We start from the raw sequence: 266,994 nt of genomic DNA on the forward strand, positions 1-266,994 counted from the left end.
CTGGTCCTCCTGTCTTCATCACCAGCCTCCTGCTGGTAACGGGCTTGTTATTACCTTGGTAAGGGTAATAACATACCCATACCAAGGTGTTGTGGGGCAGTGCTCAGTCCTCCGAGGGAATCGGCCCTTAGCCGCTTCATATTCAACAGGACCAGGAAATGGGTTCTTGTTCCATGTCCTGGATCCCAGGAAGCCATGGTCCTGGACCCTGTAATGCCCAGGGTCTTCGTGAGAAACGCTGGTGCCACTGGAGCACAGCCCAGCCCCCTCCAGTTTCTCCGCTTTGTAACTGCACTTGTGTTTAGCAGGTCTTCCAGGACTTAGATGCTGCTTGGTGTGAGCCAGGTTTTGTGTGGAAAGAGGACAGGTCTGAGCTGGCAATGAACCAGCCCAGAATCATCTTTTATGCTTCCAGATTCTGTGGCCAAAAACTTACCCGTGGACATTGAGGGTGATGCATTTCTGCTCCAAGACGTCTGTGGACTCAGCTGGAGGGATGGAAAGGATGTGGAGCCTCTTCACTCCTGGCCTGGTCTTGGACCTGCTGTGGAGCCTCTCAGTGGCACCAGGGCCCCCTTGTGTCACAGCAGTCTTGGGTGGTTGCACTGCCCCAGGATGTCCCAGGCTTCATGATGTCCCGGCTCCCCTGGCATGGCGGCCTCAGGCGGGTGGTACTGCTCTGATGGACGTCCCGGGCTTCATGATGGTAGGGCCTCCTTGTGCCATGGAGGCCTCGTGATGGTGGCACTGCCCCAGGGTTTCCCAGGCTCCAAGACCAGTGTTCCATCCAGCGAAGGGAAGTTGTACTGTAAGGTCTAGTCTCGGAAGGTGCCTGGGGTCCTATCCTTCAGAGTGGTCCTACACTCACCAGAAATCAAGCCAGGAGGTCCTGCCAGAATTTGCAGCTGCGTTTCAGGTCGTTCCACAAGACCTCTTTTATTTTGGCCTAGTCAGGTATATAATTCTTTTTCTCTTTGGTTTTTTTGAGACAGTCAAAAAAAAAAAAAAAAAAAACCTTTTTGTTGCCCAGGCAGTGGTGTGAGCACAGCTTATTACAGCCTCAACCTCCCAGGCTCAAGTGGTCCTCCTGCCTCAGTCTCCTGAGTAGCCAGGACCCACAGGCACATGTCCCCCATGTCCCCATGCCTGACTTATTTATGTATTTTTTTTAGAGATGGATTTTTGCAATGTTGTCCAGGCTGGACTCGAACTCCTGGACTTAAGCACTCCAGCTGCCTCAGACTCCCAAAGTACTGAGATCACAGGCATGAGCCACCATGCCTGGTCAAATGTGTTTCTAATTTCAAAATTAAGAGGACCCAGAGCCAGTTAATTACGTCTCTATTGGAACATGCTCCTTATAGTACATTAGGAAAAATCATCCAGAACTTGGAAAAGGGGCTGGACAGACACAGCCTTCGAGGTTGTCTGATGAACCCCTGGGGTCTTTAACCATCTGGACGGATGTACCGTGTCAGACTCACTGTTGTCGACGGGCTGAAGCCCAGGTTTCATGAGGTTATGTGTCGGCTTGTAGTACTTTCTCTGGCAGAGATGCGAGTGACTTCTGCTCACTGAGAGGCTCATGTCAGGGACTTCATGGCCTGAGGGACGGCAGCCTGTTTGAGCTGATCGAGCAATCTCGCGCTACCCTTATTTTCTGAAACGCCTATGAGTGACTTCTCACATGGTCTTTGAAGCTGCTTCATGCCCGCCCTCCTTGGTAATGATCGAATGCTTTTTTTTTGACCCCTCTTCCCCTTTCTTTGGGGTGTTCCAGTCTCAGTTCTCATGTGTTCTGCTTCTACGGGAATTTCTGAAGCTGCTGAGTGTAGAAAGCACTGAGGAGGCTGTGCTCCCACCCCTGTGAGCCTTCCAGGCATCATCCTCTCCCCTTGGCGAGGCGGCGTCCATGGCACACCGAGGAGGCTGTGCTCCTGTCCCCTGTGAGCTTTCCAGGAGTCCTCGTCTCCCCTCCAGGGGGACGGGAGGAACTTTTCAAATCCTTCTTAAACTTGTTTTCATGTCTTTGTTTTAACAGATTTATTTGCATCTTCTCCCTTATCCAGAAGTGAGGGTGATCGCTGAGTTATTCACGGGAGTCAAGAAACCACACGCAGCCCAAAGTGACGTTTGTTTCCCTGGAATGATTTGTGTGTGTTCACCTTAAAATGCAACTCAGTAAAACAGGTGTGTTTTGAGGAATAACTTTTAAATTACCCAGGTAAAAATGTGACAGTTAAATGTCATCGTCTGTGTAGGTGTCCACAGTCCCCTTCTGTGATTGCGTGTGAGTTTGTGACTTGTGGTTATTTTTGAAGAAAGAAAATCTGTTGCTGAGGACTTCAGAGGGTGTGCTGGGATTGTGTAGGGTGGACATCGGGGGCTTCAGTGTGTGGCTTCCTTGAAGAGGTTCAAATTAAGGCTGAGAGTCCCTACTCCAAAATGCTCCGAAACATGAAACATTCCGAGCTTCCCCATGACACTCGAAGGAAATGCTCTTCGGAGCACTTTGAATTTCACGCTGGGGATGCTCAACTGGAAAATGAAACATTGCTGCAAGACCCTTCTGGCCCCAGGAGGCTTGGATAAGTACATGGAGGGGGCCTGTGCCGTGTGTCCCTGGAGTGTGAGGCAGCCTGGGCTCGCTGGACTGCTTTTTGTAGGAGCCACAGAAAGGAAAGAGGGTCAAAGTGGCCACGTCTGGCTCCTGAGAAGGCTGGACCCAGAAGGAGGTGGGCACGGAGGGCAGCAGTTGAGTCCCCAGCGTCCGGGTCTCCTGTCTCTGGTGGAGTTGAGAGCCTCCTCTAGTTTTGGCCTCTCCCCTGTCAGCAGCCACTGAGGCCTGAAGGGAGAGGAGGGGACTGAGGAGAGGAGGAAGGATAGGCCTGCTTCTGGAGAGGGCCAACATCGGCCTGTGCTAGCCTCGTTTGTTACTCCCGCGTCCACGGTGCACGGCCGTGCTTCATGGTGTAGCGGTTCCCGGAATGTGCAGCGCTCTTGTCTGCAGTAACAGCTTTGTCTCCGACCCTTGGAGGCAAGTTACCTTTTTCCCCAGTGAAAAGAGGTAGAAAATCTTATAGAAATGCATTTGCTCTAATGTCTATTTTCCGATAAGACATGGTCGCTTAGGCTAAATTTTTGGGAGGTCAAGGCAGGAGGATCATTGAGGCCAAGGGGTTGAAGACCAGCCTAGACAACATAGCAAGACCCCATCTGTATAACAGAAAAATTAATTGAGTGTGGTGGTGCGTGCCTGTGGTCCCTGCTACTCTGGAGGCTGAGGTGGGAAGATCACTTAAGGTTACAGTGAGCTACGATTGCTCCACCATACTCCAATCTTGGTGACAGAGCCAAGACCCTGTCTCAGAAAGAAAAGTTAAAAAAAAAAAATCCAGAAATGTCATTTTCTTTTTAAATCATCCGAAAAGAAAAATCGTTTTTTTCTAAGAATGTAAAGGGAAACTGATATGATTCTTTCCTCTCATTGTTTCTCCTTTTCAAATATTTACAGTAGTCCGTCCACATCGTCTCTCATCTCATTACAAAGCAGCAGGTGTCTTTGAGGTTAGTGGTGTTTCTCTGCGTCGCACCTTGGAGAACAGCCAGCATGAAACCTCTTACCACAATCGTGCGCATCGTTTGTAGTCCCAATTAAAATCCTCTCCAGAGATGCCTGTGCTGCTTTTTATAGCAGAACTTTGGTTGTCCTGAAATGTGCATTCAGCTAATGGTTTTAAGTTCATATCTGAGATGATGCTGTATAATTCATGAAGCATATGGGATCAGTAATGATTGAAGATCATTCTGGCTGATGTCATTTAGAGGATACTTTTCACTTCAAGTTAAAGCTTCCTTCGCGATAGTCATTTTGGGATTCATTTAACTATGTGCTTTATTTCATAGCTCACATTTTCATTAGTCATTTCATAACATAGGATTTTGAAAGCAGATTTGGCAAAATATTTCTAACAAAATGTTTGCTTATGGCGTCCTAAGGAACAGCACTCAGAATTGCTGATAACTGTGGTACATTTTAAGGCTGATGATAGAAGTCACTTGAACGGGAAGGGGTGCTTTGTGAGGCAGATGGGGTTTGAACCCCGACCCTCCTGATACACCAGTCCTGACCCTGGCCTTCTCTCCTCTCCACTGGGAGATGAGAAGGTGCCAGCGTCCACTTCATAGGCCATCCTGAGAACCTGGGACTAAGGACTTGTGTTCCTCTTGCAGGTGGCGCAGATGTGGGGGCTTGACGATATACACACTGGGCTTACAGATCCCCAGGCTGGCAACCCAGAGAAATCACGAGGGCTCGGCCACGACCCTGGAGGGAGACGGGTACTGGCTCAGGTATGCGAAATATGAGTCCTCATTTCCATACAGTGTCACCTACGACAGCGTCAGGTGAAAGCCAGTGGTTTGGCATTCCTGGGATAGACAGTCCTGGAATTACAAGGGAAGCTTTTTACTCCTCCCCTCTGAACACATGAGGTCCATGGTCCCCTCACATTTAACGCTGGGAATCCGAATCAGTGACTCCTTGTCCACCTGAGGACCACCCAAGAGGATCCACACACCTGCTACAACAGTGGCTCCGCACCTGGTCAGCAGGGGAGCAAAGCAAATCCCACCTTTATGACTGAACTGAATTACCCCGACACTGGCAGTCTGCAGTGACGTCTCCGGTCTTGGCCCCCGCTCCCCGTGGGGACAGGAGGTGGCTTCAGGAGGCTGGTGATGAATGCCTGAATGAAGTCGACTTGTGACTGCAGTTCTGTCTAAGGGCCTCCCTGGGTGTTAGATGTCAGTAAATGACACCTATGTGTGGATCTCATGTGCTGAGAGAAACAGTGGGGGAAATCAAAGCTTGTGGAGTCTGCAGGTTCTGGACTTGGGGTTGTGTGCACCTGTGTACTTGGTGAGTGGTGTGATGTCTGGAATGAGTGTGCACGTGTGTCATGTTTGTGCGTGTGTGGTGAGTGTATTTAGCAGGTGTGGGTGGAGTGAGCATGTTCATGTGTGTCGTATGTATTTGAGGGTGTGTGTGGAGTGTGTACATGCATCACATTTGGTAAGGGTATTTGAGGGTGTGTATGGAGTGCATATATGCGTTTGCGTGTATAGTATTGGGTGAAGGGGTGGCGTGTGTGGAGTAAGCATGCACACGTGTATGCTGTGTGTGGGGTTTCTACGTGGTCCTCCCCTAAGCCTGCTTCTGGGCCCTGCTGTCCTGGCAGCTTTACAGTTTGGTGCGTCTTTGATTCCGGAAGATTCTGGAACCAAATTCTGAAGCTGTGATCACAAACTTGCAGCCCTGGAGGACGCTGGTTCATGGAGCCGGCACGAGGGTCTCTGTGCTGGCCTCTCCCTGGGCTCTGTCCACAGAAGAGCATGTCCGATGATTGAGCTGTACGAGTCTGTGGCTCCCCAGCCTCCAGTCAGCCCTCGGTTCTGCCCCGCCTCTGTTTTTCTTGCTGAGGGGCTCCGGGAAGTGGTGCCTGGGATGGCGTTTTCACCCTGGGGTTGCTTCACCAGCTGCCCAGGTGCTGGCTGTCTGAGGCCTGCTGCCATCCTGGGTGGACGGGGCTGTCGCGGGGGCATTCCTGAGCACCTGCGGGAAGGCAGGGTTAGGAGTGCCAGAGGTGAGTGGCTTCCTCCCACACTTGATTTTCTGGAAAGTTCTGGGTCTCCTATTTTTCCCTAAGGGAAGTTAGAAACTGAGTTTGTCTTTAGGGGAACGTCTTCGCAGCGTCTGCTGTTTGAATGTTCTCCAGGTGTGGAATACTTGGGGCCGTATGTGTTTGGGAACATCCATGTCCTGAGCGAATTCAGTAGGGAATGGAGAGAGGCCTCCTGTCAGCTTGGCCTCTGTTTCCTGCTTGTTGAGAGTTGACAGCTGCTGGTATCCCAGGGAGAGTAAAGCACTGGGCGGTGTGGGATGGGAACGTTCACTCTGACAAGGTCAGTGGGAAAGCATCTAAACAAACGTCGCTGTTCTCCAGGCTTCTCCAGGCTTCTCGGGGTCGAGCTTGTTTTGTGGTGTTCAGGGAAAGCTACCCTTGTTCCTGTTCCTCACCATTCTAAAGGTGTCCAGGGCTCGTTCCTCTGGAGAGGTGATGTGCGTGAGTGGGGGTCAAGTCGCAGGCTCCGAGGTTATTTGGAATCTGTCAACTGATTTCCTGAACACGCAGGTGCTTGGTAAAGATATTCCTGATTAGCTAAAACATTTCAACTGGACGTGATAGCTGGTGGTTTAAAGACTATCACAATTTTCCTGTTACTTTTTAAATGCCTGTTGAATCAGGGGGGATTCACATACTTTTCTTTTCCTGTCTGCATACTTGATATTTTGTTTTTTGTTTTTTATATAGGTGTGCAGTTAACAGGATTTAGAAGCAGACTCAGCCCTGGGGAGACTTCAGGGCCGCCTCAGTCAGTGCTGAAGGGAGGCAGGGATTTGGGGGCTACCTCCTCCATAGGATGGACACCAAGGGCCAGAGGTCAGCAATCTCAGTGAGGTCACAAAGACGGGCACACCCAGCACCCTGGCCCATGTGCCTCTCCTTCACGTTTGTCTCTGCTGAAACTGCTCTCCTGGGTCATCATGGGTGATCTCTAGGCGTGTGCTTGCTTCTTGCAGAAGTGGTGTCTGGCTGTGGTCAGTGTGGGCGCTCAGGACTTCCATGTTTTTGGCTCAGATTAATATTGGGCAGTGGTGTATGTTTGTTTTGGAGTGGTAGATCGGGTGGATTTTGGCTTTACCAACTCATTTAATACCTGTTCTCCTAGGTATAATACCTGTTCGTAAGCCCATGTTTTCCTAGGTGCTGGGGCCCTATCATAAGCCGCGTGTTCTAGGCGCTGGGAGCCTATCATAAGCTGTGTGTTCTCCTAGGCGCTGGTACCCTATCATAAACTGTATGTGAGTGATCTCGGAGGTGCTCCTTATGAGGATCCGATGCCTGACCTGAGGTGGAACAGTTGCAATTCAGAACCAGCCCCCTGAAAAATTGTCTTCCATGAAACCCATCCCTGGTGCCAGAAAGGCTGGGGGACAGCTGGCCTAACATGGGCTAAGATGTCAGTAGATTTTTGGACTCGGGCCTCAGTTGAAGAGGATTAGATTTTGAAAGGTGGGGATTGAAGGCTTCTAAAGGGCAGGTTTTCATCTCCAGTGGGGCCTGGGCACAACTGGGTAGAACTGACCCAGAAGCTGACAACTAGTCAGGCTGGCTCACTGCCTGTGTCCTGTGTGTGCAGCCTTGCTGTTTATTCAATTGTCTGGTGGTGGTGTGGATTCCATCCACTGCCTCAGAGTAGTGGAACCCATTACTTCAAGGCTGACCTTATTTTAACTTTATCAAAAAGACATGAAAATCATTTAGTATAAATCTTCCAGATACCTGTATCCTTTCTTTTCCCAGAGGCTTTTAAGTATTGCAACTTAAAAATCTTCAAAAATAACTTTTTTAAAAAATTTATTTATTATTATTATACTTTAAGTTGTAGGGTACATGTGCATAACGTGCAGGTTTGTTACATATGTATACTTGTGCCATGTTGGTGTGCTGCACCCATCAACTCGTCATTTACATCAGGTATAACTCCCAATGCAATCCCTCCCCCCTCCCCATGATAGGCCCCGGTGTGTGATGTTCCCCTTCCTGAGTCCAAGTGATCTCATTGTTCAGTTCCCACCTATGAGTGAGAACATGCAGTGTTTGGTTTTCTGTTCTTGTGATAGTTTGCTAAGAATGATGGTTTCCAGCTGCATCCATGTCCCTACAAAGGACGCAAACTCATCCTTTTTGATGGCTGCATAGTATTCCATGGTGTATATGTGCCACATTTTCTTAATCCAATCTGTCACTGATGGACATTTGGGTTGATTCCAAGTCTTTGCTATTGTGAATAGTGCTGCAATAAACATACGTGTGCATGTGTCTTTATAGCAGCATAATTTATAATCCTTTGGGTATATACCCAGTAATGGGATGGCTGGGTCATATGGTACATCTAGTTCTAGATCCTTGAGGAATCGCCATGCTGTTAAAAGAAAAGCTCTAAGTACATTTTTGATGAGCACCCTTGACAGCTTTAATATGTGAAGTAAATTCCCTTGACTTTTGTATTCCTAGAAACTCGTTCATGTTTGCAGAAGACTTTGCATTTTGTCAACAGTGGCCGCTGTTCGGTGACCATCATACCTGCCGTGTCTCATTTAGAAAGTGGGATGTGGGTGTATTAATTTTTCAGACACACAAACACATGGGCTTTTTGTTTTTGGTCTTGATTTTTTTGGGTTATTTTCCCCCCAGCTGAATTCAAGAAAGGGAAACAAGCAGACTGAAAGCGTCTTAGTGGCTGGGTGGGGGATCCTACTATGGGGTTGGATTGTGTTCTGCCAGACATCGCTCCTCGAAAAGCTGACCCTGAAAGGGCTGGCATTGCCCTCACCCTGGGACATTTGTCTGTCTCGCCAGAAAATGAAGAATCTGCCAGAGTACTGTGAGTCACATTCAGTCAGAACTCGATTAACTAAAAGGCTTTGTCTCAAAGGCCAAAACATGAGGACACATTTTTAATTTTTAAGGAGCGCTTCATCGTCAGTTCTGATGTGTACTGCATTAGGAAACCTCTGAACTTCCACGTTCAGTCCCAGAGCTCTGAGGGAAAGTGGTTGTGACCTTCCCGCTGTTTTTGTCACTAGCTTTATTCATTTCCTTAAAACCCTTTTTTGTATGAGTTGTGTTACAGTTTGAAAAAAAAATTCACTTAGGTAGAACTAGAAGCGTTTCCGCAGTGTTAATACTCATGACCCGTTCTGGGTCTCGGTATATGTGTACTGTATAAATGTGCATGTTTGTATGTGGTGTACCCATACTACGTGTATTTCCACTGTGCATGTATTTACAGTGTATAAGTATGTACACTACATATGTGTCCTACAGACGTGCATGCTGTAGGCATGCTTGTACATGTGTATATGTGTGTATCTCTGGGCACTATGGTTATATGCACACTACTTGGACACCTATCTGTTCTGCATGTGTACATACATGCATGTGTTTAATGCCATATGCATACCTGTGTATGTACACCATGTGAGTATATGCACATTATTTCTGCAGATGTATATATACATATGTGCATACAAGCATGCATGTACACTATGCACACTGAATAAACTTTTGGATATGTACACACTAATACATGCTGCATATGTATGTACACTATTGCTTATGTGTATACGCTTTCTATGTTAGTGTACTGATGTACATTGTATACATGTGCATATGTGTACACTGTGCATTTGTATGCATGCTGTCGTGCACCTACGTGCATTGGATAAGAATGTATGCTATATGCATGTGTATACATATAGTAAATAGCATACCTGTGTACATATGGATGTGCATGTGCATGCCATATGCATGTACATACAGGTTATAGTATACCTGTGTATACTGTATGCATATAGATGTGTGTACATGCTATGCAAGTGCATACATGTTAGCGTACCAGATGTGTGTATGCTCTATGCTTGTACACATGTAGTGAACTTGTTTGTACACTATATATATTTGGATATGTGTACACTCTGCATGTACACTACATGGATCTGGATGTGTGTGCACTCTGTACACATGTAGTGCTCTTATGTACACTATACGTATTCGGATGTGTGTACGTTCTATGCAGGTACACGTGTTAAAGTGTACCATATACGTACAATATGTGGATGTAAATGTGTGTGTGCTCTATGGCACCAGGAATAGGGCTCCCTGAGGGATCCAAGAACCCAGTATCTCGCCGGCACCAGAGAATGTAGGAAGAAAACAGTTGTTTGTTGCAACCTAGTTGAAATTTGGCAGGTTACTATACCCTTTGCAACGATTTAGGAACAGTCACTTCATTGATGTGTGTGTTCCTAAAATCATAAACAGCTCTGTGAGGTCTGTCTCATCCCCAGACGAGAGAGGGAACCGAAACAACAATGACTCGGTCACTTAAGTGAGGTAGAAATAACAGAGCAGCTGTCTAGCTTTCCATATTATAACTTTGTCAGGAGCTCAATGAGAAATCGCCATTCATCAGGAAATGTGTCCCCTTTCTACTGTTCTTTATCCGTGGCATATTTACTGCCTCGTGTTATTCCTCATGATGTAGCAAAATCCCTCCTAGAGTTGTGAATATAAACAGTTTATGACAAATGTAGTATCTTCTTTGTTAACATTGAAAACGATATGTAAGTTCATCTTCAGATTCTGTTTGGAAGGATGAGAAAGAAGACGGTTAGGACAAAAGAATAGGGAGCTTTCAAGTAAACAGGGAAAAAAAGGACTTTGTGCAAAATATTTCCAAATTTGGAATTTGAGAATACTAAATCTCACATCTAAGATCGTAGGTAGCTTTTTTTGGGTTTTTAAAATTAGTATTTGGTTTTCCATGCCTTTGGAAATTTCAGTCCTGATGGAGGATTGCAGGAATAATCTGATTTTTCAGAACAGAAGGACAGTCTGTCTCTTTTGTAAATTCCAGGTTCTACCATAGAGAAATAGAAATTGCTGCCAACTTTCTGTAAGGTTCTTCAGTTGTTTCCTCTTCTGTGGTTAAAAAACCATCTCTGGGTTTAGTCTTAGCCAAGTTCCTCTTACCAGGTTGCCTTACATTTCGCACAGCTGTTGAGAGTCTTCATCATTCGTAGTTAACTTGTGAAAAGCAAAACCTTGTACTAGTTAGATCTGAGCACCTTGAAGGCAGGGCTTTGTTTTATATTTTTAATAAGCAGCAGAGTGATGGCAGGACTGGGGCCCTTCATCCCATCATGCATTCCTTTGAGCTTTCAGAGTTCTCACTGTGTGCTGAGTGTGGTGTTGGCTGTTTAGGGTTTAAATAGGAATACGAGGCTCTGCGACTTGGGACACTCTTACCACCTTCATAGAGAGCTTGGTAACAGCTTAGCATGACAGCTTTCACACCTGTTGTGTATACTTTATTACGGCCCCACAGAAAGGGTGTTGATTTAAACCTAATAATTTCTCGTGTTTATTTTTGCCTTTATTCCTAGTTACAGTCCCGATACTTTTTCTTCCTTTAAAATCTTGCTAATCGCTGGTGAATTAGTGATAAACTATATTTATGTGTTCTCTAAATCTAGCGATTTAACTGGAGGTCATTATTCTTGTACCATGTGTCAGTGCTATGTCAGGATGGCTCAGTTTTACGTTGTCAAAGGATTAACTAGAGCAGGATGCAGCCTTACTGGAACTTGCCCATTTATGAAATATAGGCACTTTATTTTTTGTTATACTCGAGGTGTGCTCAAATGTAAACAGTTTGAGCTGTGTTAGAAGGATATACAAGATTGTAATGAAGAAAATAATTTGATCAAGTACCAGCTAACGAACTTTATGTTTGAAGTATATGGAACATGGACCTTGGCAATCAGTTTTCATCTTGATCTTTTTTTTATTAGAATCTTGGTCTGTCACCCAGGCTGGAAGGGTGGAGCACAGTAGTACGATGTCCGTTCACTGTAACCTCTACCTCCCAGGTTCAAGCTATTCTTATGCCTCAGCCTCCCTAGTAGCTGGGGTTACAGGGTATGTGCCACCATGTCAGAATAATTCATTTTTAGTAGAGATGGAGTTTTGCCATATTGGCCAAGCTGGTCTCCAACTCCTGACCTCAAGTGATCCACCCACCTCAGCTTCTCAAAGTGCTGGGATTACAGGTCTGAGCCTCCATCCCTGGCCTGATCTTCTGTTCTAATATTGGTTACTCAGTCTCAATGATAGCGCCTGGTTGTATTAAATTGGGGTAGAAAGCACAACTGAAATGAATTTGGTTGTGTATGTACCTGCTGACTTAGCATTCATGGCAGCACTGTGAGGTGGGCATTGTTCCTGAAGGAAGGCCGCATGGGCAAGTCGGGACTTAGATATGGGACTTGTGCACAGTCACTGCTGTCCCATGGCTGAGATCAGGCCTGTCTGACACCTGTACCCGGAATTCTTCTTAACACACGAACGAGGAACTGTCAAGAGTCGGTGCTCGAGTGTGATGTGGCCTGTGGTGTTTGCCTCGCAGCCTTGCTTTGGCTTGGGGTAACAGGGCAACAGCTCCCTCCCTCGTGTGGCTGCCTGGGAGTCCCAGGAGAACCCACTGATACCGTTTATAAATGCCGGACATTGAACGTTCTCCTTGGTACCAACACATGTGGACTCGGACAGTGCAGTTAGGTTCTCGGCCACCAAACCTGTACAGGAGTGTGTGAACTCTGCATTTGCTTCTCCCGGACAAAGGTGTATTCCTGGTCACTACTGGATGTGCACCTCAGGAGCAGCACAGAGACGGGCACCCGGGTACAGGAAGAGCATCTGCAAGAGGGGTTGGGGAACGTGACAGACGCACGTGCGAGTTCAGCTGTTACCGTGGGGGGTGGGGGGTGGGTAAGATCAGATTTTCTCATTGTTGCCCCTTTCTGAAAAGGACCCTGAATTGACTTCTCTGTGGCTCCTCGTGCCTCCTTGTCAGGTTGGAGGAGACTGCCCCCTGGTCAGGCCCTGCTTGCGGCGAGACTGAAGCTACTGTTGCTTGCTCTGCCCTCCCTGGGACTTCCTCTGTGCTGTTCTCCTCTGGGAACAGTTCTGCTGAGCAAGCTTGGACTCTGCTCCCTTCTGCTCTTGGATTTCATGTGTGGAAGGCTTGTGTTCTTTCCTGGTTTTTGATGATGCTGAGCTATGTTTTTGCAAGGATCACACGTGCCCATAACAGGGAGAAGCCCCTTTGCAACTTTAACATCTTGACGCTCTCAAGCAGAGCTTGCTATCGAAGTTGACAGACTCCTGTGTTTTTGTTTTGGCAGAAACTGAATTTCAGTCCTAGGACAGCTTCAGCACACTTGATCCTAGCTCTTTTCTCTCACTGCTCCCCTCGTGTATGGCAGAAATCATATGCTCTGAAGTTTACCAGTCCCTTCATTTGAAAATCAGTTAATGTATGCTATCTTCATGAGAATTTTACTTTTTATAAAAGCAATCGGAAACACTGGGTTTTGCAAAACCAGTGTTTTATGTGTATATTAATTGCACTCACAATAAGCTTTGTCTTCTAAATATTTCATGTTTCAGATTAGCACTGGAATCATGCCCTGGAGTAGTTTTGCTTTTCCGCTTTTATTTTTGGCTGAGGTAAAGGTGAGAACATTGTGATATTAGGTGTAGTGAGCCCTTTTAGTTTCTTCTATATCTGTTTTCCTTTAAGCCAAAACCAGGAGACTGATACCAGTTTGTGAGCACCGGGCATCTCCCAGGCCTTTCCTGGGTCTTCCCTCCACTGTCTCATGGACAGAGCATTCACTCGTGGAAGGTGAACCTGAGAATTTGTGCGTGGAATTAAGTAAATGTCATAGCTCTCTTTTGTGACGAACTGAATCACATTAAGCCCAGTAAATTGTAACGGTAGGTATTGCACATACGAAGCATTGAACACCAGGACAGGTAACTAGGCTGCGACGCTTCTGGTCCTGCACAAGACTTCCGGTATCACAGCACATTTAATAAATTGGCAGCATTGAGTGTTTGAAAACGTTGTGTATGTACCATGTCCGTGATTTTCAAGGGCCTGGAAAAACACCTCTGTGTTTATAACAGTCTTCATCAATGGGAGCTTAAGGTTAGTACTGGGGCAGACTGTGTTTTAAAGAATCAAGGTCTCTCGAGTATGTTTTGGTTTTCCCATGAAGAAGAAACATATTAGCTGTTCTTTCCTGGACTGTGGCTATCAGAGTGCCCCGCCAAGGTCACTCACACGTTTACTTCATTTCCGTTTAACGGGGCTGGGCTTGGGCCAGAATACTTCGGTTGTCAAATGTCATATGAGGCTGAGGAACTGTCTTCTGCTTCATCGTTGGCATATGGAAATAGTGTTTTCCAAAGCATACTCTACTTTCTCATTTGTGTTTGTATAAAATAATGGAATGGTTATGTTAACTGTGCAGTTTCCTATGCTTGGTTATTTAATTGCGGAAAGATAACGGTTTTATTTAGCTAAAATCTGTGCTAGGAATTGTGCAAAATCTTTGTGAAATGCCCAGTTTACTAGCTTAAGTTATAGATCTTTGTATAGAAAAGCAAAAACCTATTGCTACAAGGAGTATTGTCTTTATCGATGCGAAAAGCTTTAGACTTATTGGCCGTATAGTCAGTAAAATGCATCAGAATGTGGCGAACATTGAGAAAAGCATTGAAGTTTTAAAATCTGCTCTGCAGTTTTCTTCAACTCCCTTGCAAGATACTTAATTTGAATAAAAGACAGAATAAAGTGTTCCCACTGAGGAAAGTGGCAGGAGGACTGTTCAGAATGTGTTCTGAATCTGAGCAGTCCTGCCACACTCATCTGTGATGTGGTGGTGTCCATGGTACCACTTTTACAGAACTTTAAGAATGCTGCTTCTGTGAATAAAATATATTTATTCTTAGCATTTCAGTTTTGAGTTTTGAGATGTGTAAAACGTGTTAATGGTTTCTTTCCCTTACATAATTTTTGTTTGTTTTTTTTAATGCCTACAAGACTCTGAAGCACATTAATCACTTGAAAAGAAAAAAAAGGGGCCAGGTATGATGGCTCACGCCTGTAATCCCAGAGCTTTGGGAAGCCGAGGCGGGTGGATTACTTGAGCCTGGGAGCTTGAGACGCACGGAACCAGCCTGGGCAATGTGGTGAAAACCCATCTCTACTGGAAACACACAAATTAGCTGGGTGTGATGACTGCACACCTGTTGTCCCAGCTACTCCAGAGGCTGAAGAGAATCGCTTGAGACTGGGAGGCGGACCTTGTAGTGAGTGGAGATCACGCCCTTGCTGTCAAGCCTTGTTGACAGAGTTTGGACCCTCCCTGAAAAACACCAACGATAATAACGTATGGGTGAACTACCTGGCTGCTCTGTCTAGAGTAGAATAAATCCAATTACGTTTTTGTCTTTTATTAGCATTGAAATTTTCTTATCCCTTTGTTTTCATTACATTGTAGCAATATATTGCTGCTTAGAGTCTCGAACAAGTAGGCTTCTGTGGATCAGGTTCTTACTGGATTGCTAAAACTTAGAATGATTTTTCCCCTCCTTGGATGTGACTTATAGAACTTTGCCTTTTGAGGTGATGTGCTGCATTTGATAGCGGACACAGGAACGCCCAAAGAATTCACTTATGGGGCTAAAATGTACATGCTTTGTAGTGTTTCCCTCCTAGAATGAAAACAGTACCTCTCATTTGGGGGTCTATGATGCTATTTGCTGAAAACATTTTAAATTTTATTCGTTTTAATTTTTTGAGACAGAGTCTTGCTCTGTCGCCCAGGCTGGAGTGCAGTGGCGCGATCTCGGCTCACTGCAAACTCTGCCTCCCAGCTTCACGCCATTCTCCTGCCTCAGCCTCCCGAGCAGCTGGGACTATAGGTGCCCGCTACCACGCCTGGCTAATTTTTTGTATTTTTGGTAGAGACGGGTTTCACCGTGTTAGCCAGGATGGTCTCGAACGCCTGACCTTGTGATCCGCCTTCCTCGTCCTCCCAAAGTGTTGGGATTACAAGCGTCAGCCTCCGCACCCGGCCGAAAACATGTTTCTTTACTGCCTCAGTCCTCAGTTGGGTAGTCTGTTCTTTGTAGGACATTCAGAGAGCGGGGACATCTTGAGTCTTGAAAGGCGCGCTCTGCGAGATGGGAATCTTCCGGCTGCTTACTTAGGGAATCCTGCCAGCTGTCATTGACTGGAGAGCGGTTTCCTGGCTGCCCTGGTCTTTGAGGGCAGGGAGACTGAGGGGTCATTTTACCACCTGGACCAATGTGTTTATTAAACCTGGTTTGTGGATCATTTGGATCTTTTTATGAAGGAAAAGCAACATCTGTGACTTTCAGATGAGTGGAAGTCATGTTAAAAAAAAAATATATATATATATAAAATATATATATATATAAAATATATATATATATATATAAAATATATATTTTGGCTACTATGGAGAAGTTTTGTCCTTGTGACCTGTGAATACAGTCACAGGAGAGCAGAATATTCACGGTGTGGGTGCTTACAGTGTACATGCAGAGTCACATTCTTCACAAGGATTACGTTACAAAGTGACAAATAAGATAAAAATATTTCCCTCATTACAACCTCGGTAAGAAGCTGGCAGTACTCTTGTTTTTGGAGGGGTGTGAAGGGAATATTGAGAAAGTGTCATCAACATTAAACTCGCCCACTCTGCAAATCCTGTGCCGGCTCGAGTGAGGACCCCGTGATGGAAAGATGCACCCCTCTGCCCGGAAGGAGTTGAATCTTTGTGGCGCTCAGAATGTACGGTTCATCTCTATATAAAGGCAGAGTGTGAAACGCTGTGGAGGCTGAGAGAAGAGATGTGGTTAGCAAGTATGAGTGAGACGTTTGGGGCTTGTTAGCACCTGGCGTGTGTGCAGCAAGCTTTGCTATCTGCACACGTGTGATCCTCAGAACACTGGCGTGTGGAGCCATGAGACTGTCGAGGGCCCCAGCTCCCGGCAGACTGAGGAGTTCCCTGTTACCACCAGGATAACTGTGATTTTGCAGGGTCGCATTCCTCCCTCCTGGTTCACACCCCTGGGTCCCCACTCCTTCCTCTTGGGGGCTTTGTAGTTTCTGCTGTGCTTGTGCCAGCATGATAAGGCTGAGTGGCAGCTCTAGGGCTGTGACTGCTCATGCAGCTGTGGCATTAGTACAGAGAACTGCGGGGATGCAGCTGCCCTTGCTGTGATGCTTCGAGTGTCATAGTCGGTGTGGGAAGCTGGGTGAGATGTGGATGTCCCAAGAAGGGACAGGAGCCGCCCCTCAGCCTCTGTCAAACACTTCTCAGCCAGGCATGGTGGCTTATGCCTGTAATCCCAGCACTTTGGGAGGCGGGGGTGGGCGGATCACCTGAGGTCAGGAGTTGGAGACCAGCTTGGCCAATGTGGTAATTTTTGACGGATTAAGGAAAATGACTCACACTAGTTTGCCTTGCTTTTTAATTGATGATTGGTGTAGCCCAGTAGTCTGAACTTGTTAAGCAACCATTCTTACCGAAAGACTAATGTTTAAAAGTCTCTTCCTCTGGACACGTCTTTGGCTGCTGTAATCAAATGCAATGTAATCAGCACTGGTTAATGGCTTTCCTTGCTTGGCTAACAAATGCTCCTCAGAAACTTTGGTTTCTTGTTATTTTCATTTATAAGTATGTTTTAGGCCGGGCGCGGTGGCTCACGCCTGTAATCCCAGCACTTTGGGAGGGCGGGCGGATCACAAGGTCAGGAAATCGAGACCACGGGGAAACCCCGTCTCTACTAAAAATACAAAAAATTAGCCGGGCGCGGTTGTGGGCACCTGTAGTCCCAGCTACTCGGGAGGCTGAGGCAGGAGAATGGCGTGAACCCGGGAGGCGGAGCTTGCAGTGAGCCGAGATCGCGCCACTGCACTCCAGCCTGGGCGACAGAACGAGACTCCGTCTCAGAAAAAAAAAAAAAGAAAAAAAAAAAAAGAAAAATAAGTATGTTTTAAGCCTTCTAATTTTTCTAGCTTTCCTGCGAGTTGGGAATAACTGTGATGGGTGCTTAGTTTGGGATGTTGACGTACACTCTACGCCCAGCTACTATGCCATTGTGTGAACACTGATTTGTCACTTTCTCATGAAGACTGATTTCACCTAGTTTGGTAAATTCGATTAATTTTAAGGAAGGGAGTGGAATGCAACTGCTGTTAGGAGGCTTTTTTAAGGATTGAAGAAATGTTGCCATGGTTATTACCATTACAGAAGGAACATAAAAACACGTGCTGCCTTCAGTCATGATGAATATGTAAGTCCGCATCTGTGACTGCAGAAAACGGCAGCCCTAAATCGTAAAATCGTGTGGATGCACCAAGCCCATCTGCAGGGCACTGTGGAGCAGCCTGCGTCAGCCGAAGTTGGCCCACAAGCCCTGAGGGATGGTGTCTGAGTTATGATAAGGCTCTGACTTGGGATTAAACAGGCCTCCAAATACTGTGATATTCTAAACAAAGACACGATACTGCCCAGGGAGCCCAGTGGGCACCTGTAGGCAGTGTAGGTGAGAAAAGGCTCCAAGGAAGATTCCTGCAGCTCAGCTAGGAGGATTCTGTAAGGCAGTAGACACATCAATGTTCACATAGGAGTGTTGAGCTATATTCATTCCTTTTAAGCGGCCAGGCTTGTGTGTGTTTTTAGGGGCACTCACATGGCGCCCCTTCCACCCTCACTGCTGGTTGTGCCTGTTTGATGTTCCGGATTTCTTTGTTAAGTGTGTCCACTCCCCAAATGCATCTCTGTCTCTAGAATATTTTAGAGTAGACCATTTATTGTTTAAATACCTGTTTTTAGTGAGGAAGAAATCTTTAAAACTGGCCATACAGACCCTGCTATAACTGTTGAACAATGGAATGTGTAATGTTTGACATGTAGTGTTTAAAATAGAAGACAGTTTAATTTAGAAATCCTGTTGGAATGCCAACTTAAATTACCACCATGCGTATGCATGTGGAAAAGAATGAGAGTGAATGTGCAGAATTGGATTTTTGTCTATTTTGTAGAGATTCTGTAATGTATCAGGTACAAGCCTCCCTTCACGATTTAAATGCATGAAGCTGAAATTGCAAAACTTGACAAAAATATGCCTTTGAATAGTGAGCCTTTATCCTCCTTGAAATAGTGATTCATTCACTAAAATGTCCACCTGCAACTTTGTCAAACACATTTGTTACATTAGTTCTCAAGCGAGCTCAGTTTTCCAGACAGGGAGATTATTACTGCTTAAAGTTTGTCCCGATGATGTTGGTGAACAGCGAAAATGCTTTGACGTGGATCCTCTGTGTGTGTTAAACATCAGATGCGGCCTGCCCAACCCTCTGCCTGTAACTGGGAACCTTGACTGTCGGGATCATTGTAGAAAACCTTGAGGAAAGCAAAACAAAAAGCCTCTGGAGTAGCAAAAGATGTAGCTGATTTCATGTAGTAAAACATACACATTTTTCTTTAAAATGCATCCTTCGGAACCTCAGCTTGCTGATTATTTTAGAATCGCTGTAGTCTGCTGACAGCAGTCGTGGGAACAGGTGCATGGCCCTGCTGGTACAGGAGGGTCTCAGAGCACAGCCACACTGCTGACACCGAAGGAGGGGCTGCAGCCATCACGCTCGTGACTCGTGCAGATGGCTTTGGCTGACCTCCAGAAGAGGAAACGTCAGTATCCAAGGAGGAAAAAGTATATTCATTTCATGAGCATTTGCCTTCGCAATGGCTACAACCCTGAGTTTGTGGCACCTGCTGTCTCTGGAATGAGGAATCTTCCCTTCATGGCAGACAAGCTCTAGATGGGAACAGGAGCTGTGATTGCTGGATTGAAGAGGTTTCCTTCTTGAGGAGGTGGCCTTCGAGCCTGACTCAAGGAAGCTGTGGCTGGCTGGAAAGGGCCTTGGAGACAGTGTATTTACCAGGAGGGTCAGTGACTGAGAACCATCCTGTTCCGAGTGTTGCCATTCTGGTTCTAGAGTAAACTTGGGGAGAAACAACAGCCAAAAGCCTCGAGGAATCTTCTGTGATGTTGATGACATTTGGTAGATTTGTTGCTGAGACTCTGAAATGAGAAGTCCGGGAGGTGCAGGTCTATCAGGCTGTGGGACGTGGGAGAGCTGCTGCTTCAGGGGTTGGAGTCCCCGTGCCAGAGGCTCAGTCCTGCAGAGACTTTTGCACAGTGGACAACTGCTGCCTCCGGTTGATTGTGAGTCCCCCAGATGAATACCCATGAAAGGTACCATGTCAGTAAAGAGTCAAACTCTGTGAAGCATTTGGAGATTTATTCTGAGCCAAATGAGTTACCATGGCCCTTGATACTGCCCTCAGGAGATCCTAAGAACGTATTCCCGAGGTGGTCAGAGCCCAGCCTGGTTTTATAGCTTTTAGGGAGACATGAGACAATTGATCAAATAAACGTAAGATGTACATTGGTTTGGTCTGGAAAGGTGGGACAACTGGAAGCAGGGGTGTCCAGGTCATAGGTAGATTCAAAAATTTCCTGACTGACAGTTGGTCGAGAGAGTTGTCAGATAAGGGGTTGTGGAGACCAAGGCTTTGTCATGTGCAGGGAATCCTTGTCATGTGCAGGGAATCCTCCAGGTAGCTTCGGAGAGAATGGATTGTAAATGTTTCCCATCAGACTATGAGTCTAAGTTCTGTCTAATTCCAGAAGGGAGGTGGGGTGATGAGGCAAGTCCGACCCCCCAGCGATCATGGTCTGGACTAGTTTTTCAGTTTAGCTTTGGAATGCCCTTGTAAAAAGCAGGGGCTGTTCAGATGGCCAAAGGGGCTTCGAATTCTAATGTTTTTACAACCAGAAAGTGATCGTGTTTTTTTCTGTGGATGACAGCCAGTGTGGTAATTAATATTTTATTAGCAGATTAATTTGGAAGTCAATGTGTTTTCAAGTATGTTAATTATTAAATCATCAACAAACAGAGAAGCGCTTATTTTGAAACCAGCCTGAGACTCAAGAGGCTCATCAAAGAAAACGATGGACGTGTTTACTGCCCCAAGTTTCAGGCATTATGAGAAGTCTGTGCTGATACATTGTGACTTGAGAACTTAAATCTTGATTGACTCTTGAGAGTGAGGCTTTTTTTTCTTTTCTTTTTAAACGTTCAGTGTTTCTGTCTCCTGTGTTTTGTCTTCCAGCCGCTGAGCACTTTAGGTTTGTGTTCACGTGGCGTTGTTCCCTGAACCACCCGCTTTGCGGCTCCTCTGTCCTGCCCGCCTTGATCGCGTCTTCCCTGCCCCGTGGGTTTTATCCCGGGGACTGTTCTCCGCTGTGTGGAGTGGTGGATCAGTGGACACTGGCTTTACCGACTCATTTTCTATTGTAGCTCCCAGTTTCTCAAAATCATAATCGTCTTGGATTCCCTGTGAAACTGGGAGTCAGGCCTTGGGCACAGTGCTGGGTGGCCTTGGGCACAGTACTGGGGCAGGAGGGAGAGATGAGAACAGGACGGATGGTTTGTCAGGGGAAGGAACCCCTTGCCGCATTCCTGTGTCTGTTTTAGGTTAAAGACGAATGGCCGGGTGGTGGATGTCTCACCTGCTGTGGCTGGACCTCGCTGTGCTGAACCCTGAGCAGGGGCCCCAGCAGCTGCCTCCTGCCAGGCCAGGGCCACAGGGCTGGGCTTCTGCCTCTGGGGTGGGTTGCGAGGGCTCCTGCCAAGGTGCAAGGGTCTGCACCGCTCCTGTGTGACCTGAGGAGCATGGGGGAAGCTGGTCTGTGCTCCTTACCTGGGAGAAGCTGAGCTCACCTGGGCCAGAGCCTCTGGGGAGGTAGGAAGGCAGAGGCCTGGAATTCCTGCTTTCCCCAGACAGCAAGAAAGCTCAGTGTTGCACCTGCTCTGAGATGCCCTCAGCAGCCATATATAGTTGACTTGAACATGAGGGAAGGTGCCACTTAACCCGGCTCTGTGGAGAGCTTTGGGGAGTCCAGGCCCTGGGCCCCGGGCTTTTTAATATTTTCCTTCCTGAACAAAAAACAACAAAAGGTCCCTGTGGCTGATGACGACTGCGTGGGGTAGGACATGCCGGGCTTGCGTGGGGCTTGCCCCTGAGTTTTCTTGGTGCTCCTCCCAGGACCCACGGACACCAGCTTTTCCAGGCCGAGGCTTGTCCTGTTTAGACCCTCGTTGGTGGGGTCTGTGGTCCTGGATCGAGGGCCCAAGCACTTCTTTTTGCAAGATTCCTTAGGTTTCATCATTAGTCCCAGCTCTTCAGCAGGTGGAGCTGATTGACTCTGACATTTCCATTATGTTGTTCTTGTGTTGCCTCAGTTAGAATAACCAGTATTTGCCAGAAATAATTGATGGCGTGATGGGAATTATTGGTGATTCCCTGACATAGGCAACCTGTATAGATAAGCGTGTTACACGGTGTCTGATTTCTGAGATGTTGGTCCAAACCTTCTCAGCAACACACTTTCAGGGGTAGATTCCTGTGCAGGAGAAGCTACTTTTCCCCGAGACGCAGTGGCGGCCCCTGCACTGGCATGGCAGGGTGGGTGTGTGATTGGGCAGGGCTGGACATGCTCCTGTCCCCCCCCGCACTGGGCCCGTGCCTCCACACCACATATGTGTCGAGGGTGCCTGCCTTTGTTCCCCCAGCTTGAACTCATAGAATTGTATACCTTGCTTGACAAATTCCTGCATAGAAATGATTAGCTCTGGGGCTGAATCTCAATCTGACATGCATTTAGGTATATCATTCACGTGAATGACTTGGGTCCCCCACGTTCAGTGTCAGGAGGCGCGAGATGGGTTTGGAGACAGCTGCCTCGCCTCAGGAAGTTTCTCTCACAGCCTGTTTCTTTCTCTAGCAAAGTAAATGATGCCTACCTCACGGGGCTTGACACAGGCTCAGTACTCAGATGCTGTCTGGTCTTTATTATAGTTGGTGTTTGGGGAATAGCGTGGCTGGTAAGAAAATGTGCTATCTTTATAATTTATAGAATGTCATACAAGGCAAGCGTGAAACCGGGATTCTACCCTAATCTTAAGATGCTGGTGCTTACTCTTCTCCTGAAGCATTTTGTTGTAATTCTGGTGTGTCAGCCAAGTCATATGACGGCACCGCATGTGTGATGCCAGCTGAGTTACCTTGGAACGGGAAGTCTGAGGCTGCCAGGGAGCATCCCTCCTGCCTCCAACCCTCGGCGATTTCTTTCTCTCTATTCTTCCCTCTGTCCCCCCCTATCTCCCACTCCTCCTCACCACTCCTGCTCCCCTTCCTACCCTCCTCACTTACTCTACAACAGAGGCTCAGGCTTTGACAAATCCCAGCTGGGCCTATTTAATGCTTGACTGGGAAACCAGAGGGAAAGGGGCCCAGTTACTACAAACATAGAGAATTGAAATAGAATGTGAGCTACTTTTACATATTTTTTATTTTAATCTGAATATAAAAGGCAAGTGTCAACACAAAATCGGTGCTAACTGAGCCACACAGCTCCAAGTCTGCCTTGTCGGGGCTCCGTGGGTTCCCATGCCCTGGCCTTCTCTATGAGCGTCTGGACACGCCGTGACTGCGAAAGGAGCATTCAGTTATGATCCTTTGAATGTTCCAGAGTCATGTTTAATAAAAATCTTAACGTTTACCCACAGCCAAGTCTTGATTTAATAACAGGTACTGCAGGTATCTGGGGGGGCCTAAGCCTCTGTTTTAGAAGCAGCCGCACCATCCGAGGGGCAGGTCCGTGTGGGCTGGCAGGCGGCTTGGTCCTTGGAGCACAGGGTGGACCTGACCCAGTCCTGGCAGTGGGGGGCCTTGCAGTTCTAGAATGTAGTGATGCAACCTGTGGCATAAATAAAAAGCCTCATGTGCCCCCATGAGAAACTGGGGCTTCCCCTCAGTACTGTGGTGTGCTGTGTTTGTGATCGTGCAGATGTAAAAGGGTGAGGGAGATGTCTAAAAACTAGGCTCCCAAAGACAGCCCTTCAGGTCTGGTGCTTTCATGTGTGTATGCACACCTGTTTGACGCGTGTACACCTTCACGCGTGCACCTGTTTCATGCATGTACACCTGTTTGTGCATGCGCCTGTTTCGCACTTGTGCCTGTTTCACGTGTGTATGTGCCTGGGCATTCACCCTGTATTGCGTCATATGTTGTATTTTACAGATTGGTTTTTTTCAGTTTGTATCGTGAGCTTGTAACGACTTAGGGAAGAAAAGAGGGGTTCCTGGCAGCCTTTGGCTCTGAGAAACATGATGTCACGGGAACAGATGAGACAGCCCGGTTGAGGCCGGCAGAGGCCATCGTGGCCTGGGAGTCCGTGCACATCCACTGTCTGTCAGTGTGTGACAAGTGACCCCAAAACCTAGGGGCTTAAGGCAAAGTACACGTACGACTGTACAGCTTCTTCAGGTTGCAAATTCAGGGCAGCCCTGCTGAGCTGCTCTGGCCCAGTCCCCCGGGTCACCGTGAAGATGCTGTCCAGGACTGCAGCCATCTGTAGGCTCAGTTGGGCTGGAGGTTCTGCTCCAGGATGCTGTGCTGACGTGTCTGCTGGCAGAGGCCGGGTCCTCCACAACTGGCCCCTCCCTGGGGCTGCCAAGTGCATTCCTGCCCAGGGCCGTTCCTTTCCGCAGAGACGTAGCAGTGCTGGTCTTATGCCCAGCGTCAAGGTGGCCGGGTCAGGAGCAAAGACTTGTTTCCCCTACTCAGCGGCTACGCCTGCAGGGCTGGGCGACAGGGGAGGTCGCGCAGGAAGGTGTTCGCTGAAGACCGTGCTCTGTGACTTGACGGGTGTTCCTCCCAGGAGGGTGAAATGGAGACTGGACGCTGGAAGCGGCGTCCTGCGTGACCCGACGTGTAGTGGGCTCACAGCAGAGTTAAGTCCTTCCTTTACAGATACTTTTCAGAGTCTGCCCGCCTTTAGATTCTCTGACTAACGTGTCTGAGGAGGGTCCCAGGAGTCTGCCACCTGCCAGGCCAAGGAAGTTCCCTACACGTGGCTGGTCCCCTGACACCCTGAGAAACGTGACTCGAGAGGATCACCCGAGTTTCCTAAATGAGTCACCTGCCTTCTCTTCTCTTTGCTTTCATGCCTCCCCCAGGATGGGTCAGTCCTGTCAGCCGCAGCGATACCTGCATGCTGGGGTTCCAAGGAGATTGGGGGTGTGTCTGGTCCCCCAGGGAGATTCGGTGACTGAGCATGCTGTCATAGCAGTCAACATGTCCTTATTGTTTTCACTTTTAATGAAGTTCAGTTACTAGGTTTTCTGAGGCACAATGATGTCCTTGTGAAAAATTGGTGATCAGGGAAACAAGCAAGTGTGGGAAAATGATCCTACCCTTAAACCTGAAAAACGATGAAACAGCAAAGAGCCCTGAAGAGCCCAAGAACTTCCTCATGGAGCAGTGAGGAGACACCTCAGTAATGGGTTAAAAAAAATGAGATAATACTGAAGAAAAGGTAAACTAAATTTTGGGTCTCCTATGGGTAAAGAGATTGTGGTTTACATTTTGGAGGCATGCTTTTATATACTTATTTATTTTTCTTTGTTGGATTTAGAATTAGTTGCAATAAATGTGTTTTTTAATTAAAAAAATTGGGGTATACAAAGTCTAATCCCTTTGTGATATTTCTGTACTGTGAGACTCCACATACAAAAGTGAAGCCCAGACTGTCTATCTCTAATGAACCAGAGCGAAGTTGTCATCTCCTGCAGGCCGGTCTGGTCTCCAGGCATCTGGCCATCCTCCCAGTCTTGGGCACACCTGCATCACTGGTGCTTCCTGCCAGACTGTGACTCTGCCCAGGTTTCAGGAGCACCCGGAACAGTTTTCCTGGGGCCTCCTGCTTTGTCCTGGCTCCTGGAAGCACAGGCTTTTGATGAAGGACTCTCCCCACTGCCAGGTAAATTGGTGATTGCCCCACAGTCTGTATTTCTCGCATGGGGCGCAGAGCGTCTGGGCGTGGTGTCCTGGCCCTGGAGCCAGCTCTAGGATTGCACGGTGGCCTTGCCTCTGCCCCTCATCTGGGAACAGGGTGGTGGGGAGGAGAAGGGAAGCAGGGTCTTGCCCCTTCTGCGTCTCGAGAACACGAGAACATATCGTCCCATTGCCTCGCACCATTCACAGCCCAAGCTTGTGTGAAGTATTATTTTATAACCTCCCCTGACAATGATGTATTTTATATAAGCAGCACATACAGTGGTAATTTAATACCCTATCGAGCAAGATTAAACAGTAAGGAGCAGATATCACTGTAGAAAAGTTACTTTATCCAGGAAACATTTATCTACTGCAGGTGGATGTGAATCATGGCTTCCTCCTCGGCGGCGCCCGATGAGCCTGTGAGATTCTGTCCTGTTCACCACTGTTAGTTATAAGCTACACCTTTCCTTCTATGATGTTAGTTAGAAGCTCTACCTTTCTTTCTATGATGTTTATTTCTTGCCTGTTCACCGCTGTTACAGTTACCAGCTATACCGTTTCTTCTGCGATGTGTATTTCTTACCTGTTCACCACTGTTAGTTACAAGCTTTACCTTTTCTTCTGTGATGTATATTTCTTGAAGGCGTGGACTAAATCCTAATTCCACAGTATTTGATGCACATACTCAAGAGATACTTGTCTGAATGAATGGATTAATGGAAAATAGAAGTGGTGACTTCACTTTATTTCATTATGTCAAACTTTGTTTACCCAGAAAATTTTATGGTCCTTTGGATAAACAGGGCCTCTGTGCAGCGTGGTTAGAGATTGTGAGAGTGCCGCAAATGGCTCTGTGGCTCTAGGCTCACAAAGGTCATCAGGGACTTGGTGGCGGCACCTGTGTTGAAAACTGAGTTCTGCAAATCCATTCGAGTGACCTGCCAGCACACACAGCCCTGCTTCCCAGCTGATTTCTGCACAGAGGCTTCTCCTGAATGCCCCAAGTGAACGTGGGTTCAGCCAGCACTGCTGGGCTTCCACAGCAAGGATGAGAGAGAAGAGGGGCAGGACCCGAATCTTCCTGGGCCCCAGTGCCCGTGTGGGGACGCTGCCTGGCCTGGCTCTTCTGGGGGAGGTCAGGGAAATGATGGCATGGAGGGACTGTTGGCACGAGCCGCTTGCTCAAACATAGATCCCAGGTCTGTGTGGGAGGCAAAATACAAATTTATGTGGATATCATCAGTAACATAGCAAACATGGGCTTCTTCCCTAGGGTGGCTGACCCTCTTGCTCATCTGCTGAGCAAAGGCCAGGCCTGGCCTTCTGGGCCTCCACAGTGAGCTTTTCCCAAACTCTGTCCACTCTGTGGAGATGGCTGGAGTCAGGGCAGACATGGGGTGTCTGCCACTTTTTTTTTTTTTCTTTTCTTTTCTTTTCTGAGATGGAGTCTTGCTCTGTCGCCCAGGCTGGAGTGCAGTAGTGTGATCTCGGCTCAGTGCAAGCTCCGCCTCCCAGGTTCATGCCATTCTCCTGCCTCAGCCTCTCGAGTAGCTGGGACCACAGGTGTCCACCGCCACACGAGGCTAATTTTTTTCGTTTTTAGTAGAGACGGGGCTTGATCGTGTTAGCCAGGATGGTCTCCATCTCCTGACCTCGTGATCCACCAGTCTCAGCCTCCCAAAGTGCTGGGATTACAGGCGTGAGCCACCGCACCCGGCCAGGTATTTGTCAGTTTTTGAAAGCTACATTTAAAGAATGAAATAGACCAAACAGAATTACTTCCTTTTGAATATTTAATACTTAGTCTACCAGAACACTTAAATATAGTTACTGTATTAAAATAATAAGGAAGAACTTTCCGTCTGTTTTCAAAGCAAAAGTATAAACAACCTTTTACTTGGCAGGGATTTCACTATGTTTCTAAAAAGTCAGCAAGCACTTTTCCTGAAATAGACCCGTCTCTTCCTCTGCATAGACCCTATGAACATTTTAGCTACATTTCTGCTGTATCTTGATGTGATAGATTATAGAAAATTCCTTGCTACTGGAACTTCACGATGCTTTCCTTTTAAACATCAAATAGAAAGTATAGATAGTAAATCTCAGATTAGTTGCCATTCTCGGTCTTGGTAGGGCTGCCACAAACAGCCTCTGTCAGTTACAAGAGAGAGTGTCTCCCCAGCAACCCGGCTTAGATTGCAGACCAAGCCAGCCTCACCCAGGATTCAGTGCAACGTCTTCCAAAACTGTAGCCACTGCTCTTGGAGGAGACTTGAGAAGAGCTCCCTTTGATGCCTGTGCATGGCTGTTCTCAGATCACAGCAGCTGCAGCAGCATCTCGGAGGATGCCGGCAGGGGTGTCCTGGGTACTGACACCACGGCAGGGGCCTGTAGTGTCTGAATGAAATGGGCCGTGACACTGAGCAGCCTAGAGGAGTCCACAGCCACGTTTCAAAGGTGCAGTGGCCCGAAGTGAACCCCAGAGCACTGAGGAGCCTGGAGTGACCTGTCACAACTCCATTGAGAGAGCTGGCTAAATTCCGTACCTGTACGGGCAAAAGATGGCTATTTGCGCTTGGCCCCTTTCCAGACCAGGGCTAGGGAGATTGTCTGCACAGCTAGTGGGAACTTGATTCTGTTCACACTCGGGGTTGAGTCTCGCTCCTTTCTGTGAGCCCAGGGAAGATAGACATACCGAGCTCTCCTGGAAGAGGGCCCTGACGAGTCGAAACTGAGCTTCAAGATGGTCGGCATTGCGGTGTGCGTGGCGGGTTCGGACTCGGTGCGTGCTACGTGGGGCCCAGCTGCTGCTGTCACTGATTGGTCTCAGGAGATGCTGCTGGGGACGTGGCTCCTTGTGGTACTTGGTGGTTTTCTCCTCACGGGAGTGGGTTTCCCTGCTGTGACAGGCAGCCTGGCAGGAGGAAGGCCCCCATGGGGTTGTGCCCTGAGGCCCCCTTCCTCTTGAAGAGCAGGAAAGGGGGTTTGGGATCCTGCTTCCAGCTGCGCTGCCTTGCTAGGTTCTTGGCCTCGGGCTGGGAGAAGCTGAGTGCAGACTTGAAGCCTAGACCCCTTCCACAGCCTCCTGGGCACTTGTGGTGGTATGCAGGACATGGCCCTTGGAACTCCAAGCCCTACCCTGGTATGCCCTCCCGTTGAGTCATCTCGAGCACCTGCTGTGTGCTAGGCTCCGTGGTGGGGTGGGCGGTAGCAAGGGCTGTGGGGTAGAGTGGACACGGTACGCGGATGATGAGGAGAAGCATCAGGGAGGCAGTGAGAGCACAGCTGAGACCTGCAAGGAGGGGACTGGCTGTGGGTGTTGGGGCTCCGGGAGCTGCCTCTACCCAGAGCCACAGTGGCCAGTGAGGTCAGAGCAGGGGACCGAGGACCAGGGAAGCCGTGTGTATAGGTCGCATCAGGTGTGCAGGTCTGCCGGGCTGTGCTGCCCTTCTCAGTCCTGGCTGGGCCTGGGGTCCCAGAGGGAACGGAGGGTCTTCGCATCTCCCTCCTCTTGCTTCCCTGCTGCTTCCTGGTCAAGGGATGCTTCTTCATTGCAACTCTGGCGGTTATTCTGCATATTAAGAGGAGTTTCACAAAATCATAGGGGGAGAGGCGGACTAGGGATTCATTTTTTTTCTCCCCCTGATTTTACACGGAGGCTTCTACTATCCCTTAGTGTGGAGGCAGAGTGCAGATGCTCTACAGTTCTCTGTCCAGGAAGAGAAGAGCTGCTGGGAAGTCACAGATCTGATCATTGCAATAGCACTGACATTTTTAAGTGGCAGAATGCTGATGTCTATAATAATCAGAGTAAAACTTCAGTAGCTTCAACATAAAGATGTTGAGATGATCTTAGAGCCATTTCATCCCTAGATCCTTCTAGAGTGTGGAGTGTGACATCTCTACCAGCCTCTGGTCAGTGGCCACCTGTGGGTAACTGAATGTTTGAAGTGTAAATGAGAACTTCTAATTTTATTTAATTTTAGTCAAATTTAAATAGCTATATGGGCCGGGCACCGTGGCTCATGCGTGTGTTCCCAGCAGTTTGGGAGGTCGAGGCGGGTGGATCATGTGAAGTCAGGTGTTGAAGACCAGCCTGGCCAACAAGGTGAAATCCCATCTGTACTTAAAAATATAAAAAATTAGTCGGGCGTGGTGACAGGTGCCTGTAATCCCAGCTACACGGGAGGCCGAGGCAGAAGAATCACCTGAACTCGAGAGGCAGAGGTTGCAGCAAGCCGAGATCGAGCCACTGCACTCCAGCCTGGGTGACAGAGGGGAGACCCTGTCTCAAGAAAAAAAAAAGATTTTAAAAAACCCTACATGGCCCTAGTTGCTTCTGTAGGAGACGGCATGTTTCCAGAAGGTAGACTTTGTGTTGAGGACTCTGCAGTGTCAGGCTGGAGACAGTCTCCCTTCCTAGCAGCGTGGGCCCCTGGGCTGCTCTTCTACCAGAAGGGATGGTGGCATCTCTGGGAGGTATCTGTGGACTCAGATCTGTGTGGATTAGTGACTTGTGTTACTCACAGATACTTAAATTTGTGGGTAAATGAATACCTGGACTGGCTGCAACTTCAGGGTGAGATTCGGGAGTAGGGAGTCAAAAGTGACGACGGAACCCTGGGCTTGTCCTGCCGCCCCCACGACCCGGTCGGGGCACCTTCTCGTCTGAAGTCCCAGCACGTGGTCAGGGTACCCCTCCCCTCTGAACCCCACAGGAAGTGATCGGGGCACCAATCCCCTCTGAAGCCCCAGCACCTGGTCGGGGCACCCCTCCCTTCTGAATCCCCCAGACCCTCCTGGCCTGCGGTGCTGCTTCTCCAAATTCTGCCCTTGGCTGTTTTCTAGGAATCACCTGCACCCGAGCAGGCTGCGTGTGTCACTTCTTGTCGGATCTGGGGTGTCGGTGAAGCTCATTTATCTTGTCTTCCTCCTCATGTGCCATATCTCACCTGTTGTCTGTCTGAGTTTGTGTGAGTGCGTGTTGTGCGTTCTCAGGCTGTACTCGGGCTTAGGTGACAAGAACGTCTTAGAGCAATGGACTGTCTGCTCCAAAGGACGCTGTGCATGAATCGAGACACGGTTTACTTGTGGGGTGTAAATTTCCTGGGTGTTGGAGGCAATTGGGGAAAAAAGGTCTAAAAAAGCCCCTGGGGATGAGGAAGGCAATAATGAAAAAAATTACTCTATACACACTTAGCAGTGGATTTAATTTGTAGGTGAATTTTGCATTTTGGGAACTACTAAAGCTACTGCTTGTAGGGATTCCTTCATGAGCTTGTTGTTTTCTGTCGAGTAGAAAGTAAAGTGGATCGGTTTTGTCTTTAATTCTGACTGACTAGAATCTACTTCCTTTTTCCCCCCATTCACGTTAGGGTGGGGATTGGGCTAGAAGAGCTGTAGAATCTCTTTATTTCTGATCTTAAATGAATTTTTTTCTTTACTCAGTTTTTTTTTTTTTTTTTTTTTTTTTTTTTTTTTTGGTGAGCTGTTACTTTTTCCTTCAATGCACTGTTCTTTGGTTTGGGAAATGGGCTCTATTTGTACCGTGCTTTAAATGTACACAATGGTTTTAAATTGTTACTTTTCGTTAAAGTTAGATAAAACATCTTAATTAAAATGTCATCCATAATTGAGGCATAGTCTGAGGCCTGGAGACCCCTCTTGTCACTTCCTTCCAGCCGTGTCTCCTTCCCTGGCCACGTTGCCCCTGGCAACATCTCCTTCCCACACCACGCCGTGTCATCCCCCCACCACGTCACCTCTGGTCACATCAACTCCCTCCCGGCCACATCACCTCTGGCCTCACTGCCTGCCTCCCTCTCTCCCGGGTAGCCTCTGAGACTCCTGCTGTCTACCCTGCCATGGGTCTGTTGAAGGCTCCTTTCCCGTTTTCTGCTCCTGAGTGGGTCTTGGGGCCTGGATGTTTCACAGGATGAAAGTTTCTTCCCTTCCAGCCGCGGGTCTCTGAGCGACAAGTCCAGAGAGGGCGCTAAGCTCTCCTTACCCACCTGGGGGCCCCGATCCCTGACCGCGGACCACCAGGGCTTTTCTGTAGGGTGTGGGGCAGACTCATGCATGAATTGGACTCAAAAGGTGCTTCCAGGAATCCTTGTTTTAAGTGCACTGGAGCAGAGATGGGGAGAGGGGACCACCGGGTTTGCTCAGAATTTGGCCCTGCTCACAGCCAGTGAGGCAACATAAGCTCCTCCTAAATGAAGCATTCCATAGACTGATTTTACACATGACAGTTGTGATGGCTGGAAAAGGTTTCACACAATGAGTGAGTTTGAGCTGCCTTTGAAGGAAGAACAGGTCCCTGCCGGTGGAAATGAAAGATCAGGGTGACCCAAGCCGTCAGCAGCAGTGGGGGTGGGGTGGTGCAGACTCCCCATGGATGGTGGGCATGGCGGAAATGCAGGAGAGGGCAGGGGTTCGAAGGAACAGCAGGTCGGCAGTAAAATTCCCCTGCAGAGAGGGGACGTGACTGAGATATTGTCACATGTATACAACTGAGAGATGATCTGAGGATGATTTCTGGGAGCCTATCACGTGCTCATCATCAGTTCCCGGGATCTCTTTTTATGAAGTGAAAACAGTCATGCCTCTGCCTATCTTGTGAGCTATTAAGATCAAATCGGATAATCTTCAGCGAGCCTTGTAAATGCTAAAGGTTATGACAGACTGGTCCAGCCCGCTTGTCTCCACCCTCCTTTCCTCCTCGGTAACGTGAACCCTGCTGGGTACCTCACTATCTGCCTGGCTTCCTCCTCCATAACGTGAGCCTTGAGTACTTCCTGGGTACCTCGCTGTCCACCTCCCTTCCTCAGTAACGTGAGCCCTGAGTATTTGCTGGGGACCTCGCTGCCTGCCATACAGCTGGCTGTAGAATTGTCAAACGGACTTGACTGGCACATAAACAAAAGTGCTCGCCAGGCCTTGGGAGGGCTTTCTGACATGTGGGTGCCTTCTGTTCCCTGTTAGCCTGGAGCTGCAGGAGCCCTCCTAGACCAGACAGAGGACCAAGGCTGTGGCCTCGGGGTGTGGGGGTTGGGGGAGCTCCCTGGGTTTATTGTGTGGGTGAGAGCAAACTTCAGTCCCGCTGCGGCATCGGGATTCAGGGTTCCTTCTGGAACGTTGTGAGTGAGAAACAGGAAGTGTGCACAGGTGCGTCTTCTGCGGATTTTATGGTTATCTTGGGAGAGCACTGGTGCCTCTGAGCTATGAACCTGCAGAACCACTTCTTCCACTAACGGCCGCCTTTATAGAAAGAATGACTTACAAAAGATGTCACTTCAGATGGAGGTATTTGCAGCTGTGGCCTGAAAAATGAACAAAATAACTTTCAAGGAAAGTACCTTACATTATTCCCAATGATAGACATTTGAGCTTTCCAGCGAATATTAAAATATAAAAATCTTGTGTCTACCAGTTTCTCATGCGATTAATGATGATATTGATGCGGTTTTTTTTGTTTGTTTGTTTGTTTTTTTGTTTTTACATATAACGAAATGTGGAAGCTGCTCATAACTCTGAATCAGTGTTATCTAACCAATGTGGGATTACAAAATCGTGTGCTGGTAAAAGCCATTCAATTGCAGGACGGACCAGTCGACTTAGAAGGAATTGGGGCAGAAAGGTCCAATGACCAGAGCACAGACTGTGTTGCAGACAGCCTGTACGGAAGTGCCACTTGTTATATTTGGCAGCAGAGAATTCCTAAAGTGATCTGAAAACACAGTGAAAATACTGCTTCCTAATTGTATATCAGCATGGGGTCGGACTTTCTTCATAAACTTCAGCCACGGCTCTGCAGCCCACTGAACGCAGATGCAGGCATGAGAACCCTGCTGTCTGAGGTGCAGAGATGTTAGGTGTTTTCACAGCAGCACAAACTGTTGTCATGCTGCTGCTTATTTTCGAAAGTGGTTTCTTCTTTAAGACTGTGTTAAGATGTAATGACTTTATCCTTATAAAATGAACTAAATTGTTACTTTTTTTTTTTTTTTTTTTTTTTGAGACGGAGTCTTGCTCTGCCACCCAGGCTGGAGTGCAGTGGTGTGACCTCAGCTCACTTTCACCTCTGCCTCCTGAGTTCAAGTGATTCTTGTGCCTCAGCCTCCCTAGTAGCTGGTACTTACAGGTGTTCGGCACCATGCAGGCTAATTTTTGGATTTTAGTAGAGATGGGGTTTCACCATGTTGGCCAGGCTGGTCTCGAACTCCTGACCTCAAGTGATCCACCTGCCTCTGCCTCCCAAAGTGCTGGGATTACAGGCATGAGCAGCCACCACTCCCGGCCTGATAAGAAAGCTTTTCTGTGCTCTTTAATAAAGTGCCAAGGGTTCCTGAGACTTAAAAGTTTGAAAACCACTGGCTTAAACCGACAAAATTGTCCACGATTCTTCAGTGTATCTTCTAATCTGTTGGTGGAGAAAGGACGGTAAGGGTTGCTTTTCTTTTTTCCTTTCACAACTCAATGGTGCTGGGACAACTGGGGTATCCACATGGAAAAGGATGGACTGGACCCTTCCTCACCCTACAGGCAAAGCTCAACATGGATCCAATGTAAGGAGCCGACTGTGAGACCCATTCTGTCAGTCTGCTGGGTACCATAACGGACACCACAGACCATGCGGCTTAAACAACAACATCTTATTTCCTTTTTCCTGGAGACTGGAAGCCTGGGATCAAGGTGCAGGCAGGGTTGGATTCTCCGGGGCCTCACTCCATGCTGTGTAGATGGCGTCCTCTCTGTGTCCTCACAGGTTTCTTTTATGTGCGTGCAGCACTGAGGACTGTGTCTAAATTCTCTTAAAAGAACACCAGTCATACTGGATCAGGGCCCACTCTTAAGATCTCATGGGACCTAAATTGCCGAGTTAAAGGCCCTGTATCTAAATACAGTGACATTTTGAGTTTCTGGGGTTGTGACTTTAACATGGGAATCTTGGAGAGGGGGCGGGGGACAGTTCAGCTCATGACACCTTTAGAGGAGAATTCTGGAGAAACGGTTACGTTGGATTAGGCAATGTTTCCTTGGCTGAGACGTCTAAAGCTGTAACAAGCAACTGAAGGGAAAGACAGTATCAAAATTAAAATGTTCATTTCAGAGGATACTATTAAAGTTAAAAGATAACCCACAGAACAGGATACATTGTCACAATGAGAGCCTGATATCAAGAATATATTTAAAAACTTTTAATAAAAATCCAATTTAAAAATGGACAAAGGATTTGAATAGACATTCTCCAAAGAAAGACATATAAATGCCTTAAAAAGCACATGAGATGGTTACCAGAATTCATCATCTTAGAAATGGAAATCAAAACCACTGTGAGATACCACTTCACAACCACCGGGAGGGGTAAAACCCCAGTATTGGACAGTGACGTGGTGAATTTGGGAAAACTGAAGTCTTGACATATTGCTAGTGGGAGGGGAAGTAAAATGGTACAGTTGATGTGGAAAAGTCTGGCAGTTCCTCAGAAAAGTTAAATATGAAATCACCGGACGACCCAGCAATTTCACTCCTAGTCATATGCCCAAGAAAACTGAAAACACTTTTACAAAAAAAATCTTATGCAAGAATCTTCATAGCATCAGCATTCGTAGTAGTAGAAACAGTCCAGGTGTCAACAGGTCACTCATTGTGAGAATTCCACTCACCTTGGACGTGAAAGATGCCAGCACCGAAGGTCACGCCAAAGGTCACGCACTGTACGATTCTCCTCACAACAGGTGTCCAGAATGGGCAAATCCAGAGAAATGGAAGTTGGCTGGCGATTGCCGGGGGCTGGCGGAAGGAAGGAGCAGGTGCTGACTCTTAATGGGTTCAAGGTTTCTTTGGTCCGTGGTGAAAAAGTCCCAGAATTACATACTAGTGGTTGATGTGCAGCTTTGAGAATACGCTAAACAGACTGAATTGTATCCTTTAATATTGGGGCTTTTATGGTTTGTAAATTCCTTTCAATTTCAAAAGGAACTCAAGACCTTCTTTGGTGTTGACATTTAGATGGCGAAAGAGACAGTATCCAAAACAAGTTACTATGTAACTCACGTCCCCAGAGTTAAACTTCATTTTCTGAGGATCTTGAAGTGTTTGAGCCTAGGTGACACAATGATCCTATACTAGATGTTACAGCCCATCTTACTGATTTCTATCTCACATAACCATATTCAGGAAAAACCGACATGTAAACATGAGCTGAATGCTATGCAGAGGCACATTCCTCTTACCCGGATGATCTTTAGTGGTGCAGTAAGAGATGAGGTCAAAGCAACATTAGTTTAGTTAAATTTCCATGGCAACAGGAATTTGGCACATCTGATGAGTTAGATGTCCCTGCACAGCTCCGAACGGGGTTGCCCATTTCTGTGTGGTGTCTGTGTATATTCTCACTGTGGAAATAAGTGATAGCACCTGCACAAACACTTGCCTGGAAACGCGCACGAAGCTGGTGAAGGCAGAGGACAGGTGAGAGGGAAGCATGGCTCAGGCCTGGCAAACAAGACCGTTATTCCGAACGCAGAAGATTCAGGAACACAATCCTTGGGAAAACTGGTGATGTCCGTGGATCTCACCACTGTCGGGTTGTATCTGTGCAGCCAGTTACCGGAGCCGCCAGAACCGCATGTGTTGGTATTGGTGTCATCACTCAACGCTTCTGACTTTTCCTGGTGCTGATGAGGACTGCATGTGGCGGAAGCAAAGTGCTGACCTAGCACAGATCATCAGACCCCAGTTATTTTCTATGAAGGGGGGGCAGGGTTAGAACCCCCCCACCCACTCCCCAATCCTATAAGAACTGGGATCTGATGATCTGTGCTGTCGAGAGAGGCAGGGTTAGAACACCCCACTCCCCAATCCCATTGTTGAAAATAATAGTTGGCTTGGGAGGGTTTTTATTCCAAAGGTTGAAGCCGTGCGTTTCTGGAGCCTGGGCTGTCAGCAATGGTGGCTGGGGAACGCTGGGGCTGTGGTCATCCGGCTGCCGGCAGCCCTGCTGGTGGGTCCTGCCTCTTTGACATCGTTCGTTTCTGAAGCTTGCTTTCCCCGGTGTTGGAAGTAGCAGCACTGGGGGAATGGCCGCCTTCCTACAACGAAGCTCTGCCAGGAGAGTAGACATGGAGCATCTGTTCAAGGACGTGACGTTCTGGGCACCGCACCTATGCGTTCTGCTTCTCAGCGGTGCCTCCTAGTTGATGTTACCATCACCTGGCATTTCCCAGGAGGTAACTCGCAGATGCCACACTGATGGAAAGCCGCAGCAGCGCGGTTCGAGTCCAGGGCCAGCTGGAGTACATCAGCAAGATCAGGCTGGACACATGTGCTTGCTGACAGGAAGGTGACAGGAAAGAGGCCCGTGTGGAGAGGAACCAGTGGATTCAAGGCAGGGAACCAAAGGAGCAAGTAATCACAGAGTGGGAGGCTCAGGAGCCAGCAGGCAAGTGGGATGTGGCTTCGGTGCTGCTGGGTTGGTGAGGGGCCTTCTGTGACTTTTCTAAGCGTGCAGTCAGTTGTAGGGGTGGGTGTTGGCTCCCGCAGATAAAAGCCAAGCGTCTTGCAGGAGAGCAACGTGTGCACTGGGAGTTCCCAGTTGCGTGTCCCGGCATGCGTCCCAGAGGCCCCTGATAAGGCTCAGTGCACCAGGCACACAGTAGATTGTTGGTTCCTGACCCAATGAGGAAGTGAGGGAGTGAGTGAGGGCCGAGACACAGGTGCGGGGATGCACGGGACGGGGTGTAGTCAGGTGAAGAGTCAAGCTGTGGGGTCCGGGAGAGATGGGTTCGAGAATAAAAGGGGGTGCAGTGAGGTGGAGAGTCATGCTGTCGGGTCCGGGAGAGATGGGTTCGAGAATAAATGGGACGGGGGTGCAGTCAGGTGGAGAATGATGCTGCTGCGGTCTGGGAAATGTGTTTGCTTCTATCTGAACAGCTGGACCTGAGCATATCTGTGCTTTGACATCTAATCTGTACACTGTCCTCGGCAGGGTGTATATCTCTGGCAGAGGACACCCCGGCCACAGTGGATGTCAGCGGCGGTGGCTGGACTCAGGGTCCGTGAATGTTGCGTGATCGAACATGTTTGGTATATTCTCAGCTCCTGCCCAGGTGCCTCCCGAGCATCAGGTGTTGTGGCTCCCCACAGCCTTCCCATCTGTGTGTAACATGACCACCACCTTCCTACCATGTGTTTGTCCTACCACGGCTGCCGTGTCTAATGGATGCTTTGCTTTCCAGCTACTTTCCTATCATCAAAACCCTTGAACGACTTTGAGTTTCAGAGATGACATGGTATTAGTCTTTCATGATTGCTCAGAAGATTCCCAAAAGCAAATGCAACTTACAGGATGCAAGATGTTGGAAATGACAGTAATTATAGATGAGTTTTCTCAGTTAGTCTTTTGATTGTGGTAAAATTACATAGCACTCTATTTTTAATTGTATGGTTTGGTGGCATTAAGTGCGTTCACACTGTCGTGCCGCGATCACGGCCATCCATTTCCAGAACTTCTTGGTCTCCCCACGCTTGAAACTCGATCTACCAAACACTAGTTCTCCTTCCGCCCCAGCTCTGGTAAGCACTACAGATTGCGTACAAAACAGGCTTTTTCAGTAAGAGAAGGGGCAAGGAAAAGAGCTCTAAAGACTGTTCTGAGATTTGAGGAATTGTTTTAGGTTTTGCTGTCTGGTTCCCAGTGTAAAGGAACTATTGAAGACATGGGAGGGCGGAGGTCTGTGATCTCAGGAAGTGCTGGGCTGGGCAGCTTTCCCACTGTGACGGGGGCACTTGCCCTCAAACCCGCCTGAGATAATCGCGTGAGGATACTGCTGCATTGTGACAGCTCTGAACTTGGTCTCCTTGAACGTTACCAAGTACATAAGCTTTGGAGGTTACCGTCTAGTGTCTGCAGGAGACCTAGAATTTGAACATTGTTGACTTTAGAACACACTCATTTTATAACACTTTACCTGTTCTCATCAATAGGAAATATGCTGTGTCTTTTTTTTTTTTTTTTTTTTTTTTTTTTTTTTTGCCTTAATATTCTGTGTTGCGGTGGCAGTAGTTGCAGCGGATGCTACTTCTGGTTCATGGTCATCGCCAAACACAAGCTTCTGGAAATCATGTGAAAAATGAAGGGGAAAGTGCTTTTCTGCAAAGGCCTTTTTTGAACATCTTGTTTTCTTCTGGAATAAACGTTTTCATATTTGGAGGTTTGTAACGTGTTTTATACTGGTTAGCTTTGAAACCCCATGTTTTTGCATGTCATGGGACTGCTTTATCCTGTTATTCTATGATATAGCTGGTTTGCAAAACTATTGGTTATTTCACTTTAAAAACCAAAGCAGCTTACAGATTGAGCGTGATTCCTGTAAGAATTTAATTGTAAAATTGATTTGTGTTCAATAAACTTACTGGAATGACTAGATCAGTGGACAAAAAGATAAGAACATGTCAAGTCTCTGGGCCAGGAAGGACTTCCAAATAATACAAGTGATACACAGTAATTTCTTAACAAAAGATTAGATTTAGTACATAACTGTTTAAACCTCCATATTTTCTATTATAGCCATTCCACAGTGCCCATGGGGGTGGGCAGCAGGACTGCCTATGGAATCCAAGGTCTGTGGGCACTCAGATCCCTGCTATAAAATGGCATGGTATTTGCATATGGCATACGCACGTCCTCCTGCAGACAGTCATGTCAGGGTTGCTCGTAACAGCTATACCATGGACATGCCATGCGAGTAGTTGTTTAATGAATAATAAAATCTGAATGTTTAGTACAAACACATTAAAAACGTTCTTGATCTATGGTTGGTTGACTCCACAGGCCTGGAACCCCGGGAGAGAGTACAAACTCTAGAAGCAAAACGAAAAAGTAAAGAATTTGAGGTCAGCAGTGATGGGCGTGGGATCACACTGAATCTCATGTGTTTTGCTGTCTGTGTCACCCTGTCCCGGGTAAAGGGGAACCATTTTTAGCTTAAGGTAAAATAGCTAACAGGAAACACTACAGAATGGGCACGAAGGCGCGCCCCTCATTACCAGATGCTGCTGCATTTGCCCTTAGGCTTCACTGAGGGAGGGTCAGTTCTGACCCTTTCTTAGATACTGACCTGGAACGGACAGAATCGGGTTTCAGAAAAACCCTCGAGCTGTGAGAGTTGCTGATATCTATGTGAGTGGGGTTCATGTGTCAAACTCAGGTTTAAGAAAAACCAATTCTAGGCTGGGCATAGTGGCTCACACCAGTCATCCCAGCACCTTGGGAGGCTGAGGTAGGCAGTTCACTTTTGAGCCCAGGAATTCGAGACCAGCCTGGGCAACATAGCAACACCCTGACTCTACAAAAAATTGAATAGGAGTGGTGATGTGCACCTGTGGTCCCAGCTACTTGGGAAGCTGAGGCTAGAGGATCACCCAAGCCTGGCAGGTTGAGGCTGCAGTGAACCATGATAGCACCACTGTGTTTATGGTGCACTGTGCCTGAGTGACAGAACAAGAACCACCACCCCACACACAAAAAATCAATTCATGCAGAGGCCAGTTCTGCTGGGACCACCTGTTAAGGCTACTCTGGGCTTCACAGTTTGAGAAGTTTCTGTCCAGGGGTGAGAGGGAGTGGCTTGAGGGCCTAGAAGCCAGTTCTTGTGGTTCAGTGTGACTGCGGATGTGGAGCTGGGGGCAGGGCTCTCCAGGGCATGAGTGGGTAAACGGATGGGCTCCCAGGATGAGCCCCTGTGACTTTGCCTGGTTTACATCCGTCCAGTACAAATCCACAGGCTCTTACTCTAGAAGCTTCTGCCGGGGCTGATGGACTGGCCTGGGGACAGAGGGTGCCCTCAGAGCCTCAGGGTGCCATCTGGTTTAGGAAGAGCACTTAGTCACCTAGATCTAGGATTTATGACACTACAAGGGGACTCGTCAGACTCGGAGCGACAGCCATCTGCATTCTAGACTTGGTTCTAGGCGAAGTATTTTGGAGCCTGTTGGTACCCTGTGTTCTGTTTATGTGTAAAACAAGTTAGAGTTATAACTAGTTACAACCTATTTTTTAAATTTTGCCACAGAATATGGCAGTTGCGGTGGAGCCTGGCCAGAGACCCCCACACTTGGACGCTGCCGCGTGCTGGGGTTGCAGGCGTTGCCTGCATCGGCTGTCCCTCCCGGCGTGTCTGTGTTCTTGACACAGGCGCCCATCGAGGCTCGGCCTGTGGGACTCGTGCAGCCATTTGTCTCCGTGTTCCTCTGAGGTTCCGCAGACTTCACGGTCCTGTGGCAGAGCGTACGGTATCTGCTTGCATCCTGATCTCCCCAAACCCCAGGACAGGCCAAGAGTTCCTTACACACAACTGCAGAGGGCCCCGTGGTGTGGATTTGCGGGTGACACAGCCTTTCCCCAGCTCGGCCTTCGTCTCCAGAGTTGGCTTTAGGGTGATAGAAACTTCCTTCAGACTGGGGGGCCCTGAAACTTTGGTGCTAGGAATTCAGTGACCAGCACGGATGATACCCCGTTTCTCTGCATTTGTAGCAATAGTTGTTAACATGACCACGAGATGTACAAAGGAAGGGAAAAGGAGGTTTTATTTTCAGAGTAACACTCTGTGCTTTGGGAAATGTGGTCTCGGGGGAGCTGGAAGCACGTGCCCCTCAGGAGGGGAGGAGGCCGCGGCGCTACACATTCCGGGGTTTGTTGGCTGTGTGTGTTCATCGGGCTCATGGAATGTCTGAAAGTTTACAGGGAAAGTGGGGTTTGCTCATCCGGTTCGTGCAATGTCTGAACACTTACAGGGCAAGTCTAGCACACATGCAGTGAGTTAACCTGTAACATCCATGTTCGCCTTGGGGCGAGCGTAACATTTGAAATGAGGTAGACTGGGCGTGTCATGTACAAAGGTGAGCTGTTGGGCGCAGACGTTTATGCGCAGCCTCAGTCACAGCCAGGACTGGCTCAGGGTCTGCAGCTTGTGGTGGGAAAGGACACTCATGAGGCCATTCTGTCCAGTCGAGGCTGCCGGCAGGGCCCCAGGTTGGGGCTCTCTGTTCGGCCGGCGTCTGGAGTCCACCCAGGTCCCGTGGGCAGCTTTCCTCTAAAGCAGGCTTCTGATTGTGGAGGAGACTTCATGCTGGTTAACAAACTGTACATGAGTAGTGCCGTGGGGCTTTGGGGTCGACCTTCCCTATGATGCTGGTTACATTTCTCTCCGGACCTCATCGTAGACATAGAGATTGTACCTCGTCTGACAGCAGGGGGGTGCCATGTTGATATAGTAATTTATTGTATTAACCTTTTTGTTACTATTTTAATAACCTTTTTTTTTTTTTCTTTTTAAAGAGATAGGTTATTGCTGTGTTACTCAAGTCAGTCTTGAACTCCTAGTCTCAAGCAATCCTCCCACCTCGGCTTCCCAAAGTGCTGGGCTTATAGACGTGAGCCAGCGTGCCCAGCCTACAGCCATGTTTTCAAAATTCAGCAGTTTAAAAATCCTACTCCTTTCATCCCCTCAAGCAGTCTGGTTGGCCTTGTGCAAACTGGGGTGTCACGATCTTGGCACCCCTTTTATTTTTCGCTTTGGCTTCAAGTTCTGATTAGAACAGCAGTTACAAAATGGGCCTTAGGTGGTTCTTCCATTACTAAAGCCAGAATTCTTACCAGTTAGAGATGTTTGTCCCTAGGATCCCAGAAAGCTCTTTTGAATCAAGCCCGCAGCAAATAAGTAAGGAACTAAACTCTTGGTCCTCTGCTTGGTACCTGGGGAATGGGTTAGTTGCTGATACCCTTTGATCTGTGCTCACATGCTACATCTCGTCACGGGAAGCAGAGTCGCCCTGTGGAATAAAGCCCAGCTCACGGTGGCACGTCGAGACACTCTGGGCTGTCAGTCCCTTATACAACGGCAGACTTGGAGACTCAACATCGCGTGCAGAGCCCGGGCAACCGGAGTGCATCCACCTTAGAGACCACAAGGCCGGTCGGCAAGGTGGACGTCTAAGCATATGGCGCTGACAGGCCCGCTGCGAGGTGAATTAGGAATTCGTTAGCAAAGAAATCAAACTCGCCTGTGGGTACCAGCTGCTTGGAAGGCTGAGGTGGGAGGATTGCTTGAGCCAGAAGGTCAAGGCTGCAATGAGCCGTGATTGTAATACTGCACTCCGGCCTGGGTGACGCAGGAGACTCCGACTCAAAAAAAAAAAAAAAAAAAAACAAAAACAAAAACCCAAACCTTACTCTTCATAGCAGGAAGGAGAATTTATCAAAGTAACTGCAACAAAATCTTACATGATATAATTTCAGTGGCTAAGTCAGCTGTCCAGCCCATGTGGCTGGCTCACAACGCAACAGAGCCAGGTGCTGCTGCAGCTGCCCTCCCACCCGATCGCTTGTGGACATTTTCTGTTTTCCCGTATCTCCCTTTTGGATACGTAGCTCGCTATTTTATAGCTAAGCATCAGTAAAACAGGTTGTCTATTTTGAAAAGTAACTGTTAAGTCTTTTAAGGACAGAAAACGAAGCAGGTGACAATAGCATGGCAACCTGGTAAATAGATTTAGAGGCATATTTAATACTTGGCACCACTCTGGTCCCTTCTTCTCTCATGCTTAATTACAACTGCCGCCTCCTAGGACAGAACACTTTCAGCTCTGTGAGTAGGAATTAAACATGTTCTAAATCAGAAGTTTTAGTTAAGCAGTATTTTCTGTGAATGCCCAGATCCTAAGTGCTCACTGTACTCGTGCGTGGTGTCGAAGAAGAAACCAGGGCTTGGGGCCGGGTCTATGGTGCAGTGTCCGCGTTCCCATATGTGAGATGAGGGCCATAACACACGGCCTAGAAGGTTCAGACTGTGAGATTGAATGGATCTGCCCACTCCTAGGAAGCCTCGAGTCTAACTCGACTTGGGCTGGTTTTAGGGAGATGCTGGCAGCGCTGTCCTCACAGGGCACTGGGAGGGGCTCTGGCACCGTCCCTATCAGGTGTCTCATGATCAGCCTAGCTTGCTCATCTCAGAAGCTGCTGGTCGTGTTCTCGTTCCTGTTGTTTGTTGCGTGTTATTTCGGTTCTGTCCATGTGGGGACCTAGGAGGTTCCACAGTGAGAGGAGAGCCACTGAGCCACCTTCCTGCCTGGACACCAGCCCCACGGAGGACCGTAACTGTTTGAGGTTGGCTTCTGCTCCTGGCCTGACCTGTGGAGGCATTGATGCAGTGGTACTTTCTAAGCTTCTGGGGCACACAGTGCTGTTGTGTGGATCCACAGGTCACTGTGGCGTCCAAGCACGTGCTCCCGGAGGAGAGGACTCTGCGGGCACTGATAGTGGGAGCTGGCTGAGAGTCCAGTGAGTGAGACTCCCTGTGATGTGTACAGCTGCCATCTGCGCAGCCCCTCCTGACGCCAAGATGGTCGTGTGATAAATGCACAAAGCGCATCTCCAGCAAAAAGCCGCCGAGTGTCCACATCCAGGATATCCACCACGGCGGCTTTTTGGTGTTAATACGATGAATGTGAGTAGCAGGTGGTCTGCGTTCTGGGTGAGTGTGACTGTGCCACTGCAGTTTTGTTCTCATGTCTTGATGAGCATGAACGATTCCTGACGAGGGTAGGTAAGGATGCTGTGATCTGAGACTCTGCAGTATTGTAGCTTGAGGAACCAAGGAGTTTTTCTCTCTTGCAAACTCATGAGGGAGGATGTTCCAGGCTGGTGACTGCTCCATGAGGTATTCAGGGATCCAAGTTCCTTTCAGACCCCTTCCCTACGTTCCCAAAAACACGGCTGTCCTTGCTGTGGTTGGGACTGGGTGATTGCCACGGTGGCGGGGGGAGGCTTAAGGTGAAGAGTGGCCATGATTTACCTAATCTGCATAATGACAGGGAGCCTGGGAGTGAAGTGTAGCCATGCCCCAGAGGATGGATGATGGATGTTGGTGAATGACTGGCCCACCAGTCACCGCAGCTGGCCCCCGGATGGGAAGGATGACTGATTATGCCATTCAATGGTACCTGATTCTTTCAGATTTGACTTCCTTATGGATTTTCTGCTGTAAAGAGAAGAGAGCCTGTGGTTCTAGGCCAAGCATCTCACTCATCTCATAACATCTTGTATCCCTTAGCCAACATTTTTGTCAAGTTTTAGAAGTCCTATCAAACTGGCAAGCATTTCTCAATTTGGTTTAACCATTGGATTCTATATCTGTGTCTGCATCTCTATTTTACATCTATGTGGTTATTTGACACTCTGTAGTACTTTTGTAATAGGTTCTATTTGGTGGAAGTTACTTTCAACAAACCCTTGCTGCTACTTGAATTTTCAAGGTTGCAAGTAGAAAGGAGAATAAAAACCACATCTTCTCTAATTTTAAAATGTGTTGTTCCTCGAATCACACCAGAAGTACAAATATTACAAATTACAAAAGTAGTCAGAATCAAGGTTAAGAGATTTCTGGGTGATTCTGGCTCATCAGCAGTATTTGCTGAGGTGTGTGCAGCAGAGCAACACGCCAAGAAGCCCGGGAGGGGAGAGTTGGGAGGCCAGACTGTGACTTCAGAGGTGCTGTTGCCTCAGGGAGAGGAGCTAGATGCAGAGAGGATAAATGGCCACAGTTGTGACCACCGCCATCCTTGCCGCGGTACTGGGACCTTTGTGAGCTGAGTTATGAACCAGATGAAGGCTGTGCAGGCGTGTGAGAATCCAGGCCAGACTCGACGGGTGGAGGCTTGGCAGAGTTGAGGAGCTAGTGAGACACCCCCCACAAGGTGGGGACTAATAGCCACCCCTTCTCCTTCCGCTGGCTATTAGGGGCCATGGTGGACTCACAGCCTGTTTATGATATTGTGAGTAATATCATCTCCCCCTCTGGAAATTATGAACTCTTTCACAGATGGGTGTATACCCTGTGTGTACACTATCAGAGGGTGTACACCCGTCTGTATTGGGAGTAATATCATCCTCTTCCTCCCTGAATGTTAAGAAGAATATCCCAGGATTGCTTCTACTCCTTGCATTATTGGGTGTCATATCCTCCTCTGCCACATAAAAATTAGAAACAATATCACTGGGGGCGTGTACACCTTCTGTAATATTTAAAGTAATATCATCCCCTTCCCTCCAGGATCATGGGAACAGTATCCCTGGGGGGTGTATACTTTCTGCCATATATGTAATATCATCCCTCCCGCCTAGAAACATTATGAAGGACCATCTCACATGGGGTGTGCAACCCTTGATGCGATATTGGGAATGCAATTATCCTCTTTCCCCCTTGCATGTTTGGAAAAATATCAGAGTGAGTGTACCCCTCCTGCCGTATGAGGATTACTATCCTCTTCTTCCTTTCTGCATATTAGAAAGAATATCACACGTGGGTTTGCACTTTCTTCGATATCTGGAGTCATGTCATCCTCTCTCGTTTTGAATGGCAAGAACAATCCCTTGGGGGGAATGTACACACCCTGCCATATTGGGAGTAATATTACGCTCTCCCCCCTTTGATAATTAGGAACAACATCCCATGCTCTCTATCCCTGGATATTAGGAACAACATCACAGGTAGGTGTACACCCCCTGCGGTATTAGGAGTAATAATATGATCAATTATTAAACATCCATGATCGATATTAACAATTATCAATGATATTAATAGGATACTGTTATGGATAATTATTTTAAATATATGATTATGCATGCTTAAAATTAATTGTTAATATTGTCATTTTATTACCAGCATCACTTAGTATTGATTTAAGTAACATTAATTGCTGATATTATATTATTAATAGTGATATTACTATTGATTATTAATGCTAATCGTTAACATTTTTAGTATTTTACTATCTTTATTGTAATTATTAATATCGATGATTACTCTTAATTTTTCTCATATTTATTAATATTAATAAATCGGCCGGGTGCAGTGGCTCACGCCTGTAATCCCAGCACTTTGGGAGGCCGAGGCGGGCAGATCACAAGGTCAGGAGATCGAGACCACGGTGAAACCACGTCTCTACTAAAAATACAAAAAATTAGCCCGGCGCGGTGGCGGGCGCCTGTAGTCCCAGCTACTCAGGAGGCTGAGGCAGGAGAATGGCGTGAACCCAGGAGGCGGAGCTTGCAGTGAGCCGAGATCGCGCCACTGCACTCCAGCCTGGGCGACAGAGCGAGACTCCGTCTCAAAAAACAAAACAAAACAAAATAATAATAATAATTAATAGACTTTTTCCTGATATCCGGCGGGGAGAGGATATTACTCCCGATATCAAAGAAAGTGTACACCCCTCTATGATGTTATTCCTAACAGCCAGGGGGTAGAGGATGTCATTATTGAAACTATGGCAGTGGGTGTACATCCGTTCAGTCGTCTTGTTCCTTATATCCTGGGTGGGAGAGGATGATACGACTCCCAATACAGGAGGGGGGTGTACATCCTCCTGTAATATTGTTTTCTATATGCAGGGGGAGAGGATGATATTACTCCCAATATCGCAGGGGTTGTACACACCTCTTGCGATATTGTTCCTAATATTCCGAAGGGGAGAGCATATTACTCTCAATATGGCAGGGAGTGTACACCTCCTTTGTAATATTGTTCTTAATATCGATGATGGGAGAGGATGATATGACTCCCAATATCACAAGAAGTGTACGGCCGCCTGTGATAGAGTTCCTAACATCTAGGTGGGGAGAAGATGATATTACTGCCCATATCACACGAGTTGTAAAATCCCTTCGATATTTTGCCTACAATCCTGAGGGGAGAGGATATTATTCCCGATAGCAAAGAAGGTATACACCCCCCTGTGACACTATGCTCAATATCCGCATTGGGAGACGATGACATTAAGCCCAATATCACAGGGGATGTACACCCACCCTGGGATATTGTTCCTTATATTGAGAGGGGGAAAAGATGCTATTGCTCCCAGTAACGCAGGGGCTGCGGCCGTACGCCCCTCCTGTGATATAGTTCTTAATATCCTAGGGAAGAGAAGGTGATATTACACCCAATATCTCATGGGCTGTACGGTGTCCGCTCAGAGATGTGTGGGGCTCTCTTACACCAGTAATTCCTTCTCTAACTTTAGCCACATACTGGTCATCCAGGGGCCTCCTAAAATCCAGGAGCATAAAAACAAGTGGAATTTCTGAGAACCAAAGATGGCACATGGCTCTGGTTGGGCTGCCACAGGCAGTTTTGTGAAAAAACAGAGATGTATTTCCCACAGTTCTGTAGTCTGGAGGTCTAAGGTCAAGGTGAGTTCAGGGCTGGCTCCTCCTAAGGCCTCTCTCCTTGACTTTCAGATGGCATCTTCTCTTGTGTCCTCGTGCGGTTGTCACTCTATAGATGTGTGTGTCCTGATCTCTTCTTACAAGGGCATCAGTCCTAATGACTTCGTTACCTTCATCACCTCTTTAAAAGGCCTATCTCCACATACAGACACATTCTGAGGTCCTGGGTTAGGACTACAACCTGGGAATCTTGGGGTATGTAATTAAACCTGAAGCAGATGGGGTCTTATAAACTTGTGTCACCCAAGCTCATGCCAGAGCCCCATGAGGGAGTCCCAGGTCCCCCCTTTGATATGGTTTAGCTGTGTCCCCACCAAAATCCCGTCTTAAATTCTCATGTTTTGTGGGAGGATAGAAGTGACAATTTGACAGCAGAGAAGACAGTTGCTGCCAGGGAGGGGAGAGGGGACCCCAGACCTCCAAAGGTTGGAGGGTCTCGGGCCCCGGGCCCTGGGCAAAGCAGGCAGCCCCACCCCTGTGACACCCCTGATGACCGCTCAGTAGTTGGAAAAGGTGGAATCATATGTAGAGGCTGGTTGGGGAGATAGGAAGTTGTCGAATGAGTTTTTAAATATTTCCATCAAAATTCTTACTGCACCCTTGGTGTTGATGGGGACTAGTGGCTTCACCAGGTGCCTGGCTTCTTCCTGGCTCTGACTCTGGGAGCCTGGCCTGGCCTAGGGCTGCTGGTTGGATTCATTGCTGGCAGCAGGTAGAAGGTGGAGGAGGGAGAGGAGCTGTCCTCCCTCCTCTCTTAGTCATGCCTGTCCACGTTAGCAGCCCCTCCCCAGGCATCCCTTGCCCATGATCTGGGGAGTGCTATTCTCACTTCCCTTTGGGCCCTGCCCACCGATCTCCAAAGAATCCCGTCAGTGACTCCTTTTAATCACCTCTTTGTCTGTGACAAAGTCTTCTGGGGCCTCCTGACTGATCTAAGGGAGAAGCCTGGCTATCTGTGCAACTTGTTAAAGTGAAGTGAGTCATTCACACTGGCATGTATCTACAAGTCACACAGCTTTGCAACTGGAGTGACTTTAAGCTCATCGAACCAAAGCTTCCATGACAGATGAGGACGCCCAGAATCATAGGATAGAAGTGACTTGCTCCCATCTCGGTCGGCCAAGCTGAGACTCAAGGGTAGAGTCTAGCAAAGCACACTTCGTCCTCCCTTAGAAGAAAGATCCTGCCCGCACGGCTCACCTCCACCTACCCTAGGTCTCCCCCACCCTCCCTTAGAAGGAAGGTCTTAGAAGGCAGCACATTCAACTTCACCTACCCTAGGTATCCCCCACCCTTAGAGGGGAGTCTTTGGGTCAGTCGCAAGACTACTCCGGACATCTGTAAGAACAAATAGTTTCCAGCACAGTCCTTTCCTGGGGTCTGCCTTTTCTCTCTGGGATGCTTGGAAGTTGAAGGGGTCAGGCAATTCAAGTTCTCCCTGGTATCTCAGGGGCCACTGACACACAGGAAAATGTGCTGCTCTGCTCGCTGTTTGACTTTGATGGATGCAAATTTGTTCTAAATGAGCCTGACATTCATTAGCATGTAAACATGTTACTGGTGGCAGCTCGCAGGGCCACATGCTGATGGATCTCGTGGGCTGTCCCCGCCGGACACCACCAGGCTGCTTGGGTCTTTGCTGCTTCTGCCAAAGGCTCCAGATGTTGTTTTTCTTGCACTATGAAGTAGGCATTTTAGCTACAGGGATATATATATATATAGATATATATATATATTTTTTTTTTTTGAAGAAAAGAAACACAGACAAATCTGTGAAAAGAACTTGAGTTTATGCGCCGACCTACTGGAAGGAGCCTCTTAGAATGTCAGCTGCTCACTGTCTGCTTTGACTCCCAGGCAGTTCTCTGTGTCCTGTGGCTCAGATTCTGTGGGACTGAATTATATATTTCATTCCAGTTCTGCTCAATATTTCCCCACAAGTAGTGTTTAGGATGCGACTGATGCCTTTAAAGATATCTGCAGCAGGAATAGTGCAGAGAAAACACTCCATGCTAAAATATTTTGAGCTGAAGGCAATTAAGAAGCGCTCTGGCCTTCCCTCTATTTTCTGAAAAGCACACAACATAATCATATTATACAAAGAAAAAAGTGCCCTTTCTCCCCTCTCTGCCAGAAAGGACGCAGGTCAATCTCTGCAGACAACTTCAGACCCTTATCGTTCGGGAAACAGCACCAGAGGAATTTACACAAAAATCTATCATTTATTGGCCTTCCCACAATTTGTTGCCCCCAGTGACCCAAAGTCCTTTTACTTTGTCTTGGCACTTCTATAAACATTTATTATCCTTGTTGAAGATGTTATATAAAATAAAGCTCTGAGCTGTCTCTTTGAGATTCCCTCATTCCCTGTGTATCTCCCATGTATATATGAAATATACATGCTAATAAGCCTCGGTTTGCTTTTTATGGGGTTCATATGGTTATAGGAACCCCAGCCAATGAAGCTAAGATGGGTGGAAGAAAAGATTACATTTTTCTCCCCTGTAGTAGCATTGTTCTAGCAGTAGCTTTTTTTTTGTAGTTTTCTGTTGAACACACACACACACACGCGCGCAGACACAGCAATGTAAAAAGAAGTGTGGGGAGTCCTGATGAAATTTTAGGTCCCAGAGATTCCTAAATATGTTGGGAAGTTGTTTTTAAACATTGATTTTTTTCCCACATTTACTCTCATATTTTTGATTTTTTTTTTTCTTCTGAGATACCATTTCTAGATTGTTTTCCTACATTTTCTTGCAAGTCCGAGAGAGTATGCTGGTTAGTAGTGTGTCCAATGCACCACCTCTGTCGTTGTCAGTAAAGAAATGTAGTAATTGAGAGGGATATGAGGGTCACACTACACAGGGACGGAAACACAGATATGAAGTAAATAAAAACACGTGAAAACCCAGCATTTCTGGAACTCTCACCTACTCCTGTGCCGATATTCATCCTTCAGCTTTGCCTCCGTTCTTCCCTTCTTTTCTCATGCTATAGGGTCTGCTTTGGCGATGTCATCTACTTTCATTCTTCCAAAGTCAAGCTTCTAGCTTTGGTTGGAACTGCAGACCCATTGACTCATTCAGCAAATACTTTGTAAGCACATGGATAGTCACTGAGAATACCATGGTTCACCAACATGACCGTGGCCCCTGCTCACGAACCTGCGGCCTGATGGGGAGAATGGACACTAATATGACAATCACTCTAATGGGTTTCTGATGAAGAATTGAGGAAAGCGCACCAAAGAAAGGGAAGCGGGATTCTCTAAATTTATGCTGTAAAAGAACCTGGTGTATCTTGAGATAAGAGGTAGAAAATCGATGCATTCTGGAAGGTATGATCCACTTGCAGTCTGGAGAGAAGTAGAGGTTGATTGTTGAGGGGGTTGGAGTGTAGGAACACCACGGTCTAAACAGAGATGGGGGTGCATGCAGAATGCCTCGTGCAGCAGGAAACAGGCACGTGCAAGGAAGTAAGCACGGGAGAAAGTGGCACAAGAATGCAGGCAGGCAGGCAGGGGCTGGGAGATGATGGTAGATGCTTTATTCTCTTAATAACAGCGATGGCATGCTGTTGAAAGCACTTGGAGGTGGGGAAGTGGGTATGACATGTTTAGTGTTTTTAAAATTATCACATTGTCTTACCCAACTCTACTTTTTTTTTAATTTTTAAGTTCTTGGATACATGTGCCATGGTGGTTTGCTGCACCTGTCAACCCATCATCTAGGGTTTAAGCCCTGCTTGCATGAAGTATTTGTCCTAATGCTCTCCCTCCTTTTGTCCCCACCCAACAGGCCCCCGTGTGTGTCGTTCCCTTCCCTGTGTCCATGTGATCTCATTGTTCAACTCCTACTTATGAATGAGAACATGCGGTGTTTGGTTTTCTGTTCCTCTTTTAGTTTGCTGAGAATGATGGCTTCTAGCTTCATCCATGTCCCTGCAAAGGACAGGAACCCATTCTTTTTTATGGTTGCATAGTATTCCGTGGTATATACGTGCCACATTTTGTGTATCCACTGTATCATTGATGGGCACGAGATATCCTCTTAACATGTGATCCAGCAATTGCACTCCAGTATTTATCCAAAAGAGTTGAAAACTTGTGTTCACAGAAAATCCTGCACATGGACATTTATAGAAGCTTTATTCATAATTGCTCAAACTTGGAGGCAACGAAGAAACCAAAATGTTCTTCACTAGGTGAGTGGATAACTAACTTGTGATATATCCAGACAATGGAATATTCTTTAGCACTGAAAAGAAGTGAGCTATCAAGCCATGAAAAGACACGTAGGAACTTTAAACATGCACAGCTACACAAAAGAGGCCCATCAGAAAAGACTAAATACTGTAAGCTTCCAACTAAAGGACATTTCGAAAAAGGCCCGACTATGGTGTGAAAATATCCATGGTTCCCAAGTGTTGGGAAGAGGGAGAGATGAGGTTTTTAGGATTTTAGTGCAACTGCTGTGTACGATGCCATCATGGTGGATACATGTCATGACACATTTGTTCAAACCCATAGAACCAGCACCAAGACGGAGCCCTCATGTAAACTGTGGACTCTGGGTGACAATATGTCAACGTAGGTTCTTTAGTTGTTACAAATGCTCCCTCTGGGCAGGAGAGTTGTTAGTGGGGGAGGGTGTGCATGTGGGGGAAGAGAAGGCATATAGAAGGACTCTCTGCACCTTTCCCTCAATTTTTCTGTGAACGTGAAACTGCCTAAAAGATAGTGTATTTTTTAAAAATAAAGGAAACAAATGGAAACAAAAAGTCCTCACAAAAATCAAATGACAAAATGATCACACTGGGTGCTTCAGGTCAAAATGGAAGAACAAGGGCTGTATTTACCATCCCACCTGATGACTTTTTTCTCACTGCTTTTCAGCATTGTTCTGGAATCTAGTCAGTGCAATAAGGTAAGCTGAAATATATAAAATGCACTCTTATTAGAAAATAAGATGTAAAAGTATCTGTATCTGCAGGTGACATGATCACCTGTGTGGAAAATCTCCTGAAATCACAAAAAGCCACTAAAACTAATAAGAAGAAGTTACTTACTAATAAGTGACTTTGGAAAGTTTGCAAGATACAAGCTGAACACACAAGCAATATTTATGTCTTTATACACTGGCAAAGAAATAATTGGAAATGGAAATTAACAAAGCAATATTATTTATAGCACATCAAAACATGAAATACTTCAGACTAAATCTGACAAAAGATGTGTAAGATCTATACACTGAACAGCCCGCAGTGATGCTGAGATAACTAAATAAATGAAATTATATACTAAGTTCATGGATCAGCAGGCTCAATATTGTTAAGATGTCAGTTCTGCCCTTGTGGATCAGAGGTTTAATGCAATTCCAATCCAAATCCCAGCATGATTTTATTTTTTATTAAAAATAAAATCTTTTTTTTTTTTTCCAGTAGAAATGAACTAGCGGATTCCAAAATGTGTCTGGAAATTTAAAGAACCCAAAGGTGGAGGACTTACCTGAACTATCAAGATAGTGTGGTATTGGTATAATAAGAGAAAACTGGGTTAATGAAACCTCCTAGAGGGTCTAGTAATAATCTCACAAACATGTTACATATACGTAGTGGATTTTTGAATAAAGGTTCAAAGACACTAAATTAGAGAAAGGACGATAATGATGATAGAAGGATTAAATACCATAGGCCAAAAAGAGAAAAAAGAGCTCCTGCTAAACATCTTCACACTGTTGATGTCACTCATGCAATTCAATTCACATTTTGCGTGTCTAAAAGTTGAACAGACCTCTTCATTCTCTTTCCCCAATTCACTCCACAGAGATGCTGGTGTCTTTCAGTGGAACTTGGAAGTTTGCTCTTCTTTTTAAAATGACTCTCATAGATACTGTTTATGCAAGAAGTTACGGGACTATAACTTACAAATACTGTTCTAAACCTTGGGATCACATATTCCCCTTTTTCTCTACTTATCGTTTCTAATCAGTTCCCCATTTCCTCTTTCTCCTTCATATTTACACTGCATTCCTTTTAGTTCAGGTTCTTGTTACCCCACTCGATTTCTTGATGTGGTCACCTGAATGTCCTTCGTGTTTCAGCCTCCTGGAATCCTTCCTTCATGACCCTGAAGAACTGCCCTCCAGACCCGCAGGTGTGACCCAGAATCAAGGATCTCAAAGCCAAGTGGGATCTGAGAGGCTATCTAGACCAATCCTCCATGACAGACGTATACCTTTTGATGACTTCACTTCAGAGCCCAAAATATTTGCACTGCAGGCAGAATCACCTAAATCACTTGATGCGATGTTCAGTCTTCCCGTGGTATTTTCCTATCTGCATCTCCCTACTTTCGGTCAGCCATTTCTCACTCATGACACGGAATCCTTCATTCACAACACATTATTATTGTTCTCCACACACACTCATTTGTTTTCTGCCTGGGTTTTTTGTTACATTATTCCCTCTGCTGGAAATACCATTTTCCAAGATATGACTACAGAATTTTAACATATTCCTCAGAATGATTCACATATCACATATTCTACCAAATGGCTGCAGATTCTGTCACCTCCTCTCTTATCCTATGGCAACCTGGAGAACGTTCTTCTCTTAGCCAATAGGATTTATCATGGTCCTTCTTTATCTTAACAATAGTTTAGCGGGACTGAGAACTGGGAAGTAGATTTTTCTCTCAGGGCTGAGAACTGTCTTAGTTTAGCAGATCTCTTTGGGGCTCCATTCTGGTTGTAGAAAAGCAACCCATAGGGCATGGTGGGGAGGAGAAGAAGGGGAAGTAAGCTGTGTTGCATGAAGATGGACAGTTGTGACCCTTACTCCGGGGTTGGGAGTTGAGGCCCCTAGGAAGGAGAAGCTGTAAGGATGAAGATGAGGCATAAAAAGTGATACAGGCCGGGTGTGGTGACTCACGCCTGTAATCCTAGCACTTTGGGAAGCCAACGTGGATGGATCACGAGGTCAAGAGTTCAAGACCAGTCTGACCAATATTGTGAAACCTGTCTCTACCAAAAATACAAAAATGAGCTGGCTGTGGTGGCACATACCTGTAGTCCAGCTACTCGGGAGGCTGAGGCAGGAGAATCACTTGAACCTGGGAGATGGAGCTTGCAGTGAGCCAAGATCATGACACTGCACTCCAGCCTGAGTGACAGAGGGAGACTTCATCTCAAAAAAAAAAAAAAAAAAAAAAAAAAAAAAAAAGTGATGCATAGTAACAAGACTGCCTGAGGAGAAGAGGCAATCAGCAACCTTCTCCAGGGTGGGATGGCTGAAGACCCTTTAAGAACAAAGGTGTCTACTTTCCTTCTTTAGGTTGCTCTATCGTGATTTAATGAACCCTCCCAATCTACTGTATTCAGTATTTGGTATGAGTCAATTTAGGGGAATTCTAGAAAACATAGCTGGCTGTTATCATCAGGTTAATGTAGATTGGGAGGAAGGGAAAAACCCCAGGAGGCACGTAGGAAGGACAATACGTGAAAATAGAAACTTGAAGTCAGTTCACCCTTCAAACAAAATCCAGTTTCCAGAAGACATTGTCAGGGCTGCTGGGTCTTCTCATCTGAAGATGGGGGATTCCAGATAATTATTATACTTGAATCTCACAGGATGGGGTGATCACCACCAGCTCTCAAATGGGATGAGTTACAATATCTTCTATCAGGAGGCGGTAAATAAGAGGTTAGGTACACGTCTGTAGTCATCACAATTTTGTCAAGATTGCTCTTTTTACTTCCATGTCATAGATGGAGAGCCTGATGCTTGTGGAAGTGATTGGTTCAGGGTCTCACCATCAAAAGTGGCAGAGGAAAGATTCCAACATGTTTTAAAAGCTGCAAACTGAGCTGACTCCCATCCTTGCTGTCATACCCGACTTTGAGATTTCAATCCTCCTGAAGGCAGGAAACTTATTCCATTTGTTTTTATACCCTCCATAACACTAGTGAGCAAGTTTTGCTCAAAGTAACATGGAATATTTTGCTGACTCAAGGGGAAAAAGTAAGAGACTTAAATGACACCATCACAAGTCAACATTCAAGGAACAGAGACAGATTTAGCATGAGCTGTCTCAGTCAAATCAACATAAGCATGCACGTTTATCCTTTACATGGGGGTAAGACAGCAAACACAATTGCAAAAATGAGCCAAGTGTAAAACATTTGTCACAAAGGGATGGATTTAGACAGGAGAGCAGTGAAGTAGGTTATAAAATGGTCAGCATAATCCATTTTAAGGAATTATTAGCTGAAACATGCAAAACATTTAGGATTTCTGGGAGAAGTGTACAAACTCACCAAATGTTTGTCCGACATTTTCTTCACTGCTTCTGTCTTTCCACAGGGCTGGAGATGATGTTGACCAACGGCCTTGGGAGGAGGGGTTGCAGCTGAGTCCACACCCTCTCAAACTCCTTCAGACTGTTTGTTTTTGTAGACTACTTTACCCTTAACAACAAATCCTAAGATTTACTCAATCAGTACAGCAGTCGTTGGCCAGAGTTCAAATTTCTGATTCGAAGGAATCTGCACTCTGCCTGCCAGGATCGACTATTAATGGCTTCGTCCGTAGAGGAGCTATGTCTTTGCTCACTACGGAATAGTATTGAGGCTTCGAAAGGGGTATTTTGCTGGTCACCTCCTGGTCATCCTTCTGCTCACCAAGAACAGATACTGTTCTCAGCCCCTTACATTGACAAGGTCGTTTAATTCTCACATAGCTCTTTCAGATAGATGCGACTATTACCCCCATTTTACAGAGGAGGAAATCAAGAGGCAGAGGACATAGGCGAATTGTCCCAGATCACAGAGCTGGCCACGGAGCTGGGACTTGCACCCGGCCAGCCTGGCTCCAGAGTTCCCTGCCCTCCTCCTGTACAGCACGTGTGACCTGCAGTAATCACCGCCCAAACAGGCAGGCACTGCAGATAGCCAAGCACATCTCTTCCGACTTCAGCACGGAGGAAGGTTCGTTTCCATTCTGGTGTTCAGCTCGGGACTGTGTTTATCACAAGGACGCACAACCCAGAAAGCTCAGTCACGTGACGTTGCCTTCTACGGTCATGGTTTTCTACTTTTTGGCCCCATTTTCCTGCCCACTTGGCCTGCTGGGACGTGAATGATACATTACTACTTCTACAGAATGCAGGTGAGCAGGTGGCATGGCAAGGTGGGTTATTGGACAAGATTTCCTGACAGCTGGAAGCTTGGGGGAGACCCGCGGTGGCCCCTTGTTGTTCTTCCCTCTGGGTTCGAGCGTGAGTCCCTCATCGCTGGTGCCAGGCGGTGTCACAGTTTTTAGCACCCCACAGCCAGGGCGGCTTCTCTGTCCAGCTCCCCCCGCCCCGCCCGGCTTCTTTAGTGAGAGAAGTTCTCTGACTTGGGATTTTGCAGTCAGAAGAGTGATCATTACAATTTTCATTTTGAATGTTGTGGCCCTGCTGGACTGCGGTGCAACAGGCTCTTTCATGAAGATTGGCAGAGATGCTAACGGCTAGGGCAGCAGGATCAACGGGAGCGAGGAGGACTCCTGGGATACAGCTCTTAGCTCCCCCCGGAGGGAGCCACAGAAATGTGAATCTGCTCTTCACATGGCCGTAGACTCTCCCGTGTCCTCCATGGAACCTGTGGAGGCAGCGTTAGGTGCTGGCCGTCTCCGGGGTGTGAGCTCCGTGAGCAAGAGAACATCTGCCCTCCCACCCCCATCTCCGCAGCTGAGTCCTCTTGCAGTTTTGATTTTTAGAATGAACGCAGCAACCTGCCCCATTCTGCTGATGCTGCCAAAAGGAGCTGGAAAAGAACGTGCACAGCTTCTCCAGTCTTAGTATTTGTTACCTTGTAGTTTGGGAAACTTTGGCTTGAAACTTGGCTGTCCTAGTACAAGGATGTGCTGAGGATTCTATGATCCTGCTAGATTCTTCCAGGAGGTCAAGTTGAAAACGAGCTAGCTGCTCTGCCTCTGTCATTCTGTTTCTCTTTCTCTTGTCTGTGTCTGTCCCGTCTCCCGGTTCCTCTGTTCGCCTTTTCCTCTCTACTTCTCTCTCCATCCCTCCCTTTTCCTCTCTACTTCTCTCTCCATCCCTCCCTCCCTTGCTATTACTCCAAAGAATATTCTTGTTGAATTTGTTTCTCCATATCTTCTGCCTTTCCTTGGAATACATTCCTAAGAGTCTACTCATTGTGAAAAGCAAACGGCCTTTAGATGTTTTCCAAATCTAACAGATGGGTGTCCTTTCAGACAGAGCTTCATTTTACACTTTTATCAAGAAGCCCGGGGCTCCCTGCTCGCCATGCTGCAGTCGCCCTCAGGAGGTTCATGGAGAGCAGAGGCCTTGGGGCTACATTAAGGGGTGTCTTTTTTCCAATGTCCCGAAGGTATACTTTGGAGGGGGGGGCCGTTGAAGTAGGAAAGTGACATCAGCACTGCCTGTATGGCATGGGTTGGTCAAGTACAGTGTGCACCCGACCCCCGGACTGGCTCTAGGTGGGGACAAAGGACTTGTTATTACAGGGTGGGTTGGGCTGGCGGCTGCCCAGCTCTGGGGACAGATGCGTCGGCTTTCGAAGCCCAGGTAGCACCTGTCTGAGACTGCACAGCCCTCCTCACCTCTTCAGTTCCTGAAGGGAAAGACCCCAGGAGACTGAGGTGAAGAACGCTCTTCCATTTTCAACTCACCCACCATTAGGGTTCTGCCCCCTCTACCCTCCAGCTCGCCAACCGTGAAGTTTCCAGGGTCCCTGGCCAGTCACTTGCGGAAGCCTCGCTCTCCAGGACCTCGGGAAAGAGGCACCCTACTCGAATGCGTGCTTCTCCAGGAATATTTGCTCTGGTAATAGCTGCGAATAAAAGGCATGTCTAACAGTTTGATTGCAGGTGGGTGACCCCGGGGCAAGTGACTTTGGGAAGATGGGGCTGGCTGGCGTCCTGTGTCCTGACTTTTCTTCTGAGCCTCTGCTCAGAAGAATTAATTTTGAGAAAATTAATCGGGGTGGGTACTCCTGGGTGGCATTTTCTTCTAAGTGAAAATCTGTAGAATTCCTGCATTTGCGGGAGCTGGGGTTTTCTGTCACGACCTTGTGGGGAGAGGGGCTGCCCTTCTGTGTCCTGGCAGTGTGGGGCCTGTTTCTTATCCAGAAGAGTCAGGTGCCTGGCCAGTGAACTGCCCAACTCAAATTTGTATGTCGCTCGTATCGACCTAAAATGAAATAATAATGAACTCTAAAACATCCCATTTCTGGCATTACAGAGACCTAGGAAGGGAAGGCTTATAGCCGGCTTCTTCACAATCCAACTGGAAGTAGGGTAGCCGGATCCTGGCATCCGTATCTCCTGCTGGGTGAGGGTCACAGGATCTCAGCGCCCAGGTGAGGCAACGATGTTGAAAGAGGCTTCAGAAGAACTGGGCCAGAACAGTGGAATCAAACGGAAAAGACTGGAAATTCAATCAGCTTGGGGAATGACCAGAGAGCGTCTGTTGCCCAGCAAGGCTTGAAAACAGAGATTCCCAGCAACAGGGCCATAGCAAAGCTCTCTCAGCACACCTGCCCCGGACCGTCAGCTGATGAGAGCTTGTGATTGTGCCATCCAAGGAGACGTAGCTATTTGGTCTTCAGCTGGTTCTGGGCACAGAGCATCTAAGACCCTTGGAATCTTGCGAGTGGTCAGAGTGCCTTTGTGTAGTCGGGACAGGCCTGGGAGCTGGGGCCCCCTAGGCAGTTTCAGGGTGGTTCTCGGGTTCAGAAAGACCAAGGCAGGACTAGAGGGCTGGAGCTGTCAGTCTCCAACCCAACCTCTGACCTGGAGGGAGAGGGCTGGAGATGAGTCAATCCCCAATAGCCAAAGATGTCATCAACCATGTCTACAGTGACACCTCTAGAAAACCCTAAATGGTGGGGTTGGAGAGCTTTCAGGTTGGGGAAAACCTTGACATTCTGGGAGGGCAGCATTCCCACTCCCCAGGGCCAGAAGCCCTTGCACTTGGAACCCGCCCCCACCCACCAGGCCTGGAGCAATGCACCTCTTCATCTGGCTGTTCACAGGTCCTTCATAACGAACTGGTGAGGGTAGGTCAAGGTGTTGCCCTAGGTACCGTGAGCCAGTCTGGCGCGTTATTGACCTTAAGTAGAAGGACATGGCAACCCCGATTTGTAGGTGGTCATCCAGAAGCAAGCGAGACCTGAAACTTGCCATTGGCGAAGCGGGGGCAGGCTCAGGGGACTGAGCCCTTGACCTTGATTTTTCCTGTTGCAGCAATATGTCCAATTTCAGAGCTGAAACATCAATAAATATTTCAACTGCTCTAACGTTAGTGTGCAAGTTGTACTTAGGGGTGTAACATCTGCCATTGAGATTTGGGGAGGACCCTCAGAACCAACCTCAGGGCCACCTGCCACATGGACATCAGCACTGTGGTGCAACTTGAACTCTGCAAATCAAGCCTCTAATGTCTTAGGGGAATCTGAACCTTCGATTTCATGCCCCGTGCAAGGTGAGTCCTTCCGAGAACACCCCTGGAGCACTTCGCACATGGTTCAGTGCTGATCAGTTCTCAATGATCTGTGCCACCAGCACTTTGATGCTTTGAACAACAACGTCCTATATCCCCCCCAACGGCAAGCTACAGATCTGATTAGCGAGCCAAGAGCCTCACGCTTCAGAGGGGTGGAGTGTGCATTAGTGACAGCTGAACTGTTTAGAAAGAGCCTGAAACAGCCAGCACCCGCTGGGCTGGAGTACAGGTGCCTAAATAGTGCAACAGCGGACACATAAGCTAAACTCACAGGAAGACAAATTCACATTAAAATTACACTGAAAGATTCTTCACCCATCATATTGACAAAAATAAAAGTCAGCTAATAGGGCAGATAAGGGAGTGGAGAAAGAAGTGCTGCTGTTTACCGCTCAGCAGGGTGTATAGCCTCACAGGCTTCAAAAAGACAATCATCGTAAAAGCTACATCGGTAGTTCTCTTTGAAACAGAACTCCCACTTCAAGAACTGTTTCCATTTGCCACGAAGGGGTCACGCACAGCAGCAGCAAAAGAGGGAAAATCACCAAACAGGGCTGGCTCAAATAACCTTAGTGCTCCCACAACGTAGCACTGTGCCACCTCGAGAATAGCACGGAGCTCGTTACATGCTGACAAAGGACCCCAAGATATAAAATATGCGTGTGTAGGCAGTCTATCACATCTGTCATGTTTCTGTCAGTTTCTCACATCTATCATGATGTGAGAAAATCCCCAAACCCAGGGCAGAAAATTACACACAGGGTGGAGGGCGCACGCTTCTGTCCCACAGCCCCAGGTGCCTCTGACGGGGAGCATGGGAAGCTCGCGGTTGCTCTCACAGTCACAAAGGAGCGTTTCCATTGTGTCCTTCAGAACTTTTTGAAGATTTTACCATGAAGCTCCATTTATTTGAAAACTAAATATTAAAGAAAGGGAGCCAGGGGGCAGGGAGTGGGCTGGACATAGGGGCTGGAGGGCTGGAAGCAGAGGCAGAGCCGCGGGGATGTTGGAGGGCGTCCACAGGGAATCGGGTTAGTGAGGCAGAGGGAAGCCCAGGGCTGCCTTCATTTCTTTTATGCCAAACCAGGCGAACAGAAAGGCAAGAGTTTCTGGAGCGCCTGGCCCCAGTGCAGCTCACCATGAAGGGGCATGAGGGGTCTGCCTGTGTGAGACTCCACGGGGAGGGGGTCCCGGCTGAGACCCACCTGACCTGGCGTCCTGCACCCGCTGCTGATGGTGGCAGCACTGCTCGCACGGGCATGGCTACCCTGCTGGGTTGAGCCCACACCCCATGCCTGGAGGGCTCAGCAGGAGACACAGGCTCTGGGGTCCCCAGCTGAGAAAAGAGCCAGGTTCCCTTTCAGGGGCCAGAGAGCCAGGAGCTGATGCTGCCTGTGACCCCATGAGTTGAGCGCCAGGTGTGTGCACCCTGAGAATGGTAAAGTGGCTCCTGGGAGGTGCCTGGGCACTCCATGTGGGGCTGGTGGGAGGCACGCTGGGCCCTGCAGCTGGGTGCTTCCTCACGCATCTGTGGAAAAGGCTTCTGAGACTTGGAAAAAGGGCTCTACTGCTGAAAAGAGGCTTCATGGTCACACAGACTCACATTCCTAGGTTTTCACACGCATCTGCCATGGGGGCAGTCAAGCTTGGCTGTTCCCACTCTGACTGGTGCCTTAAGGTGATGGACGGGCACGTCCTCTGGGGCAGAGAAGCGAAGCTGCCCAAGCACCAGTGTGGACACTGCACTGGCCCAGAAACCTTCCAGGGAAGAGAAGCCTGAGGCCCCACTGTGCAAAGCTGCTCTTCCCCATCTTTTTGATCATTTCCCAGGAGAGGGAACGCTGCCTCAAATGTCTGAAGCCTGACAAGGGCTTCAGAAGACTGGGAGTGAGGCTCGCAGCCAGAGGACGCACCACAGGAACGTAGGAACGTAGGAACGTAGGAACGTAGGAACGTGGGAACGTGGGAACGTGGGAACGTGGGAACGTGGGAACACGGGAATGTGGGCTTTGGTGATGTGTGTTAGAAAAGCATTTAATAACCGGTTAATCTGTGCGGCTCGCAACGCACACTCACCTCCAGGCATCACGAGGCTGACATCCTGCATGGTGAGCACGGAGAGCTTCTCTTCGGAGTCCAAACGAATGACTCCATAGGTCAGCCCATGCATGGAGAGGACGCCCCAGCCCGGGGGCTGGTTACTGTCATCCGTGGGCCTGCAACGACAGTTTTTAACTTGAATATGCAGGGGCAGACAAGCCATCACAACCACAGTTGTGCAGTCAGCACACACGCGGCAGGCTGGGCACCCCTGGGAACAGTGCCGGCCACCCACGTGGCCGCATTAGGGGGTGCTCGTTCTGTTTATGAACGGCTGCTGGCGAGTCTACTGCTTCCGCCTCTACGTTCTCAGGGAATCTCAAGAATACCTGAAAACTACGAAGGCAGCTCCTCTCCTGACCTCTCTTTGCAGGTCCTGCACACACCGGCTCTCTCTGTCCTCCCAGCTCCTGCTCACTGCATGGTCTGCTCTTCCAGTTCCGCAAATGTCTGGAAGGGGGTGCATCCACTCCAACAATGCAGACAAAACCACTGAACAGAAATGATGGAAATCCTGACTGTTCCGCCTCAATTCAGACGCAGGCTGTCTGGGCGTATGCCCAATTTTATATATAAGAATCTAAAATAAGATTGATGCTGTGCCATTCTGGCTGCCAAGTTCTCAGGAAAATTATTTGGGTGGCAGGCAAGCTGTAGAATGAACTGTGGGTCAGGAGAAGGGGGTCCACAGAAGGCAGGTTTCAGAAGACCACTGTGCACATGTGCACCACTCTGGGGTCCGCCCCACCTCCTCTGCCGGACACCCCAGCTTGCCCCCGCTTTGAGGCTTCTGTGCTGGTTCTCGCTGCTACTCAGGACGTTCCTCCGGCAGACCTCCGCACGGCCCTCTCCCTCCGCATCTCCAGAGTTTGGTTCAAATTTGAGACTTCTCATCCCCTCAGAAAACACTCCCCACCCAGCGTGCCCACCCCATCGCACACATCTCTGACTACCTGTGCGACCTCCTCCCTCAGACCCAACTCTCCAGTTTGTTTTGCTCACTGCTGCATCCCAGCCCTGGAAAATGTCTAGCAATAAATATCTGCTGACTGAATTTGTGAACAAATAAGTTAAAATCTAAGATCATGGATTATATTCCTGAAAACTAACAATTCCTCAATGGTTATCTAAGGGAGTCACCGCAATTTAGGTACACATCACATTTGTTTCTGTAATTTTCCATATGTAAATCTTTAATGCACTTTACACTTAAAAGCTGGACCTAAGCTTGCTGTTTAACTTTAAAATATTATGGTTTATAATGAAGCTGAAGACATAAATGAGGCAACATAAAAGTTAAAATTCGCAAGAGGAGATCTCATTTGAATGAATTAACTGGTGTACTGAAAAAAGCATAAAAGACTCCTGATACAGAACTATTCTAGATGTAAGAATCAAAAAGGATAGAGCTAATCAGATAGAAAAGTCTGCCCAAGTAAGAAAACCCACACAGAACCACCTAGATAGCGTGAGCTCAAATCACTGGGCTTTACATTATTCTCCTGGCCTTTACTTCCCAGAGACCTCAAAAAAAACTAAAACTCCAAAATGAAAACACAGTGTTGTCAGTGGTCCTGCCACCATTCCCTCACCCTAACAGTCCTCTACAAAGATCGATGTGGGAGTCAGGAACTGTGAGCTTCAGTATCTGCTGTGGGTTCAGTCGTGTCCCTGCAAAAGATCACCCCTCGTATCTGTGACCTTATTTGGAAGCAGGGCCTGTGCAGAGACAGATACCCCTGGACTTACAATGGGGTTACAACCTGATAAACCCATTGTAAAGGTGAAAATCGCAAGTTGAACCACCTTAAGCCAGGGCCATCTTATGATCAGGTTAAGATGAGGTCATACTGGGTTAGAATGGACCCTAAATCCAATGACTCGGTCCTTGAAAGAGGAGAGAGAGGCCCAGACACTGCGAGAAGCTCACATGATGATGGAGGCAGGGACTGGAGTGACAGGTACCCCATCCAGGATCGCTGAGCACCCGAGGCCGGGTTGAGTCCTGGGACAGGTTCCCTCAGCACCTCCAGAGGCCCAGCCCTATGATACCTCGGGGTCTCCGACTTCACCCTCCAGAACTGAGACAAGTGTCTGTTGTTTAAATCACCCACTGTGTGGTACTTTGTTACAAGAGGCCGAATACACTATCTTAGTGATGAAAATTTAAAGTATACTTAGTTTTGTTTTAAAAAGCCACATGAAGATGTACCATATGACCCAGCCATCCCATTACTGGGTATATACCCAAAGGATTATAAATTATGCTGCTATAAAGACACATGCACACGTATGTTTATTGCAGCACTATTCACAATAGCAAAGACTTGGAATCAACCCAAATGTCCATCAGTGACAGATTGGATTAAGAAAATGTGGCACATATACACCATGGAATACTATGCAGCCATCAAAAAGGATGAGTTTGCATCCTTTGTAGGGACATGGATGCAGCTGGAAACCATCATTCTTAGCAAACTATCACAAGAACAGAAAACGAAACACCACATGTTCTCACTCATAGGTGGGAACTGAACAATAAGATCACTTGGACTCAGGAAGGGGAACATCACACACCGGGGCCTATCATGGGGAGGGGGGAGGGGGGAGGGATTGCATTGGGAGTTATACCTGATGTAAATGATGAGTTGATGGGTGCAGCACACCAACATGGCACAAGTATACATATGTAACAAACCTGCACGTTATGCACATGTACCCTAGAACTTAAAGTATAATAATAATAAATAAATTTAAAAAAAGAAAAAAGAAAAAAGAAAAAAAGAAAAAGAAAAATAAAAAGCCACATGACAGCAAAACTCTGGGCTAGCCAAGATTCAGAACACTGACCTGCCGGGCAAGAGGCTGGGAGGAAAAGTCATCTTAGGGCCCAATCACGTATGTTTTGTTATCTCCATTACAAAATCCCCCCCTTTTTATCTGAGACACGGTTTCACTCTGTTGCCCAGGCTGGAGTGCAAGGGCGCACACAGAAGCGTGGTGTTCAGGCAGGCACAGAACACAGGCAGGCACACAACACAGGCACACAACACAGGCAGGCACACAACACAGGCACACAACACAGGCAGGCACAGAACACAGGCACAGGCAGGCACAGAAGCGTGGTGTTCCCCGCCCTCCCACACACACACCCAGGCAGGCACAGAAGTGCAGCACTTCTGACACACAGCCAGGCACAGAAGCGTGGTGCTCCCAACACACACACGGGCCGGCACAGAAGCGTGGTGCTCCCAACACACACACAGGCCGGCACAGAAGCGTGGTGCTCCCGGCACACACAGCTGGGCACAGAAGCACGGTGCTCCTGACACACAGGCAGCCTCACAGCCCCACCTCGCCACAGACGTGGTGTCCAGGGTCACCCCTTAACTTCTGACCTGGTGGTGCTGATGCCTCCCCCTACAGATGGCAAACCAATGCCCTAGTGCTACCCTCCATGTGCCAAATGGTTCTGAGTCATGCATAGGGACTCAAAACTCACCACAAGCCTATGGTTATTATTCCCCAATTTGAGATGAGAAGACTCGGGCACGGAAATGTTGACTTCACCGCCCAAGGGAGTGGTGGGGCTTGGCAGCACTCAGACCCAGAGGACAGCCTCTATTCCCAGGACACTGAATGCATCAGTCTACTGCTCTCTTTTTATAGAAACTTAGAAGCAAAGAGTACAACCAACGCGAGCACATTCTTAGTATGAACAAGGCAAACACCACAGTTCAAAGGGAAAGTGCCTGTTTCTGCGCCAATCCTGTGCCCCACAGATAACCACTATGGAGATTTTTATATGTCAAAGTTTATACTCTAAGACATGCAGTTAAGTATAAAACATGTACGTATAGCAATACATTGCTTTTTTAAAGAAAAGCAGAATCGAGATGCTTCTTCTATGTTGGCAGAGAAGTTGAGTGTTGGGAGAAGCTCAGTGTTCTGAGAAGCTGAGTGTTGGGAGAAGCTGAGGCAGGACTTCCATATCTGACATAACGTAAGAGTCTTGGAACATGTCCGGGGTCCAGGGTCTGAAACTTCTCGTGGCCTTTGGAACACCAAGCTCTGTGCTAAAGGGTGGAAGGCTACCCTGGCGCACCATTATCTAAGCCCAGGGCGTACACCTCCCTGTCCACTGTGAGTGTCGGGGCTCTGATAGTCCTCCCTGTCTACTTGTTGGGGCTGGGATAGGCCTCCCTGTCCACCTGTGAGTCCCATGCACTGCAAGATGATGCTATGCCAAAACTGCTCCATGGGGCTTCACACAGGGGCATTGTATTTCATTCACTGCTAGGCTCTGCACTGACTTTTATGACCCCAGGAAGGACTGAGACTTAAATAGAATAGGGGCTAGGTGATACAAACGGCCGCTGTAATCAGAACATACCAAGACCAGGCCACAAGGAAGGAAGGAGAAGCCCCCTGCCAGAGCCTTTTACCAAGTCGCTGACATCTCTGTCCAACATGGATAAAAAGACCCTTTTTCCTCCTAAGTCTAAAGCAACATATCGGCCCATCTGGCAGTAATTCTGTTGTACATTTAACTTCATCTTGCTCTTCTAAGTGACTGTTCATGGTCTTAACACCTGTACAAGAATTTCTCAGTTGCTGAACCACTGTTAGTTATTCAGCAGATAAAATGGCAGCAGATTGCACCCCAGGAAGAAACACACCTAGTCACGGGCACGGAACGGGACATCAGCACAAACCGTTTACCAGAAAAAAACACATCTCTGCTTTGGGACGTACCACCGCTGGTCTCCATGAGCTCGGCGTTGCCATACTCGGGCGCTGTCCGGGACCCCGTGGAACCCTGTGGTCGCTCCATCTGTATGGAGTGCTCTGAGGTGTACGTGGTTACGTCAGGAGGTGCAGAATGATTTTCTGTAAAGAAGCACATCATGAGTGTTTCTGGTGGTTGTGGCGTTTGCTCTGCAGGTTGAGCAAGCCATAACTTAGGAAGAGACCGGAGTGCAGGCTCTCACCCTGGGGTTGCCGTGAGAAGCCAAAGCCGATCTCAGCCATGTCTGCCACAAACATCCGGCACAAAGGGGGACCCCAGCATAACTCATGTTGCCGAAAATGGAGTAGAGTTCGGTGAAACCTCAATTTCCTAAGAGGAGCCACGTCAGCGGCGTTTTTACTAGAATAACGTTAGACCGGCGACGGCAGGGCACCAGGAACCGTGTGTGTGTTTATGGAAGGGTCCTGTTTCCTGTCAGCCACCGTCGACACAGCCCAGGGCTTTACTGGCGCTTTGGAGCCCAGGGCCTGGAAATGGAAACCCAGCACTGGAAACTTCTGGAGATTTGGGGATGTCCCTTAAGCTCTCCGTGCCTCAGTTTCTTCATCAAATGGGAACAGTAATGGCTATGACCATGTAGGGTAGTTGGGTGGATTACATGAGTTAACACATATACAGTTCATAGGATTTTCTTTACAAAAGGGGGAGACATCAAGAACTACTATTATTTGTCTTAGTACAAACAATACTAGTCATTCAAAAAACCACCTTTACACCCTAATGTGTACTAAGGACTGCCTAAGGCCAATGAGCGCATGGAGCTCTTTCTCTTACAGCACCCCATGGAGAGAAAGTCAAGCCGTAAACGGCTAAATGGGGAAAAGCATGCTTTGCTAGTTAATGAATAAAACGTTGAGGAAGATGTGTCAAGCAGCCCACTGACGACGCCGTCACACCTAGAATCTTGAGGATGGGCGCCACAGTGCGGATCTGGATTCTGAATCCTGCTTTGACAGAAGCTTTTCAGGATCACCCACCACCGTCCCACGCAACAGAAGACACAGAAGCGTGATATTCTGTGCTGCTGAAAGTGGTGCTCATCCTCAAAAGCCTTTCTTCACCGCACACTGCCCGTGTCAGCACCCGCCCGGAGGCCATTTAGACGGCGAAATCAACTGAACGCACAAAAACAGCACAAACAAAATCGAGGCACAAAAGAGGCCATGAAACGATGCTCCTTTATGATCCGAGAACCGGGTGGAGTGGGGGTGCTGAGCCGCCTGGGCACCGCGTCAGCCCCTCCTGAGGGTGTCAGTCTGGTGTCACAAGTCGATTTGGCAACGCCACTCACTTGGAACCCGTGACTGAGAAGAGAAGAATGATCGGCTCTCACTAAGGGGAGGGTCCGCCACACCGTCCGTCAGTGCCACGACTTTCCACCTGGAGGCAGGCCACCCGACTTCCTGCAGAACCAACCCTCAATCCTCAGCGGACTTGGATGGTAGCGTCTCGGAGGCCTCCTCTCAGCTCCGAGGTGTGAAAGCGCTGCAGACAGCTTCTAGATGGACAGCGGGTAAAGCAGTAGAAAAAGAAAACTAGAATGCGATTTCCTATCTTATGCCAAACTGGCTTGACTGTGAAGATATATGTGAGATGTTCCTACTTAACTGCTGGCATAAATTGGTGGAAAAAAATCCACAAAGGACTTGAGATTTGGCTTCAACAACAAGTAGAAGCGCGGCCAGCTCTGTGAGACTGGGTGACCTGGAGTCTGCAGCCCTGGGCTTTTCTCCCCTCCCATGAAAGCAGCCTCTGTGGCCTCTCCTTCCATCCCTTGGACGGGGTGGCCAGTGTGACTATGTTGTGCCTGGACTCCTTAGAACTCTCACACGCATGCGCACACACGATCACACACGCTGAGTTCTCATTCACAGGCTTCTGATTATCTCAGAAGGTCACATGCACATCTGACTTTTTACTTCTCTTGTTTTGCCACACAAAATATTTCTCCTCTTCAAGTTTCATTATTTTGCCATGGCTTTTCCAAAAAAATCCCAAACTTATAGAAAATGTCCAGATAGTCTACGAGGATTACCTTTGTGCCCAATTAGAAATTACCGGAACGTGATCACCTGAGAGTTACATTTGGGTCACACTGAGCCCTGATGTACATGAGTTAGGAGCCCCTCCCAGTTTGGATAAATTAAGTCTTTGTACTAAAACTTCCTCCAGTATTGCAAGGGTGAACCCACAAAGGGAGGCCCAAGTGCAGTGCTTCATTTGTTCAAAAATATGTGTTTTCCAGGTAAGATTCTGTGCATTTCCTTAAAATTGAATAAACTCCGAGGATACAAATGCTTCCACCAAGTGGCAGAGGTGCTGTCTGGCCTCCCCGTTCAGGTCTGGCAGAGCCTCGACCACTATCCTGGGATCCAATATACACATGGAATTTTAATATGGAAAAATATGTAGAAGTCACACATTTCTGTTCAATGTTCAACCTACTGTAATTTCAAGTATAGGTTATTAATTCACATAAATGAGTGTACATGTTCCTGAAACTGTGTCAAACTGAAGTGTAATACTGCTTTGCATTTGAGTACTACTTTGCAAACTTTTTAAAGAGTATTTCTGTTTTCTCCTTTATACCGACAACAGTTGAGAGAGAAAAATTATTTTTTTCAATTTTTTTCCCCTCACTCAAAGCCTAAAGCAGGAGAAGGGACTTCAAGATCCCAGCAGCAGTTATTGGGAAAAGTGAGACAGACCAGCTCTCCTGACAGCAAACTCCTGTTCCAGACAGAAAACAGCTGACGCTTTCAGTGTCAGTGGGCACCGAAGGGGCTGGGACCCAAGTCAATCCCAAACGCCTCTGGGTGTCAAGGAGTCAGTGATCTAGAAGTGAACATTCTGGGGTTCTGGGGTGTCTGTGGGCTATCTGATCACACATGACGTCCACCTGCTTCCCACTGAGGGTTTTGCAGAGATCAGGCTTTCCTGTGGTAGCTGATGCCGGGAGGGTCTGAGCCTGTGGCTTGTGCTCCGTTATCGGCAACATGGTACACAGTCGTCTCCGATTACTGCTTTAATAGAGACACACACCAAATCCTAGTCAACCCAAGTCCCATACTTGATGGAAAACATGTAGTCCTGAACCATTCAAAGGCAGAGCGACAGAAGGCTCATCACCGCTCCTCCACGCGCCGGCTCTACCTCTAGTAATTCTCACTTCACTCCTTTTCCACGGCATCTTCAAACGTTGCAGGGCAGTGATCCTAACTTCGTTCTTTTTCTAACACAGAGGATCTCCCTTGTCATACAACCTACACAAAACAGTGCGCCACGCCCAAGAAATCTGAACACCTGTGGCAGATAGCAGCGTAAAGCAGCCGTGGTTAAAGCCCCCGTTTCCATAAATGACTCCCGTGGTCAGGAGGAGCACACTTTAAAACCCTGTCCTGTTGACTGGGACTGTAAAGGTTTCACAAAGGAGCATAAGTGAGAAGAAAAGATGGAAGTGGATATGGCTGCAGGATTCCCCAGTAGCAAGGCCCCTGGAATTCCAGCTGTGGGAGGGATCTGGGCATGAGAAGCAGTAAAGGAGATTCCAGAAACAATCCAACCGAAGCACCCCAGGGACCAGAGGGGCTCTGCGCTCTTTCCACCAAGGGATTCCACAGCCATGATGCAAACAGAGGAAAACCTGCACCCACAAAGGCATTTAGACAACGGGCACAGAAAGACACTGTGAAGCGTGCTCACCTATGTGGGTCTGGGCCATGACCTCCGCCAGCCTGTGGGCAGCCCTGCTGCCCCCGCTCTGCATGGAGGACGAGGAGGTGGAGGAGGTGGAGGAGGTGGAGGAGGTGGTGGAGCCATGGATGGCCTGACTGATCCAGTGCTCCATGGTGATGCAACCCTGGCTGGAGGTCGGGGTGCCTTGGGAGTCCCCCTGCACTGAGCCTTCGTCTTCTGAGCCAGAAGAGGTATCTGTGTAAGAAGAAAAACGATTTGCTATATATTGCAGCAGAAACATGCACCACAATCTCAGTCCCTCAAACACAGATTTACTTCACGCAAGTCTGAACAGTTGTTTAATGACTTTTTGCCGTAGACACTCTTGAGAATTTAAACCACTTTTCAGATAATGAACCATTTATTTTAGCATAATGAATTTTGCTTCCAAAGCACCTTATACAAACATGCTATAAGATGTTTGATACTGTCATCTCAAAGATGCACTGACACATTTCCTCTACACAGCAGTTTGGGAAGAAACCAAGTGTTTTCTTGTGTCAGTCAGAAAGTGAGAGGGCAAGGGGAGGCGGAGGGCCTGTGCGGCTCTCAGTAGTCTCAGTGTGACTATGTTTACCCCTTGTTATTCCTGAGATGCCCTTCTGGGCTCTGATTTATTTCTACATTGGTGTATGTGTTAGATACTCATGCAGCTGATTTCTCCGTCTGTGTGTTAGTTACCCATACAGCTGATTTATTTGTATGTCGGTGTGTTAGATACCCATGCGGCTGATTTATTTGTATGTCGGTGTGTTAGATACCCATGCGGCTCATTTATTTGTATGTCGTTGTGTTAGATGCCCATGCGGCTGATTTATTTCTACATCGGTGTGTTAGATACCCATGCGGCTGATTTATTTCTACATCGGTGTGTTAGATGCCCATGCGGCTGATTTATTTCTACATCAGTGTGCTAGATACCCATGCAGCTGATTTATTTCTACATCAGTGTGTTCGATACCCATGCAAGTGATTTCTGCGTCAGTGTGTTCGATATCCATGAGGGTGATGGATTTCTACGTCGGTGTGTTCGATACGAATGCAGCTCTCTAAGGATCAAGATGCTGATGATGGTAACAGGAGAGACACCAGAATGTGCCTCACATGGAGCGGCCCCTCCACCTCCCTGTTTTCCTCCGGGGCACACGACATAACCTCATGTCCCATTTTACACTCTACTCACTTTTACAGAATTCGTTTTTTATACATTCTCATTATTGATTTTTCTATCTACAAATTGGGTATCTTGGATTATGATAAAATACATCCATTTTTTCACTATAATTCAGGAGAACATTTTTCAGTTAATAACTTTTCATGCAGTACCAAGGTTTTTGGGAATAAAGTGCTGGTGTATTTGTTAAACTTCAACGTAAGAATGACACTCAGAATCCTACCTACAGGTGAGTGATGGGAGGTGCTGGCTCAGGTGAGCAGCTCCAGATCATTGGGTGAGAGGAGGAGTCACAGCAAATAAGCTTAAGACACAGGTTTGCTTCTTAAAAGACAATAATAGCAAACAATATTCACACTTATTACCACTGTCACATGACTTATGCTGTCTGGGAATTTTTTTTAAAGTTTACTTGTTAGACAAGCAACAATATTAGGAGCCTGAAAATTCTCTATCACCTTGCTTTTTTTTCTTTTGAGACAGAGTCTTGCTCTGTTGCCCAGGGTGGGGTGCAGTGGCATGATCTCCGCTCACAGTAACCTCTCACTCCCAGGCTCAAGCGATTCTCCTGCCTCAGCCTCCCAAGTAGCTGAGATTACAGGCACGTGCCACCATGCCTGGCTCATTTTTGTATTTGTAGCAGAAACAGGGTTTCACCATGTTGGCCAGGCTGGTCTCAATCTCCTGACCTTGTGACCTCATGACCCGCCTGCCTCGGCCTCCCAAACCGCTGGGATTACAGGCGTGAGCCACTGCGCCTGGCCCACCCTGCCTTTTAAGAAAACTTACACAGTTTATATAAAAGTAAAAGTAAAACTGACACAGCCTTGAGACTTTTGAGAAAGGTACACAACCAGGTGTCCATATGGAGCACAACCATCTCCCCAGAACGTCTTCTCACAACCCTTTACAATCTTTCGTTCCTAACTCCCACCTACCTTTTCCAAGAAACCTGCAGAATAATGTGATATAGACACTCAACAGAATAGCAGCAAACCAAGCAAGCAGCATATGAAATGGATGATACAGCATGTCCAGTGGTGACTAGAATTACACAGCATGGGGACAGGAAGTCAAGTTGATTTAACATTCAAAAGTGAATTAATGTCATACACAATATAGAATTACGGAGTAGAACCGCAAGTTAGCCTTAAGAGACATAGAAAAGTACTGACAAATTCAAGAGAATGAAACTCAACAAACCAGGAATAGAAGTCAATTTCCTCAACCTGTTAAAGTGCATTCGTGAAAAGCCACAGCTAACGTTGTATTCAATGGTAAACAATAGAATGCATTTTCCCTAAGATGGAGAACAAGACAAAGATGTCCCCTCTTGCCACTATGATTCAACATTATCTGGCAGGTTCTAGCTGGTGAAATAAATTAACAAATTTAGTAGTAAAGACATTCCGATTAGAAAGGAATAAAAGTGTCTTTATTCATAGATGACATGACTTTGGGACGTAGAAAATGGCAAGAAATACACCAAAAATGTTTACATTACTAAAACAAAGTTTGATGAGGTCACAGGACACAAGATAAAGATATACATACACTAGCAATAAACAACCTGAAAATAAAATTAAGAAAATCGTTCCATTCACAATAGCATCAAAAGCATGAAACACTCAGCTGAACTTCTAACAAAAAGGTGCAACATGTGCACAATGACAACTATAAAATATTACTGAGAGAAATTAAAGATCCAAATAAATGGAAACTAAATAAATGGAGGCAGATTCATGATCGTGAATTGGAAAACTCAGCATTATCAAGAAAATTCTTCCCAAACTGTTCCATTAATTCAAGGCACTGCCTAATAAAATCGCGGAAGGCTGTGTGTGAAATGGAAAACTTATTCTCAATTTTATCTGGAAATACAAAGGACCTACAATAGCCAAAATCATTTTGAAAAAGGAAAACAAAGTTGGAGGACTTCACTATCTGATTTCAAAACTTAACATAAAGTCATGGTTATCAAGGCAGTGGTATTAGCACAAAAATAGACACATACATCAAAGGAACAGAATTAAACTCAGAAATAAAGCCTTATATTTATGGTTACTTTATTTTTGACAAAGGTCTCAAGACAATTCAGTAAGAGAAAGGTAGTTTGTTTTTTCAACAAATGTTGCAGTGGCAACTGGGTACCCACACACCAAAAAGAAAAAGCGTGGGGGAAAAAATCCCCCAAACCAAACCAAAACAAATAAAAATCCCACTTAGATCCCTACTGCACACACAAAAATTAACTCCAAATGGATCACAGACCTAAATGAAAGAACAGTAAGACCATGAGACTTCTAAAACTTTCAATAACACAATCCATAAAAATTAGTAAAATGGACTTCATTAAAATAGAAAACTAGTAAGTTTTAAAAGATGATTATCTCCCTATAGCTAATGTAACAAATTACCTTGATCTTAGTGGCTTATAACAAGACACGAATCTATTATCCTACCGATGGAGAAGTCAGAAGTCAGAAGTGTAAAATCCAAGTGTCAGCAGAACTACATTCCTTCTGGAGGCTTCAAAGGAGAATCCATTTCTTTACCTTTCCCAACTTCTAGGGGCTACCTGTGTCCCTGACTCCTGGCCCCTCTTCATCTTTAAAGGGCATCACTCCAGTCTCCAGTTCTTTTCTCTTGTAAGAACCTTCTTGATTACAATGGGTCTACCTACTTAAACCAGGATAATGGTCCCATCTCAAGATCTTAAATTAATCGAATTAATCAGCTGCAAAATCCCTTTTGCCACTTCAGGCAACAGGTTCATAAGTTCTGTGGAATGGGACCTGGGTATCTTGGGGGAAAGGCTTTGTTCTGTCTGCTACATAATAGTTTGTTCTTTCACTGAGAAACGTTACATCTGTAAAAGTCTCTTATTCAGATTGTATAAGGCACCTAAAACCCATAAGACGACAACCAACCCATTTAAAACGTGAGCAAAAAATCTGAACATTTTACCAATATATACAAATGGCTATGAATAGGAATTAGCACATTAAAAGCTAATAAGCACATTAAAAATGCTTAGCATCATTCATTGTTGCAAAGTAAACACACAATGATATACCATTTCACATCAATTAGAATGGCAAAAATCAAAACATCAACAATAACTATTGGTGGTGATGAGGTGGAGAAACTGGGATGCGCATATGCTGCTGGTGGAAGTGTGAAATAGTGCAGCTATTTTGTAAACAATTTGGCAGTTTTTAAAAAGCTAAACCTAAATTTACAGTAAGAGTCAATCATGCTACTTGGCATCCACTTAAGATAAAGGAAATTATATGCATACACAAAGATAGGTACATAAATGTCGACAGCAGCTGAATACTGGAAACAATGAATAACCAACTGGTAAATGAATAAACAGAATGTGTCATATCTATCAAATAGAATATAAATAAATAATAAGGAATAAACTACCGATGCATGGTACAGCAAGGACTTCAAAACACGTAAAGGAGGCATAGAGAAGCATGTAAAACTTATGACTTTATATCATAAAATTGTAAGATCATAAAAAAACAAAAGCCATAAAATCATAGAGTAAAATATTCTATGATTTTATATTCTACAAAATTCAGAGCGCACTGTTATAATTTCTAGGGTTCTTTTTCATAGAGCTAACCTTTCATCTGATATCCTTTGCAATCAGCCAAGTACATTCTTTAGCACGTTTATAGTGTAGTTCTGCTGATAACACATTCTCTCAGCTTTCATGTTTGGGAGTGTGTTGTTTCACCCGTTTATAAAGGAGATTTTCCCTGGATATGAGTTGACAGGCCTTTCTCCTGCTTCTAGTGCTTTAAAAAATGTCTTTCCATGGTCTTCTGGTCTCCACTGTATCTTCACAGAAGTCACGCGTTGTTCAAATGCTTCTCTGGTGTGTAACGTGTCTTTTTCTTCTGAGTCCTTTCAGGATCTCCTCTTCATCTTGGGATTTCAGTACTTTGGCTATCATGAATGTGGATGTGATTCTTGTTATACTTGTTCTGCTTGGAATTCAATGAACTTCACGGGGCCGGGCACAGGTGGTTTGACACCAATCTGAGAAAATTTGGACTCCTTTTTTCAAATGTTCCTGCTCTTCTCTCTCTTTTCCTTCTTGTATTACAAGTATATTGACGTATCACAGGAGCTTGAAGTTCTGTTGGCTTTTCTTTCATTTTGTTTCTCTGGGCTTCACTTTGGTTAATTCGTTTTCATCTTCCTTCTCCAACCTGTTAAGCCCATCAGCGCAATTTCATCTCAGTGTCATATTTTCCAGCTTCACAGTGATGTCTCATGTATACCCTATATATGCACAGCGTCTCCTATCATCGACATTGCCTACCAGACTGGTACATTTGTCACAACTGATACTCCTACAGCAAAACATCATTACCACTCCAACTCCATCATTCACATCAGGGTTCATTCTTGGTGTTGTACAATAGATAGGTCTGGACAAATGCATAACATGTATCCACCATTACAGTATCACAGAGATCAAAAGATACTAAAAATTCTCCTGCTCTGCCTATTCATCCCTGCCTCCCCCTGGCCCCTGGCAACCACTGATATTCTTACAGTCTCCATAGTCTTGCCTTTTCCAGGATGTTGTAAAGCTGGAATCATACAACCACCTTTTCAGATTGCTTCTTTCACTTAGTAATATGCCCTTTAAGTTTCCTCCGTGTCTTTTTATGGATCGCTCATTTATTTTCAGCCTCAAATAATATCCCATTGTCTGGATGTACCGCAGCTCACTTATACATTCACCTACTGAGGGGCATTTTGGTTGCTTCCAAGTTTTGGCAACTATGAATAAGGCTGCTCTAAATATCTACTTGCAGGCTTTGTGTGTAGACATAAGTTTTCAACTGCTTTGAGCAAATGCCAAGGAGTCTAATTGCTTTATCATATGGTAAGAGTCTATTTAGTTTTGTAAGAAACCACCAATCTGTCTTCCTAAAGGCTGTTCTATTTTGCATTAAGACCCGCAATGAATGAGAGAGAATTCCCACAGCTCCACATCTTCACAGGCTTTGGGGTTGATAGTGTTCTGGATTCTGGCGTAGTGATATCTTACCGTTGCTTTAATCTGCATTTCTCTATGACACGTGATGTGAAGCATCATTTCATACGTCGATTTGCCATCTCTATCTTCTTAGATGAGGCATCTGTTAGTCTTTGACCCATGAATGTGATGAATTACATTAATTGGCTTTTCAATGTTAAACCGGCTTTGGATATGTGAAATTCCATGTGGTTTTAGTGCGCAATTTTGTTAGATTTAATTTGCTAATATTTTATTGAAGATTACTGCATCTATGTTCATGAGAGATGTTCTGTAGTTTTCTTGTAATATTTTGTTATTAAAATGGTATTTGATATTAAAATGATGCTGGCTCTATAGAATGAGTTAATAAGTATTCCTCAGCTTCTATGTTCTGAAAGAGATTGTAAATAATTGGTATTTCTTCTCAGATATTTGGTAGAATTCACCAGTGAACCCTTCTGGGCCTGGCACTTCCTGTTTTGAAAGGTTATTAACCACTGATTCAATTTAACAGATACAGGCCCATACAGATCATTTCTTCCTGTTCAAATTTTGGCAAATTCTGTCTTTAAAGAAATTGGTTCATTTCATCCACGTTATCAAATTTGTGGCCATAGAGTTATTCATAATTTTTATTATCCTTTTAATGTCCATGGGATCTGTAGTTATGTCCCTTATTTCATTTCTGATATTGGAAATTTATCTGCTGTATTTCTTTTTCTTTTTAGAGGCTTACAGATTTTCTCTCAAAGAACCAGCTTTTTGTTTCATTGATTTTTCTCTACTGATATTCTGTTTTCAACATATTGATTTCTGCTCTTTCATTATTTGTCGCCTGCTTAGAATTTAATTTGATGTTCTTCTTCTAGTTTTCGAAGGTGGAAGCTGATTGATTTTAGATCTTATTTTTTTAATGTATGCATTTAAATCTATAAATTTCCCTATAAACATTACTGTCACTGCAGCTCACAAATTTTAACAAGTTTTCATTTTCATTTACTTCAAAAATTCAAAGAAATCTTCAGGTTTCTTCCTTGAACAATGTATTATGTATAAGTGTACTGTTTAATATCCTAATATATTTTCCAGTCGTCCATTACTGATTTCTACTTTACTGTGGTTGAGAACATACTTGTTTGATTCCTATTCTTTTAAATGTGTTAAGTTGTGTTTTATGGACCACAACATGGTATGTCTTGGTGAATGTTCTGTATTCTGTTGTTGTTGGAGGAAATAGTCTATAAACGTCAGTTATATACAGTTGACTGAGGATGCCGATTTCAATTTTGTCCTTACTGATTTTCTGGCTACTTAATTGGTCCATTTCTGATAAAGGGGTGTTAACGTCTCCAACTATAATAGTGAGTTAATTATTTCTCCTTGAAGTTTATCAGTTTTTGCTTTGGAATTCTGATGCTTTGTTAGCAAAAGTGCATTTAAGGATTGTTACATCTTCTTGGAGAATTGACCTCTTTATTACATAATACTCATCTCTGGTAACTTTCCTTGATGTAAAGCCAACTCTGTCTGAAATTAATATCACTGTTATGCCCAGACCGTTTATTCCCTGAAGAAGACCACCAGAGTCCAGAGTCAAAGCTAAGCAGCAAGGATCTTTATTACAGGTTCGAACCTGGAGCTCTCACTTGCTCGTGAAACGAGACGGGCAGGAGAGCTCCCCTACTGAGCTCCGAACAATGTTATATAGTCTAAGGAAAGTAGGCATAGAATCATTATACAAATTAGAGGTATGATTGGCTGGAGTTTGAACAAAGCGATTTGGCAAACTATGATTGGTTCCCGCCATTTCTGATATTTCAGTACAACCCTTGAGGCAGAAGAGCAATTTTACACAAAGGCAGTTAATTATATTGCATCAGGTTGCACGACCAGTTTATGGCTATCTTGCTTAAACACACCTTGTGACCTGGCTATCTTACTTAAACATTCCTTGTGACCTGGCCTCAGAAAGAGAAACATGTACTTACAGAACTTACAAAACCTCTGGTACGTGCAAAGATTAGAGAGCAGAACAAGGGTGTAGCGGGTGGGGGGCGGGTACACATCTATCTTTGTGTCCTTTCATTTCTCCCTTCTCATAAGTAACTGGATGTCCAATCTTGGATTTCCAGAGTCTTATAATATAGCCTCACTTTCTGGGTGCAGGAGAGGCTGGTGATGGCTACGGAGGACCATTAGTTGGATGGTATCAAACCTTTCTCTGACAAATTGTAAAATTTTATTTACCACACAGGGGCCTATAGTGAATAGAAGTAGTAAAGACATTAGGGGGCCTAAAAGGGGTGCCAGAAGGGAAAACATTGAAGAGCTCCACCAATTGTTAGCGGCTGTAGTGAATTGTTGCTTTTTCATTTCTAAGCTTAGTTCGTGTAGGCGTTGGACTCTTTCCTCAACTAACCCTGACTCATTTATATAGAAACAGCATTCTTCTTTGAGGAACATACAGGTACCTCCTTTCTCAGCCGTGAGTAAGTCTAAGGCTCTGCGGTTTTGAAGGGTGACCTGTGCTAGGGAGGTGAGCTGCCGCTGAAGGGAGGCTAGGGAATAGGCGGAGTCTTCCATAGCAACAGAGAATTGTTGTAACAGCTTGTCGTTTTCTATCATGGAGTGTTGTAGGGCCCCTCCTGCTAACCCCGCTGCGACGACAGAGGTGGTTAAGGATATTCCGGCAATTAGTGGTAGAAAAACTGCTCGTCTATGTCGCGCAGTTTTAGTTGGGGTGGTCCCTGCCCAGCCTATGAACTCTGCCGGGGTTAGCAGTGTCAGTCGGGGAACTAGGGTAACAGGGATACACAACTGTCCGTCAGAGATGCTTTTGGACAGAGTTTTTAACAGAGTCATATTACACCAGAAGAACACACCAGGGGGAGCATATATGGGACTATTAGGGTATGTAGCCGATTGGTTGCAGAGGCTGTTGCTAAATGCCGAATAACAATAGGGGTATTTCTCTTGGTATGGGTCACGGTACAGGGCTACATCGGGTATCGTGACTATCGATGAGTTAAAACCTGTATAGTTTGTGGGAGGGGAGGATAGAGGAACAGCCGTTAATGGTGGTCTTCCTAGGGTTGCACACATAAAGCAAGAGGACAGGTCGCCTAAACCAGTGAGGTTGGCGAATGCTAGCCCTTCCCGTAATAGAGTTAGCCAGGAGAAGGGCTGCAAGTCTTGTGATAACTTGGTTTCTTGCCTGTGGATTTGTGTGTGGATTAAGGGTTGAATCTGGACTAGACTTCTCCACAGATATAAATGGCTACTGGGCCAGGTACTAGTTGATGAGTAATATACTCCCCCATGTTGTGGGGTTGTCCACCGAGAGTCCCATGGGTCTCTAATTATCCAAGTGTAAGTGACGGGAGACTCAGTTTTGTAAAAATACCACCCTTGTCGTTCTCTCCAGTATCGGACAGAGTGCGTCTTACAGTAGCTATATGGGCAACCTGCACTCTGGTGCCACCAATAATTTTTACAATTATATTCAGTTTGATCGTATTCAAAACAGATCATGGGTGTTGCTGGTTGGGCAATCTGGAACCTAGTGAAATTGAGGTAAACTATAGTATTACACCCTGAGGGGGGGCAGTCTGTGCTAGCTAGCAGTTTACCCGCTTGGGGGGTTTCCCCGGGGTGAGTTTTGTTTTCATAGAGCCAGAACCTCCAGACATAGGGATTAGACGGCGCAGCAGTGAGGAGAGTCAGATGCATAAGGCATAAAAGCATAGGTAAGCTAGACATGGTTACGGCTATGGGGATGACGGCGCAGGGTTAGCTTTAAGGGATTGTTCTTAGCTTTGTCTACAGTCCATGTAACCGGTGCTCCAGACGGCTTGAGAAGGTCGGATGTTGGGTCCACTGGTTTGACGTGTGTGTAGTGGATCCACGAAGCGATGCCTTCTACTTTGAGAGCGGTGGGAGTAGTCAGGAGTACTTGCAGTGGTCCTTTCCACCTGGGTTGAAGAGTTTCTTGCTGGTGGCGCTTGACTAGGACCCAGTCTCCCGGCTGGAACGGATGAGGCGTCGGCGGAGGTCCTGCCTCGTACAGTTCTCGTAGTCTGGGCCAAATTTCCTGGTGAATTTTCTGTAAGGCTTGTAAGGAGAACAGGAGCTCAGAGACATTTTCAGTTTCAGGTTTGAGTAAGTCATCTTTTAGACTGGGGACCAGGGGTGGGGGTCTGCCATACATGATTTCATATGGTGTGAGGCCTAGTCTGTAAGGGGTATTTCGGGCCCGGAACAGAGCGTAGGGGAGAAGTACTACCCAATTAGCGCCAGTCTCCATGGTCAATTTAGTTAAGGTCTCCTTCAGAGTCCGATTCATCCTTTCTACCTGTCCTGAGCTTTGGGGCCTATAAGCACAATGTAATTTCCAATTTGCCCCCAGAATGGAAGCCAAATCCTGACTTACCTTAGCAACGAAGGCTGGTCCATTGTCTGACCCTATTTGGACGGGAAAGCCATACCTGGGGAGGATTTCTTCCAAAATTTTCTTTGCTACAACCTGAGCAGTTTCTCTCTTAGTTGGGAACGCTTCTGTCCATCCTGAAAAAGTATCTACAAAGACAAGTAAGTACTGATACCCATATTTTCCAGGCTTTATCTCAGTAAAGTCTATTTCCCAATAGATACCAGGCCTAGTTCCTCTACACCTAATTCCTGTGGCGGTCTGGGTTTGGGGGCAAGCGTTGTTTAGTTGGCAGGCTTTGCAATTTGTTGTGACATCGCTGGCCAGTTCAGCTATGCGCCTGATTCTAAACTTGGCGTGCCTGATTAAGTCCATCATTCGCCGGGCACCCAGGTGGGTTGTCCGGTGGATGTGTTCCAACACCTGCCGTCCTAATTTTTCTGGTAGGATGGTTTGGTCATTTATATCAGTCCACCACCCATTTTTAACCTGTTTTAGGGGAAGCGTGTTCATCCATTCGCGATCCTGTTCGGTATAGTCGGGAAAACATGGCAAATTTCGCGGGCCAGGATCGGGGAGCTGGAGCGCGAGGAGCTGACTGGGAGCTTTTGCTATGCTCCTTGCGGTTTGGTCGGCTAAGAAGTTGCCTCGAGCAATTGGCGTAGTTGGTTTCTGATGCCCAGGGCAATGTACAATAGCCAATTTCTTTGGTTTCCACAAAGCAGTTAATAGAGCTAGGATCTCTTGCTTGTTTTTTATTTCTTTGCCTTCGGCTGTTAATAGTCCCCTTTCTCTGTAGATGGCCCCATGTATGTGCGCAGTAGCGAAAGCATAGCGGCTATCCGTGTATACTGTTAGTTTTTTCTCTGCCCCTAGGGTGAGGGCCTGTGTAAGGGCTATCAGTTCGGCTCTTTGGGCCGATGTCCCTGGAGGCAAGGGTTCCGCCCAGATTACCTCAGTCTCTGACGTTACAGCCGCTCCTGCATACCGCTGGCCTTGGTGGACATAGCTGCTGCCATCAGTGAACCAGGTGAGTTCTGTGTCGGGGAGCGGACGATCTTGCAGGTCCTCCCGCACCCCATGCACCTGAGCCAGTATCTCAGTGCACTCATGGGACGGGGCGTCCAAGTCTGGATTTGGCAGCAGTGAAGCAGGGTTTAAAGAGGTTGGGGGCAGAAAAGTTATTCTGAGGGGGTTTAACAGCAGTCCTTGATAGTGGGTGAGCCGGGCGTTACTCATCCATCGGTCCGGCGGCTGCCGGAGGACGCCTTCAATGGCATGCGGGGTTATAACGCGCAACTCTTGCCCCATGATAAGTTTATCAGCGTCTCGGACCATTAGGGCGGTCGCCGCGATTATCCGGAGGCAGGGTGGCCAGCCAGCAGCCACTGAATCTAATTTTTTTGACAAATAGGCAACTGGCCTCTGCCAGGGGCCTAGGTACCGTGTTAACACGGCTTTTGCAACACCCTTACTTTCATCCACGTATAAGTGGAAGGGTTTGGAGACATCAGGGAGCCCCAGCGCGGGGGCTGATAACAAGGCAGTTTTGATTTGCTGAAAGGCCAGCTCAGCCTCTTCCGTCCAATTGAAGGGCTGCCGTTCCTTTGTTGCCTGGTATAGGGGCTTGGCTAACTCAGCAAATCCGGGTATCCATAACCTACAGAACCCTGCCGACCCCAGGAATTCTCTCACTTGCCGTGTTGACTGGGGTCTAGGGATGCGTAGGACTGTTTCCTTTCGGGCTTTGGTTAGCCAGCGTTGCCCCCCTTTTAATAGGTACCCCAGATAAGTTACCTCCGACTTGCAGATCTGAGCCTTTGTTGCTGAGGCTCGGTAGCCTAGCTCCCCCAGAGTCTTCAGGAGGTCCTCAGTCCCTCGAACACAAGTTTCCGGGGACCTGGCCGCTATTAAGAGATCATCAACATATTGCAAAAGAGTTATTTCAGGGTGTTGCCGCCGGTACTCACCCAGATCTTCATGAAGGGCTTCATCGAACAGAGTTGGCGAGTTCTTGAACCCTTGTGGCAGTCTGGTCCATGTTAGCTGACCGTTGATGCCCCTCTCAGGATCCGTCCATTGAAATGCAAAGAGTTCTTGACTTTTGGGAGCCAGAGGAAGGCTGAAGAAAGCGTCTTTTAGATCAAGAACGGTATACCACTGTTTTTTGGGATGTAAGGCACTCAGAAGGGTGTATGGATTGGGCACAGTGGGATGTATGTCCATGACCCTTTTATTAACTTCTCTTAAATCCTGTACTGGCCTGTAGTCCGTACTGTTGGGTTTACGAACAGGTAACAGTGGAGTATTCCAGGATGAGTGGCAAGCCCGTAGGACTCCCTGGTCTAGGAGTCGGCGGATATGGGGCGTAATTCCTTCTCTTGCCTCCAGGGGCATAGGATATTGCCGAACCCGAACGGGGTCCGTCCCTGGCTTAACTTCCACAAATATGGCAGGTCGATGTTTAGCTAGCCCCAAGCCCCCAGTTTCTGCCCACGCTTCAGGGAAACGCTGGAGCCAAGAGTCAATTCCCTGATCGGGGGGCTTTTGCTCTTGATGGAGTCGGTACTCATCTTCTAAGGTGACAGTCAGGATAGATATTGGCCTGTTTTGGGAATCAGTTATCTTGGGCCCTTCTGGCTCAAAGTGGATTTGGGCCCCCATCTTTGTCAGCAAGTCCCTCCCTAGTAGAGGGCAGGGGCTCTCTGGGATGACTAGGAAGGAATGGGAGACTTTTCCCGTTCCTAAGTCTACAGTCCTCTGGGTTGTCCAGGGGTATTTTTTGATGCCTGTGGCCCCGTGCACCCAGGATGTTTTCTTAGACATTTTTCCAATTGGTTTGGTTAGGACTGAGCGTTCCGCCCCAGTATCGACCAAGAAGCGAACTGGGGACCCCTCCACTTGCAAAGTTACCCTGGGTTCGGGGAGGGGGTCCGAACCCCGTCCTCCCTAGTCAGAGTCCTGGGTAACGAGTACGGAGGTAGGGTTAGCTGGTCTCCGTTTCTTTGGGCAGTCTTTAATCCAGTGGCCACGTTCCTTGCAATAAGCACACTGATCTTTTTCTAATCCTTGCCTAGGGCCTTGCTTTTTCTGCTTTCTGTTTTGGCCATTTCCTGCCTGGGGGAAAGCTGCTACTAAGACTTTGGTCATTTCTTTGGTTGCCTTGAACTGTTTTTCTTCTGGAGTATCCCTATTATTATAAACTCGCTGGGCCATCTGAAGGAGGTCCTGAATCTGCTTTCCCTCTAAACCTTCTAATTTCTGGAGTTTTCTTTTAATATCTGGTGTTGCCTGGTTTACAAAGGACATTACTACCGCTGCCTGATTTTCCGGTGCTTCCGGGTCCATAGGGGTAAACTGTCTGAAGGCTTCCATTAATCTCTCTAAATACACAGCGGGGCTTTCTGTCTTACCTTGTAACACAGAATATACTTTAGCCAAATTGGTGGGCTTGCGAGCTGCAGCCCGGAGACCCGCCATTAGAGTCTGGCGATAAATGAGCAGTCGTCCCCTACCTTCTGCCGTGTTGTAGTCCCATCTGGGCCGGGTCAAAGGGAAAGCCGCATTAATGAGGTCAGGATTTGCAGTTGGCTGGCCGTCATCTCCTGGAACCAGTTTTCTGGCCTCAACTTGGATTCTTTCCCGCTCCTCCGTTGTGAACAGGATTCGGAGGAGCTGTTGACAGTCATCCCAGGTCGGCTGGTGAGTAAACATGACACTGTCTAACAACGAGGTTAGATCTTTGGGATTATCTGAGAACCGAGCATTTTGGGACTTCCAATTGTATAAATCACTGGTGGAAAAAGGCCAATACATGAGACGGGAGAGCCCGGTATCATCGAGCGATCCTATTTCTCTGAGAGGCAGGAGTCAGGGAGTCGGGAAGCTTGGTCCCGCTGTACGCGGCCTCGTGTTCGGCCGGCCGGCCCCCCCAGGTTACTTTCACTCTCGGCTGCTTCCGCTTCTCGGTTTCCCTCTACGGAAGCACCACCCTGGGGGACTGGGTCCTGCGGGATAAGGTGCTGATATGGTGGGGGAAATGTGGGTTCTAACGTTAGGGGGTCCTGGCTGTCCGGCAGCACAGGGGCCGAGGGAGCAGAGGGAGTCTTTTGTCTTGTAGGTCGCGTTACTAGGACTTTGCAGGGCTCAAGGATGAATGGAGTTATCCAGGGTGGTGGGTTTTCCACAAGATCCTGCCACACTAGAATATAAGGAATTTGATCAGGATGTCCTGACTGCCCTGGCAGGAAAATCTTAGTTTTTACCTTAGTAATAATAGAGAGACAGAAAGTTCCTTCAGAGGGCCACCCTACGCCGAAAGAGGGCCACTCCGAACGGCAGAAAGTAACTAGCTTTCCCTTCTTTAGTTCTACGCTTAAGTTACGCCCCCGAGCCTTCACATCCTTAAAATTGGTAACAAGGAGTGAGAGCGGCGTGCTCTGGTTGTTGCCCATCTTTGGACTGCTCCTACAAAGAGAAGGGGGGACGAAAATGAGTGTGAAGCAGAGGGGAGTATCCGACAGGTCCGGTCCTGGAGGGGGAAGAAAAGGTTTTATGTTTCGTTTTGGGCTTACACTTAACACTTAACAATAACGGACAGACAGTAATAACGATGAGCATTCGCGAGCGCGTGTCGGACTTCCGACCTGAGTCAGACGGGGCAACCAAGGATGGAGGCCCCCAGATGGGCACTGGGGAACGTCTCCCACCAGTCCCGAGTGGCTGTCTTCTAGCGCGTCCGCCAAGACCGTGCCACTTACAGAACAGACCAATACAGATTACAGATTACGGATTTCGTGAAATTTCAGGGAGACAGACAGAGACAAAGACAGAGACAGTGACAAAGCCGGCTTACCTACAGATTAAGATCCGTTGACTTGGGGGTCTGGTGGGCTTGGGGGAAATCCCGGACGAGCCCCCATTTGTTATGCCCAGACCGTTTATTCCCCGAAGAAGACCACCAGAGTCCAGAGTCAAAGCTAAGCAGCAAGGATCTTTATTACAGGTTCGAACCTGGAGCTCTCACTTGCTCGTGAAACGAGACGGGCAGGAGAGCTCCCCTACTGAGCTCCGAACAATGTTATATAGTCTAAGGAAAGTAGGCATAGAATCATTATACAAATTAGAGGTATGATTGGCTGGAGTTTGAACAAAGCGATTTGGCAAACTATGATTGGTTCCCGCCATTTCTGATATTTCAGTACAACCCTTGAGGCAGAAGAGCAGTTTTACACAAAGGCAGTTAATTATATTGCATCAGGTTGCACGACCAGTTTATGGCTATCTTGCTTAAACACACCTTGTGACCTGGCTATCTTACTTAAACATTCCTTGTGACCTGGCCTCAGAAAGAGAAACATGTACTTACAGAACTTACAAAACCTTTGGTACGTGCAAAGATTAGAGAGCAGAACAAGGGTGTAGCGGGTGGGGGGCGGGTACACATCTATCTTTGTGTCCTTTCATCACCACTTTCATTTTTCAAAATGAGTGTTGGCCGGGTACGGTGGCTCATGCCTGTAATCCCAGCACTTTAGAAGGGCAAGGCAGAATGGATCAGGAGTTCAAGACCAGCCTGGCCAACACGGTGAAATCCCATCTGTACAAAAATAGAAAAAAATAATAAATTGAGGGGGCGGAGCAAGATGGCCGAATAGGAGCAGCTCCAGTCTCCAACTCCCAGCGCGAGCGACACAGAAGACCGGTGATTTCTGCATTTTCAACTGAGGTACTGGGTTCATCTCACTGGGGAGTGCCGGACGATCGGTGTTGGTCAGCTGCTGCAGCCCGACCAGCGAGAGCTGAAGCAGGGTGAGGCATTGCCTCACCTGGGAAGCGCAAGGGGGAAGGGAGTCCCTTTTCCTAGCCAGGGGAACTGAGACACACAACACCTGGAAAATCGGGTAACTCCCACCCCAATACTGGGCTTTAAGCAAACAGGCACACCAGGAGATCATATCCCACACCTGGCCAGGAGGGTCCCACACCCACGGAGCCTCCCTCATTGCTAGCGCAGCAGTCTGTGATGTACCGGCAAGGCAGCAGCGAGGCTGGGGGAGGGGCGCCCGCCATTGCTGAGGCTTAAGTAGGTAAACAAAGCTGCTGGGAAGCTCGAACTGGGTGGAGCTCACAGCAGCTCAAGGAAACCTGCCTGTCTCTGTAGACGCCACCTCTGGGGACAGGGCACAGTAAACTAAACAAATGCAGCAGACACCTCTGCAGACGCAAACGACTCTGTCTGACAGCTTTGAAGAGAGCAGTGGATCTCCCAACACAGAGGTTGAGATCTGAGAAGGGACAGACTCCCTGCTCAAGTGGGTCCCTGACCCCTGAGTAGCCTAACTGGGAGACATCCCCCACTAGGGGCAGTCTGACACCCCACACCTCACAGAGAGGAGTACACCCCTGAGAGGAAGCTTCCAAAGCAAGAATCAGACAGGTACACTCGCTGTTCAGAAATATTCTATCTTCTGCAGCCTCTGCTGCTGATACCCAGGCAAACAGGGTCTGGAGTGGACCTCAAGCAATCTCCAACAGACCTACAGCTGAGGGTCCTGACTGTTAGAAGGAAAACTATCAAACAGGAAGGACACCTACACCAAAACCCCATCAGTACATCACCATCATCAAAGACCAGAGGCAGATAAAACCACAAAGATGGGGAAAAAGCAGGGCAGAAAAGCTGGAAATTCAAAAAATAAGAGCGCATCTCCCCCGGCAAAGGAGCGCAGCTCATCGCCAGCAACGGATCAAAGCTGGATGGAGAATGACTTTGACGAGATGAGAGAAGAAGGCTTCAGTCCATCAAATTTCTCAGAGCTAAAGGAGGAATTACGTACCCAGCGCAAAGAAACTAAAAATCTTTAAAAAAAGTGGAAGAATTGATGGCTAGAGTAATTAATGCAGAGAAGGTCATAAACGAAATGAAAGAGATGAAAACCATGACACGAGAAATACGTGACAAATGCACAAGCTTCAGTAACCGACTCGATCAACTGGAAGAAAGACTATCAGCGACTGAGGATCAAATGAATGAAATGAAGCGAGAAGAGAAACCAAAAGAAAAAAGAAGAAAAAGAAATGAACAAAGCCTGCAAGAAGTATGGGATTATGTAAAAAGACCAAATCTACGTCTGATTGGGGTGCCTGAAAGTGAGGGGGAAAATGGAACCAAGTTGGAAAACACTCTTCAGGATATCATCCAGGAGAACTTCCCCAACCTAGTAGGGCAGGCCAACATTCAAATCCAGGAAATACAGAGAACGCCACAAAGATACTCCTCGAGAAGAGCAACTCCAAGACACATAATTGCCAGATTCACCAAAGTTGAAATGAAGGAAAAAATCTTAAGGGCAGCCAGAGAGAAAGGTCGGGTTACCCACAAAGAGAAGCCCATCAGACTAACAGCAGATCTCTCAGCAGAAACTCTACAAGCCAGAAGAGAGTGGGGGCCAATATTCAACATTCTTAAAGAAAAGAATTTTCAACCCAGAATTTCATATCCAGCCAAACTAAGTTTCATAAGTGAAGGAGAAATAAAATCCTTTACAGATAAGCAAATGCTTAGAGATTTTGTCACCACTAGGCCTGCCTTACAAGAGACCCTGAAGGAAGCACTCAACATGGAAAGGAACAACCGGTACCAGCCATTGCAAAAACATGCCAAAATGTAAAGACCATCGAGGCTAGGAAGAAACTGCATCAACTAACGAGCAAAATAACCAGTTAATATCATAATGGCAGGATCAAGTTCACACATAACAATCTTAACCTTAAATGTAAATGGACTAAATGCTCCAATTAAAAGACACAGACTGGCAAACTGGATAAAGAGTCAAGACCCATCAGTCTGCTGTATTCAGGAGACCCATCTCACACGCAGAGACATACATAGGCTCAAAATAAAGGGATGGAGGAAGATTTACCAAGCAAATGGAGAACAAAAAAAAGCAGGGGTTGCAATACTAGTCTCTGATAAAACAGACTTTAAACCATCAAAGATCAAAAGAGACAAAGAAGGCCATTACATAATGGTAAAGGGATCAATTCAACAGAAAGAGCTAACTATCCTAGATATATATGCACCCAATACAGGAGCACCCAGATTCATAAAGCAAGTCCTTAGAGACTTACAAAGAGACTTAGACTCCCATACAATAATAATGGGAGACTTCAACACTCCACTGTCAACATTAGACAGATCAACGAGACAGAAAGTTAACAAGGATATCCAGGAATTGAACTCATCTCTGCAGCAAGCAGACCTAATAGACATCTATAGAACTCTCCACCCCAAATCAACAGAATATACATTCTTCTCAGCACCACATCATACTTACTCCAAAATTGACCACGTGATTGGAAGTAAAGCACTCCTCAGCAAATGTACAAGAACAGAAATTATAACAAACTGTCTCTCAGACCACAGTGCAATCAAACTAGAACTCAGGACTAAGAAACTCAATCAAAACCGCTCAACTACATGGAAACTGAACAACCTGCTCCTGAATGACTACTGGGTACATAACGAAATGAAGGCAGAAATAAAGATGTTCTTTGAAACCAATGAGAACAAAGATACAACATACCAGAATCTCTGGGACACATTTAAAGCAGTGTGTAGAGGGAAATTTATAGCACTAAATGCCCACAAGAGAAAGCAGGAAAGATCTAAAATTGACACTCTAACATCGCAATTAAAAGAACTAGAGAAGCAAGAGCAAACACATTCGAAAGCTAGCAGAAGTCTAGAAATAACTAAGATCAGAGCAGAACTGAAGGAGATAGAGACACAAAAAACCCTCCAAAAAATCAATGAATCCAGGAGTTGGTTTTTTGAAAAGATCAACAAAATTGACAGACCGCTAGCCAGACTAATAAAGAAGAAAAGAGAGAAGAATCAAATCGACGCAATTAAAAATGATAAAGGGGATATCACCACCGACCCCACAGATATACAAACTACCATCAGAGAATACTATAAACACCTCTACACAAATAAACTGGAAAATCTAGAAGAAATGGATAATTTCCTGGACACTTACACTCTTCCAAGACTAAACCAGGAAGAAGTTGAATCCCTGAATAGACCAATAGCAGGCTCTGAAATTGAGGCAACAATTAATAGCCTACCAACCAAAAAAAGTCCAGGACCAGATGGATTCACAGCTGAATTCTACCAGAGGTACAAGGGGGAGTTGGTACCATTCCTTCTGAAACTATTCCAATCAATAGAGAAAGAGGGAATCCTCCCTAACTCATTTTATGAGGCCAACATCATCCTGATACCAAAGCCTGGCAAAGACACAACCAAAAAAGAGAATTTTAGACCAATATCCCTGATGAACATCGATGCAAAAATCCTCAATAAAATACTGGCAAACCGGATTCAGCAACACATCAAAAAGCTTATCCACCATGATCAAGTGGGCTTCATCCCTGGGATGCAAGGCTGGTTCAACATTCGCAAATCAATAAACATAATCCAGCATATAAACAGAACCAAAGACAAGAACCACATGATTATCTCAATTGATGCAGAAAAGGCTTTTGACAAAATTCAACAGCCCTTCATGCTAAAAACGCTCAATAAATTCGGTATTGATGGAACGTACCTCAAAATAATAAGAGCTATTTATGACAAACCCACAGCCAATATCATACTGAATGGGCAAAAACTGGAAAAATTCCCTTTGAAAACTGGCACAAGACAGCGATGCCCTCTCTCACCACTCCTATTCAACATAGTGTTGGAAGTTCTGGCTAGGGCAATCAGGCAAGAGAAAGAAATCAAGGGTATTCAGTTAGGAAAAGAAGAAGTCAAATTGTCCCTGTTTGCAGATGACATGATTGTATATTTAGAAAACCCCATTGTCTCAGCCCAAAATCTCCTTAAGCTGATAAGCAACTTCAGCAAAGTCTCAGGATACAAAATTAATGTGCAAAAATCACAAGCATTCTTATACACCAGTAACAGACAAACAGAGAGCCAAATCAGGAATGAACTTCCATTCACAGTTGCTTCAAAGAGAATAAAATACCTAGGAATCCAACTTACAAAGGATGTAAAGGACCTCTTCAAGGAGAACTACAAACCACTGCTCAGTGAAATAAAAGAGGACACAAACAAATGGAAGAACATACCATGCTCATGGATAGGAAGAATCAATAGCGTGAAAATGGCCATACTGCCCAAGGTAATTTATAGATTCAATGCCATCCCCATCAAGCTACCAATGAGTTTCTTCACAGAATTGGAAAAAACTGCTTTAAAGTTCATATGGAACCAAAAAAGAGCCCGCATCTCCAAGACAATCCTAAGTCAAAAGAACACAGCTGGAGGCATCACGCTACCTGACTTCAAACTATACTACAAGGCTACAGTAACCAAAACAGCATGGTACTGCTACCAAAACAGAGATATAGACCAATGGAACAGAACAGAGTCCTCAGAAATAATACCACACATCTACAGCCATCTGATCTTTGACAAACCTGAGAGAAACAAGAAATGGGGAAAGGATTCCCTATTTAATAAATGGTGCTGGGAAAATTGGCTAGCCATAAGTAGAAAGCTGAAACTGGATCCTTTCCTTACTCCTTATACGAAAATTAATTCAAGATGGATTAGAGACTTAAATGTTAGACCTAATACCATAAAAATCCTAGAGGAAAACCTAGGTAGTACCATTCAGGACATAGGCATGGGCAAAGACTTAATGTCTAAAACACCAAAAGCAATGGCAGCAAAAGCCAAAATTGACAAATGGGATCTCATTAAACTAAAGAGCTTCTGCACAGCAAAAGAAACTACCATCAGAGTGAACAGGCAACCTACAGAATGGGAGAAAATTTTTGCAATCTACTCATCTGACAAAGGGCTAATATCCAGAACCTACAAAGAACTCAAACAAATTTACAAGAAAAAAACAAACAACCCCATCAAAAAGTGGGCAAAGGATATGAACAGACATTTCTCAAAAGAAGACATTCATACAGCCAACAGACACATGAAAAAATGCTCATCATCACTGGCCATCAGAGAAATGCAAATCAAAACCACAATGAGATACCATCTCACACCAGTCAGAATGGCGATCATTAAAAAGTCAGGAAACAACAGGTGCTGGAGAGGATGTGGAGAAATAGGAACACTTTTACACTGTTGGTGGGATTGTAAACTAGTTCAACCATTATGGAAAACAGTATGGCGATTCCTCAAGGATCTAGAACTAGATGTACCATATGACCCAGCCATCCCATTACTGGGTATATACCCAAAGGATTATAAATTATGCTGCTATAAAGACACATGCACACGTATGTTTATTGCGGCACTATTCACAATAGCAAAGACTTGGAATCAACCCAAATGTCCATCAGTGACAGATTGGATTAAGAAAATGTGGCACATATACACCATGGAATACTATGCAGCCATAAAAAAGGATGAGTTTGAGTCCTTTGTAGGGACTTGGATGCAGCTGGAATCCATCATTCTTAGCAAACTATCACAAGAACAGAAAACCAAACACCGCATGTTCTCACTCATAGGTGGGAACTGAACAATGAGATCACTTGGACTCAGGAAGGGGAACATCACACACCGGGGCCTATCATGGGGAGGGGGGAGGGGGGAGGGGGGAGGGATTGCATTGGGAGTTATACCTGATGTAAATGACGAGTTGATGGGTGCAGCACAGCAACATGGCACAAGTATACATATGTAACAAACCTGCACGTTATGCACATGTACCCTACAACTTAAAGTATAATAATAATAAATAAATTTAAAATAATAATAATAATAATAAATTACCCGGGCATGACGACAAATGCCTGTAATCCCAGCTACTCGGGAGGCTGAGGGAGAATCACTTGAACCTGGAAGGCAGAGGTTGCAGTGAGATGAGATCAGGCCATTGCACACCAAAAAATTAGTGTTAACATTTATATCTTTTTCCATCCCTTTACTGTTGATCTATATGTATGTCTTTATATCTAAAGTGGATTTCTTATAGATAATATATACTTCGGTGCATTTGGACTGACATTGAAAGTAATAATATACAGTTGAATTAACATCTACCGTATTTGTTACTATTTTCTATTTGTTGCTCTTGTTCTTTGTTTTTGTCTTTCACTTTTTTTTTTTCCTTGTGGTCTTAATTGAGCATATTCTATGATTTATTTTCTTTCCTTTCTTAGCATATCAGTTACTCTTTTTTTTTTTTTTTTTAAGTGGCTGCCTTGGAATTTGCAATATAAATTTACAAGTAACCCAAGTCCACTTTCAAACGACACTACACTGGTTTCTTGATAATGTAAGCACACTATAATAACAAAATAATCCTTATTCCTAATTGCTCTCTCCCATCCCTTGGGTATCACTGCTCTCATTCATTTCACTTATATTTAAGTGTGTGTATATGACATATACATAAGCATATAATACATTATATTTACTGTAGCTATATGAATGAACTGTTAAGTTAGATCTACTAAGAAAAATGAAAGATTTCCTTCTACCTTCACTATTTCCTTTTTAATGGTTTTTGTTTTTCTATTTATTTTTTTAAACAGACAAGGTCTTTCTCTGTTGCCCAGGCTGGACTGGAGCAGCATCATTATAGCTCACCGCAGCCTTGAACGGGATCCTGGGCTCAAGAAGTGACCCGTCTCAGCCTCTCAAAGTAGCTGGCACTATAGGTGTTGGCCACCACGTTTGGCTTTTTTTTTTTTAATGAGACAGAGTCTCACTACGTTGCCCAGGCCGGTCTCAACTAAGCGGCCTCCAGCTGTACTCCCATCTTTGCCTCCCAGAGTGTTAGGATGACAGCTGTGAGCCCTGTAAACAGACTGTGCTCTTCCTTTCTTTGTGCACATCTGAGTTACTGACCTCTACTATTTTTTCTAAAGAACTTTGAACATTTTTTGCAGGGCAGGTCTACCGGTGACAAATTTTTCAATTTTTGTCCGAGAAGGTCTTTTTTTTCTTCACTTTTGAAAGATAATTTCACAGAGTATAGACTTCTAGGTTAATGGAATTTTTTTCCTCTCAAAAGTTTAAATACTTCACTCCACTTCTTGCTTTCATGGTTTTTGAGGGGAAGTTGAAAATAATTCTTATCTTTGATCCACCATAGGGAAGGAGATTACTCTGGTTTCTTTGCTTTTTAATCTTTGATTCGCCATAGTTTGAATATTTTATGCCCAAATAGAGTTTATTTTTGTTTTGTTTTTGTCGTCGTCGTTTTTACATTTATCCTTCTTGGTGTTTCTTGAGCTTCCTGGATCTATGGTTTGGTGTCTGGCATTAATCTGAGGAAATTCAGCTATGACCGTTACAAATATTTCTTCTGTTCCTCTTTCTTCCCCCTTGTATTACCGTTATGCATATTTTATGCCTCTGTGGAAGTCCCATCGTGCTTGGATACTTTGTTCTTTTTTGCTTTTCAGTTCTGGAGATTGGAGTTGGGTATTTCCCTTTCTCCCAGGTCAGAAGGCTCTGATAAAATACCACCAGGATAGTCTCTAGCTAACTAGCTTCTCTGGAAGGTAGACCTAGTGAAGAGTGCACCTACATATTGAAAAATGATTCCTATTCTCTTTCCCCTGTAGTAAAGTATGAGGGGATTTTTCTGTGATGTTTACTTCGAGAACCTGGTTGAGCTTCTGATGATACAACTCACAAAAGCATGAGACCCATATGCACAGGCCTCCTGGAGGTTTTAACTCTCAGACGTGGCCACACCTCACTGCAGCAATTTGTCAATTCCAGTTCAGGTTTTCCAATCCCAGTGTGGGTTCCTTGGAGCATTGTGCTCCAGTGTTTGGTGATTCTCTGCTTTACCGCTATGGACAGTGGCTTGCCTGTGACCTCAGGTCTCTTGCAGGTTTAAGAAGAGCTGCTGATTTTTCAGTTTGCTCAGCTTTTTACCTGTGAGGAGGGAGTGACAATTCTCAAGATTATCGTGTATGGAACCTGAAATTCCCCAACTCCATTATAGTGAAAAGTGTCTTCCCTTCCTCTGGCTCAAGAATTAAAATATTTTCATTCTTTGACACATTGTAATTTGATTCCCTAAATATTTATAATTGTAGATTTAAAAACTCGGTCTTCTGCTGTATCAGACATCTAGATGGGCACTTTCCAACAGAATTATGAGAGTCCTGTTATAGAACTTGAAACCTTCCTTGTAGCCTCATATAAATATATAAACAGGTACAATTAATTTTACTAGTATATTTTTAACTCAAAATGCTCATACCATACTTGCAATAAGAAATACAAATAGGCCAGATGCGGTGGCTCAAGTCTGTAATCCCAGCACTTTGGGAGGCCGAGGTGGGTGGATCACGAGATCAGGAGATCGAGACCATCCTGGCTAACACGGTGAAACCCCGTCTCTACTAAAAGTACAAAAAGTTAGCCAGGAGTGGCAGCGGGCAGCAACTTGGGAGGCCGAGGCAGGAGAATGGCATGAACCCGGGAGGCGGAGATTGCAGTGAGCCGAGATCACGCCACTGCACTCTAGCCTGGGCAACAGAGCCAGACTCCGTCTCAAAAAAAAAAAAAAATACAATATTTTCTGTTTTTTATATTAACTGGCATGTCTTTCACGCAGCAAATCCAGTTCAGACCGGGCGCACTTCATGCGCTCAGCCGCCGCGTGTGGTGAGTGACAGAGACCATCCTGCATGTGTGTGCACTTTTTACTGCCTTTTTCTTGACCACAGATTCTACCTCCTGTTTCTCTGTGTATGCAGTGATTATTAGCTGAATATTACACATTGTGGGTAACTTGTTGAGCACACTCAGGATCCCTAACCTTCCTCTAAAGCTTTCCAGCTCTTGTTTTAGCAGTTAGCACAGGCACGGCTGGGTCATCGTGACATGGGCAGGCTTGGTTGGATTCGCTGTTGGTGTGAATCTGTGGAGAGCTCCCATCCTGCACCCACTCCGATCTCCCCCTCCTGGATGTGGTAAGATGGCCATGCTCCGCCCACACCTGAGCTCTCTCTGATCTCCCCCTCCCGGACATGGTAGGGTGATATGCTCTGCCCACACCCGATCTCTCTCTGATCTCCCCCTCCTGGACGTGTTAGGGTGGCCATACTCCGCTCACACCTGAGCTCTCTCTGAGCTCCGCCTTCTGGACGTGGTAGGATGGCCATGCTCTGCCCACACCTGAACTCTCGGCACCACGGTCTGCAGGTGTTTTCCAGAGGGGAAGTGTACTGTGGGTGCATCTTATTCATTCTCCTGCCCTCGCCCTCAGGTTCTGGCTGGTACAGCTGTGGTCACAGACTAAAAACAGCCACCTCATTCGTTTTGTGCAGTTTTACAGTTGTTTATGGCAGATGTGTGATTTGGGTCCCTGTTCTCTCATCATGGCTAGAAGTCGTTTTGGCAAATTATTCTTTTATCTTTACATTTGGAAACTAAAGTTTCACCCATAGAATATTAGCGTTGCGACAATCCTAATGAGAGTTTCTCCAGAAACTAGGATCCAGGTCAGCAGCCAGTCATTTCATGAAGATAAACTTCAAGAACATTCTCTGAAGGGCAATGAAACTGAGTAAGATCTAACCACTGTTACCAACAACCAAGAAAAATAGGTAAGAAAATGCAGCTAAGATTTGGATCAATAAGTACGGTAATAAACATGCAAACTGTCGCTAAGCACAAAATAGGCTGGGAGTAAAAAAAATTTTTATGATATTGACATTTACGATTTTACAAAACTGCCCCATATGATATATCAAGAGAACTCCTGATGAAAATTTACAAAGGATGCTTTATGGCTTACATAAAACTGTTGGTCAAATCCAAATATTTCACAAAAATAACATTTCAAATAATATTCTTTTATATTTTGCAGACATCTGTACAAGGAGGTTATTCATCACACATGACCGAGTAACATTTCTCAGCGGTTGGATTCAATAAGTGAAATAAGCAAATAACCGCACTGTTTCTTCCATTTCAAAGTCATTTCTCTTATAGAAAGTGGTCAAGAAAAATGTCCGTTGCCTTACATACTGGTTAGTGCCAAAAAGTTGGTTTAAAATATTTCAAGTGGGTTATCCTTTTACGTCCATGTTGTTAGTTACACAAAGAACACATACAAATACAATTATTTTACCATAAGTTTTGGCAAATTATAACCATTAACTAAACAAACAGGATTGAGCATGTTATTTTTTGAGATAGGGTCTTGCTCTGTTGTCCAGGCTTGAGTGCAGTGGCACGATCATGGCTCACTGCAGCCTGATCCTCCCACTCCAGCCTCCCGAGCAGCTGGGACCACAGGCACACAACACCATTCCTGGCTGATTTCTGTATTTTTTGTAGGAATGGGCTTTGGAATGTTGCCCAGGCTAGTCTCAAATGCTGGGAACTCAAGCAATCTGCCTGCCTTGGCTTCCCAAACTGCTGAGGTTAGAGGCATGAGCCACCATGCCTGGCCTAATCATTTTTAAAGAGTCTGCATTTATTATCGTTATTTTTTTCTAATTGAGATGGGGGTCTTGCTCTGTTGGCCCGGCTGGAGTGCAGTGGTGCCATCTCAGCTGACAGCAACCTCTGCCTCCCGGGCTCAAGTCATTCTCCCACCTCAGCCTCCCAAGTAGCTGGGACTAGAGGTGCACACCACCAGGCTCAGCTAATTTTTTGTACTTTTGGTGAAGACAAGATGTACAAAAGGCATTTCTGTACATTTTACCATGTTGTCCAGGCTGGCCTTGAACCCTTGGGCTCAAGCCATACACCTGCCCTGGGTTCCCAAATTACTGCAGTTATAGGCATGAGCTATCGTGCCCAGCCCTTAATTATGTGATGTGGCTTAATATTAAAATAAGGAAAGGGAGGAGCCCCAGGAAGCACGTTGGCAGAAAGGGCTAACTTGCCAACAACTTGCTAGCACGGCATTCACTCCCTTGCCTGCTGGCACTGCGTTCTTTAGAAGAAGAACACGTTATGTGTCAATGAAAAACAGAAACAACATAGGAACACCCTGTCTCTACAAACACTTAAAAATTAGCTGGGTGTGGTGGCGAGCACCTGTGATCCCAGCTGCTTGAGGTTGAAGTGGGAGGACCGCGTGAGCCCAGGTGGTCACAGCTGCAGTGAGCCAAGAGCTGCCATCATGATGCTGAATTCCAACCTTGGTGACAGAGCAAGACCTTGTCTCAAAACAAAAAGCAACGAAAACCCAAAATGATGCACTCTTTAAGTTCTGTCCTTTAAATTCCAGTACCTTCACGTAAAGGTGAAACTCAGGAGCTGCCTGCAGTAATGTGGACATACGCTTGACCTCAGCTCTGATCTGAAGCACGTCCTTCTGTCTCACTGCTTGCCAAGACTAAGCTAAACTTCAGAAGTAAAAATACTCCCCAAAATGTTGTACATTTTCAACTATTCGTATTGTACCTTAAGTTTCTTTGGTATTGGAGCAAAAATACGGTGTCATTTAAAGTGATATGTAGCTTCAACGTGGGATGGAAGGTTATTCAGGTCCTTTGAGAAGACAAGCTTGCAACAACGACATGAATAATGTTGGAATCAAAATCACAGAAACTAAACACCAAATAGCGTAGGTTCAATCTGTCTCTAGCAAGTATCTGGATAACTAAACTTTCTGCTTTACTTGGGCGTGAAGATCATGAAATGTAGTTTATAATTATTTGGGCAGAGAAAATAGAGAATTGGGGTAGTTATGTAAAATTCAAGATTAAAGAAAAGCAGTATTATATAGCAGAAATATAAATTGGCTATTACCTTCAGTAATTTAGATCAGGGGTTGGCAGGTCTGTGCACCAAATCTGGTCCGTTGTTCTTGTAAATAAAGTTTTATTGGTACACAGTCATACGCATTTGCTATCACCCATGGCTGAGGGCAGAGTTCAGTGGTTGTGAGAGACCTTATGGCCTGCAGGAACTAAAATACTAGCTAGCACCTTGCAGGCAAAGTTTATGAGCTGATTCGGGTAGCAGCCTAAACTGTCCTATTCGCTTGTTCTAAAACAATCCAACAATATAGCACACTTATCTGAAGATTTGAGAATATGCGTGCCACAGCCTAATCAGAAGAAAAGTCCAATTCCACTCAGAGTGTTACAAACTCTTCCCTTTTCACTACGAAGAATTAAATGAACAAAACTGTGTGAGATTTTACTGGTATGTATCATATGTGTGAATCTTGATGAAAAGTTAAAAGTGTGTATTTATACAGATACACAGTGTTACTTTTCATACACTGTTTTTGGACTTCTGGTTCACAAAATCTGCATTTCTGCACCATGATTTTGAAGGCAAAAACCCAACTGCTGGGCTAGCGGTCAATTCTGAGGTGCCCAGCATGTTCAAGAGGCAGCGTCGGGGAGCGTGTCCCTTACCTGGAGGGGTGTAGGCGTCCATGGAGGTCTGCACGACCAGGGACCTGCGTTTGGAAGGCACAGGCACTGCCATCTTCCGCTCTTTGTGTCTGGCCAGAGCCGCCTGGACAGCTTCCGTGTGGACGTCTGAAATGGAGAGAGCTCAGTCACTCAGTGCTCAAATGAGGTCCCAGAGGCCAAGCTGCACCCTCCTCTCTGTCCCCGCAGCACGGTTCATCCACCTTCTGAAACTCACCAACAGATGGGTGGGTGAGGAAAGAAAATCAGTGTTTACAGTTCCAATAAGGCATTAAAATTTATTCACAGACTTTTAATTATTCATTTTATTACTGTAGAATCCATATCTGCAAGCAAACACTGGCTATAAACTGCACTGAGATTTTTCTTTTTAATGTGAATGCACCTTAATCTTTGGAGATTCTTTGTAGGTCACACGTTTGAGCCTCCAAATCCTTTCACTGTACCGCTGAGAGGCGTGTGCACGCCTCGCACCCCAACTCACACAGCCACGGTCGCAGCTCAGCTCAACACCAGCCATGGGCCAGGACTGGGTTGGCTATGAATATGGTTTGGCTGTGTCTCCACGCAAATCTCAACTTGAATTCTACATCCCAGAATCCCCATGTGTTGTGGGAGGGACTTAGGGACACGTAACTGAATCATTGGGGCGCGTCTTTCCTGTTCTATTCTGGTGATAGTGAATAAGTCTCATGAGATCTGATGGCTTATCGGAGTTTCCGCTTTTGCTTCTACCTCGTTTTCTCTTGCTGCTGACATGTAAGAAGTGCCTTTCGCCTCCCACCATGATTCTGAGGCCTCCCCAGACATGCGGAACTGCAAGGCCAACTAAATCTTTTTCTTCCCAGTTTCGGGTGTGTCTTTGTCAGCGGCATGGAAATGGACTAAAACAACCATTAAGACATTTTGTGGCTATTAAACCATTACATTAATTCCACACATTCACTGAATGCCTTCTCTGTAAGTCCCTATGGGCTGGGGTCGCAGTGGTGATAAGGCAGACAGTCTCATGGCATCTCACGCAGGCCACTTCTTAAGGGATGAGACAAGTGATAGATGGGCTAGAGAATTAAAGCAGAGACAGATGCAGCAGCAACTCCAAACTGTGAAGCCAGGGAAGAACCCTCTCAACACAGAATCAGAACAACAGGAATGAAATACACCGGCTGTCAAGACGAGAATCTTCGACACACAGGCAAAAACCTGCTCAAAGGCCCTAAACTGTCAGTGAGAACGGTGTTAGCAGAATAAAACTACCACCACCAAAAATGGCCAGCGTGAGTGAAGACGGGTTGGGGCAGTTTTCTCTGAAGCTGCGAGAATGATCCCACTGAAAGGGAATCGTAGGTGGATTTCTGGCTTAAACCCCCCAAGCTGCCACCTGAGACAGGACCCAGACCCTCAGCATCACGCCCACAAGCAGCTCATCACACTGCTTGGTCTTGGTCAGCCTTTGTGCACACTTCTCTCCCTAACTAGATCAAGAGCCTGGTCATCTGGCCACTATTTCTAATTCCCAGGTCAAAAACCACTATGTGACTGACTTGGCTCATGGCCGAAAACTGAAGGGATCAATGAGGTGACAGTCCACTCACTTCCACAAATCGCTTTTTGTTTTGCATATTCTCCGTTTTAAACTTTTTGGAAGTAATTTCAAACACACAGAAAATCTGCAACACCAGCTTAGCGAATTCCCACATAACTTACCAGGCTCAACTTAGGCCCAACTGCTCCTATCTTACATCACTACTTTCCCCCCTCCGCCATAAATTTTCTAAGTCAAATGAAAATAAATTTCAGATACTATGTCCTTCCATACTGAAATGTTTCAATGTATTTCCTAAACACAAGGATATGCTCTCACGTTCATTTTCCTCAAGATCCGAAAATTTAACTGTCATATACAAAGTTCACTTTCAAATGGTGTCAACTGTCTCCATAATTTTCTTACTTTGTCTTCCTCTTTTACGATCCAATCCAGGATCATGAATTGATTTGCCATGTGATTTTTACCCGTCCAGAATCCAAGTTTCTCAGGTTTTGTGTTCAGTTCAGTGCTCATTTGTAATTATTTTTTCATTGTTTTTTTGGAAGGTAGGGAGTACAAAGTATATACAGTGAAATGTTCAGATCTTGAGTACACTTGGCGCATTTCGATAAATGGAAATCTATTACCCTACTCAAATCTTTTGCATCAAAGTTTCCACAAGTCCCCTCCCAGTCAATCCCAGCCCTCAAGAGACAGCCACTGTTCATTCTCGAGGAGTGTTCTTGGCGCTCTTCCGTCACCCGAGACTCGCATAGATTCTCCATTGTCACATGGACTCCACGGCGTGGTGTTCACTCTGTGCTCAGTTCAAGGCTCCTGGAACTCATCCCCATTCTCTGTTTTGGTTTCAGTATTTTGTACGTTTTTCCTGATGGGAACTAGGACAATGTATGAATATCTCAGAATTTGCTCATGTTTCTCCAGATGAGAGACATTTATGTTGTTTCCAGTTCTTGGCTATGACAATTTACTCTGCAGATAATGTGCATTCTTTTACAAGGACACACATTTTCAGCTCTCCTTGGTGAACATCTACAGCGTACCTGCTGGGCCATATGGTAAGTGTACACATTTTAAAGAAACTGCCACAGTGTGCTGAAGTGGCTGTGCCATTTTAAGTCTCCATCAGTCTGAGATCCAGTCTGTCATATCTTCACCAGCACCTGCTACTGTCCTCCCTTCTCCACTCTTGTGAAGGGGAACCTCGTGGGTTTAAGTTGTACTTACCCAATGACTCCCTGGTGAGCACCCCTCACGGGCCACTGGGCATCGGTATACATCTGTTGCAAGGAGTCCATCTTGCATGCTTGCAAAATTCACACCATTTCTGGTTGGTTGTACATTTCCTAAAATGTTCTAAATAAGGCCCTGTGTCTTCTGTACATCAAGCATCTCCCTGCTTCCAAGTCTTTATGCCTTTTAGTTTTCCTGACTCACTTCACGGACGAGGGCCCCAGTGCGCACCATGCGAACCTGAACCATGGAGAATGGCCATGCTCCCGACACCCCTGACTGTGGGCAGAGCTCCCCGGCTGCCACCACCAAGGAGGGGGATCAGCTCTTGTTTTTCAGGAGTGGCCTTTATCAAATGGAGAAAGTTCCCTTCTGTTCCTGATGTGACAGGAAATTCGTATAAGGACTATTAAATTTCAACAGATGTTTTCCAGTGTCTACCGAGAGGATACAATGGGTTTTCTGCTTTATTTTTTGTTAATGTGGTGAATTACATTGATTTTTGAATGATGAGCCAAATGTGCAATGCAAAACTACAGATCATGAGAACAAACTCTAAGTGGTCATGGTATTCTTATCCCTTTTACATATTTCTGGGTTTGATTTAGTAAGAATTTGTTCAAAGCTTTGGCATCTGTATGTCAACAAGAGTGAAAGGCGTGAGATTTTGCCTCGCATGCAAACTAACAAAGGGAGCCAACACCAGCCCAATGCACTGACGGAGCCGGCACATTTCCGGGCCAGAAACAAAGGGCTTGTCACACACAGTGGGGCAGCAGGACCCACTCACCCCTGTCGATATTCAGGATCACATAGTGGGGCAGCAGGACCCACTCGCCCCCGTAAATACTCAGCAACATCCTGTATCCCTGTACAAAGACAAGATGTTATTTAGGCAAAACAAAATTAACGATCATGTAAAGAACTGCTTACATTTTTCTCTTCTCAGAAAATTTGTTTTTAGCAACCATGGCTCTCAAGGCATTCACTTGCACATTATACATAATACTGCTTGTGCCCAAAGTCATGGTACCTTCCTATTCTTAAATAATTTACCAAGAGTTCTGAAAGGTGAGTATTTTAAAGAGAAAAGAGGTATGTGGCTTACCCCAGGCTAAGGAGTGAGTTAGCTGGACAATTCTTGTGAAATATGTGCTTTTTCTAATTAGAAAATCTGAGAACAAGGTATCAGTGTGAGTCTGTTATTTCCATGAAGGAGTGAAATGGATGCTGGGAAATTGAAGGAGCTTCAGAACGGGAATCTCACAACCTCAAATGGGGAGACCGGCAATTGGGAAAGCAGTCACTCTGATTCATGGAGTTTTTGGAGATTCACGTCCACTCCGTGCTGCATTTGAGCGACTTTTCTTCTTGTGATGTGGACCCGATAGAAGAGAGGTCCCACGTAGACATTCGGCATTTGTGAGGGTCTGGCACCGTGACTGACTTCTACAGATTTAACATGTCTATGTATAAATTACAATGGCTCATCTCTATAAAAACTGATAGCAGTTATGGATCAATTCCCTCATTTCTCACTTGGGCCACACTTCCTGTTTCTGCAAGAACATATCGCTTGGCTAGAAGACACGATGTTGACATTGAAAGGAAAAAGGACCTTGTATAAAAATGATGCAGAGAATTCTTCTCAAAGGCCACTGGGACACACACTTTGTTGGTGACCAGCTGTCTACCAGCGCGGCAGCGAGAGAGACAGAGCTCCACTCGTGAGCAGTCACAGCACCCGTGACCCACACCAAGACCCCCAGGGTGACGACAGGCCAACCAGCAGCCTTGGAACGGACACTTCCTTCCCGAAATAGCTTCCCGAGAGAAAACAAACAGTGAAAACTGCAGGCATTTCTATGACCGGGAAGCAAGAAACCCTCCCAGTCCTCTTCCTTCTACACCACATCCAGAACAGGCGTACACCCGGTGTAGAAAGCTCCCAAGGACTGAACAGATCATTTGAATCTACCTCAGACTGACCTAATCTCTGGAGTGCAGTCCTACAAACAGACTTTCCAAAAGTTACCAAACCACTACCTCAAACCTCATGCTTTACTCTGCTTCGAAAGCGGACATGTGGCTCGGTTTATACAGCCACCAGAACACACATACACAGGGTATTATCTTATTGCCCTTCAGTGCCAAGAAGAATCCTGTGGTCTCTCACGGTAAAAACAAAACCACAACCACCACAACCCAGCTTTTCAAGTTGCAGGGAGTTTTACAGCCTCTTTCTATGTCGTCTTCCTTTCTGCCCCAAACTGGATATTCTTTTTACTTTCTCCTTATTTCCTGAATATAATTTGATCAATATAATCAAACTGCTTGTGTTAGAAGCAACTTTACTTAAAAAGAATTGAAAGAACTACATGAAAATATTAAGAGTAGCCATTTCAGGATGACAAGAGAACAATATATTGTTTTTGTTCATTCTTTTCAACATTTGCAAAGCTTTTTACCTTGAGTGCAGTCACTGTTGCAATCAGAGGTTACAGTGCTTGATGGAATGAGGCCATGAAGCACACACACCACCGAGTTTCTAACACAGAGCAATCTATGGGGAAGGATGGAGACACAGGAAAGGTTCATTTTAAGGCAATGCAGGTGTTTTTTCCATAAAAGCAAAAGACTTTCTTAAAAGTGTTTGCACCATACACAAGTCTGCTAAATTTAGTCAAAAAACAGAGAAAACAGTAACAGAAGAACACTTTAGCCCACAAGGAGAGCAGTACACTCAACTCGAGGCCACTCCAGATGAGGAGTGGAGAGTGGTTTCCTCACAGCTGACCCACAGGATTGGGTAACACGAGCAGGAGGGAAACATGGGGACCACAGAGACGTCAGACTGTGGACTTCACAGCAAGAGACAGCAACACAAACTAGCGGAGTAATTAAAAACTATGGTAAAAAGAGGTCCACATTCGATTTTAACCTGAAATCAGTGGCACGGGGACCACCACACCACCCTGCAGTTGCCTCCTCCCTCCCCCACACACAGCAGCCTCCTGGGACAACATCCTACTTCCAACTTGCAGTTGCCTCCCGTCCCACCCCCCCACAGTGGCCCCCTACAACATCATCCTACTTCCACCCTGCAGCTGCCTCCCATCCCCAACACACAGCATCCTCATGGGACAACCTGCTACTTGCTGCCCACAGCCTGGAGCCCCCAAAGCATGGAGGGGCTTAGCGAGCCACACAGCATTCTCCCTTCACACCTGGGAAGTCAGCCCCTCACTGAAGTGGGTCCTGCGCCCACCAGCTGTCCACGATCAGAGGTGTGAGGTTATGGACCTGGTCACCCACTGTGCAGAGAGGCGTGAGGTCATGGACCTGGTCACCCGTTGTGCACGATCAGAGGTGTGCAAGGTTCCAGACCTGGTCACCTGCTATGCACAATCAGAGGTGTGAGGTGATGGACCCGGTCACCTGCTGTGTACGAATAGAGGTGTGTGTGGTTAGTGACCTGGTTACCAGCTCTGCACAATCAGAGCCATGCGAGGTTACAGACCTAGTCACCAGCTGCACCCAATCAGAAGCTTTTGAGATTAGGGACCTGTTCACCTGCTGTGCACAGAAGTTTGAGGTTATGGACCTGGTCACCCCGCTGTGCATGATCAGAGGTGTGCGAGGTTAGGGACCAGGTTACCTGCTGTTGTCCAATCAGAGCCAGGAAAGATTACAGACCTAGTCACCAGCTGCACCCAATCAGAAGCTTTTGAGGTTACGGACCTGGTCACCCACTGTGTGGGATCAGAGGTGTGCCAGGTTAGGGACCATGTGCGTGGTGATGAACCTGATCAGCAGCCAAGACACCTGACGTTTCCAGTGTCATCCCGGCTTCTTTCAAAACTTGAAAAGTCTTCAGCTATTTCCCAAAAGCTCGTCCATCTTTGAAAACGATATGCGTGTGCACAGGTGATACCGATGACTGAAGATTGAAGGTTAGAGCATTCCAGCCCCATGCCCATGTCCCATCCCATCTGCGAAAACTTGAGCACAAACATCTCCCTCTCTGAAGCTCCCTGAACCCGGTGGCAGGCCTGGGACTCAGGTCCAGTGTCCTGTCAGTTACACTGAACAAAATGTCATTCAACACTGGCCATGGGCCCTGTGCTTTAAAAACCACATATAAACCTCCCAAAGAACTACAATCTATGAAAGCTTTCATGGCTAGTATTTTAGGAAGACTGACCAATCTTGACCTAAATCAAAGCCGACACTGCCCAAATTCACTCTGACCCCAGCTTCGTGCAAAGGCAGCCATCGCCTGGCCGTCGGTGTGACCAACAGCCTGGGCACAGACAGGACCAGCGCCGGTCCCTCCCTGCACCTTAAGCGGGCTTCTGAGCTGCTGTCCATGATCAGTGATGGTGATGCCCAGAGCAGCTTTCCAGGAAAGCAGTAAACCTTTCAGGTCCTCACCTCACGAGGATGGCCATGTATACATCAACCGCCTTTGTTACTGCCCTGCCATTCTCAAAGAGGGGATGGGTTCAACTTCTTCCTCCTCCACATGCCCAACACAAGGCACAACGAGACGGCAAGACCAGATTGGCTGGAGCTGGGAAGTTGTGCGCTACAGATCAGGGCTGCGTGACTCAGGGAAGGCATCACTCGAAACACGTGCTGGAGGGCGGCCAATCCGACCCGACCGTCCACCTCCAGGGTCAGCCATGGGGCTCCTCTTGATGTGTCATCGGGATCAGCCCTCCCAGAGCAAATGAGCCTTTCACTTCAGCCTGTCCTAGGTACAACACCGACTCCCACCTCCCACGTCCTGAACCAGCCTGTTCCGGGGATTGCTGTGGACATAGAGGAGCAGGCCCAAGACATCTAGTGGCATTTCCTGGCAAGGACACTCACCATGCTTGACCATAAAACTCGGGTCAACTGGTTTTTCGGAGGGACTGGAATTTACTTGTGACACGCATGGATACTGATTGACCCAGGGAGGGGCACCGAGGAGGCTGAAGGAAAACCCATCGTGACTGCGCCAGGCATTCCCGCACACACCGACATCTTCATACTAGGGCGGCGTCCTAGTCTTACAATCAAACCGAAGCCCAGAGAAACTACGGAGCTTGTCCAAGACCAGCAACAAGTATGTGGGCAGCTGGGATTCAACTAAGTCCTTCCCTGGATCCATTCGCACTGCTCCCCGCCCCCCTCCCCCACTGCCCTGCCATGGCCCCCAATAGACACAGCAGGTCTGAACATCAGGCACCCCGAACGCAGAGTACGGAGCAGAGCCGGCTTCCGCAGTGGGAACTCACACACATCCCACTCCCCTTCTTGCGGAATGCCCCGGGACTCTGTGCGGTATGGTCTGCAGATGTGGCCTCACTCTGCGCTAGGAGACCTGCGTGGCAGGCAGCGTTTTACAGAGTGCTCCTCCAGACGGGTCTCGCCGGCTGATCCATGAGACACGGGACACCTGAGGGAAGGGCCGACAAACCCCACAAAGTCGCTCCCAACTTGGAGAGGACAGGTCCAAGGCGGGGCTCCTGGCAGTCCACGCTTTGGACAGGTCTTGCTGCAAACTGTGGTGCTCGTCAGGCGCGAGGAAGTTTCCCAGGGCAGGAGCTCTCGTTGCACAGCAAAAGCGGCACAGGCGATGCAGTGCGGCGTACTTCAGCCCAGGGCTCAGGAACCACAGGGTGCAGCGCGGCCTGCAGCAAACCAGACACATCAGAAGCCAAGCTCCCAGCTTTTATATTCGGTGACATTGAACGGAGAAAGTTATCTGTAGCAATGGTCCTCCTGGTGGACCCGTACAGCACACATGACCACCGACACTGAACACGAGTCCTTCCTAGGTCCTGGGGGCTACCCCACTTTACATGCACGGTTCCATTCACAAATCTATGCAGGGCAGTTGTTAGCCCCAGCTTAGAGATGAGGAAAACGCTGCTGGAAAAGTTAAGTGAGAAAATCAGACTTCAGCACACCTGACGTCTCCAAGACCACTAGTACTCTATGTGCTAGGGTATCAAGGGTTGGGTATGTGGCATTTTAAGTGACTAATCATAGGTGGTTTTCTTCTCTCCTACACCTGTTTAGGCTGAACGTGCACGTACATGCTCTGCTGCAGGTGCACTGCCGTATGTGGACCAGCAACGCTCTTTCCTGCCTCGGGTTCTCGTCACTGCCTTCCAGAAAACTCTCGCCTGCTTTACAGCCAAGCCAGGTAGGCCTGGTCAGCCGCAGTGAAATTCCTGCAGTGTCAGAGTTAAGTGCTGGCTGAGACTTTAACAGTGAAGACAGGGGAGTAATGGGGATAAACCGAGCAAAACTGTATTGTAACGCAGATGAAAGTCTAGAATCAAAAGAACCTGATACACCTAAGAGAGCAGGCGATTGCCTCTCACTATGATGTTAATAGCAGCTTGTTGTTTCCAGTGCCTCCGTGTGCCAGGGTTTCCAGTCAGCATTTGTGTCAATCTGCTCCTGAGCTACCTGATCAAAGTTCTGCAGAGATCAAGGATATCTAAATCGACCCAGTATCTGCAGGCTGGCTGCTCAGAGGTCGTGGTGTGGAACAGCCAGGACATCGCTTAGTCATACGGGGCACAAGCACGTCACTTGCCACTCCTGTCTTTCTATTTCATCAAACCCTCTTTTCTCCTGAATATTGACCATAGCAAAGTCATTAGCCTTCGAGATGCATTTGAAACATCAACTTGCTTTGTTCAAGAGGTTTAAGACACACGTAAGTCTTTCTTGCCATGCTCAACACACACGGCCGGCCGTTTCTGAAGTCAGTGTTTCTGGAACAAAAGCCTTGACCTGCCCCAGTGAACATTCACAATGAGCACACTGTCGCGAGGCTGCTTGGCCAACCAGCAGGGGGCAGGAGAGAGCTGCAGGTGCCGCGTGGGGTCCCTGCAAACCTGCCTCAATCAAGGGCGGTGCCTCCTGCCAATCCAGCGGCTTCCTCCAAGGGGAAGAGGCCTCTTCAGCTGCCACCGCGCTGATTTCAGGCGGCTCAGCCAATGGGGCAACAGATTCAACAGAGTCCCATGTTGTTAAAGGAAAACTTCTGTTACCAGGCAACCTTAAAGTCAGATTCAACGTCAAATAACCAACAACACTGCTTCCAAACCAACATGCTACTAGTGCCTTATTCTTCAATGCTGCTTAAACACGGAAAAGTATGAGGAAAAAAGAGCATGGCACTTACTTCTTAAAAAATAACACCCCTTCCAGGTTCATTTTACCCATATCAGAAAGACTTAGAACTGTGGATTCCCTACAGGAACGTGGAGTGGGGGTGGATCCCCACGCTGACCCAGCCTCACCCCTGTTCAGTCACCCCCCCACCACGGGGTTCACACCTCTCCAGGCCCTGTCACCTCATTAAGGAAAGGTGGCGTCTCTAAGCTCTCTTCGCAGGAAGCACCCGACGGCAGCTAGACACAGACACACCCACAACTGCTTTGAAATCCTGAACATATTTAAGGACTTCATTATTAGTTTTTTAAAACTGTAAGAACAAAGTGACCCTGGTTCTACCCTCTCTGCCACAATAACACCGTGCACATCTTTTACTATTTATTCCTTCTCCAGCAGCTGCTGCCTGGCCGACTGCAGAAAAACAGCCTCTGGTACTCCCGGGAAGCCCTCGGCAAAAGCGTGAACACCGCGATCACGTCTCAGGACACCTCACATGTTAGGGTCGCCCACAGACCGCCATTCCCAGTGCCTAGAAGGCACTGAACGGGCGTCCTGCTCTTTGTAAATGTCAACTTTCCTAAGCTAAGTTGTGTTCAAAATTTTTAACTGCAGTCCACACGTACTTCTTTGTGTCTTGTTTTTATCCTAGAGGAATATTTTTACGGAAAATTAAGCTTGCAAAGTTGAAGGATTTTCTGAAAGTCGACTCCTAATCCTGGAAGAAAAAAAAAATGGGCCAAATGTGGTGCTCACGCCTGTAATCCCAGCAGTTTGGGAGGTTGAGGCCAGATTACTTGAGCCCAGGAACTCGAGACCAGCCTGGAAAACATGGCAAAACCCTGTCTCTACTAAAAATACCAATAATAATAATAATAATAATAAAGCTGGGCGTGGTGATGTGCGTCTAGTCCCAGCTACTCAGGAAGCTGAGGTGGGAGGATCACCTGAGCCCAGGAGGTGAAGGCTGCAGTCAGCCAAGATTTGCATCACTGCACTGCAGCTTGGGCAACAGAGGGAGACACCGTCTCATAAAAACAAAAAGCAAAAACAACTGTATAAATCATTATAGAAGGGAGCTGGCCAGGCGCAGTAGTTCACGCCTGTAATCCCAGCACTTTGGGAGGTCGAGGTGGGCAGATCACCTGAGGTCAGGAGTTTGAGACAAGCCTGGACAGTGTGGCAAAACCCCATCTCTAATAAAAAATACAAAAATTAGCGAGGCATGGTGGTGGGTGCCTGTAATCCCAACTACTGGGGAGGCTGAGGCAGGAGAATCACTTCAACCCAGGAGGCAGAAGTTGCAGTGGGCCGACATTGCGTCACTGCACTCCAGCCTGGGCAACAAGAACGAGAGTCCACTTCAAAAAATAAAAATAAAAATGAAGGGAGCTAATGTTTTTCATTTAAGGGAAGGGAGAAGAACATTCAGTATTTATACCTCTCACGCACACATCTGCAGTAGTGCCCCAAAGTATTCAAGATACACATTCCTACAAATATAGCTCCAAACTACTAAGTTACATGCTAAAAGAACATGCATTGTAAGAATGCTACATTATGTTTTTTGAGCATCTGTATCCAAATTTTAGCATACTGGCAGTTTTCCCTTCAGGTGCTGTATGCCTAAATTATTACATGTTTAGTCATTCATTTCAGAATTTATGACTTGCTTTAGGCAATAAACATAAGCTACTAAATTAATGACTTAGGGGAAAAGTTACTAAGTTAACTTGAAAGTTAAACTTTGCAAACTGAATTTGTTGGACCTCATGCAAGCTAGATGATCAGTTTTTTAAATTGTTTCTTGTGTGTTTCCCTCGAGGATGGAAATAGCTTCACTCTCATCCACTGTGCACACTGCAGCCCGCGCCTCTCATCCACCGCACCGCACTGCAGCCTGCAATTCACCCTGCATCAGGCTTTCCACACCTTACCTGAAAGTCACTAAGTATAACCAAGAAGGATATGAAAAGCAGATAAATGACCTCCACCCCCACATCCAGCATGCAAATGTTAAACATTCATCAAAGTAAAACCAAAAACCCACCTTAGCTCACGATTGTAACTGGTAGAGTTATGTGCATGGCAATTTGAAAAGTCTAGTTAAGTAAAAACCTAATTGAGACTCTCAAGAAATACAAAGTTTTTACAAAAAGACATCTGCAAACATTGACAGTGAGGAGAGGACTTCACTCTGCATCCAGCCTGTCCTGGAAGCCACGGCCAAATGCCAGGTTGTATGGATCCGAAAAGCAGGAAAAAACAAGTGTTGAAAGGTGTACAGTCTCAGCAATGTACAAATTCGATGTAGGATGCTCGGAAACCTTGAATTTCCAATCAGAAAACAGCAACATGAGCAAGTTTCCCAGCAGTGCCCACTTTCTACCTACAGCACGTGTAACAGTTACGCTGGCCACCTCCGGGGGGACAGAGGCTTCCTGGTCACATTCGCTCTGGCAGCCGCAGAGCTGGCCCCACCACAAACACCTGTCTAATACTGAGGAACCACTCTCTCCCTGGGCTTTGCTCACTCTAGCCAGGAGAGCGTATTTACAGAGTACTTTACTGACTGAGTCCTCGTTCAATGCGTCAAGCTTGTTGAAGGCAGGGCAACCCCATTCCTGGCCCAATTAAGTGAACTGAGCAGAGCAAATGCCTCCAGTTGGACGGCACTCAGTCACGACAGCAGCGGCCACTGTTCACAGGGCGCTGGCTTCCTGCCGAGAACAGTTACAAGCGTCTTTTCTCCGTCCAAGGAATGTGCACTGCAACCCTGTGGGGTCGTTTGCAACGTCCACCAGAGTTATGAGGCAGCCAAGTCCAGGCTGTCTGTGGGCCTCGCCACGTGGCCGTCCATGTCCCCTGCAGACCAGACCTCACTGCAGGGACCGGGGGTTCCAGGGTTGCCTTGAGGCACATGCTCCCTTCGCCACCTCCTCCTGGCCCCTGACATCAACCCTCACCACTGCTGCCAACACTTGATTTTCTCATGGCTCCTGAGGGGCCTGTTCTGCCCTTCCCTGCTCCCTGCGTCCGGCTTGGAGGGTGCCCACATCAACGCCAACACTCACGTAATCACCAACCCTTCCACGGGGCTTGATGCCTAGGAGTCTCAATATCAGAAAGTCAGATTCCTGTGCTTGTTGGAGAATTTCTTCCCATTGTACAAGTGAAGGAGATAAAATTCTAGGTGCCTGCAATAACCTCATTTCCACAACGAAGCAACTTCAGTAGTAGCACAAAACAAAACAAAAAAAGCTTTTTTTAAAAAAACTTCTTTTATACAAGCTAAATACAATTTAATTTTTACATCCACGTTCTCATCAGCTCCCACCTGGTGAGCAGGCAAACAGTAATTTTCAAAGAAACAAATTGTTCCATAATTTTAACACTTAGCATTATCACTATTAAGCAAGAATTATCCCAAAAATACATGATGATCTTGTTCTCACGTTCAAAAATTGATTGTCACACAGTGAAATAACACTTAATGCAAAGGAAAGTTTCTTTTCAGGTATCTGTTCTGGAAAAGAAAAAACAAAGATTTCTGGCAACGAGATAAACATTAATTATGTAACAATCCAAAATGCCTCTGGGAAAAATGATATCATCCAATTAGTTCTTTGAAGTGTTACAAATGCAGCTGAGTTTTAATAGTAATTTGTCCATAATTATCAAAAGAATCTTTAAAAATCTTAGTACTGAAATAACTATAAATGGATATAATACGCAAAGCAGAAAAGCTAACATTTGGGGTAGATTTTGGCCCGTATTTTTAACATATGCATAGTTATTTACCTAGTTGAAGCTTATCCCTCTCTTCCTAGGCTCTTCAAGACTGATTTTCAAACATAGACTGGCTTTTGGTACATGAAGGCAGCTTTAAAAGAAGTCAGGATCAGGCCGGGCACAGTGGCTCAAGCCTGTAATCCCAGTATTTTAGGAGGGCAAGGTGGGCTGATCATTTGAGGCAAGGAGTTTGAGACCACCCTGGACAATATGGCAAAACCCAGCCTGTATTAAACATTTTTGTAATTAGCCAAGCGTGGTGGCACACACCTATAATCCCAGCTACTTGGGAGGCTGAGGCAGGGAGAACTGCTTGAAGCCAGGAGGCGGAGGTTGCAATGAGCCAAGATCGCACCACTGCACTCCAGCTTGGGCGACAAAGAGAGACGGTCTCAAACTAGAACTTAGCCCTCAGGAAAAGCATTGAGCACCCCCCCACCCAAACCAACCCAAGGAATCACATGGCAATGGTTATCATCTGATTTCGACACAATAAAGATGTATTCTCCTCTCTAAACACAATGGTAAACACCTGCCATCAGCCCACAGAAACTCCCAGGACCCAGTAACACTGGACTAGCAAGATTAATGGGCCACGTATGCAGGGTTCAGCTGGAGAAAGTGATGGCACCAAGAATGGTGTGTGCTCAAACCAGATTCCTTGCTTTCGGGGTGGAGGGGCTTCCCGGGAAGATCTAGTCCAGTGGGATGGTTTCCACTTCCACCATGAGGAGGAAACGGGGGGTTTCCTGAGGGCACTGACAGGACCTGGGTCACTGCCCCTTTGTCCTCTGTCCTGTTATGGGATGAGGGTGGGCTGAAGGTAGGTTTTCCCTACATCTTCCAGGCAGGAGAGATGGCGCTGACAAGTGGACGACGGTTTTTCCAAAACGTTCCCATGTTTATAACCTGTTATCAACCTGTTTTCCCTGGAGGAGATCAGTGAAGCAGCATCATTGATTCTCTTCCATTAGGGACAACCTGGCGTTATGGGAGGCAGGAGACAACATGCGAGCTAGGTCAGCCTCTGCGCGGGTCTGAGTCAGTCACTTGTGTCTGGTCCCCAGCGTGCTCGTCTATCAAATGGGCGGCCCCACAGACCAGTGACTTTGAACCAGAGTTCCATGGAGGTTGCCCAAGGACAGGGAGGGGGAAGGGGGGAAGGGGGGAGGAGGAAGAGGAGGGAGGAGGAAAGGGAGGAAGGAAGGAAGAAGGGGAGGAAGGAAGGAAGAAGGAGAGGTGGCGGAAGAGGAGTGTGGAGGGAGGAGTGTGGAGGGAGGAGTGTGGAGGGAGGAGTGTGGAGGGAGGAGTGTGGAGGGAGGAGTGTGGAGGGAGGAGTGTGGAGGAAGGAGTGTGGAGGAAGGAGTGTGGAGGGAGCAGTGTGGAGGGAGCAGTGTGGAGGGAGGAGCAGAAGGGGGGTTCTGTGAGGAGGAGGACCAAGTTTCTGAGGTGTCTTGGAGTCAGAGTTGGCAGTGGCTTGGGCTCTAGGCCCTCTGTTGCATAGTTTTAGGCTTTAACTATTTATATTTGTGGACTCTTTAAAAGATTTAATTTGAAGAAAACCGGAGTTGGGGATACCTTGCTTCTAAAACACACTTTCTCAAGCCTGAGACTAAGTGCTAGGCATTGCTCATTCTGTTACGATCATTTCCTCCTATTTAAAATCAGCCGCACACTCCCAATCTCCCTTCAGTGTAAACACCACCTTTTCCGAGGATTTCAAACAGCAGAGCGAGCGGCCCGTGACCCCAGCCGTGGGCACGAGGAGCCAAGAGCAGACGTGTGGAGAGGGCTGCAGATGACACGAGAGGTAGAGGCCCGGCACCTCCCTACAGGGGCTGTGCTCCTCCAGGCCTAAAGGACATCCTCGCCTCTGGGGTGAACAAGCAGCACAAACTATCAACACTTATTCCAAAAGAACAGGAAGAAAATTCAAACGAAGTTAACACAGTTATCCCAACACAACACTGCAGCAGCCCAGAAACAGGAGGGCCAGTGAGCCTGAGGTGGGCCGTTCCAATAGCGGGACAGCGACGTTGGCATTAGGGCTTTTCGGCAAAAAAAAAAAAAAAAAAAAAAAAAAAAAAAAAAAAAAAAAAAAAAAAAAAAAAAGACAAAAGGTAACATGGGCCACCCATTATTTCCTACCAGTGGAAAGACACTCACAGGTCCCCAGATGCCAATGGCCCGTTGGGAACGAGCTCACGCAGCCCTTCAGGTCTTTGCACGAGCAGGCACGTAGTGTCCTCAGTACCCCCGCCCGTGACACACACACCACACTTGACTCCCATACCTGAGGGTCCAGGGGAATGGCGGGAAGTTCTCGGAGGACCGGGCATCCTGTGAGGACACTGCATGACTATGCACCTCAGAGGGGTCCCCGGGCAGGTGCTCTCTTTCCAAAGGATGAACTGGATCCTGACCACACCCAGATCGCGCTGGCCTCCAAGCCGAGCGCCAACATCTCACATCCAAAGGGATGCACAGGTGCCTGCTGCACGTAGAGCCCAAGCCCCTCGCAGAGCTCAGGACGAACCCAGTGTCCAGGCCTGGGGCCGTCACCAGCCAGGAGAGGTGTCCGGGGCACTTCCCAGCGATGGCCACAAGAAGAAACAACTCAGGGCCGTCACCAGCCAGGAGAGGCGTCCGGGGCATTTCCCAGCGAGGGCCATGGGAAGTAACAACTCAGGCCCATCAGGGGCTTCCTCATTATGCGGGTGTTAGAAGTAGAGACAGAGGTTCAGGTCTAGTGGCACAAACAGCGACGAACCCCATGGAAATGCGGGCGTGGCCCCTCCATCCCAACAGCCTGCATGGCTACTCCATTCTACTCCCATCACACACGTCCCCACCCAGCCAAGCCCCTTCTACTTTCCCCACTGGATTCATCAAATCAAACCTCGCTGACTTTGGCAAATGTACCATTAATTTACTTACTGCCCAGTAAAAAAGCACACTTCCAGTTAACATGACACCCCCGCTACGATAGAACAGCCTTAATTCAGACATGACGCAGAGGAACAGAGGGAGGAGGGGTCGAGGGCCGTCCTGGAATCGGCAGCTGTTTTCTGGGGAAAGTCTCCCTCCCACCCGAGCCCGACACTCGTGCTACACTATCCCCATGGTGTCTGAAAGCTCCATGAAGACAGGGTCACTCTGACCCCTTCACACCCACAACGCCAAAGAGGAGCAGGTGTTCAGGAAAAGTCTCCTGCTAGTGCTGAAGACAGGAATAATTCCTTGTGGTGCCCAGAATGTCAGGAGAAAATAAGGCACCATGTGGACACCTTCCAGGTGAATTTTGGAATGACTCTACCGAATGCCAGTCATCCTTTTTCAGAACAAAACCAATACCGGAAAACATGTGTCGCCAGCAGAGAGATGGTCCTTTTGACGGCTTACAAATAAACCTACGTTACGCTGAATTTATCTCAAGCCACCCTCTCTGTGCTAATGTAAAAAGTCTTCTTTATTAACTAGTAGCCTTTTTCATCTGGTGCTTTTTAACAAGCAAGACGGTCCCGTAACACTCAGGCATTGTTGAAAACCTCAAATGGAAGCCTAGAATCCTCTTCCGTGCAGCTTCACTGCAAAATATTTTGACGTGAGCCAAATCGTGCTATTCCTACATCTCCATAGGAAACTCAAGGCTTCATCAAGGAAATGCAGCATGATTTCTGCTAGGCACAGAAATTGGTGGGGTGGGCATGGAGTTGAGGGAACATTACGTAGAAAGAACACCGCGATAATCACCTGCATGAGAGCCACACTGGCCGGCAAGCCCCGGACGGCTCGGTCTCTGCACAGTCAGAGACATGAGGCCTGAAGGGCAGACACCTGGCACTGTTGACCACCCCAAGGTCGTGGCCTCTGCCCCTTCTCTGCTGCTCATCAGTTCCAAGCTTCTGGCAACACCGCCTGCTGCCCCCACTGCCTCATCGACCCTTTGTGAAAAGCAAATGTTGCCAGGATAGCTTATGAGTACATTTGCCAGGAAAGCAGCTCCGATTGACGCTGAAACCCCCTTCTCACACCCCTGGCAGCTCCCTTGCCCCCGATGTGCACATGCTTGCAGCTCTGACCTTGCTCAGTGTCCACACAGGCTCTGTCTCCTGGAGAGCCGAATGCAGACTCAATGTTGAGTCAGAAATACACAAAGAGGGTGATGGTTACGAACTGCCTGCCCCCCAAAACACAGGTTGATATCCTCACCCTCAATGTGACGCCGTCAGGTGGTCTTTGGGAGGTGATGAGTTCCCGAGGCTGGAGACCCTTGAATGGGATTTGTGCCTCAGAAAGAGGCCCAGCAAATCCCTCGCCCTCCCATTGTGTCAGGGCCAAAGAGAAGGTGTGTGCCAACCAGGAAGGAGCCCACACCAGAATCCACGCGTGCGGCACCCTGATCCTGCCTTCCAGCCTCCAGAACTGTGAGAAACAAATTCCTGCTGTTCATAAGCCGCTCAGTCAATGGTGTTTCGTTACAGCAGCCTAAGCTGCCTGAGATGACGATGCTTACCGCCCTACAGAAACGGCTACTCCCCCTCCCAGAAATGGGGGTTTAATTAAAATCCCTGTCTCTCCTCGCAGCCACCACAGATCTCACTCCCCCACCCCGAAAGCCAGCAATTGCTAGGATTAAAGGAAAATGAGGATCGTTTTAGACCAGCCCCTCCATATCGGTCTGAAGCCTGTAACTTTGCCCACTTCCACGGTGGCCGTGTCACTGCATTGCCCATGTTAGCTCTGTGTCTGCACTGGGTCCCAGGCTCTGCACAGACTCCTCTAGCTGCCCATCCAACACAGCCATTTCCCCTTCTGCTTTGCAGGTTGTCCTTCAATATCCAACCCCCACCCCTCTGCAACCCAAGGCCTTCCGATCCAGGCATTCGGGGTGGGCTCAGCCATGTACTGCAGTCCTCGACTCAAGTAAACCAGGCCCAAGGCGTTGGCACCAACGGTCTACTGGCTGTGGGGTCTGTACAGCCACTAGCTGCCCCAGCCACACCAGGGCCCGGGAGGGGAGGCAGAGGAACCTGTGAAGCTGCCAACAGCCATATGGGAACAGGGGCCCCTGGGATGAGGAGGATGCCATGGAAGGAAATTCAGAGAAAGAAAGAGCCCTAAGGCTGGACGGGTCATGCCGAAAGTCTACACTGCTGAATTTTCCAGGTTTCTGAACTCAACCACTGACCCACACAGCACATGTTTCCTGAGTGCTGACCCTGCGTGGCATTGGATACGGCAATAAAGTAGGATCCCCACCTGCCCCTTCCCCGACACATACACAGGGCATCCGTCCTGGCAGGAAATCAGGCCTGGGGTCCCAGTTGGCACCGCGAGCCAGGGAAGGGGACCATTTCAGACGGACAGTGGGTGCAGCCTTGCCAAAGCCCAGCAGTCACCTGCACTGCCACAGCCAGGCTGAGTCCAGATCAGCCGCACAGAAACCTGACCCTCTCAAGGGCACGCCTGAGCTCATTAGGGACAGATACCGTCTCTTGCTTATCTCCAACACTTTCTCTGCATGTCTAGTTACAAATGGACGACACAGTCTCGAAAGCACAGCTGTGACTCTGGAGACAGATCCGAGGCCTCCCCCTGCTCCTCTCCGTGGTTCCATTGATGGGGAGGGGCCGCTATGGCCGCGAGGCCGCATACCCACAGACTCCCTGCCACGGAGACACGGGCCTTCGACGGTTACTTCTGCCAAAGAACCCTGCTGCGTCTTGGAGCACACCATGGTGGGCGGGAAGCTCCACCCGGAGAAACAGCGATGCCTCTCCCCAGAGCCAACGGAGGGCACTCCCCACCCTGCATTCAGCAGATTACTTACATTCTAGAAAACATCTCAGTTAATGGGGAACAGTGAAATGAAAAGGTCACGCTAGAAAGTTTAGAAGGTTGTGTGGAGTCTCAGGAGGTCCAAAGATTTCTGAACCAAGACTGCTGTGGTCAACGAGCTTACAGGGAAAGTTTCCACGCCGGCCTTCAACAAGCAACGCTCAGCAGAGAGGAGCCACGTTCTGGGCAGAACCTCAGAACCAGAACATCGGACACCACAAAGTCACAACAGAGCCAACAGCAACTGAAATACAGCGCTCTCCTAAGATGTGTGTGTCACCTGCAGAAAGTCACCACACATTAAGATGGGGGAAGAAAAGGATAAGGTTAGAAACAAATTTGAAATAATTTCTACATATGTAAAATTTCTACATCCACTGGCTTTCTTCCTGGGAGTCACAATTTTTACATGAGATGCACATCCCAGTTGGAAGGAGTTTGGGTTTTCCGTGGGCAGAGACAAGGGCCCTCCAAGAAATGTGAACCTTTTCTCACTCACTGAGCCGTGTGCCCTGAGGCCGTTCTGGCCTGCCTGAGCACCTCCCTGCTCTGCCTCCAGCCAGCTCCTTCCAGCACTCACCCCACTGCTCCCAGAGCCTTCACTGGACCAGGATCTCCTCTTCTGCTGCTGTCTATCTTTCACTTTAGGGCAAATAAGTTGGAAAGTAGAAAGTTATAAGACCCCTTGGGCTTTTTAAAAATTTGTCTTCTCAGAAAACAAAGAATACTAATTCTACTTTCATGGTTTAATATGTTGCCCCCATCTGCATGTTCATGGATGTATGTTTTTATATATATTCTAATCAGTACTTATAGAAGCATGCACTGTTGGCTACATTCAGTTCAATTACATTTGATATAAGAAGTTTTAATTTCAGTGAATTCAGGCACTCAAAATTTAAGCCCTCGGACATCTATTAATCAAATGGAAAAACGACAGGTAGATATTACAAAAATCAAGAGAAGTGTTTAATATAAATCCTGGACTTTTAGATATTTCCACAAATGTAATGTATACATTAGTACACGACCTTGAGCATTTTCACAACTCTTTGAACTAAAATTCTATTCTTAACTTTTATTGGTCAATCGACATCCATATGTGATTTTAAGCAGCTCAAACATCAGCTCTTAAAAACAACCAAAAATGCTGCGGGCAAATTCCACCAAGCAGCAAATAACGGAACTGCACCCAACAACCCAGATACCTCCCCTGAGGCATATGGAACTTGAGGATTACGAGCAGCCTTTGGTTTCTGAGGCACCTGAGAGTGGGGACTCCAACTCCCCAAGTCTAAGAAGGCCTCAGCGATAAGGAAAACTGATCAAAAAGTCATCCCTGCCGGCCCCCTGCCATGGGCTCCCCCCTGCCAGCACTCAGCCACGTGCTTACAGATCTCACTTCCTCTCTGTCCCGCAAAGCTTGACTCCTGATTCCAGCCCTGCTGCTTAATGGGATGTGGCCATGGATGTCAACTGCACCTGTAAGGGTAGAAGCTGGTCAGGATACAGGATCCTGGCCATCCTGGCAGCGCTCAAGCTGATACTGTAACTTTGTAGTGAGTTACTTAATGCAAAGGTTTAACTTTGAAAAATTTAGATGTGTATATTCTAACGGAAATTCTGAATGTAGAACACAGGCCACACCCTCACACAGATGCTGTCTGGCCAGCACTCTTTTGTTTGTCTTTTCAATAGACATTTTTAAAAGCAGTTTTGGGTTCATAGCAAAATCAAGAGGAAAGTACAGAAAGTCCTCACATATCTCCTTTCCCAGCACAGGCACAGCCTCCATCATTCTCCTGCCCTCACCAGACCAGCATGTCTGTAAGACCGACAGACCCGCATCAACATGGCACCACCACCCACAGTCCTACCACAATCAAAAGACTGAGAAAGCTCATCTATAATTACTGTCATTTCCAGTATCTTGCATCCCGTAAGTTGCATTTGCTTTTGGAAATCCTCAGAGCAATCATGAAAGACTAATACCCTATCATCTCTGAAACTCAGGCAAAGTCGTTAAAGGGTTTTGATTATAGGAAAGTAGCTGGAAAGCAAAGCACCCGTTAGACACGGCAGCCGTGGTAGCACAAACACATGGTAGGAAGGTGGTGGTCATGCTACACACAGATGGGAAGGGTGTGGGGAGCCACAGCAACCGATACTAGGGAGGCACCTGGGCAGGAGCTGAGAATGTACCAAACACGTTCGATCAAGCAACATTCACGGACCTTGAGTCCAGCCACCGCCGCTGACATCCACTGTGGCCGGGGTGTCCTCTGCCACAGAGACACACACCCTGCCAAGGATAGTGTACAGATTAAATGTCAAAGCACAGACATGCTCAGGTCCAGCTGTTCACATAGAAGCAAACACAACACATTTCCCAGACCCCAGCAGCATGACTCTCCACCTGACTACAACCCCGTCCCATTTATTCTCGAACCCGTCTCTCCCGGACCCCACAGCATGACTCTCCACCTGACTGCACCCCATCCCGTGCATCCTTGCATCTGTGTCTCGGCCCTCACTCACTCCCCTCACTTCCTCGTTGGGTCAGGAACCAAGAGTCCACTGTGTGCCTGGTGCACTGAGCCTTGTCAGGGGCCTCTGGGCCGCATGCTGGGACACGCAACTAGGAACTCCCAGTGCACATGTTGGTTTCCTGCAAGACGCTTGGCTCTTATCTGCGGGAGCCAGGAGCCGGCACCCACCCCTACAACTGACTGCACTATAGAAAAGTCACAGAAGGCCCCTCACCAACCCAGCAGCACCCTGAGGCCACATCCCAATTGCCTGCTGGCTCCTGAGCCTCTCACCCTGTGAGGGCTCCCTCCTTTGGTTCCCTGCCTTGAATCCACTGGTTCCTCTCCTCATGGGACTCTTTCCTGTCGTCTTCCTGTCATTTTCCTGTCAGCAAGCACATGTGTCCAGCCTGACCTTGCTGATGTGCTCCAGCTGGCCCTGGACTCGAACCGCGCTGCTGCGGCTTTCCATCAGTGTGACATCTGCGAGTTACCTCCTGGGAAATGCCAGGTGATGGTAACATCAACCAGGAGGCACGGCTGAGAAGTAGAACGCATGATGGGGTGCCCAGAACGTCACGTCCTTGAACAGACGCTCCGTGTCTTCTCCTCTCCTGGAAGAGCTTCCCTGTAGGAAGGCGGCCATTCTTCCAGTGCTGCTACTTCCAACACCGGTGAAAGCAAGCTTCAGAAATGAACGGTGTCAAAGAGGCAAGACCCACCAGCAGGGCTGCCAGCGGCCAGACGACCGCAGCCCCCGCATTCCCCAGCCACCATGGCTGACAGCCCAGGCTCCAGAAGTGCACAGCTTCAACCTCAGGAGTAAAAACCCTCCCAAGCCAACTATTATTTTCAACAATGGGATTGGGGAGTGGGGTGTTCTAACCCTGCCTCTCTCGACAGCACAGATCATCAGATCCCAGTTCTTACAGGATTGGGGAGTGTGTGGTAGGGGTGGTTCTAATCCTGCCCCCCCTTCATAAAAAAGAACTGGGATCTGATGATCTGTGCTAGGTCAGTACTTTGCTTCCGCCACATGCAGTCATCCTCAGCACCAGAAAAAGTCAGAAGCGTTGAGTGATGACACCAATACCAACAAGTGCGGTTCTGACAGCTCCGGTAACTGGCTGCACAGATACTAACACAACAGCGGTGAGATTCACGGACATCACCAGTCTTCCCAAGGATTGTGTTCCTGAATCTTCTGCGTTCGGAATAACGGTCTTCTTTGCCAGGGCTGAGCCATGCTTCCCTCTTGCCTGTCCTCTGCCTTCACCAGCTTCGTGCGCGTTTCCGGGCAAGTGTTTGTGCAGGTGCTATCACTTATTTCCACAGTGAGAATATACACAGACACCACAGAAATGGGCAATCCCATTAGGAGCTGTGCAAGGAGATCTAACTTATCCCAAGTGCCAAATTCCTGTTGCCGTGAAAATTAAACTAACTAAACTAACGTTGCTATGACCTCATCTCTTACTGTATGACTAAAGATCATCTGGGTAAGAGGAGTGTGCCTCTGCATAGCATTCAGCTCACGTTTACATGTCGGTTTTCCCTGAATAGGCTTATGTGAGATAGAAATCAGTGAGATGGGGTGTAACATCTAGTATAGGATCGTTGTGTCTCCTAGGCTCAAACACTTCCTTTAAGATCCTCAGAAAATGAAGTTTAACTCTGGCGACGTGAGTTACAGAGTAACTTGTTTTGGATACTGTCTCTTTCACTATCTAAATATCAACACCAAAGAAGTTCTTGAGTTCCTTTTTAAATTGAAAGGAATTTACAAAACCGTAAGAGCCCCAATATTAAAGGATACAATTCAGTCTTTTTAGCATATTCTCAAAGCTGCACATCAACCACTAGTATGTAATTCTGGGACTTTTTCACCACGGGCCAAAGAAACCTTGAATCCATTAAGAGTCAGCACCTGCTCCTTCCTTCCACCAGCACCTGGCAATCGCCAGCCGACTTCCGTTTCTCTGGATTTGCCCATTCTGGACATCTGTTGTGAGGAGAATCGTACAGTGCATGACCTTTGGCGTGACCTTCGGTGCTGGCATCTTTCACGTCCAAGGTGAGTGGAATCTCACAGTGAGTGACCTGTTGACAGACACCTGGACTGTTTCTACTACTACGAATAATGCTGCTATGAAGATTCTTGCATAAGATGTTTTTTTGTAAAAATGTTTTCAGTTTTCTTGGGCATATGCCTAGGAGTGAAATTCCTGGGTCGTATGGTGATTTCATGCTTAACTTTTCTGAGGAACTGCCAGACTTTTCCAAATCAACGGTACCATTTTACTTCCCTTCCCACTAGCAATATATCAAGATTTCAGTTTTCCCAAATTCACCACCATGTCACTGTCCAATACTGGGATTTTACCCATCCCAGTGTTTCTGAAGTGGTATCTCACAGTGGTTTTGATTTCCATTTCTAAGATGACGAATTCAGCTAAACATCTCATGTGCTTTTTAAGGCATTTATATGTCTGTCTTTGGAGAATGTCTATTCAAATCCTTTGTCCATTTTTAAATTGGAGTTTTATTAAGAGTTTTTAAATATATTCTTGATATCAGGTCCTTATCGTGATGATGTATCCTGTTCTGTGGGTTGTCTTTTTACTTTAATAGTATCCTCTGAAATGAACATTTTAAATTTTGATACTATCTTTTTCCCTTCAGTTGCTTGTTATAGCTCTAGACGTCTCAGCTAAGGAAACATTGCCTAATCCAACCTAACAGTTTCTCCAGGATTCTCCCCTAAAGGTGTCATGGGCTGAACTGTCCCATTCCCCCCCCCCCAAGATTCCCATGTTAAAGTCACAACCCCAGAAACTTAAAATGTCACTGTATTTAGATACAGGGCCTTAGCTTGGCAATTTAGGTCCCATAAGATCTTAAGAGTAGGCCCTGATCCAGTATTACTGGTGTTAAGATAATTTAGACACAGTCCTTAGTGCTCCATGCACATAAGAGAAATCTGTGAAGACACAGAGAAGACGCCATCTACATAGCATGGGGTGAGGCCCCAGAGAATCCAACCCTGCCCGCACCTTGATCCCAGGCTTCCAGTCTCCAGGAAAAAGGAAACAAGATGCTATTGTCTAAGTCGCACGGTCTGTGGTGTCTGTTTATGGTACCCAGCAGACTGACAGAATGGGTCTCACAGTCAGCTCCTTACATTGGATCCATGTTGAGCTTTGCTTGTATGGTGAGGAAGGGTCCAGTCCATCCTTTTCCATGTGGATACCCCAGTTGTCCCGGCACCATTGAGTTGTGAAAGGCAAAAAGTAAAACAACCATTACCGTCCTTTCCCCATCAACAGATTAGAAGATACACTGAAGAATCGTGGACAATTTTGTCAGTTTAAGCCAGTGGTTTTCAAATTTTGGGTCTCAGGAACCCTTTGCACCTTATTAAAGAGCACAAAAAAGCTTTCTCATCAGGCCGGGAGTGGTGGCTGCTCATGCCTGTAATCCCAGCACTTTGGGAGGCAGAGGCAGGTGGATCACTTGAGGTCAGGAGTTCGAGACCGGCCTGACGAACATGGTGAAACCCAGTCTCTACTAAAATACAAAAATTAGCCTGGCATGGTGCCGAACACCTGTAGTACCAGCTACTAGGGAGGCTGAGGCAGGAGAATTGATTGAACTCAGGAGGAAGAGGTTGAAGTGAGCTGAGGTCACACCACTGCACTCCAGCCTGGGTGGCAGAGCAAGACTCCGTCTCAAAAAAAAAAGTAACAATTTAGTTTATTTTACAAGGATAAAGTCATTACATCTTAACACAGTCTTAAGAAAGAAACCATTTTCCAAAATAAGCAGCAGCGTGGCAACAGGTTGTGCTGCTGTGAAAACACCTAACATCTCTGCACCTCAGACAGCAGGGTTCTCATGCCTGCATCTGCGTTCAGTGGGCTGCAGAGCCGTGGCTGAAGTTTATGAAGAAAGTCCGACCCCATGCTGATATACAATTAGGAAACAGTATTTTCACTGTGTTTTCAGATCACTTTAGGTATTCTCTGCCGCCAAATATAACAAGTGGCACTTCCGACTTCCGTACAGGCTGTCTGCAACACAGTCTGTGCTCTGCTCGTTGGACCTTTCTACCCCAATTCCTTCTAAGTCGACTGGTCCGTCCTGCAATTGAATGGCTTTTACCAGCACACGATTTTGTAATCACACATTGCTTAGATAACACTGATTCAGAGTTATGAGCAGCTTCCACATTTCATTATATGAAAAAAAAAAACCGCATCAATATCATCATTAATCACATGAGAAAGTGGTAGACACAAGATTTTTATATTTTAGTATTCGCTGGAAAGCTCAAATGCCTATCATTGGGAATAATGTAAGGTACTTTCTTTGAGAGGAAAGTCATTTTGTTCATTTTTCAGGCCACACGTGCACATACCTCCATCTGAAGTGGCATCTTTTGTAAGTCATTCTTTATAGAAAGGTGGCCGTTAGTGGAAGAAGTGGTTCTGCAGGTTCATAGCTCAGAGGCACCAGTGCTCTCCCAAGATAACCATAAAATCCGCAGAAGACACACCTGTGCACACTCCCTGTTTCTCACTCAGAACATTCTAGAAGGAATCCTGAATCCCAATGCCGCAGCGGTACTGAAGTTTGCTCTCACCCACACAATAAACCCAGTGAGCTCCCCCAGTCCCCACCCCAAGGCCACAGCCTTGGTCCTCTGTCTGGTCTAGGAGGGCTCCTGCAGCTCCAGCCTAACAGGGAACAGAAGGCACCCACATGTCAGAAAGCCCTCATAAGGCCTGGCGAGCACTTTTGTTTATGTGCCAGTCAAGTGCGTTTGACAATTTTACAGCCAGCTGTACGGCAGGCAGCGAGGTCCCCAGCAAATACTCAGGGCTCACGTTACTGAGGAAGGAAGGTGGACAGCGAGGTACCCAGCAAGTACTCAAGGCTCACGTTATGGAGCAGGAAGCCAGGCAGATAGTGAGGTACCCAGCAAGTACTCCAGGCTCACGTTATGGAGGAGGAAGCCAGGCAGATAGTGAGGTACCCAGCAGGGTTCACGTTACCGAGGAGGAAAGGAGGGTGGAGACAAGCGGGCTGCAACAGTCTGTCATAACCTTTAGCATTTACAAGGCTCGCTGAAGATTATCCGATTTGATCTTAACAGCTCACAAGATAGGCAGAGGCATGACTGTTTTCACTTCATAAAAAGAGATCCCGAGAACTGATGATGAGCACGTGCTCTTCCCATAGGCTCCCAGAAATCATCCTCAGATCATCTCTCAGTTGTATACATGTGATAATATCTCCGTCACGTCCCCTCTCTGCAGGGGAATTTTACTGCTGCCCTGCTGTTCCTTCACACCCCTGCCCTCTCCTGCATTTCCGCCATGCCCACCATCCATGGGGAGTCTGCACCACCCCACCCCCGCTGCTGCTGACAGCTTGGGTCACCCTTATCTTTCATTTCCACCGGCAGGGACCTGTTCTTCCTTCAAATGCAGCTCAAACTCCCTCATTGTGTGAAGCCTTTTCCAGCCATCACAACCATCACGTGTAAAATCAGTGTGTGGAATGCTTCATTTAGGAGGTGCTTATGTTGCCTCATTGGCTGTGAGCAGGGCCAAATTCTGAGCAAACCAGGTGGTCCCCTCTCCCCATCTCGGCTCCAGTGCACTTAAAACAAGGATTCCTGGAAGCACCTTTTTAGTCCAATTCACGCATGAGTCTGCCCCACACCCTGCAGAAAAGCCCGGGTGGTCGGCGGTCAGGGCTCGGGGCCCCCAGGTGGGTAAGGAGAGCTTAGTGCCCTCTCTGGACTTGTCGCTCAGAGACCCGCGGCTGGAAGGGAAGAAACTTGCATCCTGTGAAACATCCAGGCCCCGACACCCACTCAGGAGCAGAAAACGGGGAAGGAGCCTTCAACAGACCCACGGGAGGGTAGACAGCAGGAGTCACAGAGACTACCAGGGAGGGAAGGAGGCAGGCAGTGAGGCCAGAGGTGATGTGGCCAGGAGGGAGTTGATGTGACCAGAGGTGACGTGGTGGGGGGATGACACGGCATGGTGGGGGGAGGAGATGTGGCCAGGGGCAGGGTGGCCAAGGAAGGAGACACGGCTGGAAGGAAGTGACAAGAGGGGTCTCCAGGCCTCAGACTGTGCCTGAATTATGGATGACATTTTAATTAAGATGTTATATCTAACTTTAATGAAAAGTAGCAACATAGAACCATTGTGTGCATTTAAAGCACGGTACAAATAGAGCCCATTTCCCAAACCAAAGAACAGTGCATTGAAGGAAAAAGTAACAGCTCACCAAAAAAAAAAAAAAAAAAAAAAAAAAAAAAAACTGAGTAAAGAAAAAATTCATTTAAGATCAGAAATAAAGAGATCCTACAGCTCTTCTAGTCCAATCCCCACCCTAACGTGAATGGGCGAAAAAAGGAAGTAGATTCTAGTCAGTCGGAATTAAAGGCAAAACCGATCCACTTGACTTTCTACAGAAAACAAGAAGCTCATCAAGGAATCCCTACAAACAGTAGCTTTAATAGTTCCCAAAATGCAAAATTCACCTACAAATTAAATCAACTGCTAAGTGTGTATATAGTAATTTTTTTTTCATTATTACCTTCCTCGCCCCAGGGGCTTTTTTAGACATTGTTTCCCCGTAATTGCCTCCAACACCCAGGAAATTGAAACCCCACAAGTAAACCGTGTCTCAATTCATACCCAGCGTCCTTTGGAGAAGACAGTCCATTGCTCTAGGACGTTCTTGTCACCTAAGAACCGAGTACAGCCTGAGAACGCACAACACGCACTCACACAAACTCAGACAGACAACAGGTGAGATATGGCACATGAGGAGGAAGACAAGATAAATGAGCTTCACCAACACCCCAGATCCGACAAGAAGTGACACACGCAGCCTGCTCAGGTGCAGGTGATTCCTAGGAAACAGCCAAGGGCAGAATTTGGAGAAGCAGCACCGCAGGCCAGGAGGGTCTGGGGGATTCAGAAGGGAGGGGTGCCCCGACCAGGTGCTGGGGCTTCAGAGGGGATTGGTGCCCCGATCACGTCCTGGGGGGTTCAGAGGGGAGGGGTACCCTGACCACGTGCTGGGACTTCAGACGAGAAGGCGCCCCGACCGGGTCCTGGGGGCGGCAGGACAAGCCCAGGGTTCCGTCATCACTTTTGACTCCCTACTCCCGAATCTCGCCCTGAAGTTGCAGCTAGTCCAGGTATTCATTTACCCATAAAATTAACTCTCTGTGAGTAACACAAGTCACTAATCCACACAGATCTGAGTCCACAGATACCTCCCAGAGACGCCGCCATCCCTTCTGGTAGAAGAGCAGCCCAGCGGCCCACGCTGCTAGGAAGGGAGACTGTCTCCAGCCTGACGCTGCAGAGTCCTCAACACAAAGTCTACCTTCTGGAACCATGCCGTCTCCTACAGAAGCAACTAGGGCCATGTAGGGTTTTTTAAAATCTTTTTTTTTTCTTAAGACAGAGTCTCCCTCTGTCACCCAGGCTGGAGTGCAGTGGCTCGATCTCGGCTTGCTGCAACCTCTGCCTCTCGAGTTCAGGTGATTCTTCTGCCTCGGCCTCCCGAGTAGCTGGGATTACAGGCGTCTGTTCCCACGCCCGACTAATTTTTTATATTTTTAAATACAGATGGGATTTCTCCTTGTTGTCCAGGCTGGTCTTCAACATCTGACTTCACATGATCCACCAGCCTCCACCTCCCAAACTGCTGGGAACACACGCATGAGCCACGGTGCCCGGCCCATATAGCTATTTAAATTTGACTAAAATTAAATAAAATTAGAAGTTCTCATTTACACTTCAAACATTCCGTTACCCACAGGCGGCCACTGACCAGAGGCTGGTAGAGATGTCACACTCCACACTCTAGAAGGATCTAGAGATGAAATGGCTCTAAGATCATCTCAACATCTTTATGTTGAAGCTACTGAAGTTTTACTCTGATTATTATAGACATCAGCATTCTGCCACTTAAAAATGTCAGTGCTATTGCAATGATCAGATCTGTGACTTCCCAGCAGCTCTTCTCTTCCTGGACAGAGAACTGTAGAGCATCTGCACTCTGCCTCCACACTAAGGGATAGTAGAAGCCTCCGTGTAAAATCAGGGGGAGAAAAAAAATGAATCCCTAGTCCGCCTCTCCCCCTATGATTTTGTGAAACTCCTCTTAATATGCAGAATAACCGCCAGAGTTGCAATAAAGAAGCATCCCTTGACCAGGAAGCAGCAGGGAAGCAAGAGGAGGGAGATGCGAAGACCCTCCGTTCCCTCTGGGACCCCAGGCCCAGCCAGGACTGAGAAGGGCAGCACAGCCCGGCAGACCTGCACACCTGATGCGACGCATACACACGGCTTCCCTCGTCCTCGGTCCCCTGCTCTGCCCTCACTGGCCACTGTGGCTCTGGGTAGAGGCAGCTCCCGGAGCCCCAACACCCACAGCCAGTCCCCTCCTTGCAGGTCTCAGCTGTGCTCTCACTGCCTCCCTGATGCTTCTCCTCATCATCCGCGTACCGTGTCCACTCTACCCCACAGCCCTTGCTACCGCCCACCCCACCACGGAGCCTAGCACACAGCAGGTACCTCAGACGCCCCAACGGGCGGGCATGCCAGGGTAGGGCTTGGAGTTCCAAGGGCCATGTCCTGCATACCACCACAAGTGCCCAGGAGGCTGTGGAAGGGGTCTAGGCTTCAAGTCTGCACTCAGCTTCTCCCAGCCTGAGCCCAAGAACCTAGCAAGGCAGCGCAGCTGGAAGCAGGATCCCAAACCCCCTTTCCTGCTCTTCAAGAGGAAGGGGGCCTCGGGGCACAACCCCATGGGGGCCTTCCTCCTGCCAGGCTGCCTGTCACAGCACCGACACCTTCACCGCAGGGAAACCCACTCCTGTGAGGAGAAAACCACCAAGTACCACAAGGAGCCACGTCCCCCACAGCATCTCCTGAGACCAATCAGCGACAGCAGCAGCTGGGCCCCACATAGCACGCACCGAGTCCGAACCCGCCACGCACACCACAATGCCGACCATCTTGAAGCTCAGTTTCGACTCGTCAGGGGCCTCTTCCAGGAGAGCTCGGTATGTCTATCCTTCCCTGGGCTCACAGAAAGGAGCGAGACTCAACCCCGAGTGTGAACAGAGTCAAGCTCCCACTAGCTGTGCAGACAATCTCCCTAGCCCTGGCCTGGAAAGGGGCCAAGCGCAAATAGCCATCTTTTGCCCGTACAGGTACGGAATTCAGCCAGCTCTCTCAATGGAGTTGTGACAGGTCACTCTAGGCTCCTCAGTGCTCTGGGGTTCACTTCGGGACACTGCACCTTTGAAACGTGGCTGTGGACTCCTCTAGGCTGCTCAGTGTCACGGCCCATTTCATTCAGACACTGCAGGCCCCTGCCGTGGTGTCAGTACCCAGGACACCCCTGCCGGCATCCTCCGAGATGCTGCTGCAGCTGCTGTGATCTGAGAACAGCCATGCACAGGCATCAAAGGGAGCTCTTCTCAAGTCTCCTCCAAGAGCAGTGGCTACAGTTTTGGAAGACGTTGCACTGAATCCTGGGTGAGGCTGGCTTGGTCTGCAATCTAAGCCGGGTTGCTGGGGAGACATACTCTCTTATAACTGACAGAGGCTGTTTGTGGTAGCTCTACCAAGACCAAGAATGGCAACTAATCTGAGATTTACTATCCATACTTTCTATTTGATGTTTAAAAGGAAAGCATCATGAAGTTCCAGTAGCAACGAATTTTCTATAATCTATCACATCAATATACAGCAGAAATGTAGCTAAAATGTTCATAGGGTCTATGCAGAGGAAGAGACGAGTCTATTTCAGGAAAAGTGCTTGCTGGCTTTTCAGAAACATAGTGAAATCTCTGCCAAGTAAAAGGTTGTTTATACTTTTGCTTTGGAAACAGAGGGAATGTTCTTTCTTATTATTTGAATACATTAACTCTATTTAAGTATTCTGGTAGACTAACTATTAAATATTCAAAAGGAAGTAATTCTGTTCGGTCTATTTCATTCTTTAAATGCAGCTTTCAAAAAATGACAAATACCTGGCCGGGTGAGGTGACTCACGCCTGTAATCCCAGCACTTTGGGAGGCCGAGGCTGGTGGATCACGAGGTCAGGAGATTGAGACCACCCTGGCTAACACGGTGAAGCCCCGTCTCTACTAAAAACGCAAAAAACTAGCCTGGTGTGGTGGCGGACACCTGTGGTCCCAGCTACTCGAGAGGCTGAGGCAGGAGAATGGCGTGACCTGGGAGGCGGAGCGTACACTGAGCCGAGATCACACCACTACACTCCAGCCTGGGCAACAGAGCAAGACTCCGTCTCGAAAAAGAAAAAAAAAAAAATTGGCAAACACCCCATGTCTGCCCTGGCTCCGGCCATCTCCATGGAGTGGACAGAGCTTGGGAAAAGTTCACTGTGGGGGCCCAGAAGGCCGGGCCTGGCCTTTGCTCAGCAGATGAGCAAGAGGGTCAGCCTCCCTAGGGAAGAAGCCCTTATTTGCTATGTTACTGATGATAGCCACATAAATTTCTATTTTGCCTCCCACACAGACCTGGGATCTATGTTTGAGCAAGTGGCTCATGCCAACAGTCCCTCCACGCCATCATTTCCCTGACCTCCCCCAGAACAGCCAGGCCAGGCAGCGTCCCCACATGGGCACTGGGGCCCCGGAAGATCCTGGTCCTGCCCCTCTTGTCTCTCGTCCCTGCAGCACTCTGGCTTGCTGTGGAAGCCCAGCAGTGCTGGCTAAACCCACGTTAACCTGGGGCATTCCAGAGAAGCCTCTGTGCAGAAATCAACTGGGAAGCAGGACTGTTTGTGCTGGCAGGTCACTTGAATGGATTTGCAGAACTCAGTTTTCAACACAGGTGCCGCCACCAAGTCCCTCAAGCCCTTTGTGAGCCTAGAGCCACAGAGCCATTTGCGGCACTCTCACAATCTCTAACAACTCTGCACAGAGGCCTTGCTTATCCAAAGGACCATAAAATTTTCCGTGTAAACAAAGTTTGACATAATGAATTAAAAGTGAAGTCACCACTTCTATTTTCCATTAATCCATTCATTCAAACAAGTATCTCTTGAGTATGTGCATCAAATACTATGGAATTAGGATTTAGTCCACGCCTTCAAGAAATATACATCACAGAAGAAAAGATAAAGCTTGTAACTAACAGTGGTGAAGAGGCAAAAAATACACATCGCAGAAGGAAAGGTATAGCTTGTAACTGTAACAGCGGTGAACAGGCAAGAAATAAACATCATAGAAGGAAAGGTAGAGCTTCTAACTAACATCATAGAAGGAAAGGTAGAGCTTGTAACTAACATCATAGAAGGAAAGGTAGAGCTTGTAACTAACATCATAGAAGGAAAGGTGTAGCTTATAACTAACAGTGGTGAACAGGACAGTATCTCACAGGCTCATCAGGCGCCGCGGAGGAGGAAGGCATGGTTCACATCCACCTGCAGTAGATAAATATTTCCTGGATAAAGTAACTTTTCTACAGTGATATCTGCTCCTTATTGTTTAATCTTGCTCGATAGGGTATTAAATTACCACTGTATGTGCTGCTTATATAAAATACATCATCGTCAGGGGAGGTTATAAAATAATACTTCACACAAGCTTGGGCTGTGAATGGTGCGAGGCAATGGGACGATATGTTCCCGTGTTCTCGAGACACAGAAGGGGCAAGACCCTGCTTCCCTTCTCCTCCCCACCACCCTGTTCCCAGATGAGGGGCAGAGGCAAGGCCACCGTGCAGTCCTAGAGCTGGCTCCAGGGCCAGGACACCACGCCCAGACTCTCTGCGCCCCATGCGAGAAATACAGACTGTGGGGCAATCACCAATTTACCTGGCAGTGGGGAGAGTCCTTCATCAATAGCCCGTTCTTCCAGGAGCCAGGACAAAGCAGGAGCCCCCAGGAAAACTGTTCCGGGTGCTCCTGAAACCTGGGCAGAGTCACAGTCTGGCAGGAAGCACCAGTGATGCAGGTGTGCCCAAGACTGGCAGGACGGCCAGATGCCTGGAGACCAGACCGGCCTGCAGGAGATGACAACTTCACTCTGCTTCATTAGAGATACAGTCTGGGCTTCACTTTTGTATGTGGAGTCTCACAGTACAGAAATATCACAAAGAGATTAGACTTTGTATACCCCAATTTTTTTAATTAAAAAACACATTTATTGCAACTAATTCTAAATCCAACAAAGAAAAATAAATAAGTATATAAAAGCATGCCTCCAAAATGTAAACCACCATCTCTTTACCCATAGGAGACCCAAAATTTAGTTTATCTTTTCTTCAGTATGATCTCATTTTTTTAAAGCCATTACTGAGGTGTCTCCTCACTGCCCCATGAGGAAGTTCTTGGGCTCTTCAGGGCTCTTTGCTGTTTCATCGTTTTTCAGGTTTAAGGGCAGGATCATTTTCCCACACTTGCTTGTTTCCCTGATTACCAATTTTTCACAAGGACATCATTGTGCCTCAGAAAACCTAGTAACTGAACTTCATTAAAAGTGAAAACAATAAGGACATGTTGACTGCTATGACAGCATGCTCAGTCACCGAATCTCCCTGGGGGACCACACACACCCCCAATCTCCTTGGAACCCCAGCATGCAGGTATCGCTGTGGCTGACAGGACTGACCCACCCTGGGGGAGGCATGAAAGCAAAGAGAAGAGAAGGCAGGTGACTCATTTAGGAAACTCGGGTGATCCTCTCAAGTCACGTTTCTCAGGGTATCAGGGGACCAGCCACATGTAGGGAACCTCCTTGGCCTGGCAGGTGGCAGACTCCTGGGACCCTCCTCAGACACGTTAGTCAGAGAATCTAAAGGCGGGCAGACTCTGAAAAGTATCTGTAAAGGAAGGACTTAGCTCTGCTGTGAGCCCACTACACGTGGGGTCACGCAGGATGCCGCTCCCAACGTCCAGTCTCCATTTCACCCTCCTGGGAGGAACACCCGTCAAGTCACAGAGCACGGTCTTCAGCGAACACCTTCCTGCGCGACCTCCCCTGTCGCCCAGCCCTGCAGGAGTAGCCACTGAGTAGAGGAAACAAGTCTTTGCTCCTGACCCATCCACCTTGACGCTGGGCATAAGACCAGCACTGCTACGTCTCTGGGGAAAGGAGTGGCCCTGCACAGGAATGCACTTGGCAGCCCCAAGGAGGGGCCAGGTGTGGAGGACCCGGCCTCTGCCCGCAGACACGTCAGCACAGCATCCTGGAGCAGAACCTCCAGCCCAACTGAGCCTACAGATGGCTGCAGCCCTGGACAGCACCTTCATGGTGACGCAGGGGACTGGGCCAGAGCAGCTCAGCAGGGCTGCCCTGAATTTGCAACCTGAAGAAGCTGTACAGTCGTACGTGTACTTTGCCTTAAGCCCCTAGGTTTTGGGGTCACTTGTCACACAGCGACAGACAGTGGATGTGCACAGACTCCCAGGCCACGATGGCCTCTGCCGGCCTCACCTAGGCTGTCTCATCTGTTCCCGTGACATCACGTTTCTGAGAGCCAAAGGCTGCCAGGAATCCGTCTTTCATTCACAAAGTCGTTACAAGCTCACAATACAAACTGAAAAAACCCAATCTGTAAAATACAACGTATGACGTAATACAGGGTGAATGCCCAGGCACATACACACACGGAACAGGCACAAGTGCGAAACAGGCACATGCACAATTGTACATGCATGAAACAGGTGCACACGTGAAGGTGTACATGCATCAAACAGGTGTGCATACACAGGTGAAAGCACCAGACATGAAGGGCTGTCTTTGGAATCTGGTTTTTAGACATCTCCCTCACCCTTTTACATCTGCACGATCACAAACACAGCACACCACAGTACTGAGGGGAAGCCCCAGTTTCTCATGGGGGCACATGAGGCTTTTTATTTATGCCACAGGTTGCATCACTACATTCTAGAAATGCAAGGCCCCGCACTGCCAGGACTGGGTCAGGTCCACCCTGTGCTCCAAGGACCAAGCCACCTGCCAGCCCACACGGACCTGCCCCTCGGATGGTACGGCTGCTTCTAAAACAGAGGCTCAGGCCCACCCAGAGACCTGCAGTACCTGTTATTAAATCAAGACTTGGCTGTGGGTAAACGTGAAGATTTTTATTAATCATGACTCTGAAACATTCAAAGGACCATAACTGAATGCTCCTTTCGCAGTCACGGCGTGTCCAGACGCTCATAGAGAAGGCCAGTGCATGGGAACCCATGGAGCCCTGACAAGGCAGACTTGGAGCTGTGTGGCTCAGTTAGCACCGATTTTGTGTTGACACTTGCCTTTTATATTCAGATTAAAATAAAAAATATGCAAAAGTAGCTCACATTCTATTTCAATTCTCTATTTTTGTAGTAACTGGGCCCCTTTCCTTCTGGTTTCCCAGCCAAGCGTTAAATAGGCCCAGCTGGGATTTGTTCAAGTCTGAGCCTCTGTTGTAGAGTAAGTGAGGGGGGTAGGGAGGGGAGCAGGAGTGGTGAGGAGGAGTGGGAGATAGGGAGGGACAGAGGGAAGGATAGAGAGAGAGAAACAGCCGAGGGCTGGAGGCAGGAGGGTTGCTCCCTGGCAGCCTCAGGCTCGCCGGTCCGAGGTAACTGAGCTGGCATCACGCATGCGGTGCCATCATATGACTTGGCTGACACGCACCAGAATTACAACAAGATGCTTCAGGAGAAGAGTAAGCACCAGCATCTTCAGGTTAGGGTAGAGTCCCGGTTTCACGCTTGCCTTGTATGACATTCTATAAATTATAAAGATAGCACATTTTCTTACCAGCCACGCTGTTCCCCAAATACCAACTATAATAAAGACCAGACAGCATCTGAGTACTGAGCCTGTGTCAAGCCCCGTGAGGTAGGCATCATTTACTTTGCTAGAGAAAGAAACAGGCTCTGAGAGAAACTTCCTGAGGTGAGGCAGCTGTGTCCAAACCCACCTCGTGCCTCCTGACCCTGAACGTGGAGGACCCAAGTCATTCACATGAATAATTTACCTACATGCATGTCAGATTGAGATTCAGCCCCCAGATCTAATCATTTCTATGCAGGAATGTGTCAAGGAAGGTATACAATTCTATGAGTTCGAGCTGGGGGAACAAAGGCAGGCACCCTCGACACATACGTGGTGCGGAGGCGCGCGCCCGGTGCAGAGGTGGACAGTAGCACGTCCAGCCCTGCCCAGTCATACAGCCACCCTACCATGCCAGTGCAGGGGCCGCCACCGCGTCTCGGGGAAAAGTAGCTTCTCCTGCACAGGAATCTACCCCTGAAAGTGTGTTGCTGAGAAGGTTTGGACCAACATCTCAGAAATCAGACACCGTGTAACACGCTTATCTATACAGGCTGCCTATGTCAGGGAATCACCAATAATTCCCATCACGCCATCAATTATTTCTGGCAAATACTCATTATTCTAAGTTAACTGAGGCAACACAAGAACAATATAATGGAAATGTCAGAGTCAATCAGCTCCACCTGCTGAAGAGCTGGGACTAATGATGAAACCTAAGGAATCCTGGAGAAAGAAGTGCTTGGGCCCTCGATCCAGAACCACAGACCCCACCAACGAGGGTCTAAACAGGACAAGCCTCGGCCTGGAAAGGCTGGTGTCCGTGGGTCCTGGGAGGAGCACCAAGAAAACTCAGGGGCAAGCCCCACGCAAGCTCGGCATGTCCTATCCCACGCAGTCGGCATCAGCCACAGGGATCTTTTGTTGTTTTTTGTTCAGGAAGGACCATATTAAAAAGCCCGGGGCCCAGGGCCTGGACTCCTCAAAGCTCTCCACAGAACCGGGTTAAGTGGCACCTTCCCTCATGTTCAAGTCAACTATATATGGCTGCTGAGGGCATCTCAGAGCAGGTGCAACACTGAGCTTTCTTGCTGTCTGGGGAAAGCAGGAATTCCAGGCCTCTGCCTTCCTACCTCCCCAGAGGCTCTGGCCCAGGTGAGCTCAGCTTCTCCCAGGTAAGGAGCACAGACCAGCTTCCCCCATGCTCCTCAGGTCACACAGGAGCGGTGCAGACCCTTGCACCTTGGCAGGAGCCCTCGCAACCCACCCCAGAGGCAGAAGCCCAGCCCTGTGGCCCCGGCCTGGCAGGAGGCAGCTGCTGGGGCCCCTGCTCAGGGTTCAGCACAGCGAGGTCCAGCCACAGCAGGTGAGACATCCACCACCCGGCCATTCATCTTTAACCTAAAACAGACACAGGAATGCGGCAAAGGGGTTCCTTCCCCTGACAAACCGTCCATCCTGTTCTCATCTCTCCCTCCTGCCCCAGTTACTGTGCCCAAGGCCACCCAGCACTGTGCCCAAGGCCTGACTCCCAGTTTCACAGGGAATCCAAGACGATTATGATTTTGAGAAACTGGGAGCTACATAGAAAATGAGTCGGTAAAGCCAGTGTCCACTGATCCTCCACTCCACACAGCGGAGAACAGTCCTCGGGATAAAACTCACGGGGCAGGGAAGATGCGATCAAGGCGGGCAGGACAGAGGAGCCGCAAAGCGGGTGGTTCAGGGAACAACGCCACGTGAACACAAACCTAAAGTGCTCAGCGGCTGGAAGACAAAACACAGGAGACAGAAACACTGATGGTTTAAAACGAAAAAAAAAGCCTCACTCTTAAGAGTCAATCAAGATTTAAGTTCTCAAGTCACAAGGTATCAGCACAGACCTCTCATAATGCCTGAAACTTGGGGCAGTAAACACGTGAATCAGCTCTCCCAAGTCCATCGTTTTCTTTGATGAGCCTCTTGAGTCTCAGGCTGGTTTCAAAATAAGCGCTTCTCTGTTTGTTGATGATTTAATAATTAACATACTTGAAAACACATTGACTTCCAAATTAATCTGCTAATAAAATATTAATTACCACACTGGCTGTCATCCACAGAAAAAAACACGATCACTTTCTGGTTGTAAAAACATTAGAATTCGAAGCCCCTTTGGCCATCTGAACAGCCCCTGCTTTTTACAAGGGCATTCCAAAGCTAAACTGAAAAACTAGTCCAGGCCGTGATCGCTGGGGGGTCGGACTTGCCTCATCACCCCACCTCCCTTCTGGAATTAGACAGACCTTAGACTCTTAGTCTGATGGGAAACATTTACAATCTATTCTCTCCGAAGCTACCTGGAGGATTCCCTGCACATGACAAAGCCTTGGTCTCCACAACCCCTTATCTGACATCTCTCTCGGCCAACTGTCAATCAGGAAATTTTCGAATCTACCTATGACCTGGACACCCCTGCTTCCAGTTGTCCCACCTTTCCAGACCAAACCAATGTACATCTTATATTTATTTGATGGATTGTCTCATGTCTCCCTAAAAGCTATAAAACCAGGCTGGGCTCTGACCCCCTCGGGAATACATTCTTAGGATCTCCTGAGGGCAGTATCAAGGGCCATGGTAACTCATTTGGCTCAGAATAAATCTCCAAATGCTTCAGAGTTTGACTCTTTGCTGACATGGTACCTTTCATGGGTATTCATCTGGGGGACTCACAATCAACGGGAGGCAGCAGTTGCCCACTGTGCAAAAGTCTCTGCAGGACTGAACCTCTGGCACGGCGACTCCAACCCCTAAAGCAGCAGCTCTACCACGTCCCACGGCCTGATAGGCCTGCACCTCCCGGACTTCTCATTTCAGAGTCTCAGCAACAAATCTACCAAATGTCATCAACATCACAGAAGATTCCTCGAAGCATTGGGCTGTTATTTCTCCCCAAGTTTACTCTAGAACCAGAATGGCAACACTCGGAACAGGATGGTTCTCAGTCACTGACCCTCCTGGTAAATACACTGTCTCCAAGGCCCTTTCCCGACAGCCACAGCTTCCTTGAGTCAGGCTCGAAGGCCACCTCCCCAAGAAGGAAACCTCTTCAATCCAGCAATCACAGCTCCTGTTCCCATCTAGAGCTTGTCTGCCAGGAAGGGAAGACTCCTCATTCCAGAGACAGCAGGTGCCACAAACTCAGGGTTGTAGCCATTGCGAAGGCAAACACTCATGAAATTAATACACTTTTTCCTCCTTGGATACTGACGTTTCCTCTTCTGGAGGTCAGCCAAGGCCATCTGCACGAGTCACGAGCATGATGGCTCCAGCCCCTCCTTCGGTGTCAGCAGTGTGGCTGTGCTCTGAGACCCTCCTGCACCAGCCGGGCCATGCACCTGTTCCCACCACTGCTGTCAGCAGACTACAGCGATTCTAAAATAATCAGCAAGCTGAGGTTCCGAAGGATGCATTTTAAAGAAAAAGGTGTATGTTTTACTACACGAAATCAGCTACATCTTTTGCTACTCCAGAGGCTTTTTGTTTTGCTTTCCTCAAGGTTCTCTACAATGATCCCGACAGTCAAGGTTCCCAGTTACAGGCAGAGGGTTGGGCAGGCCGCGTCTATGTTTAACACACACAGAGGATCCACGTCAAAGCATTTTCCCTGTTCACCTACATCATCGGGACAAACTTTAAGCAGTAATAATCTCCCTGTCTGGAAAACTGAGCTCACTTGAGAACTAATGTAACAAATGTGTTTGACAAAGTTGCAGGTGGACATTTTAGTGAATGAATCACTATTTCAAGGAGGATAAAGGCTCACTATTCAAAGGCATGTTTTTGTCAAGTTTTGTAATTTCAGCTTCATGCATTTAAATCATGAAGTGAGGCTTGTACCTGATACATTACAGAATCTCTACAAAATAGACAAAATTCCAATTCTGCACATTCACTCTCATTCTTTTCCATATGCATACGCATGGTGGTAATTTAAGTTGGCATTCCAGCAGAATTTCTAAATTAAACTGTCTTCTATTTTAAACACTACGTGTCAAACATTACACATTCCATTGTTAAACATTTATAGCAGTGTCTGTATGGCCAGTTTTAAAGATTTCTTCCTCACTAAAAACAAGCGTTTAAACAGTAAATGGTCTACTCTAAAATATTCTAGAGACAGAGATACATTTGGAGAGTGGACACACTTAACACAGAAATCCGGAACATCAAACAGGCACAACCAGCAGTGAGGGTGGAAGGGGCGCCATGTGAGTGCCCCTAAAAACACACACAAGCCTGGCCGCTTAAAAGGAATGAATATAGCTCAACACTACTATGTGAACATTGATGTGTCTACTGCCTTACAGAATCCTCCTAGCTGAGCTGCAGGAATCTTCCTTGGAGCCTTTTCTCACCTACACTGCCTACAGGTGCCCACTGGGCTCCCTGGGCAGTATCGTGTCTTTGTTTAGAATATCACAGTATTTGGAGGCCTGTTTAATCCCAAATCGGAGCCTTATCATAACTCAGACACCATCCCTCAGGGCTTGTGGGCCAACTTCGGCTAACGCAGTCTGCTCCACAGTGCCCTGCAGATGGGCTTGGTGCATCCACACGATTTTAAGATTTGGGGCTGCCGTTTTCTGCAGTCACAGATGCGGACTTACATATTCATCATGACTGAAGGCAGCACGTATTTTTATGTTCCTTCTGTAATGGTAATAATCATGGCAACATTTCCCCGATCCTTAAAAAAGCCTCCTAACAGCAGTTGCATTCCACCCCCTTCCTTCAAATTAATAGAATTTACCAAACTAGGTGAAATCAGTCTTCATGAGAAAGTGACAAATCAGTGTTCACACAATGGCATAGTAGCTGGGCGTAGAGTGTACATCAACATCCCAAACTAAGCACCCATCACAATTATTCCCAACTCGCAGGAAAGCTAGAAAAATTAGAATGCTTAAAACATACTTATAAATGAAAATAACAAGAAACCAACGTTTCTGAGGAGCATTTGTTAGCCAAGCAAGGAAAGCCATTAACCAGTGCTGATTACATTGCATTTGATTACAGCAGCCAAAGACGTGTCCAGAGGAAGAGACCTTTAAAGATTAGTGTTTCAGTAAGAATGGTTGCTTAACAAGATCAGACTACTGGGCTACACCAATCATCAATTAAAAAGCAAGGCAAACGAGTGAGAGTCATTTTCCTTAATCCTTAATGTGTCAAAAATTACCACATTGGTCAAGCTGGTCTCCAACTCCTGACCTCAGTTGATCCGCCCGCCCCGGCCTCCCAAAGCGCTGGGATTACAGGCATGAACCACCACGCCTGGCTGAGAAGTGTTTGACAGAGGCTGAGGGGAGGCTCCTGTCCCTTCCTGGGACATCCACATCTCACCCAGCTTCCCACACCGACTATGACACTCGAAGCATCACAGTAAGGGCAGCTGCATCCCCGCAGTTTTCTACACTAATGCCACAGCTACGTGAGCAGCCACAGCCCTAGAGCTACCACTCAGCCTTATCGTGCTGGCACAAGCACAGCGGAAACAACCAAGTCCCCAAGAGGGAGGAGTGGGGACCCAGGAGAGTGAACCAGGAGGGAGGAACGCGGCCCAGGAGAGTAGGGAGGAGTGGGGGCCCTGGGGATTGAACTATGAGGGAGGAGTGGGGGTCCAGGGGAGTGAACCAGGAGGGAGGCGTAGGGGCCCAGGGCAGTGAACCAGGAGGGAGGTGTGGGGGGCCCAGAGCAGTGTACCACGAGGGAGGAAGGTTGAGTTCGGCCCAGCGAGTGAACCAGGAGGCAGGAGTTCCGCCCAGCGAGTGAACCAGGAGGGAGGAGTGTGGTCCAGGGAGTGAACCAGGAGGGAGGAGTGTGGTCCAGGGAGTGAACCAGGAGGGAGGAGTGTGGTCCAGGGAGTGAACCGGGAGGGAGGAGTGTGGTCCAGGGAGTGAACCAGGAGGGAGGAGTGTGGTCCAGGGCGTGAGCCAGGAAGGAGAAAGGAGGAATGCGGTCTGGGGAGTGAACCAGGAGGGAGGTGTGTGGTCCAGGGGGTGAGCCAGGAAGGAGGAATGTGGTCCAGGGAATGAACCAGGAGGGAGGAGTGCAGTCCATTGGTGTAGGGAGGAGTATGGTCCAGGGGAGTGAACAATGAGCCTCTGGGGGTAGCAAGTTCACACACCACAAATACCTCCCAATCTATCCACGTGCAGGAAGGGGACGGAAACCACACAGGATTTGCAGTGCTTTCTCCTCACAGATGAGGAGGATACTGACTCATGCATGAAATCAGAGCTAAAGTTCTACCACAGGGGGAAGACGCTTCACAGACCCAAATGGGTGCAGAAAGAAACCAATCATACAAGATCAGTGGATGGAACGGGATCAGAAATTTAAGCCTGTAACAAGCTTTCAGAAAAAACTTCACTTGATCTGCAAGATGACTGCAGCTCTGCTTGATCATTTCTGCAAATGTCTAACTCGCGATGAGCCATCTCAGAGCCGTTCAACAGGAGTAACAAAATCAAAACGCCAAGACATCCTCCGTATTTTAGATAGCCTGCAACAGTATGGAAATGAGCAGCGGTGCCAGAGCTTTCAAGTTTCTTTGAAGTAAATTCCAGCATGAGGGCAGCATCTTCCTGGCTGAAGCAATGAGGTGGGCTCCTGCTCACCGCATGGGAGACCAGCTTTCAGCTCAGCTGCTGTCAAGGGTCTGCAAACCATGATCCCCGACCGAGCCTTGGCCAGGGAACCAGAAGTGAATTTTACACTTTGAAGTTTTCACAAAAGAAATATATGCAGAGACTTCTGTGGCCCTCAAAGTATAACACGTTGCCTACCCTGCCCTTTACAGGAGCTTCTAGCTTTGGTGTCAGTTACAAAGTGTTTCTATAAAATAATGTCACTGATTCTCAAGCATGCCAGGAAAAGTCACACTTCTCAACAACCCTCAATGGAGATGCACCATCCAGTGTTTCACACAGATTTTAGTTTTTTAAAAGCCAAAATAAGGGAGGTAATTCAGCTAAGTATTATAGTAACACAATTTGAGATACTTAATGATGTGTGACAACAGAATAATTGGCATTCCTGTGACACAATAAACTAGCTCAAACACAAAATAACAAATCAAAGCATGTTTTGGCCCCTCAAAGTGGTCAGTGAAATTGGAAATAACATTCAGTTAAATGACACTTAAAAAAAAAAAAAAAGCAAAAACAAAACAAATACCACTACACCATCACTCCTTAAATTTATTTAACTACTGTTGCCAAATAAAATGGAGAGACTTCTTACTGCAGGTTAATAATCAGCCATCGTCACCATGAAATAGACCACTGTGCAGGCTCAGGCCCTCCAGCCCACAAAGGCAGGGGGAGGGGGGAGGGAGGAGAAACGATGGCCAGAAAGAAAGGGACAGGGCAACCATGACCCACTCAGCAATTGTACCCTCCCACCTTTCTTCTGGACTTAAAATTTTGGAGCCATCTGAGTTTACCTTCCTATGTCCATAAGTCAGCAAGTTCTCGAAGCCAGAAATCTACAATGCTTCTGGCAGCCAAGTCCTCTCGGCCTTCCCCCATGTTTTAGGGCCTCATCAGCTCACCCCTGGGTAGTATCAATGGCCTCAAATCTCCAGTCAACCTTGCACTCCACAAACTGAAGTATGCCAAGAGCCACTCAAGGCTGCCACTGCCGTGACCAAAGGCTTTTGGAGACAGTCACCAGCACTGTACAAATCCATGTGGCTTCACCAGGCGCAAAGCGGCTCCAGCATTTCATCCAGTCTGTCGCTGCTACCATAGCTGTGAGTCTATGATGTGTCAGGAAGGGAAGGAAGGCACCATGTTCATCATCTCATTTAAGCTTCAGTGTCACAAGGTGGATTTTGTCGTGCCCGTTTTATGGATCAGGAAAGTTTTAAGGAGGGCAAGCACAGGGCCTTGCTGACACAGCAGCAAGCTCCGCAGAGGCCTGGGTATGACCCCCGCCCCACGTTCCCTGGGTCCTGATGTCCACTCCTCCCCCGTGGGAGCCTGATCCTGGGTCTGTCTGAATTGCCACCATTCCTAAGACACGACTCACATCTGCCCACCTCCTCCTTTATGGGTTTCCCGCAGCCCAGAGGCGTGTGCTCTTCCATCCAGCCAGACATCACACTTCAGCACCTGCACCTGACACCACTTCAGCCAAAAGCTTCTCTCAAACCTCCCCCAACACCTGCCGGTCACACAGCTCTACACCCCTCACCTTTCTCACACGAATTCTCATGTATTCCTGTGTAGCACCATCCAACTGATTGTAGTCTGAAAGGAGGAAGCTTTGTAGATAAGTCTACGTTCTACTTTACTCCCAGCCCTCTGTCTTGCACGAGGCAACCGATTAACAGCAAATTCATTTAAGCACAACGTTTCCATTTGAAGAAACGCACAGCATAGAGCTCTGGTCATAATTAAAAGCTTGTTTCATTCGTCGTTTGAAATTCCATATACTGTTGCAACAGCAGCACCCCCTCCTCGCCAGGCTCTGCCCTAAGGACATCTTTCTTCCAGCGCACGACTCCCATCAGAACCCGGGCAGCGAGAGCCCCACAGGTTTCCCAGCGCCTCGGGCTGCGGCTTCCACGCTGGGCCGGCATTGACACCACGGGAGTCGTGCCCCCAACAACTACAGGATCGGAAGCTGGCCGACTGCTCTGTAGAATGGAGACATGTTAGTAATCCCTAATATTTCCACTGACAGGCTGCTCAGCTAAACTGGGAAAAATCCACAAAATAGAAAGAACCCATGGGGAGGAGCATTTCTCTCTCCAACCTGGCAGCAAACGGTGGCTGTGCAGACGACCTCTTCGGGATAACCATCGACTGCATCTCAGGTCAGTAACAGTCCCGCTGAGGGCCAAAAAATCAGCTCCCCCAGGCCCTCACTTCCTAAGGGTCAGCCGTCCCAGGCCACCTCTCCTGGAAGATCAGCTCTGACGCACCCACGACGGTCAGGAACCGGCTCTGGGACTCATTTCCCAGGCTCCTGCCCACCACCCTCTCTCTTCTTCCTCCTCCATCTCCCTCTTTCACTCCCATCCTCCCTCCACCTTTCACTTCCCTTCTCTCCTTTCCTCTCCCTCCCTCATTTCCTTTCAGCCCTCACCTTCCTCACTGCACTTCCCAATGCAACTCAGCTGACGCATTCTCAGGTCAGTAGAGGGTTTTCTTTCACTCTATGTTTTTATTGCAATGATCATTCTTAATGAACAGAAACCTATTTCGGACCATGTGGATGCCACCTCATGACCAACTGCTGCCCCGCGGCTCCGTGTCCACTCAGTGTCCTCACGGCACAGGCGCCCAGCAGTATGGCTGTGACCAGGGGTAGCAACATGGGACACGGGAGAGGTATTCCAGCCAAGAGGCTCTGCGAAGCCTCCCCAGCAAACCAGAGCAAGGCCCAGGGCGGTAGGGAGAGCGCTGTGCTCATGCCGTAGGCAGTTCAGCTTCTGCAAACTGTCCATCGACTGCAAATTACTTTGTTTCCATGGTTACAAAAGAACCATAAGCATTCCGAAATATGTTCTTGGTTTCATGTTTTTGCGAAATCTAAGCAGCATTATATGAAAAATCACTGAATTCTGCCCGAGGCTCTAGGGGTGTTTTCCTCTCTGAAAGGAGCCCCTTCCGGGACTTGGGATTGAGTGACAGCCTTCAAAATCACGGTTATCCTGGCGGTAACAGGGAACTCCTCAGCCCGTCAGGAGCTGGGGCCCTCGACAGCCCCCACGGCTCCACACGCCAGTGTTCTGAGGATCACACGTGTGCAGATAGCAAAGTTTGCTGCACACACGCCAGGTGCTAACAAGCCGCAAACGTCTCACTCATACTTGCTAACCACATCTCTTCTCTCAGCCTCCACGGCGTTTCACACTCTACCTTTATATAGAGATGAACCATGCGTCCTGAGCGCTACAAAGATTCACCTCCTTCTGGGCAGAGGGCTGCATCTTTCCATCACGGGGTCTTCACGCGAGCCAGCACAGGATTTGCAGAGTGGGCGAGTCTAATGTTGATGACACTTTCTCAATATTCCCTTCACACCCCTCCAAAAACAAGAGTACTGCCAGCTTCTTACCGAGGTTGTAGAGAGGAAAATATTTCTCTCTTATTTGTCACTTTTTAACGTAATACTTGTGACGAATGTGACTCTACATGTACACCATAAGCACCCACACCGTGAACATTCTGCTCTCCCGTGACTGTATTCACAGGTCACAAGGACAAAACTTCTCCATAGTAACCAAAATATATATATATATATATTTATTTTTTTTTTTAACATGACTTCCACTCATCTGAAAGTCACAGATGTGGCTTTTCCTTCATAAAAAGATCCAAATGATCCACAAACCAGGTTTAATAAACATGTTGGTCCAGGTGGGAAAATGACCCCTCAGCCTCCCTCCCCTCAAAGACCAGGGCAGCCAGGAAACTGCGCTCTCCAGTCAATGACAGCCGGCAGGATTCCCTAAATAAGCAGCTGGAAGATTCCCATCTGGCAGAGCGCGCCTTTCAAGACTCAAGATGTCCCCGCTCCCTGAGTGTCCTACAAAGAACAGACTACCCAACTGAGGACTGAGGCAGTAAAGAAACATGTTTTTGGCCGGGTGCGGCGGCTCGCGCTTGTAATCTCAGCACTTTGGGAGGACAAGGCAGGCAGATCACAAGGTCAGGCGATCGAGACCATCCTGGCTAACACGGTGAAACCCCCGTCTCTACCAAATACACAAAAAATTAGCCAGGCGTGGTAGCGGGCACCTATAGTCCCAGCTACTCAGGAGGCTGAGGCAGGAGAATGGCGTGAAGCTGGGAGGCAGAGTTTGCAGTGAGCCAAGATCGTGCCACTGCACTCCAGCCCGGGTGACAGAGCAAGACTCCGTCTCAAACAATTAAAATAAATAAAATTTAAAATGTTTTCAGCAAATAGCATCATCGACCCCCAAATGAGAGGTACCATTTTCATTCTAGGAGGGAAACACTACAAAGCACGTACATTTTAGCCCCATAAGTGAATTCTTCGGGCGTTCCTGTGTCCGCTGTCAAATGCAGCACATCACCTCAAAAGGCAAAGTTCTATAAGTCACATCCAAGGAGGGGAAAAATCATTCTAAGTTTTAGCAATCCAGTAAGAACCTGATCCAGAGAAGCCTACTTGTTCCAGACTCGAAGCAGCAATATATTGCTACAATGTAATGAAAACAAAGGGATGATTAAGAAAATTTCAATGCTAATAAAAGACAAAAACGTAATTGGATTTATTCTACTCTAGACAGAGCAGCCGGGCAGTTCACCCATACGTTATTATCGTTGGTGTTTTTCAGGCAGGGTCCAAACTCTGTCAACAAGGCTTGACAGCAAGGGCGTGATCTCCACTCACTGCAAGGTCCGCCTCCCAGGCTCAAGCGATTCTCTTCAGCCTCTGGAGTAGCTGGGACTACAGGTGTGCAGTCATCACGCCCAGCTAATTTGTGTGTTTTCAGTAGTGGTGGGACTTCACCAGGTTGCCCAGGCTGGTTCCCTGGGTCTCAAGCTCCCAGGCTCAAGCAATCCACCCACCTCGGCTTCCCAAAGCGCTGGGATTACAGGCGTGAGCCATCACGCCTGGCCCTTTTTTAAAATTTTCTTTTTAAGTGATTAATGTGCTTCAGAGTCTTGTAGGCATTAAAAAAAAAAAAAAAAAAAAAAAAAAAGAAGTAGTAAATTCTGTAAGGGAAAGAAACCATTAACACGTTTTACACTTCTCAAAATTCAAAACTGAAATGCTAAGAATAAATGTATTTTATTCACAGAAGTAGCATTCTTAAAGTTCTGTAAAAGTGGTACCATGGACACCACCACATCACAGACGAGCGTGGCAGGACTGCTCAGATTCAGAACACATTCTGAACAGTCCTCCTGCCCCTTTCTTCAATGGGAACACTTTATTCTGTCTTTTATTCAAATTAAGTATCTTGCAAGGGAGTTGAAGAAAACTGCAGAGCAGATTTTAAAACTTCATTGCTTTTCTCAATTTTCGCCACATTCTGATGCATTTTACTGACTACACGGCCAATAAGCTTTTTGCATCGATAAAGATAATGCACCTTGTAGCAATAGGCTTTTTCTTTTCTATACAAAGATCTATAATTTCAGCTAGTAAAATGGGCATTTCACAAATATTTTGCACAATTCCTAGCACAGATTTTAGCAAAATAAAACCGTTATCTTTCTGCAATTAAATAACCAAGCATGGGAAACTGCACAGTTAAAATAACCATTCCATTATTTTATATAAACACAAATGAGAAAGTAGAGTATGCTTTGGAAAACACTATTTCCACATGCCAACGATGAAGCAGAAAACAGTTCCTCAGCCTCATATGACATTTGACAACCGAAGTATTCTGACCCAAGCCCAGCCCGGTTAAATGGAAATGAAGTAAACATGTGAGTGACTGAGGTGGGGCACTCTGATAGTCACAGTCCAGGAAAGAACAGCTAACATCTTTCTTCTTCATGGGAAAACCAAAACATACTCGAGAGACCTTGATTCTTTAAAACACAGTCTGCCCCAGTACTAACCTTAAGCTCCCATTGATCAAGATTGCTCTAACCACAGAGGTGTTTTTCCAGGCCCTCGAAAATCACGGACATGGTACATACACAACGTTTTCAAACACTCAATGCTGCCAATTTATTAAATGTGCTGTGATACCAGAGGTCTTGTGCAGGACCAGAAGCGTCGCAGCCTGGTTACCTGTCCTGGTGTTCAATGCTTTGTGTGTGCAAAACCTGCTGTTACAATTTACTGGGCTTAATGTGATTCAGTTCGTCACAAAAGAGAGCTATGACATTTACATAATTCCACGCATGGATTCTCAGGTTCACCTTCCACAAGTGACTGCTCTGTCCACGAGACGAGACAGCGGAGGGAAGACCCAGGAAAGGCCTGGGAGATGCCAGGTGCTCACAAACTGGTATCAGTCTGCTGGTTTTGGCTTAAAGGAAAACAGACATAGAAGAAACTAAAAGGGCTCATTACACCTAATATCACAATGTTCTCAACTTTACCTTAGCCAAAAATAAAAGCGGAAAAGCAAAACTACTCCAGGGCACGATTCCAGTGCTAATCTGAAACATGAAATATTTAGAAGACAAAGCTTATTGTGAGTGCAATTAATATACGCACAAAACAATGGTTTCACAAAACCCAGTCTTTGCAATTGCTTTTATAAAAAGAAAAATTTTCATGAGGATCGCATACATTAACTGATTTTCAAATGAAGGGACTGGTAAACTTCAGGGCATATGATTTCTGCCACATACGAGGGGAGCGGTGAGAGAGAAGAGCTAGGATCAAGTGTGCTGAAGCTGTCCTAGGACTGAAATTCGGTTTCTGCCAAAACAAAAACACAAGAGTCTGTCAACTTCGATAGCAAGCTCTGCTTGAGAACGTCAAGATGTTAAAGTTGCAAAGGGGCTTCTCCCTGTATGGGCACAAGTGATCCTTGCAAAAACATTGCTCAGCATCATCAAAAACCAGGAAAGAACACAAGCCTTCCACACATGAAAGGGCAGAAGGGAGCAGTGTCCAAGCTTGCTCGGCAGAACTGTTCCCAGAGGAGAACAGCACAGAGGACGTCACAGGGAGGGCAGAGCAAGCAACAGCAGCTTCCCTCTCGCCACAAGCAGGGCCTGAGCCAGGGGCGCAGTCTCCTCCAACCTGACAAGGAGGCACGAGGAGCCACAGAGAAGTCAATTCAGGGTCCTTTTCAGAAAGGGGCAACAATGAGAAAATCTGGTCTTACTCAACCCCCCCTCCTCCGGTAATAGCTGAACTCGCACCTGCGTCTGTCACGTTCCCCAACCCCTCTTGCAGATGCTCTTCCTGCACCCGGGTGCCTGTCTCCGTGCTGCTCCTGAGGCCACACCTGTTGCCATCCAATAGTGACCAGGAATTCACCTTTGTCCGGGAGAAGCAAATGCAGAGTTCACACACTCCTGTACAGGTTTACTGGACGAGAATCTAACTGCACTGTCCAATTCCAGATGTGCTGGTACCAAGGAGAACGCTCGATGTCCAGCATTTATAAACGGTATCAGTGGGTTCTCCTGGGACTCCCAGGCAGCCACACGAGGGAGGGAGCTGTTGCCCTGTTACCCCGAGCCAAAGCAAGGCTGAGAGGCAAACACCACAGGCCACATCACACTCGAGCACCGACTCTTGACAGTTGCTCGTTCGTGTGTTAAGAAGAGTTCGGGGTACAGGAGTCAGACAGGCCTGATCTCAGCCATGGGACAGCAGTGACTGTGCCCAAGTCTCGTATCTAAGCCCCGACTTGCCCATCCGGCCTTCCTTCAGGAACAATGCCCACCTCACACTGCTGCCATGAACGCTAAGTCAGCACGTACATACACGATCAAATTCATTTCAACTGTGCTGTCTACAACAAGTTAATACAACCAGGCGCTATCATTCAGACTGAATAACCAATATTAGAACAGAAGATAAGGCCAGGGATGGTGGCTCAGACCTGTAATCCTAGCACTTTGGGAAGCTGAGGTGGGTGGATCACTTGAGGTCAGGAGTTGGAGAGCAGCTTGGCCAACATGGCAAAACCCCATCTCTACTACAAATAAATTATCTGGACATGGTGGCACACACCCTGTAACCCAAGCTACTAGGGAGGCTGAAGCATAAGAATCGCTTGAACCTGGGAAGTAGAAGTTGCAGTGAACGGACATCGTACTACTGTGCTCCACCCTTCCAACCTGGGTGACAGACGAAGATTCTAGTAAAAAAATAAAAGGTCAAGATGAAAAGTGATTGCCAAGGTCCATGTTCCATATACTTCAAACATAAATTTCATTAGCTGGTACTTGATCAACTTGTTGTTTTCTTCATTACAATCTTGTATATCCTTCTAATATGGCTCAAAATGTATACATTTGAGCACACCTCGAGTATAACAAAAAATAAGGTGCCTATATTTCATAAATGAGCAAGTTCCAGTAAGGCTGCATCTTACTCTAGTTAATCCTTTGAAAACGTAAAACTGAGCCATCCTGACATAGCACTGACACATGGTACAAGAAGAATGACCTCCAATTAAATCGCTAGATTTAGAGAACACATAAACATAATTTATCACCAATTCATCAGCGATTGGCAAGATTTTAAAGGAAGAAAAAGTATCGGGACTGTTACTAGGAATAAAGGCAAAAATAAGCACGAGAAATTATTAGGTTTAAATCAACACCCTTTCTGTGGGGCCGTAATAAAGTATACACAACAGGTGTGAAAGCTGTCATGCTAAGCTGTTACCAAGCTCTCTATGAAGGTGGTAAGAGCGTCCCAAGTCGCAGAGCCTCGTATTCCTATTTAAACCCTAAACAGCCAACACGACACTCAGCACACAGTGAGAACTCTGAAAGCTCAAAGGAATGCATGATGGGATGAAGGGCCCCAGCCCTGCCATCACCCTGCTGCTTATTAAAAATATAAAACAAAGCCCTGCCTTCAAGGTGCTCAGATCTAACTAATACAAGGTTTTGCTTTTCACAAGTTAACTACGAATGATGAAGACTTTCAACAGCTGTGTGAAATGTAAGGCAACCTGGTAAGAGGAACTTGGCTAAGACTAAACCCAGAGATGGTTTTTTAACCACAGAAGAGGAAACAACTGAAGAATCTTACAGAAAGTTGGCAGCAATTTCTATTTCTCTACGGTAGAACCTGGAATTTACAAAAGAGACAGACTGCCCTTCTGTTCTGAAAAATCAGATTATTCTTGCAATCCTCCATCAGGACTGAAATTCCCAAAGGCATGGAAAACCAAATACTAATTTTAAAAACCCAAAAAAAGCTACCTGCGATCTTAGATGTGAGATTTAGTATTCTCAAATTCCAAATTTGGAAATATTTTGCACAAAGTCCTTATTTTCCCTGTTTACTTGAAAGCTCCCTATTCTTTTGTCCTAACCATCTTCTTTCTCATCCTTCCAAACAGAATCTGAAGATGAACTTACATATCGTTTTCAATGTTAACAAAGAAGATACTACATCTGTCATAAACTGTTTATATTCACAACTCTAGGAGGGATTTTGCTACATCATGAGGAATAACACGAGGCAGTAAATATGCCACTGATAAAGAACAGTAGAAAGCGGACACATTTCCTGATGAATGGCGATTTCTCATTGAGCTCCTGACAAAGTTATAATATGGAAAGCTAGACAGCTGCTCTGTTATTTCTACCTCACTTAAGTGACCGAGTCATTGTTGTTTCGGTTCCCTCTCTCGTCTGGGGATGAGACACACCTCACAGAGCTGTTTATGATTTCAGGAACACACACATCAATGATGTGACTGTTCCTAAATCGTTGCAAAGGGTATAGTAACCTGCCAAATTTCAACTAGGTTGCAACAAACAACTGTTTTCTTCCTACATTCTCTGGTGCCGGCGAGATAGTGCGTTCTTGGATCCCTCAGGGAGCCCTATTCCTGGTGCCATAGAGCACACACACATTTACATCCACATATTGTACGTATATGGTACACTGTAACACGTGTACCTGCATAGAACGTACACACATCCAAATACGTATAGTGTACATAAGAGCACTACATGTCTACAGAGTGCACACACATCCAGATCCATGTAGTGTACATGCAGAGTGTACACATATCCAAATATATATAGTGTACAAACAAGTTCACTACATGTGTACAAGCACAGAGCATACACACATCTGGTACGCTAACATGCATGCACTTGCATAGCATGTACACACATCTATATGCATACAGTGTACACAGGTATACTATAACCTGTATGTACATGCATATGGCATCACATGCACATCCATATGTACACAGGTATGCTATTTACTATATGTATACACATGCATATAGCATACATTCTTATGCAATGCACGTAGGTGCACGACAGCATGCATACAAATGCGCAGTGTACACATATGCACATGTATACAATGTACATCAGTACACTAACATAGAAAGCGTATACACATAAGCAATAGTGTACATACATATGCAGCATGTATTAGTGTGTACATATCCAAAAGTTTATTCAGTGTGCATAGTGTACATGCATGCTTGTATGCACATATGTATATATACATCTGCAGAAATAATGTGCACATACATGGTGTACATACACAGGTATGCATATGGCATTAAATACATGCATGTATGTACACATGCAGAACAGATAGGTGTCCAAGTAGTGTGCATATAACCATAGTGCCCAGAGATACACACATATACACATGTACATGCATGCCTACAGCATGCACGTCTGTAGGACACATATGTAGTGTACATACTTATACACTGTAAATACATGCACAGTGGAAATACACGTAGTATGGGTACACCACATACAAACACGCACATTTATACAGTACACATATACCGAGACCCAGAACGGGTCATGAGTATTAACACTGCGGAAACGCTTCTAGTTCTACCTAAGTGAATTTTTTTTTCAAACTGTAATACAACTCATACAAAAAAGGGTTTTAAGGAAATGAATAAAGCTAGTGACAAAAACAGCGGGAAGGTCACAACCACTTTCCCTCAGAGCTCTGGGACTGAACGTGGAAGTTCAGAGGTTTCCTAATGCAGTACACATCAGAACTGACGATGAAGCGCTCCTTAAAAATTAAAAATGTGTCCTTATGCTTTGGCCTTTGAGACAAAGCCTCTTAGTTAATCGAGTTCTGACTGAATTTGACTCACAGTACTCTGGCAGATTCTTCATTTTCTGGTGAGACAGACAAATGACCCAGGGTGAGGGCAATGCCAGCCCTTTCAGGGTCAGCTTTTCGAGGAGCGATGTCTGGCAGAACACAATCCAACACCATAGTAGGATCCCCCACCCAGCCACTAAGACGCTTTCAGTCTGCTTGTTTCCCTTTCTTGAATTCAGCTGGGGGGAAAAAAACAAAAACATCAAAACCAAAAACAAAAAGCCCATGTGTTTTTGTGTCTGAAAAATTAATCCATCCACATCCCACTTTCTAAATGAGACACGGCAGGTGTGATGGTCACCGAACAGCGGCCACTGTTGACACAATGCAAAGTCTTCTGCAAACATGAACGAGTTTCTAGGAATACAAAAGTCAAGGGAATTTACTTCACATATTAAAGCTGTCAAGGGTGCTCATCAAAAATGTACTTAGAGCTTTTCTTTTAACAGCATGGCGATTCCTCAAGGATCTAGAACTAGATGTACCATATGACCCAGCCATCCCATTACTGGATATATACCCAAAGGATTATAAATTATGCTGCTATAAAGACACATGCACACGTATGTTTATTGCAGCACTATTCACAATAGCAAAGACTTGGAATCAACCCAAATGTCCATCAGTGACAGATTGGATTAAGAAAATGTGGCACATATACACCATGGAATACTATGCAGCCATCAAAAAGGATGAGTTTGTGTCCTTTGTAGGGACATGGATGCAGCTGGAAACCATCATTCTTAGCAAACTATCACAAGAACAGAAAACCAAACACCGCATGTTCTCACTCATAGGTGGGAACTGAACAATGAGATCACTTGGACTCAGGAAGGGGAACATCACACACCGGGGCCTATCATGGGGAGGGGGGAGGGGGGAGGGATTGCATTGGGAGTTATACGTAATGTAAATGACGAGTTGATGGGTGCAGCACACCAACATGGCACAAGTATACATATGTAACAAACCTGCACGTTATGCACATGTACCCTACAACTTAAAGTATAATAATAATAAATAAATTTTTTAAAAAAGTTATTTTTGAAGATTTTTAAGTTGCAATACTTAAAAGTCTCTGGGAAAAGAAAGGATACAGGTATCTGGAAGATTTATACTAAATGATTTTCATGTCTTTTTGATAAAGTTAAAATAAGGTCAGCCTTGAAGTAATGGGTTCCACTACTCTGAGGCAGTGGATGGAATCCACACCACCACCAGACAATTGAATAAACAGCAAGGCTGCACACACAGGACACAGGCAGTGAGCCAGCCTGACTAGTTGTCAGCTTCTGGGTCAGTTCTACCCAGTTCTGCCCAGGCCCCACTGGAGATGAAAACCTTTCCTTTAGAAGCCTTCAATCCCCACCTTTCAAAATCTAATCCTCTTCAACTGAGGCCCGAGTCCAAAAATCTACTGACATCTTAGCACCTGTTAGGCCAGCTGTCCCCCAGCCTTTCTGGCACCAGGGATGGGTTTCATGGAAGACAATTTTTCAGGGGGCTGGTTTTGAATTGCAACTGTTCCACCTCAGGTCAGGCATCGGATCCTCATAAGGAGCACCTCCGAGATCACTCACATACAGTTTATGATAGGGTCCCAGCGCCCAGGAGAACACACAGCTTATGATAGGGTCCCAGAGCCTAGGAGAACACGCGGCTTATGATAGGGCCCCAGCACCTAGGAAAACATGCGGCTTACGAACAGGTATTATACCTAGGAGAACAGGTATTAAATGAGTTGGTAAAGCCAAAATCCACCCGATCTACCACTCCAAAACAAACATACACCACTGCCCAATATTAATCTGAGCCAAAAACATGGAAGTCCTGAGCGCCCACACTGACCACAGCCAGACACCACTTCTGCAAGAAGCAAGCACACGCCTAGAGATCACCCATGATGACCCAGGAGAGCAGTTTCAGCAGAGACAAACATGAAGGAGAGGCACATGGGCCAGGGTGCTGGGTGTGCCCGTCTTTGTGACCTCACTGAGATTGCTGACCTCTGGCCCTTGGTGTCCGTCCTATGGAGGAGGTAGCCCCCAAACCCCTGCCTCCCTTCAGCACTGACTGAGGTGGCCCTGAAGTCTCCCCAGGGCTGAGTCTGCTTCTAAATCCTGTTAACTGCACACCCATATAAAAAACAAAAAACAAAATATCAAGTATGCAGACAGGAAAAGAAAAGTATGTGAATCCCCCCTGATTCAACAGGCATTTAAAAAGTAACAGGAAAATTGTGATAGTCTTTAAACCACCAGCTATCACGTCCTGTTGAAATGTTTTAGCTAATCAGGAATATCTTTACCAAGCACCTGTGTGTTCAGGAAATCAGTTGACAGATTCCAAATAACCTCGGAGCCTGCGACTTGACCCCCACTCACGCACATCACCTCTCCAGAGGAAAGAGTCCTGGACACCTTTCAAATGGTGAGGAACAGGAACAAGGGTAGCTTTCCCTGAACACCACAAAACAAGCTCGACCCCGAGAAGCCTGGAGAAGCCTGGAGAACAGCGACGTTTGTTTAGATGCTTTCCCACTGACCTTGTCAGAGGGAACGTTCCCATCCCACACCGCCCAGTGCTTTACTCTCCCTGGGATACCAGCAGCTGTCAACTCTCAACAAGCAGGAAACAGAGGCCAAGCTGACAGGAGGCCTCTCTCCATTCCCTACTGAATTCGCTCAGGACACGGATGTTCCCAAACACATACGGCCCCGAGTATTCCACACCTGGAGAACATTCAAACAACAGACGCTGCGAAGACGTTCCCCTAAAGACAAACTCAGTTTCTAACTTCCCTTAGGGAAAAATAGGAGACCCAGAACTTTCCAGAAAATCAAGTGTGGGAGGAAGCCACTCACCTCTGGCACTCCTAACCCTGCCTTCCCGCAGGTGCTCAGGAATGCCCCCGCGACAGCCCCGTCCACCCAGGATGGCAGCAGGCCTCAGACAGCCAGCACCTGGGCAGCTGGTGAAGCAACCCCAGGGTGAAAACGCCATCCCAGGCACCACTTCCCGGAGCCCCTCAGCAAGAAAAACAGAGGTGGGGCAGAACCGAGGGCTGACTGGAGGCTGGGGAGCCACAGACTCGCACAGCTCAATCATCGGACATGCTCTTCTGTGGACAGAGCCCAGGGAGAGGCCAGCACAGAGACCCTCGTGCCAGCTCCATGGGCCAGCGTCCTCCAGGGCTGCAAGTTTGTGATCACAGCTTCAGAATTTGGTTCCAGAATCTTCCGGAATCAAAGACGCACCAAACTGTAAAGCTGCCAGGACAGCAGGGCCCAGGAGCAGGCTCAGGGGAGGACCACGTAGAAACCCCACACACAGCATACACGTGTGCATGCTTACTCCACACACGCCACCCCTTCACCCAATACTATACACGCAAACGCATATATGCACTCCATACACACCCTCAAATACCCTTACCAAATGTGATGCATGTACACACTCCACACACACCCTCAAATACATACGACACACATGAACATGCTCACTCCACCCACACCTGCTAAATACACTCACCACACACGCACAAACGTGACATACGCGCACACTCATTCCAGACATCACACCACTCACCAAGTACACAGGTGCACACACCCCCAAGTCCAGAACCTGCAGACTCCACAAGCTTTGATTTCCCCCACTGTTTCTCTCAGCACATGAGATCCACACATAGGTGTCATTTACTGACATCTAACACCCAGGGAGGCCCTTAGACAGAACTGCAGTCACAAGTCGACTTCATTCAGGCATTCATCACCAGCCTCCTGAAGCCACCTCCTGTCCCCACGGGGAGCGGGGGCCAAGACCGGAGACGTCACTGCAGACTGCCAGTGTCGGGGTAATTCAGTTCAGTCATAAAGGTGGGATTTGCTTTGCTCCCCTGCTGACCAGGTGCGGAGCCACTGTTGTAGCAGGTGTGTGGATCCTCTTGGGTGGTCCTCAGGTGGACAAGGAGTCACTGATTCGGATTCCCAGCGTTAAATGTGAGGGGACCATGGACCTCATGTGTTCAGAGGGGAGGAGTAAAAAGCTTCCCTTGTAATTCCAGGACTGTCTATCCCAGGAATGCCAAACCACTGGCTTTCACCTGACGCTGTCGTAGGTGACACTGTATGGAAATGAGGACTCATATTTCGCATACCTGAGCCAGTACCCGTCTCCCTCCAGGGTCGTGGCCGAGCCCTCGTGATTTCTCTGGGTTGCCAGCCTGGGGATCTGTAAGCCCAGTGTGTATATCGTCAAGCCCCCACATCTGCGCCACCTGCAAGAGGAACACAAGTCCTTAGTCCCAGGTTCTCAGGATGGCCTATGAAGTGGACGCTGGCACCTTCTCATCTCCCAGTGGAGAGGAGAGAAGGCCAGGGTCAGGACTGGTGTATCAGGAGGGTCGGGGTTCAAACCCCATCTGCCTCACAAAGCACCCCTTCCCGTTCAAGTGACTTCTATCATCAGCCTTAAAATGTACCACAGTTATCAGCAATTCTGAGTGCTGTTCCTTAGGACGCCATAAGCAAACATTTTGTTAGAAATATTTTGCCAAATCTGCTTTCAAAATCCTATGTTATGAAATGACTAATGAAAATGTGAGCTATGAAATAAAGCACATAGTTAAATGAATCCCAAAATGACTATCACGAAGGAAGCTTTAACTTGAAGTGAAAAGTATCCTCTAAATGACATCAGCCAGAATTATCTTCAATCATTACTGATCCCATATGCTTCATGAATTATACATCATCATCTCAGATATGAACTTAAAACCATTAGCTGAATGCACATTTCAGGACAACCAAAGTTCTGCTATAAAAAGCAGCACAGGCATCTCTGGAGAGGATTTTAATTGGGACTACAAACGATGCGCACGATTGTGGTAAGAGGTTTCATGCTGGCTGTTCTCCAAGGTGCGACGCAGAGAAACACCACTAACCTCAAAGACACCTGCTGCTTTGTAATGAGATGAGAGACGATGTGGATGGACTACTGTAAATATTTGAAAAGGAGAAACAATGCGAGGAAAGAATCGTATCAGTTTCCCTTTACATTCTTAGAAAAAAACGATTTTTCTTTTCGGATGATTTAAAAAGAAAATGACATTTCTGGATTTTTTTTTTTTTACTTTTCTTTCTGAGACAGGGTCTTGGCTCTGTCACCAAGATTGGAGTATGGTGGAGCAATCGCAGCTCACTGTAACCTTAAGTGATCTTCCCACCTCAGCCTCCAGAGTAGCAGGGACCACAGGCACGCACCACCACACTCAATTAATTTTTCTGTTATACAGATGGGGTCTTGCTATGTTGTCCAGGCTGGTCTTCAACCCCTTGGCCTCAAGTGATCCTCCTGCCTTGACCTCCCAAAGATTTAGCCTAAGCGACCATGTCTTATCGGAAAATAGACATTAGAGCAAATGCATTTCTATAAGATTTTCTACCTCTTTTCACTGGGGAAAAAGGTAACTTGCCTCCAAGGGTCGGAGACAAAGCTGTTACTGCAGACAAGAGCGCTGCACATTCCGGGAACCGCTACACCATGAAGCACGGCCGTGCACCGTGGACGCGGGAGTAACAAACGAGGCTAGCACAGGCCGATGTTGGCCCTCTCCAGAAGCAGGCCTATCCTTCCTCCTCTCCTCAGCCCCCTCCTCTCCCTTCAGGCCTCAGTGGCTGCTGACAGGGGAGAGGCCAAAACTAGAGGAGGCTCTCAACTCCACCAGAGACAGGAGACCCGGACGCTGGGGACTCAACTGCTGCCCTCCGTGCCCACCTCCTTCTGGTCCAGCCTTCTCAGGAGCCAGACGTGGCCACTTTGACCCTCTTTCCTTTCTGTGGCTCCTACGAAAACCAGTCCAGCGAGCCCAGGCTGCCTCACACTCCAGGGACACACGGCACAGGCCCCCTCCATGTCCTTATCCAAGCCTCCTGGGGCCAGAAGGGTCTTTCAGCAATGGTTCATTTTCCAGTTGAGCATCCCCAGCGAGAAATTCAAAGTGCTCCGAAGAGCATTTCCTTCGAGTGTCATGGGGAAGCTCGGAATGTTTCATGCTTCGGAGCATTTTGGAGTAGGGACTCTCAGCCTTAATTTGAACCTCTTCAAGGAAGCCACACACTGAAGACCCCGATGTCCACCCTACACAATCCCAGCGCACCCTCTGAAGTCCTCAGCAACAGATTTTCTTTCTTCAAAAATAACCACAAGTCACAAACTCACACGCAATCACAGAAGGGGACTGTGGACACCCACACAGACGATGACATTTAACTGTCACATTTTTACCTGGGTAATTTAAAGTTATTCCTCAAAACACACCTGTTTTACTGAGTTGCATTTTAAGGTGAACACACACAAATCATTCCAGGGAAACAAACGTCACTTTGGGCTGCGTGTGGTTTCTTGACTCCCGTGAATAACTCAGCGATCACCCTCACTTCTGGATAAGGGAGAAGATGCAAAGAAATCTGTTAAAACAAAGACATGAAAACAAGTTTAAGTAGGGTTTGAAAAGTTCCTCCCGTCCCCCTGGAGGGGAGACGAGGACTCCTGGAAAGCTCACAGGGGACAGGAGCACAGCCTCCTCGGTGTGCCATGGACGCCGCCTCGCCAACGGGAGAGGATGATGCCTGGAAGGCTCACAGGGGTGGGAGCACAGCCTCCTCAGTGATTTCTACACTCAGCAGCTTCAGAAATTCCCGCAGAAGCAGAACACATGAGAACTGAGACTGGAACACCCCAAAGAAAGGGGAAGAGGGGTCCAAAAAAAAGCATTCGATCATTACCAAGGAGGGCGGGCATGAAGCCGCTTCAAAGACCATGTGAGAAGTCACTCATAGGCGTTTCAGAAAATAAGGGTAGCGCGAGATTGCTCGATCAGCTCAAACAGGCTGCCGTCCCTCAGGCCATGAAGTCCCTGACATGAGCCTCTCAGTGAGCAGAAGTCACTCGCATCTCTGCCAGAGAAAGTACTACAAGCCGACACATAACCTCATGAAACCTGGGCTTCAGCCCGTCGACAACAGTGAGTCTGACACGGTACATCCGTCCAGATGGTTAAAGACCCCAGGGGTTCATCAGAAAACCTCGAAGGCTGTGTCTGTCCAGCCCCTTTTCCAAGTTCTGGATGATTTTTCCTAATGTACTATAAGGAGCATGTTCCAATAGAGACGTAATTAACTGGCTCTGGGTCCTCTTAATTTTGAAATTAGAAACACATTTGGCCAGGCATGGTGGCTCATGCCTGTGATCTCAGTACTTTGGGAGTCTGAGGCAGCTGGAGTGCTTAAGTCCAGGAGATCGAGTCCAGCCTGGACAACATTGCAAAAATCCATCTCTAAAAAAAATACATAAATAAGTCAGGCATGGGGACATGGGGGACATGTGCCTGTGGGTCCTGGCTACTCAGGAGACTGAGGCAGGAGGACCACTTGAGCCTGGGAGGTTGAGGCTGTAATAAGCTGTGCTCACACCACTGCCTGGGCAACAAAAAGGTTTTTTTTTTTTTTTTTTTGCCTGTCTGAAAAAAACCAAAGAGAAAAAGAATTATATACCTGACTAGGCCAAAATAAAAGAGGTGTTGTGGAACGACCTGAAACGCAGCTGCAAATTCTGGCAGGACCTCCTGGCTTGATTTCTGGTGAGTGTAGGACCACTCTGAAGGATAGGACCCCAGGCACCTTCCGAGACTAGACCTTACAGTACAACTTCCCTTCGCTGGACGGAACACTGGTCTTGGAGCCTGGGAAACCCTGGGGCAGTGCCACCATCACGAGGCCTCCATGGCACAAGGAGGCCCTACCATCATGAAGCCTGGGACGTCCGTCAGAGCAGTGCCACCCGCCTGAGGCCGCCATGCCAGGGGAGCCGGGACATCATGAAGCCTGGGACATCCTGGGGCAGTGCAACCACCCAAGACTGCTGTGACACAAGGGGGCCCTGGTACCACTGAGAGGCTCCACAGCAGGTCCAAGACCAGGCCAGGAGTGAAGAGGCTCCACGTCCTTTCCATCCCTCCAGCTGAGTCCACAGACGTCTTGGAGCAGAAATGCATCACCCTCAATGTCCACGGGTAAGTTTTTGGCCACAGAATCTGGAAGCATAAAAGATGATTCTGGGCTGGTTCGTTGCCAGCTCAGACCTGTCCTCTTTCCACACAAAACCTGGCTCACACCAAGCAGCATCTAAGTCCTGGAAGACCTGCTAAACACAAGTGCAGTTACAAAGCAGAGAAACTGGAGGGGGCTGGGCTGTGCTCCAGTGGCACCAGCGTTTCTCACGAAGACCCTGGGCATTACAGGGTCCAGGACCATGGCTTCCTGGGATCCAGGACATGGAACAAGAACCCATTTCCCGGTCCTGTTGAATATGAAGCGGCTAAGGGCCGATTCCCTCGGAGGACTGAGCACCGCCCCACAACACCTTGGTATGGGTATGTTATTACATACGTTGGTATGGGTATGTTATTACCCTTACCAAGGTAATAACAAGCCCGTTACCAGCAGGAGGCTGGTGATGAAGACAGGAGGACCAGATGAGCACGAGGGATCCTGACAAATCATCCCTGGCGCCGAGCAAGGGGCAGACAGCACCCCCTGTTCCTGATGCATCAGCTGTGGCACTGAGCGAGGGATGGAAGCATGGCCTGTGCCCCTGCAGATGCAGAGGGATGTGAGGGGGTGCAGGCTGGGCTTGGAGGCTAACTCAACCACCTGCGCTTGCACTTCCGTTCCTCATGGTGGGGAGGTGAGGCACAGGCAGCATGAGGGCTCACCTTGCCCCCGGGCTGCACTTTTTTCTGCTTATGAGTCGTGCTCGCTTTACATGGACAGGCATAGCTATAATAACGGTTCCCTGAATATTTCACTGCCTACATAAAGGGCTTTCAGAATTCACTTCCATCCTTAGGAAAGGAGGCCAACACCATGCTGTCTCCCTTAAGATGCCATGTCTCATATGGGGGAAAAAATCAAGAGAAATCAAATAAAGGCCATAAAATACATCTGTTTCAACATTAAAATTTAATAGTACGCTTTAAATTGAAGACGAGTTCAGTCACATTTTCAAACCTCTGAAAGCACGGTTCCTGGGAGGAAGTGGTTTGCAACACACAAAGGCAGCTCTGTAGAACAGCCCAGGCTGAATGAAGGCTCAAACGTCAGTGCACGGAGAAAGTCTGAACAAACTCTCTCCTGCCCTGCTGCTGTCCTCTTCCAAAACACACTGGTTATCTGTCAGTTTAGAACAAGGCCGAGGGAGGTGGGAGGCAGGCCTGGAAGGGTCACCTAGCAACCAAGCTCCTCACCCACACAACCGCACCAGGCTGAGCTGAGCAGCACACACAAACACGACTAATTCTCCCCAGAAAGAAGATGGAAGGCAGCACACTGCCACGCCAGGCGCCCTGCAGGTGAGAAGACTGAGGGGAGCCAGAGGTACCTTTAATCTTGCTTGCATGGTGGAGGGAGGGGAATAATGCCACTCACTTGAGTGTTGCACAATTCTTTCTAGCACTGAGTGGCAGTAAACAAAAATTATAGATGCTTCCTCAGATAAATGTTTCTGAAGAACTGAACCTAAGTTATGTTCAAGAAATAGCATTACGAATGCCTCAAGTGCTTCTGTTTTCAATAAACTCAGAGTAATTCTATAAACCCGGGAATGTCTCACCCAACTCCAGGATCACGGCCCAGGTGATGTGGGCACACACATCCTGAAGCTCCAATGCTCAACTCAAGTGGGGCGAGTGAATATGATCCTGGGTATAATTTACACGGACACAGGAAGGTGGCTGAGCCCTAAACCCCTAAACCAGAAAGACCAGCGTCCTTCAGGGGCCTCACCTCTGTCCTTTCCCAGCCTCTGGGAACCACCACTCTGCTCTCTACTGACACAAATGCCCCTCCAAGGTACAACCAGGAAGATCATCATTCAAAACTGAGGAACGTGGCAGACCAAAGCTGTCAGGAGATTTTAATCACCAACACCACTTGTTACACGACCCAAAGATGATTAAAATCCCAGGCCCTTCAAGACTGAATGTTATCTATACTTAAATGCATTTCATCACCATATTGGGGGGTTATTCCTTTGTTTTGTCGCAAATATATCCCACTGCTGTAAAAGGAAAAGGCAACTTGTTAACGAAGCTTCTTGGAGTGTCTCAACAGGCCTCGAGGTAGGATAAAAGGCAGGAACTCATTGCAGAAACACTCAGCTCTGAGGTCAGGTGGAGTTCTTGAGCACCAACAAAAGCAAAAGAAGGTCAAAGACCACACCACACTTTCCTCAATCACATCTTCATTTCATGTTTCCTTCTGTTTCTCGCGACTTCACTGGGAGAGAGAAATTGTGCTGAAAGAAAATAGAAACACACACATACATAGGAGACCCTACAGATGCTGAGAATGGGTGCAGCCGTCACAGTCCAAATGTCCTTTCAGGGCCATCTGACCTGGCTGGGATCCAAGTATCCAAGTACAGGATTGTACGTCAGACCCGTGAAGCCAGGAGTACAGCCACTGAATGGCAGTTTTCCATCCCACGGCAATCAGCCTTGCTAGGGGCTTCCTCGGGGCCCACCGACTTCACGCCACTACCCCTCAACTACTTCAACTAACCTACATCATGGCAGAGGCCTCTCCAGGCAGACCAGCCCTACCCAAGTCCTGCTTCATAGCAAATCCTCCAGGCAAACGTCCTTGGCTTCCTCTGGGAGGCTGTGCTCGGAAGGTGCCCTCATTTACTTCTGTGGCTCTGAGACATTTAACTAGAGCCCAACACACTTCTTCCTGTTCATATAGTATTGAGTTAACAGATTTTTTTGAGTCAATTTTCACTGGGAAAAACACCATTTCAGGAGCCCCAGTGACCACAATGAAAATGTTCTTACCTCCCCTTACGTGACAGCGGCAACGCCAGGTCCAGGAAACGTTCTGGATCTCAGATAATGGCGTATCCACTCATAGTAAAAGTCTTGATCTTGTTTCACAAGCTATCAAATGCTGCCCAGAGACAGGCAAAAACAGCGTGGCGAGGGGCAAACAGTGCAGGGTCTAAGGCCAGACCGCCCGGGTCCCACTGACAGTGTGGCTTCAGGAGTTTCCTAAACCCTCTGCTCTCCAAGTTTCATGTCAGAAAAATGCAGTGATAACTGTGTCCACCTCGTTTAAATATTTATATATATATATATATATATATATATATATATATATATATATATATATATATATATACACACACACACACACACACACACACATACCCCAAACCTACAGCCCTATAAAGGTCATTACTCCTAGTTATCTTCAAGGCATTGAGCGACCAATAATGAGCCATCCCCCTACTGCTGACCTACCTTACCCCACCCTCCGGAAAACCCACATCCACACCAGCCACACAGGATGAGGCCCGGAAAGGAGCAGGACTGTGTCTTGGGAACTTAAACTCTGGAAGCTGAGTTAAATCAGTGCCACTCAAATCTTGTCACCAACTATCTTGTAAAATTGGGAGATTCCATCTCTGGGGATCTTGAAGGAACCTGAGGCTCTACATTGAGTGAGGTGAGCACTGGTGCTGGAATGAGACGGCAGGGAAAGCAACCGAATCTGGGGTCGCAGCTGCCTGAGGCTTGGGTCCCACCGGGAAAGTGGCACCAGGGCCCTCAGGACAGTGGCGGAGGTCCCAGGAGGCAAGTCCCGGCGCAGAGACTCACGGACTCAAAGCTTGCTCCAGGGCCAGGAGGAGCTGCTGCGCTGACAGCCACGAGGCAGGCAGCCTTCGAGCTCCTCCAGCTGCCATCCTGCAGGCAGGGATGACAGTGCCCAGACCACCCCGGGGTTCCCCCAGCCTGCCAGGCTGGTACTCTTACTCCAGCCACTGACAAGAGTCCCCATGTTCCAAGCTAGGTTGAAACAGTGCCTCAGGCCTCGGGTCACAAGCACCCCCCTGCAGGGCCTCCTACCCAACACCTGGGGATGGCTATTACCACACATCCCCAACTCACAGCAAAACTCAAAAATGAAAGTCGGAAGATACAGCCAGGAAACCAATGCTCAAGAAGCAACTCCAGGGTGACTCTTCCTAGAGCTATTGCTACTAAACATCTTTAAAAACATTTCCAGGGTGACTTCCTAGAGCTATTGCTGTTGAAAATCTTTCAAATTCTTCATTTCAAAATTAGCTTTTATTACACTGTCTTCCCTATTCTACCAAGACTCTAGGAAACAAAACCGTCACAATTTCCAATTCTATCTTATAGCAAGCTAGAAATACACGTTTCCTCAAAGGATTCTACGTGTTTCCTTGGCGATGTCCTTTCCATGCCCCATGCTACTGCCCGCAACAGGGAAGGCTTTTCCAACCCAACCCATCCCATCCCATCCCATCTCATCCCATCCCATCCCATCCCATCCCAACCCAACCGAACCCAACCCAACCCAACCCAAGGGCCCTGAGACAGGCCCCTAACGAATCATCTACCAACTCTTGAGACAGGCTTGCCCTAACAAATCATCTGAAAACTCCATCTTCCATTAAAAACAGTTCTGAGAATGAGCATATTACCACTTTTTAAAAATTACTGTAAAGTGGACAGTGTTCAGTTCTGTGAATTTCGGCACAAATATTCCCATAATCATCACACAAGCAGAACAGTCCAACAGTCCCAAACCCACTCACGGGGCCTCATAGGCATACCCTCCCATTCCCAGCAACCACCCTCTCTGTGTTCTCCCATCCCCTGGGTCTGTCTTTTGCGAGTGTTGTGGCAAAACCCTCGCAAAATCATGATTTCCTGGGCATCGTGCTTGGAGGTGCACCCAGGGTGTCCTGTAATCAACAGCCAGGCCTCGGGGTTGCTGGGTGATTATTATTCCACGTATGGCTGTGGCACATTGTAACCAGTTTTGGGCAACTATAGACAGCGCTATTAACATCTGGGCACAGTTTTTCTTAAACATCAGCTTCTGTTTCTCTAGGGTAAATACACAGGATTGGGGTCACCGGGACCCACGTTTGTGTGAGTTCAGTTTTATAAGAAACCGCCAAGCTGTCTGCACCATGCTGAACCCCAGCATCGCACAGGAGTCCCGACTGCCTGTCCTCACCAGCATCTGGGGCTGTCGGAAGACCTTAGTCAGGCGCTCCAGCAGGGGTGGGAACAAATTCACTGCGGCTTCAGTGCACATCTCGGTGCACCAGTCACGCTGAAGGTCATTTCAGATGCTTTCGGGCCATCCTCCCGTCCTTCTCAGTGAAGCATCTGTTCAGGTCTCTTCCTCTTTTAAGTCAGGTGGTTTGTTCTCTGTCATGAGGCGTGGGAGTCCTGTGCATTCTGGATACGAGTCCTTTGCCGACTGCACGGTTCATAGACATCTTCTCCCCATCTATCGAAAATGTGTCTCTTCAATTCCCTAGGGGTGTCTTTTATATTAGAAGTTTAATTTTCATGAGTCTTACCTACTTGTTTTCTTCCTTGATTATGGATCATGGTATGGATAAGAGCTCTCACCCTAGGTCTCGACAATTTCCGTTTCTTCTACAAGTTGTGTAGATTGGTATTTTACATTCAGGGCTATCGTCCACCTTAATTTTCATACAGAAATTTCTCCCTGTTTTCACTCTTTTGCATACGGCTGTCCCATAATTCCAGCACCATTTGTTGAAAAGACTCAAATTCCACTGAACTGCTTTTGCGTCTTTGGATCTGTTCTGGACTCCACTCTGTCAGCTGACCCGTGTGTCCATCCTGAGCATAATTTATGACTTTAGTGGCCGTCTCTGTGAAAAAAATAATCCTGTCTGGAAGCAAAAACCACATTAGAAATGCTCTAAATAAGATTCTTCCTGTTGTCAGGAGAGCAAAGCCACTGCCCTAAGCAGAGGTGAGGCCTCAACAGCTCCCAGGCACAACCTTAACACACAATGGGGAAGGCAATTCATTTCAAGGGCCACAACCTGAAACCAGCATAGCCGTGAAAACTGCGATAATTTCACAACAGAATGAAATTCATAAAGAACTGCTGAGAAGCGTGTAATAAGTTACATAAATTACTGTTCCTTAAATTCTGATGGTTGACTAGGACAGAAATAGCTTCACGGTACAGTTCAAACGGGAGAAAGGTAGGTAGGGGTGGTTTCCACACCACACAGGGCCTGCAGGAAAGGGACACTCTTCCTCTAAACGGGAGATCCTGGGAGTGATGTGATAAACCATGGTGAGAGGCACGGAACTGTGCAAGCCGGAGTCGCGGCCTTTGCCCCACCACGGAGCCTGTGTCCATGAGCGACGAGGCTCAAATGTCAGGCTGGGGCAACCGAGGCAGTTATCAGGGGACAAGAAAACGAGCGCACGGTGGAGGCAAAGGTCTGAAACTGCGCGGCAACTTCGAGTCAAGTGGGACAAACTGACTCAAAATGCAGATTCCAAACACCATCACAGAGAGCTGTTCCTCGGCTCTGGAAAGGTTAAGTGACTAATGCCCACACTGAGCATCTGCTCCCAGAGACGACCCCGGTGACTTAAGGCTCAGCTCCTCCGAACCCGCGCCGAACCTCAGTGAGGAACTTTGTTGGTATCTTACGGCACATTGACATGTTCCCTTAAAATCTGGTATTTCATCAACAATGCAGGCGCCAGCTTTGACTCATACACATTTCGATTAAACAAGATAATTTACACCCTGACCATGCCAGGTAAGAGGTTTACTACAATCTTTAAACAGAGCCAGAGGCTACAGTCTGCTCCTACACAACACCATGTCTCTACAAGTTCGATGGGTTTTTACTTTCCATGTCTTCACTTGCCTAGTGCTAGAAAGCAGATTAAAAACAGAAGGAACCCCGAAACACTATTGAATGAAACTCAAATATCTTGCAGTCATCATCCTGATGAGATGTTTATTAAACAGAAATGTTCTCCCCTGTAGAAAGCAGCACACATCAACACACACCGATAACTGTCGCCAACATTCCAGATCATCTTCCCTTCCATGGCCACAGTGCAGAGCAATGGATCACGCACACCTGCAGACCCACGGAAAGCGGGGTGACACGGCCGATTCTTGTAGCGAGCAGGCCAAGGTGCACTCAAAGTGCACCTCTTTCCAGAGGGCCTCCACGGAAAGTTTCACATTTATTCCACGAGTTAATGGCACTGCACCAAACATTTCTGTAAGATTCTCTAAGCAAGCTCTTCCTTCTGCCTAAAATGTCCTGACACAAACTGAAAAAGTTCTTGGAGCTGCCAAAGACTTCAGTATCCCCTTAACTATTGTCAAGCACGCCCGTGTGAAGAGACCACCAAACAGGCTTTGTGAGCGCAACATGGCTGTTTATTTCACCTGGGTGCAGGCGGGCTGAGTCCAAAGAGAGTCAGGGAAGGGAGGTAAGTGTGGGGCCGTGTTATAGGATTTGGATAGGTAAAGGAAAATTACAGTCAAAGAGGGGTTGTTCTCTGGCGGGCAGGCGTGGGGGTCACAAGGTGCTCAGCGGGGGAGCTTTTTGAGCCAGGATGAGCCAGGAAAAGGAATTTCACCAAAAAAAAAAAAAAAAAAAAATCATCGCTTCAGGCAAGGACCGGCCATTTTCACTTATTTCTGGTAGAATGTTATCAGTTAAGTCCAGGCAGAGCATTTGCACTTTTGTGATTCTTCAGTTACTTCAGGCCATCTGGGCGTATATACCTGCAAGTCACAGGGCACGCGATGGCTTGGCTTGGGCTCAGAGGCCTGACAACTACAGTCTTTACTTTTAAGGTGTGGGGTAAGATCACATAATCCCCAACTAAGCTCCTGATGCTGTGTGTGGCATCCAGCAACAGCACGTTTCATTCCTGAATTACATTTGACTCACGAGTCCACAGTGAGAACGATTTCTGGTGAATGAAACACCAGGAAGGAGAGTGATTCCGCTGGGCAGCTCTTCACACACGACCCAGGAGCTGAGGGGAGAGGAAGAGGCCCACGCGCGTCCACCGTGTTCACGCCCCCTTCGAATGTGCCCCACTCCTAGAGACCCGGACCCAAGGGAAATCTGACCTGAAAATGGGCAAACCCTCACTTTGGCAGAGGGACAGGGACTCGGGGCCACAACTTGACCTCAGAGCAACACAAGTGCAGACACAGCACCCCAGGACACCCTCCCCACCCAAATTCAAGGAGGAAAACCAACACCCCGCCCCCTTGCGGAAACCCCCGGCTGCTGGAGCAGACGCCTGCCGGCGTGTGCAGCCTCTCCCGTCCCACATTCCGGGCTCAGCACCTGTGCCTCAGCCCTGGCACTGCTCGCCACACCCAAAGGTGTGCCAGGAGGGGCAGGTCCTAAGGTCTCCACAGCACCAAAGCCTGCAGGGCAAAGGGGCCGCTCCCTCCAGCAGGAGTCCAGAAGCACACACTGCACCAGCGTCAAGGCGTGAGAATTCTCCCCTCGGTCTCCGAGTCTCCAGTCTGTTGCCCGCCAGGGTCTTCTGCCAACGGCGAGGCCCAAGCTGGGAGGCACATTTGGTTCTCACCATTTCCCTTGTCAAGATCAATACTGCAAACATATCCAATTCATCCTGTCACTAAAAATGAAATAATCCGCCATCTCCATCACAGATGACGCAATCAGGTTTCCATTACCGGGGTGCTTTTTTTTTCTTCCTATTTTGAGATGGAGTTTCTGCTCTGTCGCCCAGGGTGGAGTGCAGTGGTGCGATCTCGGCTCACTGCAACCTCTGCCTCCCGGGTACAAGTGATTCTCCTGCCTCAGCCTCCCAAGTAGCTGGGATTACAGGTGCCTGTCACCATGACTGGCTAATTTTCATATTTTCAATACAGACGGGGTTTCACCATGTTGACCAGGGTGGTCTGGAACTCCTAACCTCAGGGGATCCACCTGCCTCCTCCGCTCAAAGTGCTGGAATTACAGGCCTCAGCCACCACGCCCAACCATTACTGGTGTAATTTCTAAACCACTCTCTCACACCCACTCCTTTTTTTTTTTTTTTTTTATTAAAGAACCAGCTTTATGGCTATATTTTTTTCCAAGAGAACCAGTTACCCATTTGAAGTACAAATAAGACACCGTGTTTAAAAACCAAAAATGCCAATTTGCACAGAAGTCTCCAAATACCCAGTCGATTTGAGCCTTGAGAATAACATCAAGCTGTTGGCTGAATACAACTTCCCTTTCCATCCCTCTGCCTGTGAATTAGACACAAGGACGAAGCCACGAGCTAGGTACATAAAGGTGGGAACCACCAAGGCAGCCGAGACTCCAAATAAAAGCTGGAAGGACCAACACAAATGCATCACACCCTGCACGCCCTCCTCTCCTTCCTTTTCAGAATTTCCAGAGGATGAAACAGGGACCTCCTCAGACGTCCCATGGTGCAGGCGGCCAGAGGGGAAGGCGGTGGCAGCCTGAATGAAGTGACCGGGAAATCACATTCCACAAACAGAAATTCTCCATGTGCTTTACATCCTCTGTCTCTGAAGAACTATGCCAGTCTAACAGTCGCTAGAAAACCGCCTTCAAGTGTCATTTCCCATTAAGCAAAGAAAACAGTGGTGTGGCATGAGGGAAAAACATAGCCATGTGCTCTGGGCTATGAAATAAGTTTTTTTCTGTTATAAACATATAATTTTACGTTCTCAGTTTTCTCTATAATTGATATGCTTCCTAATTAGCAGACATAGTAATAAAAAGTGAATTCCAAGTGCAAGATCGGAGGACCCGTTCACATGGCTTCAGGTTCTGCTACTGTGTTTCAACTTAAGAAAATGGTTCTGTGCGTTGGTAACAAGGCCTGAGAGTCTGTGTGAGAGTCTGTGTGGCTGTCATCAGGGTTCGTGTTGGCTCCGTAGCAGAGGATGTTACACTGTTACATTATCTTCTACAAAAAATCCTGAAAAAAGGAAGGCTGAATAGACATACACACCCTCCCAAAATAATCCAAATGTCCACCGATATGAAAAACAGATGAATTACAGTTTTCATCAGGAATATTCCTCAGCAGTGAAAACAAACTATAGCCACAGGTGCCAACTAGGATAAAGAAAACCTTTTAAACAAGTTTAAAGTGAACTGACTAGGCGGAATTCCTCGATTACAGGCATCTGCTCCAAAAGGGTACTGTTCTGAATCCTGTGATGTAGAATGATAGTTAGCAACCCTGTTTCAGGGCATATCTAGAAAAAAGCAAAATAATGACTGCACAATTTTAAATTCTTTGTACATTATGACTACTACTATGAAAATTCTGAAAATGTGAAAATCTTCCCAACTGTTATTGGACAAGCTTCAAAATAAATACCCTGGCCTTGCTTGCCACACCCACAGATGTGCCAAAATAAATGAAAATATAGCCCAAGTTTGTAGAATCGAAACCTGAAGATATACAAACCGTCCCTGCCTCACGATCTATACATCATGTAGAAATTTAAGAGCAGGTAGTGACACTGCAATGCAAGCCTCAAACCAACTGGGTATTTGAAAACTTCTATGCAAATTGGCATTTTCGGTTTTTAAACACAGTGTTATTTGTACTTCAAACAGGTAACTGTTTGGTTCCCTTGGAAAAAATATAGCCATAAACCTAGTCTAAAAAAAAAAATACGGGAGTGGGTATGAGAGAGAGTAGCTTAGAAATTTTAAAAGTATCGGCAGGGAGCGGTGCCTCATGCCTGTAATCCCTGTACTTTGAGAGGCAGGCCCCATGGGGCCTTTGAGGACACCGGTCTCCTCTGCTGCCTTCCTGCTGGACTGACCCAACAACATTCACTGGGTTTCCACCCCTGTCTCATTCAACATCCCAAGGGTGGTCTTCATCCTCATCTGGGGCTCAGCTCTGCCCCAATTTCCTAAATCTCTGCCTTCAGAGCCTGAAAATACCTATGCCCAGGGTCACCCTAAGTCCACGTTTACCCCAGAGAGTCCCGATTTTATGTTTTGCCAGCATCACCTTAGTGATCATTTATCCTGTAAATTCCAACTGCCTTCACACCTCACCCCTGCTGTCTCCCAGCAGACCCCACTCAGATGCACATGCCCCAGACCCCACACCCAGGTCTGTGCATGCTGCCCTACTCTGCCCATGTGGGGACCACCTCTCTTTCTTGAGGAATCAGCTGGCTATCATCTCCTTGTGGAGGGCTACCCTCACTTCCAACTCTCTCCAGCCAAGTCAGAAGCCGTCCTCGGTACTTCCCCAAAACTCAGGCCAAGTATGAAGATGGCGCAGATGCTAGCTGTGCCTGGGATGCCATGGGCAGTGTCCCCAGATGCTCTGCACATGGCCCAGGGCACCGCCTGAACACAGCAAGTGCTGAAGAAATCAAACTGACGTGCGCTGACCTCTGATAGGGCCCCCTTCACCATCCACATCTGTCTCCCCTCTGGACAGTAAAATCCACAAGACAGGGAGGGCTTGTCTCACTCATCTTCAAACTCCCAGGGTCACCCTGGTAGGTAAAGGGGACTCAAATGTCTTCTGAAGGAAGCGGCTGGTTAGCTGCCGAGTTAAAGGGCCTCTGAAATTCAGAGCTCTGCATAGGAGTCCAGCACACTTTATTATGAATGACCCCAACCACGGCAGAAGTGGCTGTGAAACCAGTGCTAACCAATTCAGGGTTTGTTCACTGTTTCTCAGTTCATTATCACAACTCATTCTCACAGAGCAGCCGCGCACAGATCCTCAGACGTCTACACAGAGTGGGACGATGGCACCAAGTCACATCAACGTCCTGTTGCAGACTGGGAGACACCGGTCAGACACGGACCCAGGCAGAGCACAGACCTCGCGTTAAATTGGCTCCGTGTAAACAGCACTCCCTGCCAGGCCCTTTCCTATCCGCACAGCTTCTACAAATTCAACTCTCACACCTGACACCTAAGAATACTGCACACCCCCATGTGAACCCCCCATTTACCTCCCAAATGACCTGGCATGGCCGAGTACAAAAAATTTCAACATAAGGGAACTGGAGGGCATGTGGGGCTTTCTCCAGTCCCTGCTGCCTCCTGATGGGAAGGCCCAATGCTTCACACCCCGAGTGAAGGGCGGGTCTCTTCGGCCCCCAGGCTTTGACCTGGAGCTAATCAGCATTAACTAATTTCACTTTCCAGGACCAACTTCAAAGGCCTGCAAAGCCAGAGAAGGGAGAGGAGATGGAACACGTCCTCACCTCAGACCTGTTGCAAGCACGCACTTCTCAGATGCGTCCCAAGGTGCACAGCGTGTCCGTTGCCTGTTTCACATCCACCGACCTGCAGGTCTTCTATGTGGCATCAGCCTCCTGGGCACTGGAAACAAGAGGAATAATGGCAAGTCCCCACTGCAGCAAAGGTGAGGAAAAGGGACCCAACGCAATGGAACTTTCCTTTTTCTGACAGTCTCAAAACAGAGGGAAAATACTGTACAGCCAACTTCCCCTCACACAGGTTTATTTACCTGTGACTCAGAGGCCATGACAGACAACTTCAGGTTCTCACCGATTCCTATTTTCCCCATCCAGGGAGCCTTTGTTTTTAATATCGTACGAACTTGCCATTTTGTAGGCCAAAAACAGCAAATATTGGCAGTTTCCTACAGTTCAACCGAATAAAATATGATCATGGCCTTTTGTGAAACCATGAAGAAAAGGTGGATATCTCAATATATGTTTCCAGACTGGCTTTGTTCCTGAAGCACTAACTCTGTTCACTCAGGATTTTAGACACTGAAGAATAAACATCAATATCCCACCAAGAAAACCAAAAGGATGAAATAATTTTGCATCCACCTTGGAGCCTTTTAGGACAAGGCAGGACACAAACTTTTAAAAAGCTGCAGTTGTCCCTCTGTATACACAGGGACATGGATTCCAGAACATGCCCCGAGTTTACCCAAATCTATGTATCCACAGGACCTGCGGCCACCCTATGGAACCGCATGTAGGAAACGTCGACCCTCCACAAAGCCAGGTTTTTTCAGTAAGGGTTGGTTGGAAAATAATTAACATAAGTGATCCTTCGAAGCTCAAAACCCATGTTGTTCAGGGTCAGCTGCATTTACTACTTCTGTCATATCTGAGGCCTGAAAGCCATCATTCTTGATACCTTAACGTGATGGTTAACAAACTAACTGTTCTGATTAGAAAGAGTAAAAAGCTTATTTTTAAGCTGACAATGAGAGTGGATGCGCTACGGTGAACGGAGAACAGACCTAAGCCATCACCAAGGCTGGGGTGACTGCCTGTGCTCAGACCCACGAGGGCCTGTTCCTCCATCTCCCTCTGCTGAAAGGGATAACCGCTTCTCCCCCACGAGTAAAGGGCCTTTTTAAAATATTCACACGAGAAGTGCTATGAAAAGCTGAAAGGTCACAGATAACATTTTAAAAAATAAACATTAACGTAAGCATTTAACAAGCCCATTATGATTTTTTAAAAAAATGATATTAAGTTCTTGGGTGTGGTGGCTCATGGCCGTAATCCCAGAACTTTGGGTAGCCGAGGTGGGTGCATCCCCTGAGGTCGAGAGTTTAAGACCAGCCTGGCCAACATGGTGAAACCCCGTCTCTAACGAAAATACGAAAATTAGCCAGGCATGGTGGCAGACGCCTGTAACCCCAGTTACTTGGGAGGCTGAGGGAGGAGAATCACGAACCCGGGAGGGAGAGTTTACAATGAGCCAAGATCGTGCCATTGCACTTCAGCCTGGGCGTTGAGTGTAAAACTCCATCCCAAAAAGAAAAAAAAAAAAGTATCAAGTTTTCCTTCCAATGAACCTATCATTCAGCCACCAAGGTATACTATAGCTACTTATTCAGCCATGAGATATACCACAGGAGATATAGGCGAACAGGACACAGTTCTTCCCTGAAAGAAGTCTACACCCTCAACAGAAGGGAGGCGCACACTCCGAATGGAATCGGCATAGGAAACAGATGCTGCTGCAGGTGGAACTGGCCGCACAGAGCACCCGCTCCAGTGTCTGAGAAACAAGGAGCCGTTGGTGCCATCACCTTCCATACCTGAGCTGGGGCAATGGGGAGCCTGTCATCACCACCACCACCACCCGGGACAAAGAGCCCCAGAACCACACAACGAGCTTACAAACTCACCGAGACGATGACCGAGCAATGTGCGTGGAGTGATGCGAACACGCAGACGTTAGGGCCACGCGTGGCGTTGGTTTTGTGCATCAACCTGAGCGTGCCCGGGGTGCCCAGATGGCTGGTTCTGTATTATTTCTGGGTGGGATGCATGTTTGCCTCTGGATTGAGTGGAGACCCATCCTCGCCGGTGTGGGGGACACCACCCTGTCCACCCAGGGCCCGAGTAAAACAGCAAGGTGGGGAAAACTGGGTTCACTCCACCTGTCTGGCTGATAGGCCAGTGACATCTGTCTTCTGCAGCCCGTGCTCCTGGGTCTCAGCTCCTCAGACCCGGGTGGGATCTGCACCCTCCGCTTCTCAAGTCTTCAAGCCACACCCTCCCAGGACTCTAGCTTGCAGGCTGTGGGTCCTGGGGCTTCTTGGACTCTGTAGCCCCTGCAGCAAGCCTCCCCCTGGAGACACACGCACACCCGGCTGGCTGTCTCTCTGGAGAGCCCTGACTAAAAGCCGCCCCTAAAAGTGGTCTTCAGAGTTTCTTTCTAGCCCTAAGATCCCAGCGCCCCTCCTACAATTCTAGGCGGAAAGGTGAACGGAGACCAATGGACAGAGGTGTGTGCGAGGACACGCCAGGCAACCGCACTGGGCAGGAGGGCACTAACGCTCACTAAGCAAAGAATCAATGTTGCTTGCCACAAAAATGAGAACCGTAAAGATTTCTTCAAACAGAAATGAGTTTGTTTCATGATTTGCTCTTAATACATAAGAAAGCATAAAAGTAGGCCTATTAACAATTACGGAAGTCTTTAGAGGCCCTTGAACTACTTCTGTCCCTTTGTGTTTTTATAGAAAATAAGCCTGAGGTTAAAGAGAACAATATCACTGGCCACAGCTGGGGCCACGCGAGGACACAGCTTATACCCCTGAGGTCCCTGGCTGCCCCGAGTCCTTCCCTTGCTATTTATGGCAATGTGGGAGAAACCAGGACGTCTGAGCATGGACCTGACCGTGCTCCCAGGGACCGAGGAAAGCACCTATCTGTCCAGTCTTCTCTCCACCCCGCCGTTCCCTCCTACCCAGACTCTTGGGCTGACGCGGCTCATGCACTCAGCAGCGCCATCATTAAACGTTTAGCTTCGCATCACAAGGGCCTCCTCTGGCCTCCTCTGACCACTCCTGAACCTGCAACCTAGAAGGATGGGGTTGCAGTGATCTGTCATTGCACTACTGCACCCAGCCTGAGAAACAGAGTGAGACTCTCAAAAACAAACAAACTAAAACAAATTAAAGGAGTTCAAATGAACTCGCCCATACCCTTTAAATTTTCATTTGGGTACATGGGGTGATCTAGTTCCTTTTTCCCTTGCAATACACGAATAATCTAATAATTAAATATAATCTAACAATTAAATGGGAAAATTTAATTATTTTCCCATTTCATTATTCCCCATCTCAGGGAAAAAGTTAAAATTATTCCCTATTTCAGGGAAAAAGGTAAAAATCATTTTAAACCTTCCTTCCACAAAACAGTATACTCAGTCATCTCTATCTGCTGTATCATGTGGAATTCAGCTTCACATGTCTACAATACAGTTTTTGTTAAACAGTGTTTATATAGACAGGCAAGAGAAAGAAACACTTGGTCTATGTAGAAGCAGCAGAAGACACGTTTTAACAGAAAAGGGAGAAGATACCACCGTGTGAATCTGGAAATTCTGTCCTCATCTTGTCCACACACACAGAAAACACCCAAGCACGTGCCTAGTGTCCAACAGGAGCACAGAAAGGACAGGGATCCCTCCAGTTGTTTAATGACCAGCCCCACTTGTCACCGCCACATAACAAAATCCGCATGGCAACTTCAGCACGTTTCATTCACGATTCCACGGAAATCAGGCTGAAGAACATACAGATGTTTTGCCCACATTTAAAAATCCAAGTATGGGACTCATAGAAGTAAAACACACTATGGGTTCACTTAACTTTTCCAAATTTTTCCTTGGAGAAACCTATAAAGTTCTTGTCAGTTACATCCTTAAGTTTTTCAATAATTTTTCAATGCAAAGGTCGGGCAAGACTTGTAAATAGGTACACACATACGGCCCGGCGCGGTGGCTCACACCTATAATCCCAGCACTTTGGGAGGCCGAGGTGGGCAGATCACGAGGTCAGGAAACCGAGACCATCCTGGCTAACACGGTGAAACCCCGTCTCTACTAAAAATACAAACAATTAGCGAGGGGTGGTGGCGGGTGCCTTTAGTCCCAGCTACTCGGGAGGCAGAGGTTGGAGAATTGCATGAACCCGGGAGGCGGAGCTTGCAGTGAGATCGCACCACCGCACTCCAGCCTGGGTGACAGAGGGAAACTGTCTCAAAGAAAACAATGGAGGTACACACATACATACCACGTTCTTCTCTCAAAGAGACGGGCCCTTTTTTAAGATTCCAGAAGTAAATGTGGTTGTCACCCTGCTTTTGAGAGGATGAGCTGTGTTTTAAGCATGAACACACTTTCCTCCATGCACCAAGGATGCACCATGGGGGCAGTGCTACCGCCGCCTCCCCAGTCTCTGCTCAGGGTGGGGCAAGGGGAGCTCAGTTGTCTCCCGTATACACCGTCAACAGGCCAGGTGCTCAGAAGGAGGCTTCCAGGACTCGCTGTAGGCATTCGTTAGCAGGGTAGGCAGTGCCTCGTGCTGGTGGGCATCCAGCAGTAAGGGGGTCTTGCACTTCACTCCCTGGGCCCAGCCCCAGACAGAGGGGAAAGACACACCTGTATCGTAACTCATGTATATTTATAGACACACAGAGACTCTGCAGTGCAAGGTGCAGAACTAGAAGGAATCATGGAAATAAGAGGGAAGACATTTGGTTACAACTGGCAGAGCCACCTCAAGCCTCAGCATTTCCTGCCGGAGCCCTCACTGACCAGACTCCTCCAGGGTCACTGCCACTGCGTTCCCCAGCTCATGACAGGGCAGACAGTGACAGAGCCTCAGAACAACCTCCCACTCCTTCCTCACCAGCCCAGGGGACGAGCTGTCCCAAAGCCTGAATGCGGGAACACAGAGGTGATTGAGCAGAAAGGGGGACAGGAACAATGGCCGCGGGTGAGCAGATATTGCGGGGCACCCCAGCAGCCCTTTCCACCTTAAAGAGGACGGCCATGGGTGTGCGGATGCTCCCGCGTGACCCAGCCGTCCTTTCCACCTTATAGGGGAATGGCCACAGGTGTGCGGATATTCCCGGGTGCCCCAGAGCCCTTTTCACCTTAAAGAGATTTTCACAGTCTCATATCAGTCTCCAAACTATTCAGTGAGGTTGGAGGAGTATCACTGTGGACCAACACCGATTGGCACCAAGTAAGGGCAATTTTATAACCATGTCTCAACCATGAAACAATCAGGTCTTTGGCCATCTGATCTAAGCTTTTTCTATAACAAAGTTGGATAATTAAGTGGAACTTTGGTTTTCCAAAGCTTGTTACAGAAACCACATCTTCCTAGGTGTGGCTCTGTGATGTCACGTGCACACATCAGTAGCCAGGCTTGCCAAGACTCACGGCACATTACACGTTCACCTGAGAAGGCTGCTCAATCACTGAGGGCTCTGGCGTGCTCTGAAATGAATTTGCCACTTCGGCCTACACTCTCCTCCCTTGTTTGGTTAAAGAAACCCAAAAAGCAGAATTTGTTTTGGCCAATCGCCTGCTGACCCAACTGCAGAGGTTTTCATTAGAGTACTTTCATTGCATCATAGAAAGCAAAGTCATAGAGATCAATTCATGATTACCACTCCAAAGGTTTAGTAAATCTCCAAATAATCAGGCAAACATTTTAAGAAGCTACATTAAGGTTTACAATACTCAAAATTTAAAACTACATCCATACTTCAAAAAACCACCATTCCCATTTTAGATGGCCAAATGCATATGAGAAAGAAAGAAACGTGCTGAGCGCATTTTTTGGGTCATCTTATGGAGAAACTGCCACTTTAAAAATGGCTCTAGTTCCTGGCTCCAGATGGGTGTGGCGGGTTGTCTCACTCAATTTCAACTCCACCTGAAGCTGGGACACTAGAAATCCATTCCCAGACTCCAGGGCACAAGAATTTCCACTTCTGGAAACAGCCTGGAATGCAGACGTGTAGCAGAGAATCCTTTCCTGCCCACCCTAACCGTCCTCTGTGGAAGGCAACAGTCAAAGACAAGTCCACCCCCCTAGGCGCAACTGCACCACGAAGAACCATTGCAAGGTGGGAGGTGATTGATCAGTGGGAACAGACAGTTTAGCTAGTCACTTATAAGGCAGAGATGGGGGGTTTCAAGGCCTGTGTCTGGCCTTCTCCTCGGTAAATGGTCATCCGCCAGTCAGCCTAAGCCACATGGGAAGGGGCTTCTTGCAGTAAAAGTGGGGGCCTAGTTGTGGGGAGGGGGAATGTCTTAACCACCACTGTTTTACAGGATCACAGGGCTCAGGAAACGTTCAGTATTATCACACACCAAGGTTTTTACAGTCTGAAGAAAAGTACAGTCCTAAGGTGTCAGTTCTCAAAGCCTTAAGTTCCTCCTGCTAAGATTCCCAGAGGGTCTCAACTTCTTGCACTGAACCCCAACATGCACAGGCACCTGCATCTTCCTCCTGCAGCAAATGCACATGAGAAGGCTGTGGCTCTGCTGCAGTAATGATGCCATGCAGCCCTAACACCGTGGCAGAGCAATGGCTCTGGCCTGAATGTCCCCAAAACCTCATGCTGAAACCATCTCCGATGGGATACATTAAGAGGTGGGACCTTTGGGAGGTCCTGCTCTCAGGACTGGGGTTGGTGTCCTTGTTGGAAGATGGAGGAGCCCTCCTGCTCCTCCACCATATGAGTCCCGATGAGACGCCTGCTGCCACGCAAGACCCGGTGAGATGCTGCCGTCTGTATGCCACAGGCCCTGGAACACCAGATGTGCAGGTGCCTTGACTTTGGACTGCCTTGACCTTGGACTTTTCAGCCTCCAGAGCTGTGAGCAATAAATGTCTCTTTACAAATCACCCAATCGACAGCAGCCGGACAGAGAGACAGTAATGTTACAACATGAGTCACTTTCTCAGTGGGCCAGAGGCCTCCCCATGAGCCACCACCGTAAAGCAAGAACTCCCTGGAGGATGCAAAGGGGTTCACAAGGAATTCTACCCAGCACCAGGGTGTCTGTCCTTTCTCGTAGGAAGATAGCTGAGCCATGGCAGGAAACTACGGGGTGGGTGGGGCTGGACAGTAATGTGTCACCTGCTCACCTAAGCCTCAGTCTCCTGCCTCTCATCATGACAGCGGGGGTAACCCCCTCACCTGAGCTGTTGGGGGAGGTAAGAGTGTTGGGTGATTAACAATTGTTAGCTCCACAGAAATTAGGCAAAGAATCCGCCCCTACGTCTTATAAAACCAAACCAGCCCAGGAATTCCACATCACTACTAATTTGCATGGGAAAATGCTGGATTCTCATAAGTTCTGGCATGTCATTTGTATTGATAAAGTTTGCAGAGTTGTCATATACTAAGTATATAAAACAGAAAAAAAAAATCATGCAATTTGGAGGTTGAAGCAGGAGAATCACTTGAGTACAGGCGGCGGAGGTTGCAGTGAGCCGAGGCCGAGCCACTGTACTCCAGTCTGGGTGACAGAACGAGACTCGATCTCAAAAAAAAAAAAATTTGCTGTTTCATGCTAGTAAAGTGGGCAGATTCTACATGCCAACTCTTATTCAAAGGTCGCCTAACACTGACTCAGGAACTCTGGCCCTGATGTGCTTGAAGTTTTCATCCTAACAGTGTTAAAGACCACTCCCCCAGGAGCTCTGAACAAGTACTCCAGGTAGACACTGAACAAGACCACTCTCTGACCGAAATCTAACTTCACAGACCCAAACTACAGAACCACAGAAGACACTGCTTCTGTCCAACTTTGTGTTCTGCCACCGTTTGTGTCCGTTATTTCCTACAAATCATCTCATTAGAATTTAGGGCACACAAAAGGCCGATACAACAGGGTTACTTTTCAAAGGTTTGGAGGTGAAGAACAGATACACTGCATTAACTTCCTATTGCTGCTGCAACAAATTACCACAAACGCAAACCTCCTCTCAGCCCTGGAAGTCAGGAGTCCCAGGGCTGAAGTCAAGGGGTCAGTAGGTTGTGCTCCTGCCTGGAGTCTCCCAATTCATAGAGGCCACCATGCAGCTTGGTTCACAGCCCCACACCCCTCTGACCACTGCCCCGGCCTCAGCCCTGCACCCCTCCAGCCCCTGCCCCACCCTTGGCCCATGCCCCTCCGGCCCCACTCCACCCCCGCCCTCAGCCCCACAGCCCTCTGGCCTCTATCTCATCCTCAGGTCTCCTCCTCTGAGGCAGACTCTCGTACTCCCTCCCATCAATGCACATATGAGGACGCTAGAACCCACCTGGACAACCCAGGGTCCTCCCCCATCCCACTGTCCGTTACAGTCACATCTGCAAAGCCTCTTTTGCCATGGAAACTTCATTATACTAACAGTCATTTAACAAGTCCATTATAATGATGTAAAAATTGGCATTGTTTGCCTCCTAATGAACAGATCAGTCACCCATGTAACCTATAAATATTTAACTATTAAATATACAATACTGTAGGGGACAAAGATGAGGAAGACGGTTCCTTCCTGAAAGATGATTGGACCCTAGATGGAGGGATGAACATTCTGAACAGAATCAACCTAACTCAACATTTGAGTCCGAGAGGCCAAGCAGTAAGACTTTCAAAAAAGCAACCAGAAAGTCTGTACCGTGCCTGTAGTTCACAGCTGAGCCTGGCGTCATGAGCACGAGCGTGCGGACATGCATACCAGGCCCAAGTTTAAGATCAAATATAAAGAGCTTTCAACCGTAGTATTTAACTAGATCTTATTACACAATAGCTTCTTGATTACAGTTTTTGTCCAAAAAGTTCTCTGTAATTAAAGAAATTAATTTTCCCCTAAAAAACACTTCTCCATCTATCATCCCATAAAAACTAAATGGGTATATTAAAGAAAAAAGACAAATGTTTGACTTCGGGGGTTTGCCTATGACTTGGATAAGCATGATTTTCTTCTGGCCAAGCAGGGAGCAGCTGGACCAGACTGGAGGGAAGGAAAAACAAATTTCCACTCTGACCTCGTTTGGGCACCAGAGTCTTCGCTGTCAGAATGTGGGTGTGGTGCTTCCCACACACCAGCCTCTGACAAAACTCAGCCCAAGGGTGTGGGAAAAGGCCTTCTACTTCTGAAAAATCTATAAAGTACAGACACATCAAAAGCTTCAGAAGACTGTACAGTGCCAAGGAGACCACTGCACCCTTGGAGTTTACAGAAAATGGTCAGCATCACACGTGCCTGAGGTCCAGGTTCAGCTCCCAGCTGCCGCGACACCGTGAGCGCAGTCCTGGCTTCCCCTCTGATGCAGAGAGCTGGAAACTCCGCTGGCAGCACTCAGAGCTCAGAACATTCTAGATGAAAGCAACGTGTTCCTTTTAAAATGGGGAACCGGGGCAGCACAACTGAAGCTCTATGACTGTCTCAACTACTGGGTTTCGGGGTAGCATTAGGAAATCGTGAGAATCTAAATCTCAATTTCATACAGATTCCAAACTCACTGCAGGTTCCAGAATTTCCTGAAGCATTCTTCCACTTTATCACTCAGGATTCCCTTGCCAAACCTAATAAACTCTAAATTCCTTACGGAAAAGCCACCATAAGCACCACCACAAATAAGATCAACTGACGCCCGCCCTTTGCACCAAACCTATAAACTCTTACTCACACAAGACTGTGCTGGAGGCAGCTCTCAGCTGAAGCCGAATCCGTGAGACTTCATTATCCCCATTTTGGATCGAGTGCGAAGACTGTCAGCAAACCAGGACCCCAGTGTGAAGCAGAGAACAGATTCTCTGACACCTGCCTGAACATTTTCTTCCCACCTGTCTTGGATACTGAGCACCCTCAGAGCTACTGAGTCACCCACATTTGCAGGTCATTTATCCAGCCACCAGGATAACATAATTATGCGATAAAAATGCCTTCTCAGGGCTTTGTCATACTCAACAAGGCAGCTCAGAAGGCTTGGTAAGCCCAAGAAAGGGGGAAGCGTCCTCCAAATAGACAAAGACCAAGGAAAACCATGCAGAGACTCTCTCAAGACAGCAGAAACAGAGCCCGCTGTAGCCTTTCAGGCCCTGCTGGCCACAGCCCTGCTTTAGGTGGCACCATTTCCACAGATGCAGCCTGCTGGGCCCATTTGAAAGGTCCTGCTTGCCACACTCACCCCCACTTCCAGTTTCTGCAAGACCCGCTGCAGCCCCACTCCACCCCGGGGGCCAACTGTTCAAGTTTTCCCGGCGAGACCCCTCAGAGCCTGCACAGCGTCTGAGACTGGGAAGCACCAAGGATCCAGAAACGCACAAACCCGTTCTCTTCATGTTGCTTTCTGGGTTCCAAGTTGTCTTAAGAACGAGTCTTGCATAAACCCCGGACTGGGGAGCCAGTCACAGCCCAGCAGCACCCAGCTCATGTGCTCCACCCACCCCACAGAGGACCACGGAGGCCCCAGCACACTCTGTCCGGGGCAAGACACCAGAAACAGCCACAGTTCAGGGTTCTGCCACCCACCCCGCTGCCGTAATTACCTGCTGTGATCTGAATTCTCATTGGTTGGGTAGGTGATCCCACAGCTCCGCTGCCCTAATTATCTGCTGTGATCTGAAATTGCATTGGTTGGGAAGGGGATCTCACTGCTCAAGCACTCCCTGCTGCCTCCTTGCAAACAACATAAAAAATCCAAAACCCCTCTTAAAGAACGTTTACTATAACCTCAAAACAAGACACATCACGAGACCAGGGAAGATACATACGCACATCTGACAGCTGGTGGGCATCAGTGACCGACGCCACGGCTTCCGTGTGGCGTGTGAAGCGGGAGGCCTGTCACGGTGACTCAGGCTGGGGTCTGAATGGGGGTATTCCAAGCAACTAGGCAACCAGGACGCACACCCCAAAACCCAAGTCCCCGCAGTCATGTACCTGGCAGAAATGCTGCGTGGCCATTGACACCAGTTGTGAACCAAGACCGATCTGCGTCCTGTGGCCCTCACAACGTCCGTACACGTCTGGGCCCAGCACAGGCACGCATGGCACCCTGCTCACCTCCAGTGGAGCTCTCTCCTGCCAAGGGGGATGGCCCTGAAGTCCGTTGAGATTTCCAAAGCTCTACAAAGTCGTCCTTCCTCCTGCTTGTTCAGAAGACCTAAAGCCCTGAAGACACCAGTGAGAATTGACCTAGCCTCTTAAGGCAGCTCAAACACCTAAACACAGGAACGCTGGACCTCTCTGCCCTCGGGAGCAGCCAATAACCCACTGGGCTAAGCAGAAGGCACAGATGTCACATCCAGAAGCCAGTGGCGCTCACGTTTGCATTCCAGGAGCCGCCCATGTGAGTCCCTCCAAGGCTTCCAAGTCCCACTTGATTGTTTTCATCGTATCTCTATAACATCAGAGACATTATATCTCATGGTATCTATGAGATTCTCTCTACTTTTATGAGCATATATGCTCCCTGACTTACCGTGGGATGAAACTGTTCCAATAAACCCAGCGTAAGCTGAAAATATCCTAAATAGAAAGTGCATTTGACATCATAGTTTCAACTTACAATGGGTTCATCCAGAGGCAGCCCATCTCGGGCCGAACAATGCACTGAGTGTGACTAGTTCACACCATCACAAGGTTGAAAAAAAAAATCACAAATGTAACCATTGTGAGCCAGGGACCATCTGTATTGTGGCTCCTGTCTTCAGAGACAACAGAAACCTCTTCTTAGACAAGAATCACAATTTATAATCCTCAAAATGTTAAACTTAGTTTAACAATCTACAGATTCAAACGAAGCCAAAGTAGGCCCACAAGACCGTTTGTGCCATTCGCTAAGACACACAACTCTGTAATAACCCTCATCACAGCCCCTCAGGGTGAGTCCCAGAGGCGGCTGTGGCTTGTAGCTACAGACACTAACAAAACCACAATCAGAGTACGCAGGTGCAGTCAAGTCATATGACTTCTCCACTAGCATATGCACAAATGTTTATCAGCAAATCTGATCTTTGCTTTACCTCCCTCCCATGACCTAAAAAGGAGTCCACCACACACACACACCACACTTCAAAAACATAATTCGTACTTGCTTTCAATTCTGGGCATTTAGAATAAACCTAATGGGTGATTAAACCTCTCCTCCAACCCATTGCTTAGTCTTCTTAGAGGATGAAGGATTTTGCGTAACACAAGTCAGCATATAAAAGATCTTGTATAGAAACAAACTTTCAAGTTGTCCTCATTATAGTGATTCAACTAATATACAAAGGACCCAACACACAGCACAATGTCTATTAGAAGAATGATTAATTTGTTCCCCTCAAAATCCTAATATCTACACAGAAAAAATACCCGATACACATTTTATCATTCTTTACCAGTATAGTCATACAAAGGAGTATCACAAAAGCAAAAGAACACATTTGGTTTCACTCGCAGTTCTAAATTTAATATAAAATTGCTAAAACCACCAAGACAAACATGACTATGAAATATTTAACGATCTTCACCTAAATTCAAGTCACTATTCAATCACCAATACCTCTGCTCTCCTTACAGGAACTTTCCAAAAGTAAATTCTGGAATTAACAGGACAAATTTTTCTAGTGAGAGAAAGTAGGAAGAAATTGGTTGAAGGTGGTTCCTTGGCTGTCAAACTTTTTCTCCATAATAGTTTGTAAAATAAAAACATCAAACAGATCTTTACATTAACTTACAATCTATCAAGCAATACTGGAGCAAGCTTTAAATATTAGCCACATTCTGTCAGGGCTGACTCACATTAAATCACCATCAGTCTCATGTCTTGCAGCATCCACAGCTCATCTTCTCAAAACCACTTAAGATTTCATAATTAACTCAATTAAACAATCTAAGTCCTCTCCTTGATCATTGACATGAAGGGATAATTTTCCCCCAAAATAGTACCTCTTTCCTTGACATGATTTAATCTGTAGTTAGAGTATTTAACAGGATTTCTTTCCTTCTTAGAAAATAAAATATACACCTTTCCAATAAGAAAAACACTAACTGATAATGCTATAGCTTAACCAGGTCAAAAGGGTTTTTTTTTTTTTTTTTTTTTTTAAGTTAAAAAAAGAACCTAACTGCATCTTTGGACCTTATGTGAGGTAGTGTCCAGGGTCACTGGGACCCCCACTTGGTCAGTGCAGCTGGGTACCAATTAAAGACAGAAACCCAAGGGTTCACTCGAAGCCCCTTCCCAGCTCTTCATCCTAGTGGAAACCATGGGCACAAAGGAAAGCGGCATTCCACGGAGGACTTTGGGGAATGGCTGCTTGAGAACATCAAAGTGGCTCACGTCCCCCGAGTATAAAGCCAGTGACTGCTCTCAGCTTCAATGCAGCACCATCCACAGCAGCCAAGATCTGGAATCACCTGAGTGCCCGTCAACAGGGGATGAAGGGAATGTGGCCCGAACATTCACAGGAGCAATACTCCACCATACAGCTGAGATCCCTGTCATCCGAGACAGGATGGATGGAGCTGGAGGACATTACGTTAAGCAAACAAGCCAAGCAAAGAAACGGAGCATGTTCTCACTCATAAGCAGGAGCTGAGAGCAGATCTCATGGAGGCCAAGAGTAGGTGGTCAACAGGGCCCAGCAGAGTCCACTCATAAGCAGGATAGGCAGAGGCTCATAACGGGCACAAACACACAGCCTAATGGGAGCACAAGACCTACTATTGATAAATCAGCAGGGGGATGGCAGTGGGTCATCTACTGTGTATTTCAAAACAGCTAGGAGAGAATAACTTGACATTATCAGCATAAGGAAAAGAAACTATTTAAAGTGAAAGACATCCCAAGTACACAGATTTCATCAATATAGGGATGAATCAAGAAATCACATGCACTCTGAAAATATGTACACATATTATGTATCAACAAAAACAAAAACCAATGACAGAACCATTTGCGAAGCATGTGCAGGAGAAGAATGGGAAGCCTGATATGGTGTGGCTGTGTGTCCCCACCCAAATCTCATGCTGAACTCTAACCCTTTGTTGGAAGTGAGCCCTGGTGGGAGGTGACTGACTCATGGGGGTGGTTTCTAATGGTTTAGCACAATCCCCCTAGTGCTGTCCTCATGATAGTTCTGAGATCTGCTTGTTTGGAGGTGCATGGCACCTTCCCCTTCACTCTCTCTCCCCTTCCAGCCATGTGAAGACATGCCTGTCTCCCCTTCACCTTCCACTCTGTTTCCCCAGAAGTAGAAACCTGTATAGCCCACAGAACTGTATGCCGATTAAACCTTTTTTTCCCTTATTACCCAGCCTCAAGTAGCAGTGGAAGAACAGTACAGTCCTCAGGACCAGCAATGTTTTCCTTCTACCCAGCAGCCAACAACGTCCCACACCCTAGCTGGTTTTCCAAAGCCTTTGCCAGAATGCTGAGGCTGTTTTGGGGATACGGACTTTCCCCATCTCTGGCAAACCAGATGGGGCATCCTATTTGCCTCTTACCACCTTTCTCAGACAAACCCCACCTCTGAAACATCCTCCGCCAGGGGCCTCCTTCAGCAGCAACAAAGCTGAGTATTCCTTGCACTTCCCTTCTTCTGAACAAGTTAACATCTTAAGCTTATTTTTCCATCTTCCCAGCTCATTGAAAAAAATATCTTATGCTTTCTATTTTCCTAACACACACACACGGAAGAGAAGTGCCATGAGGGCAGGGGCTCTTGCTTTCCTGGATCTGAGCCTGGCCCTCAAACACTAGCCGAATTCATACTGACACGATATCCAGAAGCAGAAATGCAAATATCCCCACGACTTCAAATACCCTAAGGATCTAACAGGCCGAGTGGCCCATGTAACTATGGTTTGTGCTGGGCCATTCAACTGGTGTTTTAATCCCTGTCCAAGTGAGCTCTTTAATTTTGGGACTTTTCAGACAGCTCTTTGTTGTTGTTGTTCTGTTTTGTTTTTATTAAAGGGATCTATTACAGTTACAATCAAGAATATCCCAGGCCAAGTGTGGTGGCTCATGCCTGTAATCCCAGCACTTTGGGAGGCCAAGGTGAGTGAATCAAATGAGGTCGGGAGTTCAAGACCAGCCTGGCAAACATGTTGAAACCCCATCTCTACTAATACAAAAATGAACCAGCCATGGTGGCAGGCACTTATAATCCCAGCTACTCAGGAGGCTGAGGCAGGAGAATGGCGTGAACCAGGAGGTGAGGCTGCAGTGAGCCAAGATCGCGCCACTGCATTCCAGCCTGGGCAACACAGCAAGACTATCTCAACAAAATAAAAATACACCAATACGCCCAGTTAGTTCTTCACCAATGTCAGATACATCAGTTTAAAGAAAAATAATATGAATGCATGTTTTTAAATTTCAGTGTTGAATTTAACCATATCTTTTAAGAAGATATGAAGATAGAAGTTCCCCAAGGATCGGGGGAGAAAAAAGCAGTTAAGAAAATGTTAAAACCTTAGGAGAAAAACAAGGATGGGGTAAGACCTCAAGGCAAAACTTTTTCTTTGCACTTTGATTTCAAAAGAACAGAGATGCCCAAAATATGAACTCTCCCATCTGCATTTTATATTCCTCTATGTCCTTTGAAAGACTGGAGATGGGATCCCAGGTTCCAAAGTGCCCGGCCAGGGCTCACATCAGGCCGATTCCTCTACGTCCTTTGAAAGGCTGGAGATGGGATCCCAGGTTCCAAAGTGCCTGGTCACGGCTCACATCAGGCGACATCTTTCACAGCCGTTTACTCCCCTGACTGTGCCTAGAGAGCTCTGTGGCCCAATTTACACAAAAGGGTCCTAATTTACACACGTTCATCACTTTGAGCAGAGTCTCAACAAATGAGACAAATATTGACACTCCACAGAAGCAAGTATTCTTTTCCGAAAAATTAAGTGTCAGGTTCCCATCAGCCAGGCAGCTTGGTTACAGAAAGCACTGGCTGACTTGCTGGTTTAATGTTAAATGCATTTAAAATGTTAAGTGATCTGGCCCCCCTCTCAGTGGGTGTGTACATTGAGCTGGTTGCAGTAGTGATGCACAGACCACGTGGTTTTGCTTCAAGCAGAGCACCCCACACCCAGGAAGAGGCCAAAGGACGGCATCGAGGTCTAGGACAGTTCTAAGGAGAGCTGCAGTCTGAATGCCTCGTCTGCAAATAGTCTCTCATTTCAGAGGAAGTCACTGAACAGAGTTCGTAACACATGAATTTTAAAAATTCCTATTTCTAATTTCATCCCATTAGAACTTTTGAAGAACAGATGTGCATCTGCTCCAAGTCAATGAGAGGACACTCAAGACAGTCCCTCACAGGTCCTCGGCCTCCGCCTCTCACCTAGAGAACGTCAGCTCAAGCCAATCACAACACAGTGCGATTTTCTATAATATGCACGCCTGCATCTGACCTGAGATGTGAATGTCTGGAATGTGCCTGCCAGGCCCAGGAAGAACTGCAGCAGCTGTGGGGACATAAGCCGCTAAGGAATCCGATTTGGAGGGAACTCGAGGCAACTAAAACTAGTTCCACTGGTTTTTCTTAGCAAGGTTTGACCTGGCAAACTGTTATCACTGTTGCTAATTCATGGTAATTGGGATGGGGACTTAACAGTAAGTAATTAGAGCAATTCTAGAATTTACTACTCAGTTACAAATGGCACAGATTCCTGAGAATGGAAGAACTGTTGCCCAGGAATAGAGCTCAACAGGTCCTCCCCATGCCCCAGGAAACATGACATTTCCATGCACCCCTGCTTTGTTCCCCCGCCACCTGATCTCAGCCGTCTGATGGCATCACTCCCCAGAGCTGGAAACACCTGACCTCTTGTCACCCTCCCATCTGCCCTGCTTTCCTCCAGCCCGGGATATTCAGGGATGCCCACATACAGGACCAGGAAACCAGGGTTATCCTAAACCAGTGCCTGCATTCAAAGTCCTCCATGGCAGGACAATCACCAATGGCCAATACTCCCAGAACCTTCCACCTCAAAACGGGAGCACATCTGGATTCAAGCTGACAACGCTGCATTCTCTTTGCCATGTACACATGGAGGCATGTCAGGTTCCACCTAAAGGTATCAGGTTTCACTCTGGTCAGGAGCCCAAGCCTAGTCACTCTGCATGATCTCAATTCACCATCCACAGAGAAGCCTACAGTTTTCCTCTGGTGCACGGTGTGGATGGTGGATGCATTTCCCCTGAAGACTCGGAGACGGGCTCCTGGCCAAGGAGGCCAGTCACCCCAGCCCCTGCAAGACCCAGATATGCCCCTCTGCTGTCTGCACACAGTACCCAAGTCTAGCAGTGCTGACTCTGTGGTGGGATAGCTCTGGGCCTGCAGAGGACACAGGGCACAGGAACCGTGCAGCCTGGCTGGAGCCAGAGGCCTAAGGGATCCCCACGAGGCTCTCCAGCCAAGGTGCCTTCACCACAGGGAGAGCCATTCAAGAGAACTGCCTGCTGAACCAGAAACGTCCCAATCTGCTGAGCCAACACAGAAAGACAACAGCCACCTAACAGCTGCTGAGCCCCAAAACGTGGCCACTGGGCCTGAAGGGCTGAATCCGGAATTTAATCTGTGAAGCTCTTTTCAAATGTGTTTGGCTATGTTATCAAATCTTTATTCTAATTAAATGTAAAGGAGCCTCTGGCTATGGGCTCCCTTGTCGGGCATCACAGCTCCAGGGAGTAAGAATGGGAAGGAGAGGCCCAGAGCCTCTCTGCATTCTCCACCCTAATTCAACACGTCATCATAAGGAAAGGCACTCCAGCAGCAGAAGTGTGCACGGGAAGAACTGGGTTGGCCCTGATACAAGCATGACCCCCATGGCATCACAGCTGCCTCAGCCAACAGGCAAGACAATATGCCCACCTGGACAGGTCACCAGATGTGATGATGCACCCCAAGCCCGAGTCCCACAGCAGCCAGAGACCACCCGCTGCTCGTCCCGGGTGAAACAGGCAGAGCTGTCCGAGCCCTCAAAAGCAGAAAGAATTAAGGAGGCAATTCCCACGATTCCCACGACACACACGACACTCCTCGCAGACAGACACAGGCTTCGCTGTGAAAGTGCAGAGGACAGTGCAGTCCCTAGGCGGGCTGCTTCTTCCAATGATCAGGGAAGAAACTAGATCCGTTTCCTTGTAGGAGAATCATCTGTACCGCGATTAGACAGAAGGTGGCTGATGTTATCAAATCATCAAGCACCGCACGGCTCTGTCTCCAAGGAGGACCTGGAAACTTGCAGCCACCCGAGTAGGGACCGCAGTGTTAATGGAGACACGGGTGACTGAGGTCTGGCTTCCTCAGGGAAGCTAAATTTGAACTTTCATCACTGAGGAATCGGTCATTTACAGTCACTCACCCTCAAGGCAGAAGAGGGCTCAAGACACGGCACCAGACTTCAACACTCAGGGTTAGGGTCAAATTCACAGGTTTTACAAAACGTATTTACTAGGGATGCCAGAAGAGATGTAGTTTCATCCCCCTCCCCCCAGGGTTTGCTTAGCCCCTTCACCAGTGGATCTCACCAACGGATGACACATCCACGCCTCGTCCATGGCAGCACAGAAAACCACTCGGAAGACAGCCACTCCCACCAAGCTTCCTGGCTTTAGTGTTTAAAATCTCCATCGTTTAAAATCTGTATCTCATACGTGAGATTACACTCCTCTGAACAACAGACATTGCGACTGTCATTTCGCCCAAAAGGGCTTCAGGAAATGACACGTGGCACAGACGCCAGAGGTCGCCGGCCGCCTTACTCTAGCCTAATTCCTTTGTGCCTCTATACGGCTTCACAGATACAGCCCAGTCACATTAATGACCATATGAGAAGCTCAGGGAATAGATGAACTCAGTGCTGAATTTTTCTGTTTATCGCCCTTTTGTTTTATCCAGAAGACAGCTGAGAAAGGCTGGGGCAGATCATCTCCTCGAGTGTAATGACTCCAGCCACTTCTCTTCACCCCAGGTCACCCCTCAGTCACACGCTTTTGAGAAACCAAAGCAATTCTGTTCCCTTCACTCTGGGTTCCAAGCACTAAATTCCTCTGTTTTATCAATTAGATTATCAAGCAGCCGTTTGTAATCTGGACTGCAATCTGATACAAAATTTAAAGCTAATTTAGGTTGCGGTAATGCTCCTATTTACGTTATAGACAAGGCATGAATGAAAACTTTATTCTGTTCATAGGACCAATTTGGTAAACAAGTCAATTATTCAAGCAATGATTGTCTACAGTTAGATGCAAATTACTTTGCTCATAAAAGATATTCCAGTAGGAAGTTTTAAATCCATGGTCTGTATTTCCCGAGCGTGTGTCTGCACCTTCCCCGAGTGCACAGCAGGACTTCCCAGGGCATCCCATCAGCAGACCCACTGAAGAGAATAAGCCCACAGCCCCCAGCCCAGGAATCAAGTCCGAGCCCCAGCAGCCCCTCGTCCAGCCGGGGCTTCCTCACCAGCACAACACCCAGAGGTCTTCCAGGTTTAATGCCATGTGGGCGTGGAAAGTAGAGTGCTGGAAAGACCACAGCTGACATTCTACAAATGCAAATTCCCTCTTGGAACAGCCCAACAACCCTCTGTACCTTCCCCAAAGTACCCATGCCAGGCAGGCGTAGACAGTCTAATGGGGTACCTAGGAATCAGCATTTAACACGATTCTGATGAATAAAAAAGTTGAGAGGCCAATCAGCGAGAGGCTGCCGTGGCCTCCACTCATTTGCAGGCTCTGAAGGGACACAGACACAGGTAACAGGCCAGACAGGACAGGACAGGGATGGGGAAGTGGAGGGCCAATTCCATGGACCACCAACCACCCCGCCATCCCCACTGAGACTCCATGATTTAAGGAGAGGCAAAGCCAGGGAGAAAAGATGCCCGCATCACTCGAGGGACTGAGATTTCACCTAAAGTGCACAGCATATGGCTGAGGGCCAAGGTTGGGCAAGCCGAGAGCACAGAACGGGCTTCACAGGCCCAGAGGTGCCACCCACACCCCGTGCAGACCTCCCAAGCACAGCCTGTGTCTCCTGCCTGGTTTATTTCCTTCCCCCATTCTACTGTGTTGGTTTCTCAACCACCCCCCACCACCACACACCCCTCTCTACAAGCTTGGTGAACTGAAAAGAGCAGGGGGGGTTAAGATCTGGGCTCTCGGGCCAACGTCCTGCCTGAGACATTAGTTCCAACCCACCCAGCTGTGCTGTAAGCCCGAGATTTCTCAAATGGGAGAAAGGAAGGTGACTGAACCCACTTCCCAGGACGGCTGTGGAGACTGAGATCACATATAGCCACACCTCAGCGTCCAGCACACGTGGGACCCCGGCCGTGTTGCCCCTCATGGGAATCCCTCTATGCCCCGTCTGCTACCAGAGCCAACTCCCAGCAGTAGCTGTGGAGGGTGCATCCTCTATTCCCACTCCACTCACCTCCCATCGCTCCCCGCAGTGACCTGCCACACAGCGGCCAACAGCAAATCCGGCCCCATTGGATAACCAACCACACCCCCCACCCCCACTTTGGGGCGTCTTCCACTTGCAGTTCCGAAGCAGAGTGAGAAACCGCCCTCAAGGGCGCTCACCTGTTCCTTATTGCACGTAATTACCTGCCACGCAGGGCCACCAGCAAACCCAGCTCCCTCTCCCGCTTCCTCCTGGGGAGTCTGGGAGGCTCAGAAACTGCCCTCCAAGGGCACTCATCTGTTCCTTATTGCACTAATACCTCCTTTACAGAAATCCACTTTGACTTCCAGCACTGCAGGTGTGACAATTTAGGAATCTTATTTGTAAGCTCCAAGAGCTTGAGGTCACGTACACCTCACCAGCATCGCAGAGACCCAGCAGTGTCCCACTGTATTTACGATTCCAAAATACTCCTTCAAAATGCTACTGGCATTTGATTTGCGCATAAAATGCTAAAAATCTTCAAGTGAAACCAGTATCTTCAACAGTTTGATTCAATCATGACATGCGAGTTATACATCTGCCAAGTTATAAAGCCTCATGCATTTATAACATCTTATGTATGGTCAAATGGTTCATTAACATAAATTACGAGAATCTCTAAGAAATGGGTTTTTTTCTGGCATTAGATGACCAAAGAAAACTGGGTTCTGGCGGGCTTGCGGGCCTGTACAGACAGACATATCTGCTGACACAACCAAGCTCCTTCCCACTGACGTGGCCTCATCCCAGGCCCCTCGCCCGGACGCCTGCAGGCCCCTGGAGGAGCAAGCTGACCTGCCCACATTTCTCAAATGCACAGCTTTTGTTCACACTGCAGATGGAGCTCAAGGCACGAGCAGGCCACCACACAGAATACCACACAGCGTCCACGCCAGGTGACGGTGGTTTTCACTCCATCCCAATGCCCCATGTATGAGTTTACAGCCATGCTACTAAACGGATTTTTAGACTCTCAAGACATACTTTGTTTGCTTTTATGCACCAAAGTTAAAAGACTATCACTCAGATATAGGCTCTGAAACTGTGGCATAATCATTTGGGAACAGAGCCTCTGCCAGATCAGGATAAGCACTTGGGACAACACCCCGTGACCTCGGTCCACACAAAGCCATCCAGACCAGAGGCCTCCCGCACAGCTCTGTAATTTCTGTGGATTTCTGTAAATGAGGTATTAGTGCAATAAGGAACAGATGAGTGCTCTTGGAGGGCAGTTTCTGAGCCTCCCAGCCACACGGCCACATTCAGGCTGAAGCCACACCACCTCCAGAAACACTGTCCGTCGCCGAGGTGTGCCTGGCTTCTCCCTTTTTCCAGAACTTAACAAAACCTGAAAGGACAGGTCTGTGTAGAAAAACACAAACTACTTGCGATTCCTCTGCCCAGTTCAGGCTGTAGGAAGCTCGTTTCAGCCCTCACCGTGTTCTGACCTTGGTTCCCATAAGAAATAAAGTCAGAATTCTAGTCCCTGTCTCCTGGGCAGTGTGGCAGGCATACATACCTTCAGTTACATGAGGAAAGGCGTGGCGAGCCCCCTTCCTTCAGTAAAACTGCACAGTTCCCAGAACCCTGACGCCATCCCCCTCACGCCACTGTGAACACCTGGACACAGCACATTTCAATGCGTGCACCTTCGTGGGCTGGTTTTCTATTTCTCCATTAAATCACCCCAAATTTAGTGTCCTAAACACTGACTTATTTTCTCCCATTTCTGAAAGCTGGAGTCCAAAACAGGTCCCACCAGCTAACGTCGAGGTGTCGGCAGGGCTGGCTCTGGGGAAGCGACTGTCTCCTTGCCTCCCACAGCCTCTAGAGGCTTCCGCATCCCCTGGTCCATATGGCACCTACTGTCTTCAGGACCCACAGCGGCCCTGATGGCCCCGCAACAGGAAGACGCAGAAAGTCAGGAGCCCGGGCTCCAGTGCTAGGGCCAAGCCTCACCACCATCCCAGCTCCTCACACGCTCCCGTGCGAGCTAATATAGATTCCACTTTAACTAGTATCACCTGTGTAAGGGGTAAGTGCCCAGCTGTGAACTGGTTAACCTCGCTCACACAGACCCCGGGAATAAACTCACAGGCCATGGACCACTCCACAAGCAATGAGTGACCACCTGCTTGGGGACCTCCATGGCCCAGCAGAGCCCTCCTTTGCCTCCCCGTGCACTCAGGGTCTGCAGCGCCAGAGGGCCCTGGATAAAAAAGACAGCTCCCATGTCGGGAGGCACCCACCAGAGGTTGGGTTCCCGGTACTATAAGTAGCCCAGGTGGACAGGCCACGCCCCGTGCAACTCCATCACAGGAATAACAGCTGCACGTGGCTAGTGCACAGGTGGCCACCCCTCGGCCCAGCTGGCCACGCCTAGCACATCACCGCCGTGACGTCCAATCAGACTCAGCTGCTGGCACAGTCCAGGTATCGGCCCCCAAGAACATTCTGGATCACAATTCACAGTACTGATTGCGATCAGGGCCACACGTGGCTGAATGTATTTACAGGAGGACGCCACAGCCGATCTGGCTGGACTGAGAACATTTCCCACTGTACATTCTTACAACACCATTTTATTTGCACTTTATTAAACTTTTATGGCTTTTTTCTGCCTATCTACTTTATGGGAGTGTTTCTTGTTCTTATGACTGCAGTGATACTTTAAGTTACAACTATTAATGTGTAAAATTAGTTTGGAAGTCGCCTTATCATTAAACATTTCACAAGCAAGCAGTCAGAGGCACCTAACCCGGAGGCCTCTTTTCTTCTCTGAGCCAAACCTACATTAGACTCAAAGAAAAATGGCACACGGAGAGGGGCTGGATCTCTAGCGCCCATTCCTAGTGGGCCTCCTGGGGAGCAGATATGGAGGGAGAAGCCCTGGGCTATGGCACCGTCTTACTAAAGCAAAGTCCATTTGGATAAATGTAAGTGCCAGACTTAAGAGATTAAGCAAACCATGAAAAGAAACCACTAACCACAGCTTCTCCAAAACAGAACTAAACTCCCTTTAGTTTGAATTGGAAAAGCAGAAGTGATGATCAGGATACAAAAAAAATGAGAAAGTATCTGAAACAGGAGAATAATCAAGGGTCTCTCTCTCTTCCTGTGTGAGTGGGAGCCTCGCATCTAAGCTGGATTTAGAAGGTTACTACTTTGGACTGAAAGTTATCCCCAACCCCAGTTTGTAAGCAAGTGGAGCGGAACTCTTCAATTATTTCAAGGTTTAGCGGTAAAGCTCTGCAACTCTCACAACCATTTTAATTGGTGTGAATTTTAAAGTGACTCAATCTGTTAGCTGGAGTATCTAACGGCTTAACCACGGGGTCATGTTGGAAAATTATTCCAATTGCTTTTGTTTTCTCTACTGAAGATGCATTTGAATGTTCTTGTAGTTTGCAGTTGGCTGGTTCTGATGTTCGGTCTGAGGAGGCCCAAGTAACCGGAGAGGAAGAATCTGAAACCTCAAGACACTCTAGTGCTGTCTGGGGAGATGGAGACCCCAACCCGAGAGCCACTGACGGACTCAGCACGGGCGCAGGGCCGCCAGAAGCATCGGGCCACGTATTTGCCGCTTACAAAACAACATAAGCACACACCCCCAGGTGTGTACACATGCCCTGTACACGCTAATGTCTGTCTATGCTAACACCAGCACACACCCCCAGGTGTGTACACTTCCTCTGTACACGCTCACGTCTGTCCATGCCAACAGCACACACCCCCGAGGTGTGCACACACACTCTGTACACATCTGTCCCTGCCAATGCCAGCACACATCCCCAGGTGTGCACACACGCTCTGTACACACTCACATCCCTCCCTGCCAATATGAGCACACACCCCCAGGGGTGCACACACACACTCTGCACATACTCACATCTATCCCTGCAGCCTGAGTCAGTCACAGAGAGGCAGAGGAGGAGTAGGAAGGACGTAATGGGCACTGAGATTCTGGGCCGGTTCCCCTCTCTACCTGGGGAGAGACCCCTCATGTGATCCTGCTGTCACTCACCGTTCCGCCTCCATCCTCCATCCTCCCACCGGGATCAGGTGGACGCCCACTGCGCAGAGCTGTGATGAGGATGAACAGAAGATTGCAAGAGCTCACGCCAAGGTGCTGAGCACAGGACCTATGGAGTGCTTCTTTCTGCTGTGGCTGACATCATCAAACAAGAGGCTGACACGGCTTCCGCAGAGAATGTCACTCGCTGAGAAACTGAAACGTGTGACCTAGGAGCCTGTGAAGGTCTAAGAACAAACCAACAAACCAAACGGTTTTGTTTGGTTTTCAAACACCATAGCCTGTTTTTTCGTTTTTCTCATGCTGTACTTTGAGTATCATTTAGTTTAATTTCAAAGTAAGTCCAATAAATACACAAAATCACAGGACTGAGCATGGAGCATTGTTTCACTTCATGTCCTCCAGCCTTTAGGGCACATTAAGGAAAGACATGATGCCAGGACTCCCATTAGAAAGGCTGCCCTGAGGCACCTGCTGGGGCAGCCAAATTGCAGCTGTTGATGCTGCCCCCAAGCTGCTTGGATGAAGCACAAGATTCCAGAGGTCTCTTCTCTTCTGCCCTTCACCCAGGAGAGAAGGTGGAGGGAGAATGGTGAGAGAAAACAGGAAGAAGGAGGGGGGAAGGAGGGAGAGAGGAGGGGGGAGAGAGGGAGAGAGGAGGACGAGGGAGGGAGAGAGGAGGCAGGAGGGAGGGAGAGGAGAGGGGGGAGGGAGGGAGAGGAGAGGGGGGAGGGAGGGAGAGAGGAGGAGGGAGAGAAGGAGAGAGGAGGGTGGAGGGAGGGAGGAGGGGCATGTTCCATCCACCAAGGCAGCTGCACTGCAGAGAGAATGAAGGGTGTGTTGCCTCTCAGGACAGCAAGTTCACGCTGTTTATAATTGTTAGCATAAACAATGACCCGCTGAGGACAGGGCTGCAATTGGAGTTGACAACGTTTTATTTTCATAGTTGATATTGGGGACCTGGACCTAAAGCACCGTGCCTTGCCCTTTCGCCAGAGGGGCCAATGCCTCTCTATACTTGACTCTATTTTAACTAAATACCCGATATTGACTAGGAATTATGACGTGTAGGATACCCCTTACCACAGTAACGTCAAACTCACGTTCTAAACGCAGGCACCAGTGTGAACTCAGACTCCACGGCCAGCTAACTGGAGACCACATGGGCAATGCTGTGAACTCAGACCCCACAGCCCACACCATAACTGGAGACCACACGGGCACCAGTGTGAACTCAGACCCAACAGCACCTGCCTGGGCTGCTCCAGCCACCAGCAGAACCTGTTGTGCAGCTGAACTGGAAGCTGATTCTGGAAAGAACTGAGAAGCATGAGGACGACATCCTTCTACCTCAACAGGGATCAATTTTTTAACGATTTCTTTCTTTTAGAAAACTGTTAATAAAATACTTTGTTCTAAAATGACCAGGATTTCAGCAGCCTCTACGTTCCTTCATGTCAATCAAAGCTTAGGCACGTGGGTTACTTCACTGTTCATGACACCTTTTTCAAATAAACCCCGGGGCCGCCTGTGTACCCAAGAGCCTGGGCACTGAGCATTCAGAGAAAACGTCCAGGGCGAGAGTGTTCACGTCCCAGCGGTGCAGTAGAGCACATGGGGGGAGTTTAAGCCACAAGTGGCCACACTTCCCCTGCCTCTGGCCAGTGCCCACTGCTCACACACACACTCCTTCCTCGACCCATCCTGAGCCACGGGGCCCACGCGTAACCAAGGTCACTGCAGCACCTCCAGGAACAAACTGGTTACAGGTGGACTGCTCTCTACGCAAGGTACGCTAGATTAAGAAAACTGACTAAAAAAAGTAGGAAGAAAAACTCACTCCACCCATTGAGGCAAGAGAAATGCACACAGCCTCTGAAATCACTGCAGAGGAGTTTTCCTGGGTTAGGTACGCGGTGGGGTGACCCTACCCCATAGCGGGGCAATAGCACATGGTGGGAACCAAGGAACATCTCTGAATAAATGTAGGAAAATGCACTCAACTCCCAAACAGAGAGAGAAACTGCTTTTTTCCTTAAAAGCTTCTTTCTTTTATTCTCAGAAAGACTCTCTTTGGTGTCTTGACTGCTGACGAGACAAGCCTGTCATCCCCAGAAAGCCGCCCTGGACAGTCTCCAGATCCTACAGCCCTCAGATCCACCTTGCCTACTGATTATCCCACATTACAAAACCTAATCATCAGAAAAAGCTACCCAGTCCGCAGCTCACACGTGACATTTTATTCAGGGAAATGCTAATAAAAACCTGGGCCTCTGCGTAAACGCTGTGTCCTAGGTACTGAGGCTCCACACAGATGGTACACAGGGAGACAGGCCTCACCCCTTCCTGGCGCCCCATGTCTCTCTTGACATTTTATTAGCTGAGTTTTGTGGCAGTTTGTTACTTTTAACCTGCCTGTCCAAGGCAGCTGCACTAAACTACTTGTTCAGGGCAGATCCACTCATAATGACCATCAGCTCAGAGTTGGAAGTAGCACTGGAGAATGAGGTGGTTTCAGGGCACTATGCTTCCCTGCCCTCTTTTCCAGGGATGCCAAGTAAGTTTCTGCCGTGGCTGATGATGTCAGTACTACACTAACATTAGTTCAACGGCAGGCCACCAATTAATACTTAATGAACAATCTCCTTAAAAGCAAAACCCCATCTCTACCAAAAATACAAAAAATTAGCTGGGCATGGTGGTGAGCGCCTATAATCTCAGCTACTGGGGGACTGAGGCAGGAAAATTGTTTGAACCCAGGACACAGAGATTGCAGTGAACTGAGATTGCACCATTGCACTCCAGCCTGGGCAACAAGAGTGAGACTCCATCAAAAAAAAAAGAAAAGAAAAGAAAGAAAGAGGAAAGAAAGAAAGAAAGAAAGAAAGAAAGAAAGAAAGAAAGAAAGAAAGAAAGAAAGAAAGAAAGAAGAAAAAGAAAGAAAGAAAGAAAGAAAGAAAGAAAGAAAGAAAGAAAGAAAGAAAGAAAGGAAAAGAGAAGATAGAGAAAAAAGAAAAAGAAAAGAAAAGAAAGAAAGAAAGAAAGAAAGAAAGAAAGAAAGAAAGAAAGAAAGAAAGAAAGAAAGAAAGAAAAAGAAAGAAATAAAGACAATGAAAGAAAGAAAAGCAAAGAAAGAAAGAAAGAAGGAAAGAAAGAAAGAAAGAAAAGAAAAGAAAGAAAGAAAGAAGGAAAGAAAGAAAGAAAGAAATGATTCTCACAACCCTGTCAACATCTTCAGTTCTTCCCGAGGGTAGCATAAAATTATCACACACAACGTAAACTCAATCAGATTAACGTTCTTTCCTCACCAATCCATACCTAAATCCTTACTTCAAACTGGCCCCCAATTTTTCAGAATTTAAGAAGACTGAGAGGAATAACCACGAACAAGCAAGGTTTACGCAGACGTCAGTCTTCCCAACTCTCGCTCAGGAGCTCACCCCAAACTCCTCCTATGGAATCAGCCTGGATAACAGTCCCTGGTGGCCTCACAAGAACAGAGGCTCCCACGAACCCACGACAGACCCCACCATTCAACCCCAGGCAGAGGAGGGAGGCGGATGGTCACGAAAGCCGGAAACGCAGGCAACTGTGACTTGTCTGACCTAATGTAGGCGATTGGTCTAAAAAACAAGGCACATCCACCAGTGAATGGGGTGCGCTCCCAGCTGGCTGCGCAGAGGCTGTGGATATGAAGGAACTCACTTCCCTGCACACTGAAGTCCATCAGCGTCTCCACATCGACCGCACCTGGGCTCTGCTCACCCCTCACAGACTAGGATGAGAGTGGCCGCGTCTGGATAGAATGTCAAGGACGGATGGACAGACATCCTGGACAGACACTGTACAGAGACCAGGGGCTGGGCAGGGGGAAGCGGCATAGCCTTGGGGCCAGCAGGGGCAAGGCCGGGAAGCCTCGGTGAAGGCCTGCATCTCCTCATCCAACAGAAGCAGGAGCGGCCACGCAGTGTGGGCTGCAGCTGTCGTGAAGTGGCCAGTGGGACATAGCAGGAGGCCGTGCCCAGCCTTACCCCCAGCCCAGGAGGAGGGGTCCAGCTGCGGGCACTGCCCCGGGAGCCGGCATCCTGAGCCCCCAGGGAAGGCGGGAAATTGCCCCTGGGCACTGGGCGCTCAGGCTGGAGGTGGTGAGACCTCGAGGCCCTGCAGTCGGGGAGGTGAGGGCAGAGGTGGCCAAACTGAAGCTCAGTGAAGGGCTTTGTCAGGAAAGGCCCCCAGAGGCTGCCTCACCAGCCCGGGGGAGGTTACTTCCGGCCCAGAGGCTCAACAGGGCCCTCGGTGGTGACGTTTAACCTTGTCCTCTGACACAGGACCATCGAGACAGGGTCACTCAAACCTCTGCCAAGCTCTGCACCCAAATGAAGCTGTTACCACAGACGCTGAGGCAGGCAGTGCTCATCTCAAATCTGCACAAGTGGTTTCTTTAGCCAGTTCTCCAAATTCTTAATGACAAACCACACTAAACGTGTGTTTTCAGCATCACCTATGCTCATAGCTATGTATAAAATAACTATCACAAGGAAAACTAGGTGGTGAACCCAGGAGGAGGAAATCCCCATGACGAGTCGAGAGAACACCAACGGACGATTGGCTCTTCCCAGCTGAACCCAAGAGTGCTTGGCTGGGCTCACTTCCGTTCTAATTTCCAGATTTATTTTTACTTTCTCACATTTTCATTATGAAAATGTTCTAACATATTTAAAAAGTGGAAGAACAGTACAATGAGTGGTCAAGTTTTCTCCACGTGGAGCTCCAACAACTGCTAATGTGTCGTTAGATTTGCTTTCTCACTGTCTCTGTAGATCAGACAGAGAGACAGATTTGTTTCTCCTCTGGAGCCACTTGAAAGTGAGAGGCTCCTGCTGCCTCACCGAGTCCTCAGGCACACGTTCCCTAGGAATAAGGGCCCCTCTGCAGCCGCACTGCCATCATCAGCAGACAAGAACGATTTCAGAGCATTGCTGTCCAGGTTATGTTCAGTAAGCACAATCGTCCCGAAAACGTCTTTTCTATCCGGGCCACACACTGCACCGAGTGATTCTCCTTCCCCGTCTTCGTCAGGGACAGCCTCGCACACTTTTATTTGTGATCTTCAATTTTCGAGAGTCCGGGGCCATTGTCCTGCAGAATATCCCCTACCCCAGAGGCATCTGTTTCTAGGGCCATCATTAAATTCCCTACTATGCACCTCCATTCCCTGTAAACAGGAAGTTTCAGTCTTGAGGCGTGATCACCTTCTGTCAAACGCTTCTCGGCAGCTTCCGGGTGAGGCTGCTGGTTCACGAGGGGCGCAAGCTCCTACTCCTGGTCACTGACGGCGCAGCCGCGACCAGTATCACACCGCGAATCAGAAACGTCTGGAGAGGCCACGGGCAGCCGAGACACCTGGAGGTGTGAACGGCACAGGCGTGGGGCAAGAACAGGGTCAAATGATAACGAAACATCTGATTCCAGACAGTGCCACCTGGGTAAGATGGTGACATCTCCTTAGCAAGTATCTGAAGCCAGAAAGTACGACAGAAAATTCACAACCTGCCTTCGTTCACCCAGGCTGCTCTAACAACATATCACAGGCTGGGCGGGGGCTGGCGAACGACACAAGTTCATTTCTCACAGCTCTCAGTCTCAGTCTCAGGCTGAGAAATCCTTAGCCAAGGCCTGACAGGTTTGCCTGGTGAAGGTTTCCTGGTTCATAGACGGCGCCTTCTCACTGGGTCCGCACACCGTGGAAGGAGCGAGGGAGCTCTCTGTAGTCCCTTGTTGAGGCACAAATCCCATTTATGAGATCCTCACAACATCCTCACCGCCCAAAGCTCCCCGTCCCAGCACCATCTCCTCGGGGGTGAGGATTCCAACTTGTGAATCTTGGGGAGACACAAACATTACAAAATCCCATCATTTAATTTTTTCTAAAGGCATTTTTGCTTCTACAAAGTCTCAAGATAAAATCAAAAAGAAGAGGTCTGAGTCAATCCACACAGTTCTCCCAAAAAGGCAAGTGATCAATTGCTACCACTTTTTATCCGAGACCTGCTGGGTGCCCCGGTCTACATGACTGATTCTAAATCGCCATCCTCTCCTCTGCCACTCAGAGGTCAGTGTCAGTCCAGAGCTTAACACCAAGGCAAAGCTGACTGAATGACACCAGCTAATCCAGTAAGACAAGCCAAGACTCCTGCCCAAGGCCTAATTCTTACCCCAGGGAAACATGGAAGGGCCAGACACCTGGCAGCCCTTCCTTCCTGCTCTAAAGCCCCAGAGACACAGCCCCGGGCAGGTGTGTGCCTCGGGCAATGCACAGTAATGTCAGCTGGGCACTGAGTCTGAGAACATGTTCTCAAGTAAAAATGAAAACAAGACTGCTGAGAAAAGTTCATGCTTAATCACCTCTGGGCTGAATTCTAAATGTAATGTTATTTCAGAGCTAGGTGGAAGTAATCCTTAAAAATATATACAAACAGTGACTAGCAACCAGGATAATAAGTACTCAATATGTGTTTGATGAATAAATGAATTTTTAAAATTTATGAAAAGAGCACACTTTATTTAGGATAATTCTATTTAATTGGATGTCCTAACTATACAGTGGTTCCTTCGTGCTGACAGCAGAGTTTGCTTCAGTTAACTCAAAAAATGGTAAGTCACTCTAACAGGAAACCAAAAGGCTTTACAGAGAGTCTAATTATGGTGCCAATTCAACTGTGCATGGCAATTTCACCTTAATATTTAAATTCTCGAAGCACCATACTCAGAACACAAGACATAACATACCTAAATGCATCGCCTGAAGCACCGTCATCTAGAATTTGACCAAGTTTGACTGTGAGTTTCAAGAAAAGGGCTGACGAGGCCAAGAAGTTCCTTCCCCTCTCCACTTACCTCCCATTTTGGTGACCAACTTCATGCAGAGAAATTCCTGTTTCAGGTTTGCAGGCATTGGAGCAATCCTGGTATCTATTTCCCCAAGACACCAACAGGCTGAAGTCTGCAGGGTGCACATATTGAAAATCACAGGAGCACTGGAGTGGCGGAAAGAGGTGCCCGTGAAGACGTCATCCTTTCCAAGACAGGCTCTGATTCTGCCTCCAGGCCCTTTTGCAAAACGCCATTGCTACAAATTCACAGCCACCAGGAGGAAACACACAAAAGACCCCACTGCCCTCCTGACTTCCCAGAAGGCCTCAGAAGGACGAGACACGGAGGCTGCGTGCAATCCTGGACCCTCCTCCCTGCATTCAGTTTGACGCATGTCACTTGTTTGACTGACGGAGGTCCCACAATGGGCACAAGGAGACCCGTCAGGTCAAGAGGGTGCTGCCCGGCTCATGGTCCACACATGGGGATCTGTCAGGTCAGGATGCCAGGCTCACGGTCCACACATGGGCACCCGTCAGGTCAGGAGGGTGCTGCGCAGCTCTCAGTATCAGCCACATATGCACATTCTCCACTGAAGCCACTGCATGAAACCACTGCATGAAGCCACGCTGGAAGCACTTTCTGGCAGGTTTAGGTAGCTCGTATCCAAGGTCATTAAAGGCATGGCAAGCTCGCCTTGGAGGCATTTTACTTTGCTTATGACAATGAAGCATTCTCATTGTACTGAGTAGAGCACGCTTTCCTGTCCAGTGCCTCTTTGAAATAGGCATGTTGTGGCTGTCTTACAGATTACATCAAGGCCCTAATACATTTAGACCCTTGTCTCAAGTACACACAAAGCAGCGGCATCTCTAGAACGTGTTTCGGACCACGGGAGGAAACCAAATCGCAGCATTATCCATTGATGTTGCATCTGGCACATTGAGACTTTTTATTCTGTCTCTCTTCCTATACAAAGAAGTGGAAAATAGGTCCAAGATCACTCACAACAAATTATTGCTAATTGAAAAAAAAAATCCTACCCTCACCTTGGAGGATCTCAAGGCAACATCTCGTTCTTTGAGGTCATGGTTGGGACACTCTCCGGACTCCTAGGTGGGTCTGCAACTTCAAGGAATCCCCAAATGGGCAGTTTTGGGGCCAGCATGGCAGCTAGCCATACATCCAGGCAGGTCTTGGCAGGTTGCTCCGTGACCTCGGCTGGTTCACTAACCTTTTCCTGCACTCAGAATCCACCAGGAACAAGGGCACCAGCCAGCACGTCTCTGCTCCCAAGTCTACATCCCCTATGTTCCGCTGCACTGCTGGGTTTCATGCCTTAGATCCCAGACACCTTAAAGTTGACGTTTCCCCACCAGCCTTCATGAAGAAGATACTCAGATAACGTCCCTCCTCTCCCACCTGGTCAGTACCCAGGGAGAAAGGAACCCGGGTCTCAGTTTCATTTTCTGCCAGTCCATCGAAAAAACAGCTGGCCAGCAACACTGGTGCACAGCACTGCCAGGTTACCCGTGAGGTAAACAAACCAAAACGGGATATACTCAAGTCAGCTGCGGCAAGTGCTTCTCCATTCCTGTTCCAACAAGGAAAGACAGGAGGCCGGGAGTGTGGCTCACATCTCTTGTCCTTCCTTGTTGGGACAGGGGCACAGAAGCATTTTGGAAGACTGAGGCAGGACAAATGCTTGAATTTGAGACCAGCCTGGGCAACATAGCAAGACCCCGTCTCTAAAAAAAAAAAAAAAAAAATACAAAAATTAGCCAGGTGTGGTATCGTGCCTGTATTCCCAGATAGATACTCAGGGGCCTGAGGTGAGAGGATCACCTGAGTCCAGGAGGCGGAGGTTGCAGGGAGCCAAGATTGCACCACTGCACTCCAGTCTGGGCAACAGGGTGAGACCCTGTATCAAAAAAAAAAAAAAAAAAAAACATAAGAAATACAAGAGACCACTAATAATTAAAAATAGTGCCTGCTAATTTGAAATCTTCTCCAGATACGGTGAAGGAAATCATTTTTCTTCCTACACCCATTCTAAGGAAACATTTCTATTTTTCTGCTATACAATTTGGTAACCTGCCATTTCAGATCCTAGTCTCTTTAAGCAGGACTTGCTGGTGTGCCAGCAAAGCACTGCTCTGAAACCTCAGCATCCTCAGGCCCAACTGGAGGGCAGGTGAAGGATGCTGGGCTTCCACCTCCAAAAGTCACACTGGGGTGGGGCAGGTCTGGGGTGAGGCAGGGTTTGCACTTCTAATGCATTCCAGTCGAGGGCCACACCACCCTAAACACGCCCATCTCATCTAATGCATAGCAGAGGGAGAAGCCACGTGGGGTAGGTCACAGAGCAAGTGTCCAGGCACCAGGTCACCAGGTGTCTATTTAAATGCAAACCAGTCAAGCAACTTAAATCAAACAGGTTCACCCTCCTAACACATTGACCAACACAGCTAGTGATAAATATCACTGCTGTTAGACCTTCTGCTCACTGATGACCAGAGCAATGGCCTGAAACATCAAAGCTGAAGGGTGTGTGCCATGGTCAGGGCTCTGCACACCCCCGTCCCAGGCCATCTCACACGGGTGCCTTCACCTACACCGGGGTCTCACAGACTACCTCCACGCTCACACTTACTGGGACGCAACCACCCTTTCAGCCCTTCATGCGTCTGTACCCTATAGCGGTGTTCAAGGGAGGCTAATTTAAGAAACAAATGTAATACGGACATCTGTGAACTCTTCCTCCATATCCACTGAGTGGCCCTCCAGAAAGAGAAATATTAAAAAGAAAAAGAAGATTTAAGAGTCAAACACAGGGCCGGGTGCAGTGGCCCATGCCTGTAATCTCAGCACTCTGGGAGGCCAAGGAGGGCGGATTACCAGGGACCAACAGGTTAAGACAAGCCGACCAACATGGCAAAATCCTGTCTCTACTAAAAATACAAAAATCAGCCAAGCATGGTGGCATATGCCTGTAATCCCAGCTACTTGGGGGGCTGAGACAAGAGAATTGCTCGAACTGGAAGGCAGAGGTTGCAGTGAGTGGAGGTTGCAGTGAGCCAAGATCGTGCCACTGCACTCCAATCTGGATGACAGAGCAAGACTCTGTCTCAAAAAAAAACCAAAAACAGGCCAGGCACGGTGGCTCACGCCTGCAATCCCAGCACTTCGGGAGGCCAAGGCGGGTGGATCACAATGTCAGGAGATCGAGACCATCCTGGTTAACACTGTGAAACCCCGTCTCTACCAAAAATACAAAAAAATTAGCAGGGCGTGGTGCAGGCACCTGTAGTCCCAGCTACTCGGGAGGCTGAGGCAGGAGAATGGTGTGAACCCGGGAGGCGGAGCTTTCAGTGAGCCTGGATCGCGCCACTGCATTCCAGCCTGGGCGACACAGAGAGATTCCATGTCAAAAAAAATAACAAAAACAACAACAACAACAAAAACACAGAAGCTCGTGGAACAAGCCCTTGCCCCACACCATGTCAGCTGTGCTGTGCCACCCAGGAGCATGCCAAGCTCAAACAGTCGTCCACCTGCCTTGCGTAAACGATGTCACTACTCGAATCACAGAGACTGAGATTCCCTAGCCTTCGCCATGTGCATGTCACTCACAAGTAGGCACGTTGGCGTAGGAACAATGCACAGGGAATCCCTCAGGCCATCCGATGACCCTCTATTGATAAATAAGAAGCATTAATTCCAGCTGGGTTGCAGAGGTGTACACATCAATACTTGTTACTGTTCACAAATGTTCCACTTGAGGATGGAGCGACGTTACAGAATTGGGAAGAACTTCACAGACATACGAGGGGTGCATTTAAGGAAATAGTGTAAGGAAAAGGTGAGAAAATGGAATACCCTAACCTCTGTCTTTTCATCACCCTCTAAATACTACGATTCAGTTCTCTTCATTCTGCAGTGAAAAATAACAAGTGATTCACACTCAGACACAAGGTGGCTTAGGAAGCTGTGGCTGTTTTAAAAAAATGAAACAATTTAGAAGATCAGGATTCCATGAACGTACTTACTTAAAGAGAGAAGAGACTGGGAGTTACACATCAGCTTACCAAGGCTGTCCCAAAGTCCAGGAGCCCCTCAGGAGAACAGAGAATGTGCAGCCTCCACAGACCAATGCAGGTGGCTGGGCCCAAGAGTGGGGACGGGGAGGCTGCAGGAGGCTTGCAGAGGCAGCTGTCCCGCCAGCCTCTCGCAGAAATTCCTAATTAAACCCTGACCACAACTCTGTTTAGTGAATTGTCTCCTGGTCACTAAGAAGAGTGAAGCTGTTGAAAGCCTACAGCCAACCCTCTGGATAACAGTTGAGATGTATTTTAGAGAAGGAAATGATCCTGTCCCAATCCCAGACCTGCCCACAGCTGCGAGCGCGTCCGGGGAGTGTGGCTTCTTGTTCTGTCAGCACCAGAGCCCACCGTAGAGCCACACAGGTGCTGCCCGACGTTCCCACTTCAGGGAGTCTGGGCAGGTGCAGCTGAAACACCCAGGGGGCAACCCCCGCCCCCACTTCTCAAAAGTACATGCAGAGGCAGACAGAATGAAACACGGTCCCCAAACATCAGACGTACGGTTCAGCAACATGGCCCACCACAGAGCCACATGGGCTCTGCCCGACGCCCCCACTTCAGAGAGTCTGGGCAGGTCCAGCTGAAACAGCACCTGGGGGCAACCTCCACGCCCACTTCTCAAAAGTGTATGCAGAGGCAGACAGGATAAAACACGGCCCCCGAGCCTCAGACATAAAGTTTGGCACGTGAAACAAGAACAAAAGTCGCATGGGAAAGTGAGCACAAAAATGAAAAAAATAACAGAATTACAGTGAAGATGGATGAGATGGGGAGGATTGCAAGGAAGTTGAGAAAGGGACTGAGGACCCGAAGAGGCATATAAGGGCTGGACATTCCCCACAAGATAACAAAGATACCTCTGGATGAGGTGGGACATCATCTTCATTATGGAAATAAAGGGGAAAAGCCTGAAAACGTCAGTTTCCTACCACGAAGCAAAAATCAAACTGGCTTCAGGCTTCTCTCTAACACTGGATTCCAAAAGACGAGGGTGTGGCATCTGTGGGGTCTTGAGGGAGATCTGGCAAAAACGTCCCAGAGCTGCCGTCTTCAGAAGCAGCTGAAACAGCCTCAGATCCAGCAAACTCTTGTCTTGAAAAATCTATCAGAGTACACCCCTTTATCAAAGGGGCTCATGGCTGCAGGGGGTGTGGTGTAAGGCGATTTAGAAATCTTACTCCGTGCAGACTCTAAACTTGGGAGGCCGCTGGTCACACCCTGGGAGGACCTCAGTCAACGGGAAGCCTTGTGCCTCCTCTCTGCTCCATCTCTAATGCCAAGAAACATTTTATACATAAAATTACGTTATTTCAAATTTGTTAAATTGTATATATTAAGTCCATAAAGAGACCAAGAAAATGTATAAAAATATTGATGACTTCATGGTGGTATTATAATTAATTTTTAAACAAAACATGTTGTCTAAATTTTCCAGACTGAAAAAATAGTCTTTTTAGCAAGAAAGGTGCTTTTAAAGTCACCATAAACAATTATATATCCATCCTACGAACGTGGTCTTAAAATTAAAAGTGAACAGTAAAAACAGCAGAAGGAAGGGCATGAATATGTTGATAACGTTTATCTCTGAATGGGGGGGCTGTTTTGCCTTCCATTTCCCTATGTTTGAAGTGTCACCTCTGTAATGTAATAATAGAGCAAACACAATATTTGAGGAAACACTGCTGCCCACTAGGACATAAACCAAGTCTCCTCCAAAATGCTGCGACCCCAACCTCTGATTTTATCTTTTAAATCAGCTAGGTTTTCTCCCCTAAAAAGAAGCATATTGTATCATTACTCTTTAAAGTTAGGTGGCTTAACAGGCATACAGACTTCAACATCTTCTGGAAAGGTGATGTGTCAAGTTTAACTAAGATTTGTTTTGTTCTGAAAAGAGCAGGGGCACGTTCCCAGGTGAGGGGACTCCAGGAAACACTGGCTGTGTCCGACGGGCCCTCACCTGGAGAAACAAGCGCTCGACGCCTCCACCCTCCACCCGGACTCAGCAGGAAATGGGTGCAGAGCTGAAGACAGACTCGTCTATAAAAACCTCAAGGGCTGTTTCCAGGAGCTACTCACTGCCCGGTGCCGCCTCACCCTGTCCCCCTGTGCAGGTACCAGAGCTGCTGTCCAGCCTTCCCCAGGCTCTCCACGCCTCCTTCCACCCCACGCCAACCTGCACCACCCAACTCCCCACCGTCACTTACTGACCACCCGCCTCAACTCCCGCATAGCCTGGAAACTACAAAGCTGCCTGGCAGCAAGAGGGGACGGGCAGCGACTGCACCAGCCAGGTGGCACCTGCTCCCACCAGACTGCAGGGTCACAGTGCCTGCCTCATGGAGCCGTTGTTATGCACAAGTACAGTGGGAAATCAATGCAGCTTTAGCTTTACTTTGGTGCTAAATTAACTTTATAACACTTGCTTATAACATACATTAATTTTTACAGCAATTACTAAAATAACAACTCATAATGTATTCATTTACCATATTCAGAAAACAACTGAAAAACCAAACACACAGCAGAATTTTATAAGACTGAGTAGTTTTTGTTAGGCGGTCAAATTATTTTAAGCTCAAAATTAAAGTAATTAAATCTGTGACTCTCAACTGGGGAAGGTGGGCACGCACAGAGAGGGGAAGGTAAAATCCTTTTTTTCTTCCAAACCTCACACAGACCCACTCAGCTGGTAATTTCCATTGCTGGAATTATGTCCTGCTCCTTAGGTTAAAAACAACTGCCTTCATGCCTATTAAAAATAATGTTTCTTCCTTTCCTGAGTGATTGTGAAATGAGCCATGGTGGCAAGGTAGGCACGAACAGAGGGAAACTGAGTCCATGTCCACATTTGATGGTGGGCGAGAACAGAAGGAAATTGGGTCAACATCCACATTTGATGGTGGGTGAGAACAGAAGGTAACTAGATCCACATCTATATTTGATGGTGGGCAAGAACAGAGGGAAACTGAATCCGTGTCCACATTTGATGGTGGGCAGAACAGAGGGAAAGTGTGTCCAAGTCCACGTTTGATGGTTACCCAGAACAGGGGGAAGCTGGGTCCACGTCCACATTTGATGGTGGGAGAGAATGGGGGAAACTGGGTCCACGTCCATATTTGCTGATGGGCGAGACCAGGGGGAAACTGAGTCCACCTCCACATTTGATGGTGGGAGAGAACAGGGGAAAACTCAGTCCACGTCCACATTTGATGGTGGCTTTTAATGCACTGCAGCCTGTGTCCCCTTGACCTTCACGAATTTTCGGGTAGTAAGAAAGCAATTTTTCTTATTGGAAAGGAGAAAACTAAGTGGCTGCAAAATAATATAATTTCCTTAAAGCAAAACAACAGAGAACCAACTTTGACTTTTTCCACATTACCCAGTAATTCTAAGACTCAGGGTTTTGTCATGTTACAGCAAATGCTGTTCATTAGGGGGAAATTGGAAGTCAGAACAGTGTGTGCTATTCAAATTCTCAATGAATAATTAACTCAAATAATTAACTCAAAAAAATGAAATTAATTTGTTTTTAGTTTAACCCCAAATCCCCAATCCTTTGCCAAATGATCCTCTATGTATCCTACATAAAGGACAGGGTCTTTCTGGCAGAAAACCATTAAAAGTTGTATTTGCAGTAAGAGAAGCATGCCTTCTTATTATCAAACAGGTGCATGGCCCCCACTTTCTTGGGCATTTTCCACACCAGGACAGATGGGCTCTGCTCTCCTTCCTCCCCGCCCAAAGCTGCCTCACAGCAGCCACACACAGAGCCGTAAACCCTCGCAAGACTGTGGGTGTCTCGGGGTCCCCACGTCCCCAAAGACCAAGGGTCACAGATCCACATTGTCCAACAACACTTCAGACATGGCCTCGAGCCTGGGAACCCTGCTGGCCAGCCCAGGCCAGCCCCAGAATAGAGGTGTGAGGGGTGACATCTGCACTTCTTAAAAAAAAAAAAAGGCAGATATTCAGTGCCACATTTAAAATGGTCATGGCGGCCAGGCACAGTGGCTCATGTGTGTAATGCCAGCACTTTGGGAGGCCAAGGTTGGCAGATCACTTGAGGTCAGGAGTTCAAGACCAGCCTGGCCAACACGGTGAGAATGCTGTCTCTACTAAAAATACAAAAATTAGCTGGGCATGGTGGCAGGCACCTGTAATCCCAGCTACTCGGGAGGCTGAGACACAAGATTCTCTTGAACCCTGGAAGCAGAGGTTACAGTGAGCTGAGATTATGCCACTGCAATCCAGCCTGGGTGACAGAGCAAGACTCCGTCTCAAAAAAAATAAAAATAAAAATAATAAATAATAACAAAAGAAAAAAAAAACAACATATGCATTCCTTGTCCCTTGGAACTGCAGCAACAAAGCTGGTGATATATTTTGGGTGTTTCTAATCAGTGTTTTCCATGAGCTACACTGCAAGTCTCAACCTTGATCCTGCTACAGTAATTATCTATTACAAATTAAAACAAGAGCCATAACTCTGTCTCCTACTAAAATATTCTACTTGAGACATGTTAACAGAATACATTTCTTTGGGTGAGAAAGTATCCACCAGGGTGGGGAACAGACGGCCCACCGGATTGTGCTGTGGCCCTGACCACCAAGGACTCACGAATCATCCACAGCCAGGCTGGCGACTCAAAAAGAACACTAAATTGCCCTTTGACATTAATTCTTAAACCTTGAGAAACCAAAGTTCTCTTTGTAACAGACTTGACAAAGGATGAAGTCAGAAGTGGTTCAGCAGAGATGCACCAACTCTCACCTGGGAGAGACAGCCCTTGCTAATCACATCTGGATTAACGGATGCGCTAAAAGTATCTCTTCCAACAGGGACACAGACTGCAAACAGGAATGCCGCGCACACCTTCCCCAGATTACCCAGTCCTGACCCATCCACCCCTTAGGCGGTCCCCAGCCAAGTCCAATAAGGAAATGAACCCACAGCAGATGCAGGTGCAGGCAGTGAGGGCAGCGGTGTCAGGGAATTCTGCTCCATAAACCTTGGCAGCACGCAGGGAGGTGCATCTCTCCTCATCAGGCACTAGTGTGGCTTTCATTCTTCACAGCTGCTATCTGATCTCTCGCTAATCAGTGTTTTCCTGACAACAAAGTCAAAGTTTCCCTGAAGAGACTGCCAGATGAAAGAAACGGAGAAAAAACAGAAAAGCCAGCTGTACCCAGCCGGACAGGTGAAGTCATTTAAGTGCAGGATGATCTGGCCACTCCAAATATGCAGGGCTTTCCAATTTTGTTAAAATGAAACCCAGCCTTTGAAAAGGCCTGGACTTCCCACAGTGTGTGGTATTTATAGTGTGGAGGGCACTGTAGAGAAGTTATCAGAAAGTTCACAACAGCAAGATCCACGGAGGCTCTGCCATGTGCCAGGCACGAGACAACTGTTTACATAAAACACCTCATTTCATGCTACAGAGTCCACAGACTGCTCCACATTTCACCCTACAGAGTTCACAGACTGCCCCACATTTCACCCTACAGAGTCCACAGACTGCCCCACATTTCACCCTACAGAGTCCACAGACTGCTCCACATTTCACCCTACAGAGTCCACAGACTGCTTCACATTTCACCCTACAGAGTTCACAGACTGCCCCACATTTCACCCTACAGAGTCCACAGACTGCTTCACAGAACACTACCAAAGGGGACCATGAAATGATCCCCAAGAAGTAATGAGCACCTTAAAAGTAAGAAAGCCAACCTCCTTCCCCTCTCTTATCTCCCCGGCCCCATTTCCACAGAACCAAGGAAATATGAAGGGCCAGTGATGCCCCACTGAAGAACGCTCTCCTGGTGGTTACACTCTGTACATAGGGAGCACAACACTGCTCCGTGCTGCGCGAGGCTACTATTCTATACTACACTAGTACGATCTGTTTGTTCTATTCTATACTATTCCATTCTCTACGATAGAATACAACAGTTTCATTCTATACTATATAATACTGTACTATGTGTTCTATTCTAAACTATTTTCTTCTATACGGAAAGGAGTTAGCCAGCTTGCTTTAGGCGGACAGTAAGGAAAGGGTCTCAGAGAGCCTCCAGCCTCCAGTTTTGTGCAGATAGGGGGACTTGCACAGGGGGCTGGCCTGAACACGCTCACAGCAGACTAAGGGCCCCCATGCGCACAGGGGAATGAGGTGGAGCCACCAGAAAATCGCTCCTTACACAGACAGGGAGCCCAGCCCCATCAGCTTCTATATAAAAGCTCTTGTAGTCAGCTGGGAAGGGGGCAACAAGCAACCTGTTCTCAGGACCCCTGTTTTCGCCGAGAGCTTTCCTTTTAGCTTAATAAGTTCCACTGCACTCACTCTTCGATGTCCACGTGCCTGTTTCTTCCTGGTCATGAGACAAGAACCTGGACTCAGCTGAGCTAAAGAGCAAAACTCCTGCATCAGTGCTACAGAGCACTATCCTCTCTGTTCTGTGCCATGAGACTCTACTATTCCACACCACACTACATAATATTAATACTATGCTGTGTGTTCTAATCTAGACTGTATTATGCTATGCAATACTACGTCATTAGTTCAACTGTATACTCTGCAATACTATCCCACTTGTTCTATTCTAGACCATGCAATACTATTTGTCCTATTGAATACTATACTACATAATGTTACAATGTTTCTTCTGTTCTATGCTACCCTATATAACATTATACTGTTTGTTCTATTCTGCGCTACTCTGTATAATTCTATTCCGTTTGTTCCATTCTATACAATAATCTTGCATCACTTTACCATCCTCCACAATACAAGAGTAGAGCTAGTTATACTTTCATAATCTCTTTCCCAAGCTCTTACCCCGTAAGAAATGTGATGTTTTACTATGCCTCACATAAATGCACATTTCATGATAATCAATGCCATTTCCTATGGTTATAGAATTCTGTCTCTATGATTCTATTGATACAGCTTCTTTGGGCTTTTCTGTAAGTCCTTTGCAGTGTCCGGTTTCCTAGTGAAAAGATGACTAAGGTCCCGATAAGATCCTATGAAACCAGCATCCACACATGCTCACCTGTGTGCACACTGCTGGACTCCGTGTTGAAGGAGTGACAGGAAGACAGATGGCTGTCGGGGATGGAAGGCAACAAGGACAGAGTAGATTCCAGAGCTGAGACAGAGTAGATTCCAGAACCAAGGCTCTGGCACAGCTGAGGGTCGATCCCAATTCTAGCCTCTCACAGAAAGGCAGAGGAGACTTAGCACAAAGAGCATGGAACTTTCCTTTAATAAAGCAAATGCTTACCATCCACTGTGAGGAACTCAAGGAGAAATGGCAGTAGGCTCTACTAATAACTACTGCTGTGAAAAATGGAAGAGAGAGCGTACATTTTCACATGGGCCGTGTGGAAAGTTGGCTGGACCTGCTGCTGGACCTGATACTGGACCTGACACTGGAGCTGCGGCTGGACCTGCCCCTGGACCTGACGCTGGACCTGATGCTGGACCTGACACTGGACCTGCCCCTGGACCTGCCACTCGGTCTGCTACTGGACTGCTAACAAATGCTGCAGATTTTTATGGAGAGAAAAGTACAATGCGTCTGAGAGCAGCTGTCCCAGCTCTGGATGAAGCCGGCAGAACAAGGAAGCAGCAGAGAGGCTGGTATCATTCAGTGGGCAGAGTCAATGACCCTCCTCTAAGTCCAGCAAAGCTCAACCTGCATGTCTGCAACTAGAAATACCAATCATAAGCCAGACCTCCTGGCAAATATCATTGACCCGCTGTAATTCTGTGTGGTGTATTATGTCCCATGTACAGGAAGTCATTCACAGAGCCTTTAACAAGGAAGTACTGACATGACTTTTAATGCAATATAACAGCTTTGCACCCATTTAACATATATTTAACCCCAGTGGTATATGTAAATATATATTTTATAGAACATCAGGCATGTTTACCTAATGGCTCCAACCTTCACCATGTCTCTCTCCCTGAGAGGACAGCGGAGGATCCCATGCACTGTCTCCAGGAACATGCCCCTCCCAGAGAGGACTCACAAATCAAATGTGCACATGCATGCATGCACAGACACATATCACACACACATGCACATGCACATGCACACCTACACTGACATGCAATACATACATTCACACATGCACACACATTCACATAATCACATAATACCAACACATAACACATGCATGCACATACACACAACACTCAAACACACGCACATACAACACTCAAACACACATGCATATACATACACTTTCATGCATATACATTCTGACACACACATACATAAGTAAATGCATAGACATAACATGCACAAATATACATGTATAACTACACACACACGAGCACTCATGTATGCATATTTCCACATGTGTGCACAGTCATGCCTAAACATGTAACACATGCACACACATACATGCAACACAGATACACATGCACACATATACACATGCATGCACGTGTACATTACACACAAAGGCACACATACATGCACAACACATATACATGTAATACACGCTTTCATACACACAAATGCAAACACACATACATATATACACCCCTCAAGGACCCCATTATTCAACTCTAAACAAAGTGGTTTATCCCCCAAATGTACCTTCTCGTAATTAATAAGCTCTACTGCACATTTCCTGATTTCAAATAATGAGGTCTCACACACGGCACACACACATTTATACTCAAATACATGTGAACATACAAATAGAAATAGGCACACGTGCACGAAGACCCTCTTCTGTAAAGGTTTTCTCAAACTGGAACTGAACGAATTCTGCTAATTATAGTCAGAGTCAGCAAAGGTATATATTTGACCTCGGAATGAATATACTCGTTCTTTTCGTTACCCCTGGCAACAGCAAGAATGTAAAACAGAGTTGTGTGATACGATGCCATTTATTCAATCCCACTTCCTGGGATCTGACTCACTTGTAAGAGCTTTTCTGTCTGAGTGATTTCCTTCTGACTAAAATCATGAGATAATTCCTTCCCTTCCTGCTTTCTCTTTCCCAGGCCTTTTCACTGCCCTTTCATCATCTCAGAAACTAAACCATAGTTGTCAAAATGGAAGGCAAAGAAACAGCCTTAGGAGAGAATCCCACAGTGGAACGGACCCGAGAGAGGAAAAAATATTCTTTTTGAAAATGTACAAAAGGGGCCGGGCGCGGTGGCTCAAGCCTGTAATCCCAGCACTTTGGGAGGCCGAGACGGGCGGATCACGAGGTCAGGAGATCGAGACCATCCTGGCTGACACAGTGAAACCCAGTCTCTACTAAAAAAAAATACAAAAAAACTAGCCGGGCGAGGTGGCGGGCGCCTGTAGTCCCAGCTACTCGGGAGGCTGAGGCAGGAGAATGGCGTGAACCCGGGAGCCGGAGCTTGCAGTGAGCCAAGATCACGCCACTGCACTCCAGCCTGGGCGGCAGAGCGAGACTCTGTCTCAAAAAAAAAAAAAAAAAATGTACAAAAGGAAAAGTCAAGAGGCCTGGGTTCCCTCTCATGATAGAAACAGACATCAGCATAGCAGGTCACTCAGCACAGTTCAGCTCTGTGGATGAAACAGAGATTGTAGTCCTTGTCCCTGTTTCAAGCTCTGTGTATGAAACAGATTCTAGCCCTTGTCCCTGTTTCATGATGTTGCAGTGAAGGAAACAAAACAGACAAAGGGCACAGGCTGGAGAAAAGGATTTTAAAAGGATGACTTTTAAAATGTGCACCTGCTTTTCAAGGGCACAGTGAGGACACTTTCAAGTACATTAAAGCTGATTTATAAGAGATGGGTATAAAGACTCTACAAGGTCATTAGACTTTAGACTTACAAAGAAAACAAATCACATTCTCCTAGCATCACGAGTCAGGTGTTCCACAAATACTAAGAATAGCCACCGCAACGGGATCCACTATGAGGGGTCAAAACATAACCCATGAAGCGTGGCCGAGAGCTCCTATAACCTGATTTCTAGGAATCTAATTTTAAACATCCTCACAGCTAGCACGTCACAAAAATACAGAGCTCCAAATGCCGTAACACAAGTGCTAAGAACACCTAGCCAAAAATATACGAGGCATTTCAGGCAAAAATACCAGAATTAGAAGAACACAAGTTTTCTAAGTTCTTCAAAAGCTGATGCTGGTTGAGACTCTTCTGCAGGTTTCAACAAAAGACACGCTAGAATTAGCCAGTGACAGTAACCCTGAGTCAACACGCACCGTGTTCGGAAAAGCACAAGGCCTGCTCTGGGCTTGAGACCCCTGGGAACTTTCTCTGGACCGCACCGAGTGGATGACTTTGGGAACTCAAAATAATCAACAACCAGTCCATGAACAGAGAAAGAAGACTGCAGCCTCCCTGGGGACCTGGCTCCATGCCTGCCCGCTTTCTTCCGGATACCTTTGCCCTTCCCGGCTCCCTGCTTCACCTGGATACACTCTGGGTTCAGGCCCCTCTCCAGCTGCGTCTTGGTCCACGGCTGGCTGCCCGTGTGAAGCACCAGGCCTTGAAGGACCATCTCCACCTGCTCCCTGCACTTCCCACCCACTTCCGCGAGACCCCCAGGCTCTGGCTGCTCTCAGGGATCAGGGCCGCCAGGCTCCCCTCGCAGGCTCCAACTGGAGTCCTGCCCCCTGGTTTTCAACAACACTTGGGACTTTCTCCTGGAAACTCTCGGCTCTGGGCTTTAGTGAACTGCGCCATCCAGCTCTTCTCTGGACTCTAAGCAGGGCCTTTTCTGGGTCTTCCAACCCTTCCTCCATTTCCAAATGTGGGCTTTCCTTTGGCCTCATCTCTCCAGACATGCACGCCTCACACTCTGGCTACTTGACCTGCACTTCTACGTAAGAGGCTCCCAAATGCACCCTGTTCCAGATTTTCCCCAAGCCTCCTCCTGTATTTCCAGACTCGCAGCTTGCAGTGGTGTCTGTAAGTATCTCCGAGTCAGATCCACACTTGCTTCTCCTGATTTCCAGCAAAAGGCAACGCCGACCTCAGGGTGCAGACTCGCAGCTTCTTCCGCCTTCCTGCACTCCCTCTTCCCGTCCTGACCCAGGCACCGAATCGCTCAGCTCACTGGCTGCCTTCTGTCCTCCTCTCGCCACGGCGAGTGCCCTGCATGAGCCTGCTCTGTCCCTCCGGCTCCACGGCGTGCCGCACATCAGAGGCGATTCTCTCCGAAACCCTCAGTGGCTCCCTCGTATCCGACAGGTAAGGACTTCCACATTCTGGCCCCAATCTAACTTTCTGGCCTCAGATATGCACATGCATATTTTATCTATGCAAAGAGAGTACAGGCCTCACACCTGCTCTCATTCCTGGGCTCCTAGCTCCTCCTGAAGGTGCTGTAGGAGCTACCTATGCACTTTCCAAACACTAATTGAATATGCGCTTGGAGAACATTTACTTGATAATTTTGTGGCATTGCTGGATAACGTGGACAAAGTGAGAACTACGCAGGTGTGTGGATGCTGCCTTGCCCAGACCTCACTTACCCAGACACTCCCAGATGCTCAAGGTGACCAGCCCTATTGGCGCACAGGCAGGCGCAGGCTGCACCCCCACAGCTGGGCCCCGCGAGCTGAACTATAATCATGAAGCAGCTGTTTGCTCCTAAATCTGTGTATGCCGGTGCACTTGTTACACATTACTGAAACCAATAAAGTATGACTCCAAAGAGAGAATAATTGTATGAAAACTAAGTTGGATGCCTTTCAAAGACTTAATATGGGGGAAATTTTTTTTTTCATTTTAATCTTTTCTAAATTGCTATCACATTAGGTATGGGCAAAAAATATACACAATGTTTGAGGAAATAATTTTTAAAGGTTTCAAATGTAACATATCTTGTTTCTCTTGTGTTGCCTATTCTCTTCTAGAAGAATCAAAACTGTGGCAGGTCTGCGATGGCTGTGGTTGAGGAAAGAGGCCACACCCACAGCCAGTAGAACCACGCTCAGCAGCAGCCTAGCCCCCCGTGGAAGAGGCGTGAACACTCTCGGGAGAGGTGGATGTGCACTAACCGTTCCCAGCTCTGATCTCTTTGATTAACTGAATATGGTGATTGGTTTTATCTGAACGTCAGACAAAAGGGTGTCTACGCCCAGGAAAGACTCTAAACACTCTGGACCCTGCTGGGGCAGATGGTGACCTTGACCCAGTGATACCACTCTCCAGTGGGCAGCCAGCCCAGTCTCCTCATCGTAAAGGACATTCATAGCAACACTACGAAAAAGAAACACGACTCTTCTGACCCGGAAAAGTGAAATTTAAAACATTAAATATACAGGTTCTAACTAAGAGGCAGACGGACCGGGCGCGGTGGCTCATGCCTGTAATCCCAACCCCTTGGAAGGCCGTGGTGGGTGGATCACTTGAGGTCAGGAGTTCAAGACCAGCCTGGCCGACATGGTGAAACCCCATCTCTACTAAAAATGCAAAAATTACCCGGATGTGGTGGCGAGCACCTGTAATCCCAGCTACTTAGGAGGCTGAGGCAGGAGAATCGCTTGAACCCGGGAGGTGGAGGTTGCAGTGAGCCGAGATCGCGCCACCGCACTCCAGCCTGGGCAACACTTTCTCAAAAAAAGTAAAATAAAATAAAATAAAATAAAAGGCAGACAAACAAAAGGACATTTCCTCTGATCTTAAAAACAGAAGTATTTGATTCACAGCCTGGATAATTGAAGCTCTGCATAGAAATCACCTAGGGCCCCGCCCTCCCTCACAACTGACTGGGATAGAGGGAAGGAGGGCAGGAGCTGGGCCCCTTATCTACGAGAGGCTCCTCCCACCCTATCCCCTTCCTCAGGAGGGCGGCCTGCCCAGCACAGGCTCCATTCTCCCCAGGTAAGACCCTGGTGTCTCTACAGGAACAGCCACCTCCCTTCCCTGCAATCCACTCCAGCTGCTCACGGCCAGCCAAGGGGGGCGCTCTTCAGAGAGGAGCAAACAGCTTCGGGGAGAGCCTGAACTCTCACGTCCCATGTGTAGCTTGCCAGGGAGCACAGAGGAAGGATGCAGGTCCCGAGAAGGAGGAGGCGCAGGAGGACGATGAGAGAGACAAGAGAGACCAGAGAGGCAGACCGCCTAGCGACGCGCTGAGCGCAGGACCTGGCGGAGGCCTCCTGGGGAAGGGCAGAGGCACACATGCTGCTGCTTCTAGGCTGCTCCGGAGGATACAAGCTCGGAAGGGGCTGCAAGGCAGGACTCGCTGAGGAGCAGTCATGTGGATGCCCCGCCTGTCACACGGCACACACTGACAACATGCAACTAACAAACAACACAACACGCATGTACAATGCGCTTATACAACACTGACAACACACAATGCACACAAACACACACAACCTATACAACACATACCAATACATGCAACTCACAACACAATATGCATTTTTAACACTCAGGCAACACACAACCAATACATGCAACTCACAACACAACATGTACGTACAACATACTCATACACACATACAGCACACGTAACTCACATACAACACAACACGCACGTACAATGCACTCATGCAGCACACACAACACACAACTCAGATACAACATGCACATGCAACACACTCATACGACACACAACACTCATATAACACACAACACACACAACTCACAACACAACATGCACACACAACACTCACACAACATACACACAATACATACAACTCACAACATACACATACAACACACTCATACAGCTCACGTACAAAACATGCAACTCACGTTCAACACAACATGCACGTACAACATACACGACACACGCAAATCAACGCAACATTCACATACTCACAACATACACATACAATACACTCAAACAACACATACAAGAAATGTAACTCACGCACAACACAACATGCACATACAACACACTACACAACATTCAACACATACAACATACACAATACATGCAACTCAACACAAATACATGTACAATGCACTCACAACACACAACACTTACACAACACACAACACATGCAACTCACAAACACACGTACAACACACTCATACAACACACAACACTCACACAACATACACACAATACATGCAACTCATATACAACATACACATACACACGTACAATGCACAACACTCACACAACACACATACAACATACAAAACATACAACTCACAAATACACGTAGAACACACTCATACAACACACATACAACATACAAAACATACAACTCACAAATACACATACAACACACTCATACAACACACAACACTCAAACATACAATAAATGCAACTCAACACAATATGCACATGCAACACACATACAACCCATGCAACTCACATACTACACAACACACTCATGCAACACATTCATACAACACACACTGTACAGATTCTAAGTATGAAATAGAAAACAGCACACGCACGGTTTCTAAAGTATGATGAAAGTGTTTTCAAGAAGGTCGTCCAACATCCAAACTGGTACCATGTCCTCATTTTCAGCTGCTGCTCAGATTCAAGCATTTTAATCATCCGCTCTATGAATTATAATAATACAGCATAAACCCAGTTTTCATTTTACACCCACTTTGGCGTCGGGTGCTCCAAAACAGGGGCCAGGAGCCTCAGAGTCGTCCCTCAGAACAAAACACAACCCACACTCAGAGGCCAGGAAGGGAACTCGGGGGGCGACATGCACTCTCTCATCTGCAGAGCTCTTCTTCAATTACTTCACACGTAACCAGGGCTGGAACGGGGTTGCTGAGGGTACAGACACGGCAAACTGAGAAGAAACTGGCAGGTGGAGAAAGATCGGCCAAAACCCAAGGAAAAATGCTGAACATTTTCCACAAATAGTTCACACGACAGATGATACTCGGGCTACTGAAAGTTTATTGAGAGGGGTCTCGCTCCAAAGAAAAAGTTGTCTCCCAAGGTTATCGAAGATTCACAGCAGACACCTGCCCCCAACACACCATCTGCCGAGGGCCTATGAGTCAAAAAGAAGGTAAGACAGAAGGAAGGGTGCAGGGAAGGAGAGCGGGAGGGGACCGAGTACTCGGAACCAAGTGAAGTGATGGACGGACACTGAATGCCTGACTCCAGGGTTATCACCTCGGAAAACAAGTCTGTTGAAGTCCGTAGTAACAGTGTTAGTGCTTTCACTGAACCTGCACTCAACACTGGAGAACCTCCCTATGTTATGAAGACGATCTGAAAAATAACATTAATTCACAAGGTAGAGGGACGATTCAGCCACAGAAAATAAAACTGATATAATCCACTACAAGTCACACTATGTCTTTCTTTAAGACTGGTTTATGATGCAGAAAAGAGGCAGCTTGAGATCTAAAATACTGAAACTGGCAGACACCTTGTTTCCCTGAATTCTCACAACCGTGGCACCAGCTAGGGTAAGACAGAGTGGCTTTCAGAACTTCCAGAACAACAGAACAGATCAATCATAAATATGCAAAGGTGATCTGAAGACAGAATTAATATTCCACGTTTTGGCTTAAACTAGTCATGTGATTTCCAATAAGTGGGAAACATCCACACCAATTTTTATAAGAAAGTTCAATGTGAACACATAGTACAGAACACTATCTTTGTTTTGGAATTTATTTAATATGACAATTTCAATTGTCTTTAGGGATTCCTGATATTGAATGCTCATCTTTATTAATGATGACCTACCCATTTTCTGACTGAGGAAATGGAAAGTTGTCACTGCCTAACAGCAATACTCAACACAGCCTGTATGAAAGGGAAAGCTATACCTGTGTGCACACACATGCATACACATGCATACACATACCTACACATGTACACGCACACACATACACGTGTGTGCACATGCACACACATGCACACATGTGTGCATACATACATATGCATGCACACATACGCACATGCATGCATACACACGCATATACGCACACACATACATATACACGCGTACACATGTACATACATACATGCATATACACGTGCACATGGACACACATACACGCACATACACACGCATACACACGTGCACACGCATGCATGTGTACATGCATACGTAAGTATCATCTCAGGTATGTGGATTCAAAATTCTGATGCAAACAAGAATAATCACAAAACAAGGTAGGGTGTCAACAAGTGAGAATCGAGATGGAAGTCCTGGAATGTTCCAGAGACGATATGAGGGAGGTCTGCACATCACATAAACATCTTACCCATTTTAAACGTGACCATTCCTGCCAACATCGGCCTGGATTAAGAAGATTTCATTTACATAAGGAACAGAAAATATAATACTTGTTCTAATGAGGTTCTCTAATCATTAGATTATTTTCATAATTATAAGTAATCACTAAATAACTTCCTTTCAAGGGTCTAAAAATAAAAAGAAGACAACAAAGTCACAGTCCTGACAGTTTTATTATGCAAATCACAGCTGTGAAAATAAAGCATGGTTTTGAGACTATGCCCTCCTCAAATACCCTTCATGGAATTTTGTACCAGTAATGGCTGGTAATTAATTGTTACACCAGGTGGAAAAGTATATCATTTGGGGTATATGAAGTAAGCATGTAAAGAGAAATGACCACACACGCCTGAAACCAGGTCTCATTTCACAACTGTTTCCTACTTTCGATTTGCTTAATTTACTTCATGAGGTGCCTTGAGGAGAGAAAGCAGAGCTGGGATCCGCCCCAAGGCTGCTTCGGGAAGAGCTGGGTGGACACCAAGCCCCTCAGACCGAGGGCTGAGCTGCGTGGCCATGACCCCATCACTGCGGCTCCCCAAGCGTGTGTCCCTGTGTGTCACACAAACCCCTGCCACACAGGTGACACACGCCACACGCCTGACACAGGCTCAGCACACAGGGAGCGATCAGTAAGTGGTGACTAGAGAGAAGCGACAGCCTTCAGAGTGGACGGAGAAAACAGGTCACAGACTCACAGAGGAAACGCCGCAGATCCACAGACGGAGAAAACACCACAGATGCATGGACAAAGGAAACAGACCACAGACGCACGGAGCGAAGAAAAGCGCCACAGATGCACGGAGGGAGGAAAAGCGCCACAGACGCACACATGGAGAAAACGCCACAGATGCACGGACGGAAGAAACGCCACTGACGCACGGACAGAAGAAATGCCACAGACGCATGGATGGAGGAAACGCGCCACTGAGGCACGCATGGAGAAAACAGGCCACAGACGCACGAAGGGAGAAAACGCAACAGACGCACGGACGGAAGAAACAAGGCAGAGACGCGCACACACCAGTGTGGAACATGGGACAGGAACGTCCCGGCCATGCACCTTCCATTCCCACTAGGGACTTCCCACCCCAGAGCACTCAGGATGGCTGTGGAGCTCCTGCCACCCACCCCAGAGGTGAAGCTGGGGAGCCAGAGATGAGCAGGTTCACGTCCATCAAATGCGGCTGCAATCCCTGTAATAACAGGAGGTCATCATTAAACCGAAGGGCACTTCACTTGGAATAAAAGCACTCTGCATAAAAGAACTAAAGATTGGCCGGAGACCGCTTAGAAACCATCACAATCATTCTTGCTAGTGACAGTGAAGCTTCAAGAGTGGTCACTTTTCCTGTAGAAACGCCACAGAGGTGATTCCTGGAACTCAGTTAGAATATTTCTTTCCCGGAAACCACACAACCAAGAGTTTAATAATGCCATCTCTTGAGCAGAAAGATTAAGATTTCTGATGAAACAAAACCCTGGCAAGCCTCCTGATTCTAGAAGATGCTATACAGAAAAGCTAACTCAAAGGGGTTGCATTTCTTTTGTCGTCCATGACACACATGAAAAAAATTTTAAATATACAAAAAATGTAGGATTTGTACACTGAGTACCACTGTATCTACCCCTGGATCACAGATTAGATTTTAAATGTAAAGTTCTAAAGGTTCCCAGCTAAGGAAATGTGCAGTGTAAGCCTCTACCTGGTTAGAACCAAGGGGAATGGAATGAGCTTTCCCCGGCCTTGCTACTCAGCTGGGAGGGGCTGCCACAGCTCGGCCACCCCACCCCAGAGCACCCAGGATGGCTGTGGAGTTCCTGCCACCCATCCCAGAGGTGAGGCTGGATCCCCAATCGAGGTGTTAAGAGTGAGCCAACTGGGCGCGGTGTCTCAAGCCTACAATCCCAGCACTTTGGAAGGCCAAGATGGGTGGATTACGAAGGCAAGAGATCGAGATCATCCTGGCTAACACGGTGAAACTCCGTCTCTGCTCAAAAAAAAATACAAAAAACCAGCCGGGCGAGGTGGCGGGCGCCTGTAGTCCCAGCTACTCTGGAGGCTGATGCAGGAGAATGGCATAAACGTGGGAGGCGGAGCTTGCAGTGAGCTGAGATCTGGCCACCGCACTGCAGCCTGGGCGACAGAGCGAGACTCCATCTCAAAAAACAAAACAAACAAACAAAAAGAGTGAGCCAGGCTTTAGAGGCCATGTGGTATATACTTGAATAGAAAATGTTCCAGGAAACCAAAGATTCAAATGCCTGTGATGAATTCCTACCCATTTGAAACCCAGGCTCCTCGTCTATATAAAGAGAACAATGCTCTCTCCTGAGAAAGCATTTCAGAAGGACGAAAAAGGATCCACATGAGAGCAGCTGAAAACTACCAAGCACCCTGCAATTATAAGATTTTTTCCATATCTTTGTTTCAAGGAATGTCAGCATTCTAAATATTGCGCTTCATCCCACATCACCTTTCAGGAGCAAATCATAACGATCAAAAGTATCAGCAGAATCCCTACCAGCTCAGTCGCCGTGTGCTTCTTCTCCCTGCATGAGAATTCCTGCAGAACGATGGGACCATCCAAGAATGGCTGCCTGCCATCATGTGCCCATATTCCTTCCCCAGGGAGCTATTCCTGTACTCATGGGGCATGGGAAACCTGTATAACACCACCAGAAAGTCCTTGTTTGATTTACACACTTCCCAGAAGGGCTGATTTTATCCAGAATCCGAACTGTGTCAAACACTAAACCTAAGAAATCATTAAAAAACAAGGAAATGTAAGGCCATCTCCAGCCCCGGGTGCATGGCTACTAGGGGAGAAATAGAAAATGAGTCATGACAGCAAACTTTTAAGATATTCAGAACACCACTGTATGATTCCAGGAACCCATTACAGATCATTGCTGTTCCTAATAACCGGAAAGAAATTCTAAAATTCCAACAGGCATGGTGAGTCCCTCACTTGCATGAAATCAAAATAATAATCCATCGCTATCTTTAAAAGACAAAAGAAAAACTCTATTTCCTCTTCATATGAATTTGTGTACAAATAACTTAAGTGAGGAAATCTTAATGTCTGGACTGTGATATCAATAGCAAAATAACCCCAAGCTTCCCAATTAAAGGATATAGACGGGCTGAGTGGATTTAAAGAAGAAAAACCAACTATTTGCTGCCTACAAAAAACTCACTTCAGCCGTAAAGACACACATAGACTAAATGTGAAGGGATGGAAAAACATGTTCCACATTAATGGAACTCAAAAGTGAGCAAGAGTAGCTATATTTATTTCAGACCAATCACAAGTTAAGTCAAAAACTGTAAAAAGGTAATTATGTAATAAAGAGATCAACATAGCAAGAGGATATAACAATTACGAGTATATGTGCACCCAACAACAAAGCACCCAGATACATAAAGCAAATATTAGTAGATCTAGAGAGAGAGGTTGGGCACGGTGCCTCATGCCTGCAATCCCAGCACTTTGGGGGGTGGAGGCAGATGGATCACCTGAGGTCAGGAGATCAAGACCAGCCTGGCCAACATGGTGAAACCCGGTCTCTACTAATACAAAATATTAGCCCAGGATGGTGGCACACGCCTGTAATCCCAGCTACTTGGGAGGCTGAGGCAGGAGAATCATTTGAACTCGGGAGGTGGAGGTTGCAATGAGTTGAGATTGCACCTCTGCACTCTAGCCTAGGCAACAAGAGCAAAACTCGGTCTCAAATATATACACATACACACACACACACACACACACACACACACACACACACACACACACATATATATATATATATATATATATATATATATATATATATATATATATAGAGAGAGAGAGAGAGAGAGAGAGAGAGAGAGAGAGAGAGAGACACCAACACAACAATAGTAGGGGCCTCAAAACCCCACTGTCAGCACTGGAGATCATCTAGACAGAAAATAACAACAAATTATCAAGTTGAAAGTACAGTGTAGACCAAATGGACCTAACAGACATTTACAGAACATTTCATCCAACAGATAACAGAATGCACATTTTTCTCATTGGTACATGGAACATTCTCTAGAATCAACCACATGCTAGGCTGCAAAAGAAGTCTCAATACATTTTTTAAAAATTGAAATAACATCTAGGATATTCTCAGACTGTAACAGAATAAAGCTATAAATCAACAACAAGGAACAGATACTTCTCAAAAGAAGACATTTATGCAGCCAATAGACACATGAAAAAATGCTCATAATCACTCGCCATCAGAGAAATGCAAATCAAAACCACAATGAGATACCATCTCACACCAGTTAGAATGGCAATCATTAAAAAGTCAGGAAACGACAGGTGCTGGAGAGGATGTGGAGAAATAGGAACACTTTTACACTGTTAGTGGGATTGTAAACTAGTTCAACCATTATGGAAAACAGTATGGCGATTCCTCAAGGATCTAGAACTAGATGTACCATATGACCCAGCCATCCCATTACGGGGTATATACCCAAAGGATTATAAATCATGTTGCTATGAAGACATATGCACACGTATGTTTATTTTGGCACTATTCACAATAGCAAAGACTTGGAATCAACTCAAATGTCCATCAGTGACAGACTAGATTAAGAAAATGTGGCACATATACACCATGGAATACTATGCAGCCATCAAAAAGGATGAGTTTGTGTCCTTTGTAGGGACATGGATGCAGCTGGAAACCATCATTCTTAGCAAACTATCACAAGAACAGAAAACCAAACACCGCATGTTCTCACTCATAGGTGGGAACTGAACAATGAGATCACTTGGTCTCGGGAAGGGGAATATCAAACACCGGGGCCTATCATGGGGAGGGGGGAGAGGGGAGGGATTGCACTGGGAGTTATACCTGATGTAAATTACGAGTTGATGGGTGCTGACGAGTTGATGGGTGCAGCACACCAACATGGCACAAGTATACATATGTAACAAACCTGCACGTTATGCACACGTACCCTAGAACTTAAAGTACAATAATAATAGAAAGAAAGAAAGAAAGAAAGAAAGAAAGAAAGAAAGAAAGAAAGAAAGAAAGAAAGAAAGAAAGAAAGAAAGAAAGAAAGAAAGAAAGTCAGGAAACAAGAGGTGCTGGAGAGGATGTGGAGAAATAGGAACACTTTTACACTGTTGGTGGGACTGTAAACTAGTTCAATCATTGTGGAAAACAGTGTGGCGATTCCTCAAGGATCTAGAACTGGAAATACCGTTTGACCTAGCAATCCCATTACTGGGTATATACCCAAAGGATTATAAATCATGCTTCCATAAAGACACATGCACACATATGTTTATTGTGGCACTATTCACAATAGCAAAGACTTGGAAGCAACCCAAATGTCCATCAATGACAGACTGGATTAAGAGAATGTGGCACATTTACACCATGGCATCATACTATGCAGCCATAAAAAAGGATGAGTTCATGTCCTTTGTAGGGACACGGATGCAGCTGGAAACCATCATTCTCAGCAAACTATCGCGAGGACAGAAACCCAAACACCGCATGTTGTCACTCATAGGTGGGAAATGAACAGTGAGATCACTTGGACACAGGAAGGGGAACATCACACACCGGGGCCTGTTGTGGGGTGAGGGGAGGGGGGAAGGATAGCATTACGAGATATACCTAATTTAAATGACAAGTTAATGGGTGCAGCACACCAGCTTGGCACATATATACATATGTAACAAACCTGCACATTGTGGACATGTACCTTAGAACATAAAGTTTAATAAACGATCAAACAAAAAACAAATCAACAACAAGGAGAACTTTCAAAACTGTATAAATACATAGAAATTAAACAATATGCCCTTGAATAGCCAATGGGTCAATGAAGAAATTACGAAGGAAATTTAAAAATTTCTTGAAATAATTGAAAACAGAAACACAACATATCAAAGCCTATGACATACAGCAAAAGCAGTATTAAGAGGAAAGTTTATAACAATAAACTCCTACATTTAAAAAACAGATTTAAAATAAACAACCTAACAATGAACTGCAGTGAGCTAGAAGAGCAAGAACAAATCAAATCCAGAAGTGGTAGCAGAAAAGAAATAACAAAGATCAAAGAGGAAGTAAATAATATGGAAACTAACAAATATAAACGATGAAGAAAAAAGTGTTGGTTTTTTGAAAAGATAAATAAAATAGACAAGCCATTCGCTACACTAAGAAAGAAAAAGAAATCCCAAATAAATAACATTAGAAACAAAAAAGGAGAATTACATTTGATACCACAGAAATACAAGGGATCATTAGAAACTATTTTTAACAACTGTATGTCAAGAGATTGGAAAACCTAGAGGAAATGGATAAATTCCTGGACATGTACAACCTACCAAGATGGAACCAAGAAGAAACGGAAATCCTAAACAGACCAATAATGAGTAACACGTATGACTATATAATAATAAAATGTCTCCCAACAAAGAAAACCCCAGAACTTGGTGGCTTCACAACTGAATTCTACAAATTTTTATTTCAATTCTTCTCAAACTATTCCAAAAATATTGAAGAGGAGGGAATTCTGCCAAGTTCATTCTTCAAGCCAAGCATTACCCTGATACCAAAATAAGACAAGGACACAATAAAAAGAGAAAACTATAGGTCAATACCCCTGATGAACACAGATGCAAAACTCTTCAGCAAAATACTAACAAACTGAATCCAACAGTAAATCAAAAAGTTTATACACCATGATCAAGTGGGATTTATCCCAGGATGCAAGGATTGCTCAACAAACACAGATCAATAAACACGCTACATCACATCCACAGAATTAAGGACAAAAACCATATCATTTCGACAGATACAGAAAAAGCATTTGATAAAATCAACGCTGCTTCATGATAAAAAGTCTCAACAAACGAGGCACTGAAGGAAACATACCTCAACACAATAAAGGCCATATGTGACAAACCCACAGCCAACAAAATGGTGAATGGGGAAATACTAAGAGCTTTTTCTCTGACACCTGTAACAAGACAAGGACGCCCACTTGTGCCACTCCTATCCAACACAGCACTCAACGTCCTAGTCAAGAGCAGTTAGGCAAGAGAAAGAAATCAAGGGCATCCAAAGTGGAAAGGAGGAACTCTAATTGTCTGTTTGCAGACAATATGCTCTTATATATTAAAAAAAAAAAAAAGGCTCCAGCAAAAATCTCTTTGAACCGATAAACAAATTCAGTAAAGTTACAGAATACAAAATAAACATATAAAAGTCAGTAGCATTTCTATAGACTAACAATGAGCCAGTGGAAAAAGAAATCAAGAGAGCAATCCAATTTAGCTACAAAAATATAAAATAAAAATAAAAATACCTCAGAAGAAGTCTAACCAAGAGGGTTAAAGATCTCTATGAGGAAAATGATATTCTACCCTCTGAAGGTAGAACAGTGGAAACTAGAGACAGGAAAGGGCGGCGGGAAGGCAGAAAGGGAGAGGTTGGCTAATGGATACAAAATGACATCTAGATAGTAAAAATGAGGTTTAGTGTGCTATAGCCTTGTAGGGTGACTGTAGTTTATAATTTATTGTATATTTTCAAGCAGCTAGAAGAGAGGATTTTAAATATTCCCAGCATTAAGAAATGACAAATGTTTGAGAAGAAGGACATGCTAATTATCCTGATTTGCTAATTACACATGATAAACATGTATTGAAATATCACACTGTATCCCATGGATATGTACCATAATGTGTCCATTAAAAATAATAATTGTTAAAAACCCAAGGGCCATTTCTCATTTGTCCTATGTCAATGTCGTGGTCCATTGGTGGAGACCTAGCCATTTGCAAGTTAGACTATAGTCACTTGAGCTGAAAGCAAATGAATCGTCACAAAAACTACCACTGGCACCAAGTCTTCTTTCCAGAATTTCCTGGCCACAGCACTGTCACAGTCACTGTGGGCAGGAAAGACACACTAGCAACCAAGTTTCAACCCCAGCACAGTTGATGCTTTTATTTCTCTGGTTTGGAATAAATGTGTGTTCATAACTTACATTTACTCCAACTGTCCCCTTGCTTAAATAGCTCCTTAAGGATGATTTTCTGTTACTAAATTCCAACAGCTTCTGAGCACCCATTCTATTCTCCAAAGTAAATAAAAAGAGAAAATGTGTTGAAAGCCTGATAATGTTCACTGAAGAATCCAGCATGATGTACTGCTTGAAATGGCCACTCCACCTTGTTCCTTTAAATGACTTTTAAAGTAGCCCCAGTTATTACACATAATTGAAGCCATAATTTCTGCAATACCATTAGGTCCACAAAGGGTGGGGCCAGGGGACTTCAAAGTCTGTCTCTGAATTTTTTTTTAAAAAAAGGAAAGCTCATGAGAGTAGGTAATGAAAATAAATATTCACACAACTCAGAACAGGGCATGGTGACACATAAAGCTCCAGCCTGGCACAGGTGTCCAGCCAGTGAGGGTGGGGACACAGACTCATATGGTCCTCACAATCCCCCAGAAGTGCCACAGACAGGTGGATGGCCTGAGGTAGAATCAGGCTCCAAATTCCAGGAGCTGTCTGGCTCATGTGCACCGCATGTGGTCCACAGTGCACGAGGATGCCCCACGTCAACAGTCCCGGTGCAGAGCACAGAATGCCCCATGTCACGAGCCGCCGCTGCAGAGCATAGCCCGAAGGTGCCAGCCCAGCCTCCTACACACACTGGCCACCAAGGCACTGCCCTCCAGGAAGGAGGACCCCAGAGGTCGTGGCGGGATGAGGTTCGGCTCTTCATCATCCCCGAGCAGAGGGGAAAGTCCCAGCAGACATTTGGGGAGCCTCTACAGGTGGCTCTGGGACTCTGAATGGAGGTTCAAAGTTGTCCCCAGATACACTAGACTCAAACCTAAAACAGGTCATTCTTCCAGATATGCCCAGACTGGGACCTATATAGGCCATCCTTCCTAGCTTTCCTCTGGAAAAGCAGGCTTAAAAGAGTATCGACTAAAAGGGGCCACCAGGAAGAGGGAAGTCCTATCTTTAAAAAAAGAAATAATTTTTCTAAAAAAGAGGCACTGAGGCTCTGACCCATCTGATCACTGAGTACGTGCTCAGCAGCATCTGTCAGAGCAGAGCAAGTACACACATGCTCTCCATACCCTGTGCTTCGGGTCCCCGTGCTCCCCGCTCCCATGCCCCCCGCACCCGTGCTCCCCACACCTATCTGTGCTCCCCTTGCATATGTTCCCTGCACCCGTGCTCCCCGCACTGTGTTCCCTGCACCCATGTCTGCTCCTCGAGCTCTCTTCCACTGATTTCCTCTGTACGTCCCTCTTGATAGTCACTGTCACCTCGAATCACCTGGCTAAATGGAGGTAAAGCAAAAGTCTAGAGTAGCACATTGGAGGACAGAGTGGAAGTGGCTGTTTACCAAGCAGGGCTATGAGATGAGCGCATCTGATCCCCATTAATCCTGACGGTCAGTTGATTAGCCCTGTTCAACAGCTGGGGACACTAAGGTGTGGAGGGACGGGCTTGCTTACCCCGGACGATGCTGACAGTGTGGGCCCAGCCCGGTCCCACAGTCACCAGGAGGAGGCTCCTGAGTGGGCAGGCGCCGAGGTGCAGCGCAGAGAACGTCTGGGACCCTGGCACAGACTCCTCAGGAAGGAAACAGAGAAAGGTCCACAGAGACTCAAGCAGCACAGAAGAAGGTCACCCACAAGTTAAAAATAGATGTTTGTGCTCTATCGTCCCAGCGTGCTAAAAATCCAGCTCGCTCACACGCACGGCCTGATGTGAGACCGGCCTCCTTCAGCACTGGGCTAAGGGAGAGAGGCACCTGCCCCTCTCCTGACAATAGCAGTCTCGGCAGCTATTCTTCAATGTACTTGACACTCCTCCGTGAGGATTAAGCTACACTCTGTCGACACTGGGTAAGTTTAATCCCGACACAGCTAACTGTGTCGATCTGCAGTGAACAAACAACTTACTTTGGATGACTCTGTCCCTGACAAAGACCCTGAATCTCCCAGGAAAGCTTAGTGACACGACTTACCTTTCTGTTTTCATTTCAGGTACACTGGCCCATATGGTCTAGTTTACCTGCTGATAATGCATTGGAAAGACCACCAGGGGGCCCCACACCATTTTCGGCTTTATAGGGATGTGAATTTCCCTTTGATGACAAAGGTAATGGGGAAATAAAACAAGGATCCAAAACAGATGCCTGTGTGTTTCCTGGGAATGATAAGGTCAGGAACTGCCGCTCTGTGTCAGGTGAGGGAGTAACAGAGAGAATGACACCAACTCCTGAGAGAGGACCTGATGCATGGTGCAGCCACCGCCTGTGGCCATGGAAATTCCAGGGAATGCAGGCCCCAGTTGCATGGTACAGCCACCATCTGCGACCACAGAAATTCCAGGGAATGCAGACCCTCAGTCACATGGTACAGTTACCATCGGTGGCCACAAAAATTCCAGGGAAGGCAGACCCTCAGACACATGGTACAGCCACCATCTATAGCCATGGAAATTCCAGGGAACACAGACCCTCATTCACATGGTACAGTCACCACCTTTGGCCACGGAAATTCCAGGGAACATAGACACCAGTTGCATGGTGCAGACACCACCTGCAGCCACAGAAATTCTGGGGAACGCAGACTCCAGTCGCACGGTGCAGCCACCACCTGTGGCCATGGAAATTCCGGGGAATGCAGGCCCCAGTCTCTAAAGTGTTATTTGTTTCAGGAACTTCACCGCAGTGAATGTGGAAGAGTTTCTCTCTGTGCAGAGCTCAGTATCCAGAAGGGAAGTCGGCCCTAGGAATGCCTTCCTCCTCTTCAGAGCTCAGGGCCCAGGGCTGACGCCCTTGGGAGGGGTCCTTGTTCCGCACCTGTGCCTGTGGAGGGTTCCTCAACACTCACCGTGCACCTCCTAGGAGCGGAGGCTACAACAGGGAGCCAGAGACCAAGCTCTGCTCAGACAACAGTGAGCTGATGGCCCTCCACTCTAAGTTCCAACTGCACGGAGTGTGTATTCCATGAATGCTTGCTAAATGAATGATTCATATAAGGTCGTCTGTGCTGACCTTTGCTGGTCTGCTGACTGTGGGCTTCAGAGCATAGACCTCATTCCTGGAGTAGCCAGTCCTTCCCAGAGTGATGGCTGCTGGAGGACAAAGCCCAGGGCTTCTGTCCTGCAGCAACGCGCTCAGGACCCTGCGCTGGGCACGCTGGGGGCCTCTCCAGCAGGAGATCCCCAGTCCTGACCTTGCAATATCAGTGAACCCCAGGGGAGTCCCAAGTGCTCAAAATCAAGTAAATGTCCATTGTGATTCAACATATCAATTTTAGAAGAAAGGGCAGATTGCCGCCTCCCTCCTCAAACTAGGGACCATAAATCGATCCGCGGCCCTAACTGAGGCTCTGCCTTAAATCCTGCTAAAACTACCAGCCAAATACTCAAATTTACATTAGAGTTAAAGGGAAAAAGAAAAAAAAAAACACTAAACCAAACACCTGTAAGAAATGATCAAGCAACCTGTGATACATCAACCTAAAGATTAAACATTAAAACAATGAAGTAGCAAGATATTAAAAGAGTATAAACTCTGTGTACATCGTGGTTCACGGTTCTAAAATTACACAGAGACAAAGACTGGAATGGAAGGGGGATAGGTTTACAGATACATTTTTTATTTTTTGTTTTTTAATTTTAAATATTACTTCTGTAATGTATGATTTGACTAACCAGATAATTCGACAAAAAAAAAAATCAATTATTCCTAAAGATAAATATGCACAGAATCCTTCTCTCTGATGCCAATGGAATTAGTTTGCGTCTGGCCCACAGTCTTCAATCTTTTAATTAAGACACAAAAACCAGGGCCGGGCCCGGTGGCTCAAGCCTGTAATCCCAGCACTTTGGGAGGCCGAGATGGGAGGATCACGAGGTCAGGAGATCGAGACCATCCTGGCTAACACAGTGAAACCCCGTCTCTACTAAAAAATACAAAAAAAATAGCCGGGCGAGGTGGCGGGCGCCTGTAGTCCCAGCTAGTCGGGAGACTGAGGCAGGAGAATGGCGTAAACCCAGGAGGCGGAGCTTGCAGTGAGCTGAGATCTGGCCACTGCATTCCAGCCCAGGCGGCAGAGCCAGACTCCGTCTCAAAAAAAAAAAAAAAAAAAAAGAAAAAAAAAAAAAAAGAAAAAAAGACACAAAAACCATCTGTCAGGCTATTAGAAAAAAAAAAAAAAAAAAAAAAAAGATTTATAACCAGGAGCCCAGAAGAAAAGGACCTGCTATGTATCACAGCGTCTCTCCACGCCTCTCCACCCAGGACAGTGCTCCCTCTATCCCCATTTTCATACCTACAGCACAAAGCACTTAGTAAGGAACTATCTCAATTCATGAGTCGCACAGCACAAAGGTCCGATGTCGCTGCCAAACATACCCTGCAGCCCCAAAACGAAGCGGCAACCCCCAGTGAAGGAAGAATGAGAGGCTGCTGGTTGTAATTTTAAATCTCGCAACTCAATGTCTTTGCACTTTCCTGCTTTGTTGGTTTCAAGGGCTTATTAAAATTAACCCCCCTACTGGATATTGAAGAAAGAAAGCAGGATGGTTGTGCAGGCTCTGAAGAGGCAGAGCCCCCGTTCCGCGGCCACCGCTGTCTTTCTACCCACAGCAGACGGGTTGACCAATTAGTCTCCCTTAGAGGGCACTGTTTATGATCATCGCGAACAAATGGATGCAATTGCTTCTTTTGAGATGTAGCAAGTTCTGGGACCTCCGCAGGAAAAAAAATAATAATAATAAGGGCACTGGCGCAATAGTCATAACCTCTGCGTGACACACACACAGAAGGAAAATTAAAGCCCTGGAGGCGGAGGCGTTTGGAAAGGGAAGGTGGAAGCAGGAAGGACGCCCACAGAATAGAGTGGTCAGAAACGGACCACGTCACTAAAGGGCGCCTTAGACGGTCCAGAGGACAAAATGTCCCTCTTTCCAGGGTAAACACCCATTTGCCAAACAGCCAGTGACGGCAAGCAGGAGTTTGCTTTTTTTTTTTTTAAGGCGTCGAAGAGCAAGAAATAAGCTTAATAATGGGACTGACAGGGCCCTGGGCTGCTGACTCAGCTGATGTGCACAGCATCAAAACCCAGGTTCCTCAGTGCGCCCCCTCTGCCGTTCAGGACAGCACTACAACTCACCCCATCAATCACTGCTTTAAAAAAGCAGTTCTAAAAAAAGAGACGACCCATTTGAAAGCAGCTGGAGGAGGAAGACAGAGAGCGACTCGCAGAATCCAACCGCTTGTAGCTTCGGAACCATAACAAGAATATGAAACTAGCCGGCCCAGTGTGAGGCAGAACAGAGACGACGCCGTCACGGCTCTCAAGAGGCTGAACGGGAAGCCCATGGCTCAGGCCCCGCAACGCCCTAATGGTGCCTGGAGCAGCCCACAAGTCTGTGTCCTTCGTGTGGGTTCACCTTCCTAGTTTCCTGGGTAAATTCAATGTACAGCATTTATTCGCTAAGAAAAGAACATTCAAATCAAACTACTGTCATAACTCTGAAGGACTCTTAACACTCCAGTCCACACGTTCAAAAGCCCACAAATATCAGTGCTGCCACTGTGCAGGTAACAATGTTTTGGATGCATCATGCACGTAACCAGTAACGATGTTTTCATGTTTTCCGTAGCCATCTCATTCAGGATACATAAATATCTGTGACGACTTGATACTTAGTTATCTGTGACTTTCAGATAGATTTAACAAGGCTACCTGACGGAGAAGGCCACACCCTCCTGATCCCGGGCACAGGCGCCCCTACGTGCACCCGGGGCCTGGGGAGCGCACTCTCCATCACCTCCCGCTCTTCAATGTTAAATGTCCTCCCGGCGCGCCTGCGTCGTGGGCCCAGGCTCGGGCCCCTCCTGGAGAGCCGCTTCCACATTGCAGGGCAGGGGAAGCCCAGAGCCCGCGCCGCGGCGCCGCTGACGTCCCGGAGTCCCCGCTTCCTGGTCCTTCCGGTCCGCGGAGGCTGGCCGGGAGGGCCTGTGACCCACTTTAGTTTTCAGTTTTGTCACGATCCGGAAGGCGACAGCACATGCGAGCACAAGAAACCCTTTTTGTAAATCTTCCAGCGGAAACGCGAGGGGCTGCCGGACCGCCTCGGAGACGCCAGGCGGGAACCCAGAGCACCCCCGCGGCGTCCTGCATTGCAGCAGCCAGGACCCCGCCCACACCGCGCGGGGCACCAGGCTACAAGAGGCGTGCGGGGACCCGGCCGTTTGTTCCTGGACATGCTGGGTAGTGGCGTGGGGCGGAGTTGGGGGGCGGGGGCCACTTAGGAAGTGATCGCGCTGTACCCTCGCTTCGGAGGGGAAGCCCGGCCCAGTCCTACAGCTCAGAGGCAGAACGACCCCTGAGGGCGCTCCAGGCGACCCCTCTGCCAGGTTCAATTTAAAACATAAACCGGACGGGTTGGAAAGCTCCCTATCTTTCGGATGGAGGTTCCTACCGCCATGTCCCTTCCTCCTCCGCCCCACCCGGCAAGGACCCCGGGGCTGCCTTGACGGTTCACGCTGCCCCGCAGGTACCCCTGCCCTGCCGCTCCCGGGCACCGGCTTCGACCCAGTTCTCCCGATCGCTTCCCCGCTCTTCTCCGCGGTTCTTCCCATCGCTTCCCCATCTTTCCCCGGGTCCTCCCATCGCTCCCCCCCTCTTCTGCCCTATCCCCCCATCCCCTTCGCCCTGTTCTCCCTCTCTCCGTTCGTCCCGACCTCGCCGCCTGGAGGGGGGCGCGCACCTTGAGCATCCCCGCCACTGGTCAGCACGCCGATGGCCTTGCCGGCCCCGGAGAGGTGCTCCAGGAACTTCCGCAAAGAGCCCTTGGGGGCCCGGGAGTCGTCTGCGTCCACGGCGAGGAGGCCGAGGGTAGTCGCTAGTCCGGGTGCGCGGCAGGCAATGGGGACCCTGCCCGCGCGCGCCGGACTCGGAACTGCTGCCCCGCCCGCGCCCCCGACTGGCGCCAGCGCCAATGGGCAGTGACCGGCGGGGCCGGAGCGCACCGGAGGGCCTGCGGGGGCGGGGGCGCGGCTAGGGGCAGGAGCAGGGAAAGGGCAGGGGCTGGCGGGGAGGGGGCGTGTGTAGGCAGGAGCACCTACGAGGGGGTCGTCGTAGGTAGGGGCCGCGCTAGCGATGGGGGAGGTCGCAGGTGCGGGGGTACCGCCACAGGTGGGCGGGGTCCCTGTGGGTGGGGTCGCGTTGCTGGTGCGCGAGCCTCGCGGGTGGGTTGGAGGACTCTGGTTGGGGGCTTTAGAGATGCCCGGAGCGCCACAGGTGGGGGCAGGGGCAGCGTCCCGGAGACCGCAGGGGGGCGAGGTCACAACGTTTGCTGGGCGCGCCAAGGCGGGGCGGAATAGAACGCGGGGAGCATCTCCAGGGGGGGCAAGGGAGACCGTGAGTGGGCGCGAACGCCGGGGCGTGTGGAAACCCCGCACTTGCTGGGAGCGCCGATGGCGGGGCGGGATGGAATTGGGGCGCGGAGACCCTATCTGGACGCGGAGGCTCGCGGCAGGCCCGGCCGCTCCTGCTGTTGTCGGCGCCTAGCCCGGCCGCTCGCACAGCTTGTTGTTGCCCGCAGGATTCCTCTGGGGGCTGCGCTGGGAGCCCCGGGGCGCGGCTTCCTCGACCCCCGCCCCCAAGTTTTCTCTGCAGCCTGAGGTCGGGAAGGACGCACGGAGAGTGGATCATTCAGGTGGCGAGAACAGCTGAGCGCGGCGGGCTTAGCTATGACGAAGCTGCGATTTCCCGGGCCCACGGGAGCTGTGGCGCTCCTGAGCCACCAGCCCGGCCCTTTGGGAGAAGAAGCCTTGGGGTGGAGGAGGGTATCGGGGCGCGACCCTCAGAGACGCCTGGGCGCGCGGAAGTCAGAGTGGGGCAGGAGGAGGCGCAACACGACTGGCCTCTAGGGGAGGTGGGACGACCCTTCCTCCCCACGGACACGCGCGCTGCTGTACGCTGTGCTGACCTCGGCTGACTTCACTGGCCAACTCCACGTACTGAAATACGCACACCCGATGGGATGTGCGGTTGTCCATCCACAGCTTAACAGCCTGGTGCCGGTTACCCTGCGACGGGAGAGGGGGCAGCCCCCACAAAAGCACGGGCTTATGGGGCCCCGGTTCCTTCAGTGCTCACCCCACGAAGTAGGGCTGCCAAACGGCCCCACTCGAGGGCTTACCGAAGGATGGTCCTGCGCAGTGGGTGTTTGTTGAACAGATAAGAGACAACAAAAGAGACTAAGAAGAGGTTTGTTCTATGAACCGGGGAATACGAAGCAATCGCGAAGGAGAGTCTCGCCAAAGGGCAATCCTGGGGAACAGATGGAGAGGCATGGATTTTTCTTGGATGTGTGTCTCATCCTGGGGCTCATCCCGCTGAGCATCAAATATTCATTGCAAAAGAGGAAAAAAAAATATGCTGCGGACAATGCTGGATGGTCTGATCTCTCCCTTGGCCAGAATGAACGGGGAAATTCCTAACCCCTCGTGGTCCTCAGAATCACCTGTCCTATGCACACCCCCACTAAACCACTGAAGTCCAGTTTCTGCCAGCGCAGCCAGGGAATGTATATTTTTAGACAAACCACCTAGGTTACTCTGATGAATGCAAAGTCAGAGAGCGCTGCTCTCATGCACTGAGCCTGAGCATTTTTCTATTAATAAAAAAGAAGAGGAGAATCCTGGGTGTCTTAAGGTGGCAGTTGAGTGGCCTTTGCCTTCTGGCGGGCAGAAGAGCAGACCGAGTCTCTGAGCACCTGCACCCACCGCTGGACCCAGGATCTGTGCTGGAGAATAGAAGGGCTAATTTAATTATTCGTGACTTTTTAGAGCATATTACATGTGGAGAAGGTAGGGCACACTGAATTTTATTTCAGCCAAATACCCCTTATCTCCTTATACAATTGATATTTTTATATTGAACATTAGGGGATGGGTCATTTGTCATCAAATTGTCTATAACACAGAAAACCATAGACACAACCTAACAGTTCAAACATGATGAGTTAAATAAATGATGGTAAAAATAGACGCTGCAATAATATTTAGTTGCTGTTACCGCTACGAAGATAAGTGTCTACTGAAATGGAAATAAGTTCAGGACATACAAATAAGTGAAAAGGCAGGCCTAGACACAGTGCGAGCCTGTGCGTGCGAGTGTGCGAGTGTGTGTGTGTGTCTGCATATATATGTAAATGTTTCTGAGCATTTTATTTCCTTTCTTTTGCTTAGTATAGGTAATGCCATTTTTTCTCTCCGATGAACAGGTATTGCTTAGGGAATAGAAATAGTTAATTAAACATAATAAAATTTAGAGTGTCAAGACCCCCAAGGCTACAGATTATGTTCAAAAGTTTGTCTGTATATAAGGGCTGAGGTCAGGGTGGTCACTGACGGTCCTCACACATCTGTTCTTATGAGTTTGGCCCATTGCTCAGTCAGTCAGGGAATTAACATATATTAATATATACCTGTAGGTAAGATGGAAAAGAATGGCTATGGCTCTTTTTTTTTTTTTTTCAAGTCATGTATTTTAATGGTGCTACAATTAGAGGTTCTCCTTTTTTTAAAATCTTTGGCCTTAGCAATGAATCTTCTGATTCAACTGGAAGATATTGTCATGCTCGTCCCTGCGAAGAGACCACCAAAGAGGTTTTTTTGTGAGCAACATGGCTGTTTATTTCACCAGGGCGTAGGTGGGCTGAGTCCGAAAAGAGAGTCAGCAAAGGGAGATAAGGGTGGGACCGTTTTATAGGATTTGGGTAAGTAAAGGAAAATTACAGTCAAAGGGGGGTTGTTCTCTGGCGGGCAGGAGTGGGGGTCACAAGGTGCTCAGTGGGGAAGCTTTTTGAACCAGGATGAGCCAGGAAAAGGAATTTCACAAGATAATATCATGGCTTAAGGCAAGGACCGGCCATTTTCACTTCTTTTGTGGTGGAATGTCATCGGTTAAGGCGAGGCAGGCCATTTGCACTTCTTTTGTGATTCTTCAGTTACTTCAGGCCATCTGGGCCTATACCTGCAAGTCACAGGGGATGCGATGGCTTGGCTTGGGCTCCGGCTCAGAGGCCTGACAGATATTACATGCCGTGCTGACCGTACAGCTTCCACCCAGTAGGACCTGAGGTGTGTGTTTGTTCTTCATTGTCCCTTGACAGGTTACTCCAAACTGTGGCCCACACCAGCACACAGTTATACCCCAGGAATGATTACTCCTTGGGCAGGGAGTTCGGGCTTCACTGGGCCCTCTGCCCCAGGGGCTCTCCGCGGCTGCAGCAGATGTCTGCCCAGGGCTGCTGTGTCTTCTGAAGGCTCAGGCTCATCAGGGGAGGAGCTGCTTCCACGCTCGCTTCTGTGTTGCTGGCAGGATTCTATTGCTTGCAGGCTGTTGGACTGAAGGCCCCAGTCTCTCCGTGGCATCAGCTTAAGGCCTCCCTCTGCCCTGGGCAGGTGACTGGCTATGCCAGAACTAGCACCTATCAAGACCCAGGGGGAGAGTACCAGTGGATGGAACCTGCAGCCCTCCCAATCCAAGCTCAGGAGAGATCGCCATCTCTTTTGCCTGGTTCTATTCATTAGAAGTGAGCCGCTGAGTCCAGCCCTCTTCGAGGGTCTGGCTGTGAACACTAGAGGCAGGGGCCAAGGTGAGCCACTTGGGAGGGGAGGTGCTGCCTGGGACCTGCCTAGGACAAGGTGAAGGAGAACATGCCTAGGGACAGATGTCCTTCCTGCTTCCCCTCTGTGGTGAGCGCAGGAGATGCCGATGTGCTCTAAAGGAGTTGTGGCATCCCAGGAGGGAAGCAGCTCCCAGCCATGAGGGCACCATGACCCAGTGCCCCAGGATGTCGGGCTGCACGTTCCAGGGCTACTTGAGCTGCAGCCTCTTCCCCTTCCCTGCCGTCTCCGCCTGTGCATGGAGTGGGCATCTCAAATCTGCAGGGGCCAAACTGAGCTCAGGCCTCTGCACCCCCGCACAACCCCCCACCACTCAGTCTTCCTCACCTCAGCTCCTGGTGACTCCATCCTCCCAGGGACTCAGGCTGAAGCCTTGCAGTGCTCCTCCGCCCCGGCATCTAAGTCCCTCAGGAAAGTCCCTCTTGGCTCTTCATTGAATCTGGAGCCACTGGGGCCAAGTCACTTCCTCTGACCTGGACCGGAACAGGCTCCCTCCCCATCCCCTGCTCTGCCCCCACATCCACCCCACCTCCATGCCTCGGGTGTGCTCAACTTCAAAGTCAGGGTGCACCTATCAGGAGGTAATTCAGGCATCTTCTCTGCTGACTTGGAGTCACAGGCCCCACACATGGTACACTGACCTGTCCTCTGGTCCCTTCAGATCCTGGTGTTGCCCAGAGGTCGATGCAGGCACCCGACAACCTCAGGCCCAGACTGCTCTTTCCTCAGCCCAGGCCCTCCTTTCCCTACCCACTCGGCCCACCTTCCTCAAGTCTGTCCTGCAAGGTCTTCTGCAGTGGTGAGGTGTCCCCAGATCACCCTCTTAGAAATTCTGGGCTCCATGCACACTCCTGTTCCCTCCCTGCTTCTCTTAAAACATCCTCATCATTGTCACACATGGGGCATTTCACCTATCTACTGGGCTTCTCCAGAGGTCCCCCTGCTGAACTCTGAATGCCGTGGATTCAGAGATCTTTGACTATTCCCTGCTGCAGGCCCAGGGCAACAGCAGAGCCCACGACAGAGTGAATCTGTCATGGATGCTGCTGAATGAATGAATGAAGGAGTGAGTGAGTGAGTGAAGGAGTAAATGAGAGAGTAAATGAGTGGATGGGTGAGTGAGTCAGTCAGTCAGCGAATGAGTGAGTGGATGAGGGAAGGAGTAAATGAGTGAGTGAGTGGGTACATGAGTGAATGAGTGAACGTGAGTGAGTGAGTGAATTGCTAAGTGAGTGAATGAGTGAAAGAGTGAGTGAGTGAATGGGTGAGTGAATAAGTAAGTGAATGAATGAGCGACTTAGTGAATGAGTGAGTGAATGAGTGAGTGACTGAGGGAATGAGTGATGAGCGAGTGAGTGAGTGAATGAATGAGTGAGTGAATGAATGAGTGAGTGAATGGGTGAGTGGGTGAATGAGTGAGTGAACAAACGAGTGGGTGAGTGAGTGAATGGGTGAGGGAAAGAGTGAGTGAATGAGTCAGTGAGTGAACAAGTGAATGAGTGAGTGAAGAAGTGAGTGAGTGAATGAACGAATGAGTGAGTGAATGAGTCAATAAATGAGTGAGTGTGTGAGTAAAGGGTGAGTGAATGAGTGAGTGAGTGAGTGAATGAATGAAGAGGTGAATGAGTGAGTGAATGATTGAGTGAGTGAATGATTGAGTGAATGAATGAGGAAATGAGTGAGTAAATGAATGAGTGAGCGAATGAGTGAATGGCTGAGTGAGTGAATGAGGGTATGAATGAGTGAGTGAATGGGTGAGTGAATGAGTGAGTGATTGGCTTAGTGAATGAGTGAATGAGTGAGTGAATGGGTTAGTGAATAAGTGAATGAGTGAGTGAGTGGGTTAGTGAATGAGCGAGTGAATGGGTGAGTGAGTGAATGGGTGAGTGAGTGAATGGGTGAGTGAGTGAATGGGTGAGTGAGTAAGTGAATGGGTTAGTGAATGGGTGATTGAATGAGTAAATGAATGAGCGAGTGAGTAAAACGGTGAGTGAATGAATAAAGGACTGAGTGAGTGAATGAGTGAGCGAGTGAAGCAGTGAATGAGTGAGTGAGTGAGTGAATGAGTTAACGAGTGAGTGAATGAGTGAGTGGGTCGCTCAGCGGAGATGAGGACCGGAGCTGCCTTCTGACTGCTACAGTAGACAGGAGCTGAGGGAGGAGTCTGAATGGTGGGATGTGCCCACTCAGTACATATACCCTACTCCACACATCCCCAAGAAACCCAATCTCACCAGAGTGGTCTCTTGAGAATTATTAGTAATAACCTTTTTTCCCAATGTTTCATATATGCAGGATGATTTCTTACTTTCCTTAAAATGCCAATCGTTTTTTGGACTTGGAATTCTCCACTGCTGGTCCATGCCACTGTATTCTCCCAGAGGGGCATCCCCCGAGTTGGAGAAAGAGTCATTCCCAGGAATGGATAAAAGCCAGAAGGGCATCATCAGATGGGGCACCTTCTCCTATCATCCTCTCCTTCCTGCTTGGGTAACCCTGAGTGACTTGGTTTGGAGGTCTACAAAATGCGGACATACCAAATTTGGATAAAAGCCTAAGCAGTTTAAGAGGTTGCAATGCTAGCAGGAAGGTCTTTGGCTCCCGGCACCCTCCTCCCCTCCAGTCTCTGCTGGACCCAGGACCCTGTCTCTACCTTCGGGCTTGGGAATTTCCTTCCTTCCTTCCCAGCCACTGAGCCGCCTTGGGCTAATCTGCAACCTCAGAGGCGCAGCCCTCCTCCTTTCCTCCCGCCTCTTCCTCCCTTCTCACTTGCCTTCTGCTTCTTTCGGGACTTTGGAAAGTCCAAGAATAAGCAAAACCGTAGACCAAAAAACGCTGCCTTCAGCCCATTCCCCTCCCACAAGCTTCCCTTCAGATTCTTTGATCTTTAAACGTTATTTTGCTTTGTATCTGGATGCTAAACTTTATACAGAAAACAGGTGGAGCTGATTTCTTGGCCAGGTACAGTGGCTCACACCTATAATCCCACCGATTTGGAGGCCAAGGCGGAACGATTGCTTGAGGTCACATGTTTGAGACTAGCCTGGGCAACACAGGGAGACCTCGTCTCTACAAAATTAAAAAAAAAAAAATTAGCCTGGAGCGATGGCACATCTGTAGTCCCAGCTACTTGGGAGGCTGAGGCAGGAGGATCACTTGAACTCAGGAGTTTGAGATTACAGTGAGTTATGCTTATATCACTGCACTCCAGCTTGAGTAAGAGAGTGAGACACTATCTCTTAGAAAATAAAAATAAAAAGTGCTGGAGTTCATATCCAAGCCCACAGTCAATTGCGACATGTGGATCTTTTATTTTTATAATCTGCCTCTCTTGTCTAAGTGCCAAATGACACTCACATGGTGTGTAACTACTTCCACCTTTGTCTGGCTTCTATTTCCTTATGTATTAAGAATCAGGTCGCATAGTTCTGAGAAAATAAATAAATAAATCAGCTGTGTGCCGTGTGCCGTGGCTCATGTCTATAATCTCAGCGCATTAGGAGGCTGACATAAGTATTGTTTGAGACCAGGAGTTTGAGACCGGCTTTGGCCACATAACAAGATCCTGACTCTACACAAAATAAAACAATAAAAATAAAACATTAGCAGGACATGGTGGCACACCTGCAGTCCCAGCTGCTCAGGTGGTGGAGGCCTGAGGATTGGCTTGAGCCTGGGAGGTTGAGACTGCAGTGAGCTGTGATCACACCACTACACTTTGGCCTGAGTGACAGTGAGACTGTATTTCTAAATAAATAAATAAAATAAAATAAAATAAAATAAAAACAGATGGAAGCTTCCCAAGACTTTGATGCAGAAACAGGTTGCCCTGAACCAATTAATATTAATATCTAAAAACTAGAAAGAAACGAAAGAAGAAAGTTGCATTATTTCTGTAAAGTATGAGGCCATTACAAGTTTTACTTTCTCTAGGACATTTTCTCAGTGGTGTTAACTGAAGTCCACTTCACAGAATGACTTCATCTCCTGAGCACCTTGGAGAACGATGATTAAAGAGACTTCCTGGCACTCCTGATACTTTTAGTGTCACATGGAAGCAGCAAGAGTCATATGTGTGAAATGGGTGGTATTACAGCGGAAGACATTGGTTTGTTCTTTCACGAACATCATCGGAACATTTCCCTAATGACTAGCGTTATGTCAGAAAATGGGGGAGAGAGATGGTTCTTTATTGGCAAATCAGTTACATAAATTTCCCAGTTAGAAAAACAATCATGATTTTAGCCATGTCAGATGAGGTCAGATATGCCCTATGCTTCAGTTATGGAATGCTACCTCTGAATATTGATTGACAGGCATCTTCCACAGACCTGTGACCTGTCGCTGTGTACAAGCTTGAATTCGTAACTACCAGTCCTTGACGCTCCCTTGCTGCCCACGCTGAACTGAAGTGGCTCCCGACAGAGGCATTCAAGGGAGAACTCACTGAAATATTTGAAACCGCCGCCATGAACAAGAATACTCTTCCTGTGTGCCAGGATGTACACCCACAGTGTTATCTTGTTAGCTGTATATGCCAGCATCCTGCAGGAGCTTTTACCTTTTTTTGGGTGTCAGCATTGAGATTCTCAAGTAAGCCCCAGACCTCTTCCTCTGCCTGCAAGCACGCCCACCCACAACCACGTGTTGCCTGGGTTAGAGAACTCCTGAGCCTGTGGCCCGGCCGCCTACAGGAGGAGGAGTGAAGCCCAGACCAGGGACAGGGTCAGAGCTGCGGTCACTCATCCAGGAATGGACAGCTCTGCATTCTTGGGAGGACCCAGATACCTCTTCTCTTGGAAGGCCAAGCCCAGAGCCTAGGTGATCTTTGAACCCAAATAGACTTTGTGGTCTAGGGAATGAGAGCCCCACTCACCAGGTGAAGAAATTGGGGATCTTGGTCCTGAGTTTGTGGGGCAGACTTTTGCCATTTTCCGCCCCCTTTCCCTGCCATGCCCTATTTGAAAAGAAGTCACTTCCATTTCAGTGAGCCAAGATCAAGCCACTGCAGTCCAACCTGGGCAACAGAGTGAGACTCTGTCTCAAGAAAAAAAAAGAGGTCACTTCAAAACTTCCCTGTTCAAACAGTTGACCCTTGAACAACAGGGTTTAAACCGCGTGGGTCACTTACTTACACTTGGACTTTCTTTCACTTCTGTCACCCCTTAGACAGCAAGACAAATCCTTCCTCCTCTCCTGCCACCTCCTCCTCCTCAGCCTACTCAAAGCAAAAATGAGGACAAGAAACTCTATGATGAGCCACTTAATGAATAGTAAACACATTTTTCCTATGATTTCCTCTAGCTTACTTTACTGAAAGAATACACTATACAATACATACAACACACAAAATGTGCGTTAACCGACTCTCTGCGTGATCACTGAGGCTTCCACCCAGGAATAGGCTATTAGTAAATTCCTTTTGGTATAGCCAAAAGTTATTGTAGAAATTTCAACTGTGTGGCGGCTTGGTGCCGGAATCTCTGCATTGTTCACGGGTCAATTGTATTGCTTAAGAGGTGGTCATTGGAACCCTCCTTAGGGGCTATTTCTTTTTTTTTTTTTTGAGACGGAGTCTGGCTCTGTCGCCCAGGCTGGAGTGCAGTGGCCGGATCTCAGCTCACTGCAAGCTCCGCTCCTGGGTTTACACCATTCTCCTGCCTCAGCCTCCCGAGTAGCTAGGACTACAGACGCCTGCCACCTCGCCCGGCTAGTTTTTTGTATTTTTTTAGTAGAGACGGGGTTTCACCGTGTTAGCCAGGATGGTCTCGATCTCATGACCTCGTGATCTGCCCGTCTCGGCCTCCCAAAGTGCTGGGATTACAGGCCTGAGACACTGCGCGTGGCCCAAGGGGCTATTTTTTTTGTTAAAAAAGTTTTTGCCACAATGAGCCACTCATGTAAGGCCCTAGGATTCCTCACTTCTGAGCTCCTGCTGCCATAGACCAAGTGCTGGTCATTTTTGTTGCTCAACATACTTGTCACTTCCATCCATCACAGGACCCACTCTGACCTTCCAGGACTGCTCCTTCCACTGCCTGTGATCCTGAGGGTCAGCACGTCCAGCCAGGCCAAGTAGCGAGATCAGTCCTCTCCTCTGCCCCAGTTCATGGATGGGTACAGGATGCGGGTGGTGGGGGTAGTCCACCCGGTTCCTGCTAATACTACTGGATCATCAGGTGGGGAAAGTCAGCTTGCATAGTGAAACCAAAGAGAGCTGCGAGATGGAGAGTGAGAGTGAGAAACCAAGAGAGTGAGACACACACACACGCAGAGAGAGAGAAAGAAAGAAAGAAAGAAAGAAAGAAAGAAAGAAAGAAAGAAAGAAAGAAAGAAAGAAAGAAAGAAAGAAAGAAAGAAAGAAAGAAAGAAAGAAAGAGAGAGAGAGAGAGAGAGAAAGAAAGAAAGAGAGAGAGAGAGAGAAAGAAAGAAAGAAAGAAAGAAAGAAAGAAAGAAAGAAAGAAAGAAAGAAGGAGAGTGAGAGAGACAGAGAGAGAGAGACAGAAAAAGTCAGAGAAGCAGAGACACAGAGAGACATGGAAAGATGGAGAAAGAAATGAGGGGAAGAGAGAGACACAGACACACACAGAGTCTTGAAAAGAGACAAAGAGAGACAGAGCAACCAGGAGAGAGGCACAGAGAGGGAGAAACAGAGACAGACAAAATGAGAGGCATAGAGAGATGGAAAGAGAGATGGGGAGAGGGACAGAAAGAGGGAAGCAAAAGCACAACATTCCTTGAATTGCTTCTGCCTGAAGTCATCATTCTATTTCTGCACTTCCAGTTGCCACCAAGAATCTTTCTAAGTCACCTGTCCTCCTTCCTTGCCCATCTTCCTCACACACTCTTACGAAAGCCTCCTGAAATCTGCCTTCCCAATGACAACTCCTCCTTGAAATGTCACCACTGACTTCCAAACAACCAACAAATAAAAAAGGTTTTTAAAATAATTACTTCCACCAGTTTCTCAGTTTAACTAAAGTTATGGTGCTGTTTCTTAATACCTCTCTCAAAAATCTTTCTCTTTGTTTTTTATGTCTTTGCATAAAGTAACATGAAAATAGAGCACAACATATTATAGTGAATATAGACTATAAATGATGTTTTGTGCATATCTTATTATTAGTGATAAACACTGTCTAAGTAATTTATTTTTGCCATTTCTTTCTTACTATGGCTTGAAAGTGTCCCCCAAATTTCAAGTGTTGGAAACTGAATCCCTCATGCAGTAGTGCTGAGGGGAGGGATGTTTAAGGGGTGATCAGGTCATGAGGGTTTCGCCCTGGTGAGTGGACTAATGTTGTTATTGGGGGAGTGGGTTCCTTATCACAAGAATTGGTCTGTTACAAAGGTGAGTTTGACCCCTCTTACTCCTTCATGCTCTCTTGCCCTTCCACCTTCCTGTGGGATGACACAGCACAAAGGTCCTTGCCAGATGCCCACCACCCCTTCACCTTGTACTTCCCACTTCCAGGACTGTGAGAAGTGAATCTCTGTTTTTGTAAATTACCCAGTCTCAGGCACTCTGCTAAGAGAAGCAGAAAACAGGCTAAGACAAAATGTTTTAGGATTCTCTTCCCTCACAGTTGCAGTGAGAAGTTTATAGCTTTGTTTTGCTTTGTGGAAGATAAAATGCTAAATAATAGGCATCATTTTGAAGGTTTCTCCTTCCATCCAAATATTTTATTCATTTAAAAATTTCTATGACACTGAGTTGTTGACCCTTGCTTCTGATGCCTCAGAGATGTCTGGAAGAAAACCACGGAGGAAACCTTGAGTGCCATGTAATCCGTCTTATCTAAGTGCCCTCTGGACTTCAAGAAGGCTCTTTCTGTGAAGCAGAGAGCTAACAATGTAGCCCAGCTCAAGACAGTTTCCTGGAAAAGCTTTCAGAACACAGCCATTCCTGGGGAGCATCACAGCTTTTAGACTTCACAACAGGCACCAGAGAGCAATCAGAAGACCATGGGATATTTTGCCTGAATTCCTTCCAGCATTTTGTTCCAGGAACCTTGAAACTCCCTCCCCCTGCACTTGGGTCTTAGGTTTCTCTTTCCCAACCCAAACGGACTAGTGTTTAAACAATCCCCAAGAAGACGACGTCTCAGCGTTACATATAATTGAATTGTAAATCTTCTCAATTCAGAAAGAAAAAGTATGGAAATAATTCAGAAGCCCTTGAGTTTTTAGCAAGAAGAATCTGCAGTGAGGGGGAGACTCTTTTTATCCTCCGAATTCCCAGCGTGCTTCTTCCACACACGATCCTTGCTTGTGTCTCTCTCCAAGCCTGTCTGTGAATAACCCACTCATCCTTCCAAGCTCAACTAAAACGCCATGTGACAGAAACAGTTGGTTCAACATCCATTTCTTCCTCCTCTTCTGACCAAGGCTCTGCACTAAATGCTTCGTTTCCCAGCTGTCTTTGTGCACCCATGTGGCCATGTTGGTGCATTCTGGCCCATGTGATAGAAGTGGAATTGTTGAGTAAGACATCCAAAAGGACTTAAAAGAAGCCAAACTACTGAGTACGACATTGTTTTATTTTTTCTTTTTCCTGCTGCTTTGAATGCAGCTGTGATTGCAGGAACTAAGCTGCTCTCTTGGGGTGTGAGGTGATCTAGAAGATACAACCACCTTCAGTCAAAGTGCCTGAGGGAATGATAGGAGAAGCTGGGCTCTCTGATAAGATCACAGATCCAGTGCACAGGGAGGACTGCCTGCATTCAGATTCCTTTCATGTGAAAAGACAGACCTTTCTATGTGTGAGCCTCTGTTAGCTTGTGTCTTCTGTTTTATGCAGCCAAACTTAACCCTAACTGCCACACACGGTCTACTTCTATTTTAGGATGCTCTCTCTAATCTCTTAGGTAATTGTGTCCCCCCAGAAACCTATGGAGAGCTGAAGGGGTTTTAGGATCATGGAATTCACCCTCCTCCTTTGGTAAAAGAGGACAAAAGCCAGGGAGCTGTGTGATGGCTGAGGCATGCGATTGTAAACCAAAAGGTACCTGAGACCGATCTCAATCCATTTAAAAGGTAATTCTGCCAAGGTTAAGGATATGCTTGGAAGAAAAAAACACGGAATCACAGAAACAGTCTGTGGTCTGTGCCTTCCTCCCAAGATGATTTTGAGGGCTTCAGTAGTTAAAGGGGAAGGGTGGGCTGGAGGGTAGGGTGGGCTGGAGGAAAAGGGTGGCTGGAGGGAAGGGTGGTCTGGAGGGAAGGGTGGGCTGGAGAGAAGGGTGGGCTGGAGGGGAGGGTGGGCTGGAGGAAAAGGGTGAGCTGGAGGGAAGGGTGGGCTGGAGAGGAAGGGTGGGCTGGAGGGGAAGGGTGGGCTGGAGGGGAAAGAGGGAGCCTGTGGTCGTCCTCAGGTTGCAAGAGAAAGAGAGCAGGTGGGGAATGGTCAGTTATGTCTTCATCTCACATGCAGTAAATCAGTCCTTTACATAAGATAAGGTGAACATAGACCAGCTTCCTGTGGAGATACGTAACCCTTTATCTGTAGCTATCCGCTTAGGAACAAAAGGAAAGGCAGTTTCTTGCATGATTCAGCTTCCAGCTTAATGCTTTTTTCTTTTTGGCTGTGAATTGGGGTCCTGAGGCTTCATTTTTCCCTGCACACTATATTGTATGTGAAAATTGTTGTCCAGGACCTAAAGTTGTTTACTTACTCTAGCTACATCCCTTAGCTCAATTTCCATTTGGAGTGGCTTCTGGAAGGCTGGAATTGAAATCCACCAGTGCCCATTTCAAGGTGTTCCCAACATCGCCTGGAAAAAAGGAGCCCAGATACGCTTCCCTGTGGATGCAGGTCAGTCATCATAATGCACAGAAACAGCATTGACCTCAGCCTGGAGCCATTGTCCTGAAAGGGGATTCTTCCCAGCTCAGGCCTGAGACTGATCCCTGAGAAGCGGCCGCTCCATCCCTGAACCCTTCCTGCTTGTGTCTCCTCACTTCCTAGTGATCACGGCATTCAGGTTCAGAATGCCACAAGCCCATCCCACTGGAAGCTGCCGAGGTGCCTCCTACCACACAGGACACCCGGCACGGCAGCAGCATCAAGGGACGAGCAGGGAAGAGGCTGCAGTGATTTTGGGGAACAGCCTGAAAATCACCTGGAGCCTGGTGGCAGGTGGTCCCACCTCCTCCCCAATATTGGTTCCCAGAGAAAATGGCAATATGAGCAGCTCATGTCATCATTATTAGCAGAGTCTTTTTATTCTTTCCTTAAATTTTGCCATTAAATTGAGCTCTATAATAGGCCCATTTTCTTTTCTTTTCTTTTCTTTTCTTTTTCTTTTTTTTTTTTTTAAGACAGAGTCTTGTTCTGTTGCCCAGGCTGGAGTGCAGTGAGACAATCTCAGCTCATGGCAAGCTCTGCCTCCTGGGTTCACGCCATTATCCTGCCTCAGCCTCCTGAGTAGCTGGAACTACAGGCGTCCGCCACCATGCCTGGCTAATTTTTTGTATTTTTAGTAGAGACGGGGTTTCACCGTGTTAGCCAGGATGGTCTCGATCTCCTGACCCCGTGATCCTCCCCCCTCGGCCTCCCAAAGTGCTGGGATTACAGGCGTGAGCCACTCCACCACGCCTATAGGCCCATTTTCTGCTTTTAATGCCACCAATACATGAAATTCCAGAGCTGCTTCTGTAAAAAAAGTTTCATTTTCATTATTTTATTATTCATTACATTAATTCTATTCTTTTATTCTCTTTTTTTTTTTTAGAAGAACTTCAGTGAGAGAGGGGCTATCCCTGCTGCCTTGTGGCTGCAGAAGGAGAGAGAAGGAGCCTCTCCAAAAAAGGGTTTCATGAAAGCCCTGAGGCGAGATACTCACTTCAGAGGGTTCAGGACAAGGACACTCACTTTGTTCTGTGCGGTGTGGAGACACGGGTGAGCGTTCCTCAGTGGCACCAACTGGTTCCCTCTCGTCCTCAGCTGCCAGTGCCCTGGGGCATGTCATTTGGACAGAACACTTTTCCATGTCCTGCCATCCATTCCACGGAGGCCGGAGAAAAGGGTCTGGAGGCAGGAACATAAGGCTGATTCACCCTGACTTCGGAGAACGAAATCAAATGGAAACTCTTGAGCTATGACAGGAAATATCCTCTCCATTTACACAGGACATACACCGAGTACATGTCATTGTAATTGTACTTCCTCCTCTTCATTTACATAGGGTGCACACCAAGTAACCAATGAGAACCTCTAGAGGGGATTCCAACACCAGAGACTTCAGTAACGGGCTCCCTGTGCTCAGGCGCTCCCACCCTGTGGAGTGTGCTTTCCTTTTCCGTCAATCTCTGCTTTGCTGCTTCATTCTTTCCTTGCTCCATTTTTGCGTTGTGTCCAAGTCTTTGTTCAAGGCAGCAAGAACCTGGACACCTTCAACCAGTAACATTATCTTAATATCTTGTTTGAAAACTGAATTCTGTTTTTCATCTGTTCACCTAGTTTTCAGAAAATGACAGTGAAATACAACTTGGAACTTACCACAGCTTAATACGAGGGTCATTATGAGCTATACAACAGGTTTGATGTTTAAAAGTTTGCAACATTTTTGTTGCTCTTTCATTTACAAACTACAGTAAATATTTTATTTTTTATGTTTAATTATGAAATATATGACACGTAAGAGTCTATAAAATTTGGGTGGGCACGGTGGCTCATGCCTGTAATCCCAGCACTTTCGGAGGCTGAGGCAGGTGGATCATTTGAGGTCAAGTGTTCAAGACCAGCCTGGCCAACACGGTGAAACCCGTCTCTACTAAAAAAATACAAAAAGTTGGCTGAGCATCATGGCAGGCACCTGTGATCTCAGCTACTCGGGAGGCTGAGGTGGGAGAGTTGTTTGAACCCAGGAGAGAGGAGTTGCAGTGAGCTGAGATCATGCCATTACACTCTAGCCTGGGCTACATGAGCAAAACTCTGCCTCAAAAACCAACCAACAAACAAAACTGAATGCATAATACCAAAGATTAATAATTGCACTGATGTCATCATCCATTGGTATCAACTGTCTTGAAAGGCTACAATATGCCCTTCCTTGATCACCTGGGTCTCCCTTCTTCACCCAGACATAGGACTAATGTGTTAACGTTTGTCTTGCTTTTCATAAGGTTTATCATTTCTGTGTATCTTATTAAGCAATGTCATATGGTATGGTTTGTGAACTGTATATGGAATAGAAGTGTATTTTTCAGTAATTTCCTTTGTTTACTCTAATTTTTCATTGTTGATGCTTCTAACTGCAGTTCATTTTCACAGCTGTATCATATTCCACAATATGACTATGCCAGCTTTTTTCCTTGATAGAGGTGTGTTTGGATGGCTTTCAGGTGTTTTCTATTTCTACAATCACAGCCTAAATATTCTTGCCCCGTACGTGTCTCTTGGAGAAGACAGTGCAAGGGCATTTCTGGGGCAGACATGCCTGAGAAGGCAAGTGTGAGGCCACAGAGGGGCGTGTTTACTTTTTTATGAAATACAGTCTCTTAGCAGGAGCAACAGCAGTGGATCCTTTGCCAGCAGTTGATCTTTTCCACCTTTTGGATTTTTGTGGCTCTGTTGAATTTGTTTCTTGAATTATTGGATGTATCCACAGTACTTTGTTTACTTAAGTTTTGTAACTTTTTGCACACGGACTTATCTTCCTTGGAATTTTATGTGGGGAGATGTTTTGAGGACAGGGTTGTATTGTTTCAGCAAAGATGTTCACTCACATGGGGTAGAGGTGAAGTGAGCAGCCGCCTGGTGCCACGTCGATTTGACCCATGCTCTCCAGGTCTTCCAGCATGAACTCCTGGAGGACTGTTTCTCGTCGGTTCTCAGGGTCAGGGTTTTCCCTCCACCCAGCAGCAATGCAGGGACAGCTGCTCTCCTCGCTGCTCCTGCTCTGAGGTGGGCTTTCATTTTAAGTCTAAGATGTCAGATTTCTGAGCTGATTTTGGAGAGACATACAGTTTTGTTTCTGATGCCTCATCCTCTGTGCAACTGTCTAAAGGGAAAAAAAAATTCCACTTTAGTTCCTGCCAATTCTTTATTGACTGCTGTGGATTCTATCCCTCATTGCCAGCTCAGTAATGCACTTACAAAGATGCATTTTGGTAGGTTTTATCCAACATCTCAGTTGTTTTTGTTGGGAAAGCTATTTAGTGTCCCTTATGTTGAAAGTTTAAGTGCCTGGCCACACCATAGGAGAGAGAACTGCTCTTACCCCTTTTCATCATCTTCGTGCTGGGTCCGGGCCTTCTTTTCCTCTATGATTAAGCTGCCACAATGGGCCGGGTACTGTGGCTCATGCCTGTAATCTTAGCACTTTAGGAGGGCAATGTGGGTGAATCACCCGAGGCCAGAAGTTCAAGACTAACCTTGCCACCATGGTGAAACTCCATCTCTACTAAAAGTACACAAAATTAACCCGGCATGGTGGTGCATGTCTGTAATCTCAGCTATTCGGGAGGCTGAGGGAGGAGAATTCCTTGAACCAGGACCCGGCAAGTGGAGGTTGCAGTGAGCCAAGATCATGCAACTGCCCTCCAGCGTGGGCTACAGAGTGAGACTCTATGTAAAAAAAATATATATATCTATATACACACACACACACACACACACGTATATGTATATTTGTATATATATGTATATGTATATTTATATATATATACGTATATGTATATATATACACACACACATATATTTGAATTATTATCCAATGAGAGCAAGTGTTCCGGAAGACCTCATCTAAATACAGAATCTGAATGCGGGCCCATGTCACACCTGCCATTTTTTAATCTTTGCAGCTGGGCTTTTCTCCTCTTCTCTGCTGGACTCTGCTGTTTCCCACAAGGTGTTCAGAGAGTCTGCCCTGAATCCTACAACCAGGAGATGAGAAGCACAGAGTGACACCAGCCGCAGAACATCAAGATGTGGTAACAGTTGTCCTCCTCCTGCAGAGTCCAGAGCAGTGCACTCCTACTGCTGGTGACCTAGCTAAGCCTGGGGGCCAACATGCCCGATGATAGTCTGGGAGTGCTGCAGTCAGGGTCCCCACAATGGGCACCCAGCCTGTGCCCTTGCACTCTGCATGAGCGTGACCATTGTCACCTCAGAGCCCCTGGGTACAAATCAATGCATCCCACCAGAGCTGCATGTGAGGAAGGATCATGTGAGTCCCGGGAAAGAGCTGAGGCCCTGCAGGGGGAGGTGGCCAGGACCGAGATATGATGACTGTGTGGAGAATCGTCTGTGGGTGTGAGTGGCACTGTGCGGTCAGAGCCCGGGTTCTGCTGCTCCCCCTCCTCAGAGATCAGGGCCCGAGCAGGGGCTGGCGTATGTGTGGCACCTGGAACTGTAGGGCCACCACCCATGTGTGAAGCCGTCATGGGGACCTGAACACGGTGTCGTGTGCAGATCCCACCCATCCATTGGCCCCAATTCCTGGCCAGCTTCTGCCAAGGTGAGAGGGTGGAATTTGGAATGTGGGTGTAAGCTGAAGCCTGTCCCCCGGTGGCTGACATACAGTGGTGACACTCTCTGTGTGGGGGAAAGAAAGAGAGATCAGACTGTTATTGTGTCTATGGAGAAAGACGAAGACATAAGAAAGTCCATTTTGATCTGTACTGAGAAAAATTCTTCTCCCTTGAGATGCTGTTAATCTGTAACCCTAGACCCAACCCTGTGCTCACAGAAGCATGTGCTCTATTGACTCAAGGTTGAATGGATTTAGGGCTGTGCAGGACGTGCCTTAGTGAAAATGTGTTTGCACCTCCTGGGCTCCAGGCTGCCAGCTGCCTGCCCAGGGTCTGAATGTCCTACGGTGACCTGTTTCCTCACCTGGCCCAGAGGACAGATAGGGAAGGCTTGTTTTGAGGATTAGGCAGGGTAATCCCAGTCAGCCCTCATTAGCTTGCCTATCCTCCAGGTCTTTTTGATTTCTTTTTTCTCTTCTTTGTTAGGAAACTCTGGAGAATTGTCCTCCAGCATGTCTTCAGCTGGGGAGGTGGTAAGACTGGACCATGCCGTTGACTTCAGAGTCCCTTCTAGCTGCCCTCTCCTCCTAGGGTTTTTAAAAGCATATACTTAGCAACATACCCTGTACCTGAGAGAGCCGCAGAGAACCTCCTGCGTGTCCAAACCAGAACACTTTGTTCCCTGACCCCAGGCCCTCATCACACCCCAAAGCCCAAATACTTTCATGTGGCCAGCTTCACACAAGAGTCTGAACTCAATGCTGGCTTTCTGGGGTCTACACAGGCCTGTATGATGGGGCTACCTCCATTCTACCCCTGTGCCTCCCCCAATCCATTAGGGGCCTCAACTCCAGTGATCCCTAACTGGGAGCAAGGTTCCCCAGGGAGAGAATGCAGCCCTCCCCAGGATGCTGGCCTGGCCATGTCCCAATGGACATCCGTCCTGGAGCAAGAGGTTCAAGACAGGGAGTTTCACCCCCATTTCACCAGGTGTGGTGACCTTTCTGAGTTCCTAGTCTTCAAGATGGGATTTTTACACTGCCACAGTGGGGGAAACGGAGACACAGGGCTGGTGAGCGGTAAAGAAAGAAAACCTCTGTGACTAGGAAATGTGTCCCTTGCCCAGCACAGCCACTCCAGGATAACACCCTTTGGGATGTACCGCTGAGCTATTCCTGGCACGTGGCATGGCACTGTGGTGGAGGTCAGCAGCTTGTGGAGTTGGGGGTGGGGGTGTTGGCAGGAACAGGTAATTTTGGACCCACCATGGGAAGGAAGGGGACATTGCCCCTTTCCCCACACCTTGCACACAGCAGCAATTTTCTTCTCTGATGTGTGTGGGCACCAATGCCTATGTGGGTGTGGGTGCGTCCTCTCCTTTTATTGATGAAGAACCTTCCTGCAGCCATTGGGGTGGGTATGGGCACCACACATGCCTGGGAGCAGGGTGGTGCCTGTGGAGGCTTGGCTACTATATGTGTCACTGCCACCTCCCCAGGGGAAGCAGACCCTGTGCCCTAGTGCCCCTCATACCCAGTCCCTCACATTCTTCACTTGGCATCTCCCTGCCTGATTCTCCCAACTCAGCCCCTGCCAGGTTTCTCCAGGCCCTGTGGGCCCCGGGATGGGATCAAAGGAGGCAGCAACTGTGCTGTCTGCCTCTGCCTGAAGTCAGGGATCCCTGGCCGCTACTGACATCTGGTGGGCAGGGTAGGTGGGGAGGTCAGGGGTCAGCTTTTCCACTCCCCAGCCTGCACTGGCTAAGTCACCAGGTGTAACTGGTCTGGAGGCTGATCTGTGTCCTCCACAGTCCCTTGATGCATTATATTGAAGCCAATCCTTGTGTGAATGACTTCACCTGTTGTTACCGCCCAGATCAAACCAGAACCGGAAGACTGTTGCACTTGGGCCCGGAGTCTGGGACAGAGACTGCCATGACCGCTCTGTTCTCTTCCTTCTGTTGCGCTTGGGCGCAGAGCCTGGGGCTGAGGCTGCCATGGCCACCCTGTTGTCTTCCTTTTGGGGTCCCCAGGAGGCTCCCAGGACTGAATGATTCCCATAAAACACAGTGGCCGGGATGGGAGGGCTGGAGGTCAACACCCCCCCACCCCTGCCACCACAACCAAGAAAACCCCATGGAGGTTGGCCCCGAGATGTGGGTCCCTGTGGGATGCAGGCTCCCACAGATACTTCAGGGGATGAGCACGGGTCCTCCTGGCTGACAGGAGCCTGGTGGGCACTGGGTGTGTGGGACCTGTTTAGGTGGGTTGGACAGCACTGGGTCTAACCAGGGAGCCAGGGACTGGTGTGGCCAAAGAGGGCAGCAATATGTTGCCAGAACCAAAACTACAGTGCCGCCAGCCCAGCTGGAAGGGAGAAGGAGGCCTGGCTAGCAGGACCACCCACCCCTATCCTGGCCCCAAGCCCAGACTGCCTGCCTGTACTGGACATTGCCTGGTCCAGGAGGCCTGGGCATAAGGGTCAGGTGGTGTGTCCCTGGGTTCCAGGCCTTGGTGGTCCCTTGGGAGCTGAGCATCCTCTGGGCAGGAGGAGGGCCCGCAGTCCACTGTTTGCATCGGCCCCTGGGGGTGTGCCCCCACCCCAGCTTCTCAGCGCACAGGGGGACGTAGCCAGGGCTCCTCCCCTGCTCTGTGGCTCCAGCTCTGAGCAGCTCACTGGGTGACTCTGACAGCTTCCTCCCCAAAGCTTGGGTCCTCCTCTGTGGGAATGGGGTGTCCCAGGTCCCCTGCAGGCAGGAACCCACCCCCAGCGCCTCTGGTGGGCCCTCCTGGGCTTTCTTACCTACTGGCTTGTGAGACCCCGTTGGCCAAACTTGGTGTCCTATTTTTATTTTGGCCTTTTTCTTAGTGTGTGTTTTCTGGAACTACTGCTGTGTAGATCTTCTATTTGAGTTTTAGGTAGAGAATCTTGCCCACCCAGAGGTCCCCCACCAGAGAGCCTCCACTTCGGTCCCCCGGGCTGGTCCTGCCTGTGCTCCGCTTGGTGTGAATGTTGAGTGTGATGGATCCACACGGCTGCTTGACCCTGCATCTCCTTCCTTCTTGTTGCTGAGGCCGGTTCTGTTCTCTTTCTCCACCTGAACTGCACTTGAAGCCAAGACGAAGGATGAGAAGTGGTTGCTACGAAGGACCCTCCTGCAGCGAATCCCCTGTGAGTAGGCTGCGCTGGCCCAGCCTGTCCGTACCTTCTCTAAGCTCATTCCAGAGGTCGGCAAGGGGCAGCCTGTCCCTGCCTGTTCTTGTGGCCCGTGAATCAAGAACAGATTTTACATTTCCAAATGGTTGAACAAATAAAAAACTAACACTTCGTGACACTGAGAAATTTCCATGTCCATAAGTAAAGTTTGATGGGGGTGCAGTCTTGCCCATCTCTTCACAGGCCACCTGCAGAAGGCAGCTGTCGTGCAGCCATGGCAGAGTTGCATCCTGGAGGCAAAGATCAGTTGGCAAAGCTGAAAATACTGACTCCTGGCTCTTTAGGGAAACAGTTTCCAGTCCCTGGTTTAAGGGCTGTGTGGCAGGACCCCAGGATCTTGGTCAGATTGTTCCTCTCTCAGGGCCTGCTGTGGCCTTTGCTAGTATGTCTGCAAAGTCTGCGTGCTATGGTGCCTCTCATGGGGCGTTGAGCTCTGTCGTGCTAGATTTCAGGGTGTCTGCCTCATGGTCATCTGTCTCACCAAGAGAGAACCTGTATCCAGATTCAAACTAGCAGGAGCAGTTGGTCTCTGGCAGCAAGGATACCTTAGAGCTGAGCTGCCACCCACCCTGAGGTGGTCCCATGACACCCACTGTCTGGGTCAAGTTTGGGGCAGGGCTGGTGTCCTGAATTGCCCTGCGATGTGGATCGTAAGAGCCAGTGGGGAGAGGGGGTTGATATTACTCCCCATATAGTGGGGAGTTCCTCACCCCTTGCGATGTGGATCGTAATAGCCAATTACTCTCCCCTGCAATGTGTGTCCATTACTAGCCGTTTCTTTTGTTCAGGATATTAGGAAGAATTTCACAGGTTGTGTGTACACAGCCTGCGACAGGAGAACGAATACCATCCTCTGCACCTCCGGATATTAGCAACCATATCACACGATGGGTGTATGCTTTTTGGGAGATTTGGGGTAATGCCTCCTGTGTTTCCCTGAATATTCGGAGACATATCACAGGGCGGCTGTACACCCACTACTCTCTTGGCAGGAACATTGTACTTTACCTACTGGAAATTAGGAGCAATATCACAGACGGTGTCAAGCCACTGTCATACTGGAAGTAATATCATGCTCTCCCCCACAGGTTATGAGGAACAATATTACAGGGGGGTATGTACCTCCTCCGGTAGTGGGAGTAGTATCATCATCTTTTCCTTTAGATGACAGGAACAATATCACAAGGTGGGTGTACACCCCGTGAGTTTTTGGAAGCAATGTCATTCTCTCTTCTTCTAGGTTTTACGATTCACATCACAGGCGGGGTGTACACCCCTTGTTACATTGGATGGAATCTCATCCTCCTTCAACCTGTATCTTTAGAACAATATCCCATGGGGGCTGTCCATCCCTTCAATATTGGTAGTAATACCATCTTCTCCTCTCCTGGATATAAAAAACAATGTCACAGGAGGGGTGTACACCCCTTGCAATGTTGGTAGTAATATCACCTCTCCCCTGTGCTTATTAAGGACAAAATCCCAGGGTGGCTGTACGGTTCCTACTTTTTTGAGAGTAATATCCATTCACCCCCTGGATATCAGGAACCATATCACGGAAGAAGTGTCCACCCCCTTCGATATTGTCAGCCATGTCATCTTCTTCCCGCTTGGATATTAGGAACGATACCCCGGGGTTGGAGGCGGTGTACACCCACTGCGATATCGAAAGTAAAATCAGCCTCTTTCCCACTGGATATTAGGAACTCTATCACAGGTGTGTGTGCACCTTCTGGGATATTGGGAGTACTATCAGCCTCTACCCCGCTGCATATGAGGAACAACATACAGGGGGCAGGGTGGTTACACCCCCTGCGATATTGACAGCAATATTATTCTCTTTCCCCTGTACGTTAGGAACTACATCACAGGGGTCTGTACACCTTCAGTGATATTGGGATTCAGGTTATCCTCTCCCCAACTGAATGTCAAAAACGATATCACAGAAGGGTGTTCACCCCCTGCAATATGGCCAGTAACATCATCGTCTCTACCTTTGGACACTAGGAACAACATCACAGAGGGTGTGACACTGCCCCGCAGTATTGGGCATAATGTTATCCTCTCTTCCTCTGGATATTAGGAACGATATACCTGGTGGTGGGAGGTGGAGTACATTAAGAACAATATCACTGGGTGGGTGTACTCCCCCTGCAATACTGGGCGTAGTATCATCCTCTCGTCCCTAGCATATTAAGAACAGTATCACAGGAGGGGTGTACAGCCACAGTCTCTGCGCTATTGGGAGCAATAGCATCTTCTCCCCCTCTCTATATAAGGGACAATATCCCAGTGTGGGTGTACATCCCCTGAGATATTGGGCGTAGTGCCATCGTCTCCCAAAGTGGATATTAGGCATAGTGTCCTGGGGGGTGTATGCCTTCTTCGATATTGGGAGCAATATCATCCCCTCCCCTCAGGATTACAGGCAAAATATAAAAGGGGTTTTACAACTCGAGCGGTATGGGCAGTAATATCATCCTCTCCCCACCCAGATGTTAGGAACTATATCACAGGTGACTGTACACTTCTTGCGATATTGGGAGTCATATCATCCTCTCCCATCATGGATATTAGGAACAATATTACAAAGTAGGTGTACACCCCCTACGATGTTGAGAGAAATATTATGCTCTCCCCTTTGGGACATTAGGAACAATATCGCAGGAGGTATGTGCAACCCCTGCCATATTGGCAGTCATATCATCCTCTCCCCCTGAATATAATTCCCTCTGGATATTCGGAACAATATCACAGTGGGTGTGTACACCCCCTGCAATATTGCCACTGGCATCATCGTCTCCCTCCCAGGATATAGGAAACAATACCACAAGGTGGTGTACACCCCCTACAATATTGGGAGTAATGTCTTCCTCTCCCCTGCTGGCTATCAGGAACAATGTCACAGAAGGAGTGAACACCCCCTGCGCTATAGGGGGTGATATCCTCTCCATCCCTGAATATTACGAACAATATCACCCGGCAGTGTACACCTCCTGCAATATTGAGACTATTTCTCTCGCTGGATGTTAGGAATCATATCACAGGGGTGGTGTACATCCACTGCGAAATGGGAAGAAATATCATCCTCTCCACCTTTGGATGTTAGGGAGAATATCACGGGGGAGGTCTACACCCACTGCGATATTGGGAGTCATATCATCCTCTCCGACCCAGAATATAAGAAACAAGACCACTGAGGGGATAGACAACCACTGTGATAGTTTCAAAAATGTTATCCTATACCTCCTGGCTATTGGGAATAACATCATAGAGGGGTGTACACTTTCTTCGACGTAGGGAGCAATATCATCTTCTTCCCGCCGAATATCAGGAACAAGTCTATTAATTATTGATATTAATAAATATAAAAATTAATAATAATTATGGATATTAATAATCATAATAAAGATAGTAAAAATTAATACTCGTTACAAACTTTATTAATATTAATAATTAATACTAATATAATTAATAAAATAATGATATCAGCAATTAATGTCACTGAAATAATTACTAAGAGATGTTGGTAAAAAATTAGTACTCGTTACAAACTTTAATTATTAATATTAATAATTAATACTAATATCATTATTAATAAAATAATGATATCAGCAATTAATGTCGCTGAAATAATTACAAAGAGATGTTGGTAATAAAATAACGATTCTTATTAAGAATTAATAATATTGTTAAATGACATTAATATTAATAATTAATTTTAAGCGTCCATAATCATATATATAAAATAGTTATCCAAAATTAATAATGGTATCTTATTAATTAATAGTGTCATTGATAATTATTAAAATCGATCATTGATGTTTAATAATTAACCATATTATTACTGCTAATACCGCAAGGGGTGTAAAACTACCTGTGA

General features: G+C 47.4%; 1 protein-coding gene across 27 annotated transcripts; it reads right to left on the reverse strand.

Moving 5' to 3' along the window:
- Positions 1-50,852: 50,852 nt before the first annotated feature.
- On the reverse strand, positions 50,853-241,631 carry LOC139361593 (disco-interacting protein 2 homolog C-like). Of its 27 annotated transcripts, none has more exons than XM_071090205.1 (9): positions 241,493-241,631; positions 174,937-175,054; positions 161,090-161,238; positions 158,928-159,047; positions 99,999-100,124; positions 70,917-71,144; positions 67,160-67,294; positions 62,734-62,896; positions 61,241-62,520 (listed from the first exon to the last, which is right to left on the reverse strand). In XM_071090205.1, the coding sequence occupies exons 5-9, from the start codon at positions 100,069-100,071 to the stop codon at positions 62,178-62,180; spliced, it is 942 nt and encodes a 313-aa protein (XP_070946306.1). In that variant the 5' UTR covers positions 100,072-100,124; positions 158,928-159,047; positions 161,090-161,238; positions 174,937-175,054; positions 241,493-241,631; the 3' UTR covers positions 61,241-62,177. The 27 variants fall into 27 exon arrangements, 24 of the variants coding, with proteins under 24 accessions (XP_070946294.1, XP_070946296.1, XP_070946295.1 ...); XM_071090199.1 differs by lacking the exon at positions 241,493-241,631 and adding an exon at positions 185,922-188,845 and having other exon boundaries at positions 161,090-161,210; XM_071090197.1 differs by lacking the exon at positions 241,493-241,631 and adding an exon at positions 185,922-188,845.
- Positions 241,632-266,994: the final 25,363 nt, after the last annotated feature.

This window comes from Macaca nemestrina, unplaced genomic scaffold (genome assembly GCF_043159975.1).
Source record: "Macaca nemestrina isolate mMacNem1 unplaced genomic scaffold, mMacNem.hap1 Scaffold_67, whole genome shotgun sequence".
Lineage (NCBI taxonomy): Eukaryota > Metazoa > Chordata > Mammalia > Primates > Cercopithecidae > Macaca > Macaca nemestrina.

What these genes read in the sequence shown, in the direction of transcription:
- LOC139361593 (XM_071090189.1), bottom strand. Translation starts at nt 105,396, where the DNA reads ATGAACCTTTCCTGTGTCTCCATCCTTCCCCATAGATTGCTCTGTGTT. An exon ending in CAACAGTGACTGCACTCAAG is followed by an intron (nt 100,125 to 105,266) that starts GTAAAAAGCTTT and finishes TCTCCATTTCAG; the next exon opens with ACGTCCACACGGAAGCTGTC. An exon ending in GCTCATGGAGACCAGCGGTG is followed by an intron (nt 62,897 to 67,159) that starts GTACGTCCCAAA and finishes ATTTCTGTTCAG; the next exon opens with TGGTTTTGTCTGCATTGTTG.